This window comes from Hyperolius riggenbachi, chromosome 4, assembly GCF_040937935.1.
Source record: "Hyperolius riggenbachi isolate aHypRig1 chromosome 4, aHypRig1.pri, whole genome shotgun sequence".
NCBI lineage: Eukaryota > Metazoa > Chordata > Amphibia > Anura > Hyperoliidae > Hyperolius > Hyperolius riggenbachi.
The window spans coordinates 5440144-5712643 of NC_090649.1; the positions used below are offsets into that span (position 1 = coordinate 5440144).

Consider the following 272500-nt stretch of genomic DNA (forward strand, 5'->3'; position numbering starts at 1 on the left):
ACTGTATACCTGTTCTGTGAACCCGCCACTGTATACCTGTTCTGTTCAGTGGACCCGCCACTGTATACCTGTTTAGTGAACACGCCACTGCATACCTATTGAGTTTGGTGTGTCAGTGTGAAGCAGTACCTTAATTACACTACCTGATTGATGTATACACATGCAAGATGTTTTAAAGCACTTTAGGCCTGTCATTTAGCATTCAATGTGATTTCTGCCCTTAAAACGCTGCTTTGCGTCAAATCCAGATTTATCCCGGGGACTTTTGGCGTGTATCCCACTCCGCCATGCCCCCCTCCAGGTGTTAGACCCCTTGAAACATCTATTCCATCACTTTTGTGGCCAGCATAATTATTTTTTTTTTTCAAAGTTCGCATCCCCATTGAAGTCTATTGCGGTTCGCGAACTTTAACGCGAACCGAACGTTCCGCGAAAGTTCGCGAACCCGGTTCGCGAACCTAAAATCGGAGGTTCGGTCCAACTCTACTCACAAATATCAACACCAGGAAAGCTGCAGGTCCTGATGGTGTGCAAGGACGTGTGCTCCAGGCCTGTGCTGGTCAACTAGCAAAATCTTTTACACAAATATTGAAACTCTCTCTGTTCTTGGGTGTAGTTCCATCATGCCTTAAAGGGAACCTTAACCGGCGGGGAAAAATAAATTCACTTACCTGGGGGCTTTCCCAAGCCTCCTGCAGCCGTCCGGTGCCCGCGCCGGTCCTTCGGTGCCCTCCGGTCTCCCTCCGCCGCTTAGTTTCGTTTTCGGCCGACCGCCAGTCGTCCTCCGGCAAAGCGTCCTCTTCTTCCGTATTCCTCGTCGTAAAGAGCCGTAAAGCGCGTCCGCATGACGCGTTTGGCGTCATGCGGACACGCTTTACGGCTCTTTACGACAGGGAATGCGGAAGAAGAGGACGCTTTGCCGGAGGACGACTGGCGGTCGGCCGAAAACGAAACTAAGCGGCGGAGGGAGACCGGAGGGCACCGAAGGACCGGCGCGGGCACCGGACGGCTGCAGGAGGCTTGGGAAAGCCCCCAGGTAAGTGAATTTATTTTTCCCCGCCGGTTAAGGTTCCCTTTAAATCCACAACCATTGTGCCAGTTCCAAAAAGTCCTAGGATAACCCGTCTTAATGATTATGGACCAGTTGCTCTAACCCCTGTCATCGCCAAGTGCTATGAATGACTGGTAGCCACACACATCAAGGCCTCCATCCCAGCAAATTTAGATCAACATCAGTTTGCTTACTGAACAAATAGATCGACTGAGTACGCCATCTATGTAGCTCTCCATGCTGCCCTGTCACACCTAGAAAAACCCAACTCCTATGTTAGGATGCTCTTTGTTGACTACAGCTCAGCATTTAACATCATCGTACCTAGCCAGCTGACCAACAAACTCCATGCACTAGGTCTTGCTCCCTCCATATGTACTTGGTTATTGGACTTCCTCACTAATCGCCCTCAAACTGTCAGACTAGGAAATCAGACATCCTCCACCCTTACCCTGAGCATTGGCGTGCCACAGGGCTGTGTATTAAGCCCTCTCCTCTATGCACATTTCACCCATGACTGCCAGCCTATCCATACCTCAAACATAATTGTTAAGTTTGCAGATGATACGACTGTCATTGGGCTTATATCAGACAATGAGGAAGCTGCATTCAGAGAAGACGTTAGGAACCTCACTGCATGGTGCGACATTAACAACCTGTTATTAAATACAAAGAAGACCAAAGAAATTATTCTGGACTTTAGGACCACCAAAAAGACCACTCACCTACCGCTAATGATCAATGCAGAGGCTGTGGAGAGAGTTTCCAGCTTCAACTTTTTGGGAGTCATCATCGCAGAGAACCTGTCCTGGGCTGACAATGCTTTAGCTCTAACTGGCAAAGCACAACAACGTCTCTACTTTCTGAGGAAACTAAGGAGCACTAACCTCCCACAGAAGCTGCTGGTTAATTTCTACAGATGCACTATAGAAAGCGTTCTGACCAATTGCATGACGGCCTGGTACAACAGCTGCACGAAGGCTACTAGAGAAGCCCTGCAGCGAGTTGTTAAAACAGCAGAAGCCATTATTGGCACTGAACTACCATCACTGGAACTCTTGTATAATACTCGCAGCGTGAGAAGGACAAAAAACATTATCAAGGACAACACTCACCCTGGAAATGCCTTGTTTGAGCTCCTTCCATCAGGAAAACGTTTTAGATCAACCCGCACACACACAAACAGACTGAAAAACAGCTTTTTCCCATCCGCCATAAACTTGATGAACTCTGAATCCTGTCTGAAATAATTAACACTGTGTACAAATTGTTAGAATATCTGTAATACCTGGCATACTTGCATAATTTCTTATCTTCCTACCCTTGTTACTATCACTATGTCCCCTATATGCACCGTGGGGTTGTCATGAATAGTAATTTCATTGTTGTAACGATCTGTGTCAGCAAGAGGCAGAGTTCTGATTATTAGGTGATCTGCAGTATCACCTATAATGCAGATATATGCCTGATTATAAGGTGATCTTCAGAATCACTTATAATGCTGGTATATCAAAAGCTGACATGACAACAAATACAGATGGAGTAACAGGTGTAACTACACACAGAAAGATATACAATGTATAGTGTTTGGTGCAACAGTAGTACTTGATAGGTAACTATACCTCACCAGAGGAGCTGGTGGGTACTAGTGTTGGGCGAACATCTAGATGTTCGGGTTCGGGCCGAACAGGCCGAACATGGCCGCGATGTTCGGGTGTTCGACCCGAACTCCGAACATAATGGAAGTCAATGGGGACCCGAACTTTTGTGCTTTGTAAAGCCTCCTTACATGCTACATACCCCAAATTTACAGGGTATGTGCACCTTGGGAGTGGGTACAAGAGGAAAAAAAATTTAGCAAAAAGAGCTTATAGTTTTTGAGAAAATCGATTTTAAAGTTTCAAAGGGAAAACTGTCTTTTAAATACGGGAAATGTCTGTTTTCTTTGCACAGGTAACATGCTTTTTGTCGGCATGCAGTCATAAATGTAATACATATAAGAGGTTCCAGGAAAAGGGACCGGTAACGCTAACCCAGCAGCAGCACACGTGATGGAACAGGAGGAGGGTGACGCAGGAGGAGAAGGCCACGCTTTGAGACACAACAACCCAGGCCTTGCATGAGGACAAGAAGCGTGCGGATAGCAATTTGCATTTTGTCGCCATGCAGTCATAAATGTAATACAGATGAGAGGTTCAATAAACAGGGACCGGAAACGCTAACCCATCACAGATGTTCATTGTTCATGTTACTTGGTTGGGGTCCGGGAGTGTTGCGTAGTCGTTTCCAATCCAGGATTGATTCATTTTAATTTGAGTCAGACGGTCTGCATTTTCTGTGGAGAGGCGGATACGCCGCCGATCTGTGACGATGCCTCCGGCAGCACTGAAACAGCGTTCCGACATAACGCTGGCTGCCGGGCAAGCCAGCACCTCTATTGCGTACATTGCCAGTTTGTGCCAGGTGTCTAGCTTCGATACCCAATAGTTGAAGGGTGCAGATGGATTGTTCAACACAGCTACGCCATCTGACATGTAGTCCTTGACCATCTTCTCCAGGCGATCGGTGTTGGAGGTGGATCTGCACGCTTGCTGTTCTGTGTGCTGCTGCATGGGTGTCAGAAAATGTTCCCACTCCAAGGACACTGCCGATACCATTCCCTTTTGGGCACTAGCTGCGGCTTGTGTTGTTTGCTGCCCTCCTGGTCGTCCTGGGTTTGCGGAAGTCAGTCTGTCGGCGTACAACTGGCTAGAGGAGGGGGAGGATGTCAATCTCCTCTCTAAAGTCTCCACAAGGGCCTGCTGGTATTCTTCCATTTTGACCTGTCTGGCTCTTTCTTCAAGCAGTTTTGGAACATTGTGTTTGTACCGTGGATCCAGAAGGGTATAAACCCAGTAATTGGTGTTGTCCAGAATGCGCACAATGCGTGGGTCGCGTTCAATGCAGTCCTAGGCCGAAGAGGTCATAGCCTAGGGTCACAAAACCTGTTTATTTGGGCAATTTCAATGGTGGCGAGTCTGACGTACATAAATCGCAGCAATGGCCGTTAGCAACGTCTGAATCTCACGAAATGTCTCATGCAGGTAGAAGACATATTGTTAGACTTGGGCTCCAAAGATGGGTTCCCTACATCTCTGCAAACCAGAGTTACAGGGGTCCAAAATTGGTAAAATCCCCCATAGGATTTCATTGCCTCCCTATTTCACTTTCCAAAATCTCACATCTTTTCAAAGGGCAATGGCTCAGCAGTACCAAATTTTCTAGCATTGTAGGGACCCTTAGGGGGAACATGACTGGTGAGTTTCGGGCCCCTAGGCCAAAGAGGTCATAGCCTAGGGTCACAAAAACCTGTTTATTTGGGCTATTTCAATGGTAGTGATGGTGACGTACATAAAATCGCAGCAATGGCCGTTAGCAAAGTCTGAATCTCACGAAATGTCTCATGCAGTTAGAAGACATATTGTTAGACTTGGATTCCAAAGATGGGGTCCCTACATCTCTGCAAACCAGAGTTACAGGGGACCAAAATTGGTAAAATCCCCCATAGGATTTCATTGCCTCCCTATTTCACTTTCCAAAATCTCACATCTTTTCAAAGGGCAATGGCTCAGCAGTACCAAATTTTCTAGCATTGTAGGGACCCTTAGGGGGAACATGACTGGTGAGTTTCTGGCCCCTAGGCCAAAGAGGTCATAGCCTAGGGTCACAAAAACCTGTTTATTTGGGCTATTTTAATGGTAGTGATGGTGGCGTACATAAATAGCAGCAATGGCCGTTAGCAAAGTCTGAATCTCACGAAATGTCTCATGCAGGTAGAATACATATTGTTAGACTTGGATTCCAAAGATGGGGTCCCTACATCTCTGCAAACCAGAGTTACAGGGGACCAAAATTGGTAAAATCCCCCATAGGATTTCATTGCCTCCCTATTTCACTTTCCAAAATCTCACATCTTTTCAAAGGGCAATGGCTCAGCAGTACCAAATTTTCTAACATTGTAGGGACCCTTAGGGGGAACATGACTGGTGAGTTTCGGGCCCCTAGGCCAAAGAGGTCATAGCCTAGGGTCACAAAAACCTGTTTATTTGGGCTATTTCAATGGTAGTGATGGTGGCGTACATAAATCTCAGCCATGGCCGTTAGCAACGTCTGAATCTCACGAAATGTCTCATGCAGGTAGAAGACATATTGTTAGACTTGGATTCCAAAGATGGGGTCCCTACATCTCTGCAAACCAGAGTTACAGGGGTCCAAAATTGGTAAAATCCCCCATAGGCTTTCATTGGGCCTCCTATTTACCGTTCCAAAATCTCACACCATTTCAAAGGGCAATGGCTCAGCAGTGGCAAAACTCACCAGTCATGATCCCCCTAAGGGTCCCTACAATGCTAGAAAATTTGGTACTGCTGAGCCATTGCCCTTTGAAAAGATGTGAGATTTTGGAAAGTGAAATAGGGAGGCAATGAAATCCTATGGGGGATTTTACCAATTTTGGACCCCTGTAACTCTGGTTTGCAGAGATGTAGGGACCCCATCTTTGGAATCCAAGTCTAACAATATGTCTTCTACCTGTATGAGACATTTCGCGAAATTCAGACGTTGCTAACGGCCATGGCTGAGATTTATGTACGTCACCATCACTACCATTGAAATAGCCCAAATAAACAGGTTTTTGTGACCCTAGGCTATGACCTCTTTGGCCTAGGGGCCCGAAACTCACCAGTCATGTTCCCCCTAAGGGTCCCTACAATGCTAGAAAATTTGCTACTGCTGAGTAATTGCCCTTTGAAAAGATGTGAGATTTTGGAACTGTAAATAGGAGGCCCAATGAAAGCCTATAGGGGATTTTACCAAATTTGGAGCCCTGTAACTCTGGTTTGCAGAGATGTAGGGAACCCATCTTTGGAGCCCAAGTCTAACAATATGTCTTCTACCTGCATGAGACATTTCGTGAGATTCAGACGTTGCTAACGGCCATTGCTGCGATTTATGTACGTCAGACTCGCCACCATTGAAATTGCCCAAATAAACAGGTTTTGTGACCCTAGGCTATGACCTCTTCGGCCTAGGGGCCCGAAACTTACCAGTCATGTTCCCCCTAAGGGTCCCTACAATGCTAAAAAATTTGGTACTGCTGAGCCATTGCCCTTTGAAAAGATGTGAGATTTTGGAAAGTGAAATAGGGAGGCAATGAAATCCTATGGGGGATTTTACCAATTTTGGACCCCTGTAACTCTGGTTTGCAGAGATGTAGGGACCCCATCTTTGGAATCCAAGTCTAACAATATGTCTTCTACCTGCATTAGACATTTCGTGAGATTCAGACTTTGCTAACGGCCATTGCTGAGATTTATGTACGTCACCATCACTACCATTGAAATAGCCCAAATAAACAGGTTTTTGTGACCCTAGGCTATGACCTCTTTAGCCTAGGGGCCCGAAACTCACCAGTCATGTTCCCCCTAAGGGTCCCTACAATGCTAGAAAATTTGCCACTGCTGAGTAATTGCCCTTTGAAAAGATGTGAGATTTTGGAACTGTAAATAGGAGGCCCAATGAAAGCCTATGGGGGATTTTACCAAATTTGGAGCCCTGTAACTCTGGTTTGCAGAGATGTAGGGAACCCATCTTTGGAGCCCAAGTCTAACAATATGTCTTCTACCTGCATGAGACATTTCGTGAGATTCAGACGTTGCTAACGGCCATTGCTGCAATTTATGTACGTCAGACTCGCCACCATTGAAATTGCCCAAATAAACAGGTTTTGTGACCCTAGGCTATGACCTCTTCGGCCTAGGACTGCATTGAACGCGACCCACGCATTGTGCGCATTCTGGACAACACCAATTACTGGGTTTATACCCTTCTGGATCCACGGTACAAACACAATGTTCCAAAACTGCTTGAAGAAAGAGCCAGACAGGTCAAAATGGAAGAATACCAGCAGGCCCTTGTGGAGACTTTAGAGAGGAGATTGACATCCTCCCCCTCCTCTAGCCAGTTGTACGCCGACAGACTGACTTCCGCAAACCCAGGACGACCAGGAGGGCAGCAAACAACACAAGCCGCAGCTAGTGCCCAAAAGGGAATGGTATCGGCAGTGTCCTTGGAGTGGGAAAATTTTCTGACACCCATGCAGCAGCACACAGAACAGCAAGCGTGCAGATCCACCTCCAACACCGATCGCCTGGAGAAGATGGTCAAGGACTACATGTCAGATGGCGTAGCTGTGTTGAACAATCCATCTGCACCCTTCAACTATTGGGTATCGAAGCTAGACACCTGGCACAAACTGGCAATGTACGCAATAGAGGTGCTGGCTTGCCCGGCAGCCAGCGTTATGTCGGAACGCTGTTTCAGTGCTGCCGGAGGCATCGTCACAGATCGGCGGCGTATCCGCCTCTCCACAGAAAATGCAGACCGTCTGACTCAAATTAAAATGAATCAATCCTGGATTGGAAACGACTACGCAACACTCCCGGACCCCAACCAAGTAACATGAACAATGAACATCTGTGATGGGTTAGCGTTTCCGGTCCCTGTTTATTGAACCTCTCATCTGTATTACATTTATGACTGCATGGCGACAAAATGCAAATTGCTATCCGCACGCTTCTTGTCCTCATGCAAAGCCTGGGTTGTTGTGTCTCAAAGCGTGGCCTTCTCCTCCTGCGCCACCCTCCTCCTGTTCCATCACGTGTGCTGCTGCTGGGTTAGCGTTACTGGTCCCTTTTCCTGGAACCTCTTATATGTATTACATTTATGACTGCATGCCGACAAAAAGCATGTTACCCGTGCAAAGAAAACAGACATTTCCCGCATTTAAAAGACAGTTTTCCCTTTGAAACTTTAAAATCGATTTTCTCAAAAACTATAAGCTCTTTTTGCTACATTTTTTCCCTCTTGTACCCACTCCCAAGGTGCACATACCCTGTAAATTTGGGGTATGTAGCATATAAGGAGGCTTTACAAAGCACGAAAGTTCGGGTCCCCATTGACTTCCATTATGTTCGGAGTTCGGCCATGTTCGGCCCGAACCCGAACATCTAGATGTTCGCCCAACACTACACGTGACCCGTTCGGCCAATCACAGCGCTAGCCGAACGTTCGGGTAACGTTCGGCCATGCGCTCTTAGTTCGGCCATATGGCCGAACAGTTTGGCCGAACACCATCAGGTGTTCGGCCGAGCCCGAACATCACCCGAACAGGGTGATGTTCTGCAGAACCCGAACAGTGGCGAACACTGTTCGTCCAACACTAGTTGGTACTATCAGTACAGAGGTCCTCACCAGAGGAGCTGGTGGGTACTATCAGTACAGAAGCTTTCACCAGAGGAGCTGGTGGGTACTATCAGTACAGAGGCCCTTACCACAGGAGCTGGTGGGTATATCAGTACAGAAGCCCTCACCAGAGGAGCTGGTGGGAACTATCAGCACAGAGGTCCTCACCAGAGGAGCTGGTGGGTATATAAGTACAGAAGCCCTCACCAGAGGAGATGGTGGGAACTATCAGTACAGAAGTCCTCACCAGAGGAGATGGTGGGAACTATCAGTACAGAAGCCCTCACCAGAGGAGCTGGTGGGTATTTCAGTACAGAAGCCCTCACCAGAGGTCAGGGCTCTTTGGTGGGGAAATGAAGTCAGACAGGCAGGGTTGGCAACAGACAGGTAATCACAGTACAGAATCAGAAAGCAATAGGAAGGTGGTAATACAGGCTGAGTCGGCAACAGGATCAGATTGGCAGAAGTACAGAGACAATAAACGAGAGAGAGGTCAGAATCAAGCCAGAGTCATACACAAATATCAATGAAGAGCAATATAAACAATAGTATTCCTATCTAGTGTGAAATCCCCGGTTTCCTCCCGGATCAAAGCACACCGGATCTATCTATCTGAGCGCTAACACGTAGCATTCGCAACAGCAGACAGTTTGTGAGTGAAGCCGAGAGGCTTAAGAAGCAGAGGAGACCCAATTGGCACGCCCACTCCTCTGAGCCATTGAGGAGCAGCGAACGTCTCCTCTGACGTCATCCGACCATCAGGTCAGCTGACGCGCCTCCTCCCCGCATAAAGGTCCTGTCTGTGCGCGCGCGCACGCGACAATGCAACCCTATGTGCGGCTGACAAACCCGTCCTCAGCGTGCTAGACGCTGGAGGCACGGGTGACATGCTAGGCAGAGGAATGGAGGCAGCTGCGGAGGACGCCAAACTGCCCGCAGCTGCTCCCTCCATGTTTCTTACAGTACCCCCCCCCCCCCTAGAGGCGTGGACTCCAGACATGATTTACATGGCTTTTCTGGATGCAACTCATGGAACCTCCTCCAAAGTTCCTCAGCATGTATACGATAAGCTGGCACCCAAGACCTTTCTTCAGGCCCATACCCCTTCCAATGCACCAGGTACTGTATTGAGTTGCGCACCCACCGAGAATCCAAAATCTGCTCAACCTCATATTCAGGTTCACCATTAATCACCACAGGGGAGGGGGGGGGGGGGGGAGAGGAATCCACATGCATAGCTGGTTTCAACAGAGACACATGGAATGACTTTACACCTCTCATGTTGGAGGGTAATGCAATGACATTATTAATCTTCTTGGACACTGGGTATGGGCCTATAAATCTGGGGCCCAACTTAGCTGAGGGTTGTCTTAAGGTCAAATGCCTGGTAGAGACCCACACCATGTCTCCTGGAGCAAAATCCCACTCTACAGACCATCTCTTATCTGCCTGTTTTTTCTGGGACTGAAAGGCCCTTTCCAGGTTCTCTTTGACCAAGACCCAAATCTCCCTCAAAGCTCCCTGCCAATCTTCCAGGGCAGGAAAGGGAGATGACACCACCGGTAATGGTGAGAATTTGATCTTCCTGTAACCACTTGAAATGGGGAGAAACCTGAAGAGGAACTCTTCAGGTTATTGTGCGCAAATTCTGCAAACGGTAAGAACTTAACCCAATCCAACTTGGTATCTGCCACATAACACCTTAAGAACTGTTCAAGGGATTGGTTAACCCTTTCAGTCTGACCATTGGTCTGTGGATGAAAATGATAGATTCATACCTAGATGATGACAAAAGGCTCTCCAAAACTTGGACACGAACATGACTCCCCTATATGACACTATATTCTCCGGTATCCATGTAAGCGGAAAATATGCTGGATGAAGAGTTCTGCCAGTTCTTGGCTGAGGGGAGTCCGTCTAATGGGATGAAGTGAGCCATTTTGCTGAATCTATCGACTACCACTCAAATGACCGTTTTACCCTCAGATCTAGGCAGTTCACCGACGAAGTCCATGGACAAATGGGTCCATGGTTGTTCAGGTACAGGCAATGACTGAAGCGTACCTACAGGAGCCTGTCTGGACGGCTTATTCCTGGCACAGACTGAACAATCTCTGACAAAGTCCCTACAATCTGAGACTATAGATGGCCACCAGACGCATTTGTCCAACAATTCCTGTGTCCTAGCAACCCCTGGATGCCCTGCATTCTTATGAGCATGAAACACATTAAGAATTTTCAAACGGAATTGCAGTGGTACAAACAGAACCCCTTCTGGTCCCCCTTCGGGAACGTCTTGCTGATAGGGACTCAAAGTGGACGACCAATCCTCCCAAGTTTCTGTAGCTGCGAGAACAACTTTCTCGGGAAGGATGCTCTTAGGGGTTGGTGGCTGTACTGTCTCGGTCTCAAAACATCTAGATAATGCATCTGCCTTGATGTTCTTACTACCAGCTAGGGATGCTCGGAAAATTCCGCGGAATTATAAATTCCGTGATTCCGGCCGGAATTAGGTTAATTCCGATTCCGGTAGTCAAATCGGAATTCCTATAACTCTCAAACGAAATTCTGCAGAAATTTTATAATTCCGACGGAATTTTCCGCAATAGCATAAAAATCTCTCCGGAATTCCGTCGGAAAAATTATTCTCTCTCTCTCTCTCTCTCTCTCTCTCTCTCTCTCTCTCTCTCTCTCTCTCTCTCTCTCTCTCTCTCTCTCTCTCTCTCTCTCTCTCTCTCTCTCTCTCTCTCTCTCTCTCTCTCTCTCTCTCTCTCTCTCTCTCTCTCTCTCTCTCTCTCTCTCTCTCTCTCTCTCTCTCTCTCTCTCTCTCTCTCTCTCTCTCTCTCTCTCTCTCTCTCTCTCTCTCTCTCTCTCTCATGCAGTAGGGAATTGCAGATTTTCAAAACAGCTTATATACCATAGCTGGGATTTGAACCCAGAACCTAGTGTGTAGTAGGCATGTGTCTTACCCTCTAGACCATGACCCACACTGCATGCTAAAGCTGCCGGTAGCATGAACCATACTTCCATTATGATCAATTCGATAGAAAAAGTAGCATACTTCTCCCGGCCCTCAACCCAAAATGTTTGGGGACCCCTGGTCTAGAGGGTAAGACAGATACCTACTACACACTAGGTCCTGGGTTCAAATCCCAGCTATGGTATATAAGCATGCTTTTCAAAAAGTACAAATCCTTATATTATAATTTTTCCGACGGAATTCCGTGTAAATCGGAATTCCGCGGAACTGACCCGGTATACTGTCGGAATGGAACGGTAACGGAATTTCTATATGTCGGAATGCGGAATTGTGCCAGAAACGGAAATCGGCTATTCCGACCATGCCTGCTACCAGCTTTATAGGTAATAATCTCGAGAAAAATAACGACCATCAAGCCTGTCTAGGACTGAGACGTTTGGCCCCCTCAATATACTCTAAAATTCTTGTGGTCAGTATAGACCGTAATAGTATGTTCTGTATAGAATGTTCTGCCCCCTCGAGCCAATGCGAGTTTGATGGCCAGCAATTCTCGATTTCCAATGTCATAATTTCTCTTGGCAGAAGACTTCCAAGAGAAAAATGCACATGGGTGTAATCTGCCCTGTAGACCGGAGTGTTGAGACAGTACAGCCCCAACCCTGATCTCTGATGGATCTACCTCAACAATGAAAGGATAAGAGACATCCACATGACGTAAAATGGGGGCGGACCAAAACAATTGTTTCAGTGAGGAAAAGGCCGAATGAGCTCCGGGTGACCAATTATAGGTATGTTCCCCCTTTTTGGTAAGCTCCGTGAGGGGTGAAACCACAGAAGAAAATCCTTTGATAAACTTTCTGTAATAATTGGCGAAGCCAATAAATCTCTGGAGTGCCTTCAGACCCAAGGGCTGTGGCCACTCCAGAACGGCAGAAACCTTGTTAGGATCCATAGAAAGTCCAGCAGTAGAGATAATGTATCCCAGAAAAGGAACCTCAGACACTTCAAAAAGACACTTTTCTAATTTTGCATATAAAGAATTTCGCCTGAGCTTCTTTAGCACAAATCTCACATGCTTTCTATGTTCAGTCAAGTTGGGGGAAAAAATGAGTATATCATCCAAATACACGAGTACGAATCGCCCCAGGACTTCTCTGAAAACCTCATTGATTAGCTCCTGGAAGACAGCTGGAGCATTACACAACCCGAAGGTCATGACAAGATACTCGTAGTGCCCGTCGCCATCTTCCATTAATCACCCTCCCTTATCCTCACCAGGTTGTGTGCCTGTAACGATTGGTGTCAGCGAGAACAGATTTCTCTGATTATTGGTGATCTGCAGTATCACCAATAATACAGATGCTATACCTGATTATGTGTGATCTGCAGTATCACCAATAATACTGGTATAGCCAGAAACAGGACAACCAATGTAAGGTAGGTGTTTGGTGCAACAGTAGTTTTCCGCCTTCTGAGGACAATTCTGTACCATGTGACCTTTCTCAGCACAGTATAGGCAGTGTAGGCAGAGTCTCTCAGTACGTCTCCTAGTTTTCTCTGCCTCATTCATTTAGATTGTCCGATTTGCATCGGCTCTTCTTGAGGACGAGAAGGAGTAGGAGCATAGAACGTGATGGAATTGGATTTCACTGATGCTCTACCTCTCACTAGTCTTTGATAGCGAACTCGTCGATCACAAGCCAAATTTACAACAGTATCCCTCCACTACCCCCCCCCCCCCCACCTATTAAAACCTCCCAAATAACACACTGGAACAAAAAATATTATTGTGAATTTGACTGATTTTGAATTAAGGGATCAGCACATTTCTGTGCTCAATAAAAGTCTATCTTTCTCACCAGTAATAGGTGGGGATCCCTTTGACACCTACAAGGATTTTCAGTTTTTTCTGAGAAATGTTTTGTTTAAAAAGATGTTTGCCAATAAAGAAAATTTGTCCTCTCGGCCTGAAGAGACCCCAGAATTTGAACCTATGGGTAGATCTATAGAGGAGAGGTCACTCTTAAGGGATCTAGAAGGTTTGATAGATGAAGGGAATCCCCTCACTAATGTGTCGCAGGAAAGTATGGGTAATGGTGTTGTCTATTCAGACCTCAAAAAACGGTCAAGATACATGCCTCCACTCTCCATGGATAAGAACATTAAAGTGTTCTCGGAGTTGGTTAGTAGGGACCTTGAGTCCATTCATTGGGGACCCAGGTTTGATAACTTGTCCCCCTTGGAGAGACAGGCAGTTCTTGAATTAAAAGAGGCAGATGACATCATTATCAGAGGAAGTGATAAGGGGGGTAATATCGTGTTATGGAGTAAGGAGGCATATTTTGAAGAAATGAATAGACAGTTAAATTGCAAGGATACATATATGAAGCTACGTGACAATCCATTCCAGGGGATAGTGAAGAAAAGAGATGAGATTTTGGAACAGGCCTTAGGGGAAGGATCAATATCTGCGGCTGAATATGACTTTATGAAGCTGCAACATTACAAAATCCCGGTACTATACTTAATTCCAAAAGTTCATAAAAACATGGATAATCCCCCGGGGAGGCCCATAGTAGCTGCAATAGATGGACCATTAGAAAAGGTCGGGGTCTTTATAGACGAGAACCTAAAGAACTTAGTGGAAGAATTACTATCCTTCATTAAAGATACCACTGAACTGCTGAATCTGATTAGAGAATTCCAAATTGAAGATGACGATTTGTTAGTTAGTGTAGACATAGAATCCCTATATACTTCAGTCCCCCATGAGGTAGGAATTGAAGCAGTAAGGTACTTTTTAGCACAGTACAGAGGATGGATGTCTAAGAGAAATTGTACAGTAATTGAATTATTGAGGCTGGTTCTGCAGGAAAATTGCTTTATGGCAGATAGGTCTATGTACAGACAGACGAGGGGGACGTCGATGGGGGCGGCGTGTGCGCCAGCATATGCATGTTTGCATTTAGGGGCGTGGGAAAGAGGTGATGTTTACACCCATCCCATGTTTGGCGCACACGCCGCCCTCTGGCTTCGTTACATAGACGACATCTTCCTCGTCTGGAGAGGACCAAGGAAAAACCTGGAGACATTCCTGGAGGATTTAAATGTAAACTCCAGAAACCTAAGAGTAACATACAGTATAGAAAGTGAGAAGTTGTCCTTCTTGGATGTGATGATAAAGAAGAAAGATAGGAGACTACAGACAACCGTATTTAGAAAAGACACTGCAGGAAATACATATCTTCATGCCTCAAGCTTTCACCCAAGTAGTCAAAAGTGGGGTATCCCCTATGGACAGCTTGTAAGGGTACGTCGAAATTGCTCTGAAGAAGAGGAATTTGGACTCGAAGTAAACAAAATGTGTGAACGGTTCAGGAGACGTGGGTATCCTGAGCAAGTTGTAGATAATGCTAGAGAACGGGTCGGTGCAATCGATCGGAATGAGGTTTTGAAAAAGAAACAAAAAAGAAAAAATGATGGGCAAGAAAAAGTGAGATTCATAACCACATATGGGTCTCATTGGCCCCAACTCAGAAGGGTGCTTGAAAAGCACTGGCATGTCCTGAGCTTGGACCCTGACTTATTAAAAATTGTGGGTCCATACCCACTGCTGACTCCAAGAAGGGCCCCAAATCTGAAGGACACTTTGGTGAGGGCTGAGGTCCATTCAAAAAGCATTGATCCAAATTGGGGAAGAGGATTCCTGGGCCCTATCCCAAAAGGGATGTTCCCGTGTGGATCCTGCAGGTATTGCAAATTGGTAGAAAAAACAAATGAATTTGAGAATGCAAAGGGGAACAAAAAGTATGACATCAGAAGTTTTGTGAACTGCAATTCAGAAGGTGTGATCTACATGATCACCTGCCCATGTGGACTGAAGTATATAGGGAAAACAAAAAGGAAGATCAAAGAAAGAATTGGGGAACATGTAGGAAATATTGTCGCCGCAGATGAGAAAAGCCCATTGGGCACACATTTTGCAGTATTCCATGATAGCAATCCAGACTGTCTGAAGTACAAATGTATAATTAAACCGAAAAGGAGCACAAGGGGAGGGGACTTTGAAAAATTTCTATACCAGATAGAGAATAGGTGGATATATACTTTGGGAACGCTGATCCCACGAGGACTGAATTCAGAATTAAATCTGGTTCATTTCTTGAAGAAATATGGGTAGAGGTGCCCCTAAGGTCTGATGAGACCACATACAGTTTAGTCCCCTGTACATATATATAAAAACTGGCAGAGAATAGGTTGATTGACAGATAAAGATGAGTCTGGATTGCAGGGATGCTGGAAAATGTAGACAGGAGTGATGACAAGTTAGGATTGTGAAAAGCATAGAGAACTGCAAATAGGGTTGAGAGGGATGCCTTATTGATTGAATAAGTGCAGCTCCATGTATGTATGGGTAAAAACTGATGTGTGAAAGGGTGATGGCTCTGCTGTATTAATAGAACTATTAAGCATTAGCCACAAACATAACTACATCTTGAATAGTATAAAATCCCATGCACATGTCTGAGGCATACATATGAGGCATTGAACATTTTAAACCTTATGCGGCCGAGCTTGAATAATTATGGATTCCTTCCCCCTTAATCTAAAGTCTGGGAACTGGTCATACAATGATGAAAAACATCTAGAGCGCAGAATCAAAGAAAACCCAAAGAGAGGCGTGGATATAGGACATTCATAGTCTTTTAAAAGGAAGAGGTTGTTCCCATTACCATCCAGCCACAGCGTCATCACACTGACGAAGCTCACGTTGGTGGGCGTAACGCGTATGTGGGCGTGGCTTACACGCTGGACACGAGGAGCAGCTCTGGCGTCCATGCTGAGGGATGCGTGATCTACGGTCAGCCGGCAAACAAACACAAGTACAGGTACCTGTATACTGCGGGACGCCGCAGAATGAAGCCCTAGCCATCAGAATCAGCGGCGAGAAGGTAATACCTTTATGCTGAAAGGGAAGCTGGTTGGAAACCATCTAGCTGCGTAGAAATCAGCAAGTTACATTACGGCATAGTTTTAAGAAGAGGAGCTGTATACAGACATTCACATAAGGAAGTGCTAAAAGGCATAGCTATGCAGGCGCATGTCGCAGTCATTAAAGATTAGGACTCTGGACTGTGTACTTATGCTGCAGGAGTAGTTGTCTATAAGCTATAATCCGGAGTGAATATTAGAGTGGACTTCTCGCAAACAGCAGACCGGGAAACGGCACATTAGCCTCAATTCATCTAGGCCTCGGATTGATCAATCCTTGTTGGATGAATGTGGGTGTATGAGCATGGTTGTGGCCAGGAGCGCTCCTTGTTATTCCAGTGTATTCTTTGGGAGGTTTTAATAGGTGGGGGGGGTATTGGAGGGATACTGTTGTGAATTTGACTTGTGATCAATAAATTAAGCATTGGTAGATGAGTGGTGGTCCTTAAGTCTAAAAGGGCATACTGTCCCCATCTGGCCGACACCACCCACCTTCTAAATTCTGCAGCGTATGTTTCAACAGTATTATGCCCTTGTCTGAGAGTTTTTAACTTCCTCTCTGCGGTCACTGCTAAATCGGGATCGCCATATATAATTGCCATAGTCTTAAAAAATACCTGTACTGAATTTAAAGCCTCATGACCAGTGGGGAGACTGTAGGCCCATGACTGTGAATCTCCAGATAATAACGTCTTGATAAAGGTAACTCTCTGACTCTCTGAACCTGAAGAGGCAGGCCGTAACTCAAAATAGGAAAGGCAACGATTTTTGAAATTTAGGAAATCAGACCTATGCCCTGAAAATCTTTCAGGGGGAGGTATCTGGGGTTCCATAACAAAAGGGGATGACACTAGTGCATTAGGCAGTTGTAAGGTGCGCACCGTCTCTGACAACTGGTCTAACTGAGTCTGTTGGGTGTTTACCGTGGTGGTTAAATTGTTAACGGCCATTGTCAGGAGTTCAACCTGACTGCACAGTGTCTCCATAGACATTTTGGTCTGCTGTTCTGTAATGATTGGTGTCAGCAAGAGGGAGAATTCTGATTATTAGGTGATCTGCAGTATCACCTATAATGCAGATATATACCTGAGTATAAGGTGATCTGCAGAATCACTTATAATGCTGGTATATCAAAAGCTGCCATGACAACAAATACAGATGGAGTAACAGGTGTAACTACACACAGAAAGATATACAATGTATAGTGTTTGGTGCAACAGTAGTACTTGATAGGTAACTATACCTCACCAAAGGAGCTGGTGGGTACTATCAGTACAGAGGTCCTCACCAGTGGAGCTGGTGGGTACTATGAAAGAGCACCTCACCAGTGACAGGGCTCACTGGTGAGTAGTGTTGGGCAAACAGTGTTCGCCACTGTTCGGGTTCTGCAGAACATCACCCTGTTCGGGTGATGTTCGAGTTCGGCCGAACACCTAATGGTGTTCGGCCAAAATGTTCGGCCATATGGCCAAACTAAGAGCGCATGGCCGAACGTTCCCCGAACGTTCGGCTAGCGCTGTGATTGGCCGAACGGGTCACGTGGTTCGGACCCGAACGCGCTCTGATTGGCCGAACGGTCATGTGGTTTGGGTAAATAAATACCCGATCCACGTCATTTCTCCGCCATTTGTCTGTGGGTTTAGCTTTGGGTAGGCAGGCAGGGTAGTTCTCTCTCCAGCCAGGCTAGCCAGGGTCCCCCCAGTTATTGTGTCGCTGCTGGGAACAGTAGAACACCGCTCACCCACACTATATAGCATTGTGTTTACTGCCACTCTGTGTCTCTGCTGGGAACAGTAGTACACCGCTCACCCTGTATAGCATTGTGCTCTGTGTCGCTGCTGGGAATAGTAGTACACCGCTCACCCACCACTGTATAGCATTGTGCTCTGTGTCGCTGCTGGGAACAGTAGTACACCGCTCACCCACCACTGTATAGCATTGTGCTCTGTGTCGCTGCTGGGAACAGTAGTACACCGCTCACCCACCACTGTATAGCATTGTGTTCTGTGTTGCTGCTGGGAACAGTAGTACACCGCTCACCCACCACTGTATAGCATTGTGCTCTGTGTCGCTGCTGGGAATAGTAGTACACCAATCACCCACCACTGTATAGCATTGTGCTCTGTGTCGCTGCTGGGAATAATAGTACACCGCTCACCCGCCACTGTATAGCATTTCTGTACTGCCACTGTACTGCTGCCAGTCAGCGTGTACTTTAAGGATAAGTGAAATGAAGAAGAAATCCTGTGAAAGAGGGAGGGGCAAGGGAAGAGGTGTTTCCCCTGACGGTTCACGTACAGGTCACAGTGGAGTTCTGACACCCATGCAGCAGCCCACAGAACAGCAAGCGTGCAGATCCACCTCCAACACCGATCGCCTGGAGAAGATGGTCAAGGACTACATGTCAGATGGCGTAGCTGTGTTGAACAATCCATCTGCACCCTTCAACTATTGGGTATCGAAGCTGGACACCTGGCACGAACTGGCAATGTACGCAATAGAGGTGCTGGCTTGCCCGGCAGCCAGTGTTATGTCGGAACGCTGTTTCAGTGCTGCCGGAGGCATCGTAACAGATCGGCGTATCCGCCTCTCCACAGAAAATGCAGACCGTCTGACTCAAATTAAAATGAATCAATCCTGGATTGGAAACGACTACGCAACACTCCCGGACCCCAACCAAGTAACATGAACAATGAACATCTGTGATGGGTTAGCGTTACCGGTCCCTTTTCCTGGAACCTCTCATCTGTATTACATTTATGACTGCATGCCGACAAAAAGCAAATTGCTATCCGCACGCTTCTTGTCCGCATGCAAGGCCTGGGTTGTTGTGTCTCAAAGCGTGGCCTTCTCCTCCTGCGCCGCCCTCCTTCTGTTCCATCACGTGTGCTGCTGCTGGGTTAGGCTAGATCCACACTAGACACAGTTGCAGGACGGACACTGCAGTCCGGATCCGGGGAAGATTAGGGGAAGTACCCACCGTACTGCAAACTGATGAAAGTGCATCAGTTTTGCATCAGTTTCCGTTCAGGTTTTTCCCTGACAGAAAACGTCTCTATCATTAGGAACGGGTGGGAGGATTTTTTGGGCCAATCATAAAGCTCAGGCTATCCGTTTTAACATCAGTTTTTTGCCTGTGGAGCTGGAGATGCGTTTTCTCATTGCTTTCACTACCCCTGCGTGTAGCCGTGGTCCTGATCCGTTGCGTGAAAATGCAGCAGATCCGGACCTTCCATTCAGGTTTTGAAAACGGGTCCCCGCAAACGCAGACGGATCCGTTTTTTACTTGGGTGAGGCTGGCTGCTACTTTGAACATTAGTATCCGGGACTCCGTTTTTCATCAGGTTTGAAAAACGCAGCCACGGATACGTTTCCGTACCTAGTGTGGACCAGCTCTTAGCGTTACCGGTCCCTTTTCCTGGAACCTCTCATCTGTATTACATTTATGACTGCATGCCGACAAAAAGCAAATTGCTATCCGCACGCTTCTTGTCCTCATGCAAGGCCTGGGTTGTTGTGTCTCAAAAAGCGTGGCCTTCTCCTCCTGCACCGCCCTCCTCCTGTTCCATCACGTGTGCTGCTGCTGGGTTAGCGTTACCGGTCCCTTTTCCTGGAACCTCTCCTCTGTATTACATTTATGACTGCATGCCGACAAAAAGCAAATTGCTATCCGCACGCTTCTTGTCCGCATGCAAGGCCTGGGTTGTTGTGTCTCAAAGCGTGGCCTTCTCCTCCTGCGCCTCCTCCTGTTCCATCACGTGTGCTGCTGCTGGGTTAGCGTTACCGGTCCCTTTTCCTGGAACCTCTTCTCTGTATTACATTTATGATTGCATGCCGACAAAAAGCATGTTACCTGTGCAAAGAAAACAGACATTTCCCGCATTTAAAAGACAGTTTTCCCTTTGAAACTTTAAAATCGATTTTCTCAAAAACTATAAGCTCTTTTTGCTAAATTTCTTTTCCTCTTGTACCCACTCCCAAGGTGCACATACCCTGTAAATTTGGGGTATGTAGCATGTAAGGAGGCTTTAAAAAACATGAAAGTTCAGGTCCCCATTGACTTCCATTATGTTCGGAGTTCGGCTCGAACACCCGAACATCGCGGCCATGTTCGGCCTGTTCGGCCCGAACCCGAACATCTAGATGTTCGCCCAACACTACTGGTGAGTAGAATGGTCAGACAGGCTAGGATCAGCAACAGGCGGGTAGGTACAGTACAAAATCGACAGGCAAGAGAATAGTGAGATATCAGGCAGAGTTCAGCAACAGAGTCAGATGGGCAGAAGTACAGAATTGATAAGCAAGAGCAGGGTCAGAGGATAGGCAGAGTCATACACAGAATATCAATATACAATAATACAATAATCCTAGTCTTGTGTGAAATCCCTGGTTTCCTCCCAGATCAAAGCACACCGGATACTATCTAACGTCTGAGCGCTAGCACCAAGTGTTTGCAACAGCAGACAGTGAGCTACTGACAGCTCGCTGTCTTTATGCTGGCAGGTGACTCCTAGGCATGCCCCCGCCAGCAAAACCCATCAGGAGCAAGGAGCGCTCCTTGTGACGTCAGCCGACCCGTAGGTCAGCTGATGCATCTCCGAGATGCATACAGGTCTCGGCAGAGCGAGCTGAGCGGCGGGGACGGCAGAGATCGTATCCCCGCCGCTCGTTACAGTACTTCCTTTTAACCATAGCCCAAGTCTCCTTCAAAGCTCCCTGCCAATCCTCCAAAGCCGGAAAAGGAGAAGATACCACTGGGAATGGAGAAAATTTGGGGGATCTCCCCGTTACCACCTGAAAGGGAGAGAAGCCAGAGGAAGCACTTTTCAGGTTGTTATGCGCAAACTCTGCGAATGGCAAAAATGTTGCCCATTCTAGTTGCGCATCAGCCACATAGCATCTGATATACTGCTCTAACAACTGGTTAACCCTTTCAGTTTGTCCATTAGTTTGTGGGTGGTAGCCAGAAGAAAATGACAGGTCCATCTCAAGCCCCGACTGATGCCCGGCACCCCCACCTCCAACTCACCACCACCGCATTGATTTACAGCTGAAAGCACTAATGGTATGTTACCTGCGAATCTGCGATGGCGAATAAACACTGCAATATATTTGAAGACGGAAAGTGCCCGGATGTTATTCTTTCTTCTCTTTGGTCATAACAGTCCATCCCAAGATGATGACAGAAGGCTCTCCAGAATCTGGACATGAACTGAACGCCCCTATCTGACACCACATTCTCCGGAATGCCATGCAACCGGAAAATGTGCTGAATGAAGAGATCTGCTAGTTCTTTGGCAGAGGGGAGTCTGTCCAGAGGAATAAAATGAGCCATTTTACTGAACCTGTGTCGACTACCACCCAAATGACTGTTTTACCCTCGGACCTTGGGAGTTCTCCCACAAAGTCCATGGACAAATGAGTCCATGGTTCCTTAGGTACTGGTAACGATTGCAGCGTACCCCCAGGGGCCTGGCGGGATGGTTTGTTCCTAGAACAAATGGAACAATCCTTCACAAATTCTCAACAATCTAGAGCCAGGAAAGGCCACCAGACACATCTGGAAAGCAGATCCTGTGTTCGAGCAGCCCCAGGGTGTCCTGCATTCTTATGAGCATGGAACGATTGCAAGATCTGCAGGCGAAAATTAAGTGGTACAAATAGAACCCCATCAGGTTTACCTTCGGGAACTAAAGTGATGAACCAATCTTCCCAAGTCTCAGTAGCTGCCAAGACTATTTTTTCTGGAAGAATGCTCTCAGGGGTTGGTGATGGAACTGTCTCAGGCTCAAAGCATCTAGATAGAGCATCTGCTTTGACATTTTTACTACCTGGCTTGTAGGTAATGATGAACCTGAATCTTGTGAAGAATAGGGACCAGCGAGCCTGTCGAGGACTAAGTCTCTTAGCCCCTTCGATGTACTCTAAATTGTTATGGTCCGTATATACCGTGATTACATGTTCTGCCCCCTCGAGCCAATGACGCCACTCCTGAAATGCGAGTTTAATGGCCAGAAGCTCCCTGTTTCCAATATCATAATTTCTTTCCGCGGGAGAGAAATTCTGTGAGAAGAAGGCACAGGGATGTAATTTACCCTCAAAGCCCGAATGCTGAGACAGTAGCGCCCCAACCCCCACCTCCGATGCATCCACCTCTACATTAAAGGGAAACAAGATATCTACATGTCGTAAGATAGGGGCGGAGCAGGACAACTTCTTTAATGATGAAAAGGCAGAATGTGCTTCTGCTGACCAATGATAAGGATCCGCCCCCTTCTTGGTAAGTTCAGTGAGGGGTGAAACCACGGAAGAAAATCCCTTAATGAATTTTCTATAGTAATTGGCGAAACCCAGAAATCTTTGGAGTGCCTTCAACCCCAAGGGTTGTGGCCACTCCAGAACAGAGGAAACTTTCACCGGATCCATGGAAAGCCCAGAGGTGGAAATAACGTAGCCTAAAAATGGAACCTCAGACACCTCAAAGAGACATTTCTCCAGCTTTGCGTACAGGAAGCTCTGCCTAAGTTTTCCCAAAACAAATTTTACGTATTTCCTGTGTTCTGTCAGACTAGGTGAAAATATCAATATATCGTCCAGATAAACCAGAACGAACTTCCCCAGAACTTCTCTAAATATTTCATTGACAAACTCCTGGAAGACGGCAGGAGCGTTACACAACCCGAAGGGCATCACTAGATACTCGTAGTGCCCATCAGGTGTGTTAAACGCCGTCTTCCATTCATCATCTTTCCTAATGCGTATCAGGTTGTATGCTCCTCTTAGATCAAGTTTAGAGAAGATACTCGCATTAGTCACCTGCGAGAACAAATCGTCAATTAAAGGGAGTGGGTAACGATTCTTTACGGTCATTTTGTTTAACCCCCGATAATCAATACAAGGCCGAAGACCACCGTGTTTTTTCTGGACAAAAAAGAAACCTGCTCCGGCCGGAGACTGAGAAGGACGGATAAACCCCTTGGTCAAGTTCTCTTTGATGTAATCTTGCATTGCAAGTTTCTCAGGGCGAGAAATATTATAAAAATGACCTCTAGGGGGCATACAACCTGGTTTTAACTCAATGGGACAATCGAACCTTCGATGCAGGGGAAGTTTGTCCGCAGACTTGGGGCAAAACACATCCGCAAACTCTGCATATTGCTTAGGTACACCCTCCACTTGAACCTTGGTGGCGCAAATAGTAATTCTCTCCAAGCAGTGATGATGACAGTCTGATGACCAGCTTAACAACTGTCCCGACTTCCAGTCAATCTGAGGAGAGTGTTTTTGTAACCACGGCATTCCAAGGATCATAGTGGAGGTTGCCATTTGAAGCACAAAAATATGTAACTTTTCTCTATGCAGTACCCCTATGTGACATAACAATTCGGGAGTCTGACAAAGGGGTCGTTTACATTGCAGAGGGGAGTCATCTACTGCTGTGACAAAAATCTGTCTATCCAAAGGGATTAGAGGAATCCCTAATTTCTTAACAAAATCATAGTCAATAAAATTGGCTGCAGAGCCTGAGTCCACAAAAGCCTGAGTGGACACAACTTGACCCTCCCAGGTAATTGAACAGGGGAGGAGTAAACGATTATCGGTTAGAGGTAACACAGGCTTGCCTAGGGTAGTACCTCTCACTACACCTAGGCGGCAGAGTTTCCCGACTTTTTAGGGCAATTCTGCACAACATGACCCCCTTCTGCACAGTATAAACAAAGTCTTTCTGACCGTCTTCAATTCTTCTCCACCTCTGATATTTTTGAATGTCCGATCTGCATCGGTTCATCCAGAGGAGGAGAAGGTGAAGGAGATGCATTAGCAAAAGATCTCACTGAATATTTCCCCCGAGTCTGTCTTTGATAACAAATGCGGCGGTCAACCTTTACCGCCAACGCAATCGCTTCATCTATTGTTTTAGGTTCTGGATGACCTAGCAGCATATCAGAGACCGGGTCAGATAATCCTGTTAGGAAACAATCTAACAAGGCAAACTGTCCCCATCTAGCCGACACAGCCCACCTTCTAAATTCTGCGGCATAAGTCTCTACTGTGCTGCGTCCCTGCCTGAGGGTCTAAAGCTTTCTCTCAGCAGTACTGGCGATATCCGGATCATCATATATGATAGCCATGGTCTTAAAAACCCCTGAACTGATGATAAAGCCTCATGCCCACTAGGAAGTCTGTATGCCCAAGTCTGTGAATCCCCTGACAATAAGGTTTTGATGAAGGTCACCCTCTGACTCTCTGTCCCTGACGAAATAGGTCTCATTTCAAAATAAGAGAGACAGCTATTTCTGAAATTCTGAAAATTAGATTTGTGCCCAGAAAACTTTTCAGGGAGGGGCATCCTAGGCTCTATAACCGGAGGGGACTGCACTAGAGCGGTTGCAGACTGGAGGGTCCGAACAACCTCAGACAACTGGGTGATTTGTGTCTGTTGGGTATTGACTATTACGGTTAGATTATTAACCGCTGTGATCAAAGCCTCAACCTGGCTATCCATACACATTTTGGTCTGCTGTTCTGTAAGGATTGGTGTAGTAACACAGACGTCTGATTATGTGTGATCTGCAGAATCACCGATAATACAGACGCTATACCTGATTATGTGGTGATCTGCAGAATCACCAATAATGCAAGTATAGCTAGCAAGGTGTATAGTGCTTGGTGCAACAGTAACTGAATAGTTTTGTGAGTCCTCACCAGAAGAGCTGGTGGGCACTATTGGTACACAGTAACTGAATAGTTTTGCTTAACCTCACCAGAGGAGCTGGTGGGTACTATGAAAGAGCACCTCACCAGTGGTGAGTAGAATGGTCAGACAGGCTAGGATCAGCAACAGGCGGGCAGGTACAGTACAAAATCGACAGGCAAGAGAGTAGTGAGATATCAGGCAGAGTTCAGCAACAGAGTCAGATGGGCAGAAGTACAGAATTGATAAGCAAGAGCAGGGTCAGAGGATAGGCAGAGTCATACACAGAATATCAATATACAATAATACAATAATCCTAGTCTTGTGTGAAATCCCTGGTTTCCTCCCAGATCAAAGCACACCGGATACTATCTAACGTCTGAGCGCTAACACCAAGTGTTCGCAACAGCAGACAGTGAGCTACTGATAGCTCGCTGTCTTTATGCTGGCAGGGGACTCCCAGGCACGCCCCCACCAGCAAAACCAATCAGGAGCGAAGAATGCTCCTCGTGACGTCAGCCGACCCGTAGGTCAGCTGATGCGTCTCCGAGACGCGTAAAGGTCTTGCCGCTGGCCGCGTGCGCGCGCATAGCCCTGCCGCTATGCGCCGGCGAGAGGTCAGCACACGGCGGAGCGAGCTGAGTGGCGGGGATGGCAGAGATCGTATCCCCGCCGCTCGTTACACTAGGCAGAGGAATGGAGGCAGCTGCGGAGGACGCCAAACTGCCCGCAGCTGCTCCCTCCATGTTTCTTACAATTGTGTTACACAATGACAATATAGTGCTTGAATTGAATTGAATGGACGTCATCTCCATGGTTACGCTATCCGGATCTGGGTACCCGAACTAGGTATCTGGACTGATTTCCAGATACCTAATATGTATCTAGATTCACTCGGATAGTGCATTCCAGATTATCTAGATATCTGGAATCTGTATCCGAGTTCAGATACCAGAAAAAGGTTTGGATATCTGGATAGTTTGGGTATCTGAAATCTGGATGGGCATGACTGCTGCGCTATACCAGCCCGCATGGTCCATGGTATGGGGGCCTCCGGGTAGAGAGGTGGCTAAGCCTTCCCCTCTCCCCCAAGCCCCTGTCCAATCCATGGGGGTTCCCCACCTCCGGTGCCCAAGGAGGAGGTGGGGCAACGACTCCCTGGGGGGGTTCATGGTGGCATCTGGGAGTCCCCTTTAAGAAGGGACCCCCAGATACCCCCCCCCAGGAGAAATGAGTATAGGGGTACAAAGTACCTCTTAACCATTTCCACAAAGGGTTAAATGAAATAAAAACACAACCACAAAAAAGTATTTTATTATTCTACATTAACCAATTAACTAAGAATTGTCATTTGCTGCATTTAAACGTATACTTTTTTCCTTTGAAATTTTAAAATTGATTTTCTCAAAAACTTTAAGGTCTTTTTGAATTTTTATTTCCTCTTGTTCCCACTGTTCTTCTTAACATATCTGGCAAATTTGGTGTAAGGGGGCTTAGCTATTATATATAAAAACTCAAGGGGAATGAGCTGTACTGGGTGGCCACGCTACTAGAACCTCGGTATAGGCACAAAGTGGCGGAGATGTTTCCAAATCACCATAAGGCAGAAAGGATGCAGCACTTGCAGAACCAGCTGGCAACAAAGACTAAAGTAGGCGGGTTTTGGCGGCTTTTTAATTACAAATACTTTTTTGTTTGAAATTTTTAAATCGATTTTCACAAACACTAAAAGTTCTTTTTGATTTTTTCTTTAAGTTGTAGCCACATCTCACCTTTATAATCCATGCAATTGTGGTGATTGTAGCAGGTATGGGGGCTTTGCTTTTAGCTAAATTGCTATTATGTGATCATGGTCGTGGATTTCTGTGATTGCCTCATTCACGGGAAAAATCCAGGTTGAATTTGTGAGTCCTCTTTCAAATCCAGAAATTAATCACGCCATTTCCCTGAATTTTTTCAACCAGGGCCGAGTAGTCGAATCTGTGCAAGTGCTTGCCATCATAATACAAAATGCAAAAATGACATATTATATCTGTGACAGACGCGCAAAGCCCATAGACCTGTATTGGGCCCCGCGCATCCAAAAAGACACACCCCGCACAAACGCAGCGCGCACAAATGTATGCACGTGCATAAAAACACGCACGTGCTGCGTTTGCGCAGGGTGCGTCCTCTTGGATGCGCGGGGCCCAATACGGGTCTATGGGCTTTGCGCGTCCGAGGCGGCGCATTGCGTCCGTGCGTCCGCGATAGCTCTCGCGGTTGTTTGGAGGAGCAAACAAACAATTAGACATGCAAAGGGGCTTATCGTCCTTTGGTAAATCAGGCCCTTGGTGTTTACACGTCTCCTGTCACAGCAGATCGCCCCTTCTGTGACAGACATAATAGGTAATTTTTGCATTTTGTATTATGATGGCAAGCTCTTAGGGTCGTGTTCTGTTTATTGTATATTGTTTATGGTTTGTATGCTTGATTTTTAGCTTGCACTCCTTGCCTGATGAAGCGGGTTATACCTGCGAAACGCGTTGCGGAGTGCCAAAATAAATTGTTATTTGCGATTTGAACAATCTCGATTGTCCATCATTTCAGGAGGTAAGTCCACCTGTACTCCTCCTTTTTAGTTGTTTTTAGATCATTTTAACCTGCCTGGCGCCTCTGTCCAAATTTGCACAGTATATAGTCCACCTTGGGTGGAGGGGACTGTCCCCTTCTTTCTATCTACAGAGAGCGATTTCTTAAACCTGAGTGGGGTCAGGTTCTAATGCTCCCCACCTGCAGTTCAAGTGGTTGCCTATGTGGTAACCCGTGTTTGTGAGTATATCCACATCTGTTAATTATTTCGCCAACAATTGTTAGACTTACTGCACTATATTGGGCTCTCGGTTTTTCTTTTTGTTTCAAGTGTATGAGAAGTCGAATATGTTTTTGGGGGTATCTGAGCATCCCTGGCAGCAAGGTAATGATCACGAAGGGGGGTGGACACATGTACATGCCTTTTGTTTTGTTGTTGCAGCCGCAGTGCAGCCAGAAAAATTAGGCAGGCATGTACACACACCAGAAAAATTATTATTCTTTTTGGTAGCGGCCAGCCTCAAAAATTCAGGAATCCAAAATTCAGAAGGCAGGGCAAGACAGAAGTTGGCTGGCAAATTGTGACAGCTCTGGCCACAGGTCAAGCCTGCACACCCAGTAGTCCAAGGGTTCATCGCTGCTCACAGTGTCTACATCCAGACTTAAGCCAAGTAGTCGGCTACCTGTCGGTCGAGGTATCGGTGGAGGATGGATCCGGAATGGCTAAGGCGAGGAGTTGGACTAAAGAATGTCCGCATGTCTGACATCACCATGAGATCGCTGGAGCGTCCTGTCCTTGCCTGCGTGGACATGGGAGGAGGATTACTGGCAGTGGCACCTTTATTGCATTGTGCTGTGACATCACCCTTATACGCATTGTAAAGCATAGTTGCCAGCTTGTTCTGCATGTGCTGCATCCTTTCTGCCTTCAGGTGAGTTGGTAACAGGTCCACCACTTTGTGCCTGTACCGAGGGTCTAGTAGTGTTGCCACCCAGTACAGGTCATTCCCCTTGAATTTTTTTATACGGGGGTCCCTCAACAGGCTGGACAGCATGAAAGACGCCATCTGCACAAAGTTGGATGCTGCCGTACTAGCCATTTCCTCTTGCTTTTCCTCAGTGATGTCAGGTAAGTTCTCCTTCTCCCCCCAGTCACGAACAATACCACGGGAAAGGTGAGCAGCACAAGCCCCCTGCAACGCCTGCTGCGATTGTTATTCTGACTTCTCCTCAAAAAAAAACCACCTTCCTCATCTGACTCCTCTTCCCCAGATGACTCCTTCTCCTCCCCCCTCCTCTGTGATGCCGCAGGTGTTGATGATGCCGCAGGTGATATTTCCACAAACTCGTCCTCCTCCTCCTGCTCCTTGTCATGCTCCTCTACAGCTTTATCCACCACTCTACGCACAGCACGCTCCAGAAAGAAAGCATATTGGATCAAGTTGCCAATGGTGCCTTCACTGCGACTCACCAGGTTTGTCACCTCCTCAAGTGGACGCATGAGCCTGCAGGCATTACGCATGAGTGTCCAGTACTTCGGCCATAACATCCCCAGCTCCCCAGAGCATATCCTTTCACTGTAGTTGTACAGATACTGTTTGATGGCTTTCTCCTGTTGTAGCAGGCAGTTAAACATGAGGAGCATTGAATTCCAGCGAGTCGGGCTATCACAAATCAAGCGCCTCACCAGCAAGTTGTTTCTCCGCTGAATATCGGCTAACGGGCTATGGCCATGTAGGACCCAGGGATGGTCGTAGTCAGCAAACTTTGCTACGATGGAACTACGCATAGTTTTACGCAATTACGCTTCGCCAAACTACTTTGCATCTGTATGTATGCATTTCATAGACTACGCGTTAAAATACGTGCTAAAATACGCAATTACGCGTCGTGCAAAGCGTAGTGTATGCGGATGCTTATGCCCGTATGCAGAAAATTTTACGCATTAATTCCTCTTTAAATGCTTATAATGGGAACATTCCCCTTTCCAATGCGTACATTTGTAAGCATACAATCGCACGCGGAAAATTAGACGCGAGTAACGCATTCGTAGTTCACTATGCAATACAGATGTTAACTACGCATAGTGGGTGTAAGCTACCCGTAGTGATACTTCGTGTAAATTCGTTAGCGTAGTTTTGAAACTTCACATACGAACTACGATGCGTAGATGCGAACTACGATGCGTAAATTCGCACCAGTATAGTTTCTGCTCATCCCTGGTAGGACCGCCTGAAATGCCCACACACCTTCTTGGACTGCTTCAGGACCTCCTGTAAGCCTGGGTACTTAGACACAAATCTTTGGATTATAAGATTGGGCACATGTGCCATGCAGGGTACATGTGCCAACGTTCCCAAATTACCGATCTCCAGTTGGTGCGGGGTCAGCCACTGATCCACTGGTACTGCTAGTAGTAGCAGTGGTGGTTGCGAAGGAAGATATGTCACGGTTCCATACAGAAGCTGAGGATTCGGAAGATGAGGTGTTCTGTGTTAAATGTCAAGTACGTTGTGAGAATCTGCTCAGCTGCCTGCGCAGGCAGGCAGCCTTTTGACCATTGTTTAGGTTTGCTTGCTGCAGGACTCTGGAAAGGAGACCTTCTGTCAGTTGTGCAGCTTGTGTTGCTGAGGGATTTGCATATATTAGTCATGCAAATCCGTTACCTGCCTTCTTTTGATGACTGGCACTATAAAAGCATTCTGCTCCCAGAATGCTTTGCTGGACATTTCCCTTCCATGGTCTGTTCCTGATGGACACTGCTGGAGTGTCAGCCATTGCTATCTAGTATAGTTAATTCCTGGGGGTTGCTTTAGGCTAGCGTTAGCGGCTGTGGATCCTTCTGATTGAGTCTGGAGTGTAGGTTGGAACAGCGGTTGTTTCTGCCTACCTCAGCTGTTCTGTCTGCCGTGTGTTTGGATCGCACTCGCCCTAGCGCTAGTGCTGGGGATCCTTCTGTTCTGTCTCCTGGGATCACGCTAGCTACTTTTCGCTAGCGCTGGGGATCCTTCTGTTCTGTCTTCTGGGATCGCACTAGCCACTTTTCGCTAGCGCTGGGGATCCTTCTGTTCTGCTACTCTGTCTCCTGGGATCGCGCTAGCTACTTTTCGCTAGCGCTGGGGATCCTTCTGTTCAGTCTTCTGGGATCGCGCTAGCCACTTTTCGCTAGCGTTGGGGATCCTTCTGTTCTGTCTCCTGGGATCGCGCTAGCTACTTTTCGCTAGCGCTGGGGATCCTTCTGTTCTGTCTTCTGGGATCGCACTAGCCACTTTTAGCTAGCGCTGGGGATCCTTCTGTCGCTTGTCCCTGTTTTCGTGTGTCTGTCTTGTCTGCTGCGCTTGCTGGAGGCTCAGTGAGGTAACCGTTAAGCAAGCGCTCGCATCCTCTGTTTCATGTTTGTCTGTTAATGGTTAGTTAGGCGTGCTTGTCTCTATTGTGCTTATCACGTGGAGACCGCGCATAACCGCGTGCACTGTTGCGAATGAGTGCGGTGTTCGCGTTCAGCTAGCATTTGTTATTTTCCGTATCTCCTTATTGTATGATTTGCTGTGCCTTTGCTACCCTTGTGCTCTGTCCTGCTCAGTCTTGTGTCTCTATTGGCAATCGCCATTCTTGCGATTGCGTTTCCTACTTCGTTTCCGCCGTTGTGTGTTCGCCGTCGCTGGGTGGCGACTAATTTGGTGGGCACACATTGGTTCTGTCCCTTTTCTCTGTTCCCTGTGGGCTATCCAGCCCTGCCTGATTGTACCTTGTCCCGGATCTGTACAATTCCCATTTGGCATCTGTGGCTGTACAGCGGCTGTGTTCGCCTGCACTCCACAGCGCCATCTGCCGGTGGGAATTGCCCTCTGCGGGTGCATAGCACCTAGCCTGGGTGTCCGCAATAATACGCTTGTGGAGGAAATCCGCCGCGTCAGCGCACGTCTGGTGCGCTGACCACGGAGACGATTCCGCAATCGTTACATACGTCCTGCCAATCTTGGGAGTTGATGGCACATGCCTTCTGAACACTGTACTTTGGTCCAGGGCCACACAAAATCACTCCACCTCAACCACAAACAGACCTGCCGGGTGGCCTGCCTCTGGCTCTGCCTCTTGTTTTGTCTATATTGAGGGGGAGGAAGTGAAAGGTATGCTCTGACTTGACTAATACTATGAGCGGTTACACAGGTGCAGTGAAAAGGTGACTGCTGGTACAACAATGTGTGGTTACACAGGTGCAGTGAAAAAGTGACTGCTGGCACAACAATGTGCGGTTACACAGGTGCAGTGAACAATTATGCAGTAACTGGTATATAACACTGCATGCTGTCATGCAGGTGCAGTGAAGAGGTAGGCAGTGACTGGTATCAATACAATGTGCAGCTGTCACACACACAGGTACAGTGAACAGTTATGCAGTAACTGGTATATAACACTGTGTGCTGTCACGCAGGTGCAGTGAACAGGTATGCAGTGATTGGTATCAATAAAATGTGGAGCTGTCACACACACAGGTACAGTGAACAGTTATGCAGTGACTGGTATATAACACTGCGTGCTGTCATGCAGGTGCAGTGAACAGGTATGCAGTGACTGGTATCAATCAGGGCCGTATCTATTAAGAGGGACCCGTGGGCCGGTGCCATGGGCAGGTCAGGACATGATCCTGAACTCTGCATGCCGCCGCCTGGTCTAGTGACGTCACTAGACCAGGCGGCGGCATGCAGAGTTCAGAATCACGTCCTGGCCAACAGCTGCCACTCTGCTGGAGGGCGGGAGCGAGTCGGAAAAAGCCCGGGAGACATATGGAGCCGCTGGTGCTGCGGCCCAGCTACCCAGCCAGGAGCCCGCTCGCCCAGCCAGGTAGGTACCCAGCCAGCCCAATGCCCAGCCAGGTACCCAGCCAGCCCACTGCCCAGCCAGGTACCCAGCCAGCCCGCATGCCCAGCCAGGTACCCAGCCAGCCCGCATGCCCAGCCAGGTACCCAGCCAGCCCGCATGCCCAGCCAGGTACCCAGCCAGCCTGCATGCCCAGCCAGGTACCCAGCCAGCCCGCATGCCCAGCCAGGTACCCAGCCAGCCCGCTGCCCAGCCAGGTACCCAGCCAGACCGCATGCCCAGCCAGGGACCCAGCCAGCCTGCATTCCCAGCCAGGTACCCAGCCAGCCCACATGCCCAGCCAGGTACCCAGCCAGCCCGCTGCCCAGCCAGGTACCCAGCCAGCCCGCATGCCCAGCCAGGTACCCAGCCAGACCGCATGCCCAGCCAGGGACCCAGCCAGCCTGCATGCCCAGCCAGGTACCCAGCCAGACCGCATGCCCAGCCAAGTACCCAGCCAGTCCACATGCCCAGCCAGGTACCCAGCCAGTCCACATGCCCAGCCAGGTACCCAGTAAGCCCGCTGCCCAGCCAGGTACCCAGCCAGCCTGCTGCCCAGCCAGGTACCCAGCCAGCCCACATGCCCAGCCAGGTACCCAGCCAGCCCGCATGCCCAGCCAGGTACCCAGCCAGCCCGCATGCCCAGCCAGGGACCCAGCCAGCCCGCATGCTCAGCCAGGTACCCAGCCAGCCCGCATGCCCAGCCAGGTACCCAGCCAGCCCGCTGCCCAGCCAGGTACCCAGCCAGCCCACTGCCCAGCCAGGTACCCAGCCAGCCCGCATGCCCAGCCAGGTACCCAGCCAGCCCGCTGCCCATCCAGGTACCCAGCCCACTGCCCGCTCGCCCAGCCAGGCAGTGGCTGGATAATGTAATGGTTAAGGGCTCTGCCTCTGACACAGGAGATCTGGGTTCAAATCTCGGCTCTGCCTGTTCAGTAAGCCAGCACCTATTCAGTAAGGAGTTTCTTGGGCAAGTCTACTTAACACTGCTACTGCTTACTGAGTGCACTCTAGTGGCTGCCTCACAAGCGCTTTGAGTCCGACAGGAGAAAGGCGCTATACAAATACTGCAATTAATTACTCAGCCAGCCCACTGCTTGCTCACCCAGCTACCCAGTCAGCCCACTACCCACTCACCCATCCAGGTACTCAGCCAGCCCACTGGTGTTATGCTGCCTGTCAGGAATATACTGGGGTGCTTATGATATAAGAATAACAGGAACATATTCTTTCATTTTTCTGCCTGTGTTCCATGTAGGTCTGCTAGAAGGGAGCTGTTGCCTTTGATTGCTTGGGGCAAGGAAGTGGGTATTGTCTTGACCATATGAAGTACTTTGAGTTTCTGTATGCAGTTCCTCTGAAAGTGGTTCCCTGCTAATGGGATTATCTGCCTGGCTTTTTGAACTCAGGGGACGGCCCATTGTCTCAATACACAAAGCAAGACTAGTCAGGAAGAGTCTAACACACATGTCAACTTTTGGTGAAGAAACACTATTTCATTGTGAGGAAATTAAATTATTGGTGGAGGTGCAAACGATATCCTTATCTTTGATTAGCTAGGAAATACTGTCAACAATGGGGTTGTCACCTGTAACTTGGACTAGGGAAATCTTTTCATGTATGTGGATGTTAGATCTCTGGAAATCCAATTATGACTGAGGATGTAATTAAATCTAGTCCCCCCCCCCCCGTTCACACAGGCTTACAGCCTCGAGGCGAATATTTCATTATAAAAACCAGGGGACAGCTACCTCAAATCAGTCCCCTCCTGACGGTAGCTGCGGCTGGTCTCCTGGCCCAAGCTAGTGGACTCCTGGTCTAACCAGAATTGTGTCCATCCACAAAAGTCCAAGGTTCTTCTATCTGGATTCCTGTATTTTAGTAAGCAAATTGCTTGGTGTGTATCTTTGTAACCTCTTATTTGTGTAACTTTTATCTTGTAACTTTTTTACTTTGTTTTTTGTACATCTTCTGTATATATTATTTTCTGCATTGTTCTATGTTTTTATGGAATATTAAATCGTTATTTAATAAGCTTGACTTCTGTGGTACTAAACTAACACTCATAGCCTAGAGGAGACTGCAGTGTAGCTGTGTATAAGTCCGTGCCTAATTGTATGTTTGAGCAACACTACCATATGAAATTGTAATTGCATTGTGTGTATGGGGCACTTCTGCGCTCGGCAGCCGAGTGGGAAGTCTAACAGTATCGTTCGGAATGACTGTTAGTGGTTTTGCTGCACGACAGTGTAACTTGCATTACAAATCATTGTCTGATTGTGTTACTGTACAACTGTACTGTGTGTGTGCGTGGCGTTCTCGTATTCGGCCTAAGCGCAAAGCTGACCCAAAAACGAAAACGCAGATTGCGTGTTTAACCCTCGACAGCTGAGGGGACGTGTCTAGCAATGCTAGTGGTGGCAGTGGGAAGTGTTTGAGGGGTTCCAGCCTTGTTTGTAGCTTAAATAAGGCTGTTCCCTGCTTAATCTGGTCAAACCCGCAGTCGGGAACCGTATATGCAGGCGTGCCGCGGGCCGGTTCCTGACACTGCCCACTGTGTGATTTACTGCTGAAATGCTGCCCACATTGTGATTATTTTCTGGTGAAATGTTGCACTCATTGCGATTATTCTCTGCTGAAATGTTGCCCACATTGCGATTATTTTCAGGTGAAATGTTGCCCACATTGTGATTATTTTCTAGTGAAATGTTGCACTCATTGCGATTATTCTCTGCTGAAATGCTGCACACATTGCGATTATTTTATGGTGAAACATTGCTGCATTACGATTATTTTATGGGGAAACGATGCCCCATTATGATTATTTGGCACCTATGGGGGGGGGGGGGCATCCAAATTCTCACAAGGGGGCCCAGTGATTTCTAGTTACGCCCCTGACTACTACCTAAACTGGGGATACCTATAGACCTGGATATCTATACTGGGGACACCTATAGTATGTCTGCATTTGGACACCTATAGACCTGGCTACTGTACTTATACTAATTATTTATATAGCACCAACATATTACGCAGCGCTGTACAGAGTTTGTATTGTTTTGTCACATAACTGTCCCACAGAGGAGCTCACAATCTAATCCCTACCATAGTCATGTGTGTATGTAAGTATCGTAGTCTAGGGCCAATTTTTAGGGGAAGCCAATTAACATTATACTTATCCGTATCGTATGGTGTTGGGATGTGGGAGGAAACCAGAGTGTCTGAAGGAAACCCACACAGACACAGGGAGAACATACAAACTCCTTGCAGATGTTGACCTGGCTAGGATTCGAACCAGGAACCCAGTGCTGCAAGGTGAGAGTGCTAACGACTACGCAATCATGGTGCCATACCACTGTACTATATTGTACTTACATCTTCAGCAGTACTTCACGGAGTACGTAGTCATGTCACTGACTATCCTCTGAGGAGCTTACAATCTAATTCTTCCATAGTCTAATGTCCTACCATGTTATTATGTATTTATATAGCACTGACATCTTCTGCAGCACATTACAGAGTACATAGTCATGTCACTGACTGTCCTCAGAGGAGCTCACACTCTAATCCTACCATAGTCATAGTCTAATGTCCTACCATGTTATTATGTATTTATATAGCACTGACATCTCCTGCAGCACATTACAGAGTACATAGTCATGTCACTGACTGTCCTCAGAGGAGCTCACACTCTAATCCTACCATAGTCATAGTCTAATGTCCTACCATATTATTATGTATTTATATAGCACTGACATCTTCTGCAGCACATTACAGAGTACATAGTCATGTCACTGACTGTCCTCAGAGGAGCTCACACTCTAATCCTACCATAGTCATAGTCTAATGTCCTACCATATTATTATTATTATGTATTTATATAGCACTGACATCTTCTGCAGCACATTACAGAGTACATAGTCATGTCACTGACTGTCCTCGGAGGAGCTCACACTCTAATCCTACCATAGTCATAGTCTAATGTCCTACCATATTAATATTATGTATTCATATAGCACTGACATCTTCTGCAGCACTTTACAGAGTACATAGTCATGTCACTGACTATCCTCAGAGGAGCTCACACTCTAATCCTACCATAGTCATAGTCTAATGTCCTACCATATTATTATTATGTATTTATTTAGCACTGACATCTTCTGCAGCACATTACAGAGTACATAGTCATGTCACTGACTGTCCTCAGAGGAGCTCACACTCTAATCCTACTATAGTCCTACTCTAATGTCCTACCATATTATTATTATGTATTTATATAGCACTGACATCTCCTGCAGCACTTTACAGAGTACATAGTCATGTCACTGACTGTCCTCAGAGGAGCTCACACTCTAATCCTACCATAGTCATAGTCTAATGTCCTACCATATTATTATGTATTTATATAGCACTGACATCTTCTGCAGCACTTTGCAGAGAACAGTCATGTTACTGACTTTTCTCAGGGGAGCTTACACTCTAATACCTACCACTATTTTGTGCGAGAGAACACTGGCTAATGTGTGGGTTTTTTTTTTTTGGGGGGGGGGGCATTTCCTACTTGCTTTTTTAGGGTCACTTTACTCATACCTGGGGAGAAACCATGGCCCCACTGACTTTGGGCTGCACTCTTACGAGGAAATTTTAATTGGCCACACCCACTATGTTATGGATACACCCACTGCATTCTGTGGCCACGCCCATTTTTCACCGCGGCATGCTTCGCGCGCTGCCAACGTCCTCCTAGGGGGCGCCGTAGGTTTGGGATGCCTAGGGGAGCCCAAGCCCTAAATACAGCCCTTGTATCAATACAATGAGCAGCTGTCACACACACAGGTGCAGTGAACAGTTATGCAGTGACTGGTATATAACACTGCGTGCTGTCACACAGGTGCAGTGAACAGGTATGCAGTGATTGGTATCAATACAATGTGCAGCTGTCACACACACAGGTACAGTGAACAGTTTTGCACTGACTGGTATATAACATTGCATGCTGTCACGCAGGTGCAGTGAACATGAACAGGTATGCAGTGATTGGTATCAATACAATGTGCAGCTGTCACACACACAGGTACAGTGAACAGTTTTGCACTGACTGGTATATAACATTGCATGCTGTCACGCAGGAGCAGTGAACATGAACAGGTATGCAGTGATTGGTATCAATACAATGTGCAGCTGTCACACACACACAGGTACAGTGAACAGTTATGCACTGACTGGTATATAACATTGCATGCTGTCACGCAGGTGCAGTGAACATGAACAGGTATGCACGGTTGGACTGGTATTACAAATGTGCAGCTGTCACACACACACACAGGTACAGTGAACAGTTATGCACTGACTGGTATATAACACTGCATGCTGTCACGCAGGTGCAGTGAACATGAACAGGTATGCACGGTCGGACTGGTATTACAAATGTGCAGCTGTCACACACACAGGTGCAGTGAAAAGGCAGGCACTGAATGTGCTGGGCCTGGCACAGTATAGCAATTAGCAAGGGCCAGCTGCGACACACAGGGCTGTATAATGAAGTGTCAGTGGCACACACACAAAAAAAAAAAAACACTTCACAAGAACATTAGCTCTGACAAGGGCTCTTATCATCTAGGAGCAAGCTACAAGAGTGTAACTAAGCTTTCCCTATCTCTGCAGCAGGTTCCTCTCCCTTCTCTCATTACTGCAGCAACACCGAGTGACATAATGTCCAATGCAGCTGCCTTATATAGGGGGGCGGGGGGCCTCAAGGAGGGAGTGCAGCCTGAATGGCTGTCATGTGTCTGCTGACTGTGATGTAGAGGGTCAAAGTTTATCCCTATAATGTAGTATAGGGGGCGGGCCGAACTTGCCATAACCACCAATGTTTGCGCTAATGAGTTTGAGGGCTAACAGTTTGGGACAACTCTAAAACAGACATACTGAAAATGTACTATCTTGTATCTAATTTCCTGTACTATTTGTATTTCCTCAGGCCGGTTCCCCTGTATTACAAATATTTGCTGGTCTTTCTCTTTGCTGTTAATGAAATAAATAAGGACCCAGAACTTTTACCGAATGTGACTCTGGGATATCAGCTGTACGATTCCTGCACTGACAATAGGAAGGCTGTGAAAAGTGTTTTACAGATTCTGTCTGGTCCGGGACAGACGGTGCCAAATTACTCCTGCAGGAGACACGGGAAGGTGGCTGGATTTATTGGGGACCACGGTTCTGAGACAACAGTGTCCATAGCACAGCTCCTGGCAATATACCAGCACACTCAGGTATGGAAATTACTCCTGCAGGAGACACAGGAAGGTGGCCGGATTTATTGGGGACCAGGGCTCTGTGACAACAGTGTCCATAGCAGAGCTCCTGGCAATATACCAGCACAATCAGGTATGGAAATTACTCCTGCAGGAGACACAGAAAGGTGGCCGGATTTATTGGGGACCAGGGTTCTGTGGCAACAGTGTCCATAGCACAGCTCCTGGCAATATACCAGCACACTCAGGTATGGAAATTACTCCTGCAGGAGACACAGAAAGGTGGCCGGATTTATTGGGGACCAGGGTTCTGTGGCAACAGTGTCCATAGCACAGCTCCTGGCAATATACCAGCACACTCAGGTATGGAAATTACTCCTGCAGGAGACACAGAAAGGTGGCCGGATTTATTGGGGACCAGGGTTCTGTGGCAACAGTGTCCATAGCACAGCTCCTGGCAATATACCGGTACACTCAGGTATGGAAATTACTCCTGCAGGAGACACAGGAAGGTGGCTGGATTTATTGGGGACCAGGGCTCTATGACAACAGTGTCCATAGCACAGCTCCTGGCAATATACCGGTACACTCAGGTATGGTAATTACTCCTGCAGGAGACACAGGAAGGTGGCTGGATTTATTGGGGACCAAGGTTCTGAGACAACAGTGTCCATAGCACAGCTCCTGGCAATATACGGGCACACTCAGGTATGGAAATTACTCCTGCAGGAGACACAGAAAGGTGGCTGGATTTATTGGGGACCAGGGCTCTATTGCAACAATGTCCATAGCACAGCTCCTGGCAATATACCGGCACACTCAGGTATGGCAATTACTCCTGCAGGAGACACAGGAAGGTGGAAGGATTTATTGGGGACCAGGGCTCTGTGACAACAGTGTACATAGCACAGCTCCTGGCAATATACCGGCACACTCAGGTATGGTAATTACTCCTGCAGGAGACACAGGAAGTTAGCCGGATTTATTGGGGACCAGGGTTCTGTGACAACAGTGTCCATAGCACAGCTCCTGGCAATATACCGGCATACTCAGGTATCAAAATTACTCCAGCAGGAGACACAGGAAGGGGGCTGGATTTATTGGGGACCAGGGTTCTGTGACATCAGTGTCCATAGCACAGCTCCTGGCAATATACCGGTACACTCAGGTATGGAAATTACTCCTGCAGGAGACACAGGAAGGTGGCCGGATTTATTGCGGACCAGGGCTTTGTGACAACAGTGTCCATAGCACAGCTCCTGGCAATATACCGGCATACTCAGGTATGGAAATTACTTCTGCAGGAGACACAGGAAGGTGGCCGGATTTATTGGGGACCAGGGCTCTGTGACAACAGTGTCTATAGCACAGCTCCTGGCAATATACCGGCACACTCAGGTATGGAAATTACTCCTGCAGAAGACACAGGAAGGGGGCCGGATTTATTGGGGACCAGGGCTCTGTGACAACAGTGTCAATAGCACATCTCCTGGCACTACACCGGCACACTCAGGTATGGAAATTACTCCAGCAGGAGACACAGGAAGGTGGCTGGATTTATTGGGGACCAGGGTTCTGTGACTACAGTGTCCATAGCACAGCTCCTGGCAATATACCGGCACACTCAGGTATGGAAATTACTCCTGCAGGAGACACAGGAAGGTGGCAGGATTTATTGGGGACCCGGGTTCTGTGACAACAGTGTCCATAGCACAGCTCCTGGCACTATACTGGTACACTCAGGTATGGAAATTACTACAGCAGGAGACACAGGAAGGTGGCTGGATTTATTGGGGACCAGGGCTCTGTGACAACAGTGTCCATAGCACAGATCCTGGCAATATACCGGCACACTCAGGTATGGAAATTACTCCTGCAGGAGACACAGGTAGGTGGCCGGATTTATTGGGGACCAGGGTTCTGTGACTACAGTGTCCATAGTACAGCTCCTGGCAATATACCGGCACACTCAGGTATGGAAATTACTCCTGCAGGAGATACAGGAAGGTGGTCGGATTTATTGGGGACCAGGGTTATGTGACAACAGTGTCCATAGCACAGCTCCTGGCACTATACCAACACACTCAGGTATGGAAATTACTCCTGCAGGAGACACAGAAAGGTGGCCGGATTAGTTGGGGACCAAGGTTCTGTGACAACAGTGTCCATAGCACAGCTCCTGGCAATATACCGGCACACTCAGGTGTGGAAATTACTCCTGCAGGAGACACAGGAATGTGGCTGGATTTATTGGGGACCAGGGCTCTGTGACAACAGTGTCCATAGCACAGCTCCTGGAACTATACCGGCACACTCAGGTATGGAAATTACTCCTGCAGGAGACACAGGAAGGTGGCTGGATTTATTGGGGACCAGGGCTCTGTGACAACAGTGTCCATAGCACAGCTCCTGGAACTATACCGGCACACTCAGGTATGGAAATTACTCCTGCAGGAGACACAGGAAGGTGGCTGGATTTATTGGGGACCAGGGCTCTGTGACAACAGTGTCCATAGCACAGCTCCTGGCAATATACCGGCACACTCAGGTGTGGAAATTACTCCTGCAGGAGACACAGGAAGGTGGCTGGATTTATTGGGGACCAGGGCTCTGTGACAACAGTGTCCATAGCACAGCTCCTGGCAATATACCGGCACACTCAGGTATGGAAATTACTCCTGCAGGAGACACAGGAAGGTGGTCGGATTTATTGGGGACCAGGGCTCTGTGACAACAGTGTCCATAGCACAGCTCCTGGCACTATACCGGCACACTCAGGTATGGTAATTACTCCTGCAGGAGACACAGAAAGGTGGCCGGATTAGTTGGGGACCAGGGTTCTGTGACAACAGTGTCCATAGCACAGCTCCTGGCAATATTCCGGCACACTCAGATATGGATATTACTCCTGCAGGAGACACGGGAAGGTGGCTGGATTTATTGGGGACCCGGGCTCTGTGACAACAGTGTCCATAGCACAGCTCCTGGAACTATACCGGCACACTCAGGTATGGAAATTACTCCTGCAGGAGACACAGGAAGGTGGCCAGATTTATTGGGGACCAGGGCTCTGTGACAACAGTGTCCATAGCACAGCTCCTGGCAATATACCGGCACACTCAGGTATGGAAATTACTCCTGCAGGAGACACAGGAAGGTGGCCAGATTTATTGCGGACCAGGGTTCTGTGACAACAGTGTCCATAGCACAGCTCCTGGCACTATACCGGCACACTCAAGTATGGTAATTACTCCTGCAGGAGACACAGGAAGGTGGCCGGATTTATTGGCGACCAGGGTTCTGTGACATCAGTGTCCATAGCACAGCTCCTGGCACTATACCGGCACACTCAGGTATGGAAATTACTCCTGCAGGAGACACAGGAAGGTGGCCGGATTTATTGGGGACCGGGGTTCTGTGACAACAGTGTCCATAGCACAGCTCCTGGCAATATACCGGCACACTCAGGTATGGAAATTACTCCTGCAGGAGACACAGGAAGGTGGTCGGATTTATTGGTGACCAGGGCTCTGTAACAACAGTGTCCATAGCACAGCTCCTGGCACTATACAGGCACACTCAGGTATGGAAATTACTCCTGCAGGAGACACAGGAAGGTGGCCGGATTTATTGGGGACCAGGGTTCTGTGACAACAGTGTCCATAGCACAGCTCCTGGCAATATACCGGCACACTCAGGTATGGAAATTACTCCTGCAGGAGACACAGAAAGGTGGCCGGATTTATTGGGGACCAGGGTTCTGTGACATCAGTGTCCATAACACAGGTCCTGGCAATATACCGGCACACTCAGGTATGGAAATTACTCCTGCAGGAGACACAGGAAGGTGGCTGGATTTATCGGGGACCAGGTTTCTGTGACAACAGTGTCCATAGCACAGCTCCTGGCAATATACCGGCACACTCAGGTATGGTAATTACTCCTGCAGGAGACACAGGAAGGTGGCTGGATTTATCGGGGACCAGGTTTCTGTGACAACAGTGTCCATAGCACAGCTCCTGGCAATATACCGGCACACTCAGGTATGGAAATTACTCCTGCAGGAGACACAAGAAGGAGGCCGGATTTATTGGGGACCAGGGTTCTGTGACATCAGTGTAAATAGCACAGCTCCTGGCACTATACTGGCACACTCAGGTATGGTAATTTCTCCTGCAGGAGACACAGGAAGGTGGCCGGATTTATTGGGGACCAGGGCTCTGTGACAACAGTGTCCATAGCACAGCTACTGGCAATATACCGGCACACTCAGGTATGGAAATTACTCCTGCAGGAGACTGGAAGGTGGCTGGATTTATTGCGGACCAGGGTTCTGTGACAACAGTGTCCATAGCACAGCTCCTGGCAATATACCGGCACACTCAGGTATGGAAATTACTCCTGCAGGAGACACAGGAAGGTGGCCGGATTTATTGGGGACCAGGGTTCTGTAACAACAGTGTCCATAGCACAGCTCCTGGCAATATACCAGCATACTCAGGTATGGAAATTACTCCTGCAGGAGACACAGGAAGGTGGCCGGATTTATTGGGGACCTGGGCTCTGTGACAACAGTGTCCATAGCACAGCTCCTGGCACTATACCGGCACACTCAGGTATGGAAATTACTCCTGCAGGAGACACAGGAAGGTGGTTGGATTTATTGGGGACCAGGGTTCTGTGACAACAGTGTCCATAGCACAGCTCCTGGCAATATACCGGCACACTCAGGTATGGAAATTACTCCTGCAGGAGACACAGAAAGGTGGCTGGATTTATTGGGGACCAGGACTCTATTGCAACAGTGTCCATAGCACAGCTCCTGGCAATATACCGGCACACACAGGTGTGGTAATTACTCCTGCAGGAGATACAGGAAGGGGGCCGGATTTATTGGGGACCAGGGCTCTGTGACAACAGTATCCATAGCACAGCTCCTGGCAATATACCGGCACACTCAGGTATGGAAATTACTCCGGCAGGAGACACAGGAAGGTGGCCGGATTTATTGGGGACCAGGGCTCTGTGACAACAGTGTCCATAGCACAGCTCCTGGAACTATACCGGCACAATCAGGTATGGAAATTACTCCTGCAGGAGACACAGGAAGGTGGCTGGATTTATTGCGGACCAGGGTTCTGTGACAACAGTGTCCATAGCACAGCTCCTGGAACTATACCGGCACAATCAGGTATGGAAATTACTCCTGCAGGAGACACAGGAAGTTGGCCGGATTTTTTGCGGACCAGGGTTCTGTGACATCAGTGTCCATAGCACAGCTCCTGGCAATATACCGGCACACTCAGGTATGGAAATTACTCCTGCATGAGACACAGGAAGGTGGCCGGATTTATTGGGGACCAGGGCTCTGTGACAACAGTGTCCATAGCACAGCTCCTGGAACTATACCGGCACAATCAGGTATGGAAATTACTCCTGCAGGAGACACAGGAAGGTGGCTGAATTTATTGTGGACCAGGGTTCTGTGACAACAGTGTCCATAGCACAGCTCCTGGCACTATACTGGCACACTCAGGTATGGAAATTACACCTGCAGGAGACACAGGAAGGTGGCCGGATTTATTGGGGACCAGGGTTCTGTGACATCAGTGTCCATAGCACAGCTCTTGGCAATATACCGGCACACTCAGGTATGGCAATTACTCCTGCAGGAGACACAGGAAGGTGGCTGGATTTATTGGGGACCAGGGCTCTGTGACAACAGTGTCCATAGCACAGCTCCTGGCAATATACCGACACACTCAGGTATGGAAATTACTCCTGCAGGAGACACAGGAAGGTGGCCGGATTTATTGCGGACCAGGGTTCTGTGACAACAGTGTCCATAGCACAGCTCCTGGCACTATACCCGCACACTCAAGTATGGTAATTACTCCTGCAGGAGACACAGGAAGGTGGCCGGATTTATTGGCGACCAGGGTTCTGTGACATCAGTGTCCATAGCACAGCTCCTGGCACTATACCGGCACACTCAGGTATGGAAATGACTCATGCAGGGGACACAGGAAGGTGGCCGGATTTATTGGGGACCTGGGCTCTGTGACAACAGTGTCCATAGCACAGCTCCTGGCACTATACCGGCATACTCAGGTATGGAAATTACTCCTGCAGGAGACACAGGAAGGTGGTCGGATTTATTGGGGACAAGGGCTCTGTGACATCAGTGTCCATAGCACAGCTCCTGGCAATATACGGGCACACTCAGGTATGGAAATTACTCCTGCAGGAGACACAGGAAGGTGGCTGGATTTATTGGGGACCAGGGCTCTGTGACAACAGTGTCCATAGCACAGCTCCTGGCAATATACGGGCACACTCAGGTATGGAAATTACTCCTGCAGGAGACACAGGAAGGTGGCTGGATTTATTGGGGACAAGGGCTCTGTGACATCAGTGTCCATAGCACAGCTCCTGGCAATATACGGGCACACTCAGGTATGGAAATTACTCCTGCAGGAGACACAGGAAGGTGGCTGGATTTATTGGGGACAAGGGCTCTGTGACATCAGTGTCCATAGCACAGCTCCTGGCAATATACGGGCACACTCAGGTATGGAAATTACTCCTGCAGGAGACACAGGAAGGTGGCCGGATTTATTGGGGACCTGGGCTCTGTGACAACAGTGTCCATAGCACAGCTCCTGGCACTATACCGGCATACTCAGGTATGGAAATTACTCCTGCAGGAGACACAGGAAGGTGGTCGGATTTATTGGGGACAAGGGCTCTGTGACATCAGTGTCCATAGCACAGCTCCTGGCAATATACGGGCACACTCAGGTATGGAAATTACTCCTGCAGGAGACTGGAAGGTGGCTGGATTTATTGCGGACCAGGGTTCTGTGACAACAGTGTCCATAGCACAGCTCCTGGCAATATACCGGCACACTCAGGTATGGAAATTACTCCTGCAGGAGACACAGGAAGGTGGCCGGATTTATTGGGGACCAGGGTTCTGTGACAACAGTGTCCATAGCACAGCTCCTGGCAATATACCAGCATACTCAGGTATGGAAATTACTCCTGCAGGAGACACAGGAAGGTGGCCGGATTTATTGGGGACCTGGGCTCTGTGACAACAGTGTCCATAGCACAGGTCCTGGCACTATACCGGCACACTCAGGTATGGAAATTACTCCTGCAGGAGACACAGGAAGGTGGTTGGATTTATTGGGGACCAGGGTTCTGTGACAACAGTGTCCATAGCACAGCTCCTGGCAATATACCGGCACACTCAGGTATGGAAATTACTCCTGCAGGAGACACAGGAAGGTGGCCGGATTTATTGGGGACCAGGGCTCTGTGACATTAATGTCCATAGCACAGCTCCTGGCAATATACCGGCACACTCAGGTATGGAAATTACTCCTGCAGGAGACACAGGAAGGTGGCCGGATTTATTGGGGACCAGGGTTCTGTGACAGCAGTGTCCATAGCACAGCTCCTGGAACTATACCGGCACACTCAGGTATGGAAATTACTCCTGCAGGGGACACAGGAAGGTGGCTGGATTTATTGGGGACCAGGGCTCTGTGACAACAGTGTCTATAGCACAGCTCCTGGCAATATACCGGCACACTCAGGTATGGAAATTACTCCTGCAGGAGACTGGAAGGTGGCTGGATTTATTGCGGACCAGGGTTCTGTGACAACAGTGTCCATAGCACAGCTCCTGGAACTATACCGGCACACTCAGGTATGGACATTACTCCTGCAGGAGACACAGGAAGGTGGCCAGATTTTTTTGGGACCAGGGCTCTGTGACAACAGTGTCCATAGCACAGCTCCTGGCTATATACCGGCACACTCAGGTATGGTAATTACTCCTGCAGGAGACACAGGAAGGTGTCCGGTTTATTGGGGATCAGGGTTCTGTGACAACAGTGTCCATAGCACAGCTCCTGGCACTATACCGACACACACAGGTATGGAAATTACTCCTGCAGGAGACACAGGAAGGTGGCCGGATTTATTGCGGACCAGGGTTCTGTGACAACAGTGTCCATAGCACAGCTCCTGGCACTATACCCGCACACTCAAGTATGGTAATTACTCCTGCAGGAGACACAGGAAGGTGGCTGGATTTATTGGGGACCAGGGTTCTGTGACATCAGTGTCCATAGCACAGCTCCTGGCACTATACCGGCACACTCAGGTATGGTAATTACTCCTGCAGGAGACACAGGAAGGGGGACGGATTTATTGGGGACCAGGGCTCTGTGACAACAGTGTCCATAGCACAGCTCCTGGCACTATACCGGCACACTCAGGTATGGAAATTACTCCTGCAGGAGACACAGGAAGGTGGCTGGATTTATTGGGGACCAGGGCTCTATTGCAACAATGTCCATAGCACAGCTCCTGGCAATATACCGGCACACTCAGGTATGGAAATTACTCCTGCAGGAGACACAGGAAGGTGGCCAGATTTATTGCGGACCAGGGTTCTGTGACAACAGTGTCCATAGCACAGCTCCTGGCACTATACCGGCACACTCAAGTATGGTAATTACTCCTGCAGGAGACACAGGAAGGTGGCCGGATTTATTGGCGACCAGGGTTCTGTGACATCAGTGTCCATAGCACAGCTCCTGGCACTATACCGGCACACTCAGGTATGGAAATTACTCCTGCAGGAGACACAGGAAGGTGGTCGGATTTATTGGGGACAAGGGCTCTGTGACATCAGTGTCCATAGCACAGCTCCTGGCAATATACGGGCACACTCAGGTATGGAAATTACTCCTGCAGGAGACACGGGAAGGTGGCTGGATTTATTGGGGACCAGGGTTCTGTGACAACAGTGTCCATAGCACAGCTCCTGGCAATATACCGGCACACTCAGGTATGGAAATTACTCCTGCAGGAGACACAGAAAGGTGGCCGGATTTATTGGGGACCAGGATTCTGTGACATCAGTGTCCATAACACAGGTCCTGGCAATATACCGGCACACTCAGGTATGGCAATTCTTCCTGCAGGAGACACAGGAAGGTGGCTGGATTTATCGGGGACCAGGTTTCTGTGACAACAGTGTCCAGAGCACAGCTCCTGGCAATATACCGGCACACTCAGGTATGGAAATTACTCCTGCAGGAGACACAGGAAGGAGGCCGGATTTATTGGGGAGCAGGGTTCTGTGACATCAGTGTAAATAGCACAGCTCCTGGCACTATACTGGCACACTCAGGTATGGTAATTTCTCCTGCAGGAGACACAGGAAGGTGGCTGGATTTATTGCGGACCAGGGTTCTGTGACAACAGTGTCCATAGCACAGCTCCTGGCAATATACCGGCACACTCAGGTATGGTAATTTCTCCTGCAGGAGACACAGGAAGGTGGCCGGATTTATTGGGGACCTGGGCTCTGTGACAACAGTGTCCATAGCACAGCTCCTGGCACTATACCGGCATACTCAGGTATGGAAATTACTCCTGCAGGAGACACAGGAAGGTGGTTGGATTTATTGGGGACAAGGGCTCTGTGACATCAGTGTCCATAGCACAGCTCCTGGCATTATACGGGCACACTCAGGTATGGAAATTACTCCTGCAGGAGACACAGAAAGGTGGCTGGATTTATTGGGGACCAGGACTCTATTGCAACAGTGTCCATAGCACAGCTCCTGGCAATATACCGGTACACTCAGGTATGGAAATTACTCCGGCAGGAGACACAGGAAGGTGGCTGGATTTTTTGCGGACCAGGGTTCTGTGACAACAGTGTCCATAGCACAGCTCATGGCAATATACCGGCACACTCAGGTATGGTAATTACTCCTGCAGGAGACACAGGAAGGTGGCCGGATTTATTGGGGACCACGGTTCTGTGCCAACAGTGTCCATAGCACAGCTCCTGGCACTATACCGGCACACTCAGGTATGGAAATTACTCCTGCAGGAGACACGGGAAGGTGGCCGGATTTATTGAGGACCAGGGTTCTGTGACAACAGTGTCCATAGCACAGCTCCTGGCAATATACCGGCACACTCAGGTATGGAAATTACTCCTGCAGGAGACACGGGAAGGTGGCCGGATTTATTGAGGACCAGGGTTCTGTGACAACAGTGTCCATAGCACAGCTCCTGGAACTATACCGGCACAATCAGGTATGGAAATTACTCCTGCAGGAGACACAGGAAGGTGGCTGGATTTATTGGGGACCAGGGCTCTGTGACAACAGTGTCCATAGCACAGCTCATGGCAATATACCGGCACACTCAGGTATGGAAATTACTCCTGCAGGAGACACAGGAAGGTGGCTGGATTTATTGCGGACCAGGGTTCTGTGACAACAGTGTCCATGGCACAGCTCCTGGCACTATACTGGCACACTCAGATATGGAATTTACTCCTGCAGGAGACACAACAAGGTGGCCGGATTTATTGGGGACCAGGGCTCTGTGACAACAGTGTCCATAGCACAGCTCCCGGCAATATACCGGCACACCCAGGTGTGGAAATTACTCCTGCAGGAGACACAGGAAGGTGGCCGGATTTATTGGGGACCAGGGTTCTGTGACAACAGTGTCCATAGCACAGCTCCAGGAACTATACCGGCACAATCAGGTATGGAAATTACTCCTGCAGGAGACACAGGAAGGTGGCTGGATTTATTGGGGACCAGGGCTCTGTGACAACAGTGTCCATAGCACAGCTCCTGGAACTATACCGGCACACTCAGGTATGGACATTACTCCTGCAGGAGACACAGGAAGGTGGCCAGATTTTTTTGGGACCAGGGCTCTGTGACAACAGTGTCCATAGCACAGCTCCTGGCAATATACCGGCACACTCAGGTATGGAAATTACTCCTGCAGGAGACACAGGAAGGGGGCCGGATTTATTGGGGACCAGGGTTCTGAGACAACAGTGTCCATAGCACAGCTCCTGGCAATATACCGGCACACTCAGGTATGGTAATTACTCCTGCAGGAGACACAGGAAGGTGTCCGGTTTATTGGGGATCAGGGTTCTGTGACAACAGTGTCCATAGCACAGCTCCTGGCACTATACTGGCACACTCAGGTATGGTAATTACTCCTGCAGGAGACACAGGAAGGTGGCCGGATTTATTGGCGACCAGGGTTCTGTGACAACAGTGTCCATAGCACAGCTCCTGGCAATATACCGGCACACTCAGGTATGGAAATTACTCCTGCAGGGGACACAGGAAGGTGTCCGGTTTATTGGGGATCAGGGTTCTGTGACAACAGTGTCCATAGCACAGCTCCTGGCAATATACCGGCACACTCAGATATGGAATTTACTCCTGCAGGAGACACAGGAAGGTGGCCGGATTTATTGGGGACCAGGGCTCTGTGACAACAGTGTCCATAGCACAGCTCCTGGCACTATACCCGCACACTCAAGTATGGTAATTACTCCTGCAGGAGACACAGGAAGGTGGCCGGATTTATTGGGGACAAGGGCTCTGTGACATCAGTGTCCATAGCACAACTCCTGGCAATTTACGGGCACATGCAGGTATGGAAATTACTCCTGCAGGAGACACAGGAAGGTGCCCGGATTTATTGGGGACCAGGGTTCTGTGACATCAGTTTCCATAGCACAGCTCCTGGCAATATACCGGCACACTCAGGTATGGAAATTACTCCTGCAGGAGACACAGGAAAGTGGCCGGATTTATTGGGGACCAGGGTTTTGTGACATCAGTGTCCATAACACAGGTCCTGGCAATATACCGGCACACTCAGGAATGGCAATTCTTCCTGCAGGAGACACAGGAAGGTGGCCGGATTTATTGGGGACCAGGGCTCTGTGACAACAGTGTCCATAGCACAGCTCCTGGAAATATACCGGCACACTCAGGTATGGAAATTACTCCTGCAGGATACACAGGAAGGTGGCCGGATTTATTGGGGACCAGGGCTCTGTGACAACAGTGTCCATAGCACAGCTCCTGGCAATATACCGGCACACTCAGATATGGATATTACTCCTGCAGGAGACACAGGAAGGTGGCCGGATTTATTGCGGACCAGGGTTCTGTGACAACAGTGTCCATAGCACAGCTCCTGGCAATATCCCGGCACACTCAGGTATGGAAATTACTCCTGCAGGAGACACAGGAAGGTGGCTGGATTTATTGGGGACCAGGGCTCTGTGACAACAGTGTCCATAGCACAGCTCCTGGCAATATACCGTCACACTCAGATATGGAATTTACTCCTGCAGGAGACACAGGAAGGTGGCTGGATTTATTGGGGACCAGGGTTCTGAGACAACAGTGCCCATAGCACAGCTCCTGGCAATATACCGGCACACTCAGGTATGGAAATTACTCCTGCAGGAGACACAGGAAGGTGGCTGGATTTATTGGGGACCAGGGTTCTGAGACAACAGTGTCCATAGCACAGCTCCTGGCAATATACCGGCACACTCAGGTATGGAAATTACTCCTGCAGGAGACACAGGAAGGTGGCCGGATTTATTGGCGACCAGGGTTCTGTGACATCAGTGTCCATAGCACAGCTCCTGGCACTATACCGGCACACTCAGGTATGGAAATTACTCCTGCAGGAGACACAGGAAGGTGGTCGGATTTATTGGGGACAAGGGCTCTGTGACATCAGTGTCCATAGCACAGCTCCTGGCAATATACGGGCACACTCAGGTATGGAAATTACTCCTGCAGGAGACACGGGAAGGTGGCTGGATTTATTGGGGACCAGGGTTCTGTGACAACAGTGTCCATAGCACAGCTCCTGGCAATATACCGGCACACTCAGGTATGGAAATTACTCCTGCAGGAGACACAGAAAGGTGGCCGGATTTATTGGGGACCAGGGTTCTGTGACATCAGTGTAAATAGCACAGCTCCTGGCACTATACTGGCACACTCAGGTATGGTAATTTCTCCTGCAGGAGACACAGGAAGGTGGCTGGATTTATTGCGGACCAGGGTTCTGTGACAACAGTGTCCATAGCACAGCTCCTGGCAATATACCGGCACACTCAGGTATGGTAATTTCTCCTGCAGGAGACACAGGAAGGAGGCCGGATTTATTGGGGACCTGGGCTCTGTGACAACAGTGTCCATAGCACAGCTCCTGGCACTATACCGGCATACTCAGGTATGGAAATTACTCCTGCAGGAGACACAGGAAGGTGGTTGGATTTATTGGGGACAAGGGCTCTGTGACATCAGTGTCCATAGCACAGCTCCTGGCATTATACGGGCACACTCAGGTATGGAAATTACTCCTGCAGGAGACACAGAAAGGTGGCTGGATTTATTGGGGACCAGGACTCTATTGCAACAGTGTCCATAGCACAGCTCCTGGCAATATACCGGTACACTCAGGTATGGAAATTACTCCGGCAGGAGACACAGGAAGGTGGCTGGATTTTTTGCGGACCAGGGTTCTGTGACAACAGTGTCCATAGCACAGCTCATGGCAATATACCGGCACACTCAGGTATGGTAATTACTCCTGCAGGAGACACAGGAAGGTGGCCGGATTTATTGGGGACCACGGTTCTGTGCCAACAGTGTCCATAGCACAGCTCCTGGCACTATACCGGCACACTCAGGTATGGAAATTACTCCTGCAGGAGACACGGGAAGGTGGCCGGATTTATTGAGGACCAGGGTTCTGTGACAACAGTGTCCATAGCACAGCTCCTGGCAATATACCGGCACACTCAGGTATGGAAATTACTCCTGCAGGAGACACGGGAAGGTGGCCGGATTTATTGAGGACCAGGGTTCTGTGACAACAGTGTCCATAGCACAGCTCCTGGAACTATACCGGCACAATCAGGTATGGAAATTACTCCTGCAGGAGACACAGGAAGGTGGCTGGATTTATTGGGGACCAGGGCTCTGTGACAACAGTGTCCATAGCACAGCTCATGGCAATATACCGGCACACTCAGGTATGGAAATTACTCCTGCAGGAGACACAGGAAGGTGGCTGGATTTATTGCGGACCAGGGTTCTGTGACAACAGTGTCCATAGCACAGCTCCTGGCACTATACTGGCACACTCAGATATGGAATTTACTCCTGCAGGAGACACAACAAGGTGGCCGGATTTATTGGGGACCAGGGCTCTGTGACAACAGTGTCCATAGCACAGCTCCCGGCAATATACCGGCACACCCAGGTGTGGAAATTACTCCTGCAGGAGACACAGGAAGGTGGCCGGATTTATTGGGGACCAGGGTTCTGTGACAACAGTGTCCATAGCACAGCTCCTGGAACTATACCGGCACAATCAGGTATGGAAATTACTCCTGCAGGAGACACAGGAAGGTGGCTGGATTTATTGGGGACCAGGGCTCTGTGACAACAGTGTCCATAGCACAGCTCCTGGAACTATACCGGCAAACTCAGGTATGGACATTACTCCTGCAGGAGACACAGGAAGGTGGCCAGATTTTTTTGGGACCAGGGCTCTGTGACAACAGTGTCCATAGCACAGCTCCTGGCTATATACCGGCACACTCAGGTATGGTAATTACTCCTGCAGGAGACACAGGAAGGTGTCCGGTTTATTGGGGATCAGGGTTCTGTGACAACAGTGTCCATAGCACAGCTCCTGGCAATATACCGGCACACTCAGGTATGGAAATTACTCCTGCAGGAGACACAGGAAGGTGGCCGGATTTATTGGGGACCAGGGTTCTGTGACATCAGTGTCCATAGCACAGCTCCTGGCACTATACTGGCACACTCAGGTATGGTAATTACTCCTGCAGGAGACACAGGAAGGTGGCCGGATTTATTGGCGACCAGGGTTCTGTGACAACAGTGTCCATAGCACAGCTCCTGGCAATATACCGGCACACTCAGGTATGGAAATTACTCCTGCAGGGGACACAGGAAGGTGTCCGGTTTATTGGGGATCAGGGTTCTGTGACAACAGTGTCCATAGCACAGCTCCTGGCAATATACCGGCACACTCAGATATGGAATTTACTCCTGCAGGAGACACAGGAAGGTGGCCGGATTTATTGGGGACCAGGGCTCTGTGACAACAGTGTCCATAGCACAGCTCCTGGCACTATACCCGCACACTCAAGAATGGTAATTACTCCTGCAGGAGACACAGGAAGGTGGCCGGATTTATTGGGGACAAGGGCTCTGTGACATCAGTGTCCATAGCACAACTCCTGGCAATTTACGGGCACATGCAGGTATGGAAATTACTCCTGCAGGAGACACAGGAAGGTGCCCGGATTTATTGGGGACCAGGGTTCTGTGACATCAGTTTCCATAGCACAGCTCCTGGCAATATACCGGCACACTCAGGTATGGAAATTACTCCTGCAGGAGACACAGGAAAGTGGCCGGATTTATTGGGGACCAGGGTTTTGTGACATCAGTGTCCATAACACAGGTCCTGGCAATATACCGGCACACTCAGGAATGGCAATTCTTCCTGCAGGAGACACAGGAAGGTGGCCGGATTTATTGGGGACCAGGGCTCTGTGACAACAGTGTCCATAGCACAGCTCCTGGAAATATACCGGCACACTCAGGTATGGAAATTACTCCTGCAGGATACACAGGAAGGTGGCCGGATTTATTGGGGACCAGGGCTCTGTGACAACAGTGTCCATAGCACAGCTCCTGGCAATATACCGGCACACTCAGATATGGATATTACTCCTGCAGGAGACACAGGAAGGTGGCCGGATTTATTGCGGACCAGGGTTCTGTGACAACAGTGTCCATAGCACAGCTCCTGGCAATATCCCGGCACACTCAGGTATGGAAATTACTCCTGCAGGAGACACAGGAAGGTGGCTGGATTTATTGGGGACCAGGGCTCTGTGACAACAGTGTCCATAGCACAGCTCCTGGCAATATACCGTCACACTCAGATATGGAATTTACTCCTGCAGGAGACACAGGAAGGTGGCTGGATTTATTGGGGACCAGGGTTCTGAGACAACAGTGCCCATAGCACAGCTCCTGGCAATATACCGGCACACTCAGGTATGGAAATTACTCCTGCAGGAGACACAGGAAGGTGGCTGGATTTATTGGGGACCAGGGTTCTGAGACAACAGTGTCCATAGCACAGCTCCTGGCAATATACCGGCACACTCAGGTATGGAAATTACTCCTGCAGGAGACACAGGAAGGTGGCCGGATTTATTGGGGACCAGGGTTCTGAGACAACAGTGCCCATAGCACAGCTCCTGGCACTATTCCGGCACACTCAGGTATGGAAATTACTCCTGCAGGAGACACAGGAAGGTGGCCGGATTTATTGGGGACCAGGGTTCTGTGACATCAGTGTCCATAGCACAGCTCCTGGCACTATACCGGCACACTCAGATATGGAATTTACTCCTGCAGGAGACACAGGAAGGTGGCTGGATTTATTGGGGACCAGGGTTCTGAGACAACAGTGCCCATAGCACAGCTCCTGGCACTATACCGGCACACTCAGGTATGGAAATTACTCCTGCAGGAGACACAGGAAGGTGGCCAGATTTATTGGGGACCAGGGTTCTGTGACGACAGTGTCCATAGCACAGCTCCTGGCAATATACCGGCACACTCAGGTATGGAAATTACTCCTGCTGGAGACACAGGAAGGTGGCCGGATTTATTGGGGACCAGGGTTCTGTGACAACAGTGTCCATAGCACAGCTCCTGGCAATATACCGGCACACTCAGGTATGGAAATTACTCCTGCAGGAGACACAGGAAGGTGGCCGGATTTATTTGGGACCAGGGCTCTGTGACAACAGTGTCCATAGCACAGCTCCTGGCAATATACCGGCACACTCAGGTATGGTAATTTCTCCTGCAGGAGACACAGGAAGGTGGCCAGATTTATTGGGGACCAGGGCTCTGTGACATTAGTGTCCATAGCACAGCTCCTGGCAATATACCGGCACACTCAGGTATGGAAATTACACCTGCAGGAGACACGGGAAGGTGGCCAGATTTATTGCGGACCAGGGTTCTGTGACAACAGTGTCCATAGCACAGCTCCTGGCAATATACCGGCACACTCAGGTATGGAAATTACTCCTGCAGGAGACACAGGAAGGTGGCTGGATTTATTGGGGACCTGGGCTCTGTGACAACAGTGTCCATAGCACAGCTCCTGGCACTATACCGGCATACTCAGGTATGGAAATTACTCCTGCAGGAGACACAGGAAGGTGGTCGGATTTATTGGGGACAAGGGCTCTGTGACATCAGTGTCCATAGCACAGCTCCTGGCAATATACCGGCACACTCAGGTATGGAAATTACTCCTGCAGGAGACACAGAAAGGTGGCTGGATTTATTGGGGACCAGGGTTCTGTGACATCAGTGTCCATAGCACAGCTCCTGGCAATATACCGGTACACTCAGGTATGGAAATTACTCCTGCAGGAGACACAGGAAGGTGGCCGGATTTATTGGGGACCAGGGCTCTGTGACAACAGTGTCCATAGCACAGCTCCTGGCAATATACCGGCACACTCAGGTATGGTAATTACTCCTGCAGGAGACACAGGAAGGTGGCCGGATTTATTGGGGACCAGGGCTCTGTGACAACAGTGTCTATAGCACAGCTCCTGGCAATATACCGGCACACTCAGGTATGGCAATTCTTCCTGCAGGAGACACAGGAAGGTGGCCGGATTTATCGGGGACCAGGTTTCTGTGACAACAGTGTCCATAGCACAGCTCCTGGCAATATACCGGCACACTCAGGTATGGAAATTACTCCTGCAGGAGACACAGGAAGGAGGCCGGATTTATTGGGGATCAGGGTTCTGTGACATCAGTGTCCATAGCACAGCTCCTGGCAATATACTGGCACACTCAGGTATGGCAATTACTCCTGCAGGAGACACAGGAAGGTGGCCGGATTTATTGGGGATCAAGGTTCTGTGACAACAGTGTCCATAGCACAGCTCCTGGCAATATACCGGCATACTCAGGTATCAAAATTACTCCTGCAGGAGACACAGGAGGGGGGCCGGATTTATTGGGGACCAGGGTTCTGTGACATCAGTGTCCATAGCACAACTCCTGGCAATATACCGGTACACTCAGGTATGGAAATTACTCCTGCAGGAGACACAGGAAGGTGGTCGGATTTATTGGGGACCAGGGCTCTGTGACAAGTGTACATAGCACAGCTCCTGGCAATATACCGCCACACTCAGGTATGGAAATTACTCCTGCAGGAGACACAGGAATGTGGCCGGATTTATTGGGGACCAGGGTTCTGTGACAACAGTGTCCATAGCACAGCTCCTGGCACTATACCGGCACACTCAGGTATGGAAATTACTCTTGCAGGAGACACCGGAAGGTGGCTGGATTTATTGGGGACAAGGGCTCTGTGACATCAGTGTCCATAGCACAGCTCCTGGCAATATACCGGTACACTCAGGTATGGAAATTACTCCTGCAGGAGACACAGGAAGGGGGCTGGATTTATTGGGGACCAGGGTTCTGTGACAACAGTGTCCATAGCACAGCTCCTGGCACTATACCGGCACACTCAGGTATGGAAATTACTCCTGCAGGAGACACAGGAAGGTGGCCGGATTTATTGGGAACCAGGGCTCTGTGACAACAGTGTCCATAGCACAGCTCCTGGCAATATACCGGCACACTCAGGTATGGAAATTACTCCTGCATGAGACACAGGAAGATGGCCGGATTTATTGGGGACCAGGGTCTGTGACAACAGTGTCCATAGCACAGCTCCTGGAACTATACCGGCACAATCAGTTATGGAAATTACTCCTGCAGGAGACACAGGAAGGTGGCCGGATTTATTGGGGACCAGGGCTCTGTGACAACAGTGTCCATAGCACAGCTCCTGGCAATATACCGGAACACTCAGGTATGGAAATTACTCCTGCAGGAGACTGGAAGGTGGCTGGATTTATTGCGGACCAGGGTTCTGTGACAACAGTGTCCATAGCACAGCTCCTGGCACTATACTGGCACACTCAGGTATGGAAATTACACCTGCAGGAGACACAGGAAGGTGGCCAGATTTATTGCGGACCAGGGTTCTGTGACAACAGTGTCCATAGCACAGCTCCTGGCACTATACCGGCACACTCAAGTATGGTAATTACTCCTGCAGGAGACACAGGAAGGTGGCTGGATTTATTGGGGACCAGGGCTCTGTGACAACAGTGTCCATAGCACAACTCCTGGCAATATACCGGCACACTCAGGTATGGAAATTACACCTGCAGGAGACACAGGAAGGTGGCCAGATTTATTGCGGACCAGGGTTCTGTGACAACAGTGTCCATAGCACAGCTCCTGGCAATATCCCGGCACACTCAGGTATGGAAATTACTCCTGCAGGAGACACAGGAAGGTGGCCGGATTTATTGGCGACCAGGGTTCTGTGACATCAGTGTCCATAGCACAGCTCCTGGCACTATACCGGCACACTCAGGTATGGTAATTTCTCCTGCAGGAGACACAGGAAGGTGGCCGGATTTATTGGGGACCAGGGCTCTGTGACAACAGTGTCCATAGCACAGCTCCTGGCACTATACCGGCATACTCAGGTATGGAAATTACTCCTGCAGGAGACACAGGAAGGTGGTCGGATTTATTGGGGACAAGGGCTCTGTGACATCAGTGTCCATAGCACAGCTCCTGGCAATATACCGGCACACTCAGGTATGGAAATTACTCCTGCAGGAGACACAGAAAGGTGGCTGGATTTATTGGGGACCAGGGTTCTGTGACATCAGTGTCCATAGCACAGCTCCTGGCAATATACCGGCACACTCAGGTATGGCAATTCTTCCTGCAGGAGACACAGGAAGGTGGCCGGATTTATCGGGGACCAGGTTTCTGTGACAACAGTGTCCATAGCACAGCTCCTGGCAATATACCGGCACACTCAGGTATGGAAATTACTCCTGCAGGAGACACAGGAAGGAGGCCGGATTTATTGGGGACCAGGGCTCTGTGACATTAGTGTCCATAGCACAGCTCCTGGCAATATACCGGCACACTCAGGTATGGCAATTACTCCTGCAGGAGACACAGGAAGGTGGCCGGATTTATTGGGGATCAAGGTTCTGTGACAACAGTGCCCATAGCACAGCTCCTGGCAATATACCGGCATACTCAGGTATAAAAATTACTCCTGCAGGAGACACAGGAGGGGGGCCGGATTTATTGGGGACCAGGGTTCTGTGACATCAGTGTCCATAGCACAACTCCTGGCAATATACCGGCACACTCGGGTATGGAAATTACTCCTGCAGGAGACACAGGAAGATGGCCGGATTTATTGGGGACCAGGGTTCTGTGACAACAGTGTCCATAGCAAAACTCTTGGCACTATACCGGTACACTCAGGTATGGAAATTACTCCTGCAGGAGACACAGGAAGGTGGTCGGATTTATTGGGGACCAGGGTTCTGTGACAACAGTGTCCATAGCACAGCTCCTGGTAATATACCGGCACACTCAGGTATGGTAATTACTCATGCAGGAGACACAGGAAGGTGGCCGGATTTATTGCGGACCAGGGCTCTGTGACAAGTGTACATAGCACAGCTCCTGGCAATATACCGGTACACTCAGGTATGGAAATTACTCCTGCAGGAGACACAGGAATGTGGCCGGATTTATTGGGGAACAGGGTTCTGTGACAACAGTGTCCATAGCACAGCTCCTGGCACTATACCGGCACACTCAGGTATGAAAATTACTCCTGCAGGAGACACAGGAAGGTGGCCGGATTTATTGGGGACCACGGTTCTGAGACAACAGTGTCCATAGCACAGCTCCTGGCAATATACCGGCACACTCAGGTATGGAAATTACTCCTGCATGAGACACAGGAAGATGGCCGGATTTATTGGGGACCAGGGTTCTGTGACAACAGTGTCCATAGCACAGCTCCTGGAACTATACTGGCACAATCAGGTATGGAAATTACTCCTGCAGGAGACACAGGAAGGTGGCTGGATTTATTGCGGACCAGGGTTCTGTGACAACAGTGTCCATAGCACAGCTCCTGGCACTATACCGGCACACTCAAGTATGGTAATTACTCCTGCAGGAGACACAGGAAGGTGGCCGGATTTATTGGGGAGCAGGGTTCTGTGACATCAGTGTCCATAGCACAGCTCCTGGCACTATACCGGCACACTCAGGTATGGTAATTTCTTCTGCAGGAGACACAGGAAGGTGGCCGGATTTATTGGGGACCAGGGCTCTGTGACAACAGTGTCCATAGCACAGCTCCTGGCAATATACCGGCACACTCAGGTATGGAAATTACTCCTGCAGGAGACTGGAAGGTGGCTGGATTTATTGCGGACCAGGGTTCTGTGACAACAGTGTCCATAGCACAGCTCCTGGCAATATACCGGCACACTCAGGTATCAAAATTTCTCCTACAGGAGACACAGGAAGGTGGCCAGATTTATTGGTGACCAGGGCTCTGTGACAACAGTCAAAGCACAGCTCCTGGCAATATACCGTCACACTCAGGTATGGAAATTACTCCTGCAGGAGACACAGGAAGGTGGCTGGAAATATTGGGGACCAGGGTTCTGTGACAACAGTGTCCATTGCACAACTTCTGGCAATATACCGGCACACTCATGACACGTACAAGGGTACGCGTCATCTACATGATGACACGTACCCTCGTACGCGTCATCGCGGTACTCCTGCTGTCTCTTGACGCGACTTACAAAAGTAAACAGGAAGTGCATCGGAAAAAGGGCGGAAGTACCAGATGGTACTAGCGCCTATGCTCTCCGGGCTGCCCGCTTCCTGCCCTCCTCCTGCCAGCCTGCAAGGTACCTTCGGGGGACTTAGATTTAATTTTATAGGGTCCAGCAGAAGGGAGAGCGTAGCGGGGAGGGGCATTTCCGCCCCCCCCCCCCCGCTTGGGGCATGCTCTCCCTTTATGCTGGGACCCTATAGGGGGCTGTGTTCGGCCGAACAAAGAAGGCCTGTTTGAGTTCGGGCAGCGTGCCCGAGCACCCTCCTGAACACCATGAGGTGTTCGGGGGGTGCCGAACCGAACCCGAACAGGCCAAAATCCGGGCGAACCCGAACAGTGGCGAACACTGTTCGCCCATCACTAGTAACTACCTGTGTGTGTGACAGGGAGCTGCACATTGTACTACCCAGTACTGCATATACCCCAGTACCTGTTGTGTTTACTTAACCCACTTCATCACTGCATATACCTACTACCTGTTGTGTTGAGTGAACCCAGCTCACTGCATATACCTACTACCTGTTGTGTTTACTTAACCCACCTCATCACTGCACATAACTACTTGTTGTGTTAAGTGAACCCAGCTCACTGCATATACCTACTACCTGTTGTGTTGAGTGAACCCAGCTCACTGCATATACCTACTACCTGTTGTGTTGAGTGAACCCAGCTCACTGCATATACCTACTACCTGTTGTGTTTACTTAACCCACCTCATCACTGCTAGAGATGTCGCGAACCGGCGATTTTCGGTTCGCGAACCGGGTTCGCGAACTTCCGCGGAAGGTTCGGTTCGCGGAAAAGTTTGCGAACCGCAATAGACTTCAATGGGGAGGCGAACTTTGAGAACTAGAAACATTTCTGCTGGCCAGAAAAGTGATGGAAAAGATGTTTCAAGGTGTCTAACACCTGAGATCTTTCAGTGACTACAAGAGGGGGGAAAAAAAATTCAAAAATACCTTATAGTTTTTGAGAAAATCAATTTTAAAGTAACTCCTTCTGACCGTGGGAAAATTAAGCGCCCGCCGACTTTAGCAGTTAATAGCAAAGCCGCTTTAAAAGCTAGAAACCCTAAACTTGCAGAAAATGTTAAGAAGAACAGTGGGAATAAGAGGAATTTTTTTTTTCAAAAAGACCTTATAGTTTTTGAGAAAATCAATTTTAAAGTTTCAATGTAAATTCTCCTTCTGACCGTGGGAAAATATACCCCCGCCGACTTTAATGGTTAATTGCAAAGCCCCTTTAAAAGCTAGCAACACCAAAATTACTGGGAATGTTAAGAAGAACAGTGGAAACAAGAGGAAATTTTTTTTTTCAAAAAGACGTTATAGTTTTTGAGAAAATCGATTTTAAAGTAAAAAAAAAGAGTCCTGGAGTGACAAAATGGCCAGAGGCGCCCCTGAGAGCAACTCAGGATGTTGTCATGAATCCAACTATGGCTTGTTGCAGCTGAACTGCAGCCAGACAGTGCTGAATTCCCTGCATGCATGTTGCTGCATAATATTGCATGCATTTGTAATGAAAATCCTATCCATCTGTAGCCTGCAGTCTTCAATCAGAGATAGGCCTGGGGCACACCAGAGGAGTTTTTCTGAGCGTTTTGAGTTTTTGAAACCTCCTGCTAATGTTATCCTATTATTATTATTTTTTGTCTTTATTATTTATATAGCGTCAACATCTTCCGTAGCGCTGTACATAGTACAAACAATTAATGGGGAACAAATATACATAAGAAATACAAGACACTGTACAGTCATGACATTGAATAGAATAAATACAGATACATACATAGTTGATGTGTAGTTAGTTGGTACATGTACATATGGTAAAATTACAGCAGTATGAGAAACACTAGGAGGAGGTCCCTGCCCTTGCAAGCTTACAATCTAGAGGGTAGTGGGGAGGAAACACTAGGAGGAGGTCCCTGCCCTTGTGAGCTTACAATCTAGAGGGTAGTGGGGAGGAAACATTAGGAGGAGGTCCCTGCCCTTGCGGGCTTACAATCTAGAGGGTAGTGGGGAGGAAACACTAGGAGGAGGTCCCTGCCCTTGCGGGCTTACAATCTAGAGGGTAGTGGGGAGGAAACACTAGGAGGAGGTCCCTGCCCTTGCGGGCTTACAATCTAGAGGGTAGTGGGGAGGAAACACTAGGAGGAGGTCCCTGCCCTTGCGAGCTTACAATCTAGAGGGTAGTGGGGAGGAAACACTAGGAGGAGGTCCCTGCCCTTGTGAGCTTACAATCTAGAGGGTAGTAGGGAGGAAACACTAGGAGGAGGTCCCTGCCCTTGTGAGCTTACAATCTAGAGGGTAGAGGGGAGGAAACACTAGGAGGAGGTCCCTGCCCTTGTGAGCTTACAATCTAGAGGGTAGTGGGGAGGAAACACTAGGAGGAGGTCCCTGCCCTTGCGAGCTTACAATCTAGAGGGTAGTGGAGAGGAAACACTAGGAGGAGGTCCCTGCCCTTGCGGGCTTACAATCTAGAGGGTAGTGGGGAGGAAACACTAGGAGGAGGTCCCTGCCCTTGTGAGCTTACAATCTAGAGGGTAGTGGAGAGGAAACACTAGGAGGAGGTCCCTGCCCTTGTGAGCTTACAATCTAGAGGGTAGTGGGGAGGAAACACTAGGAGGAGGTCCCTGCCCTTGCGAGCTTACAATCTAGAGGGTAGTGGGGAGAAAACCCTAGGAGGAGGTCCCTGCCCTTGCGAGCTTACAATCTAGAGGGTAGTGGGGAGGAAACACTAGGAGGAGGTCCCTGCCCTTGCGAGCTTACAATCTGGAGGGTAGTGGGGAGGAAACAAAAGGGAAGGAAACACAAGGATTAGTGGGTGTGCCAGTGTGCCTTCAGTGCTGCCTATAGCAAATTATAGGCTTGTCTGAACAGGTGTGTTTTCAGAGTACGTTTTAAGGTTTCCAGACTCGTGGCATGACGAACCGGCTGAGGCAGAGAGTTCCAAAGGAGAGGGACAGCCCGTGAGAAGTCTTGGATGCGAGAGTAAGAGGAGGTGACTAGGCTGGAGGACAAAAGGGTCTCCTGTGAGGAATAAGGGGTCCGGCCGGGGAGGTATCTGGAGATTAAAAGAGGAAATGTATGGAGGTGATAGCTTGTGTAGAGCTTTGTATGCAAGCGTGAGAAGTTTAAACTGGATCCTTTGGGCAACTGGTAACCAATGGAGGGATTGGCAGAGAGGGGCTGCCTCAGAGGATCTAGAAGAGAGGTGGATGAGACGGGCAGAGGAGTTTAGTAGGGATTGGAGAGGTGCCAGTCTGCTTTTTGGTAGACCACAGAGTAGGGTGTTACAGTAGTCAAGACGGGAGGTGATTAGGGCATGCACAAGCATTTTAGTTGCTTCTTGTGAGAGGAAGGGACGGATTCTGGAAATGTTTTTGAGATGGAAGTAGCAGGAGGTAGTTAATATGTGGTTTAAAGGAGAGCTCAGAGTCCAGAGTTACCCCTAGGCAATGAGCTTTGGGGGTTGATGCTATTGTGTCTATGCACACTGGAGCGATGAGGTTTTGTAAAAAAAAAAACATAGCATTACATTGGGAAGAGCTTTTGAAACCTCTAGCATTTGGGGAGCTTTTCTGGTGTGTCTCAGCCCTAACAAGGATTGAGTGATTACCATTCAGCTGTGTTGGAATTTGCATGCCTGCTCTCATTGGATGATGTTCATGTCATCTTGCCCATCATAGCGTTCAGTTGGTCACATGGCGACTAGGATTAATATTCAGAAAGGCGGGTGGAGCCTACAACAGCCAATCAAAAATTCACCTATTGATTTTCAAGGGGAATCTTGAAACTGCTGCCATTGTTACACTGTTAATGGTGGAGGCCTCAAACTGGCTACAGTTAGTCATTGTGTCACTAGGGTTCAAATTCACTAAAGGGGCGGAGCCACAAAGAGCAATCATATTTATTTGCTGTATAAACTGCTTCCATTCACACAATGTTGATGCCAGGAACCCAAAAACTCACAAACTTGGTCATTGAGCGACTGTGTGTCAAGGTTACAAAAAGTGGGTGGAGTAAAAAAAAAATGCTTGGGAAAATGTAAACTGCAGTTATTCTTACACTGTTAATGGCAGGGTTCTCACACTGTGCACAAATGGTTACTGGGTGACTGGGATTAATATTCAGAAAAGTGGGTGGGGCCTAAAAAAGCCAATCAAAATTCACCTGTTGATTTTTAAGGGGAATATTAAAATTGTTGCCATTTTTGCACTGTTAATGGCCCAAGCCTCAAATCTGCTACAGTTAGTCATTACTTCACTAGGGTTCAAATTCAGAAAAGGGGGCAGAGCCACAAACAGCCAATCAGATTTGTTTCATTTCAGGGGAAAATACAAATTATTGATGCCAAGGACCCCAAAGCTTACAGACTTGGTCATTGAGTGTTTGTGTGTAAGACCTGGTTCACATTGGCGTTCGCCGTCAGGATTTTCGGGACCGGATCCGGACCGTATACTGTACAAACGGAACGGACGTTCGGCGATACAATGTAACTCTATGGATCCGTACACACTCGTCCGTTCCTCATTGACCGGATCCTGACTGGATCTGGACTTTGGGCCACGGTCCGGATTTTTCCAACCTGCGCTATTTTTGCCGTACATTTCATCTGGCCGCCGCACCCGGACCGGATCCTGACTACATCATCCGCACAACAGAAACCAATGAGAAACTGAAATGACACAACACACTGGCTATAAAATCCGGCCTATCTACCCCACTTCTGTAGCGTTTTCTATGGTGATAGCGGCCATTTTGGATGGTGACACATGGGCCCAGCATTGGAGGAAGGGGGAGGTGTGTTTAGAGGGGTCTGGGTGTTTTGTGGAGGGTGGGGGTGGTGTGCTTGGCTAGGTATACAGGGGTGAGTGGTGGTGGATACTTGTGTATTTAGGTCTGGATACTGACAGGGGTATGGAAATCCGGGTATAGCTGTAGAACTTCTCTGGGTGTTGTCTTAGGTCCTGGTAGAGGGTCTGGAACTCTCCTTTCCTTTGCCTTCTCATGAGTAGAGGGTGCACCCGCCATCTCCTGCGGGGGAGCACGCTTCCTTCCCACATAGTAGTAGGTAAAAATTAAAAAGGAGACAATTCCCAGGTAAAATGAGTAAAAATACACTGGATCCATGGTCCAAACTGCAGTCTCTCTATCCAAGGATGGTCTCCACACGTCAGGCTGTCTCCAACAATGACTCCAGGGCTTCTGCAGACCTCCCAGACCCCAGTAATTTATATAGTTTTCATCTCTTTAAAAAACTGATCTGGATAGCAACTGGATCCGTAACGGATGAAAACTCGGATGCAAATGGAACGGATCCTGACCAGATCCGGATTGCAACCTGATGCATCCGGACTGGATCCGGACGGAACGGATCGGGACATCTGGTCCATTTTGGTAAAAAACGCAAATGTGAACTGGGCCTCAGGGTTACAAAAAGTGGTCAGCAGCCAAATACATACCTGGGCAACGCTGGGCCATCAGCTAGTACTAATAATAATAAGTAAAAGGACAGTACCCCAAGCACAACTTCATTAACTAGGTTCAAAAAGTAATTTTCTTACACGTAAAAAGCTTTCATTAAACATTGACATTGCTTTAGCCACCCATCACAGTCTCCTATCAGCACAAGACAGCCCTCTATGTAGACTGTCAGGGGCGTAACTAGAAATCACCGGGCCCCTCCCACCCGGGCCTGCTCAGGGCTGTTTCGGGGGACCAAATCCAGGCTCCTCACCTTGAGCTAGGACATTTAAACACTTGTAGATGTAATGGGGAGGTGCTGGAAGGGGTGTGGCCAGCAAAACAGCAAAACATCAAAATGAACTTCGGCACACTCATGCAAATCCTCATGCAAATCCATTCACAAAAATCATGCAGCAATCTATGCTGTCCCTACAGCTAAGTTAAAAGCTGGGATCTTCGATACAAGAATAAAGTCTCTTGTGTAGTCACGTACACCATGCAGAGGTAGCCCAGTGTCGTATGTATCCTAACTCTGGCCCTGTAGCATGCATAGCACAAACATGCACACATTCAGCGCATCAAAACCTATCTAGGGAATAGGAGCACATATCCTTACCGTCCTCCCTGGGACAGATAGTGCATCTAACTAATCCTGCAAGGGAGCTGCTAGTACCTGCATATGTACCATGTGAACACACCAGCAAGCTATGCGCTCAGATCACTAATAGGTGAAGAGGGAGAGCACTAGATAAAATCCTAGCCACAAAGGATCCTATTCCTTATGGTTTTGATGCGCTGAATGTGTGCATGTTTGTGCTATGCATGTTACAGGGCCAGAGTTAGGACACATACGACACTGGGCTACCTCTGCATGGTGTACGTGACTACACAAGAGACTTTATTCTTGTAATGAAGATCCCAGCTTTTAACTTAGCTGTAGGGACAGCATTGATTGCTGCATGATTTTTGTGAATGGATTCGCATGAGGATTTGCATGAGTGTGCGGAATTTCTTTTTGATTTTGCTGTTTTGGGGGACAGGAGGGGTCGCAGCATAAGAAGAAAACAGGGGTCACATCGATAGGGAGGGGGACAGTCCCCCCCTCACCTCGGGCCAGGCACGTTGCTAGTAGAAATGGCATGAACCGGTGAATTTCGGTTTGCGAACTGCAAACATGAACTCGTGATCCGCAAACAAGTTCGTAAACCCGGCGAACATTGAGCACCGCAATAGACTTCAATGGGTAGGTGAACTTGAAAAACTACAAACACTGTTTCTGGCCAGAAAACTGATGGAAAAGATGTTTCAAGGGGTCTAACACCTGGAGGGGGGCATGGCGGAGTGGGATACATGCCCAAAGTCCCGGGGAAAAATCTGGATTTGACGCACAGCAGCGTTATAATCCCTAAAGGCAGAAATCACATTCCATTCCTAAACTGGAGTCCTAAAGTGCTTGAAAATATCTTGCGTATGTATACATCAATCAGGGAGTGTACTTAGAGTACTGCTTCACACTGACAGACTAAAATCACTGTGTAACGCACCGAAAACAGATGGATGTGTTGTACTGGTGCAGGTAATGGCAGCTTTGGTAAGAGTGCAGGTAATGGCACGTTGGTAAGAGTGCAGGTAATGGCAGCTTTCCAGTCCATATGGTCGAGCTGTGGTAGCTTAATGATAGAACAACAGTGACTGTCCAGCTGATCGAATTTGGTCTGTCCACAATGAAGCAACAACCTTATTATCTTGGGTGTGCCTCAGTGGCATAGCTAGTTAGCTACAAACCTCTGGGCCCCGATGCGGAATCTGGATGTGGGCCTACCCCCCCATGGCAACAACAGCCCCCCTCCCCCGGCAACACCCGACGCACACACATATCCGAATCCCTATAGCCAGCTATAGGTCCCCCCAGTATAGGTAGCCAGGCATAGGTAAGCCAGTATAGTTGCCCCCGGTATAGGTTAGCCAGGTAGGTGCCTCCAGCATAGGTAGCCAGTATAGTTGCCCCCAGTATAGGTTAGATAGGCAGGCGCCGCCGGTATAAGTTAGATAGATAGGTGCCCCCAGTACAGGTTAGCTAGGTGGGTGCCTCTAATATAGGTAGCCAGAATAGTTGCCCCCAGCATAGGTTAGATAGGTAGGTGCCCCCAGTATAGGTTAGTTAGGTAGGTGCCTCCAATATAGGTAGCCAGTATAGTTGCCACCTGTATAGGCTAGCTAGGTGCCCCGAATACAGGTTAGACAAGTAAGTGCCCCCAGGTTAGATAGGTAGGTGCCCCCCAGTATAGGTTAGATTAGGTAGCTGCCCCCCAGTATAGGTTAAGTAGCTGCCCCCATGGATAGATTAGGTAGCTTTCCCCCAGGATAGGTTAGATTATGTAGCTGCCCCCAGGATAGGTTAGAGTAGGTAGCTGCCCCCCAGGATAGGTTACAGTAGGTAGCTGCCCCCCAGGATAGATTAGGTAGCTGCCCCCCAGGATAAATTAGGTAGCTGCCCCCCAGGATAAATTAGGTAGCTGCCCCCCAGGATAAATTAGATTGGGTAGCTGCCCCCCAGGATAGGTTAGATTAGGTAGCTGCCCCCCCCCCAGGATAGGTTAGGTAGGTAGCTGCCCCCCCAGGATAGATTAGGTAGGTAGCTGCCCCCTAGGATAGGTTAGGTAGGTAGCTGCCCCCCCCCAGGATAGGTTAGGTAGGTAGCTGCCCCCCCCAGGATAGGTTAGGTAGGTAGCTGCCCCCCCCAGGATAGGTTAGGTAGGTAGCTGCCCCCCCAGGATAGGTTAGGTAGGTAGCTGCCCCCCAGGATAGGTTAGGTAGGTAGCTGCCCCCCAGGATAGGTTAGATTAGGTAGCTGCCCCCCCAGGATAGGTTAGGTAGGTAGCTGCCCCCCCCAGGATAGGTTAGGTAGGTAGCTGCCCCCCCAGGATAGGTTAGGTAGGTAGCTGCCCCCCCAGGATAGGTTAGGTAGGTAGCTGCCCCCCCAGGATAGGTTAGGTAGGTAGCTGCCCCCCCAGGATAGGTTAGGTAGGTAGCTGCCCCCCCCCCCCAGGATAGGTTAGGTAGGTAGCTGCCCCCCAGGATAGGTTAGGTAGGTAGCTGCCCCCCCCCCCCCATGATAGGTTAGGTAGGTAGCTGCCCCCCAGGATAGGTTAGGTAGGTAGCTGCCCCCTTAGGATAGGTTAGGTAGGTAGCTGCCCCCCCAGGATAGGTTAGGTAGGTAGCTGCCCCCCCAGGATAGGTTAGGTAGGTAGCTGCCCCCCCTCAGGATAGGTTAGGTAGCTGCCCCCCCAGGATAGGTTAGGTAGGTAGCTGCCCCCCCAGGATAGGTTAGGTAGCTGCCCCCCAGGATAGGTTAGGTAGGTAGCTGCCCCCCCAGGATAGGTTAGGTAGGTAGCTGCCCCCCAGGATAGGTTAGGTAGGTAGCTGCCCCCCAGGGTAGGTAGGTAGGTAGGTGCCCCATAATGAAGGGGTGAGCCGCAGCTGCGGGGAGGGCAGCCCGACCTGTCCCTCCCGACCTCTCCCCGGGGCCCCCCCTTTCAGATGCAGAGTGCGCGGCGCACGGAAGCGCTGTAGGCAGAACTCACCTCCGTCCCTGCGCCGCTGATCTCCTCCCGCTGTATAGATGTTGTTACACACTGCTTCCTGTTTAGCCGGAAGCAGTGTGTAACAGCATCTATGCAGAGCGGGAGGAGATCAGCGGCGCTTGGAATGCAGGGACGGAGGTGAGTTCTGCCTACAGCGCTTCCGTGCGCCGCGCACTCTGCATCTGAAGGGGGGGCCCGGGGAGAGGAAGGGAGGGAGAGGTCGGGCTGCCCTCCCCGCAGCTGCGGCCCCCCCTGCCCAATAGCACACTACAAAAACACATGGGGCCCCCCGGGCCCCTCCCCCGCCTCTTCAGGAGCCGGGCCCGGTCGCCGTGGCGACCGTTGCGACCACAGGCCCTACGCCCCTGGTGTGCCCCCCAACACACTCATATAGGTTATTGCTTATTGTGATACGCAAGCCCCTTCACCGCGGCAAGGTAATGATCACGAAGGGGAATAGGCACATGTACATGCTTTTTATTTTGTTGCTGCAGCTGCAGTGCAGCCAGAAAAATTAGGCAGGCATGTACACGCACCAGAAAAATCATTTTAGCGGCCGCTGAGCGGCCTTAAAAATTCAGGAATCCACCTGGAGTCCTGGACCCTGTTGGTGGTGGCGGAGAAGGCAATCACACGGCGTGCAGGCAGAGATGCTGTGTGGGGGGACTGACTTAGTCTTGGGGCAGGCAGTAGCCATCTGGGATCCATGCCTCATTCATTTTGATAAAGGTGAGGTACTTAATACTTTTGTGACCTAGGCAACTTCTCTTCTCACTGGCAATGCCTCCAGCTGCGCTGAAGGTCCTTTCCAGTACAGCTCATTCACCTTGAGTTTTTTATACGGGGGTCCCTCAACAGGCTGGACAGCTGGGATGCTCATCCGGATCCTGGATATCCAAACATTTTTTCAGCTATCGGATTCGGATTCGGGGTTTTTTTTAAAAATCTGGATAGCTATCTGCGGATAGTTTCACCCATGATCCGGATATCCGCAGTGCAAAAATGCAATCATGCCTAGCAGGGGATGGTTTAAATCCATCAACCGCAGGGTTATGGGCCCAGCACACTTCCGCTAGGCCACTCTGCAGTCTGCTTACATTTATATACAATCTTCAAGTTTAAGAAGGGTACATTAGTTGAAATAGTTACACTACAATCTATGTTACAGCAAGGCCCTAATGACACTTTCCCTTAAGGGGCTATGGCTGCCGATTGGTCCATGTGGTAAAACAAAGCACACCTAGCAGAGGATGGTTTCAATCCATCAACCTCCGGGTTATGGGCCCAGCACACTTCCGCTGCCACACAGGGATCACAATTAGCATATTCGGCTGTTAACCGAAAGGTTGGTGGTTCAAGCCCACCCAGGGACGGCCTTGCCTTTTGTGTTCAACAGTTGTCCGAAGAGAACCCCAGATAGCCATTTAGCAGGATCTACGTACACACAGTCTCTGTGGCACAATTGGTTAGTGCATTTGACTGCTAACCAAAAGGTTGGTGGTTCAAGCCTGTTATAAACTGTTCTTATCACCTTGCTTCGACACCATCGTCTCACAGACTGTGAGATCACTTGACTCTCCACACAGCAAACAGGAGATAGACTTCCTCAGGCTTCTTCAATGTTTACGTTATTTATTCAGGACTACAGAAATACAGATAGATACATTCATCATATCCTAGCCATGCCAATCTTCATGTTGCGTTACAAGCTCGTGATTAGACTCCCTACTGAAGTCACTCAGGCACTTCTTGCTAACCTACGTTCCACTAAACTACCTATGTACAGCATACATTATATCAGATTACAGAAAGGAAGAACATGCTTAGAAGTCGTCCCAGTCAGCCTTGCTAGCTAGTGCAGAAGGAAGAAGCAGAAGTAGAAGTGAGCTATCATAGCTCCCTCAGCCTTTAATACTGACTAGGAAAGAGTTAAATATGACATCATCTTCGCCACCCCCTAGACCAGATTATTGGTGGACTCACTCGTGGTGTCATCATACACACCTACTTGATTAATAATCAATGAGGCATTTGGCCTATATGCAGGACCGTGGATGTTTAGTAAACATGGCCAATGTTTTCTGTTCCTGTGGTTGAGGTCAGAGTAGTCCGATGGCCTTCTTTTAGGAACATGTTCTCAGTATCTGCGTGTATCCTCTGCTACACGCAGACCCTGAGATGCCTCTGCCTGCATCACAAAACCTCTATTTATTTTAAAGGCATACACTGCGGACAAGCCTTTTACATAAAACTCAGGCCAAGTAACTGAGGCCTACTTAAATTATAACAATCCCCCCTAAAACGGCTTGACCCGCAGATCCCAGCGTCTGAACCTCCCCGTACCTGGTTTCTTTTCTTTTATGTTTCACTTTTCGATGTTCGTGCTCACACAACTTCTCTGCTCTAGGCGATTACCCCTGGAAGAGAGAGAGAGCAAGACCTCTTGGTCTTCCTGTAACCAGGCTCTCTGGGGAGGCCCTACTTCTAAGTCCCTCTATACCACATGCTCAGCATTTGCGTCACTTACGTATCACTCACAAACTTGCATGACCACAGAAAAGTGAAACTCGTTTGGTTGTTACTCAAGGGAGCAGTGCCAGGTGCCTTCTAAAAGAGCGCCTTTATACAATCAGCTCCATCACAGGTACTACTAAACCGATACCCATAACCCTGTATATCCCTTAATTTGAAAATATGGGTTCATGAGATTGTTTATGAGGCACCAATCTCTGGACCAGGTTAATTTGTCTGCGTAATTTTACACACAAACTCACCTGTATAATGATTCCCAAGATTGCCACCCCCATCACTATGACCAGTGGATGTAGGAAGAAATTCTGAATTGCAGAGGCCCAGTCCGAATGTCCCTGGAATATTGCCAGAAACCGTTTCCACCAGGTCAGACTGGAACTCACCTGATTATATTTGTGTTCAACCTCTTTAAGATCGCCTTGATCATGACGAAATATCACCTCTAATTTAGTGTTCTGTTTGTTTAACCGTTGTAACAAAGTGTGATCTTGTGTCAAAACCTGTACCCATTTGTCCCATGGCGTGTTATCCCTCAGGATGGGCACCTCCTGTGGAGCTTTGAACTTTAGAGTTCTCCTCACAATTTGAGGGATCACGTAGTCAAACCTGGATGACTTGATCCGTATGGGATCTCCGCTCACACAATATGTTCCCCTTAAAAGACCAACCCTATCGGAACAATTATAAAAATGTACAATGAATGTGTCATTAGACCTCATGTTTAAAAAACACACTTTTCCTTCAGCCACCGGAAATATTGGTTTGGCATTAGGAGGGATCTTTTGGATGGCAGCTGTGCACTCTGTGTTATTGAGCCAGCAGGCGTCCTCACTAAATCGGACTTGCCCCGGCAAACACAGGTACCTCTCTGAGAATTGCCAGCATGATGACAAATCTACTTGTTTCACCTCCCCGTCTAGCACCAAAAACCGTTGACCTCTCAGGTCATGGTGTAAGACATGTGTTGAGGAAACAGGTGTACCCAGGGATACTACTGGAAAAACTACCTGAGTTTCTCAGCCGGTAGGAACTAAGGAAGTAGCGGTGCATAAAAAATTGTCGCACCCCATCCATTTGTTTATCCACACCTCTTGGTGCCTCCATGCAAAAGATCCTTCCCCCGGAAAATCGACAAATCGCTCCTTGTCAAGTCTCAGCTGTAAAGGAGTTTTAGCTTCTGATAAGGCTTGAGCCATTATCTTAGAATCCGCTGTTAACTCGGTCTGCATTGACAGGCATGCTGTCTCCCATGCAGTACCCCTAGCCTGTGCAATCATCTTCTGAAGAATTATTTGAATGTGCCTTTGAGTGTACCCCTGAACTCTATATGTGTTGTGCGTTAACTGTTCCCAAACCAAGTTCAGATGGTGTTGGGTACCCACATTCTGTTGTCCCAATGTGCCTAATTGTTGAATGACCTCCGTCATCCCTTCTATGTCTACACTGTTTGCTACCCCCATTCCAGCGCCCATGCCTCCCAAGAGTGTATCTGTTAAATCCCAGGACCTTCTTCTGGCTACGCTATTCCCCGTGGAATGTGCCCATGACATAAAGCCTGTACCAGGGTGGCAGTGACAGTGCTGCAGTTAGGGTATATATTAGATATTACCCACTCTTCTAAATTAATCTGCCAAGTGATCAATTGAAGCTGGGCCTCCATGATAACTGGAGTCGCCCTCAGTTGATTTAACTGGAAAGGGCCACTTTTTACAACCTGATGTGTCTCACATGACGGTAGGTGGGGTTCCTGAGTAGTCCCTGACAGGGTGACTACCTGAGCTTTAGGAGTCATGGCAACCCCCACTTTTACTGTCACGGTTCCCCTTCTCATTATGCAAGATCTATTTGGACCCTTAAACTCTAGGGACTGTGGGATGCAAAAACCATATGTCCATGGTCCTTCATCCTCCCGGACTAAGGGCGCTATTTTTAAACTCCCCCTTTTTAGTCCCATCACCCTTCCGTCATAGAGAGTCCCCGGGGTGCTACCTGATGCATCCCAGGATTCTACCTCTCTACTCCAAAAGGTCCCCGGATCCATCCAACTCACGTCCCATGCTAACCCTTGTGGCCCTCCCCAGAAGAATACGGTAGGTACTCTTTCTTCTGGGAAATTGATTAGCATATCAATGACAAACGCTGTTCCCAACTGTCCTGATTGGACCTCTGCCCCCCTTATGTCCTGGGGCAAAATGCGTACCTTAGGTCGGGAAGAATGTACTCTCTGCAATCGTTCGATTAAGAGTACCTCCTCACTTACCCATCTAGCATGAGGATAAGTGCTTGAATATGGACTGTGTGGTATTGTCTCATGTGGTGACCCCTGTAGTGAGGATGTTACCTGTGTTGGCTTTCCCTCCCCCGGGACCGCTCTCCCCACCCTCTTTGTCACCTGGAAATGTGGCTTGATCTCGATTTTTACTTCTTGTTTCGAGAGCCACAAACCCTCGGCTTTCCAGCCTTTACGTGTGTATAGTTGTCTCAGAGACACTCTCTGTTGGTAGCTCCAGAGTGTGATGTGGTCCCCTGCGTCTCTCTGGTAGGAGAATTGACGCCTCCTACTCGTTCCTCTCCAATCTGGAACCATCTCACTCTGCATAACCAAGACAAGGTACCCCTGAATCACACACTCCACCTTTTGCATGTACCCATGGTACTGCAATGTACCTTTTAACAAAACTTTGGATCGGTGCATCGATTCTGGGAGTGTGACATTCAATAGCAGATTTACACTGCCGTTCACGTCACCCTTCCAGCACACCTGACCCTTCAGACCTTTCACCCACATTGTGCCATGAAATTTGTCTGCACCTGGCACTTGTGTTCTCATTAACCCCTTATTATACATGAGAATGTCCTCTCTTCGTTCTCCTAAGACGGAATGGCAACCTAGGATCACCATCAGCATGGTACTCTTCATTATAAAAGCACCACCTTGGGAAGGAAAAACATTAGCACTTTGCATTATGCTTTGCTCAGACAGTTTTGTTAGTCTCTTTCCGATCTCAGGAATCTCGTGTTTTAGTCTCTTTCCGATTTCAGGAATCTTGTGTTCCTCCAAGCTTAGATTGGCATCTGGAACCTTTCGCTTATCCGACTGACATCTCCATCTTTGCTGCCAGCACTGCAGCTGTCTCAATTCCATATTGCCAAACACCTGAGCAGAGGACTTTGTAAGCCTGCGAATTCGACCAGCTTATGGCAACTTTTTCACGACACTGAGTGGATCTCTGGAACTCCTGAGCGTCATCTCTGTGTACCCACACTGGCTCAGCGGATCGATCTCCAGCGGCAGCTGCCAGCCGGCCTCGGAGCGTTCCAGTCACCTGCGATCCGGTTTAGGCTATGACTGATGTGCACTTACAGCCAAAGTTTAACATCCACGAGTGTCGCCGCTGGTTCTCTCGAATTGCAGCCCGTGTGTGCTCGGCTCCCACACACTCACACCAGCTTATCAGTATCAGCTTGATAAGCTTTACAGTCCGTGTCCGTCTATTCCGCTTGTTTTGCTGTGGAATATCTTGAAACCACTTTCTTCGGCCCCGGCCCCGTCTGCCTGTATTGCTAGGCAGGGAAGGATTTCAGCACCACTGTTATAAACTGTTCTTATCACCTTGCTTCGACACCATCGTCTCACAGACTGTGAGATCACATGACTCTCCACACAGCAAACAGTAGATAGACTTTCTCAGGCTTCTTCAATGTTTACGTTATTTATTCAGGACTACAGAAATACAGATAGATACATTCATCATATCCTAGCCATGCCAATCTTCATGTTGCGTTACAAGCTCGTGATTAGACTCCCTACTGAAGTCACTCAGGCACTTCTTGCTAACCTACGTTCCACTAAACTACCTATGTACAGCATACATTATATCAGATTACAGAAAGGAAGAACATGCTTAGAAGTCGTCCCAGTCAGCCTTGCTAGCTAGTGCAGAAGGAAGAAGCAGAAGTAGAAGTGAGCTATCATAGCTCCCTCAGCCTTTAATACTGACTAGGAAAGAGTTAAATATGACATCATCTTCGCCACCCCCTAGACCAGATTATTGGTGGACTCACTCGTGGTGTCATCATACACACCTACTTGATTAATAATCAATGAGGCATTTGGCCTATATGCAGGAACGTGGATGTTTAGTAAACATGGCCAATGTTTTCTGTTCCTGTGGTTGAGGTCAGAGTAGTCCGATGGCCTTCTTTTAGGAACATGTTCTCAGTATCTGCGTGTATCCTCTGCTACACGCAGACCCTGAGATGCCTCTGCCTGCATCACAAAACCTCTATTTATTTTAAAGGCATACACTGCGGACAAGCCTTTTACATAAAACTCAGGCCAAGTAACTGAGGCCTACTTAAATTATAACAAAGCCCACCCAGGGATTGCCTTGCATTTTGTGTTTTGTGAAGGGAACTAATGTACCCTTCTTAAACTTGAAGATTGTATACAAATGCAAGCAGACTGCAGAGTGGCACAGCAGAAGTGTGCTGGGCCCATAACCCAGAGGTTGATGGATTGAAACTATCCTCCGCTAGGCATGAGTTCATTTCTGGACCTTGCTTTATCGCATGGGCAAAACGGTTTCCATAGCCCTGTAAGAGAAAGTGTAATAAGGGCCCTGTCGTAACATAGATATTACGGTAGCTAAGACTACTCCTGGGTCTTTCTTGTAGTTGAAAAGATGAGTGAAATGGCTGGCTTCAGCCTGTAATGTTAGTTGACCTGGGCTTGAGTCCCGGCCAATGGTGGTATAGTGGTGAGCATAGCTGCCTTACAAGCAGTTGAGTTGGGTTTGGTTCCTGGCCAATGTATGTGAGCTTGCTTTTCACAGCCTACAAATCCCTGGAAGAAAAAATCAGAGAGGGAGGAGGTGTTTTTAAAGGTTAAAATTTTGTTAAAGCATTTTAAAAGGCACTTCCGGTTTGTCTAACCGGATATCCGAATAGGTCGGATATCCGCGAATAATGCGTTTGGATATCTGCATTTACGCGGATATCTAAAAGGTAGGTTTTGGATATCCGAACTGGATTCGAATATCTGGATATTCTAAACCGGATCAATTCGGATTTTAAAAAGTACTATCCGAGCATCCCTGCTGGACAGCATGAAAGCCACCATCTGCACAAATTTGGATGAAGACGTACTATCCATCTCCTTTTGCTCTTCCTCAGTGATGTCAGGTACGTTCTCCTCCTCCAAAAACAGGAGAAGAAAAAACTGTGGCGAGAGCACTGATATTTATGTCATAAGCCATACACAGTAGGAGGTGCAACATCCGGTATTAGGGCACAATTCATATAGTAGTAGCAAGAGAGAGAAAGCAATCCCAGGAGCACTCATCCAATAAAAAACAACTTTTAATGATCTTCTTTTAAAAAAAAGAGACAAGGCTTTGTCATGGCATAAAAACGTAGTATAGAAATACACCAAGGTTACTTATCCAGTCACTGCAGCAGCAAGGAGGTGCGGAGGTATAGTCGACGGCCGTTTCGCCCCCAAATAAGGGCTTTCTCGAGACCGAACACCCCATATCGCAACAGGTGGGGCCTTATAGTGTGCATACCACCCATTCACCAATCACCACAGCGGTGTTCCACCCTTTAATTCAAACCAACCTATCACAAGGAGGCTAATAGGAGGCAAGGCAACGCTTACCTATTCAAATGGGAGGGCTTCCAATCACCCACGTAGTCTCACCTGTGCGCAGGCAGTGGGTTGGTCGCGTCACAAATAGCGTCACAGCAGGTCGCTGTAGTGATGACGCATGTATCGCGGCCTCACTGCCGCCCTGCGCCAGCTATCGGGCACTGTCACGTAATATGTGACGTAACCCGGGATTGACGCATCGATCGCGGCCATCTTGCCGCGTCTCACACTGCGTCCCACTCATGAAGCGCAATGCGCTCCATGTGGTGATGTCAGATGCTCAGAGAGATGAGCATGCGCATGTACGTGTGCTGTGGGTGATTGTGAGCACCACCTAGTGGCCGATTGGCGACAAAACTGGGGGGGAGAGTAGAAAAGGAATTTCTGCTGCACACTTAGAAGGCCCACCTGGTTCAAAAAGAGCATACAAACAAACATACAAATTACAAAATACAAGAAAAAAAGAACATATGTTAAAAATAATCAGACAATCAAACCAAGCGAACTGATTATGGAGCAATGCTAATAATATGTTATACATGTATGATATATCATGAATCCCTATATGAGGTGTCTCAAACCAGAGACCCACCCCGGATGCAACTCCAGGGGAATGTCTCCTATATCATAGACTCACCCCCAACATTACAATAGCAATGAACACATATGCATGGGCTAAATGGTACATGAAAGGACTCAATTGTGACCAAGATTCAGGGCCAGGAACTGGACCCCTGCACAGGCCACTATCATTGTCCTACAGACATATAAGCATAGCAATCATATAAGGAGAACAAATCAAACTACCAAGTTATATAGGTTCTCAGGAGCGAGCAAAACCTGATAAACACCCTGGTGGACTCAACAGGGGACCTTCGGTGAGGGAATAATTCCCCACCAAGTACCCAATTTATCATAGTACCACTTCTTATAAAAAGATAGCCATGTCCAGTTTATCATTAAAGCCCATTGGGCCTTCTGTTTGAAGCTTCATAATCCACTTGCTTTCAATCTGTAAAAGTAGACGGTCTTGATCCACCCCGCCCCTGGAATTTGATATTATTTTATCTACTCCAAAAAACCTGAGGCAGTCTGCATTGGCATTATGCTTTTCCCTAACATGGTCAATCAACTTCTTTGCTCCTCTCCCATTTTTAATGGATTTATAGTGTTCTGAAAACCTTTCTTTTATGGCTCTCGTGGTTTTCCCAATATATATCAATTCACACGGGCATGCTATTGCATATACTACCATTTCTGTCTGGCAGTTAAAGAAATGTTTGCTTCCGTACCATTTATTCATATGCATGAAACCTTTGCCATTTTTCACATATCTACAATAAATGCACTTGCCACATGGATACTTGCCCACCACCCTTGACTGATTCAACCACGTTCTTTTTTGAGGGAGCTTGAATTCACTATGCACAAGCTCATCACGTAAGTTCTTACACCTTGTGTACGATATGCAAGGAAATTCCTGGCATTTATCTCTTAATAGAGGATCAGTCTGTAAGAGACTCCAATTTCTTCTTATGGAGTCTGCAATAATGTCTCCTACTGGTGAGTGTGAGAAGTGCATGAAGAAGCCATTTCTTTTCTTTTTTTGACTGGGTTGCAATAGAGTCGACCTTTCAACACTGTGTATACGATTCAAGGCCTTCCTCAATATTTCATCCTCATATCCTCTTCTAGCAAATCTGTCTTTAACTTCTGTTATCTGTTTGATTCCTTCCAATGTGTCTGAGTTGTTTCGTTTCATCCGGACCATTTGGCTGTATGGTAAACTATTTTTTAATTGCTTAGGATGGAAACTTTCTCCATGCAAGACCATGTCTGAGGCAGTACTTTTCCTAAAGGTTGTCGTAGTGATTTGATTATTGACCACTTCAATTTTCAGATCCAAAAATTCAATGCTGTTTCCACCCCAGTTCGAGGTTAAATGGAGGTTCACATCATTCAGGTTTAGAACCGATATCCAGCTATCAAACTCACTCTGTTTACCTGCCCAGATAATGAGAATGTCGTCTATATATCTGACCCAGAGGCGGACCCGAGCGGCAACTCCCCCCCTCCCGGAAAAAATATGTTCAAGTTCCCAGCGCCCCATGAAGAGGTTGGCATAGGTGGGGGCTACTGGAGTCCCCATCGCAGTGCCAACCTCCTGATGGTACCACCGGCCGTCGAAGACGAAGGAGTTACCGGTCAGGACCGCCTCCAGGCCAGACAAGACAAATCTGTTCTCCTCTGGGCTCTCCTGAAGCAGCGGTAAAAAATACCGAACTGCCTCCAGCCCGTCTGCATGGCGTATTCTACTATATAGTGAAGTAACATCAACACTTGCTAATTGAAAATGGTCTTCCCATTCTACTTCCTGAAGTTTGTTAAGCACTTGTGTGGAGTCGAGAATAAAAGAAGGCAGTGCCTCAACCAGTGGCTGTAGTTTGAAATCCAAAAAACGTGACAGATTTTCAAAGACTGATCCAATTACAGAACAGATTGGCCGACCTGGAGGACAAGATGAATTTTTATGAATTTTTGGTATACAGTACCATATAGGCTTACGAGGATTGAGGGGGATCAGCTTGTTGGCGGAAGTCCAGCTCATCACTCCTTCCTCCACAGCATTCCTCAAAATCAATTTTAGCTGACTTAGATATTTCTCAGTTGGATCCCCTCTAAGTTTACTGTAAGTTACACCATCTTCCAGTTGGCTCATACATTCATCAACATACATGGAGGTAGGCCATAGTACAATGTTGCCCCCCTTGTCAGAAGGTTTGATCACCACCTCATTTTGTTTTTTCAGCCACTTCAATGATTTATTTTCCTCTTCAGTGAGGTTCGGTTGTGCTTTGGGATACACTAAAGCTCTTACATCCTCTCTAACTCTGTTGTAAAAGAGTTCCAATGCTGACCCTGGGGTGAGTTGAGGGCTAAACCTAGACTTTGTGCCTATATATGACGGGACCTCCAATCCTTTTTGGGACCACACCTCTTTGTTACCCCCTTCAATTTCACATATATCCCTAATCCAATGCTGTTCCTCAGCCTTGAATTCCTCACTCAAGATAAGTGGAATCGTGATTCTCTCTGGGGGTTTGGGATCTTTATATAAACCTAGCTTTTTTTGTGATTCGAAATGTCTATGACATGCAATTTTGCGTATATTTTTGAACCATTCAATCTCGAACTCCACCTCATCGAACTCCACACTTGGGCAGAAATGTAAGCCCTTCTTAAGGAGTGACACACAAGACTGATTCAATTGTAGTCCAGATAGATTGATAATGTCTAAACTCTGTTGTTGTGTCGTCTCTGTGATCGTCTCAACTCTTTCTGGTCCCATGTAATTTGGCTCTTTTTTAAGATGCCCTTGCCTTTTCCTTTTCCTACTTGATCTCCTACGCCTCCTACTGCACCTTGGGGGTCTTCGTCCCCCAAAGGGGAATCCTCATCAGAACCATTTGATCTATCATCAGGGCTGGTGGTTGGACTACCATACCATGCCGATTGGGGAGAGCTGTCTCCTGATTCAGGATTTGGCTTCCTGGGATGCTTTTGTGGATTTTCTGGATCCTTAGGGTTTTTTGGGTTCCTTGGGTTTTTTGGATTTTTTGGATTTTTAGGGGTGCCCCTAGGAGGGCCTCTGGGTGGATGTTTCGGGGGAATCCTTGGATTGTAAATTGTATAGAGAAAAACTGACTCTTGGGTGCACGCCAGAATATTTAATAGAAAAATTATTTTATACAAAAAAAACACATATAGATATACAAATAGTTAGAACACATACTACATAGACAAATTTAAAAAAGGACACTAAGGCCCTCAAAAGACCAAATCTCCCACAACCACATTGTAATCTTATGGAGGCTGCAGTCCTCCAAAAGGTATGAGCCAGGACACCTCAAGAGCAACTAGGGGATACGGAGCAACACTGGGTGCAAAATATGTGGATCCGTAGATATACAGTCCAATTCCTTATATAGCCATCATGAGGGAGCATCTAGCACAGAAGTGAAATTGATAAATTGATTGGACTCATTCGCAGTCCTAATAGACAAAAAAACCTCTTGGATGATGAAGATGCATTATATGTCAACCTCAAAACGCCTTGGAACATCAATGTATGGATTGGACTCAGTCGCAGTCCTCAGAGTCACATAGACTGTAGTATACTGTAGATCTGCTAGTGACAGGGAAAGGCATAAAGCGCAAACATCCAACAGATCAGCTGTAGCATAGCAAGGAAGGCCAAGCAAGCATGATTGAAATAGCTGTCACAGCTGTCTCCATTGTAGCGGTCTCATAAGTCTTAAGAATTCATATATGCAGAAGCTCATTCCTGCCCAGACAACAGCCACAAGCAATGGATAAATTGAAGCAGACAGCGAAGCTGGTGGTGCAAAGTTCAAAAATGCATAGTTACCACAATGCTGAGTTTGCGAATTAGATGGCAATCGAGAACCAGAATCCAAACTGAAGATAAAACTCCAAGTCCCAAGCTCCGGGTAGTCCTGGTGGATGGTTAAGGGTCGTGGGGATTAGTGTTAGACGCTGGAGCATCTGACATGTTTCGCTGTCCGTCTGACAGCCTCTTCGGAGATTAGCGTCTATAGTTTGTAAGCGCCATGCCACGAGTGTTATAGGCGTCCAGCGAGAAGACGCCCATCTCCCTCCTGACTGCTGTGGCCAATAGAACGCGGCCCAGCAAGAGCGCCGAAACCCCGCCCACCACACGCCATGCAAAGCGGCGGAGGTGTGCGCGTCATGCGCTCCACAGTGGGATGCAAACAGGAAGCGTCCCACTGGCTAGAGGAGAGGGGCGCACTCGTCGGAAGCCCAAAGACCCCGGGAATGACACATATGTTTCAAAATTAGTACACTTACAGAGCATCACTGGGCTTGTGCTCAGATTAAAACTCAAAATCATCTATAATTCTATTGTGCAATATTATGCACCACTCCTATGTATATAGAAAATACACACACATTGTTGCTTAAAGGGTACGTGGATATAGCAGGGCAAGCCTGGCCCACACTATACAGCGGTACATACACACAACACTTAGGAAGATTCTGTATGGAATAGAAAGCCAAAAATAGTTCCTACACAAAATTGAGCACAGGAAGATAGATATAGCACATTCAATAATTTGAATGATGGTACCCTAAAAGGGGATAAAGTAAATGGTTATAAATGATAACCCTAAAGGGAATCAGGTTGGGCCAAAGAAAATGACAGAAAAGAAAGAAAAAAAGAGAAGAAGACAACTAAGAAGAATGGAAGAAAGACGCAGACAAAAATAAAAAAGAAAGAAAAAGAGAGGGGAGGGGAGGGCAGGGAGAGAATGAGAGCGGGTATGAGGGAGGAGGACAGGAGAAGAAAATTGATCTTAAGGTGAGGGAGAATATAAAGTCAGGACCAGAGAAGGCCTATTATACCGGGAGAAAAGCTCCATAGTGAACTGCATCATTGAGACCCCTCCCCCTGGTGGCATCTAGGGTAAAAATCCACCTCAGTTCCATTTGCAAGAGGATCCTGTCTATATTACCCCCTCTTTCATGTGCATGTACTCTATCCAAGCCCACAAAATGGACAGAACTCAAATCCCCTCCATGTGTCAGGTTGACATGTCTCGAAATGGGGGACTTAAAGTTGCACCCCCCAATGTCGCCAACATGTTCCTTGATACGTTCCTTGAACGCCCTGAAAGTTTTCCCAATATAGAAACTTCCACATCTGCATGTCAACAAATAGACAACTCAGGTGGTGTTACAGTTCACAAAATGCCTCAACTTCCAGGTGCGTCCATTGGGGAGTGCAACCTCACCCCCCACCTGTAAATATCTACAATATACACACCCACCACAACTATAAGTCCCCAGGACTGTGCAGTGCTTGAAGGCTGCTCTCGAACGGAAATGGCTAGTAGTCAGAGAATCTCCTAGAGTTTTAGACCGTTTGTAGGTCACTAGGGGTCTAGGCGGTACGAATTCCTGGACCGAAGGATCAGCGCAAAGTATGTGCCAATGGCGGCTAAGAATTTTATAAATTTGATTCTCCTGATCACAGTATCTAGTGATCAGGCGTACTTTCTTATCATCCTCGATTTTTTTCTCGATTTTTTTCTGCTTTCTATCTGATTGACCCAACAGCGTTAGTCTGTCTGTTGATTTGGCACGTTTATATGCCTTCTTTAACCATTTATCCTTATATCCCCTCTCGAGGAAACGCTGATCCTTCGGTCCAGGAATTCGTACCGCCTAGACCCCTAGTGACCTACAAACGGTCTAAAACTCTAGGAGATTCTCTGACTACTAGCCATTTCCGTTCGAGAGCAGCCTTCAAGCACTGCACAGTCCTGGGGACTTATAGTTGTGGTGGGTGTGTATATTGTAGATATTTACAGGTGGGGGGTGAGGTTGCACTCCCCAATGGACGCACCTGGAAGTTGAGGCATTTTGTGAACTGTAACACCACCTGAGTTGTCTATTTGTTGACATGCAGATGTGGAAGTTTCTATATTGGGAAAACTTTCAGGGCGTTCAAGGAACGTATCAAGGAACATGTTGGCGACATTGGGGGGTGCAACTTTAATTCCCCTATTTCGAGACATGTCAACCTGACACATGGAGGGGATTTGAGTTCTGTCCATTTTGTGGGCTTGGATAGAGTACATCCACATTAAAGAGGGGGTAATATAGACAGGATCCTCTTGCAAATGGAACTGAGGTGGATTTTTACCCTAGATGCCACCAGGGGGAGGGGTCTCAATGATGCAGTTCACTATGGAGCTTTTCTCCCGGTATAATAGGCCTTCTCTGGTCCTGACTTTATATTCTCCCTCACCTTAAGATCAATTTTCTTCTCCTGTCCTCCTCCCTCATACCCGCTCTCATTCTCTCCCTGCCCTCCCCTCCCCTCTCTTTTTCTTTCTTTTTTATTTTTGTCTGCGTCTTTCTTCCTTTCTTCTTAGTTGTCTTCTTCTCTTTTTTTTCTTTCTTTTCTGTCATTTTCTTTGGCCCAACCTGATTCCCTTTAGGGTTATCATTTATAACCATTTACTTTATCCCCTTTTAGGGTACCATCATTCAAATTATTGAATGTGCTATATCTATCTTCCTGTGCTCAATTTTGTGTAGGAACTATTTTTGGCTTTCTATTCCATACAGAATCTTCCTAAGTGTTGTGTGTATGTACCGCTGTATAGTGTGGGCCAGGCTTGCCCTGCTATATCCACGTACCCTTTAAGCAACAATGTGTGTGTATTTTCTATATACATAGGAGTGGTGCATAATATTGCACAATAGAATTATAGATGATTTTGAGTTTTAATCTGAGCACAAGCCCAGTGATGCTCTGTAAGTGTACTAATTTTGAAACATATGTGTCATTCCCGGGGTCTTTGGGCTTCCGACGAGTGCGCCCCTCTCCTCTAGCCAGTGGGACGCTTCCTGTTTGCGTCCCACTGTGGAGCGCATGACGCGCACACCTCCGCCGCTTTGCATGGCGTGTGGTGGGCGGGGTTTCGGCGCTCTTGCTGGGCCGCGTTCTATTGGCCACAGCAGTCAGGAGGGAGATGGGCGTCTTCTCGCTGGACGCCTATAACACTCGTGGCATGGCGCTTACAAACTATAGACGCTAATCTCCGAAGAGGCTGTCAGACGGACAGCGAAACATGTCAGATGCTCCAGCGTCTAACACTAATCCCCATGACCCTTAACCATCCACCAGGACTACCCGGAGCTTGGGACTTGGAGTTTTATCTTCAGTTTGGATTCTGGTTCTCGATTGCCATCTAATTCGCAAACTCAGCATTGTGGTAACTATGCATTTTTGAACTTTGCACCACCAGCTTCGCTGTCTGCTTCAATTTATCCATTGCTTGTGGCTGTTGTCTGGGCAGGAATGAGCTTCTGCATATATGAATTCTTAAGACTTATGAGACCGCTACAATGGAGACAGCTGTGACAGCTATTTCAATCATGCTTGCTTGGCCTTCCTTGCTATGCTACAGCTGATCTGTTGGATGTTTGCGCTTTATGCCTTTCCCTGTCACTAGCGGATCTACAGTATACTACAGTCTATGTGACTCTGAGGACTGCGACTGAGTCCAATCCATACATTGATGTTCCAAGGCGTTTTGAGGTTGACATATAATGCATCTTCATCATCCAAGAGGTTTTTTTGTCTATTAGGACTGCGAATGAGTCCAATCAATTTATCAATTTCACTTCTGTGCTAGATGCTCCCTCATGATGGCTATATAAGGAATTGGACTGTATATCTACGGATCCACATATTTTGCACCCAGTGTTGCTCCGTATCCCCTAGTTGCTCTTGAGGTGTCCTGGCTCATACCTTTTGGAGGACTGCAGCCTCCATAAGATTACAATGTGGTTGTGGGAGATTTGGTCTTTTGAGGGCCTTAGTGTCCTTTTTTAAATTTGTCTATGTAGTATGTGTTCTAACTATTTGTATATCTATATGTGTTTTTTTTGTATAAAATAATTTTTCTATTAAATATTCTGGCGTGCACCCAAGAGTCCGTTTTTCTCTATACAATTTGCTATTCAATTTGCTGACAAGGTGCATGCTAGTGAATATATTGAGACCCCCTGAGGATTACTTTTACATATTTTTCTCATTATTTTATACATGATTGGTCTTTTGCCATTGTAGAGTCCTTTTCCAGTTTCTATACAATCCTTGGATTGTACCACTTTCCTCCTCTCGGGCGATAGCCCACATCTTCCCCGCCCCGCCAATCAAACACTCGTTTCAGCTGATAATCCATTTTATCCCTCAGGAACTTGTCGTTTTTTTCTTTTTTTACTTGTTCTTGAACGTTCAGGAGCTGCTGTTCAAACCGTTCTAAACATGCTTCCAAATGTGACACGTCAGACTTAGAGACGATAGCAGCCTTCAGCTTGGCAATTTCCTCTTCAATCTCCTCATAATCAAGCTGGTTCTCCTCCAATACCACATCTTGAAACCTTAGTGTAAACTCCTGCATTAGCTCCTCACACTTCACTCTGGATGATTGTCTGACCCTAGCTTGGGCCAGTTTTTTAATAATACGTATGCCCCTTGGGGCCCTCCGCACCTCTATGTATTGTTTGAGGAAGATAATAGTCCAATACTTTCTTATTTCTTTTTCCAGAGCACGTAACAACTTCCTTTCAAGGACCGGCAGGCTAAATGCCGCCCAAGACACCTCCATCTTTTTCTCAAACAATGGTGCTGTGTCTTTCCTTCCTTCCATTAATGCTGCATGTGCCATTTCCAACCCACTTATAAAAAATTCACAAAAATATTGTATGTGAATACATGCAGTGCCACCTCCAGCCACAATAGAGAAAAAAACAGTCAATTCATTCAAAAACAGGAGAAGAAAAAACTGTGGCGAGAGCACTGATATTTATGTCATAAGCCATACACAGTAGGAGGTGCAACATCCGGTATTAGGGCACAATTCATATAGTAGTAGCAAGAGAGAGAAAGCAATCCCAGGAGCACTCATCCAATAAAAAACAACTTTTAATGATCTTCTTTTAAAAAAAAGAGACAAGGCTTTGTCATGGCATAAAAACGTAGTATAGAAATACACCAAGGTTACTTATCCAGTCACTGCAGCAGCAAGGAGGTGCGGAGGTATAGTCGACGGCCGTTTCGCCCCCAAATAAGGGCTTTCTCGAGACCGAACACCCCATATCGCAACAGGTGGGGCCTTATAGTGTGCATACCACCCATTCACCAATCACCACAGCGGTGTTCCACCCTTTAATTCAAACCAACCTATCACAAGGAGGCTAATAGGAGGCAAGGCAACGCTTACCTATTCAAATGGGAGGGCTTCCAATCACCCACGTAGTCTCACCTGTGCGCAGGCAGTGGGTTGGTCGCGTCACAAATAGCGTCACAGCAGGTCCCTGTAGTGATGACGCATGTATCGCGGCCTCACTGCCGCCCTGCGCCAGCTATCGGGCACTGTCACGTAATATGTGACGTAACCCGGGATTGACGCATCGATCGCGGCCATCTTGCCGCGTCTCACACTGCGTCCCACTCATGAAGCGCAATGCGCTCCATGTGGTGATGTCAGATGCTCAGAGAGATGAGCATGCGCATGTACGTGTGCTGTGGGTGATTGTGAGCACCACCTAGTGGCCGATTGGCGACAAAACTGGGGGGGAGAGTAGAAAAGGAATTTCTGCTGCACACTTAGAAGGCCCACCTGGTTCAAAAAGAGCATACAAACAAACATACAAATTACAAAATACAAGAAAAAAAGCATTTTAAAAGGCACTTCCGGTTTGTCTAACCGGATATCCGAATAGGTCGGATATCCGCGAATAATGCGTTAGGATATCTGCATTTACGCGGATATCTAAAAGGTAGGTTTTGGATATCCGAACTGGATTCGAATATCTGGATATTCTAAACCGGATCAATTCGGATTTTAAAAAGTACTATCCGAGCATCCCTGCTGGACAGCATGAAAGCCACCATCTGCACAAATTTGGATGAAGACGTACTATCCATCTCCTTTTGCTCTTCCTCAGTGATGTCAGTTAAGTTCTCCTCCTCCTCCCAGCCATGAAGAATACCACGGGAAAGTTGAGCAGCACAAGCCCCCTGCAACACCTGCTGCGGTTGGTCTTCTGCCTCCTCCTCCTCAAAAAAAAACCCTTCCTCATCATCTGACTCCTCTTCCCCACATGGCTCTTCCTCCTCCCCCCTCTGTGCTGCCGCAGGTGTTGAGGAAACATCTGGATCTGCTGAGGATTGATCCCACAACTCTTCCTCCTGTTGCTGTAACTGTTCCTGCTCCTCCACAGCTTGATCCACATTCTACACACAGCATACTCCAGGAAGAAAGCATATGGAATCAAGTTGCTGAGGGCGTCTTCACTGCGACTCACCATGTTTGTCACCTCCTCAAACGGCTGCATGAGCCTGCAGGCATTTCGCATGAATGTCCAGTACTTCAGCCAGAACTTCCCCCTCTCCCCAGAGTATGTCCTTTCACTGTAGTTGTAGAGATACTGGTTGATGGCTTTCTCCTGTTGTAGCAGGCGGTTAAACATCAGGAGCATTGAATTCCATCGAGTTGGGCTATCGCAAATCAAGAGCCTCACCGGCAAGACAACCTTCCCAAATTCAAAGCTGAAATGAGATTGCTGCCGTTGTCACACACCACGTTACCAGTTGGTGTGGTGTCACCCACTGATCCACTTGTTTGTTAAGAGCAGCCAGGAGAGATGCTCCAGTGTGACTCTCCGCTCTGAGGCAAGACATGTCTAAGATGGCGTGACACCGTCGTATCTGGCATGCAGCATAGGCCCTGGGGATCTGGGGCTGTGTAGCTGGAGAGGTAATTGCAGCACCAGTAGAGTTGAACTGCCACTCAGCCAAGGTGGAGGAGGAGGACGACAGCGAAGAGGATGTAGCAGGAGGAGTAGGAGGAGAAGGAGAGGGGGGTGGCAGCAGGCCTGCCTGAAAGCCATGGAGGTGTCACAACTAGGTCCGCTGTACAGCCATGTACTCCCTGCTTGCCAGCAGTCACCAGGTTGACTCAATGGGCTGTGTAAGTAATGTACCTGCTCTGACTGTGCTTGGCAGAGCAGGCATCTGTGGTCAGATGGACCCTTGACCCAACGCTGTGTGCCAGAGATGACACCACTTGCCATTCAACTCCATGGTACAGTTTGGGTATCGCCTTTTTTGTGAAATAATTGCGGCCTGGTATCTTCCACTGTGGTCTCCCAATGGCCATAAATTTTCAGAAGGCCTCAGAGTTCACTAGCTGGTATGGTAACAGCTGGTGAGCTAACAGTTCCGCCAAGCCAGCTGTGAGACACTGGGAAAGGGGGTGACTGGCAGACATTGGCTTCTTCTGCTCAAAGATTTCCTTCACGGACACCTGGCTGCTGCTGTGGGCAGAGGAGCAGGAACTGCTCAAGGAGAGAGGTGGAGTGGAGGAGGGTGGCTGTGAATGTGCAAGGGAGAAAGTGGCTGAGGATGATGCACCTGAAGGAGGAGGAAGAGGAGAAGGAGGGTGGCTTTGCTTTTGTGTGCTGCTTTCCCTCAGGAGGTCTTCCCATTTCTGTTTGTGCTTTTTCTCCATGTGCCTTCGTAAGGCAGTTGTCCCTACATGGGTTTTGGCCTTTCCACGGCTCAATTTTTGGTGGCAGAGAGAACAGATGGCATTGCAATCATCTGAGGCAGACACACAAAATAATTTCCACACTGCTGATCCCTGAGGTGATGGCACTCTGATGGCGTCAGCAGCTGACCTAGAAGGGCATGTTGGCTAGCTGTCCATAGGTGGCGATACATGGCAACAGACACTTAGAGATGAGCGTAATGACGTAATTACAATTTCGCGAAATTTCGCGTAATTAGTGTAATTACGATTATGGCCGTAAGTACATAATCGTAATGAAGAAGGATTTCGTGAAATTTCGCGTAAGCGTAATTTTCGCGTAATTTTCGCATTACAGTGGGTATTACGAAATTAATGCGTATGGCCATGCTCCCAAGCGGAAAAGTTGACGCATGGATCAATGTTAGGTAGCCGCCGACTTTAAGGGTTAATAGCAAAGCCCCCTTAAATGCTAAGAGCCTCAAATTTGGAACATATATTAAGGAGATCAGAAGGAATAAGAGGGAATTTTTTTTTTTCAAAAAGACCTTATAGTTTTTCAGAAAATCGATGTTAAAGTTTCAAAGGAAAAATGTATACATTTAAAAACCCGCCGACTTTAACTGTTAATAGCAAATCCTGCTTAAACTTTAGGAACACCAAATTCCCAGGGTATAGTAAGGGGATCAGTGGGAATAAGAGGACAATTTTTTTTTTCAAAAAGACCTTATAGTTTTTGAGAAAATCGATTTTTAAGTTTCAAAAAATGTCTTTCAAATGCGGAAAATGTCAGTTTTTTTTTGCACAGGTACCGTATTTTTCGGACTATAAGACGCACTTTTTCTCCCCCAGAGCGCACAGTGATTGACCCCAATGACGGAGAGGTGGTCTCTTCTATCAAGAGAGGAACCCGGAGCAGTGGGCAGCGTGATTGGCGGTTGGGGCCAGCGCCCCCTGCCTGATTGGTACATCTCTCTGCCAAGTTGAGTGGGACTTCCTGGCGACAGTACCCGGGGACAGCGCGGTGAAAGCGGGGACAGCATGAGGAACGATGTCTATGTCATCGGTAAAGTTATGCGGACGTTCTTACCAGACAGCTGCGGCAGTACGGGGGGGGGGGGGGGGGGTGCAGCGCGGACAATTGTATGTATGTATGTATGTACTCGGGGACAGCGCGGACAATTGTGTGTATTGCAGACGGGGACAGGGCGGACAGATGTGTGTATTGCAGACGGAGACAGGGCGGACAGATGTGTGTATTTACTCTGGGACAGCGCAGACAAATGTGTGTATTGCAGACGGGGACAGGGTGGACAATTGTGTGTATTTATTCTGGGACATACAAATGTATGTATTACAGACAGGGGGACAGTGTGGACAACTGTATGTATTACAGACGGGGACAGCTCGGCGATAAAAGCAGCAGAGGAAAGCTGCAGCTGCACATAGTACACGCAGATACTAGGACAGGCAGGACACAGGGAGACACCAGACACTGGGTCACGGAAGACACAGGGATAGCAGACACTGGGATAATAGAGGAAGGGGGTCAGAAGACACAGAAAGACACCAGAGACACAAAGGGGACAGAGGAAAACACAGGGGACACTAGAGGTACAAGTAAGGCACAAGGAGGACATAATCATTGTGGGGGGAAAGGTCCATAATACGCCCCTGCACCATGGACGCAGCAGGTTTAGCATTTTATTTTTTTCCTTGGATTTTGCCCTCTAAACCTGGGTGCGTCTTATAGTCCGGAGCGTCTTATAGTCCGAAAAATACGGTAACAATAGTGTATTATTTTCATAGATTCCCCCAAGTGGGAAGAGTTTTACTTACTTCGTTCTGAGTGTGGGAAATATAAAAAAAAACGACGTGGGGTCCCCCCTCCCAGACCTCTTTAACCCCTTGTCCCCCATGCAGGCTGGGATAGCCAGAATGCGGAGCACCGGCCGCGTGGGGCTCCGCACCCTGACTATACCAGCCCGCATGGTCCATGGATTGGGGGGTCTCGGAAGGGAAGGGGCAGCCAAGCTTTCCCCTCCCCCTCCGAGCCCTTGTCCAATCCAAGGACAAGGGGCTCTTCTCCACCTCCGATGGGCGGTGGAGGTGGAGGCCGCGATTTCCTGGGGGGGGGGGGTTTCATGGTGGCATCTGGGAGTCCCCTTTAAAAAGGGGTCCCCCAGATGCCCACCCCCCCCCTCCCAGGAGAAATGAGTATACACTATTGTTACCTGTGCAAAAAAAACTGACATTTTCCGCATTTGAAAGACATTTTTCCCCTTGAAACTTAAAAATCGATTTTCTCAAAAACTATAAGGTCTTTTTGAAAAAAAATGTTTTCCTCTTATTCCCACTGATCCCCTTAATATACCCTGGGAATTTGGTGTTCCTAAACTTTAAGCAGACTTTGCTATTAACCGTTAAAGTCGGCGGGTTTTTAAATGTATACATTTTTCCTTTGAAACTTTAACATCGATTTTCTGAAAAACGATAAGGTCTTTTTGAAAAAAAAATGTTTCCTCTTATTCCTTCTGATCTCCCTAATATATGCGCCAAATTTGAGGCTCTTAGCATTTAAGGGGGCTTTGCTATTAACCCTTAAAGTCGGCGGCTTTTTTATATTATACGGGAGCGTTATGGCTTAACGCGAAATTACGGTATGGTTTAATGCGAAATTACGGTATGAACGAAACGCGAAATTACGCGTTAAAAATTACGCTTACGGTATTTTCAATTACGATTTTAATGGCAATTACGCTACCGTAATTTCGCATCGGAATCGCAAATTTCGCATGCGTAATTATAGTAACGCGAAATTACGAAAATTTCAGCTCAACTCTACGGACACTGCCATCAGCTGTTTCTGATGACGAGCTCCCCCTGCTTCTTTCAGCAACTCGTCTCCTCCTACTCCTTTCTGACTCCCCCACTGAACTGTCCCCTTGGTCATCTTGTCTATTAGGATCCCACGTGGAATCCATGGCATCATCATCATCATCATCATCATCCTCCCCAGCTTCGCTTGTATCAGACACCCCCAAAACTGCACCAACAACAGGTACTTCATCCTCCTCCTCACACGCTACGTCCATAGTGTCGTCTAACACAGACATTTGAGGTGGTGTAACATGCTTAGCGCCTTCATCTTGTTGAAACAATAATGGCTGTGAATAAGTAAATTCCCCACCAAATAACTCCTGCAAAGTGTCAAATGTAGCGGATGTGATGCTTGGAGTAGCGCTGGTGGCTGCGGAAGATGAGTGTAACGAAAATTCCACGCCGCCGGACGGATTGCGGAAATATGGTTGCATCCGTTCCGGCAGGTGGATTTTCCCATGCGGAATGCGGAAATTTGTCCGCATCCGCCGCGTAAGATTCTCCAGGCACACCGCGCTGCACATCAGGGTTCTGTCATCTTGCCTCTAGGGGGTGCGCGCGCGCTCCAGGCACGCCTTTATACTTCTAGAAAGCGTGTCAGCCAGGGCCGGATTTACAACTCTGGAGCCTGTAGGCACAGGCGTTCTGGCGCCATTAACTCCACCCTTAAATCAGGCCACACCTCCAAGTAAATTTATTTTGAACTCTAATCACTGCCTCATGTCAGTAACTGTCCTTAGAATCTAACACTCTAATCACTGTCTCATATCATCCTCAGTGACATGGGACTTAAGAGGCACATACCCAAAATAAATATTAATATAAAACTAAACACACCAACTTAGTGGCTAAAAATTGGCCGTAAGGCGTTGTTTATTGCGGTTTTCAAATTAAAGTTGTTCGATACTTTTATTCAATGAAATACTTTAAATATTAATTCAACCTTAACTTTATTAAAACTGTAAAAAACATAAATAATCCAAAGTTAATCATATCCAAACACACATCATAGTCGAACAACTTCTAAAGTACTTAGCCCGCCCACCACCGTGGGCAACTTTTACCGCCAATAAAGGCAATAGCCTACGACAGTCCAGAAAGTCCAAGAAGAGGGAGGGTGGGAGGGGGATCGCAGCTTGTCCTGACAGACACTGAGGAGAGAATGACATCCCACACTGATCTGTGACAGGAGCTCAAAGTTCATTGGCTGCCGATAACCCCACTCCTTCTGACAGCTGCCAATCAGGAATATCTCCAGGTGCTCTTTGCCCAGATACCTGACAGCTTCAGATATCACCAGCCGGCCCCTGAAAGAAAGGAGGGAAAGAGCAGTACCACAGAAAACCAAGTGCATAAGAACCTATGCAATTACACAAGCAATGTCACAACCTGTATTTTGTGTGGCCACAAAGTCCCAAGAGCCCCTTTCTCCATTATGTCGCTCAGGCCTTACATGGGACTTAAGAGGCACATACCCAAAATAAATATTAATATAAAACTAAACACACCAACTTAGTGGATAAAAATTGGCCGTAAGGCGTTGTTTATTGCGGTTTTCAAATTAAAGTTGTTCGATACTTTTATTCAATGAAATACTTTAAATATTAATTCAACCTTAACTTTATTAAAACTGTAAAAAACATAAATAATCCAAAGTTAATCATATCCAAACACACATCATAGTCGAACAACTTCTAAAGTACTTAGCCCGCCCACCACCGTGGGCAACTTTTACCGCCACCCGCCAGGCTATAGCCTGGCACCCCAGCCCACGGCCTTCTCAACCATATTCTGAAGCTCCATATTAAAAATGTCAACACCAATTGGGGACAAGTGGACTAAGTCCATCCTATACAAACCCCGGACCCCCCCCTCCAAGTCAATGTGTCTGTAGGAAAAACCTCCGACCGAAGAGAGAAATTTACACATGGCCCAATTCACCCGCTTCCTAATTTTGTCGAAGAAGCGCTTGTTGGGTGAGACGTACCATAACAAGCGAGGGACAATTTCGGAAAAAACCAAAACCGTGTTCGGAAAAATAGCGCGAATCTGCAGAAAATCCCGACGCATCCTAGCCAGAAGGTTTAAAGTTTTGACTTTTCCCAGGTCGTTTCCCCCTAAATGGATTATTAAGATGTCAGGAACCGGCCATTCATCTACAAGACAAACTAGTTTGGGCAACAGAGCTTCCCACCTCATACCCCTACAACCCTTCCAGTATATCTGGAAAGAGTCACAGTCTAAGTCCAGGTTGTCCGTATAAGGCCTCTCCTTAGCCCTTCGTCTTGCCCAAAAGATAAAAGAGTGGCCGATAATCCACACCACCTGCTTCAGACCTAGGAAAGAAAACAAGTTATTTTATACAACCAAAGAAGGGCGAACATATAACCTATACCTATGGGACTCCCATCTGCCTATCTTTTTAATTGTAGATTCCGACAATCCTAGTCTCGCAGCTTCTGTGGCTGCCCCAATTCGGAATGAGTGGCTTGAGAATTTAAAAGCCTGCAATCCCAGCGTATTCATACATTTGCCTAATATAGCTCGAAACTGAAAAATAGAAAGCGCCGACCCGTCGGCATGGGAAAGAAAAGAAGGAGACGACGAACGGATACTGGAAAACTCGCTGACCAAGCGCACTGGGCACGACGAGGAACCCTCTAATTTAAAAAGTGTAAGCCAAACCCCCCGACCGGCCCTATCCGTTTTAGACTTTTTGATAAAAATTTGAACCGCCGTATTCGATAACGATACATCCTGGGGGCGAAGACCGGAATGCTCAGATTTGGCTTTTGCAACCAATTCTGAGATGCGCAGGGCTCCGAAAAAGGCTAAAGAAAAAGCCGCTCGAAACAGACGGACTTCGTATTCAGAAGAGCAAATTAAAGGAAGAATAAGTAACAAGTCGCCTAAAAGCTCAAAGGAAATCGGACGCCTACCATCCGGCACTGAAAGACCCGAACGGAAGCCCTTCATCATCTGCTTCACTAGACAGTAGTCCGTGCACGGGGGCGAATGATGAAGCTTCCTGAAAAAGGAGATACCACAAAGCTTACGCTGTAACGATGGGATTGAGGCCCCTAAAGACACTTTGGAACAAACATAAGACAAAACCAACTCTACTTCATCAGCGAAAGGCGACTTTCGAAACAGCCCAGCGTAACTGCACCAGTCCTGCCATGCAGCTGAATAATCAGCCCATGTTTTTGCAGACAGTGATTTACGAACAGAAGCTGTTATTAAGTCCCAATCAAGGTCCATAAGTGCGCCGGGCAAGGTATTCCTTCTTCGTCCGCCGACGGCGCCAATGCCCTGAATGTGGAGAGCTGCTGCCGGGATAAAGCATCGGCCATCAGATTTGACTTACCGGGTAAATGTACAGCTTTCAACCACACATTAAAGTTAAGACAGAGCAGGACTAATTGCCTAAGAATATGCAAAACAGGAAGGGATTTAGATGTAAGGCAATTAACTGCATAGACCACTCCCTTATTGTCCGATTGGAGCAGAATCCGCTTGTTTGCGAAAGATCTACCCCAAATCGACAATGCCACCAATACAGGAAAAAGCTCCAAAAGAACGATGTTTTTAACATATCCTTGCTCAATCCATGACACTGGCCACTGCTCAGCACTCCAGTGACCCTTCCAATAAGCACCATACCCGATCGATCCAGCTGCATCGGTAAATAAATCCATCTGATCGTCTTTTATAAACTCCTCCTGCCACATTGACCTTCCGTTATAGTTGATCAGGAAGCTATGCCACACCAGCAGATCTTCCTTCACGTCTCTGGTCAAGCGAACGTGCCAAGAAGGATTTTTTAAACCCGACAGCAATCGCGCCGTGCGCCGCGAGAATACTCTCCCCATGGGCATAATGCGGCTTGCGAAAGCTAGACGGCCAAGGAGTTCTTGCAGCTCCTTGACTGTCGCTTTTGACTTGCCTAAAAGGTAGTTCAGCAACGACTTTAAAACCAAAATTTTTTCAGGGGGTAAACGATATTCCATTAAAACTGTGTCGATTGTAATTCCTAGAAAAATCAATTCCGTGGTCGGTAAAACCGATTTCTCTTCCGCAACCGGAACGCCAAATTTCTCTGCTATGTCGTGAAAAGTTAAAAATAAGTTAAAAGCCTCATCAGAACCGGGGGACCCGACGAATAAAAAATCATCAAGATAGTGTAACGCCGTGCCGGAACGACATACTTGCTGAACTACCCACTCGAGGAACGTTGCAAAAATTTCAAAATAAAAACAGGACAGGGTACAGCCCATGGGGAGGCACATGTCGAAATAAAAAAGGCCATTAAATTGAAAACCGAGGGAATTGAAACCACCCGGCCAAATCGGTAGCAAACGAAACGCCGATTTAATATCTGTTTTGGCTAGTAATGCGCCTTTGCCGAAACCACGGATCACCGATACAGCCTGATCGAAGGATAAATAAGAGACAGATCGTAAATGCGTTTCAATGGAATCGTTTAGAGAGTCACCCTTGGGAAAAGATAAGTGATGGATAAGGCGCCATTCACCTGGGTCTTTCTTCGGCACAATTCCCAAGGGTGACAATCTAAAATCCGTAAACGGTGGCGAGGAAAAAGGACCAGCAACCCTGCCAGCTGCAATCTCCTTATCGATTTTAGATTGGACAATGGCTGACAAATTTTTTACCGATTTAAGATTCTCAACCCAGGAACAACCAGATCCCGTAAATGGAGGAATATAAAACCCGTTCGCAAAGCCATTAAGCAGAAATGTGCTGATCTCCCGGTTTGGGAAGCGATCGAGCCATGGAATTAGCTCGAGGAGCTTCACTGGCGTCCGCGCTCCGCAGAAAGGACTCCTTGGTGGAGCCCTGCACAGTAGCTGCTACTTTCTTATAGCAACGCGCCGCCGGGTGAAGGCCGCCGCAATTGACACACTCGTGCTTGTATCGGCAGTTAGCCGCAAACTTGCACTGTGACTCGTTAAAGGCATGACAGAAGCCTTTCTTAAATGTTACATTGCTAGAATTCTGCGTGTTAGACTTAGGAGATTGCGCACGCTGTGGTAACAGTATGCTGATCCATAGGCTGACATCCTTCGAGCCCCAACGCAGGGAGGGATAGATGGACATCTTCTGACGATAAGCGTCATCATAAGTAAACCACGCCATCCCTCCGTACTGCCGTTGGGCCTCGAAAACAGTATCCATGTGCTGGAATAAACCTGCCGCAAGCTCCGGCTGCTTTTCAACTATAACACTGGCGAGAATTAAGAATGCTTGAAGCCAGTTATTAAATGACCTAGTTACAGGCCTACGCCTGTCCTCCTCCTCCTTTTTATCCTTCTGCAAATAGTCTTTACTAAAAGGAAGTAAAGAAAGCAAATCCACGTGCTCACCCCGCCAGATCTTTTCCTTCACCGCAAGAGGTAAATGATAACCGAGTGGAGAAGAAACACAGGGTAAAGCCTCCTTATACAAAAGCTCTGAAACGCCAGACCTAATAACAGGAGGGGGAGTGTTACCAGTCTCTAGCGATGAAGGAAAATTTAAAGGCAAAGGGGCAGGGTTAACCATTTGATTGCCTGGGGGTACCCAGACAGCAGCAGGTGAAGCAGAACTAGTAGGAACAGTATTAGCAGTGGGCAATCTCTCGATCACCTGTTTTAAACAATCCACTACAACATTCAATCTATCAAACAAACCCTCCATGCGTTCACCCCTGCTCTCACCGTGTCTAGGAAGAGATGTCTCCTCATCGGAGGAACTGGAATCCCTGACGCCAGCGACAGCCTCTCCTGTAGCAGCAGGAAGACGTCCGTCCTGGATCACTGTGCCAGCAGACCTGGCTCCAGATGCTGGGAGAAATCCTTGAACCCGGCTGTATGTGGTGGAGGGGGCCCCTGATTGGCAGGCGGCCCCAAAAGAACTCCCGTTGAGGACTCCAGAAAGGTGCTGCTGTGCAAGCTGGTCCGGAGTTGGCATGTCAGCAGCTGTGATGAGAGGTGGGGAGGTGCTGGAAGAAGTGCTGGGAGCATCCACAGGGAGGGGGAGAGTCGGTGGGGCCCAAGACACAGGAGCCGCTTGGATGCCCGCAGTTGTGCCCGCAGAAGAGAATGCTGGCTGGATTGTGGGAGAGCTGGGCTGCTGTGGGCACTGTGCGGGGGCAGACTGTGAAAAGGAGGCGGCTGGCTGAGAAGAGGGGGCGGAAGAAAGCGCTGGAGCGCAAACAGACCTCAGATCCGCGGCAAGATGGCGCCCGCCGGTCACCTGACCGCGCCCACTTCCGCCCTTACTCTTGCGGCTACTTCCTGTGGGCACGGTGCTCCTGGAATTCGCTCCCCGCACGTCGGGAGAATAGGGCCTCCTTGGCTTCTTAGCCCTCTTCGCCGGCGGCGCCTCCGGGTACCCGGCGCCCGCTCCGGCAGCAGATTGGAGATCCTGGGCGTGACGATCCTTCCTGGAGCGGCCCATAGAAGGCGTAGGCGGCCGCACAACAGCCGGCAAGGCAGGTAACAGGCTGGTCGGGGCAGGAGCAGCAAGAGGCTGCTGGGGAGACATAGTAGAGTCCAAAGGCAGAGGCAGGAGAGCTGGGGTAGATGATTCAGCGGGGGCAATGGCATCCAAAATTCTTTTCAGAAGCTCCTCGCCCCCTTCCGATCTGGCAACAGCAGCCAGCCTAATCAGAGTCTGATCCATGAGTAAAAAGTTATAAGTCCTCAAAAAGATAAATCCAGCAGGTGGGATGGAGGTTAAATATAAAAGAATAAGTAATTTAAAGAAATGAAATAAATGAAGTAAACTAACAAGGCTCAAATAAAGAAATCTGCAGGAGAAAAGACAGCACGTCTGGATCGCAGCTTGTCCTGACAGACACTGAGGAGAGAATGACATCCCACACTGATCTGTGACAGGAGCTCAAAGTTCATTGGCTGCCGATAACCCCACTCCTTCTGACAGCTGCCAATCAGGAATATCTCCAGGTGCTCTTTGCCCAGATACCTGACAGCTTCAGATATCACCAGCCGGCCCCTGAAAGAAAGGAGGGAAAGAGCAGTACCACAGAAAACCAAGTGCATAAGAACCTATGCAATTACACAAGCAATGTCACAACCTGTATTTTGTGTGGCCACAAAGTCCCAAGAGCCCCTTGCTCCATTATGTCGCTCAGGCCTTACATGAGACAATGATTAGGATGTGAGCTCCTGAGGTCAGTGATATGATACAGGAATTAGACAGTAAACTCCTGATGGCATTTACTGGCATTAGGTAGGGACCCCCCACCCACCCCCCCAACATCCCCGTCAGTTTAGTGATCCCCTGGACTTCCCTCCCTTCACCCTCAAAGAGTTGTTTCTCTGTGCTGAGCTACCCTCCCTACATTCCACACTTAAATACACACACACACACAAACACGCACGCAGACACACACACTTGAACACGCAGACATACACACTTGAACACGCACACACACGCCGACATACTTTAACACAAGCACACACTCTTGAACACACACACCCGTAGACATGCACACTTGAACACAGGCACACACACACAAACACATATATAAAAACAGCCACACGCACAAACTTGAACGCAGGCACACATACACCATTGAACACAGGCACACGCAAACACACTTGAACACACACACACAGACACGCACGCACGCGCACACACACACACACACACACACACACACACACACACACACTCCAACAGAGACAGACACAGAAATGCACACTTGCTAAAATAAAATCACACATTTTATATGCACACTCACTGCAGACAGAGGACAGACTTCATATCTAATGCTCTCCCTTTTTAAAGTTATGTCCCTAATGACCACTTTCTACTTCAGGACTTGTTTTGTAAAGGCTGGCCGCTGACTGGGTAAATTCCTCAGATCAATCATCCATGACCTGCAGACCACACAGATAAACCGAAAGCATTCCCACTTTGAATATATCAGCGCACCCAGAATAACGGCACTCACTTCTGCTGCCTCCCCTGAGACTGCACCAGACCTCCTCCTGGACCTGTCAGCCCGTCCAGATGAATTTGGAGCCGCTCTCCTCCTCATTCCTAGGCACTGGCAACATTGCAGCCTGCACTATACAGGAAGACCCGGCGCCACTGTAGACCCTGGCTTCCGGCTTCCTGTTGCCTAGCAGCAGCACAGCCACACACTTCTGCCGGTAGGTTAGATTGTTGGAGCACCGGCACTTGTCATATATCTGACAGCGCCTGACACTCATACCAGGAGCGCAGGCTGGGAGAGAAGGCAGATGGGGCGGCCAGCAGCTCTGCATGTAGTGAAGAGGAATGCGCCCTCACATCGCTACATGCGGCCCTAAATGTAGGCATCTGATCGTAGCGGGGGTAATGTAGCTGCTGTTCCCTGGGGGACAGGACCCGCCTCTCACACATAGCTCCGCCTGTAGGCACGTGCCTACAGTGCCTTATGGGAAATCCGGCCCTGGTGTCAGCTGACCTGGAGGTCAGCTGACGTTTTTAGCCTGCCCTGATTGGTTGCTGCTTGGGGTGGAGTTTTCTCTTCCAGGCAGTATATTAGGAAGTGCTTTTCAGTCACACTTTGTCTGTGTTTGCGATACCCATCTAAGGAGCCTATGCAGCTAGGCCACAGGCGCCTCACAGAGGCCGAAAGGTCAAGAAGATGCAGAGAGGGTCTCTGCATGTACTGCGGAGAAAGGGGTCACATTGCACAAAACTGGGGTAGGAAGTCGGGAAACTCTCTAGCTTAGGTGTGGTTGGGGGTACCACCCTAAGCGATCTAGTTTCACCTCCAATACAAGAAAAGATTTTATTGCCCTTCTCTATAAATTGGGAAGGGCGAAACTTTCCTACCACAGCATTTGTGGACTCTGGGTCGAGTGCCAACTTTTTAGATTTGAGTTTTGCTTTAAGTTTAAATATTTCTGTACTTCCTGTAGAAAAACATTTTTACGTTACAGCAATTGATGAGTCTCCTTTGCAAGGAAAGTCCCCACTGTGCCAGACATCTTCTCTCTCACTTCAAGTAGGAGCACTGCACAAGGAAATCATACAGTTCTTTGTTTTAAAAATGTCTACCTCTACGGTGATATTAGGTTTACCCTGGTTACGGTTACATTCTTCTCAGTTTGATTGGAGGGATGGGCAGTTGACTACTTGGTCTCCTTATTATTCCCAGCACTGTCTACAGAGTATAACATTGTGTTCTACTAAGGTTCATGTGGAAGGAGTACCTCCACAATATCAAGAATATGCTGATGTTTTTTGTCCTCAGGTAGCAGATCAATTACCCCCTCATAGACCTTTTGACTGCCCAATAGATTTGAAACCAGGAACCATGCCTCCTAGGGGCCACCTAGGGGCGGAACTAGGGGTGGGTGGGGTAGGACATGTGCCCCCGGGCGCTGGGTCCCTAAGGGCGCCCTGCTGTGCGTCTTTTTTTTTTTTTTTGTCATTTCTCTAAGTACTTTGCTAGGCTTGCTCGCTGGCTGGCAGGGGCGGAGCTAGGGGTGGGCGGGGTAGGACATGTGCCCCCGGGCGCTGGGTCCCTAAGGGCGCCCTGCTGTGCGTCTTTTTTTTTTGTCATTTCTCTAAGTACTTTGCTAGGCTTGCTCGCTGGCCGGGGTCATCCTATGAGCTCACTGACGTCAGTCCCCAGTGGAACGCTGCGCAGAACCAGCCCCATGATTCACTGCGGGGTGTGAGGAGGAGGAGCCGAGCTGATGAGGCAGGAAGGCAGAGACACTGGTTCGTCTGTGAAGCGGGAGTTCAGAGTGAGCTGAGCCAACGAACCAGCAGCAGCCAAATCCAACTTGTCTCTGCTACAAATGCAGAGACAAGAAGAAATTAACCAGTTAAAGCTCCTCTGAGTCTGCCCGGCACCCCCAGGTAAAGAATGATGTTCCGGAGCAGTCTTAAGGGCGGGCAGCAGTGTCTGCTCATCGTCAGCTCTCATGATCTGTTTAGTGTCTCTGCGATTATCAGCCTGTACTCCGGCCAGCACAGGTCTGTGGTTATTGCTGGTCAACGATCGCCCCCTTCTCCCCCACTAGCAGAGGGACATAGACATTTTTTTAACTATGTGGGTCAGATCTCTGCACATGTAACTCCTTTCACTCTCCCCCCCCCCCCCCCTCCTCCATATCAGCTGTGCTTCTTCTTGTGTGTCATCTAACTCTCCCTCCCCCATTGATTTTTATCTTTCCTCTCCTTTTTCATTGTGTTTCAAATTCTCTCTTTCTGTCTCTTTCTCTCCCTCCTTTGTCTCTTCACCTTCACAGCTTTGTCCATCTCTTTCCCACATTCCTGCCACCTCCCATCTATCTCATGGAGCAGGTTGTTATTTGCTGGATAAAGCACAGTACTTTCAGTGCACATATCTTTTGGCAACAACATGTGGCCAAAATTATTGCTGATAATCTTGGCATCAATATATGTACACTTATTGCTTGAAGGTGGCATGTTGTCAGTGTGCCTAAACAGTTAGAAAAGGGTGCACAGCATGCCTTATCATTTGGGTGCTGCACTAGTTCATGACATACTGTAGAATGACTATGGTAATGCTGACAAGGTAATTTGAGCACTGAAATCCATCTAGCAGTGGTTGGGTGCTGGAGTTAGCAGCGGCTATGCGGTCTCCAGTTCCAGTTAGCAGTGGCCATTTTGCGACGTTGAATCCAAGCATAGAGTTAGCAGACGGTAAGGTCGGCTGAACTACTACAATGTTAGGTGGGATGATACTATGAGCTTCCTCCGGAGCCCAAGTGCCACCATGTGTACCTGTACCCTTGCAAAGTTGCAGTCCCTGGCTTGAATCTCAGGCTGCATGCAATATCTATTTATCTGTGTGGGTTTCCTCAAGGCAATCTGGTTTATTCACACATTCAAAAAAATATTCTGATCCCACCAAAATAAATATATAGAAATGGCATAGACTATGGTAGGAAATTAGAATAGGATTATGGTAGGGATTAGATTGTGAGCTCCTCTGAGATCAGTCATTGACATGACTATGTACTCTGTAATGTGCTGCAGAAGATGTCAGTGCTATATAAATACATAATAATAATATGGTGGGACATTACACTATGACTATGGTAGGATTAGATTGTGAGCTCCTCTGAGGACAGTCAGTGACATGACTATGTACTCTGTAATGTGCTGCAGGAGATGTCAGTGCTATATAAATACATGACAATAATATGGTAGGACATTAGACTATGACTATGGTAGGATTAGAGTGTGAGCTCCTCTGAGGACAGTCAGTGACATGACTATGTACTCTGTAATGTGCTGCAAAAGATGTCAGTGCTATATAAATACATGACAATAATATGGTAGGACATTAGACTATGACTATGGTAGGATTAGAGTGTGAGCTCCTCTGAGGACAGTCAGTGACATGACTATGTACTCTGTAATGTGCTGCAGAAGATGTCAGTGCTATATAAATACATAATAATAATATGGTAGGACATTACACTATGACTATGGTAGGATTAGATTGTGAGCTCCTCTGAGATCAGTCATTGACATGACTATGTACTCTGTAATGTGCTGCAGAAGATGTCAGTGCTATATAAATACATAATAATAATATGGTGGGACATTACACTATGACTATGGTAGGATTAGATTGTGAGCTCCTCTGAGATCAGTCATTGACATGACTATGTACTCTGTAATGTGCTGCAGAAGATGTCAGTGCTATATAAATACATAATAATAATATGGTGGGACATTACACTATGACTATGGTAGGATTAGAGTGTGAGCTCCTCTGAGGACAGTCAGTGACATGACTATGTACTCTGTAATGTGCTGCAGGAGATGTCAGTGCTATATAAATACATAATAATAATATGGTAGGACATTAGACTATGACTATGGTAGGATTAGAGTGTGAGCTCCTCTGAGGACAGTCAGTGACATGACTATGTACTCTGTAATGTGCTGCAGAAGATGTCAGTGCTATATAAATACATAATAATAATATGGTAGGACATTAGACTATGACTATGGTAGGATTAGATTGTGAGCTCCTCTGAGATCAGTCATTGACATGACTATGTACTCTGTAATGTGCTGCAGAAGATGTCAGTGCTATAGAAATACATAATAATAATATGGTGGGACATTACACTATGACTATGGTAGGATTAGAGTGTGAGCTCCTCTGAGGACAGTCAGTGACATGACTATGTACTCTGTAATGTGCTGCAGGAGATGTTAGTGCTATATAAATACATAATAATAATATGGTAGGACATTAGACTATGACTATGGTAGGATTAGAGTGTGAGCTCCTCTGAGGACAGTCAGTGACATTACTATGTACTCTGTAATGTGCTGCAGAAGATGTCAGTGCTATATAAATACATAATAATAATATGGTAGGACATTACACTATGACTATGGTAGGATTAGATTGTGAGCTCCTCTGAGGACAGTCCGTGACATGACTATGTACTCTGTAATGTGCTGCAGAAGATGTCAGTGCTATATAAATACATAATAATAATATGGTAGGACATTACACTATGACTATGGTAGGATTAGAGTGTGATCTCCTCTGAGGACAGTCAGTGACATGACTATGTACTCTGTAAAGTGCTGCAGGAGATGTCAGTGCTATATAAATACATAATAATAATATGGTAGGACATTAGACTATGACTATGGTAGGATTAGAGTGTGAGCTCCTCTGAGGACAGTCAGTGACATGACTATGTACTCTGTAATGTGCTGCAGAAGATGTCAGTGCTATATAAATACATAATAATAATATGGTAGGACATTAGACTATGACTATGGTAGGATTAGATTGTGAGCTCCTCTGAGATCAGTCATTGACATGACTATGTACTCTGTAATGTGCTGCAGAAGATGTCAGTGCTATAGAAATACATAATAAAAATATGGTGGGACATTACACTATGACTATGGTAGGATTAGAGTGTGAGCTCCTCTGAGGACAGTCAGTGACATGACTATGTACTCTGTAATGTGCTGCAGGAGATGTTAGTGCTATATAAATACATAATAATAATATGGTAGGACATTAGACTATGACTATGGTAGGATTAGAGTGTGAGCTCCTCTGAGGACAGTCAGTGACATTACTATGTACTCTGTAATGTGCTGCAGAAGATGTCAGTGCTATATAAATACATAATAATAATATGGTAGGACATTACACTATGACTATGGTAGGATTAGATTGTGAGCTCCTCTGAGGACAGTCCGTGACATGACTATGTACTCTGTAATGTGCTGCAGAAGATGTCAGTGCTATATAAATACATAATAATAATATGGTAGGACATTACACTATGACTATGGTAGGATTAGAGTGTGATCTCCTCTGAGGACAGTCAGTGACATGACTATGTACTCTGTAAAGTGCTGCAGGAGATGTCAGTGCTATATAAATACATAATAATAATATGGTAGGACATTAGACTATGACTATGGTAGGATTAGATTGTGAGCTCCTCTGAGGACAGTCAGTGACATGACTATGTACTCTGTAATGTGCTGCAGAAGATGTCGGTGCTGTATAAATACATAATAATAATATGGTAGGACATTACACTATGACTATGGTAGGATTAGAGTGTGAGCTCCTCTGAGGACAGTCAGTGACATGACTATGTACTCTGTAATGTGCTGCAGGAGATGTCAGTGCTATATAAATACATAATAATAATATGGTAGGACATTAGACTATGACTATGGTAGGATTAGAGTGTGAGCTCCTCTGGGGACAGTAAGTGACATGACTATGTACTCTGTAACGTGCTGCAGAAGATGTCAGTGCTATATAAATACATAATAATAATATGGTAGGACATTAGACTATGACTATGGTAGGATTAGATTGTGAGCTCCTCTGAGGACAGTCAGTGACATTACTATGTACTCTGTAATGTGCTGCAGAAGATGTCAGTGCTATATAAATACATAATAATAATATGGTAGGACATTACACTATGACTATGGTAGGATTAGATTGTGAGCTCCTCTGAGGACAGTCCGTGACATGACTATGTACTCTGTAATGTGCTGCAGAAGATGTCAGTGCTATATAAATACATAATAATAATATGGTAGGACATTACACTATGACTATGGTAGGATTAGAGTGTGATCTCCTCTGAGGACAGTCAGTGACATGACTATGTACTCTGTAAAGTGCTGCAGGAGATGTCAGTGCTATATAAATACATAATAATAATATGGTAGGACATTAGACTATGACTATGGTAGGATTAGATTGTGAGCTCCTCTGAGGACAGTCAGTGACATGACTATGTACTCTGTAATGTGCTGCAGAAGATGTCGGTGCTGTATAAATACATAATAATAATTTGGTAGGACATTACACTATGACTATGGTAGGATTAGAGTGTGAGCTCCTCTGAGGACAGTCAGTGACATGACTATGTACTCTGTAATGTGCTGCAGGAGATGTCAGTGCTATATAAATACATAATAATAATATGGTAGGACATTAGACTATGACTATGGTAGGATTAGAGTGTGAGCTCCTCTGGGGACAGTAAGTGACATGACTTTGTACTCTGTAACGTGCTGCAGAAGATGTCAGTGCTATATAAATACATAATAATAATATGGTAGGACATTAGACTATGACTATGGTAGGATTAGATTGTGAGCTCCTCTGAGGACAGTCAGTGACATGACTATGTACTATGTAATGTGCTGCAGAAGATGTCAGTGCTATATAAATACATAATAATAATATGGTAGGACATTACACTATGACTATGGTAGGATTAGAGTGTGAGCTCCTCTGAGGACAGTCAGTGACATGACTATGTACTCTGTAATGTGCTGCAGGAGATGTCAGTGCTATATAAATACATAATAATAATATGGTAGGACATTACACTATGATTATGGTAGGATTAGATTGTGAGCTCCTCTGGGAACAGTCAGTGACATTACTATGTACTCTGTAATGTGCTGCAGAAGATGTCAGTGCTATATAAATACATAATAATAATATGGTGGGGCATTAGACTATGACTATGGTAGGATTAGATTGTGAGCTCCTCTGAGGACAGTCAGTGACATGACTATGTACTCTGTAATGTGCTGCAGAAGATGTCAGTGCTATATAAATACATAATAATAATATGGTGGGGCATTAGACTATGACTATGGTAGGATTAGAGTGTGAGCTCCTCTGAGGACAGTCAGTGACATGACTATGTACTCTGTAAAGTGCTGCAAAAGATGTCAGTGCTATATAAATACATGACAATAATATGGTAGGACATTAGACTATGTCTATGGTAGGATTAGATTGTGAGCTCCTCTGAGATCAGTCATTGACATCACTATGTACTCTGTAAAGTGCGGCAGAAGATGTCAGTGCTATATAAATACATGACAATAATATGGTAGGACTTTAGACTATGACTATTGTAGGATTAGATTGTGAGCTCCTCTGAGGACAGTCAGTGACATATCTATGTACTCTGTAGAGTGCTGCAGAAGATGCCAGTGCTATACAGGGCTGTGGAGTCGGAGTCGGGGCAATTTTGGGTGCCTGAAGCCGGAGTCGGGGGAAAATGCAAACTCCGACTCCTAATGAATTTAAACTGTAATTAAAATAGAAAATATGATAAAATGTTCTATTTCTCAGATAATAGTCATCATAAATAATTTATACATACAGTAATAGTTGTGCTTAGTGCACAAAAATGAAATAAACCAATCAAAATTAGTTACTTGTGCTGCTTCAATAAAGCAGTCCCCGTATGATTGTGACTGTATATATGATGTGTACACAGGAATCTCTTATATATACTAAATAACATCTATGCTGTAAGTATAAAGCCTGATGTGTAGCTGTGTCACTAATAGAGATGGTCAATGAGATGGAAATAATTCTGCGTTGATTCTGATTTATGCAAATGTACGCACTCTCTTTGCTCATGAAATCAAATAATTTGATATGTTGTTTACATTTGGTTTGGTGACTACGAATTAAATGGTACCTGAGAAGGATGAAAATAAAAGTTTTATACATAAATGGGGCTTCTTCCAGCCCCCTTCAGGCTAATCAGTCCCTCGCTGTCCACCTCCACCACCTGGATCTTCTGCTATGAGTCCTGGTAATTCAGCCAGTCAGCACAGTCCAGCCGCATGCCGCTTCCACAGCCAGGAGCGTTCTGCACCTGCGCAACAGTGCTGCGCAGGTGTAGTACGCTCCCGGCGGCGGAGTGTGTGCATGCGCACTACGCCAGACTGGCTCAAGTACCTGGACTCATAGCAGAAGATCCGGGTGGCGGAGGAGGACAGCGAGGGACTGATTAGCCTGAAGGGGGCTGGAGGAAGCCCCAGGTATGTATAAAACTTTAATTTCATCTGTCTCAGGTTTACTTTGTTACACAGTAGTACTATACTCTACATATGCACTCTCCACAGAGCTGCAGGGAATCCACTGAGAATGCTGTGCACATTGAACACAGAGGTGTTGTCTATCACCCATAAACCTTGTTCAGATTGTGCATGAAGAATGTGTAATAGAGGAAGAACCTCCTCATTCCCCTGCAGAGTACCTGCACCTCATTCTTACATGTACCCACAGTTACATTGCCTAGGGCCTGATCCATGTTCAGATTGTTCATGAAGAATGTGTAATAGAGGAAGAATCTCCTCATTCCCCTGCAGAGTACCTGCACATCACTCTTACTTGTACCCACAGTTACATTGCCTAGGGCCTGATCCATGTTCAGATTGTTCATGAAGAATGTGTAATAGAGGAAGAATCTCCTCATTCCCCTGCAGAGTACCTGCACATCACTCTTACTTGTACCCACACTTACATTGCCTAGGGCCTGATCCATGTTCAGATTGTTCATGAAGAATGTGTAATAGAGGAAGAATCTCCTCATTCCCCTGCAGAGTACCTGCACATCATTCTTACATGTACCCACACTTACATTGCCTAGGGCCTGATAGATGTTCTTTGTTCCGGTCTGTACCTTCTACAAGTACTCTTACTAAGGACTAGTTTTAGTCTATGACTAAAGGGAATAAATATGGCATATGTATGTCTACATATCCTTCTCACTTCAGTTATCTTTTAAAATTCCTAAGCGTTGGCAGTTAAGAGACGAATTACATGTTTCATACTTTCATTCAACAAGATTGTAATCTGCAAATTAGAGGAGTCGGAGTTGGTTGAATCCTAAACTGAGGAGTCGGAGTCGGTGGATTTTTGTACCGACTCCACAGCCCTGGTGCTATATAAATGCATAATAATAATATGGTAGGACATTAGACTAGGACTATGGTAGAATTAGATTGTGAGCTCCTCTGAGGACAATCAGTGACATGACTATGTACTCTGTAAAGTGCTGCAGAAGATGTCAGTGCTATATAAATAGATAATAGTAATATAGTAGGAGGTTAGACTATGACTATGGTAGGATTAGATTGTGAGCTCCTCTGAGGACAGTCAGTGACATGACTATGTACTCTGTAATGTGCTGCAGAAGATGTCAGTGCTATATAAATACATAATAATAATATGGTAGGACATTAGACTATGACTATTGTAGTATTACAGTGTGAGCTCCTCTGAGGACAGTCAGTGACATGACTATGTGTTCTGTATTGTGCTGCAGAAGATGTCAGTGCTATATAAATACATAATAATAATATGGTAGGACATTAGACTATGACTATGGTAGGGTTAGAGTGTGAACTCCTCTGGGGACAGTAAGTGACATGACTTTGTACTCTGTAACGTGCTGCAGAAGATGTCAGTGCTATATAAATACATAATAATAATATGGTAGGACATTAGACTATGACTATGGTAGGATTAGATTGTGAGCTCCTCTGAGGACAGTCAGTGACATGACTATGTACTCTGCAATGTGCTGCAAAAGATGTCAGTGCTATATAAATACATGACAATAATATGGTAGGACATTAGACTATGACTATGGTAGGATTAGAGTGTGAGCTCCTCTGAGGACAGTCAGTGACATGACTATGTACTCTGTAATGTGCTGCAGAAGATGTCAGTGCTATATAAATACATAATAATAATATGGTAGGACATTACACTATGACTATGGTAGGATTAGATTGTGAGCTCCTCTGAGATCAGTCATTGACATGACTATGTACTCTGTAATGTGCTGCAGAAGATGTCAGTGCTATATAAATACATAATAATAATATGGTGGGACATTACACTATGACTATGGTAGGATTAGAGTGTGAGCTCCTCTGAGGACAGTCAGTGACATGACTATGTACTCTGTAAAGTGCTGCAGAAGATGTCAGTGCTATATAAATAGATAATAGTAATATAGTAGGAGGTTAGACTATGACTATGGTAGGATTAGATTGTGAGCACAGTTCAATGTTATGACCTCATAGTTCAGCAACATTTGTTTGCATTTCAGAATCTTCCTCTCTGCTGCATTGCAACTTCATGTACATTTGGCTCTATTGCGCGTCATAAGAGTCTATTGGGGGCGCAAAAACTTTCTTTGTCCAAGGGGGCTTCAGTACCTAGCTACGCCTCGCCACCTATATAATCTCTCTCCCCCGGAAAAATTGGCCATGGATAAATACATTCAGGAAAATTTACAGAAGGGTTTCATCCGCCCTTCGAGATCTCCTGCGGGGGCGGGATTCTTTTTTGTTCAGAAAAAAGACTGAGGTTTGCGCCCCTGTATTGACTACAGGGGTCTAAATAAGATCACGATTAAGAATCGTTATCCACTGCCGTTGATCGATGGTCTGTTCACACAAGTTTCCGAGGCTTCTGTATTCACTAAGTTAGATCTGAGGGGGGCCTACAATCTAATCCGTATTAGATAAGAAGACGTGTGGAAGACGGCGTTCAACACTCCCAAGGGGCATTACGAGTACTTGGTGATGCCTTTTGGGTTGTGTAACGCTCCTGCAGTCTTTCAGGAGTTCGCTAACGAGATTTTCAGGGAGGTACTGGGTCACTTCGTAATCGTATATTTAGATGACATCTTGATATTTTCTAAAAATATCACTGAACATTGTCAACATGTTAAGTATGTGCTACAAAAACTCAGGGAGAATCGGTTATTTGCAAAGTTAGAAAAATATGTTTTCGGAGTAAAGGAGATTGCCTTTCTTGGATACATTATCTCCACAACAGGGTTGTCCATGGATCCCAAGAAGGTCTCTGCTGTAAGGGATTGGCCACAACCATCTGGGCTTAAAGCACTGCAGAGATTCTTGGGATTCGCAAACTATTATAGGAGATTTATCAAGGGGTTCTCTTCTGTGGTGACTCTGCTTACTAATTTTACTAAAAAAGGGGCTGATGCCTCTCATTGGTAAGAAGAAGCATGTGCAGCTTTTTCCTCTCTGAAAGAGGCATTCTGTTCTGCTCCTATATTACATCATGTAGATGTTGCTTATCCATTCATAGTGGAGGTGGATGCCTCGGAGGTTGGAGTGGGAGCAGTATTGTCTCAGCATTCAGGACTTCAAAACAAGCTTCATCCCTGTGCTTTTTCTTCTAAAAAATTATCTCCTGCCCAGAAAAATTATGATGTTGGAAACAGCGAATTGTTGGCCATCAAGCTCGCTTTTGAGGAGTGGCGCCACTGGTTGGAGGGGGCTGAGCATGTACTAACTGTGTACACGGATCATACAAATTTACAGTATATTGAAAAAAGCTAAAAGACTCACCCCTAGACAGGCTAGATGGGCTCTCTTTTTCTCCCGTTTTAATTTTATAACATTTACACCAGGGAGTAAGAACACTAAAGCAGACGCCTTTTCCTGTTATTTTGAGCCAGAAACATCTCCGTCTCCAGAGAGTATTCTGTCAAAAGAGATCATCCTGGCAGCCACTGAAATAGTAGAAGATCTTGCTAGCCTTCTAAGTCCTTTTCAATTTGAAGTCCCAGAAGGGAAACCAGAAGGGGTTCTGTATGTTCCCTGTCAATTGCGTCACAAAGTTCTGCAATTGTTTCATGGACATAAGAATGCCGGACATCCTGGCATTACCAGAACCCAGGAGTTGTTGTGTAGATCTGTCTGGTGGCCATCATTACAACCCGATTGCAGGGAATTTGTTAAAGCTTGTGCCGTCTGTGCTAGGAGCAAACCCTCCCGACTAGCCCCAGTCGGAACTTTACAGTCTCTGCCCTCCCCTCAGGAGCCATGGATGCACATTCCCATGGACTTTGTGGGAGAACTTCCGGTTTCCAATGGAAAGACTGTCATATGGGTAGTCACAGACAGATTCAGTAAGATGACCCATTTTGTGTCTTTGAGTGGTTTCCCTACTGCTCAAAAATTCGCAGATCTTTTTGTTTAAAACATCTTTAAATTGCACGGCATTCCAGAAAATGTCGTCTCGGACAGAGGGGTCCAATTTGTCTCGAGATTCTGGCGGGCCTTCTGTAAAGGGTTGTAGTTAGAAGAAGGAACAGCGCTGGGCACTCAAGTTGATGCTTAAGGTTTATTTACCACAGGTACAAACAGACATTGCAGGCAGAGGGAGAAAAAAGAGGTCTAACAGCCGTTTCACGAGGTCTCTGAGGAAGCGAGCTATAGGCTCGTGAAACGGCTGTTAGACCTCTTTTTTCTCCCTCTGCCTGCAATGTCTGTTTGTACCTGTGGTAAATAAACCTTAAAGGGAAGGTTCAGGGTGGCTCTTAAAAAAATAAAAATGCCCATCCACTTACCTGGGGCTTCCTCCAGCCGTGGGCAGCCAGGACGTGCCCTCGGCGCCGCTCCGCAGGCTCCCGGTCCCCTCCGGTGTCCGACCCGACCTGGCCAGGCCGGCTGCCAGGTCATTTCAAAATGCGCCTCACGGGGGCGCGCTGACGTCATCGGACGTCCTCCGGGCTGTACTGCGCAGGCTCAGTAGTTCTGCGCCTGCGCAGTACAGCCCGGAGGACGTCCGATGACGTCAGCGCGCCCCCGTGAGGCGCATTTTGAAACGCAGAAGAGCCCGACCTGGCAGCCGGCCTGGCCAGGTCGGGTCGGCAACCGGAGGGGACCGGGAGCCTGCGGAGCGGCGCCGAGGGTACATCCTGGCTGCCCACGGCTGGAGGAAGCCCCAGGTAAGTGGATGGGCATTTTTATTTTTTTAAGAGCCACCCTGAACCTTCCCTTTAAGCATCAACTTGAGTGCCCAGCGCTGTTCCTTCTTCTAACTACTAGTATTGATGTCTATGCTGTGAGCACCAAGTCCAGCTTTGGAATCCAGGTACTGTGCAGCAGCCTGTTGGGTGCCGGCGATTTCTGGAACACTCTCCTTCCTTGTAATTGTACCTTCTGTAAAGGGATGGGTATGTCATTGTCTTTTTCATCAGGCTACCAACGGTCAGACGGAAAGGACCAATCAGTCCTTGGAGCAGTTCCTGAGATGTTATGTGGCGGACGCCCAACACCAGTGGGCGGAGTTTCTACCATTCGCAGAGTTCGCACATAACAATCTAAGGAATGAGTCCTCTGGATATGCGCCTTTTCAAATAGTCAATGGGAAGTCTCCCAAATGTTCTCCCTTACCGGTGAGAACCTCTCCGTTCCCTGTTCTGGAGGAGTGGCAGGGATCTTTTAAAAGGATTTGGGCTAATGTCAGAGAAAATTCAAAAAAGACTTTTTGCATACAGAAGAGGCAGGCAGATAAGAGACGATCTGCGGAGTGGGAGTTTAAACCAGGAGACTAAGTTTGGGTATCAACTCGTCATATAGCTCTGAGAGAGCCATCCGTGAAACTGGGGCCCAGGTATATTGGACCATATCCAATTTCCGAAAGGGTTAATCGTGTTACTTACAGAGTCAGGTTACCGCATTCTCTAAAGGTGGGGAGAACCTTTCATGTGTCGCTCTTGATAGTGTTGGGCGAACACCTAGATGTTCGGGTTCGCGAACGTTCGCCGAACATCGCCGCGATATTCGGGTGTTCGCGCCGAACTCCGAACATAATGGAAGTCAATGGGGACCCGAACTTTCGTGCTTTGTAAAGCTTCCTTACATGCTACATACCCCAAATTTACAGGGTATGTGCACCTTGGGAGTGGGTACAAGATGAAAAAAAATATTTGAAAAAGAGCTTACAGTTTTTGAGAAAATTGATTGTAAAGTTTCAAAGGAAAAACTGTCTTTTAAATGTGGAAAATGTCATGTTTCTTTGCACAGGTAACATGCTTTTTGTCGCCATGCAGTCATACATGTAATACAGAGAAGAGGTTCCAGGAAAAGGGACCGGTAACACTAACCCAGCAGCAGCAGCACACGTGATGGAACAGGAGCAGGCGCAGGAGGAGAAGACACAACAACTCAGGCCTTGCATGAGGACAAGAAGCGTGCGGATAGCATGCTTTGTACCGCCATGCAGTCATAAATGTAATAAAGATAGGTGGTTCAATAAACAGGGACCACGCGGCAACGCTAACCCAGCAGCAGCAGACGCGATGGAACAGGAGGAGGCGCAGGAGGAGAAGGCCACGCTTTGTGAGACACAACAACCCAGGCCTTGCATGAGGACAAGAAGCGTGCGGATATAGCAATGCTTTTTGCCGCCATGCAGTCATAAATGTAATAAAGATGAGAGGTTCAATAAACAGGGACCGGCAACGCTAACCCAGCAGCAGCAGCAGCAGCACACGTGATGGAACAGGAGGAGGCGCAGGAGGAGAAGGCCACGCTTTTTGAGACGCAACCCAGGCCTTGCATGAGGACAAAAAGCGTGCGGATATAGCAATGCTTTTTGCCGCCATGCAGTCATAAATGTAATACAGATGAGAGGTTCAATAAACAGGGACCGGAAACGCTAACCCAGGCCAGCAGCAGCAGCAGCACACGTGATGGAACAGGAGGAGGGGCAGGAGGAGAAGGCCACGCTTTTTGAGACATAACATCCCAGGCCTTGCATGAGGACAAGAAGCGTGCGGATATAGCAATGCTTTTTGCCGCCATGCAGTCATAAATGTAATAAAGATAAGAGGTTCCATAAACATGGACCGGAAACGCTAACCCAGCAGCAGCACACGTGATGGAACAGGAGGAGGCGCAGGAGGAGAAGGCCACGCTTTCAGACACAGCAACCCAGGCCTTGCATGAGGACAAGAAGCGTGCGGATAGAATGCTTTTTGCCGCCATGCAGTCATAAATGTAATAAAGATAAGAGGTTCCATAAACAGGGACCGGAAACGCTAACCCAGCAGCAGCACACGTGATGGAACAGGAGGAGGGCGGCGCAGGAGGAGAAGGCCACGCTTTCAGACACAACAACCCAGGCCTTGCATGAGGACAAGAAGCGTGCGGATAGCATGCATTTTGCCGCCATGCAGTCATAAATGTAATAAAGATAAGAGGTTCCATAAACAGGGACCGGAAACGCTAACCCAGCAGCAGCACATGTGATGGAACAGGAGGAGGCGCAGGAGGAGAAGGCCACGCTTTCAGACACAACAACCCAGGCCTTGCATGAGGACAAGAAGCGTGCAGATAGCATGCTTTTTGCCGCCATGCAGTCATAAATGTAATAAAGATAAGAGGTTAAATAAACAGGAACCGGCAACGCTAACCCATCACAGATGGTCATTGTTCATGTTACTTGGTTGGGGTCCAGGAGTGTTGCATAGTCGTTTCCAATCCAGGATTGATTCATTTTAATTTGAGTCAGACGGTCTGCATTTTCTGTGGAGAGGCGGATACGCCGATCTGTGACGATGCCTCCGGCAGCACTGAAACAGCTTTCCGACATAACGCTGGCTGCCGGGCAAGCCAGCACCTCTATTGCGTACATTGCCAGTTCGTGCCAGGTGTCTAGCTTCGATACCCAATAGTTGAAGGGTGCAGATGGATTGTTCAACATAGCTACACCATCTGACATGTAGTCCTTGACCATCTTCTCCAGGCGATCGGTGTTGGAGGTGGATCTGCACGCTTGCTGTTCTGTGGGCTGCTGCATGGGTGTCAGAAAATTTTCCCACTCCAAGGACACTGCCGATACCATTCCCTTTTGGGCACTAGCTACGGCTTGTGTTGTTTGCTGCCCTCCTGGTCGTCCTGGGTTTGCGGAAGTCAGTCTGTCGGCGTACAACTGGCTAGAGGAGGGGGAGGATGTCAATCTCCTCTCTAAAGTCTCCACAAGGGCATGCTGGTATTCTTCCATTTTGACCCGTCTGACTCTTTCTTTAAGCAGTTTTGGAACATTGTGTTTGTACCGTGGATCCAGAAGGGTATAAACCCAGTAATTGGTGTTGTCCAGAATGCGCACAATGCGTGGGTCGCGTTCAATGCAGTCTAGCATGAATTGAGCCATGTGTGCCAGAGTCCTGCCCGAATCCTCATCATCCTCTTGTGAGCGTTGTGATAGTTGTTGTGATGCATCATAGTCGTCACCTTCTTCCTGGTCTGCTTCTGCTGACCATTTGCGCTGAATTGTGGAAGTCCAACGTGCACCGCTCTGGCCCTCGTCAGTAGTGGCATGAAATTCCTGCTCCAACTCCAGCTGTTCCTCCTCCTCTTCTTCGTCATAGCTGCTGGGGCCAGCGTTTCCTGATGCGGATGGCCTGATGTTGGTACCATCACGCTGATCGTTTTCTCCTTCAGATTCCCCCAGTTGCATCATAACAGCTGTTTCCTTGATTTTCAACATTGACCTCTTCAGTAAACACAGCAGTGGTATGGTAATGCTGACTGAAGAGTTGTCACTGCTCACAAGCAACGTAGATTGCTCAAAATTTTGGAGGACTTGGCAGAGGTCCAACATGTTGGCCCAATCGGATCCACAGAAGCTTGGCAGCTGTCCGGATGCACCTCGGTACTGCGCCGTCATGTACTTGACCACTGCACTCTTCTGCTCGCAAAAGCGGGCTAGCATGTGCAGCGTAGAATTCCAGCACGTAGGGACATCACACAGCAAGCGATGGTGGGGGAGATTGAAGTGCTCCTGCATCTTGGCGAGTGCCCCCGAAGCAGTACTGGAATTACTACAATGTTTGGCCACTCATCGCACCTTCAACAGAAGATAGGCCATGCCTGGGTATGTCCTCAGGAACCGCTGAACTACTAGGTTCATCACGTGCGCCTGGCAAGGGATGTGTGTTAGCTTAGCCAACCTTAAAGCGCGAATGAGATTACTCCCATTATCACACACAACCATGCCCGGTTTCAGGTCCAGCGGTGCCAGCCACAAATCCGTCTGTTCCTTTATTCCCCTTCAAATTTCCTCCCCTGTGTGCTGCTTATCCCCAAGGCAGATCAGCTTCAGCAACGCTTGCTGACGCATGCCAACAGCTGTGCTGCACTGCTTCCATGATCCTACTGCTGCTGGGTTAGCGTTTCCGGATGAGGTACAGCTTTGAGATGAGTTGGAGGAGAAGGAGTCAGAGAGGTAGGTGCTGCTGTTGTTATCCAGTGGGAGGGACGGCGGTGCAGCTGTTTGCGGCGTGGGCAACACCCGCGCCGTAGCAGGTGAGGAATCGCTGCCAGGCTCCACAAGGTTCACCCAGTGCGCGGTAAGGGAGATGTATCGACCCTAGCCGAACGCACTCGTCCAGGTGTCAGTGGTGAGGTGAACCTTGCAGGCAACGGCATTCTTCAAGCTTCGGGTTATTTTGCTGACCACGTGCTCATGCAACTCAGGCACTGCAGAGCACGCAAAGTGGTAGCGGCTGGGAACCACGTAACGTGGGATGGCCACTGACATCATGCCCTTGAAGCTGTTTGTCTCCACCACTTGATATGGCAGCATTTCGCAGGCCAGAAGCTTGGCTATGCTGGCTGTTACTGCCACGGCCCGGGGGTCATTTGCTGGCAATTTCCTCTTGCGCTCAAACATCTCCGAGACAGACAACTGAACCGTAGGGCTGCACATTGAAGGGCTGTTGGTTGTTGTGTTTGATGAACACTGGGAGACCTCAAGAGCACTACTCCGGAAAGTGACAGTGTCAGCGTCGTCTGATGTTTGTGAATGTTGTTGTGAACCATGCAATGGCTGGGCTACTGCTGCTGCTGAGGCGGGTCTGGTGGTGAGTCTGGTGAACCCAAGGGAGGCAGTGTTGCTGGTACCCTGTCCTGCCGCGTTTGCCCACAGAGTGGGAGGTTTGGATAGCATGTGGCGGCTCATGCTGGTGGTGGAGAGGTTGTTAATACTTTTCCCCCTGCTCAGGCGGGTCTTGCACACCTTGCAAACCGCCATAGTACCATCCTCAGTGCAGTCTTCAAAGAAAGCCCAGACTTTGGAGCACCTGCCTTGCTGGCGATTTCTGTTTGCGCCTCTTTTGCCTCTCACTTGAACTTCCACGCTTGTGGTGCCTGAAATTGCGCGCCGCCTACCTTGTGGCACAAGGCAAACTCGTGCAGCAGTGGGTTCTTCAACAGACTCATCTGTGCTGCTGCTACGACGGCGATGTTTTCGTTCACAAACAAAATCTGGGTCTATGTCCACATTGTCCATACCCTCCTCTTCCATCTCCTGAAACTCGTCATATGTCATTGTGGGGGGCCGCCGCCGTGGAGTAGAGCTCCCCAGAACAACCTCTGCGCAGCTCACTCCAACGTCGTCTTCCAGATCTTGTCAGCCGACCTCCTGCAATTGCAACCCCTCCTGCCCAACTTGCTCTGGGATTTGGGTTTCCGAGTCCTCCTCGGACTCGCCTTGTATTTTAGTGCGCGGTGCATTTCCCACAGTTAATGGTTGTGAATCCGGGCACAACATTTCTGGCTGTTCCTCCATTGACCTTTCAAAGGTGGAAGTTTGTTGGGCTGGGAATAGCTCCTGCGAATACCCCATTGTGTCCTGAGGTAAATCATCGCACTGGTTATCTGGCAGTTGTGTGCGTGGTGCCGCTGCCGGTTGTGTCAGCTTTGTGCCCACTGGCTCCTTGTAACTGGCTGAGGACTCGGACCTCGTGCGTGATGTGCTGGTGCTGCTTAACCCACTGCTGGACGCTTGAGAGGTCATCCAAGTAATTATCTGGTCCTGTTCTTTTGGATTTGTGAGGGTTGTTGTCCTGGACAACATGGACGGTATTGAGTGGGTTTTCTTGGGTGCTCCCCTGTGGCCTGTACGTGAACCGTCAGGGGAAACACCTCTTCCCTTGCCCCTCCCTCTTTCACCGGATTTCTTCCTCATTTCACTTATCCTTAAAGAGAATCTGTATTGTTAAAATCGCACAAAAGTAAACATACCAGTGCGTTAGGGGACATCTCCTATTCCCCTCTGTCACAATTTCGCCGCTCCCCGCCACATTAAAAGTGGTTAAAAACAGTTTTTAAAAGTTTGTTTATAAACAAACAAAATGGCCACCAAAACAGGAAGTAGGTTGATGTACAGTATGTCCACACATAGAAAATACATCCATACACAAGCAGGCTGTATACAGCATTCCTTTTGAATCTCAAGAGATCATTTGTGTGTTTCTTTCCCCCCTGAGGGGGGAGTGCATAGCAGAACCACAACACTGAAGAACTTGGCAGCCTTCCAGACACAGGCCGACAAGTCTGACAGGGGAAAGATACATTGATTTATTACAGAGACTGTGATAGTACAAAGTCCTGCAGTATGCCAGAACACATTAGAATAGCTTTTGGAACTTGTAGGATGATAAAAAACAGGAAGCAATTTTTGTTACGGAGTCTCTTTAAAGTACACGCTGACTGGCAGCAGTACAGTGGCAGTACAGAAATGCTATACAGTGGTGGGTGAGCGGTGTACCACTATTCCCAGCAGCGACACAGAGCACAATGCTATACAGTGGGGGGTGAGCGGTGTACCACTATTCCCAGCAGCGACACAGAGCACAATGCTATACAGTGGCGGGTGAGCGGTGTACTACTGTTCCCAGCAGACACAGAGTGGCAGTAAACACAATAATGCTATATAGTGCTGGGTGAGCGGTGTACACAGAGTGTCAGTAAACACAATGCTATATAGTGTGGCTGAGCGAGCGGTGTACTACTGTTCCCAGCAGACACAGAGTGGCAGTAAACACGATGCTATATAGTGTGGCTGAGCGAGGTACACAGAGTGGCAGTAAACACAATGCTATATAGTGTGGCTGAGCGAGCAGTGTACTACTGTTCCCAGCAGACACAGAGTGGCAGTAAACACAATAATGCTATATAGTGCTGGGTGAGCGAGGTACACAGAGTGGCAGTAAACAGAATGCTATATAGTGTGGCTGAGCGAGTGGTGTACTACTGTTCCCAGCAGACACAGAGTGGCAGTAAATACAATGCTATATAGTGTGGCTGAGCGGTGTACACAGAGTGGCAGTAAACACAATGCTATATAGTGTGGCTGAGCGAGCGGTGTACTACTGTTCCCAGCAGACACAGAGTGGCAGTAAATACAATGCTATATAGTGTGGCTGAGCGGTGTACACAGAGTGGCAGTAAACACAATGCTATATAGTGTGGCTGAGCGAGCGGTGTACTACTGTTCCCAGCAGACACAGAGTGGCAGTAAACACAATGTTATATAGTGTGGCTGAGCGAGGTACACAGAGTGGCAGTAAACACAATGCTATATAGTATGGCTGAGCGAGCAGTGTACTACTGTTCCCAGCAGACACAGAGTGGCAGTAAACACAATGCTATATAGTGTGGATGGGCGAGGTACACAGAGTGGCAGTAAACACAATGCTATATAGTGTGGCTGAGCGAGCGGTGTACTACTGTTCCCAGCAGTGACACACAATGACTGGGGGGACCCTGGCTAGCGTGGCTGGAGCGCGAACTACCCTGCCTGCCTACCCAAAGCTAACCCCACAGACAAATGGCGGAGATATGACGTGGTTCGGGTATTTATTTACCCGAACCACGTGACAGTTCGGCCAATTTAGAGCGCATTCGGGTCCGAACCACGTGACCCGTTCAGCCAATCACAGCGCTAGCCGAACGTTCGGGGAACGTTCGGCCATGCGCTCTTAGTTCGGCCATGTGGCCGAACGGTTTGGCCGAACACCATCAGGTGTTCGGCCGAACTCGAACATCACCCGAACAGGGTGATGTTCTGCAGAACCCGAACAGTGGCGAACACTGTTCGCCCAACACTAGCTCTTGAAGCCGGCTGTTCAGATGGATTCCCTCCCGCCTCACCCTGTCATGGTTGATGGTGAGCCTGAGTGGGAGGTTGAGGAGATTTTGGACGCCAGACGAGTTTGTGGTTCACTGCAGTATTTGGTGCATTGGAAAGGATACCGTCTTGCGGAAAGATCCTGGGTCGTAGCAGGTGATTTACATGCAGATAGTCTTAGGAGACGGTTCCATGAGCTTCATACTGACAGGCCAGGTGGGACGTGTCCGGAGTCCACGTATAAAGGGAGGGGTACTGTAACAAAATTCCACGACGCCGGACGGATTGCGGAAATATGGTCGCATCCGTTCCGGCAGGTGGATTTTCCCATGCGGAATGCGGAAATTTGTCCGCATCCGCCGCGCAAGATTCTCCAGGCGCACCGCGCCAAACTCACCAGCGTGCTGCACATCAGGGCTTTGCCATCTTGCCTCTAGGGGTGCGCACGCGCGCCAGGCACGCCTTTATACCTCTAGAAAGTGTGTCAGCTGACCTGGAGGTCAGCTGACATTTTTAGCCTGCCCTGATTGGTTGCTGCTTGGGGTGGAGTTTTATCTTCCAGGCAGTATATAAGGAAGTGTTTTTCAGTCACACTTCGTCTGTGTTTGCGATACCCTGTGTCAGCACTCAGACCTAGTCAGCCTTGTCTCTGATATTGTGTTATATATTGGTTTATCGCCAATATATACACATATTATACTGTTTGATTTATCGTGTATGATTCTGTGCCTGTCTTGACCATCCTTCTGTTTTATGATTCTGTACTTTGCCAGCCCGTACCGTTATCGACTATTGGCTTGGTTTCTGACTATTCTCTCGTCTCACGTTTCTGTACTGTTGCCGCCTGATCTGTTGCCGAACCTCTGTTTGTCTGACCTTTCTCCCTTCAGTGGAACGTCTCCCACTGTAGGGTTACTACCTGAGGCTTGCCCCTCTGAGACGCCCGCCCTAGCAGACCGTTACTGCCAGAGGCCAAGACTCCTCCACTGCTTCCCTTGGAGGATCTCACACACTGGGTTCCCATTCAGAGGTAACCACACCTCTGAGGAATTACCGTGTGGTGGACATTTCCACAGACTCATGAATTTATTCTGCATTGTATTTTGTTGCCTCTGTTCGTGTGTCTACTACCTTTTTGATCAGCCCTCATTATTAGCAATTCCGCAGATTGCTATATAATCGGGTCAATCCTTGTATTATTGGTGATTCTGTGGATCACCAATAATCAAGGCTCTGGGTGTGACACTGATCTTTACAGATCGTTACAATGAGGTGTTCTGTGTTAAATAGTCAACCACGTTCTGACAATCTTGGGAGTTGATGGGACGTGCCTTCTTCTGAGCACTGTACTTTGGTCCAGGGCCACACAAAATCATTTCAGCACAACCTCGAACAGACCTGCCGGGTGGCCTGCCTCTGGCTCTGCCTCTGCCTGTTGTTTTGTCCATATCGGGAGAATGATGTGAAAGGTATGCACTGACTTGACTAATACAATGTGCAGTCACAAAGGTGCAGTGAAAGGTATGCAGTGACTGGTACTACAATAAAATGTGCAGCTGTCAAACAGGTGCAGTTAACAGGTATGCACAGACTGGTATATAAAGCAGCATGAGGTCACACAGGTGCAGTGAAAAGGTATGCACGGACTGGTATTACAAATGTGCAGCTTTCACACACACAGGTACCATGAACAAGTATGCAGTGACTGGTATATCATTTAACACTGCGGTCGCGTAGGTGCACTGAACAATTATGCAGTGGCTGGTATCAATACAATATGCAGCTGTCACACACACAGGTACCGTGGAGAGTTATGCAGTGACTAGAGATGGCCCGAACCTCCGATTTTCAATTTGCGAACCGGGTTTGCGAACTTCCGCAAAAAAATTGGTTTGCGCGAACATCCGCGAACCGCAATAGACTTCAATAGGGAGGAAAACTAGAAAAAATTATGCTGGCCACAAAAGTGATGGAAAATATGTTTCAAGGGGTCTAACATCTGAGTTTTTGCATGGATGAGTGGGATAGACACCAAAAGTCCCGGGGAAAAATCTGGATTTGATGTAAAGCAGCGTTTTAAGGGCAGAAATCACATTGCATGCTAAATTGCAGGCCTACAGTGCTTTAAAACATCTTGCATGTGTATACATCAATCCGGGAGTGTAATTAGAGTACTGCTTCACACTGACACACCAAACTCACTGTGTAACGCACCGCAAGTTACCAGCTGTTTGTGTTGTGACGGCGGTGCTGGACTGGTGCGCACCATGGCGAGAATGCAGGCGATAGCGGTTTTCAAGCCCATATGGTCACTAGGCTGAGGTGATTGTGCAGCTGATCGAATTTGGTCTGTCCACAATGAAGTAACAACCTTATTATCTTGGGTGTGCCCCCCCCTGAGACACTCATATAGCCGGCGGTCATTGCTTCATTGTGATACGCATGCCCCTTCACCGCGGCAAGGTAATGATCATGAAAGGGAATGAGCACATGTACATGCCTTTTGTTTTATTGTTGCAGCCACAGTGCAGCCAGAAAAATTAGGCAGGCATGTACACGCACCAGAAAAAATTACTACTAGCAGCGGCCTTAAAAATTCAGAAATCCGCCTGGAGTCCTGGACCCTGTTGGTGGTGGCGGAGAATGCAGTCAAGCGGCCTGCAGGCAGAGATGCTGTGTGGGGAGCAACTTAGTCTTGGGGCAGGCAGTCACACGGCGTGCAGGCAGAGATGCTGTGTGTGGGGACTGACTTAGTCTTCGCTTCGGGCAGGCCTGACCGTGCTTTGCAGACCATGTGGTCAGATGGTCCCTTGACCCCACGCTGTGTGCCAGAGATGACACCACTTGCCTTTCAACATCATGGTACAGTTTGGGTATTGCCTTTTTTGAGAAATATTTGCATATCTTCCACTGCGGTGTGTGGATTTGCTTTTGTGTGCTGTTTTCCCTCAGGTGGTCATCCTATTGCAGTTTGTGCTTTGTAATCATGTGCCTTTGTAAGGTAGTTGTCCCTACGTGAGTCTTGGTCTTTCCACGGCTCAATTTTTGGTGACAGAGAGTACAGATGGCATTGCTCTCATCTGAGGCAGATACACACAAAAATCTCCACACCGCTGAGCCCAGGGGTGATGGCACTTTGGTGGTGGCGGCCGACTGAGGGTTAAGTGGGGTGCCAGAATCAGAGCAGCAGGAGGAAGATATGTTACGCTTGCATGCGGAAACTGAGAAAGATGAGGTGTTCTGTGTTAAATAGTCAACTACGTCCTGACAATATTGCTTTTAATTTGCTAAAACACAGATTTGGTGTTGTTTAAATAAGATTTATTGTCATTGTCTAAAACTCTAAATTTGTTATTGTTGGCGAAGTATATCAAGCTTGAGTACACCCTGGAACCAATAGAAGTACCCCCGGGGTACGCGTACCACACGTTGAGAACCTAGGATGTAGAGGGTCAAATTTGACCCTAATGGTGCACTATGGGGGCGAAATGAACTTCCGGAAAAGTTCCCGGCTCGCCGCGATCGCAAACCATTGATGTTTGCCGGTAACCATTCGAGCCATCTCTAGCAGTGACTGGTATATAATATAACACTGCGTGCGGTCACGTAGGTGCACTGAACAGGTATGCAGTGACCGGTATCAATACAATGTGCAGTTGTCACACACACACACAGGTACCGTGAACAGGTATGCAGTGACTGGTATATAATATAACACTGCGTGCGGTCACGTAGGTGCACTGAACAGGTATGCAGTGACTGGTGTCAATACAATGTGCAGCTGTCACACACACAGGTACCGTGAACAGGTATGCAGTGACTGGTATATAATATAATACTGCGTGCGGTCACATAGGTGCACTGAACAGGTATGCAGTGACTGGTGTCAATACAATGTGCAGTTGTCACACACACAGGTACCGTGAACAGGTGCAGTGACTGGTATATAACACTGCGTGCTTCTGTCACGCAGGTGCAGTAAACATGAACAGGTATGCAGGGATTGGTATTACAAATGTGCAGCTGTCACACACGTGCAGTGAACAGGTATGCAGTGACTGGTATTTTAAATGTGCAGCTGTCACACACACAGGTACTGTGAACAGGTGCAGTGACTGGTATATAACACTGCGTGCTTCTGTCACGCAGCTGCAGTAAACATGAACAGGTATGCAGTGATTGGTATTACAAATGTGCAGCTGCCTGTCACACACATGCAGTGAAAAGGTAGGCACTTATTGTGCTGGGTAGGAATAAGCAAGGGGCCAAAGGCCAGCTGCAACTGACTGACAGGGCTGTATATGCAAATGTCAGTGGGACACACACCCAAAAAAAAAAAATAGATCACAAGAACAAAATTAGCTCTTAAAAGAGCTGTTTTGGGGTGCTTTTTAGCAATAAGTATCAGCAAGGAGCAAGCTAACAAGCCTAACAAGAGCCTAACAGCTTTCCCTATGTCTACAGCAGGTTCCTCTCCCTTCTCTAATTACTGCAGCCACACGAGTGAGGGAAATGGCCAATGCTGCCTGCCCTATATAAGGCAGAAGGGGGAGGGGGGGGGCTCCAGAAGGGAGTGTAGCCTGATTGGCTACCATGTGTCTGCTGACTGTGATGTAGAGGGTCAAAGTTGAGCCTAATGATGTAGTACAGGGGCGGGTCAAACTCGCATATAGTTTGCTGTTCACCGCAATTGTGAACCACTGAAGGTTGCGCGAATCGGTTCGCCGGTGAACCGTTCGGGCCATCTCTAGTGATGATAGAATAGCCCTAATATATATATATGTAACGATCGGTGTCAGCAACACAGATTTTCTGATTATTTGTGATCTGCAGAATCACCAATAATGCAGATGCTATACCTGATTATGTGGTGATCTGCAGAATCACCGATAATGCAGATGCTATACCTGATTATGTGGTGATCTGCAGAATCAATCTGCAGAATCACCAATAATACACGTATAGCTAGACACGGGACAACCAATGTGGTATAGTGTTTGGTGCAACAGTAATTGGAGAAGTTATCTCCCGAAGAACGGGAGATACAGACACTAGTGCAGCCAGGGATTCCCTGAGAAGCAGGAAATCAGACTGTACTGCAGCCAGAGGGCCCCTGAGGGGCAGGGACCACTGATTGGAGTTATGTGGTGAAGATTGGTCTGCAGCTAGGGATTCCCGGATGAGTAAGGAATCAGACTATACTGCAGCCAAGGATTCCCTGAAGATTGGGAATCCAACTGTACAGCAGCCAGTGGACCTGTAGAGGTAGAGATCCACTGGCTATGCTGCCTGATGGCCTCCAGAGGAGCTGGTGACCAGTACTGTTGGGCGAACACCTGGATGTTCGGGTTCGGGTCCGTTCGCCGAACATGGGCCAGATGTTCGGCATGTTCGGGCCGAACCCCGAACTCCCCCGAACATGCCGCTTTTGGGGGCCCTATGGGGTCGCAGGCATAAGGGGGGAGCATGCCCCGATCACGGGGGGGGTCGGAAATTCCCCCCACCCCCTCCGCTAGTGCTCCCTCCTCTGCCCGCTTCCCCATAAAAAAGTTTGCGTAAAGTTAAATAGTACCGGTGGTGGCTGCTGCAGTGGCTGGCTGGCAGTGGTGTGAGTGAGGAGGAGGAGTCTGAGTAGGACGCATTGAGGCCGGGCAGCGGGCGGTTCAGCGGTAGTACCCTTGTGGTACTTCCGCCCTTTCTCTGACCTCACGTCCTCTACGTGATGACGCATACGAGGGTACGCGTGACGCGTACCCTCATATGCAGAGGACGTGAGGTCAGAGAAAGGGCGGAAGTACCACAAGGGTACTACCGCTGAACCGCCCGCTGCCCGGCCTCAACGCGTCCTACTCGGACTCCTCCTCCTCACTCACACCACTGCCAGCCAGCCACTGCAGCAGCCACCACCGGTACTATTTAACTTTACGCAAACTTTTTTATGGGGAAGCGGGCAATGGGGGGAGCGCTAGCGGAGGGGTTGGGGGGAATTTCCGACCCCCCCGCGATCGGGGCATGCTCCCCCCTTATGCCTGCGACCCCATAGGGGGGCCGTATTCGGCCGAACAGGGGCCCTGTTCGGCCGGGCATTGAGCAGTTCGGGCGAACCCGAACTAAAAGGCCAAACACCATCAGGTGTTCGGCCGAACTCGAACATCACCCGAACAGGGTGATGTTCTGCAGAACCCGAACAGTGGCGAACACTGTTCGCCCAACACTAGTGACCATAGGATAGTAATAGCAGCAAGTAACCACCTGAAGACCAGGTGTCACAGAGGTACAGTAAAGCTGTTCACCCAAGAGCTAGGTGACAGCCAGAAAGGTCAGACAAGCCTAGTCGGCAACACACGGACAGAGAAGGTACAAGAGCGGAAGACTGATTCGGTATCCAGTTTCAGGCAGGGATTGGCAACAGATAATCAGATAGGCAGAAGTACCGAATCAGAGTTCAGGGGAGTAGTCAGGAAAGCCAAAGGTCATAACAGGTAACAAAGATATATCACTGTCCTAGACTAAGGTGTGAGGTCCTTGGTCTCAACACCCCGGAACTAGTCTAGCGGATAGGCAGTGACAATATAGATCTCTCCTAGTCTTGGGTGTGAGGTCCTTGGTCTCAACACCCCGGAACTAGTCTAACACATAAACAGTAGCAAGCAATAGTACTTTAAACTATCAAAAGAATCTGACTCAGTGTGAATTCCCAGCTCCGGCTGGTTCTAACACACTGTGGGATCTGACTCAGGTCTGAGCGGTCACACGTAGATGTTCGCAACAGCAGACAACTTGCAACTGACTGGCAAGTCCTATATATACTAAAAGCGCTCCACGGCGCCGCCCCAGCCACTCAGCCAATCCAGAGCATAGCTGGAGTCAGCTGATCGGCATGATCAGCTGACTCCTCTTCTAGCAGTATAAAGGTCCTGTCGCTTGGCTCACGTGCGCATAGCTCTCCATCTGTGTGCACTAGAAGGACCAGGCAAAGCAACACCATGCTGCTGCGTGGCAGAAGCCACTGGCTGAGACGCAGAGATAGCCGCCATGCCGCTCGCCCATGCGGCGGTATCTCCGCTATCCATTACAATATATATGATTAAAAGTTAAGTTTTAGGTAATTAAGGATGGTCGGAAATGTCGATTTCCAATTCTGCAGAAATTACGATTTTTGCCAATGCCGATTACCGATTTCACAGATTTCCGATCGGTTCCCGATTTCCAAGTTCGGATTTCCGATTTCCGAGTAGTGGGTCTTTGGTCATTTTTTGCATTCTCTGATTGGTCCAATGCCTCCAAGTTCTGTGATTGGCCTAAAATTACCGAGTTGTGGTAATGCAGTATTTCTACAGAAATCTGATTTCCGTGTTCCGTTTTCCGATTGGAAATTCAGAAATTTAAATTCCGCAAAATCCGAATGAGCCACTCTAATTACCGTCTCTTTACGGGATAATAGGGCCATTTGGGGATGGTACAGTCCCAATGTTTGTATGTTTATTACCCTATCTTGTCTTATTTCTTGGTGTTTGATAGAAACAGACTTGGTTGGCTCTTATCACACAGATACAAATTGACAAACCTCATGTAATGTACGCAAATACATAGGAGAATATTGTCATTATCCAGACAAAACTATTTTTCTGTTTTTAGGTCAGTTATGGGGCGACCAGTCATGTCCTCACTGACAGAAGTATCTACCCAACGTTCTTCCGGACAGTACGTGGAGACCAGGCTATTTATACCACAATATCCAGCCTAGTTCACTTCTTTGGCTGGACCTGGGTTGGAGTTATATCTTCAGATGATGATAGCGGTAATGAAGAAACTCAACTTCTGACCAAACATCTGACAGCGAAGGGCATTTGTGTGGCCTACATGATAAAGTTAAAATATAATAAAAAGAATGTTACAGACTTCAATGAAATAGGAATCTCTGAGATTATTCAAAAGTCATCTGCCCAGGTTATCATACTTTGTGGGACTTATGCTTCATTTTTTGTTGATCTTTTACCTAGAATAATGCCTGTGCTCCGAGATAAGACTCTTATCTTTGGTCCTACATTTGCCTCAAACTCGTTTCTTATAGAGACGTATACAGAAGCCTTCAATTGTTGTTTGGTTGTACAACCTCCTAAAACACCTATTCCTGATATGAATAGTTTCTTTGAAAGTTTTATTTTTATAAATCACCCAAAAGACATGTTACTGAGACACATATGGCGGGAGTATATGTACTGGTCCCAAAGTGACATCTCCAGGGACAGATTTTCTGATCAGTCATTAAACATCACTCCTCAGAATTTCTCAGGTGCAGAAAAAATAACGGACTTTTCTTATTTTCATTACCCTGGACTGTCAGATCGGGTGTACAATGCTGTCTATTCATTGGCTTATGCCATACATGAAATGATCATGTTTCCAGGTGGGATTAAAAATGTTTCTAGATTCCATCACCATCATAACCAAGTAAGTAATGATTTCTTTTATGAGAACTTTTTGTTTTGAGGGGTTTTCTTTGGAAAGGCAGCAAAAACTGACCAACCAAAGTTGAAGAGAACCCGAGGTGGGTTTGAAGAATATTATCTGCATACAGAGGCTGGATCTGCCTATACAGCCCAGCCTCTGTTGCTATCCCAAACCCCCCTAAGGTCCCCCTGCACTCTGCAATCCCTCATAAATCACAGCCACGCTGCTGACAAACAGCTTGTCAGAGCTGGCTGTGTTTATCTCTATAGTGTCAGTCTGATGCTCTCCCCGCCTCCTGCAGAACTCCAGTCCCCGCCTGCATCCCTTCCCTCCCTGCTGATTGGAGGTAAGGTACAGGGGCAGGGACCGGAGCTATGCAGGAGGCGGGGGAGCAGCTGAGACTGACACTACAGATGTAAACACAGCCTCACAGCACGGCTGTGATTTATGAGGGATTGCAGAGTGCAGGGGGACCTTAGTGGGGTTTGGGATCAGGGTTGCTCAGCAGGACTCCGAATGCGAAGTTTCCCCGAAAAATACGGGTGTTTTTTGGGTTTGCCGCATGCGAACCCGAACCCGAATGCTGCAATCCGAGCCGAACCTGAATACGAAGCCTGCCGAATGTGCGCACTCGAATTTGGCCGGATGGAGCTGTGGGTTTGGTTTCGGCTTCGGGATTCGGGGATGACGTGATTGGGCCAATCAGAAGTCCTCCTGCCGAGGACCTGGCAACCCTAGCAACCAATCAGAGGAGGGGAGCCTGGCCCTCCCCTCCTCTATATAAGGCGGTGGCCATGTTGCGGAGCCACGCACTTGTGTGACTGCTGCTGGTACTGAGAGATTCTCCAGTGCTGTGCTGTGTCTGAGCAAGTGCTTTTCACTGCTAAACCTAGCGTTTTGCTTCCTAAACACCTCCTAAACACATTTATTGTTGTCTTATATAGTTAGCTAGTATTTTGATTGCTTTTAGTCAGCTAGTGTATAGTGTATACTGTGCTAGGCTAGTGTTAGTCTATGTGCAGGCTAGGCCTGCTAGCCTAGGTAGCCTTAGCCTACTACTAGCTTAGGTAGGTTAGGGATTCTAGTTAGGTGTGTGTGAGGAAACGCGGAAAAGCCGCCGCTGGTACTCAGAGTAAGGCGGCTGATTCCGCGTTCAACAGGGCAGCTGGCGCGCAGTCGGAGCGCGGAAAAACCGCCGCATGCCCAGACAACAGGGCGGCGGATTCCGTGTCCAACGTAGTAGGTTACACGCATAGGCCCACTCCTATCAGTAATGCTGAATGCGGAGAAAACGCTGCACGCACAGACGGTGGTGCGGCGGATTCCGCATCCCATACAGCAGAAACATTACAACACATGTCTGGTGTGGCTGGGACTGATAGTCCACACTGGTTCAGGAGGACGCGCGCGCGCGCAGAGAGGCAGGGACTTTATGACAGTCAGAAGGAGGTCAGCTGACCAAGCAGGTCAGCTGACAATTTCAGCAGCTTTCATTGGTCCAGCACTTAGGGGAGGCGCTGGAGAGCGCTGGTGTATATATACTGGGTGCTGGTCATTTCTCTGGTGTCTGGCTTTGCGATCACTACGTGGTAGCACTCAGACCCTGTCAGTATCTGTGTTTATTAGACCAGTTTCTTAGGTGTTGATGATCATGGAGCTCACACCATAGTCTAGGAAATCTGTGATTATCTGTGTTATTATCTAGATCAGTTTCCAAGGTGTTGATGACCAAGGAACTCACACCTTAGTCTAGGATTTCTGTACCATCTGTATTATTATCATTATCTAGTCTAGTTCCAGGAGTGTTGAGGATCTAGGAGCTCACACTCAAGCCTAGGCATTGTTGATTATCTGTCATGACCTTCTGCTTTCCTGACCATTCTTCTGATCTCTGATTCTGTACCTTTGTCATTCTGATACTCTGTTGTCAAACTCTGCTGGTCTTAGGATTTTGCATCTGTCTTCTGTCTCTGTACTTTGTCTGTCCGTGTGTTAACGACCTGGCCTGTCCGACCTCGAGGACTCTCTCTGCTGTTAAGAGATAGTTCACAGATCTGTCAGTGACACTTCCACATTGATGTCACTCACGTTCTGTCCTTCCCACTCTCTGCCTGGCTCCACCCCTTGGGGAGCCTCAGGCCATTGGAAGGAATCTGTTATCTGGGAAGTACTTCCTACTGCCTTGCACCCGCTGTACGGGTGCTCTCTTCAAAGTATTACTGTTGCACCAAACACTCATATATTACTCAGGTGTTCAGAGGTTAGTAATATATCTGATTATCGGTGATACTGCAGATCATCTATAATCGGGTATGTATCTGTATTCTCGGTGATACTGCAGATCGCCGATAATCAGATCCTCTCTGTTCCACCGATCGCTACAGTGTGTACTTAGTAGTACTAGTTTAGTTAATTATTACTGCTGTAGTCTGTTACTTTATTAGTTTCAGTACTGTGTTAGTTAGTTACTGACTGTGACAGGTCACCACCAGCATCCGTTGTGAGTGACCTGACCTGTGACTGTCTGTCGCCTGCGCGAGCCTATTGATTGATTGCGTCTGACCATGTGTGACCGATTGTTGTAATTATCACCGACTGTCTGCCGCATGACTTACTTGAAGCATAGTACGCTAGGTGTTTCTTAGTTACCTGCGTGCGTGCTACTACTAGTGTCTACTACTATACTACTAGTCTACTAGTACCCGTTCACTTATTTTTTTTCACCTTTACTGTGTGATTTTATTATCATCCGTAGTGTGTGTAATAAATAAGAGTTACAACACATACAGGCCACCACCAGCATCCGTAGTGAGTGACCTCCTGTGTCTGTCTGTCGCCTGCCCGAGCGTATTGATTGATTGCGTCTGACCGTGTGTGACCGTTTGTAATTGTCACCGACTGTCTGCCGCACCACTTACTTGTAGCATAGTACGCTAGGTGTTTCTTAGTTACCTGCGTGCGTGCTACTACTAGTGTCTACTACTATATTACTAGTCTACTAGTACCCGTTCACTTATTTTTTTTCACTTTTACTGTGTGATTTTATTATCATCCGTAGTGTGTGTAATAAATAAGAGTTACAACACATACAGGCCACCACCAGCATCCGTTGTTGTGAGTGACCTGTGACTGTCTGTCGCCTGCCCGAGCCTATTGATTGATTGCGTCTGACCGTGTGTGACCGTTTGTAATTGTCACCGACTGTCTGCCGCACGACTTACTTGTAGCGTAGTACGCTAGGTGTTTCTTAGCTACCTGCGTGCATACTACTACTGCCTACTACTACTACTAGTCACCACCAAGTCACCACCAACACAGACTTTATTAAAGTTTACACCCTTTCCCGCCCTCTTCTACTTATTTTTTTTTTACTGTATTTGTATAGTGCACAATGACTGGCAGAGGTAGAGGTAGAGGGCGAGGCACCACCAGGAGAGGAAGCGCCATTGCAGGAGCCACTGCCAGCAGCAGCAGGTCTGGGACTGGTCCGCCGCCAGCCACTGACCACAGGGAGGAGGGAGCAGAGGCGCAACAGCAGCGTGTTGCGCCCATCTTTGAGACGGGGTTGGGGAGAGTCAGGTGCAGGCTGTGGTGGAAATGATGGCGGGGCAGGAAGCCACCTTTTCCAGCCAGGTCTCCAGCACCAGCAAGACTAGTGCCACCAGCACCAGCACTGTCCGCAGCAGGCCTCCACCAGCGCTTGAGGCCATGGTCACGGTGACCCCATCGACCAGCCTGTCCTCAAAGAGCACGCTCTTCTCCCCTGAGACTGTGACCATGTACAGGGATGTTTTTGAGAAGTATAAGTTGGAGATGATGGGGCCATCCAAGGAGGAGGAGGAGGAGTTTGAGGAGGAGTTTGAGGTGCAGAAGTTTGTTGTTGGCGCTGAGGAGGAGGGGCGTGATGCAGGGGATGTTGGGGTAGAGGAGTTGGTTGAGTCGGGCTCACAGGATTTGTTTGGGGTTGATGATGATGACTTGATAGATCCTTCCTATGTGCCACCAGTACCACCAGCACAGTTGGTTGAAGGCAGCTCGTCATCGGAGGAGGAGGCGTCTCTGGCACAGAGGCGCGGCAGCAGCAAGGCGGCCAGCACAGGGCGTGGAAGGCAGGAGCCACAGCCTACTGCTTCAGTCGCTACCACCACCTGCAGCAAACCTCTAACTAGAACCAAAAAGGCACAATCCTCCAAGGGCACCCAAAAACCCCAGCCCTCAAGCTCAAAGAGCAGGTTGAAGTCCCCAGTCTGGCGGTACTTCACCAAGTGCCAAGTGGACTAGACCCGTGCAATTTGCAACAGATGCAATCTCAGTCTCAGCAGAGGTCGCAATATCCACAAATTATGTACCTCCTGCCTGCAGACTAGTGTTGGGCGAACACCTGGATGTTCGGGTTCGCGAACGTTTGCCGAACATGGCCGCGATGTTCGGGTGTTCGTGCCGAACTCCGAACATAATGGAAGTCAATGGGGACCCGAACTTTAGTGCTTTGTAAAGCTTCCTTACATGCTACATACCACAAATTTGCAGGGTATGTGCACCTTGGGAGTGGGTACAAGAGAAAAAAAATATTTGAAAAAGAGCTTATAGTTTTTGAGAAAATTGATTGTAAAGTTTCAAAGGAAAAAAATGTCTTTTAAATGCGGAAAATGTCATTTTTCTTTGCACAGGTAACATGCTTTTTGTCGCCATGCAGTCATAAATGTAATACAGATAAGAGGTTCCAGGAAAAGGGACCGGTAACGCTAACCCAGCAGCAGCACAAGTGATGGAACAGGAGGAGGGCAGCGCAGGAGGAGAAGGCCACGCTTTGAGACACAACAACCCAGGCATTGCATGAGGACAAGAAGCGTGCGGATAGCAATGCATTTTGTCACCATGCAGTCATAAATGTAATACAGATAAGAGGTTCCGTAAAAAGGGACCGGCAACGCTAACCCAGCAGCAGCACACGTGATGGAACAGGAGGAGGCACAGGAGGAGAAGGCCACGCTTTCAGGCGCAACCCAGGCCTTGCATGAGGACAAGAAGCGTGCGGATAGAAATGCATTTTGTCGCCATGCAGTCATAAATGTAATACAGATGAGAGGTTCAATAAACAGGGACTGGAAACGCTAACCCATCATAGATGTTCATTGTTCATGTTACTTGGTTGGGGTCCGGGAGTGTTGCATAGTCGTTTCCAATCCAGGATTGATTCATTTTAATTTGAGTCAGACGGTCTGCATTTTCTGTGGAGAGGTGGATACGCCGATCTGTGACGATGCCTCCGGCAGCACTGAAACAGCGTTCCAACATAACGCTGGATGCCGGGCAAGCCAGCACCTCTATTGCGTACATTGCCAGTTCGTGCCAGGTGTCTAGCTTCGATACCCAATAGTTGAAGGGTGCAGATGGATTGTTCAACACAGCTACGCCATCTGACGTGTAGTCCTTGACCATCTTCTCCAGGCGATCGGTGTTGGAGGTGGACCTGCATGCTTGCTGTTCTGTGGGCTGCTGCATGGGTGTCAGAAAATTTTCCCACTCCAAGGACACTGCCGATACCATTCCCTTTTGGGCACTAGCTGCGGCTTGTGTTGTTTGCTGCCCTCCTGGTCGTCCTGGGTTTGTGGAAGTCAGTCTGTCGGCGTACAACTGGCTAGAGGAGGGGGAGGATGTCAATCTCCTCTCTAAAGTCTCCACAAGGGCCTGCTGGTATTCTTCCATTTTGACCTGTCTGACTCTTTCTTCAAGCAGTTTTGGAACATTGTGTTTGTACCGTGTATCCAGAAGGGTATAAACCCAGTAATTGGTGTTGTCCAGAATGCGCACAATGCGTGGGTCGCGTTCAATGCAGTCTAGCATGAATTGAGCCATGTGTGCCAGAGTCCTGCCAGAATCCTCATCATCCTCTTGTGAGCGTTGTGATAGTTGTGATGCATCATAGTCGTCACCTTCTTCCTGGTCTGCTTCTGCTGACCATTCGCGCTGAATTGTGGAAGTCCAACGTGTACCGCTCTGGCCCTCGTCAGTGGTGGCATGAAATTCCTGCTCCAACTCCAGCTGTTCCTGCTCCTCTTCTTCGTCATAGCTGCTGGGGCCAGCGTTTCCTGAGGCAGATGGCCTGATGTTGGTATCATCACGCTGATCGTTTTCTCCTTCAGATTCCCCCAGTTGCATCATGACAGCTGTTTCCTTGATTTTCAACATTGACTTCTTCAGTAAACACAGCAGTGGTATGGTAATGCTGACTGAAGAGTTGTCACTGCTCACAAGCAACGTGGATTGCTCAAAATTTTGGAGGACTTGGCAGAGGTCCAACATGTTGGCCCAATCGGATCCACAGAAGCTTGGCAGCTGTCCGGATGCGCCTCGGTACTGCGCCGTCATGTACTGGACCACTGCACTCTTCTGCTCGCAAAAGCGGGCTAGCATGTGCAGCGTAGAATTCCAGCGCGTAGGGACATCACACAGCAAGCGATGGTGGGGGAGATTGAAGCGCTCCTGCATCTTGGCGAGTGCCCCCGAAGCAGTACTGGAATTTCTACAATGTTTGGCCACTCGTCGCACCTTCAACAGAAGATCGGCCATGCTTGGGTATGTCCTCAGGAACCGCTGAACTACTAGGTTCATCACGTGCGCCAGGCAAGGGATGTGTGTCAGCTTAGCCAACCTTAAAGCATGAATGAGATTACTCCCATTATCATACACAACCATGCCCGGTTTCAGGTCCAGCGGTGCCAGCCACAAATCCGTCTGTTCCTTTATTCCCCTCCAAATTTCCTCCCCTGTGTGCTGCTGATCCTACTGCTGCTGGGTTAGCGTTTCCGGATGAGGTACAGCTTTGAGATGCGTTGGAGGAGAAGGAGTCAGAGAGGTAGGTGCTGCTGTTGTTGTTATCCAGTGGGAGGGACGGCGGTGCAGCTGTTTGCGGCGTGGGCAACACCCGCGCCGTAGCAGGTTAGGAATCGCTGCCAGGCTCCACAAGGTTCACCCAGTGCGCGGTAAGGGAGATGTATCGACCCTGGCCGAACGCACTCGTCCAGGTGTCAGTGGTGAGGTGAACCTTGCAGGCAACGGCATTCTTCAAGCTTCGGGTTATTTTGCTGACCACGTGCTCATGCAACTCAGGCACTGCAGAGCGCGCAAAGTGGTAGCGGCTGGGAACCACGTAACGTGGGATGGCCACTGACATTATGCCCTTGAAGCTGTTTGTCTCCACCACTTGATATGGCAGCATTTCGCAGGCCAGAAGCTTGGCTATGCTGGCTGTTAGTGCCACGGCCCGGGGGTCATTTGCTGGCAATTTCCTCTTGCGCTCAAACATCTCCGAGACAGACAACTGAACCGTAGGGCTGCACACTGAAGGGCTGTTGGTTGTTGTGTTTGATGAAGACTGGGAGACCTCAAGAGCACTATTCCGGAAAGTGACAGTGTCAGCGTCGTCTGATGTTTGTGAATGTTGTTGTGAACCACGCAATGGCTGGGCTACTGCTGCTGCTGAGGAGGGTCTGGTGGTGAGTCTGGTGACCCCAAGGGAGGCAGTGTTTCTGGTACCCTGTCCTGCCGCGTTTGCCCACAGAGTGGGATGATTGGATACCATGTGGCGGGTCATGCTGGTGGTGGAGAGGTTGTTAATATTTTTTCCCCCTGCTCAGGCGGGTCTTGCACACCTTGCAAATCACCATGGTACCATCCTCACTGCAGTCTTCAAAGAAAGGCCAGACTTTGGAGCACCTGCCTTGCTGGCGATTTCTGTTTGCGCCTCTTTTGCGTCTCACTTGAACTTTCACGCTTGTGGTGCCTGAAATTGTGCGCCGCCTACCTTGTGGCACAAGGCGAACTCGTGCAGCAGTGGGTTCTTCAACAGACTCATCTGTGCTGCTACGACGGCGATGTTCTCCTTCACATACAAAATCTGGGTCTGTGTCCACATTGTCCAAACCCTCCTCTTCCATCTCCTCAAACTCATCATATGTGATTGTGGGCCGCCGCCGTGGAGTAGAGCACCCCAGAACAACCTCTGCGCAGCTCACTCCAACGTCGTCTTCCAGATCTTCTCGGCCGACCTCCTGCAATTGAAACCCCTCCTGCCCAACTTGCTCTGGGATTTGGGTTTCAAAGTCCTCAGACTCGCCTTGCATTTCAGTGCGCGGTGCATTTCCCACAGTAAATGGTTGTAAATCCGGGCACAACATTTCTGGCTGTTCCATTGACCTTTGAAAGGTGGAAGTTTGTTGGGCTGGGAATAGCTCCTGCGAATACCCCATTGTGTCCTGAGGTAATTCTTCGGACTGGTTATTTGGCAGTTGTGTGCGTGGTGTCGCTGCCAGTTGTGTCAGCTTTGTGCCCTCTGGCTCCTTGTAACTGGCTGAGGACTCGGACCTCATGCGTGATGTGCTGGTGCTGCTTAACCCACTGCTGGACGCTTGAGAGGTCATACAATTAATTATCTGGTCCTGTTCTTTTGTATTTGTGAGGGTTGATTTCCTGGACAACATGGGTGGAGTTGAGTGGGTTTTCTTCGGTGCTCCACTGTGGCCTGTACGTGAACCGTCAGGGGAAACACCTCTTCCCTTGCCCCTCCCTCTTTCACAGGATTTCTTCTTCATTTCACTTATCCTTAAAGTACACGTTGACTGGCAGCAGTACAGTGGCAGTACAGAAATGCTATATAGTGGTGGGTGAGCGGTGTACTACTATTCCCAGCAGCGACAGAGAGTACAATGCTTTACAGTGGTGGGTGAGCGGTGTACTACTGTTCCCAGCAGCGACACAGAGCACAATGCTATACAGTGGTGGGTGAGCGGTGTACTACTATTCCCAGCAGCGACACAGCACAATGCTATACAGTGGAGGGTGAGCGGTGTACTACTATTCCAAGCAGCGACACAGAGCACAATGCTATACAGTGGTGGGTGAGCGGTGTACTACTATTCCCAGCAGCGACATAGAGCACAATGCTATACAGTGGTGGGTGAGCGGTGTACTACTGTTCCCAGCAGCGACACAGAGCACAATGCTATACAGTGGTGGGTGAGCGGTGTACTACTGTTCCCAGCAGCGACACAGAGCACAATGCTATACAGTGGTGGGTGAGCGGTGTACTACTGTTCCCAGCAGCGACACAGAGCACAATGCTATACAGTGGTGGGTGAGCGGTGTACTACTGTTCCCAGCAGAGACACAGAGCACAATGCTATACAGTGGTGGGTGAGCGGTGTACTACTGTTCCCAGCAGCGACACAGAGCACAATGCTATACAGTGGTGGGTGAGCGGTGTACTACTGTTCCCAGCAGCGACACAGAGCACAATGCTATACAGTGGTGGGTGAGCGGTGTACTACTGTTCCCAGCAGCGACACAGAGCACAATGCTATACAGTGGTGGGTGAGCGGTGTACTACTGTTCCCAGCAGCGACACAGAGCACAATGCTATACAGTGGTAGGTGAGCGGTGTACTACTATTCCCAGCAGAGACACAGAGCACAATGCTATACAGTGGTGGGTGAGCGGTGTACTACTATTCCCAGCAGCGACACAGAGCACAATGCTATACAGTGGTGGGTGAGCGGTGTACTACTGTTCCCAGCAGCGACACAGAGCACAATGCTATACAGTGGTGGGTGAGCGGTGTACTACTGTTCCCAGCAGCGACACAGAGCACAATGCTATACAGTGGTAGGTGAGCGGTGTACTACTATTCCCAGCAGAGACACAGAGCACAATGCTATACAGTGGTGGGTGAGCGGTGTACTACTGTTCCCAGCAGCGACACAGAGCACAATGCTATACAGTGGTGGGTGAGCGGTGTACTACTGTTCCCAGCAGCGACACAGAGCACAATGCTATACAGTGGTGGGTGAGCGGTGTACTACTGTTCCCAGCAGAGACACAGAGCACAATGCTATACAGTGGTGGGTGAGCGGTGTACTACTATTCCCAGCAGCGACACAGAGCACAATGCTATACAGTGGTGGGTGAGCGGTGTACTACTATTCCCAGCAGAGACACAGAGCACAATGCTATACAGTGGTGGGTGAGCGGTGTACTACTGTTCCCAGCAGCGACACAGAGCACAATGCTATACAGTGGCGGGTGAGCGGTGTACTACTATTCCCAGCAGCGACACAGAGCACAATGCTATACAGTGGTGGGTGAGCGGTTTACTACTGTTCCCAGCAGCGACACAGAGCACAATGCTATACAGTGGCGAGTGAGCGGTGTACTACTATTCCCAGCAGCGACACAGAGCACAATGCTATACAGTGGTGGGTGAGCGGTGTACTACTATTCCCAGCAGCGACACAGAGCACAATGCTATGCAGTGGCGGGTGAGCGGTGTACTACTGTTCCCAGCAGAGACACAGAGTGGCAGTAAACACAATGCTATACAGAGGTGGGTGAGCGGTGTACACAGAGTGGCAGTAAACACAATGCTATATAGTGTGGGTGAGCGGTGTTCTACTGTTCCCAGCAGCGACACAATGACTGGGGGGACCCTGGCTAGCCTGGCTGGAGAGAGAACTACCCTGCCTGCCTACCCAAAGCTAAACCCACAGACAAATGGCGGAGAAATGACGTGGACCACATGACCCGTTCGGCCAATCACAGCGCTAGCCGAACGTTCGGGGAACGTTCGGCCATGCGCTCTTAGTTCGGCCATATGGCCGAACGGTTTGGCCGAACACCATCAGGTGTTCGGTCGAACTCGAACATAACCCGAACAGGGTGATGTTCTGCAGAACCTGAACAGTGGCGAACACTGTTCGCCCAACACTACGTAGGGGGACTAACAGGGGGGAGGGGGCACAATTTTGGTGTTTGCCATAGGCGCCATGTTACCCAGATACGCCTCTGCCTGGCTACCCCACATTCTGTCATCAGACCTCCCTACAATCATCCTCGGGGACTTTAATATTCCTATTGATCTGCCCAACACACCTGCCACCATTCAGCTACTTTCCCTTGCCAACTCCCTTGGCCTCTCCCAGCACGTAAACTCCCCCACCCACTCTGCTGGTCATATCCTCGACCTCATCTTCTCCAAATCCACCTTCCTCACCGACCTGGACATTGCACCATTCCCTCTCTCTGACCATCACCTCCTCACCTTCACCATCTCCCAATCCTCCTCCTCTGCCCCCCCCCCCCCTACCATGTCTGGTCGATGGCAAAGGGATCTGCCCAATCTGAATCCAACCATCCTAGCTGACCCCCTCCTCCTAGCTGACCCCCCTCCTCTCCCTCTCCTCCACCCTCCCCACCCTGTCATGCCCCAATCAAGCAGCAGTACTATATAACAAGGCCCTCTCATCAGCCTTAGATGAAGCTGTACCCCTAACCTTCCGCCCCAACAACCCCCCCAATCCCCAACCCTGGCACACCACCCACACACGCAACCTCAAGAAAGGGACACAAGCCGCTGAGCGTAAATGGAGAAAATCGCTTCTCAATACCGATTTCCTGGATTATAAAGCTAAGCTGCTACTTTTCCACACTGCACTATCAGAAGCTAAACAAAAGTATTTTGCTGCCCTGATAGGAACTCATGCCTCCAACTAGAGATGGGCCGAACGTGTTCGCCGGCGAACGGTTCCAGGCGAACCCAGGGTGTTTCGCCTTTGCTGGCGAAAGCGAACTTACACGGAAGTTCAATTCGCCCCATAATGCTCTATGAGGGTCAACTTTGACCCTCTGCATCACAGTCAGCAGGTGCATTGTAGCCAATCCGGCTATACTAAGCCTTGGACCCCCCCTTATATAAGGCAGGCTCCGGCGGCCATTAGCCTCGCTCGTGTGCCTGCTAGAGACAGACTAGGGACAGCTGCTGCAGACTTGTTCTCCTAGGGACAGATTAGTCAGGCTCTTGCCTTCTTAGCTTGCTCCTAGCTGAATCTTATTGCTATAATAGCGCCCTAGAAAAGCTCTTTTCAGAGCTCATCCTGCTCGTGTGATCAATTTTTTTTCCTGTGTTTGAAGCTGACACTTGTGTTTAGGCAGCATTGCTAATTCATACTGTGTGTCCCACTGCCAGCAGCAGTAGCATATTCAGTGACTACTACCTGTGTGTGTGATACACTTGTGTTGTTTAGACAGCATTGCTAATTCATAATGTGTGTGTCCCACTGCCAGCAGCCCACCAGCATTCAGCAGCACATTTAGGGACTACTACCTGTGTGTGTGACAGGGAGCTGCACATTGTACTACCTACCCAGTACTGCATTTACCTACTACTAGTACCTGTTGTGTTTAGTTAACCCACCTCATCACTGCATACACCTACGTTTGTGTTGAGTGAACCCACCTCGCTGCACATAACTACCTTTTGTGTTGAGTGAACTCACCTCACTGCATATCAGACCTCAACACCTTTGTGTTGAGTGAACTCAGCTGACTGCATCTTACTACCTGTTGTGTTCAGTGAACTCACCTCACTGCATATAACCACCTTTTTTGTGTTGAGTGAGCTCACCTTACTGCACATAGCTACCTTTTGTGTTCAGTGAACTCACCTCTCTGCATATATAACTAACTTTGGGTTGAGTGAACTCACCTCACTGCATATAGCTCCTAAGTCCGCCTCCTGTATTGTTATTTTTGGTCACTACCTCGGGGCGGGCGTGCATGCCTGCCCGCTGCCCTCCTTGGATGTGTAGTGGTAGCCGTTGCTCAAGCTCCACACCGGATTCCATCCCTCATTCCCTGGCCATGACCTAGCAGCGTTCATACTGCTCCCACTCACACTACACTCATACCACCCTCCCCTAACACCATACAAACCACCCCCACCCCAGATAACAGTGACCGATACTCCCCCTTAAAATCTTACATTCCAAGATACACTTACTTATCTACACCGACGACCTGACACCATCTTGGAATGATACACTTTATTAAGTATCGGCCACATACAAAGTGACAATGCAAAATAACATCTTCATAATACAATAACACTCCATAATCAAAACAACCATATGAACATACAACTTTAACAATGAAAAAATACATTAACATATGTGTAAACATGAACATCCCATCTTCGTCCCTTTTTTGCTAGGAAAACCATAAAGAGGAGGGGCAACCACCAGGCATGAAAACCAACAACTCCTAGCCGCAGCCTGAGGCTCAGGAGTCCCTTGGGCTTACACGCCAACACATTGTCCAAAACCTTCTTGCCAAACTCTCGGCACCGATGGCTTCCCCGCGCAAGCCACCCCAACCAACCATGTGTTGCCCCTCCCACCAGCCAAGTCCACTCCCTCTAGCAAAGGGACCTCCGCCACATCCCCTTATTTGGGATAACGAAACGCATGTACCACCATACTCACCAGGACGCCATGGCTTGCGGCAACTATGCAACCTAATTAGACCCCCAACTCCCCCCTCTAACACTCCTAAGTAGGGTGGGTGGGTGGGACGTTTGCTCTCGCTGCTCCAACTAAGGTGACTGACGTCACCTCCTATCTCCCCGCCTAACTAGCTCCGCCCCCCCACGCTTAAACTACCCAATCCCAACAGCCCTACACTGCGTGCCCCTCTCTAACTCTTCCCCCCCTGCAACTCTCCCCTTACAGCTAGTTCCAGCAGGGAACTAACTAGGTCATGGAGCGCTGCGACGAGCCGCAGCGCTCCTCTTGACCTAGCAGCGTTCATACTGCTCCCACTCACACTACACTCATACCACCCTCCCCTAACACCATACAAACCACCCCCACCCCAGATAACAGTGACCGATACTCCCCCTTAAAATCTTACATTCCAAGATACACTTACTTATCTACACCGACGACCTGACACCATCTTGGAATGATACACTTTATTAAGTATCGGCCACATACAAAGTGACAATGCAAAATAACATCTTCATAATACAATAACACTCCATAATCAAAACAACCATATGAACATACAACTTTAACAATGAAAAAATACATTAACATATGTGTAAACATGAACATCCCATCTTCGTCCCTTTTTTGCTAGGAAAACCATAAAGAGGAGGGGCAACCACCAGGCATGAAAACCAACAACTCCTAGCCGCAGCCTGAGGCTCAGGAGTCCCTTGGGCTTACACGCCAACACATTGTCCAAAACCTTCTTGCCAAACTCTCGGCACCGATGGCTTCCCCGCGCAAGCCACCCCAACCAACCATGTGTTGCCCCTCCCACCAGCCAAGTCCACTCCCTCTAGCAAAGGGACCTCCGCCACATCCCCTTATTTGGGATAACGAAACGCATGTACCACCATACTCACCAGGACGCCATGGCTTGCGGCAACTATGCAACCTAATTAGACCCCCAACTCCCCCCTCTAACACTCCTAAGTAGGGTGGGTGGGTGGGACGTTTGCTCTCGCTGCTCCAACTAAGGTGACTGACGTCACCTCCTATCTCCCCGCCTAACTAGCTCCGCCCCCCCACGCTTAAACTACCCAATCCCAACAGCCCTACACTGCGTGCCCCTCTCTAACTCTTCCCCCCCTGCAACTCTCCCCTTACAGCTAGTTCCAGCAGGGAACTAACTAGGTCATGGAGCGCTGCGACGAGCCGCAGCGCTCCTCTTGACCTAGCAGCGTTCATACTGCTCCCACTCACACTACACTCATACCACCCTCCCCTAACACCATACAAACCACCCCCACCCCAGATAACAGTGACCGATACTCCCCCTTAAAATCTTACATTCCAAGATACACTTACTTATCTACACCGACGACCTGACACCATCTTGGAATGATACACTTTATTAAGTATCGGCCACATACAAAGTGACAATGCAAAATAACATCTTCATAATACAATAACACTCCATAATCAAAACAACCATATGAACATACAACTTTAAAAATGAAAAAATACATTAACATATGTGTAAACATGAACATCCCATCTTCGTCCCTTTTTTGCTAGGAAAACCATAAAGAGGAGGGGCAACCACCAGGCATGAAAACCAACAACTCCTAGCCGCAGCCTGAGGCTCAGGAGTCCCTTGGGCTTACACGCCAACACATTGTCCAAAACCTTCTTGCCAAACTCTCGGCACCGATGGCTTCCCCGCGCAAGCCACCCCAACCAACCATGTGTTGCCCCTCCCACCAGCCAAGTCCACTCCCTCTAGCAAAGGGACCTCCGCCAAGAGCAAGGCAAACGTGACTCCTTACGTTTGCCTTGCCCTCCACAGAGCCACCGCAAATTCAATCTTCTCCTGCAAGAGAAGATTGAACATGTCAGACCCCACGTCGGTAAAGTGCACGCCATCCCTCCGAAATAGCTCCCGATGCCGTTCCATCAATACATGCCGAGCTACCAATCCTCCCTGACTGCGAACGAACTTCGCCACCGCTCTATTGATTTTGATGCGAACCCTCTCAATGGCTCTGTAATCCCGCGCATACCGCCAACGGAATCTCGGGATAATTTCCGACCATATCACTACCACCCCCGGAACGGTCTCAATTATGACCGAGAGTGCTGATATGATGGCCTTCATCAAGGCCCTCATGGGAGTCAAGCCCAGGTCATTCCCGCCTGCGTGCACCAACACCACATGCGGTGAACCCTCACGTTGCAGCATCCGGTAAAACACCCCTAACAACCCGTCCCATTGTAACCCCCTGACGCCATTCCAGTGCAATACTGCTTCCCGAGCCGAGATTCCCAGCTGCCTTCCGTCCATTCGAAGACCGGCCCTCTGCTCAGCCCAATAAATGTAAGAGTGACCCAATAGCCACACCTTACAGACCGGAACATCTAAGAAGTAAAAACAGAACATTAGCACTAAACACAAATTAGTCACCAAAAAAACCCCCCCCCCCTTTTTTTTTTTTTTTTTTTTTTTTATATATATATATATAACACCCCTATTGCCCTGCCAGCTTACCCACCGCCCCCCTCCCTCCTCCCCCCCCCAACCAACTACCATCCATACATCTTACCCCGCAACCCTTAAGACAAGGCCTGGACCCTGTGAGGTCGGACATATAATAAAAACCGGTTGGATTGCCACCTCCCGATCTTTTTGACCATCTCTGAAGACAGACCCAACCTTGAGGCCTCTGTAGCGGCCCCGATCCGAAAGGAGTGTGATCCGTACTCCCTTTCTGGAAGCCCTAAACCTTTTAAACAGCGACGCAGGACCGCCGAAAACTGAAACCTGGATAAGGATGACCTGTCCTCATGAACCAGTAGTGACCCCCCACCCCTTGGCCTGATTAACATATATTCCGACCACGCCTGCAACGGGCAGGTGGTGCACCCTTCTAGTGGGAAAATCTGAACCACCGCCCCCCTTCCCTCCTGATCCATCTTTGACCTGCGAAACCTAACTATCAACGCCTCCCCCTGCCTCCATACGTCGTCCACCGAAAGCCCCCCCTGCACTTTACAATTACCACTCACCAATTCCCCAATTCTCATGGCCCCATAAAAAGCCAGAGAGAAGGCTAGTTTAAACAACTTAGCTTCGAAAACTGACACGCAAACGTGATCCAATTGTTTAAACAATGCCCCTAAAATTTCCCAAGAAACTGGTCGCCTATGATCTCCCTTGTCCGAACCTTTTTTTAACCCCTTAAGTGCCTGCCGAATTGCAAACCCTTTTGTGAAATCCCCCCACTCCATGAGTTTTGCTAAAAAGGAGAGAGCCGCCAACCTCTTAGCGATACTCGCATGCGATGCCCCCTCCTCCAGCCACGTACCCATGAGCCAGAGCATCAGATCCTTCCGACCGTCCTCCGAGTCCGAAAAGGAAAAGACTCCCTTCCAATGAAACCATAAACTCCATACCTTTTTGTACGCTTCCCAAGTTGTTACTGATACCGACCGTCTAATATACTGCCATAAACCATCTAAATTAACCCCCACAGGTAATCCGGACATTTCTCTCCCACCTCCTGAGCCTCTGGTGCCAGCTCCCGGAAGCGGACCCACTGTGAACGAGAAAGTGAATCCGCTATACCGTTATCCACACCAGGAATATGCACCGCCGAGACATGTAAATTGAACCGCAAACATAACAAAACGAAATGGCGTAACAGCTTTATCACTGGCAGCGACGAAGCCGACAATGAATTTATTGCCGATACTACCGCCGTATTGTCCGAACGCAGTCGAATTGCCCTGTTTTGCAAGCTCGGGCCCCATAACGCCACTGCCACCAAAACCGGAAACAATTCCAAGAAGGCCAGGTTCTTGACCAAGTCAGTTCCTCGCCAAGCCTCCGGCCATGTTGACGCACACCACCTGCCCCGAAAATAGGACCCGAAACCCCCCGAACCGGACGCGTCGGTGAACAATTCCAACTGGTCGTTGCTCACCATCGGGGCTAGCCAATAGGCCAAACCGTTGTAATGGGACAAAAATTCCGCCCACACAACCAAATCGTCCCGCAAGACTCGAGTGACCCGGATAAAATGATGAGGTTCCCTCACCCCGCTAGTAGCCAGAGCCAAACGCCTGCAGAAAATTCTACCCATCGGCATAACCCGACAAGCAAAATTCAACTTTCCCAGGAGCGATTGTAACTGCTGCAGCGTTACTTTGTTTGCCCCTTTGATCGCCAATACCATTTGGACCAAATCTTGTAATTTGTCCGCAGGCAGCCGACATAAACGTTGATCCGTGTCAATCTCGATGCCAAGGAACCTCATAACCGATCCGGGCCCCTCAGTCTTATCAGCCGCCAACGGTACCCCGAATTCGCCAAAAGTGCTCTGGATCTCACGTAGAACCAGCGTGCACAATTGCGACTGTGCCGGCGCCACCCAGAAAAAGTCATCCAGGTAATGCGTAATCGAGGAGAAACCACTCTTCTCCCTAATTACCCATTCCAGAAACGTACTAAAAGTTTCGAACAGAGAACATGAAATGGAGCATCCCATGGGCAAACAGCGGTCCACATAGAATGCCCCATCAAAATAACAACCTAACAATCTCATGCTCTCCGGGTGTACCGGAAGCAGCCGAAAGGCGGATTCAATATCCGTCTTTGCCATAAGAGCCCCCTGACCCGCCTCCCTTACCATAGCTAGTGCCACGTCAAAAGAAGCATAAGACACTGAAGACAATCCCTTGTCAATCCCATCATTCACCGACTCCCCTTTGGGGAACGATAAATGATGTATTAACCTGAATTTGCCTTTTTCCTTTTTGGGCACTACCCCGAGAGGCGAGATCAGTAAGTCCTCAACAGGAGGATCCGTAAAAGGACCTGCCATCCTGCCCAGCAAAACTTCCTTGCCCAATTTTTCCTTAACCACCCCCGGGTGCATTCTAGCGGATTGTAAATTCCTTTTTTTAACCACCCGGTACTGAACCTCAGATGGAATCCTGAAACCACTCGTAAAACCTTCCCTCAGCAACTTTGCGGCCTTCCGATCCCCGTACCTATCTAACCAGGGATCCATCGCCTCTACCCTCACCGGGGTCATCCCTCTTACCAGGACGGTCGATCGTTCTGTGCATACCTGTAGCCCCTCTCCCCTTCTTGAAACATTTTGCGACCGGGTGCAATCCCCCACAGAATGAGCACTCATGCTTGAAACGGCAATTGCTCCCCCATTTGCAGGTGCCATCATTAAAGGACCAACACAGGCCCTTCTTTCCTGCTGACCCGGCCCCTGACCCTGCAGAGGCACCGCTAGTTGGAAAAGGGGGACCCCCCGGTGATGTGACTAATGAACCCCCCTTACCACTCATCACTCTAAGCCAAATACCAATGTCCTTGTGGTGCCAATCCAGATCTGGTTGCACCGACATTCTTTGACGAAACTGTTCGTCGTATCTTAACCAGGCTAGCCCCCCATAAACCCTGTGAGCCTCCCAGATGGCATCTAAATAACAAAAAAGGGGGGTACACTTTTCCGGGAACTTCTCCCCCAGCACACTGCCCAAGATAGCGAAGGCCTGTAGCCAGTTACCAAAGGTCCGAGGTATGAGCCTGAACCTCCTCCTATCCTCATCCTCCTCCTTCCTGTGCTCCTTCCCCTTGACCCATCTATCTATGGGGAATCTTTCCAACGGTAACAGGGTAAAAATATCGATGTACTCCCTGCGCCATATCTTTTCCTTTACCTCAGATTTTAAATGCGCACCCAAGGGGCCCTCGAAGCAAATGTAAGAGTGCCCCTTTGCCGAATCAGATATGGGGACCCGTTTTTCCGCAGGTTTTTCACTGGAGGCCCCAGCCTGGGCTAACTCCGTACCCGCTACAGCCTGAGCCTCCCCCGACACCTCAACCACATCTCCCCTTGCAACCGCAATATCCGGGGCCCACACCCCCACCGGGCCCGTCTCCGCAGTCCTAGCCCCCACCCCCCTTGGAACCGTATCCTGGAATTTGTTTAACAGGGTGCGAACTCCCCCAATAAACCCCTGCCAAGCACTTTGATCCCCAAATCCCATAACCTGCCCGTCAGAAAACAAATTTTGTGGCAACGACTCACCCAATGGATGCGCAGGGGCATCAGGCCTGCCATCCGGAGCAGCTCCTGCTGCTGACGCCATCGGGGCAGACGATACCGACGGTCCAGCTTGATCAGGCTGCGCCATAGTTGCCGAAGAGGAATGGCCTCTCTCGGGACCTGCACCAGCCGGGCGGCCCTGTGGAAAGAAATTATTGCCAGCATTACCTAATCCAGGGCCGTACTGCCACCCTGGACCCGCATAAGGCGGCACCCACCCCATCCCACCCGCCATACCTTGAAATGGCATGGGGCCGAATGGGCCCCAAGAAGGTGGTTGCCCCCACGGGCCCGGGAAGAAACTTCCCCAAGCTTGTTGTGGGGGTCCACCCCCGACAGAGTCACCTTGACCCCCACCCGCCCTTCCATCTCCGCCCTGTCCCCCCAGCTGCATACCTGGTGCTATCATTGGCCCCCATAAAGGAACACCCGCTGGAACCGTGTCCCCCCGTTGTGGCCCGGAATCCTGCCTAGAGGTTCCGGCCGTAACATCAACCCCAGGCTGTGGATGTACTGCAGCCTGGGTGGAGGGGCCCTGCCCTTGGGATCTGTCTGCTGCCTGGGAGCCCCCACCCCGCCCCCGACGCTGTTTTCCCCCTCTCCCCTTCTTCTTGTTCTGCCTCCCCCCAGCCTGCCCCGCACTGACCGAAGAGGCCGGCGGTGCACCACTGCTGCTGCTTGCTCCCCCATCCCCCGATACACTGACCTGTATGGGCCCACTTGTGCCAGCGGAAGGAGCATCCGGGTTGTCGTCCGCCTCAGCCGCTGCACGCCTGGCCCTGGTTGCTGGTGGGGATGGGGAGAGCCTGTCCACCGTCCTCCTGTTGCGCTGCGGCCTGCCCGCCGCCGGGGCTGCGTCCTGCGGCCCGCCTGCGGCGGCGGTCTGCTGTGCGGAAGAGGCCTCCAAGGCCCCCCTCCAATCTAGCCCCCTCCTGTCCGCCTCCTCCCTGAGCTGACTCAGGACCCCCGCTATGTCCCAGTCCGACATCGCCGCTACCCTGGCTTTCCCCTGGGGCCTACTTATGCAGAGCAAACGAGAACACGTTTGCTCTCGCTGCTCCAACTAAGGTGACTGACGTCACCTCCTATCTCCCCGCCTAACTAGCTCCGCCCCCCCACGCTTAAACTACCCAATCCCAACAGCCCTACACTGCGTGCCCCTCTCTAACTCTTCCCCCCCTGCAACTCTCCCCTTACAGCTAGTTCCAGCAGGGAACTAACTAGGTCATGGAGCGCTGCGACGAGCCGCAGCGCTCCTCTTTACCCGGGGTCACAATGCCAGACTTGCCCGCCTCCATAGGATTCTCATTTGAGCGGTACTGAACAAGTACACAGCAAGTAGAAAATGTAAATAAAAAACAAAACGTAAGCTTTTTCACAATGCCATGGAAAGTTGAGAAGGAAGTCACACATTACCTGACCTCACTGAGTGAGGAAGAGCAATCTCGCCATGTTGCGCAGTAGTCCAGCACGGCCGTCACTACCCAAACAGCTGTTTGCGGTGCGTTACACAGTGAGTTTGGTGTGTCAGTGTGAAGCAGAACTCTAATTACACTCCCTGATTGATGCATACACATGCAAGATGTTTTAAAGCATGTTAGGCCTGCAATTTAGCATTCAATGTGATTTTTGCCCTTAAAACGCTGTTTTGCGTTCAATCCAGATTTCCCCCGGGGACTTTGGGCATGTATCCCACTCCGCCATGCCCCCTCCAGGTGTTAGACCCCTTGAAACATCTTTTCCATCACTTTTGTGGCCAGCATAATTTTTTCTATTTTTCAAAGTTCGCCTCCCCATTGAAGTCTATTGCGGTTCGCAAACTTTTTTGCGAACCAAACCTTCGCGAACCCAGTTCACGAACCTAAAATTGGAGGTTCGGCCCATCACTACCTCCAACCCACGACGACTCTTTGCCACCTTTAACTTCCTACTAGTGTTGGGCGAACAGTGTTCACCACTGTTCGGGTTCTGCAGAACATCACCCTGTTCGGGTGATGTTCGAGTTCGGCCGAACACCTGATGGTGTTCGGCCAAACCGTTCGGCCACAAGGCCGAACTAAGAGCGCATGGCCGAACGTTCCCCGAACGTTCGGCTAGCGCTGTGATTGGCCGAATGGGTCACGTGGTTCGGACCCGAACGCGCTCTGATTGGCCGAACTGTCACGTGGTTCGGGTAAATAAATACCTGAACCACGTCATATCTCCGCCATTTCTCTGTGGGTTTAGCTTTGGGTAGGCAGGCAGGGTAGTTCGCGCTCCAGCCACGCTAGCCAGGGTCTCCCCAGTCATTGTGTGTCACTGCTGGGAACAGTAGTACACCGCTCGCTCAGCCACACTATATAGCATTGTGTTTACTGCCACTCTGTGTACCTCGCTCAGCCACACTATATAGCATTGTGTTTACTGCCACTCTGTGTCTGCTGGGAACAGTAGTACACTGCTCGCTCAGCCACACTATATAGCATTGTGTTTACTGCCACTCTGTGTACCTCGCTCAGCCACACTATATAGCATTGTGTTTACTGCCACTCTGTGTCTGCTGGGAACAGTAGTACACTGCTCGCTCAGCCACACTATATAGCATTGTGTTTACTGCCACTCTGTGTACCTCGCTCAGCCACACTATATAGCATTGTGTTTACTGCCACTCTGTGTCTGCTGGGAACAGTAGTACACTGCTCGCTCAGCCACACTATATAGCATTGTGTTTACTGCCACTCTGTGTACCTCGCTCAGCCACACTATAGAGCATTGTGTTTACTGCCACTCTGTGTCTGCTGGGAACAGTAGTACACAGCTCGCTCAGCCACACTATATAGCATTGTGTTTACTGCCACTCTGTGTACCTCGCTCAGCCACACTCTATAGCATTGTGTTTACTGCCACTCTGTGTCTGCTTGGAACAGTAGTACACTGCTCGCTCAGCCACACTATATAGCATTGTGTTTACTGCCACTCTGTGTACCTCGCTCAGCCACACTCTATAGCATTGTGTTTACTGCCACTCTGTGTCTGCTTGGAACAGTAGTACACTGCTCGCTCAGCCACACTATATAGCATTGTGTTTACTGCCACTCTGTGTCTGCTGGGAACAGTAATACACTGCTCGCTCAGCCACACTATATAGCATTGTGTTTACTGCCACTCTGTGTACCTCGCTCAGCCACACTATATAACATTGTGTTTACTGCCACTCTGTGTCTGCTGGGAATAGTAGTACACTGCTCGCTCAGCCACACTATATAGCATTGTGTTTACTGCCACTCTGTGTACCTCGCTCAGCCACACTATATAGCATTGTGTTTACTGCCACTCTGTGTCTGCTGGGAACAGTAGTACACTGCTCGCTCAGCCACACTATATAGCATTGTGTTTACTGCCACTCTGTGTACCTCGCTCAGCCACACTATATAGCATTGTGTTTACTGCCACTCTGTGTCTGCTGGGAACAGTAGTACACCGCTCGCTCAGCCACACTATATAGCATTGTGTTTACTGCCACTCTGTGTACCTCGCTCAGCCACACTATATAGCATTGTGTTTACTGCCACTCTGTGTCTGCTGGGAACAGTAGTACACTGCTCGCTCAGCCACACTATATAGCATTATGTTTACTGCCACTCTGTGTACCTCGCTCAGCCACACTATATAGCATTGTGTTTACTGCCACTTTGTGTCTGCTGGGAACAGTAGTACACCGCTCGCTCAGCCACACTATATAGCATTGTGTTTACTGCCACTCTGTGTCTGCTGGGAACAGTAGTACACCGCTCGCTCAGCCACACTATATAGCATTGTGTTTACTGCCACTCTGTGTACCTCGCTCAGCCACACTATATAACATTGTGTTTACTGCCACTCTGTGTCTGCTGGGAACAGTAGTACACCGCTCGCTCAGCCACACTATATAGCATTGTGTTTACTGCCACTCTGTGTACCTCGCTCAGCCACACTATATAGCATTGTGTTTACTGCCACTCTGTCTCTGCTGGGAACAGTAGTACACCGCTCGCTCAGCCACACTATATAGCATTGTGTTTACTGCCACTCTGTGTACCTCGCTCAGCCACACTATATAGCATTGTGTTTACTGCCACTCTGTGTCTGCTGGGAACAGTAGTACACAGCTCGCTCAGCCACACTATATAGCATTGTGTTTACTGCCACTCTGTGTACACCGCTCACCCAGCACTATATAGCATTATTGTGTTTACTGCCACTCTGTGTCTGCTGGGAACAGTAGTACACCGCTCACCCGCCACTGTATAGCATTGTGCTCTGTGTCGCTGCTGGGAATAGTGGTACACCGCTCACCCATCACTGTATAGCATTGTGCTCAGTGTCGCTGCTGGGAATAGTGGTACACCGCTCACCCACCACTGTATAGCATTTCTGTACTGCCACTGTACTGCTGCCAGTCAGCGTGTACTTTAAGGATAAGTGAAATGAGGAAGAAATCCGGTGAAAGAGGGAGGGGCAAGGGAAGAGGTGTTTCCCCTGACGGTTCACGTACAGGCCACAGGGGAGCACCCAAGAAAACCCACTCAATACCGCCCATGTTGTCCAGGACAACAACCCTCACAAATCCAAAAGAACAGGACCAGATAATTACTTGGATGACCTCTCAAGCGTCCAGCAGTGGGTTAAGCAGCACCAGCACACAGTGGCGTAGCTAAGGAGCTGTGGGCCCCGATGCAAGTTTTACAATGGGGCCCCCCAAGCACTCTATACATAACAATTGATACGACGCACCAAAATCTGCCAATGCCAACTACAGTGTCAGAGGTGCAAGAAGGGGGTGGGGAGCAGTTTGTTAATGATTATCACTATTCAAAGTATCTATAGAAGTGATTATTATGAGCACAGGACCAATAGAGAGCTAATACTGTAGTTGAGGAAGGACCCTTCGGGGCCCCTCTGGCCCAAGGGCCCCGATGCGGTCGCTACCTCTGCACCCCCTATTGCTACACCCCTGCCAGCACATCACGCACGAGGTCCGAGTCCTCAGCCAGTTACAAGGAGCCAGTGGGCACAAAGCTGACACAACCGGCAGCGACACCACGCACACAACTGCCAGATAACCAGTCCGATGAATTACCTCAGGACACAATGGGGTATTCGCAGGAGCTATTCCCAGCCCAACAAACTTCCACCTTTGAAAGGTCAATGGAGGAACAGCCAGAAATGTTGTGCCCGGATTCACAACCATTAACTGTGGGAAATGCACCGCGCACTGAAATACAAGGCGAGTCCGAGGACTTTGAAACCCAAATCCCAGAGCAAGTTGGGCAGGAGTAGTTGCAATTGCAGGAGGTCTGCCGACAAGATCTGGAAGACGACCTTGGAGTGAACTGCGCAGAGGTTGTTCTGGGGAGCTCTACTCCACGGCGGCGGCCCCCCACAATGACATATGACGAGTTTCAGGAGATGGAAGAGGAGGGTATGGACAATGTGGACATAGACCCAGATTTTGTTTGTGAACGAGAACATCGCCGTCGTAGCAGCAGCACAGATGAGTCTGTGGAAGAACCCACTGCTGCACGAGTTCACCTTGTGCCACAAGGTAGGCGGCGCACAATTTCAGGCACCACAAGCGTGGAAGTTCAAGTGAGTGGCAAAAGAGGCGCAAACAGAAATCGCCAGCAAGGCAGGTGCTCCAAAGTCTGGGCTTTCTTTGAAGACTGCACTGAGGATGGTACTATGGCGATTTGCAAGGTGTGCAAGACCCGCCTGAGCAGGGGGAAAAGTATTAACAACCTCTCCACCACCAGCATGAGCCGCCACATGCTATCCAAACATCCCACTCTGTGGGCAAACGCAGCAGGACAGGGTACCAGCAACACTGCCTCCCTTGGGGTCACTAGACTCACCACCAGACCCGCCTCAGCAGCAGCAGTAGCCCAGCCATTGCGTGGTTCACAACATTCACAAACATCAGACGACGCTGACACTGTCACTTTCCGGAGTAGTGCTCTTGAGGTCTCCCAGTGTTCATCAAACACAACAACCAAAAGCCCTTCAGTGTGCAGCCCTACGGTTCAGTTGTCTGTCTCGGAGATGTTTGAGCGCAAGAGGATATTGCCAGCAAATGACCCCCGGGCCGTGGCAGTAACAGCCAGCATAGCCAAGATTCTGGCCTGCGAAATGCTGCCATATCGAGTGGTGGAGACAAACAGCTTCAAGGGCATGATATCAGTGGCCATCCCACGTTACGTGGTTCCCAGCCGCTACCACTTTGCGCGCTCTGCAGTGCCTGAGTTGCATGAGCACGTGGTCAGCAAAATAACCCGAAGCTTGAAGAATGCCGTTGCCTGCAAGGTTCACCTCATCACTGACACCTGGACGAGTGCGTTCGGCCAGGGTCGATACATCTCCCTTACCGCGCACTGGGTGAACCTTGTGGAGCCTGGCAGCGATTCCTCACCTGCTACGGCGCGGGTGTTGCCCACGCCGCAAACAGCTGCACCGCCGTCCCTCCCACTGGATAACAACAGCAGCACCTACCTCTCTGACTCCTTCTCCTCCAACGCATCTCAAAGCTGTACCTCATCCGGAAATGCTAACCCAGCAGCAGTAGGATAGTGGAAGCAGTGCAGCACAGCTGTTGGCATGCGTCAGCAAGCGTTGCTGAAGCTGATCTGCCTTGGGGATAAGCAGCACACAGGGGAGGAAATTTGGAGGGGAATAAAGGAACAGACGGATTTGTGGCTGGCAATGCTGGACCTGAAACCGGGCATGGTTGTGTGTGATAATGGGAGTAATCTCATTCGCGCTTTAAGGTTGGCTAAGCTAACACACATCCCTTGCCTGGCGCACGTGATGAACCTAGTAGTTCAGCGGTTCCTGAGGACATACCCAGGCGTGGCCGATCTTCTGTTGAAGGTGCGACGAGTGGCCAAGCATTGTAGAAATTCCAGTACTGCTTCGGGGGCACTCGCCAAGATGCAGGAGCGCTTCAATCTCCCCCACCATCGCTTGCTGTGTAGCAGTAGGAGAACAGAGGCGCCAGCAGGATAAAAGTGGATAAAAACTTTAAAATTTGCTGGGAGGAAGTGGTGGACTTACCTCCATAAAGCAGACACGAAAGACTGTCTGAATAGTAGTCACATTTATTAATTAGTACCCCAAAACAGTGCAACGCGTTTCGCAGGCCCAGCCCGCTTCATCAGGCAATAAAAATGGGGACAAGACAGAATTTCAGCAATAGCAGGTGTAGCGCCTCAGCTTGCTGTGTGATGTCCCTACGCGCTGGAATTCTACGCTGCACATGCTAGCCCGCTTTTGCGAGCAGAAGAGTGCAGTGGTCCAGTACATGACGGCGCAGTACCGAGGCGCATCCGGCCAGCTGCCAAGCTTCTGTGGATCCAATTGGGCCAACATGTTGGACCTCTGCCAAGTCCTCCAAAATTTTGAGCAATCCACGTTGCTTGTGAGCAGTGACAACTCTTCAGTCAGCATTACCATACCACTGCTGTGTTTACTGAAGAGGTCAATGTTGAAAATCAAGGAAACAGCTGTCATGATGCAACTGGGGGAATCTGAAGGAGAAAACGGTCAGCGTGATGGTACCAACATCAGGCCATCCGCCTCAGGAAACGCTGGCCCCAGCAGCTATGACGAAGAAGAGGAGGAGGAACAGCTGGAGTTGGAGCAGGAATTTCCTGCCACCACTGACGAGGGCCAGAGCGGTGCACATTGGACTTCCACAATTCAGCACGAATGGTCAGCAGAAGCAGACCAGGAAGAAGGTGACGACTATGATGCATCACAACAACTATCACAACGCTCACAAGAGGATTATGAGGATTCTGGCAGGACTCTGGCACACATGGCTCAATTCATGCTAGACTGCATTGAACGCGACCCACGCATTGTGCGCATTCTGGACAACACCAATTACTGGGTTTATACCCTTCTGGATCCACGGTACAAACACAATGTTCCAAAACTGCTTGAATAAAGAGTCAGACAGGTCAAAATGGAAGAATACCAGCAGGCCCTTGCGGAGACTTTAGAGAGGAGATTGACATCCTCCCCCTCCTCTAGCCAGTTGTACGCCGACAGACTGACTTCCGCAAACCCAGGACAACCAGGAGGGCAGCAAACAACACAAGCCGCAGCTAGTGCCCAAAAGGGAATGGTATCGGCAGTGTCCTTGGAGTGGGAAAATTTTCTGACACCCATGCAACAGCAGCCCACAGAACAGCAAGCGTGCAGATCCACCTCCAACACCGATCGCCTGGAGAAGATGGTCAAGGACTACATGTCAGATGGCGTAGCTATGTTGAACAATCCATCTGCACCCTTCAACTATTGGGTATCGAAGCTAGACACCTGGCACGAACTGGCAATGTACGCAATAGAGGTGCTGGCTTGCCCGGCAGCCAGCGTTATGTCGGAACGCTGTTTCAGTGCTGCCGGAGGCATCGTCACAGATCGGCGTATCCGCCTCTCCACAGAAAATGCAGACCGTCTGACTCAAATTAAAATGAATCAATCCTGGATTGGAAACGACAATGCAACACTCCTGGACCCCAACCAAGTAACATAAACAATGACCATCTGTGATGCGTTAGCGTTGCCGGTCCCTGTTTATGGAACCTCTTATCTTTATTACATTTATGACTGCATGGCGGCAAAAAGCATGCTCTCCGCACGCTTCTTGTCCTCATGCAAGGCCTGGGTTGTTGTGTCTGAAAGCGTGGCCTTCTCCTCCTGCGCCTCCTCCTGTTCCATCACGTGTGCTGCTGCTGGGTTAGCGTTTCCGGTCCCTGTTTATGGAACCTTTTATCTTTATTACATTTATGACTGCATGGCGGCAAAATGCATGCTATCCGCAGGTTTCTTGTCCTCATGCAAGGCCTGGGTTGTTGTGTCTGAAAGCGTGGCCTTCTCCTCCTGCACCTCCTCCTGTTCCATCATGTGTGCTGCTGCTGGGTTAGCGTTACCGGTCCCTGTTTATGGAACCTCTTATCTTTATTACATTTATGACTGCATGGCGGCAAAAAGCATGCTATCCGCACGCTTCTTGTCCTCATGCAAGGCCTGGGTTGTTGTGTCTGAAAGCGTGGCCTTCTCCTCCTGCGCCTCCTCCTGTTCCATCACGTGTGCTGCTGCTGGGTTAACTTTTCCGGTCCCTGTTTATGGAACCTCTTATCTTTATTACATTTATGACTGCATGGCGGCAAAAAGCATTGCTATATCCGCACGCTATTTGTCCTCATGCAAGGCCTGGGATGTTGTGTCTCAAAAAGCGTGGCCTTCTCCTCCTGCGCCTCCTTCTGTTCCATCACGTGTGCTGCTGCTGCTGCTGGCCTGGGTTAGCGTTTCCGGTCCCTGTGTATGGAACCTCTTATCTTTATTACATTTATGACTGCATGGCGGCAAAAAGCATTGCTATATCCGCACGCTATTTGTCCTCATGCAAGGCCTGGGATGTTGTGTCTCAAAAAGCGTGGCCTTCTCCTCCTGCGCCTCCTCCTGTTCCATCACGTGTGCTGCTGCTCCCTCTGGCCTGGGTTAGCGTTTCCGGTCCCTGTTTATTGAGCCTCTCATCTGTATTACATTTATGACTGCATGGCGGCAAAAAGCATTGCTATATCCGCACGCTTTTTGTCCTCATGCAAGGCCTGGGTTGCATCTCAAAAAGCGTGGCCTTCTCCTCCTGCGCCTCCTCCTGTTCCATCACGTGTGCTGCTGCTGCTGCTGCTGCTGCTGGGTTAGCGTTGCCGGTCCCTGTTTATTGAACCTCTCATCTTTATTACATTTATGACTGCATGGCGGCAAAAATCATTGCTATATCCGCACGCTATTTGTCCTCATGCAAGGCCTGGGATGTTGTGTCTCAAAAAGCATGGCCTTCTCCTCCTGCGCCTCCTCCTGTTCCATCACGTGTTCTGCTGCTTGTGCTGGGTTAGCGTTACCAGTCCCTTTTCCTGGAACCTCTTCTCTGTATTACATTTATGACTGCATGGCGACAAAAAGCATGTTACCTGTGCAAAGAAACATGACATTTTCCACATTTAAAAGACAGTTTTTCCTTTGAAACTTTACAATCAATTTTCTCAAAAACTATAAGCTCTTTTTCAAATATTTTTTTTCCTCTTGTACCCACTCCCAAGGTGCACATACCCTGCAAATTTGGGGTATGTAGCATGTAAGGAAGCTTTACAAAGCACGAAAGTTCGGATCCCCATTGACTACCATTATGTTCGGAGTTCGGCGCGAACACCCGAACATCGCGGCGATGTTCGGCGAACGTTCGCGAACCCGAACATCTAGGTGTTCGCCCAACACTACTCCCTACTTAACTCCACTCCCCCCCCCCCTTGCGCCACCATCTCAGCCAATGAATTTGCCACTCACTTCACCAGTAAAATCTCAGCTATCCGAAATGAAATCTCCCTCCTACATTCTTCAATTCCCTCCAACTCCCCCCAGGCCACTGCCATGCATCACCTTCCAGGCCTCTCCCATGCCCCACCCCCCCTCACCTCCTCCATCCAGACTGTTCCAATGCACCCACCCTCCCTAACCTCCTTCACTTCCTTCACTCCTGCTACCAAGAGGTGAATTTATTGCTTGCCACTTCCCCTGCCACCTCCTCCCCCCTCGACTCTTTCCCCTCTGACACCCTTCGCCCCCACTTCTCTTACCTGGCCCGTGTCCTCACATCCTTGTTTAACCTTTCCCTCTCCACCGGCACCTTCCCCTCCGCTTTTAAAGAGGCCACTGTACTCCCCCTGCTGAAAAAAACCCTCCCTACCCTCCAACTACTGCCCAATCTCTCCCCTCCCTTTTGCCTCAAAGCTCCTTGAATGCCTGGTCCACAGACACATCACGCACTACCTCAGCACCAACTCCCTACTCAACCCCCTACAATCTGGTTTCCGTCCTGCCCACTCAACAGAAACTGCTCTCGTCAAGGTAGTTAATGACCTTACCCTTGCCAAAGCTGAAGGAAACTACTCCATCCTGCTACTGCTTGACCTTTCCTCGGTATTTGATACAGTTGACCATCCCCTCCACCTTCAATCTGTAACGATTGGTGTCAGCACACAGAGAGAATCTGATTATTGGTGATCTGCAGTATCACCAACAATACAGATGTATACCTGATTATGGATGATCTGCAGAATCACCAATAATACAAGTATGACTAACCTCTGGACACCTAAAAAAGTGTGTTTTGGTGCAACAGTAAAAGGCTATCTCCCGTGGGGTGGGAGATACAGACACTACTGCAGCCAGTGGACACCTGAGGAGCAGGTGGCCTCCTGGCTGTGCAGAGACTATCTCTTTAAGAGGAGGAGATGGAGATAGTGAAGCAGCCAGGGATTCCCTGATAGTATAGGAATCAGACTGTACTGCAGCCAAGGATTCCCTGATGGTTGAGGAATCAGACTGTAGCCAAAGACTCCCTGATGGTATAGGAGTCAGACTGCACTGCAAGGGGGACTCTCTGGGGAACAGGATGTCCTTGCAGCTAACAGACACTTAGTGGAATAGTGTCAAAGATAATACAGATAGGCTGATCACTCGAGGAATGAGTGACAGCCAGAAGGGTCAGACAGGCCAGGTTGGCAACACACGAGCATATGAGGTACAAAGACAGAAGACTGATTCGGTAACCGGGTACAGGCAAGGTTTGGCAACTGGTAGACAGATAGGCAGAGGTACCGAATCAGAAAGCAAGAGAGAGGTCAGGAAGGCCAGAAGTCATAACAGATATAGACAAATACAATCCTAGTCTGAGGTGTGAGTTCCTTGGTCTCAACACCCAGGAACTAGTCTGATAAATAACACAGTTTCCTAAGCTAGGGTGTGAGGTCCTTGGTCTCAACAACCGGGAACTGGTCTAAAATATAACACAGCAATGACACTGCAATCCTGATCTTGGGTGTGAGGTCCTTGGTCTCAACACCCTGGAACTGGTCTAAGATATAACACAGTAATGACACAGTAATCCTAATCTTGGATGCGAGGTCCTTGGTCTCAACACCCTGGAACTGATCTAAGATATAACACAGTAATGACACAGTAATCCTAATCTTGGGTGTGAGGTCCTTGGTCTCAACACCATGGAACTGATCTAAAGTATAACAGAGAATAACACACAAAGTAATCTGGCTAAGTGTGAATTCCCAGCTCCTGCTGGTTCTAACACACTGTAAGATCTGACTGGTCTGAGTGCTAACACGTAAGTATTCGCAAGACAACCACCAATTGAAAGGCAACATCTATATATATACCACAGCGCTCCTCAGCACCTCCTCCAGCCACTCATCCAATCAGGAGTTCCGCTGGAATCAGCTGATCGTCCAGATCAGCTGATACCTTTCCTACTGGCATAAAGGTCCTGCCCTCTGCGTAGCTCTCCATCTGTGTGCACTAGAAGGCCAAGGCAAATCAGACACATGTCGCTGTGCGGAAACCGCCGGTCTGAACGCGGAGACAGCCGTCAGACTGTGCGGTGGCATCTCCGCCATTCATTACACAATCCCTACAGTCCTTAGGGATTTGTGACACCACCCTTGCCTGGAACTCCTCAAACCTCTCTAATCACCACTTCACCACCTCTTTTAATGGTTCCTCCTCAACTCCCACACCCCTCTCAGTTGGAGTCCCCCAGGGCTCTGTTTTGGGAACCGTACTGTTCTCAATTTATATCTCCTCTATTGGCAAAGTCATCTCCTCCCTGGGCTTCAAATACCACCTAGATGCCGAGGATACCAAAATCTATCTCCACACCCCCGATCTCTCCCCCTCCACTATGGACAAGGTCTCCTCCTGCCTATAAACCATCTCCTCCTGGATGTCAGCTAGGTTCCTGAAGCTTAACTTGGATAAAACTGAACTCATAATTTTCCTGCCCCGCTCTGCACCACCCCTCCCAGATATTCACATCACTATCAACAGCACTACCATCCGCCCTACCACCCAGGCAGTGTTGCTCATCCGGATTCCAGATATCCGGGTAACCCGGATATCCAAACTGTTTTCAGCTATCCACCTGGATTCGGATTCCTGGGCCCAAATCCAGATAGCTATCAGCGGATTTCTGGTCACATACCCGGATATCCACAGTTATCCGGGTACTTGTTACCATGGAGATGACGAGCCAATCAGAAGGCTCTCAGCCTAAGCCCAAGCAACCAATCACAGAGGGGAACCTTGGCCAGTCCATCTTGTATATAAGAAGGGGGGCCATGATGAGAATCTAGTAGTGTTGGGCGAACACCTGGATGTTTGAGGCGTGACGCGTACCCTCGTATGCGTCATCACGTAGAGGACATGAGGTCAGAGAAAGGGCGGAAGTACCACAAGGGTACTACCGCTGAACCGCCCGCTGCCCGGCCTCAATGCGTCCTACTCGGACTCCTCCTCCTCACTCACACCACTGCCAGCCACAGCCAACCACCACTGCAGAAGCCACCACCAGGTACTATTTAACTTTACGCAAACATTTTTATGGGGAAGCGGGCAGAGGGGGGAGCGCTAGCGGAGGGGGTGGGGGGAATTTCCGCCCCCCCTCCCCCCCCCCCCCCCCCCGCGATCGGGGCATGCTCCCCCCTTATGCCTGCGACCCCATAGGGGGGCCGTATTCGGCCGAACAGGGGCCCTGTTCGGCCGGGCATTTAGCAGTTCGGGCGAACCCGAACAGTTTGGCCGAACACCATCAGGTGTTTGGCCGAACTCGAACATCACCCGAACAGGGTGATGTTCTGCAGAATCCGAACAGTGGCGAACACTGTTCGCCCAACACTAGAATCTAGTCCTTGCTTGACTGCACTTTGAGAGACATTCTCCAGTGTGTTTGGCTGAAGCAAGTGCATTATCTGAGTGATAAACCCAGCATTTTTACACACAAACACCTGTACTATAATACTGTTGTATTGCTGTTTAGCTAGTAGTGTTTTGTATTGTGATTGTAGTTAGTGTGTGTCAGTCTCTGTTGTCTGTGAGCTGTGACAGTCTCTGCTGCAGCCTGCAGCAGCTCTGCTAGTTAGGTGTCTGTGTCTGTGTGTGCTGTTTGTGCACATAGGCCAGGCCTGTGCTATTGCCTTAGCTACACAGTATAGTTTCCGACCTTCCAACCCAACGCACCTCTCGGACCTCCCACCCAAACATTCCTCCAGAACCCTCCACCCCAACATGCCCACACCCATCCTAGATCTCCCACCACAATGACAATACAAAACTCAGGGAGCCCCCACAGTATAGGTAGCCACTAGCCAGATATAGGTGCTTCCACAGTATAGGTAACCAGGTATAGGTAGTCAGGTGTAGGTGCCCCCAGAGTATAGAAAGCCAAGTATAGATCCCCCCGCTTCTTTTTACCTCTTTGATGGGGTGCAACCTCTGCTGCTGCTCCCAGTTGTCCTTCCGTGATGGGAAGACAGTCCATAGGCTGTTCCTGGTTACGGGAAGGTCACTCAACACTGCGTGGGCGCTGCCCAGCTACACGCATTCTTTGATGACATGTCCATGGCCGGGAGCACTCTGTACAAGTGCGGAGCTCTCCTGGCCGGCGGCATGTCATCATGTCATCAAAGCTATCATTACACCACTAATCAAAAAACCCTCTCTTGATCTAACTTCTCTATCCAATTACCATCCTGTCTCGCTCCTCCCCTTTGCTTCTAAACTGCTGGAACGTCACATCCATTCAGAATTGTCTGCCTTTCTCTCTAACAACTCCTTACATGACCCCTTTCAATCTGGATTCCGCACACACCATTTCACCGAAACTGTCCTCACGAAAGTTGCTAATGACCTACTGGTAGCTAAATCCAGAGGCCAGTTCTCCATTCTAATACTCCTTGACCTTTCCTCTGCCTTTGACACGGTTGATCATGCTCTGCTTCTGCAGACACTGTCATCTTTAGGAATCAAGGGACAAGCACATTCCTGGATCTCCTCTTATCTCTCTGGATGCTCTTACACTGTCTCCTTCTCTAACACCAATTTCTCCCCACGCCCACTGTCTGTTGGTGTTCCTCAAGGCTCTGTTCTTGGGTCACTTCTTTTCTCAGTCTACACCCGTGGCCTGGGACAACTAAATTACTCTTTTGGCTTCCAGTATCACCTCTATGCGGATGACACCCAAATCTATCTCTCAGCTCCTAACTCACTACTATCCAGAGTCTCCGACTGTCTACGTGCCATTTCTGCATTTATGTCCTCCCGCTTCCTCAAACTCAACATGACTAAAACGGAAATTGTGATTTTTCCACCATCGCTATCTACATCCCCACCAATTGCAACCATAACTGTAGACAACACCCCAATAACCTCAACCACTAAGGCCCGCTGCGTGGGGGTTATACTTGACTCAGAGCTCTCCTTTAAACCTCACATTGCCTCATTAACCACCACCTGCTATTTCCAGCTCAAAAACATATTCCGTATCTGTCCCTTAGAGATGGGCCGAACCTCCGATTTTAGGTTCGCGAACCGGGTTCGCGAACTTCCGCGGAAGGTTCGGTTCGCGTTAAAGTTCGCGAACCGCAATAGACTTCAATGGGGATGCGAACTTTGAAAAAAAATATAATTATGCTGGCCACAAAAGTGATGGAAAAGATGTTTCAAGGGGTCTAACACCTGGAGGGGGGCATGGCGGAGTGGGATACACGCCAAAAGTCCCCAGGAAAAATCTGGATTTGACGCAAAGCAGGGTTTTAAAGGCAGAAATCATATTGAATGCTAAATGACAGGCCTAAAGTGCTTTAAAACATCTTGCATGTGTATACATCAAACAGGTAGTGTAATTAAGGTACTGCTTCACACTGACACACCAAACTGTTCACTGAACAGAACAGGTATGCAGTGGCGGGTTCACTGAACAGAACAGGTATACAGTGGCGGGTTCACTGAACAGAACAGGTATGCAGTGGTGGGTTCACAGAACAGGTATGCAGTGGTGGGTTCACAGAACAGGTATGCAGTGGCAGGATCACTGAACAGGTATGCAGTGGTGGGTGGGTTCACAGAACAGGTATGCAGTGGTGGGTGGGTTCACAGAACAGGTATGCAGTGGCAGGATCACTGAACAGGTATGCAGTGGTGGGTGGGTTCACAGAACAGGTATGCAGTGGCAGGATCACTGAACAGGTATGCAGTGGTGGGTGGGTTCACAGAACAGGTATGCAGTGGCAGGATCACTGAACAGGTATGCAGTGGTGGGTGGGTTCACAGAACAGGTATGCAGTGGCAGGATCACTGAACAGGTATGCAGCCAGGAAAAGCTAAGCCTAACTAATCTTTCCCTATGAGAGACAGACAGCAGCTCGACCCTACTCTCTCTAATGCAGGCACACGAGTGGCCGTAATGGCCGCCGCTGCCTGCCTTATATAAGGGGGGTGGGGATCCAGGGGCTAGTGTAGCCTAATTGGCTACACTGGGCCTGCTGACTGTGATGTAGAGGGTCAAAGTTGACTCTCATAGTGCATTGTGGGGCGAACCGAACTTCCGGAAACATTCGCCTGCGGGAGGCGAACGCGAACCACCGAAGTTCGCCGGGAACCGTTCGCCGGCGAACCGTTCGGCCCATCTCTACTGTCCCTTCCTCACACAAGAGGCCACCAAAATGCTTGTACACGCCTTAATCATCTCCCGCCTAGACTACTGCAACACCCTGCTCTGTGGCCTACCAAAAAACAGGCTAGCACCTCTCCAATCCCTTCTACATTCAGCGGCCCGCCTCATTCAGCTCTCCACACGCTCTTCCGATGCAGCCCCACTGTGCCGTTCTCTCCACTGGTTACCCATTACCCAGAGGATCCAGTTCAAACTCCTGACTCTAACGTACAAAGCCCTCCACGAGTCATCTCCTCCATACATCTCCTCACTAATCTCAAGGTATTGTCCCTCCCGCAACCTTCGCTCCTCCCAAGAAATTCTCCTGGCCTCTAAGCTGATCACCTCCTCTCATGCTCGCATCCAGGACTTTACACGAGCATCATCCCTTATCTGGAACTCTCTTCCACAGCCTGTACGTCATGCTCCAAACCTGGACAGCTTCAAATGCACTCTTAAAACACACCTTTTCAGACAAGCTTATAACATTCTATAGCCCTTATTTACTTATTTGACACAATGTATTCAGAGGCAAAGGGTCCCTGCCTCATCCATCCTCCACCCCCTTACCTAGTGTGTCCCCCACAACCCATTAGATTGCAAGCTCGCAAGGGCAGGGTCATCCTCCTAATGTTTACTGTTCTTGTAACAATGTTTGTGCTGCTTGGAACTCTGCTGTACATTTGTTAGTTGTATCTATGTTCCCCTTGTCATCTTATTGTGCTTTGTAAAGCGCTGCGGAATATGTTGGCGCTGTATAAATAAATAATAATAATAAATATAAAGGATGCACATCCCCAAGCAGCGACTGTGCAGTGTTGGGCAACTCTCCAACAACCAGGAATGGCTTGGTGGACTGCTTGCTTGTGTCAGAAGGAATGGAGGACAGCGGGGGAGCAATGGTAGACATCGTACCTCATGAATGAGCTAAAAAACTGTTTTCTTAACATTCTGCATGGTGTAATTACCATGTAGCCAAAAAACATGGTATACCGCGGCAACCACTGGCGTACCAATAGAGGATGCGACCCCTGCCGTCGCGGGGGGGGGGGGGGGGGGCGGGCCCCCCTAGGGCCCGCTCAGGGACTTTTGGGGACAGGAGGGGTCGCAGCATAAGAGAAGAGTGTGGCAGATCGGTGGGGAGGGGGGAAATTCCCCCCCACCCCTCCCTCACCTCGGGCTCTCCTCTCAGCGCTCCCCTCCTGAAATCATTGGTAGCAGCGGTGGCGGCAGGATGATACATTACCTCCTTCTCGCTGGAGGACTTCCTGTTTACACAGGAAGTTGCAAGAAGCTCTTAGAACGGAAGTCCTCCAGCGAGGTAATGTATCATTCTGCCGCCACCGCTGCTGCTGCTGCCTGCCCGCTGCCACCAATGATTTCAGGAGGGGGAGCGCTGAGAGGAGAGCCCGAGGTGAGGGAGGGGGGGGGGAATTTCCCCCCTCCCCACCGATCTGCCACACTCTCCTCTTATGCTGCAACCCCTCCTGCTTCCAAAAGTCCCTGAGCGGGCCCTAGGGGGGGGGGGGGGGGGGGCTGATTTTTTGCAGGGGCCCGGGGATTTCTAGGTACGCCCCTGGCGGCAACCCTAGGTGTGAGCTTACCTGTGGTTTGGCTGGCAGTGGGTGGGGTGGATGATGACGCTGTCGTCTCCTCTAGCTCACAGGCAACAGGTGAGGCTGGCAGCGACACTGTGTTGGGTGGGTGATGGCACAGTGTTGCTGTCCCCTCTGGATATGTCTCTCCACCACAGTCCGGACAACAAAAAATAATTGTTATGTGGGGACTGGAGAGCATTCACCAGAAAATAATCGCTAGGTGGGGAGCATTCACCAGAAAATAATCGCTATGTGCGCAGCATTCACCAGAAAATAATCGTTATGTGGGGAGCATTCACCGGGAAATAATCGCTAGGTGGGGAGCAGTCACCAGAAAATAATCGCTATGTGCGCAGCATTCACCGGAAAATATTCACTATGTGGAGAGCATTCACCAGAAAATAATCGCTATGTGGGGAGCATACACTAGGAAATAATCGCTATGTGGGGAGCATTCACCAGAAAATAATCGCTATGTGGGGAGCCTTCACCAGAAAATAATCATTATGTGGGGAGCATTCACCGGGAAATAATCGCTATGTGGGGAGCATTCACCAGAAAAAAATAGTTATGTGGGGAGCATTCACCAGAAAATAATCGCTATGCGTGTAGCATTCACCATAAAATAATCGTTATGTGGGGAGCATTCACCAGGAAATAATCGCTATGTGGGGAGCATTCACCAGAAAATAATCGCTATGTGCGCAGCATTCACCAGAAAATAATCGCTAGGTGGGGAGCATTCACCAGAAAATAATTGCTATGTGGGGAGCATTCACCAGAAAATAATCGTTACCGTATGTGGGGAGCATTCACCAGGAAATAATCGCTATGTGGAGAGCATTCACCAGAAAATAATCGCTATGTGGAGAGCATTCACCAGACAATTATCGCTAGGTGGGGAGCATTCACCAGAAAATAATCGTTATTTGGGGAGCATTCACAAGAAAATAATTGCTAGGTGGGGAGCATTCACCAGAAAATAATCGTTATGTTGGGAGCAATCACCAGAAAATAATCGCTATGTGCGCAGCATTCACCAGAAAATAATCGTTATGTGGGGAGCATTCACCAGGAAATAATCGCTATATGGGGAGCATTCACCAGAAAATAATCGTTATGTGGGGAGCATTCACCGGGAAATAATCGCTATGTGGGGAGCATTCACCAGAAAATAATCGCTATGTGCGCAGCATTCACCAGAAAATAATCGTACGGTGGGGAGCATTAACCAGGAAATAATCGCTATGTGGGGAGCATTCACCAGAAAATAATCGCTATGTGCGCAGCATTCACCAGAAAATAATCGTTATGTGGGGAGCATTCACCAGGAAATAATCGCTATGTGGGGAGCATTCACCAGGAAATAATCGCTAGGTGGAGAGCATTCACCAGAAAATAATCGCTAGGTGGGGAGCATTCACCAGAAAATAATCGCTATGTGCGCAGCATTCACCAGAAAATAATCGTTATGTGGGGAGCATTCACCAGGAAATAATCGCTATGTGCGCAGCATTCACCAGAAAATAATTGTTATGTGGGGAGCATTCACCAGAAAATAATCGCTAGGTGGGGAGCATTCACCAGAAAATAATCGTTATTTGGGGAGCATTCACCAGAAAAGAATTGCTAGGTGGGGAGCAGTCACCAGAAAATAATCGCTAGGTGGGGAGCATTCACCAGAAAATAATCGCTATGTGCGCAGCATTCACCAGAAAATAATCGCTAGGTGGGGAGCATTCACCAGAAAATAATCATTATTTGGGGAGCATTCACCAGAAAATAATCGCTATGTGTAGAAGAGCATTCACCAGAAAATAATCGCTATGTGGGGAGCATTCACCAGAAAATAATCGCTATGTGGGGAGCATTCACCAGAAAATAATCGCTATGTGCGCAGCATTCACCAGAAAATAATCGCTATGTGCGCAGCATTCACCAGAAAATAATCGCTAGGTGGAGAGCATTCACCAGAAAATAATCGCTAGGTGGGGAGCATTCACCAGAAAATAATCGCTATGTGGAGAGCATTCACCGGAAAATAATCGCTATGTGGGGAGCATTCACCAGAAAATAATCGCTATGTGGGGAGCGTCCTCCAGAAAATAATCGCTATGTGCACAGCATTCACCAGAAAATAATCGCTAGGTGGAGAGCATTCACCAGAAAATAATCGCTAGGTGGGGAGCATTCACCAGAAAATAATCGCTATGTGGAGAGCATTCACCGGAAAATAATCGCTATGTGGGGAGCATTCACCAGAAAATAATCGCTATGTGGGGAGCGTCCTCCAGAAAATAATCGCTGTGCGCGCAGCAGTCACCAGAGAATAAACCTGTAAAAAATAAAAAATTCACTCACCTGGCCGGCCTCCGATGCGCAGCTCCCCGACGATCCTCCAGCGACGATCCTCCAACGTTGACAGGCTCCCCCCCCCCTACACACACACAGCAGCCAGCACCAGGCATATATAGCTATGAACATATATCCAAGAGCACTCAAATAAAGCTCAAAGTTCTTTGAAAGGTGTGTGCCAGGATCCTCACCCTTGTACCAGAGGGTCAAACGTAATATTCCAGAAAAGGATCGGCACCAAACTCCATATGTATTAATCAGCTCTTAAACTTATATTGCATGATACATTTTGACAGGCAGCGACAGCCCGCTGTTTCGGCCTGTACGGCCTTCTCAAGTTGCCAGAAGTGTCAAATACATTTGTGGTGCCGATCCTTTTCTGGAATATCAGGCATATGTAGCATCATGGCACTGCACTGTCTGCAGCCGCTCCCTCCCTCGCACGCACGCACGTCACTCCTCCCTGGCTGGCCGGGCCTGGAAGCCAGGACTATAGAGTAACTGTCGGGCCTGGCCGCCAGGAGTATCAATGCGCCGCCAAGTAGTCCCCCTCCTCACCAGCCAGTAGCCACCTTATCAGAGGAGGGAGGCCCACAGTTCTGAAATTATCCCGGGAAGGCCCAGACCGGGGAGGGGGCAGGAGAAGACCCGGACCAGACAACCAGCATAAAAAAGAAAAAAAAAGAAAAGTCGTTCTGATGTACTGTGGCATAGGGGCCCCATAGCAATGCTATGGTTGTTATACTTATTGCTACGCCACTGTTGTGTAGTTATTCAGTACTGCAGTGCTAGTTAGAGTAGTACTGTCTGTGTGACTACTGCATTTCTGCTGAGCTGCTCACTCTGAGTGTCAGAGTGACAGACCCTCCGTTAAGCCTCATACACACGAGGCACAAAAGGAGACAAGCAACACAAAAAAAAAGCAGCGACAGATCGTCGCCAGGTCCCTCTGTGCTGCAGCCGTACACACGACGCACAGAAGGACAGAGATGCGGTGGAAGCTGCCACCGAAGGTCCCTCCCCCCCGCCGGAAGCTCCGCTTACTGTGTGTGGGTTGCTGTCGCTAGTCCGTATACACACAGCGGACTAGCGACAGTTGAGGGGAAGTTGCGGCGACAGCTGTTGCAGGCGATTGGCCATGTCAATCGCCTGGCGACAGCTCTGACGGGTGACGGTTCGGGGCGCGCGCGTCATACACACCAGCGACCTGTCGCTGCAACACGCGCGTGCCACGTGGTTGCAGCGACAGCCATAGCCCATGTGTATGAGCCATTAGTGTGCACACTGTGATCGACTGTGCTCTGTGTCACTCCCTTCTGATTAATTCAAGTCAATTCCAACACCAATTACCCCGATTTGAATAAAGTGCAAGTACCCCACATCCATCTGGTGACATCATCAAAACTTGCACGATGTCTGCTGGCACTGGCAGCCGGGGGAAGGCCATCAAGGGCAAGAAGAGAGGGAACATTGCTGGCACCGTCACCGCCAGCAGTTCTGCCATACTGCCCATTCACGTGGTAGCCACTGGCCGTGGATGCACTGGGCGCCCAGCTGATAGGGGGAGTCACGCTGCAGAGGCGCAGCAGCGTGTAGCGGCCATTTTTCAGCAGGGTCGGCGCCACAAATTAGAGGAGAAACGCGGCGAGCCTGTGATGCAGCTGATGGTGGATGAGCACGCCACCTCCACCACCAGCTCTGCAAGAGAGAGCTCCACCCCCTTGGAGAAGGACATTCTGGGTGCACCGGGGTTTCCGGAGGAGTCAAAGATGATGACGGTGATAGTTGGTGGGGATTCCTTGCCTGAGGTGTCAGCAGAAGAAGAGTGTGGGGGGTCATCACCATCCCAGCCATTGTTTGATGATGATGATGATGATAATAATGCTGACCGTGACTACCAACCACAAGAGGGGGATTTTGGCTCTGAGTCTGAGGGGGAAGATGCATCCGTGGGTCTGTCACAGAGGATTAGCATCGCTGACATTGGCAGGAGCAGCAGTGGGCATGGAATGTGGGACCCACAGCCTGCTGCTTCATCTTCTCCTGCCGCAACCACCAGTCAACCCCAGGCCCCAACCCCAGGCCCCAACCCCAGGCCCCAACCACCGCAGGGAGAAAAGAAGCAGCAGCAGTAGCCCATTCAGGGAGTAGGGGCAGATTTCTATCCCCAATCTGGCAGTTTTTTTACTGAGCCGTGGTACCACCAAGTGCCACGGTGAACTATGTGAACTATCTAAACACAATTGCTGTGTCATTTATTTGGAAGTGTCTGTGCTGTCCTAGTTGTGGGGACTAGGACCCAACTGCGGCAGTACGACTGCTTCCTGGAACCTCTCCTAATGTTTTTACTGAGCCGTGGTACCACCAAGTGCCACGTTGAACTATCGAAACACAATTGCTGTGCAATTTTTTTGGATGCGTATGTGCTGTCACAGTTGTGGCAGTACGACCGCTTCCTGGTCCTAGGACCTAGTCCTCCTGATCTTAATTGACACTTTGACAGCCAATTTTTTTGGGGGGGGGATTTTTAAGTCCCCACATAATCAATTAGTATTCCCCTTTAAAAAATAATGATGCTACATGCCTCATACACCCTAAAAAACGTTTTGGAAGCAATTAAGGCCACTTCCGGTTTTCTATGCGGATATCCGAATAGGTTGGATATCCACGGATAATGCATTCGGATATCCGCATTAATCTGGATACCACAAAGTTCTAATTCGGATATCCGATCCAGATCCGGATATCTGGGTATCCGGATCCGGATCAATTTGGATTTTGAAAAGGGGTATCCGAGCAACCCTGCTCCCAGGCCCGCTGCCTGGGCGTCACCCTAGACTCTGCCCTCTCCTTCAGCCAACACAATGTTACCAGAACCTGAAACTTCCACCTTCGAAACATCTTCAAAATCCGCCCCTTTCTGACCCCAGACACTACCAAGCTTTACATCCACGCCCTCATCATCTCCCACCTTGACTACTGCAATGCTGCACTATCTGGCCTCCCCTTAAAACGCATTGAACCCCTTCAATCAGTCATGAATGCAGCAGCTAGACTCACTCATCTAGACTCACTCATCTTTCCCACCACTCTGCCTTCACTTCTCTCCTCTGCAAAGCCCTACACTGGCTTCCTATCAGCTTCAGGATCAATTTTAAGGTTTTGTGCCTTACCTACAAATCTATGCACAAGACCTGCCAAACCTACATTTCTGAGCTCGTGAACAGATATATACCTGCCCGTCCCCTCCAGTCCTCCAATGATCTCCGCCTACAAATCTGTGCACAAGACCTGCCCAACCTACATTTCTGAGCTCGTCCACAGATATATACCTGCCCGTTCCCTCCGGTCCTCTAATGATCTCCGCCTACAAATCTGTGCACAAGACCTGCCCAACCTACATTTCTGAGCTTGTCAACAGATATATACCTGCCCGTCCCTTCCGGTCCTCTAATGATCTCCACCTACAAATCTGTGCACAAGACCTGCCAAACCTACATTTCTGAGCTCGTCAACAGATATATACCTGCCCGTCCCCTCCGGTCCTCCAATGATCGCATTTCTCATTCCCATGCACGCTTACAAGACTACTCAAGAGCTGCCCCCACCCTATGAACTCCCTTCCACTCCCCCTCAGACTCTCTCCTTCCTTCAACACCCTCTAGAAAGCCCTCAAAACACATTTCTTTAAAATAGCCTACCCCATATCTACCACACTCTAACTCTCTGTCAATCACCCTTTCCACAGTCCTACCTTATGTGTCCCCCCCACCCTTTAATTTGTAAGCCTTGACAGGGCATCCCCCCTCCTTTAGTGTGTCCTTCTTAATTTTACTAGTGTTGCTCGGATACCTCATTATCCTATTCGAGTTTGGTTCCGAATTCACTCGAAGTTCAATATCCAATTTAATAGAATATCCGATTTGACCTCGGATATCCGACATCACTATCCGAGTCTGTATTCGAGTAAAATATTCGAGCTGGCCTTAAATAGCTTGTAAAACTTGTATTGGAGGTCAATGATGCATGAAACCACCTTTTTTATGAAGAAAAACATCAAGTGATTATGTGGTGATGTAGTAGTTATAAAAAAAGGTATCAAAATAGTAAATTAACTTCATGAAAAGTGTTTGCATGAGAAGGTGTGTCCAAAATGGTTGTAAGTTGGAAGTCTTCATTTACGTCTCTTCATCTTCTTCTTCTATATCTTCTTCTTTTTCTTCTTCTATATCTTATTCTTCTTTTATATCTTCTTCTTCTTCTTTTTCATCTTCTTCTTCTTTTATATCTTCTTCTTCTTCTTCTTCTTCTTCTTCTTCTTCTTCTTCTTCTTCTTCTTCTTCTTCTTCTTCTTCTTCTTCTTCTTCTTCTTCTTCTTCTTCTTCTTCTTCTTCTTCTTCTTCTTCTTCTTCCTCTTCTTCTTCTTCTTCCTCTTCTTCTCTATCATTATATTATGTGTCTTGGTTTTCCTTTCTTTTGTAATATATTTTTTTACTTCATTTGTGGAAATATTTTATTTTAATAACACCATAGTTATATTTGTGTTGATGGCATAATAGGTAGGTAGTGGCACATTGCAAGCCACAGCGCCTTTTTCTGTGTACCCTGGCGGTGGTAAAACACAGACATCAGCAGGAGGAGGAAGTAGTTGCAGGCTTGCAGCTATTTGTAGTGTGTGGTAATAGTCGGTCGGTACTCGGTAGGAGAGTGGGTGGGCAGGTGGCAGTAGAAAATAGTTCTTCTTCTGTTCTCCCTGGCAGTGGTAGCAGCACACAGACAGCAGAAGCTCAATGCAGCTACAGGAGGAGGAGTAGTGTGTGTAAGGCAGTGAGATGTGACTGAGATAATAGGCCCTGGTTCCTAGCGGTGGTACCAGGGCTGTAAATACACAGCATGAGGTTCCGGACAGCGGTCGTGAAGCCCACATTATGTCCAATACACAATTGGGACAGCACAGTTTTCAACCCGGACACCTCTAAATTAATTATAATTTTTTTTTTCAAATGGATGCAGCTATTTTTGAGCGTAATAGCTGGTGGCGCATGGGCAGCAGCACCTTGTGATGTGTTCCCTGGCAGTGGAAACACACAGACTGCAGGAGGCAATACAGCAGCAGGCGGTGTGAGGAGGATGAGTGTGTGTGGCAGACTGGCATTTGGCAGCAGGCAGGAGGGCAGGCAGTGAGACATAGTAGGCCCTGGTTCCTAGAGGTGGTTCCAGGGCCGTAAATACACAGCATGAGGTTCCAGACAGCGGTCGTGAAGCCCACATTGTGTCCAATACACAATTGGGACAGCATAGTTTTCAACCCGGACACCTCTAAAATAATTACAATTTTTTTTTTCAAATTAATGCAGCTATTGTTGAGCATAATAGCTGGTGGCGCATGGGCAGCAGCGCCTTGTAATGTGTTCCCTGGCAGTGGAAACACACAGACAGCAGGAGGAAATATAACAGCAGGCAGCGTGAGGAGGATAAGTGTGTGGCAGACTGGCAGCAGGCAGGAGGGCAGGCAGCAATACATAGTAGGCCCTGGTTCCTAGCGGTGGTTCCAGGGCCGTAAATACACAGCATGAGGTTCCAGACAGCGATCGTGAAGCCCACATTGTGTCCAATACACAATTGGGACAGCACAGTTTTCAACCCGGACACCTCTAAAATAATTACAATTTTTTTTTTCTAATTAATGCAGTTATTGTTGAGCGTAATAGCTGGTGGCGCATGGGCAGCAGCACCTTGTAATGTGTTCCCTGGCAGTGGAGACACACAGACAGCAGGAAGAAATACAGCAGCAGCAGCAGCAAGTGTAATGTGTGTGTGCACCACTTCATGTCCCCCTCTCGCCGACAACAGGGGCCAGGAATTCGCCTTCCACCCAAGCCTGGTTCATTTTGAGAAACGTCAGTCTGTCCACAGACTTGTGAGACAGACGAGATCGCTTCTTAGTGACGACTCCACCGGCTGCACTGAAGCAACGCTCTGACAGTACGCTGGAAGGGGGGCAGGAGAGCACTTCCAGGGCGTACTGCGCAAGCTCGCTCCAGATCGGCAGGTGCATGACCCAATACTCCATGGGATCAACAGGGGCAACGCTGTCAAACCCGCTGAAGGACCCCATGTAGTCAGCCACCATGCGGGTCAAGCGCTGCCTGTTACAGGAGAAGGATGCTGCTGCAGGCACCTCCTCTCTAGTCCTTGACAGCTCTACACTCATGTAGAGCTCTTGGGTCAGAGACAGCAGGTCTGTGGTGCGCGTGCGCTTGCTGCTGGTGGATGCAGGCACCTGCTGCTGCCTCTGTGCTGTCTGGACAGTGGGGGTGGATGTCTGAGGGAAGGCTTCCTCCAAGCGCTCAACAAGGGACAGCTGCAAATCCCTCATTTGTTGCGCACGGTCTCCTCCTGCAGGCAGGAACTGGCTGAGCTTCCCCTTCAGACGTGGGTCCAGCATCATGCAGATCCAGATGTCCTCCCTCTGCTTCATCTGGATCACCCTTGGGTCCTTGCGCAGGCACCTCAGCATGTGCGCTGCCATTGGGAATAGTCTGGCCACGTCTGTTGGCACATCATCGGCAGCCCCAGACCCGACATTGCTGTCCTCCTCTGCCTCCTCCACCTCATCCTCTCTCCATCCCCGCACCACTCCAGCTGTGCTCTGCTGCTCCCCCTCATCAGCAGCAAGGTCAGGGACCTCCACCAACTCCAAGCCCTCCTCCTCCTCAGAAGTGGCCTGTGAAGTTGCCTGCAGCTCCTGCTGGTGCAAGGCTGCCGCTCCCTCTTCCACCAGTGCATACAGGGCCCTGTCCAGCACACACACCAAGGGGACCAACTCGCACACCATTGCATGGTCCCTGCTGACCATGTTGGTGGCCTGCAGGAAGGGTGCCAGGACTGAGCACACCTGCTGCATGTGCCCCCAGTCCTCCGTGGAGATGATGGACGGGAGGTTGGTGGTGGCACTCCCAGTTGCAGTGATGGAGGCAACTGTTGCACGTGCAAGGTACTGGCTGACAGCCTGCCTCTGTTCAACCAGATGCTCCAACATCGCCAGGGTGGAGTTCCAGCGAGTTGGAACATCGATCATGAGCCGGTGCTGTGGAAGGTGCAGCTCCTTCTGCACCTCTTCCAGGCTCTCTACGGCTGCAGGCGAGAGCCGGAAATGACACATGACCTTCCTTGCTGCCTCAAGGAGTCGGTCCATCCCCTGGTAGGTCCGCAGGAACTTTTGGACTACCAGGTTCAGGACGTGCACCAGGCAGGGGATGTGGGTCAGGTCTCCCCTGCTGATGGCAGCAACCAGGTTTGCCCCATTGTTGGACACCACCTCTCCGACTCTGAGGCCTCTGGGGGTCAGCCAATTCCTCTCCTGCTCTCGGAGTTTGGCCAGGACGTGGTTCGCCGTCAGTTTGGTCTTCCCCAGGCTGACCAATTCCAGCAGGGCTTAGCAGTGGCGGGGCTTCATGCTGCTGCTGAGGCGGGGGGTTTGGGCTGGTGTGCCGGAGGATGCAAGCGGATCAGAGGAACCTGCTGCTGTTCCACTGACCCTGCATGGCGGCACCACCCACTGTGTTGTTGCTGCTGCTGCTGCTCTGACAGTGCCCGATGCTGCTCCCCCCTCCTCACCCCCTTCCACCAAGCTGACCCAATGCGTGGTGCAGGACAGATAGCGGCCAGTCCCAAACTGGCTTCTTCACGAGTCCATGGTGATGTGGACCCGTTGACCCACCGCATGCTCCAGCCCTCTCCCGACATTGGCCATCACAGAGCGGTGAAGTGCAGGTATGGCCGTGTGTGCAAAAAAATGTCGGCTGGGGATTGGCCAATCGGGGGCTGCACACATAAGGAGTGCACGCATGTCGCTCCCCTCCTGCACAAGGGAATAAGGCAGGAGTTGGGAGCACATGGCCCGTGCCAGCAAGCCGTTCAGCTGACGCACGCGACGGCTGCTGGGAGGCAGAACCCTGACCCCCCCCTGGAAGGTGTCGCTGAGCAGGGTCTGGCGAGGCCTTTTGCTGGCACGGGAAGCAGTGGAGGGAGCAGAGGAGGCCACTGAGGACTGGCTGCCAGAACAGGCCTCAGTGTCGGCAGCAGGAGTTGCAGAGGGAGGAGGAGCAGTGCGTTGCTGACGCACTCCTGCTGGTGCTGCTGGAGGAGGTGGAGGAGGGCGGGTGGCTGCTGCCGATGGCTTCGCAGTGGTGGCGGGTCTGCCACTGCCAGCTTCTTTCAACTTCACAAACTCCTCATGCTCGTGAAAGTGTTTCCCTGCAAGATGGTTGACCAGAGAGGTGGTGCCAAACGCAGAGGGCTCCTTCCCTCTGCTGAGCTGCTTGCGGCACTGGTTGCAGGTGGCATACTTGCACTCTAAATATGGAAGGGTGAAAAAATTCCATATTGGGGAGGTGAAGTTGCCCCTTCGGCTGGAAGGTGCTGCTGGTCTCCCTGTGGTGGTTGGGGGGGGGGGGGGGTTCTTGGTGCGGCTGGTGGTGGCACTGGCAGAACTCGTCTCCTGATCAGCACGCTGTGTGGCCTGCATGCCATGCCCACTTCTGATCCTGCCCATGCCTGCGATGCTGATCCTTCTAGCAAGGCCCGCAGACGCATCCTCCTCCTCCTCCTCAGAGCTGATGACATCCCCACTCCCAGGACCTGGCACCCAGTCTTTGTCCTTCACCCTGTCATCATCATCCTCCCCCTCCGCAAACATGTCCTGCTGGGATCCCCCAAACTCTCCTTCTGCATGCATGGGCGGATGGACAGTCACCACTGTCTGACTGTCCAAAGCATCATCCCCCAAAGTGCCCATGAGCATTCCTTCCTCCGCCAATTCTTCCGCAACAGCATTCCATAACCCCACTGCGCTTGGGGATAACAAGGTGCTGAGTGACAGGGTGCTGATGTCGCCCGCTGGGGCTGGAGAACTGCACTCCTCCTCCTCCTCCTGCTCCCCAGGCAGTGCTGGTCGGCTGCTGCTGCTCTTGTGGTGGCGGGGGTGGAGTACTCGGTTCCAGAGATAAAGGTGGCCTGCTCATCCACCATCAGTTCCACCACAGCGTCTGTGTCCTTCTCCTCAATAGGACGGCTACGACCTGGCGGTGGGAGGAACATCTGGGCCACACGCTGCTGCTGCTGTGTCTCTGCAGCATGACTCCCAGCTGTTGGGCGGCCAAGGCGTCCACGGCCAGTGGCTAATGGCGGAATAGCCACTGGTGCAGATGCAAAACTGCGCATGGTGGTGGTGGCGCGGCTGCCACACCCACGACCTCCTCTCTTGGCGATGCCCTTGAAGCCCTTGCTGCACCTGCCCAAACCGCGGCTGCCAGTGCCAGACATTGTATGTTTTTAATATTATACAAATGAAAAAAAAACGTATGTATGTAAAGGCGGGTGGGACAAGTGGGGTACTTTAATGGGGTGGGACTGGTGGTGGTGGGTGTGTGAGGTGACGGACAGGTGTACTCTACAGCAGAGATCGGTGTAGCGCTAACGAGAGAGTGCGCACTGTGCACACAAAAACCCTAGCTGACGCTGACTGACGGTGTCCCTATACACAGACTACAGTACAAGTCAGCAAATACACAATAGAAGTAATAGAAAGAAATAGGACGGGTGTAGCACTAACGAGAGGGTGCGGACAGCGCAGACGTGCACTGCGTACACAAAGACCCTAGCTGACGCTGACTGACGGTGTCCCTATACACAGACTACAGTACAAGTCAGCGAATACACAATAGAAGTAATATATAAACAATAGGACCGGTGTAGCACTAACAAGAGGGTGCGGACAGCGCAGACGTGCACTGCGCACACAAAGATCCTAGGTAACGCGGTGACGGACGGTACCTATACACAGACTAGAGTACAGTACACTACAGTACTACTAACTAAACAATAGAAGAATCTAGCTAAATAATAGAACAGGTGTGACTAGAATACAGAGAGCAGATACAGCAGGACAGGTATAGCAGTAAAGCTGGGCCTTGCTAACTACAAAATAGTACAAATCTATCTAACACAGAAGTACTAGTAGTACAGGAGTAGAGTAGGACAGGTGATAGCACAGGTAAGGTAACTAGAGACTAGAGCACAGAGCAGGGCAGGCTGCCTTGCCTAGGCACAGGGCCTAGCTGCTGGCTGCAGGCCTGCAGCAGCACCAGTGACAGTCTCTCTCCCTCCCTAGTCCCCCTAGTAATCACCCAAACTAAACTGCCTAAAATGCAATCTATCTACAATAAAAAGCAATGCAGTTGAAGATCAAGTGTTGGAGTGTAAAAATGCTAGGTTTAGAACAATAGCAATGCACTTGCACACAGACAAAAAGCACTGGAGCAGTTCTCTCAGTACTATCAGTCAGTAAGTCGCAAGCAGGACGAGTGAGGCAACATGGCGCCCGCTATTTATAGAGGGGGGCTTGGCCAGGCTCCCCCTCTGTGATTGGCTGCAGTCAGAGGGCTTGGAGCCCTCTGATTCGCTTGTGAGGACTCGAGGTGACGTCTGGCATGACGCTATCCGAGCTCGTGACGCTATCCGAGCTCGGATAGCTAGGATATCTCCGGATATCTGATTGCTATCCGACTGCGCTCGGATAGCACAGCCCGGATAGCTAATACTATTCGAGCTCGGTATTCGAGCTCGAATAGTGAAAAAAGAGCTAGGATATCCGAGTAACTCGGATATCCTAGCTCAGATGAGCAGTAGTGTTGGGCGAACAGTGTTCGCCACTGTTCGGGTTCTGCAGAACATCACCCTGTTCGGGTGATGTTCGAGTTCGGCCGAACACCTGACGGTGCTCGGCCAAACCGTTCGGCCATATGGCCGAACTAAGAGCGCATGGCCGAACGTTCCCCGAACGTTCGGCTAGCGCTGTGATTGGCCGAACGGGTCACGTGGTTCGGACCCGAACGCGCTCTGATTGGCCAAACTGTCACGTGGTTCGGGTAAATAAATACCCGAACCACGTCATATCTCCGCCATTTGTCTGTGGGTTTAGCTTTGGGTAGGCAGGCAGGGTAGTTCGCGCTCCAGCCACGCTAGCCAGGGTCCCCCCCAGTCATTGTGTGTCACTGCTGGGAACAGTAGTACACCGCTCGTTCAGCCACACTATATAGCATTCTGTGTACTGTTCTGTGTCTGCTGGGAACAGTGGTACACCGCTCGTTCAGCCACACTATATGGCATTCTGTGTACTGTTCTGTGTCTGCTGGGAACAGTAGTACACCGCTCGTTCAGCCACACTATATAGCATTCTGTGTACTGTTCTGTGTCTGCTGGGAACAGTAGTACACCGCTCGTTCAGCCACACTATATAGCATTCTGTGTACTGTTCTGTGTCTGCTGGGAACAGTAGTACACCGCTCGTTCAGCCACACTATATAGCATTCTGTGTACTGTTCTGTGTCTGCTGGGAACAGTGGTACACCGCTCGTTCAGCCACACTATATAGCATTCTGTGTACTGTTCTGTGTCTGCTGGGAACAGTAGTACACCGCTCGTTCAGCCACACTATATAGCATTCTGTGTACTGTTCTGTGTCTGCTGGGAACAGTAGTACACCGCTCGTTCAGCCACACTATATAGCATTCTGTGTACTGTTCTGTGTCTGCTGGGAACAGTAGTACACCGCTCGTTCAGCCACACTATATAGCATTCTGTGTACTGTTCTGTGTCTGCTGGGAACAGTGGTACACCGCTCGTTCAGCCACACTATATAGCATTCTGTGTACTGTTCTGTGTCTGCTGGGAACAGTAGTACACCGCTCGTTCAGCCACACTATATAGCATTCTGTGTACTGTTCTGTGTCTGCTGGGAACAGTAGTACACCGCTCGTTCAGCCACACTATATAGCATTGTTTACTGACACTATATAGCAGACTATATAGCATTGTGTGTACACCGCTCAGCCAGACTATATACCATTGTTTACTGACACTCTGTGTACACCGCTCAGCCAGACTATATACCATTGTTTACTGCCACTCTGATTCTGCTGGGAACAGTAGTACACCGCTCGCTCAGCCAGACTATATACCATTGTTTACTGACACTCTGTGTACACCGCTCAGCCAGACTATATACCATTGTTTACTGCCACTCTGATTCTGCTGGGAACAGTAGTACACCGCTCGCTCAGCCAGACTATATACCATTGTTTACTGACACTCTGTGTACACCGCTCAGCCAGACTATATACCATTGTTTACTGCCACTCTGATTCTGCTGGGAACAGTAGTACACCGCTCGCTCAGCCAGACTATATACCATTGTTTACTGACACTATATAGCAGACTATATAGCATTGTGTGTACACCGCTCAGCCAGACTATATACCATTGTTTACTGACACTCTGTGTACACCGCTCAGCCAGACTATATACCATTGTTTACTGCCACTCTGATTCTGCTGGGAACAGTAGTACACCGCTCGCTCAGCCAGACTATATACCATTGTTTACTGACACTCTGTGTACACCGCTCAGCCAGACTATATACCATTGTTTACTGCCACTCTGATTCTGCTGGGAACAGTAGTACACCGCTCGCTCAGCCAGACTATATACCATTGTTTACTGACACTATATAGCAGACTATATAGCATTGTGTGTACACCGCTCAGCCAGACTATATACCATTGTTTACTGACACTCTGTGTACACCGCTCAGCCAGACTATATACCATTGTTTACTGCCACTCTGATTCTGCTGGGAACAGTAGTACACCGCTCGCTCAGCCAGACTATATACCATTGTTTACTGACACTCTGTGTACACCGCTCAGCCAGACTATATACCATTGTTTACTGCCACTCTGATTCTGCTGGGAACAGTAGTACACCGCTCGCTCAGCCAGACTATATACCATTGTTTACTGACACTATATAGCAGACTATATAGCATTGTGTGTACACCGCTCAGCCAGACTATATACCATTGTTTACTGACACTCTGTGTACACCGCTCAGCCAGACTATATACCATTGTTTACTGCCACTCTGATTCTGCTGGGAACAGTAGTACACCGCTCGCTCAGCCAGACTATATACCATTGTTTACTGACACTCTGTGTACACCGCTCAGCCAGACTATATACCATTGTTTACTGCCACTCTGATTCTGCTGGGAACAGTAGTACACCGCTCGCTCAGCCAGACTATATAGCATTGTGTTTACTGCCACTCTGTGTACACCGCTCAGCCACACTATATAGCATTGCGTACTCTGCCAGTCAGTGTGTATATTGCTGGGATCAGTAATACTCCACTCACCGTCAACCACTATATGAGCTCAACATGAGTTCCCCAGAGACCTCCGCTGTGAGCAGCACTCCCAACAACAGCAACAGCCAACGCCCCACGCAAGCTATAACATCCACCCCAGCAGCCAGTGGTCAGCAGCAGCCCTCCCCGGAGGAGAACGTTGTGTCCATCAGTCCGTCGCCAGAGCGATTAATGAGGGCTGCCATTGAGGAGATGATGGGGCCTGATGTGGAGGAGGAGGTCTGGCTCAGGCCAGCATCCCAAGTTAATGTTGAGGACGATGAGGGGTCTGTGTCTGGGGATGTTGGGGTGGCAGAGGTGGTGGGTGGGTCAGACTCAGGAGAAGAGTTGTATGATGAGGATGATGATCGGGACCATCTGTATGTGCCTCAGAGTCCGACCCCGGAAAACATGTTGTATCGTGTGTTTAGGTACTAAAATCTGCGTTCCCTCCCAGTAGTGTTGGGCGAACAGTGTTTGCCACTGTTCGGGTTCTGCAGAACATCACCCTGTTCGGGGTGACTATATAGCAGACTATATAGCATTGTGTTTAATGCCACTCTGTGTACACGGCTCAGCCACACTATATAGCATTGTGTTTACTTCCACTCTGTGTCTGCTGGGAACAGTAGTACACCGCTCACCCGCCACTGTATAGCATTGTGCTCTGTGTCACTGCTGACAATAGTGGTACACCGCTCACCCACCACTGTATAGCATTTCTGTACTGCCACTGTACTGCTGCCAGTCAGCGTGTACTTTAAGGATAAGTGAAATGAGGAAGAAATCCGGTGAAAGAGGGAGGGGCAAGGGAAGAGGTGTTTCCCCTGACGGTTCACGTACAGGCCACAGGGGAGCACCCAAGAAAACCCACTCAATACTGCCCATGTTGTCCAGGACAACAACCCTCACAGATCCAAAAGAACAGGATCAGATAATTACTTGGATGACCTCTCAAGCGTCCAGCAGTGGGTTAAGCAGCACCAGCACATCACGCACGAGGTCCGAGTCCTCAGCCAGTTAAAGTCTGGGCTTTCTTTGAAGACTGCACTGAGGATGTAACCATGGCGATTTGCAAGGTGTGCAAGACCCGCCTGAGCAGGGGGAAAAGTATTAACAACCTCTCCACCACCAGCATGAGCCGCCACATTCTATCCAAACATCCCACTCTGTGGGCAAACGCGGCAGGACAGGGTACCACCAGCAACACTGCCTCCCTTGGGTTCACCAGACTCACCACCAGACCCGCCTCAGCAGCAGCAGTAGCCCAGCCATTGCGTGGTTCACAACATTCACAAACATCAGACGATGCTGACACTGTCACTTTCCGGACTAGTGCTCTTGAGGTCTCCCAGTGTTCATCAAACACAACAACCAACAGCCCTTCGGTGTGCAGCGCTACGGTTGAGTTGTCTGTCTCTGAGATGTTTGAGCACAAGAGGAAATTGCCAGCAAATGACCCCCGGGCCGTGGCAGTAACAGCCAGCCAGCATAGCCAAGCTTCTGGCCTGCGAAATGCTGCCATATCGAGTGGTGGAGACAAACAGCTTCAAGGGCATGATGTCAGTGGCCATCCCACGTTACGTGGTTCCCAGCCGCTACCACTTTGCGCGCTCTGCAGTGCCTGAGTTGCATGAGCACGTGGTCAGCTAAATAACCCGAAGCTTGAAGAATGCCGTTGCCTGCAAGGTTCACCTCACCACTGACACCTGGACGAGTGCGTTCGGCCAGGGTCGATACATCTCCCTTACCGCGCACTGGGTGAACCTTGTGGAGCCTGGCAGCGATTCCTCACCTGCTACGGCGCGGGTGTTGCCCACGCCGCAAACAGCTGGATAACAACAGCAGCACCTACCTCTCTGACTCCTTCTCCTCCAACGCATCTCAAAGCTGTACCTCATCCGGAAATGCTAACCCAGCACCAGCAGCAGTAGGATCGTGGAAGCAGTGCAGCACAGCTGTTGGCATGCGTCAGCAAGCGTTGCTGAAGCTGATCTGCCTTGGGGATAAGCAGCACACAGGGGAGGAAATTTGGAGGGGAATAAAGGAACAGACGGATTTGTGGCTGGCACCGCTGGACCTGAAACCGGGCATGAAGCTAGACACCTGGCACGAACTGGCAATGTACGCAATAGAGGTGCTGGCTTGCCCGGCAGCCAGCGTTATGTCGGAACGCTGTTTCAGTGCTGCCGGAGGCATCATCACAGATCGGCGTATCCGCCTCTCCACAGAAAATGCAGACCGTCTGACTCAAATTAAAATGAATCAATCCTGGATTGGAAACGACTACGCAACACTCCTGGACCCCAACCAAGTAACATGACCGATGAACATCTGGGATGGTTTAGCGTTTCCGGTCCCTGTTTATTGAACCTCTCATCTGTATTACATTTATGACTGCATGGCGGCAAAAAGCATTGCTGCTATATCCGCACGCTTTTTGTCCTCATGCAAGGCCTGGGTTGTTGTGTCTCACAAAGCGTGGCCTTCTCCTCCTGCGCCTCCTCCTGTTCCATCACGTGTGCTGCTGCTGCTGCTGCTGGGTTACCGTTGCCGGTCCCTGTTTATGGAACCTCTTATCTTTATTACATTTATGACTACATGGCGGTACAAAGCATGCTATCCGCACGCTTTTTGTCCTCATGCAAGGCCTGGGTTGTTGTGTCTCACAAAGCGTGGCCTTCTCCTCCTGCGCCTCCTCCTGTTCCATCACGTGTGCTGCTGCTGCTGCTGCTGCTGCTGGGTTACCGTTGCCGGTCCCTGTTTATGGAACCTCTTATCTTTATTACATTTATGACTACATGGCGGTACAAAGCATGCTATCCGCACGCTTTTTGTCCTCATGCAAGGCCTGGGTTGTTGTGTCTCACAAAGCGTGGCCTTCTCCTCCTGCGCCTCCTCCTGTTCCATCACGTGTGCTGCTGCTGCTGCTGCTGCTGGGTTAGCGTTGCCGCGTGGTCCCTGTTTATTGAACCTCTTATCTTTATTACATTTATGACTACATGGCGGTACAAAGCATGCTATCCGCACGCTTTTTGTCCTCATGCAAGGCCTGGGTTGTTGTGTCTCACAAAGCGTGGCCTTCTCCTCCTGCGCCTCCTCCTGTTCCATCACGTGTGCTGCTGCTGGGTTAGCGTTGCCGCGTGGTCCCTGTTTATTGAACCACTTATCTTTATTACATTTATGACTGCATGGTGGTACAAAGCATGCTATCCGCACGCTTCTTGTCCTCATGCAAGGCCTGGGTTGTTGTGTCTCAAAGCGTGGCCTTCTCCTCCTGCGCCACCCTCCTCCTGTTCCATCACGTGTGCTGCTGCTGGGTTAGCATTACCGGTCCCTTTTCCTGGAACCTCTTATATGTATTACATTTATGACTGCATGCCGACAAAAAGCATGTTACCTGTGCAAAGAAAACAGACATTTCCCGCATTTAAAAGACAGTTTTCCCTTTGAAACTTTAAAATCGATTTTCTCAAAAACTATAAGCTCTTTTTGCTAAATTTTTTTTCCCTCTTGTACCCACTCCCAAGGTGCACATACCCTGTAAATTTGGGGTATGTAGCATGTAAGGAGGCTTTACAAACCACAAAAGTTCGGGTCCCCATTGACTTCCATTATGTTCGGAGTTCGGGTCGAACACCCGAACATCGCGGCCATGTTCGGCCTGTTCGGCCCGAACCCGAACATCTAGATGTTCGCCCAACACTAATGAGCAGCACTGAATTTTACCACCCCAGCAATGACACCCTTCTCATGGACTAACTCGTACTTGTTTTGCCGGGTCTCTGTAAACCGCATTTTATACCTTGATTGTATGTATAACCTTGTGCTGTGTTGTATAAACATTTGCTCCCGCTCTGTCTGTCACCCATTGTTACAATGTATGTATCCCTATTTATTCTCCAGCGCTGCGTAATATGTTGGCGCTTTATAAATACAATAAATAATAATAATAAATAATAATTATGGTTTTGCCGTAATTATGGGCCAATTTCTGCAATTGCAACCTTGAAATCATCATTCATGATCTGCCGCGATTACGGATGGTGATCTTGAATACATCCATAATTGCATCCATGTTTGGCCCGTAATTCCAGGTTATGAACCATAATGGTGAGCTGTAATCGTAACGGCATTTCGTAAGGAAATGCCATTTTGTGTAATATTTTTGTTTTTTTTTATGTTCAGAGTGTGAAAACTATAAAAAAAATGACATGGGTCCCCCTCCCAAGCCTCTGTAACTCCTTGTCCCCCATGCAGGCTGGGATAGCCAGAATGCGGAGTCCCGGCCACCTGGGGCTTTGCACCCTGAGCTATACCAGCCCGCATGATCCATGGTATGGGGGGTATCTGGGGGAGAAGGGCAGCCAAGCCTCTCCCTATCCCTAGAGCCATGGACAAGGGGCTCTTCCCCATCTCTGGTACCCCAGGAAGTGGTGGGGGTGATGATGCCCTGGGGTGGTCATGGTGGCATCTGGTAAGAAGGGGACCCCCAGATGTCAGCTCCCCTCCCAGGAGAAATTAGTATAGGGTACATAGAATCCCTTGTGGAAATGGGTAAGGGGTATTATGTACCCCTAAACTCATTTCACCTGGGGAGGGGGCTGATATCTGGGGGACACCTTCTTAAAAGGGACTCTCATGCCACCATGAACCCCCCCCCCCAGGGATTCGTCACACCCACCTCCTCCTGGGTAGAGATGAGCGTAATGACTTAATTACGATTTCGTGAAATTTCGCATAATTAGTGTAATTACGATTATGGCCATAAGTACATAATCGTAATGAAGAAGGATTTCTGCGTAAGCGTAATTTTCACGTAATTTTTGCATTACAGTGGGTATCGCAAAATTACGTTTGCCTTGCATGCAACCGTTTATAAGCGTATTTACATAACGTAATTTCTCGATAGTTCATATTACTGTAAGCATTAATTTTCGCGTCGTTTTCGCATTACGCATATAAAATTCGCCATGTAGTGATATTTCGCATCAAAATTCACCATGCAGACGAAAACGCGAAAAAAAATATGCCAAATTTCGTGAAAATTAAGCGAACCCGAAATTAGAAATTACGTTATGAACGAAACGTGAAATTACGCGTTGAAAATTACGCTTACGGTATTTTCAATTACAATTTTAATGGCAATTCCGCTGCCATAATTTCGCATCGTAATAGCAAATTTCGCATGCGTAATTATAGTAATGAGAAATTTCGGCTCAACGGTGGGGGAGAGCCCCTTGTACATGGATTAAACAAGGACTCCGGGGGGGAGGCTTGGCCGCCCCTCTCCTCCAGAGCCACCCCATACCATGGACCATGCGGGCTGGTATAGCTCAGGGTGCGAAGCCCCAGTTGGCCGGGGCTCTGCATTCTGGCTATCCCAGCCTGCCTGGGGGACAAGGGGTTACAGAGGCTCGGGAGGAGGGACCCCACGTCATTTTTTATTAATTTCCCACACTCTGAAAATAAAAAAGAAAAAAAACAGATACATTTGGTTGAGGTGTGCTTATTTTCACACTATATTGTATGTCGGAACAGTAACTATATTCATAATGTTTACCTAATTAACAGCTTCATTACTGGATGAAAGCCCAAAGACAAGCGACTGGAAATCTGGTTTTTGATAAAAATGGAGAACTAGTATCCCCATTCTACATTGGGAATTGGAGAATATATAATAACGGCATAAAGCATAATTACCTTATTGGTCAGACAGAGGAAGGGTTGTCTCATCGGAAATTACACCTCAATCCAACATTCATTCTGTGGAAGAATGCCGCTAATAAGGTTATAGCCACTTTTTACATTTTTTTTTTTGCATTTAAAATGTTGGTTAATGGGGATTGGGGAAGTGAAAATTGCATAGTAGATATGATAGTGGGATGGAGGTGTGAGGAAGATGTGGTCCTGCTCACATAGGAGATATGATGGTGGGATGGAGGTGTGAGGAAGATGTGGTCCTGCTCACATATGAGATATGATGGTGGGATGGAGGTGTGGGGAAGATGTAGTCCTGCTCACATAGGAGATATGATGGTGGGATGGAGGTGTGGGGAAGATGTGGTCCTGCAAACATATAAGATATGATGGTGGGATGGAGGTGTGAGGAAGATGTGGTCCTGCTCACATAGGAGATATGATGGTGGGATGGAGGTGTGGGGAAGATGTGGTCCTGCTCACATAGGAGATATGATGGTGGGATGGAGGTGTGAGGAAGATGTGGTCCTGCTCACAGAGGAGATATGATGGTGGGATGGAGGTGTGAGGAAGATGTGGTCCTGCTCACATAGGAGATATAATGGTGGGATGGAGGTGTGAGGAAGATGTGGTCCTGCTCACATAGGAGATATGATGGTGGTGAGATGTAGGTGTGAGGAAGATGTGGTCCTGCTCACATAGGAGATATGATGGTGGGATGGAGGTGTGGGGAAGATGTGGTCCTGATCACATAGTAGATATGATAGTGGGATGGAGGTGTGAGGAAGATGTGGTCCTGCTCACATAGGAGATATGATGGTGGGATGGAGGTGTGAGGAAGATGTGGTCCTGCTCACATATGAGATATGATGGTGGGATGGAGGTGTGGGGAAGATGTAGTCCTGCTCACATAGGAGATATGATGGTGGGATGGAGGTGTGGGGAAGATGTGGTCCTGCAAACATATAAGATATGATGGTGGGATGGAGGTGTGAGGAAGATGTGGTCCTGCTCACATAGGAGATATGATGGTGGGATGGAGGTGTGGGGAAGATGTGGTCCTGCTCACATAGGAGATATGATGGTGGGATGGAGGTGTGAGGAAGATGTGGTCCTGCTCACAGAGGAGATATGATGGTGGGATGGAGGTGTGAGGAAGATGTGGTCCTGCTCACATAGGAGATATAATGGTGGGATGGAGGTGTGAGGAAGATGTGGTCCTGCTCACATAGGAGATATGATGGTGGTGAGATGTAGGTGTGAGGAAGATGTGGTCCTGCTCACATAGGAGATATGATGGTGGGATGGAGGTGTGGGGAAGATGTGGTCCTGCTCACATAGGAGATCAGTGGTGCTCAGCAGAGCTCGAATATTCGAGTAGCTCGAATATTCGAGCTCTTTTTCAGCTATTCGAGCTCGGTATTCGAGCTCCGAATAGCTGGAGCTATTCGAATGGGCTATCCGAGTACACTCGAATAGCCCATTCACTATTCGAGCTATTCGAGCAACTCGGCGCTATTCGAGCTCGGTACCGAGCTCGAATAGCGTCATAGCCCAGATTGATGTCCTTAGAGCCAATCAGAGGGCTCCCAGGCCCTCTGACGGCAGCCAATCACAGAGGGGGACCCTGGCCAGCCCCTACCCTATAAATAGCGGCCGCCATGTTCCGTTTCTCCATGCTTGCCTGAGACTTGTACAGAGAGAGAGTTGCTCCTTTGTGCTTTGGCTTAGCAAGTGCTCTATTGTGATCATTTACCTAGCGTTTTTGCTCACCTACACCTGCCATATACACCTATATTGTTGTTAGTTAGATAGACATTGTATTTTAGTTAGTAGCTTGTGTGTTACATTAGAGACAGGCAGCTGCTGCAAGCTTACAGGTTTAGGCCTCAGGGGGGCCTTGCCTCTGTGGGCAGCTGTCCTCTGTTTATTTCTCTCATCTATGCCAGTATTTCTGCTGTCCTTTACTAATAGTATTGTAGTTATACTGTACCAGGAGTAGGACACTCACTGACTGTCACTGTTTATAGGCTACTAGCTAGCTCCTGCGTGTGTGCACTCACTCACTGTCTGTGTGTACACACACTCTATTTCCTTCTGATTACTGATAGATTATTGTTAGTTAGTTGTACTTACTTACTACTTACTCTTACTGTACCCGTAGGGACACTCACTGTCACTGTTCATATAGGCTACTAGCTCCTGCGTGTGCGCACTGCACTCACTGTCTGAGTGTACACACACAACACACACTCTATTTCCTTCTGATCGCTGATTGATTATCGTAATTAGTTAGTTCTACTTACTGTTACTACTTACTCTTACTGTACTAGGAGTCTAGGACACTCAGTCACTGTCCATAGGCTACTAGCTCCTGCGTGCGTGCACTCACTGTCTGAGTGTACACACACCCACACTCCATTTCCTTCTGATCGCTGATTGATTATTGTAATTAGTTAGTTCTACTTACTGTTACTACTTACTCTTACTGTACTAGGAGTCTAGGACACTCAGTCACTGTCCATAGGCTACTAGCTCCTGCGTGCGTGCACTCACTGTCTGAGTGTACACACACCCACACTCCATTTCCTTCTGATCGCTGATTGATTATCGTAATTAGTTAGTTGTACTTACTGTTACTACTTACTCTTACTGTACTAGGAGTCTAGGACACTCAGTCACTGTGTTCATAGGCTACTAGCTCCTGCGTGCGTGCACTCACTGTCTGAGTGTACACACACCCACACTCCATTTCCTTCTGATCGCTGATTGATTATTGTAATTAGTTAGTTCTACTTACTGTTACTACTTACTCTTACTGTACTAGGAGTCTAGGACACTCAGTCACTGTGTTCATAGGCTACTAGCTCCTGCGTGCGTGCACTCACTGTCTGAGTGTACACACACCACCCACACTCCATTTCCTTCTGATCGCTGATTGATTATTGTAATTAGTTAGTTCTACTTACTGTTACTACTTACTCTTACTGTACTAGGAGTCTAGGACACTCAGTCACTGTGTTCATAGGCTACTAGCTCCTGCGTGCGTGCACTCACTGTCTGAGTGTACACACACTAAATTTACTTGTGATTACTACTGATTATTGTAACTGCTAGTTGTACTTCCTGACTGTTACTACTTACTTACTGTACTAGGGGACACTCACTCAGTCACCTCACCAACCAACCCACTCCATTAAAGTACCCCACTTTTCACCCGCCCTTTTACAAAACTTTTGTCTATACGCCCAAAACATTTAAGATGTCTGGAAGTGGCAGCCAGCGCGGTTTGGGCAAGGGGAAGGGCAGCAAGGGAATCAGGAGGAGAGGGAGCAGCATTGTGGCAAGCCGCGGCCGCGGGCGCGCCACCATGCACAGTTCCGCAGCAGCAGCAGCAGCGTCAGTGGCTAACATTCCTCCCATAGCCACTGGCCGTGGACGCCTTGGGCGCCGCCCAGCAGGAGCATCTGCAACTCACGCTGCAGAGACACAGCAGCAGCAGCGTGTAGCACCTGCTCCCATTTTCCTCCAGCCGGGTCGGAAACGTCCCATTGAGGAAAAGGATGCAGACACTGTGGTGCAACTCATGACGGAGGATGAGCAGCCCGCCATCAGCTCTGCATCCGAGGCCTCCACCCTCACCACCACCACCACCCCTGTTCGCAGCAGCCGCCCAGCAGGGTCTGGGGAGGAGGCCAGTTCACCGTCACTCGCCGACCTGTCATTCAGCAGTCTTTTGACCCCAGGCATCATGAGTAAATTGTCTGCTGTTGTTGGCGATCTTGAGGAGGAGATGCTGATGGGCACTTTGGGGGATGAGGGATTGGACAGCAAGACTGTGGCGACAGTCAAGCAGCCCATCCATGCATCAGGAGAGGAGTTTGGGGGGTCCTCATCCCAGCAGGACATGTTTCAGGAGGGGGAGGATGATGATGACCCGGTGACAGACAGAGACTGGGTGCCACCACCTCCAGGGGATGTCGTCCTCAGCAGCTCTGAGGAGGAGGAGGAGGATGCGCTTGTGGGCCTTGCAAGGAGGCGCATCATTGCAAGCATTGGCAGCGTCCCACAGCCTGCTGGTGTCTCAGGCTCAGCAGCAGCAGCAGCAGCATCAGCCAGTACCACCCCCAGCCGCACCCAAGCCCCCCCCCCCAACCACCACAGGGAGACAGGCAGCAGCGCTTCCATGCCGTAGGGGGAAGTTTCTGTCACCAATCTGGCGGTTTTTCACCATGCCCACTGTGTACAGCAAGTACGCCACTTGCAACCACTGTCAGCGGAAGTTGAGCAGAGGTGCAGACCCCTTAAAGTTCAGCACCAGCTCGCTCATCAACCACCTTGCGGCTAAACATTTCCACCAGCATGAGGAGTTCCAGAGGCTGAAGGCATCTGCTGCTGGCAGTGGCACCACACCCATCACTGCACAGCCTTCAGCAGCAGCAACAGCAGCCACCCGCCCTCCTGCTCCTCCAGCAGCACCAGCAGGAGTGCGGAAATGCACTGCTCCTCCCCCCTCTGCAACTCCTGCCGCCGACACTGAGGCCTGTTCTGGCAGCCAGTCCTCAGTGGCCTCCTCTGCTGTATCTGCTGATTCCCGTGTCAGCAAAAGGCCACGCCAGAGCCTTTTGAGCGAGTCCTTCCAGGGGGTGGTTAGGGCTCTGCCTCCCAGCAGCCGTCGCGTGCGGCAGCTGAACGGCTTGCTGGCACGGGCCATGTGCTCCCAACTCCTGCCGTACACGCTCGTGCAGGAGGGGAGCGACATTCGTGCGCTGCTTGCTTGCGCAGCCCCAGACTGGCAGCTCCCCAGCAGACACTTCTTTGCCCGCAAGGCCATTCCTGCACTGCACCGCTTTGTGATGGCCAATGTGGAGCGAGGGCTGGAGCACGCGGTTGGTGAAAGGGTCCACGTCACCATGGACTCCTGGAGCAGCCGCTTCGGGACAGGCCGCTACCTGTCCTTCACTGTCCACTGGGTCAGCTTGGTGGAAGGGGGTGAGGATGGGAGAGCAGCAGCGGGCACAGCAGCAGCAGCAACACAGTGGGTGGTGCCACCCCGCAGGCTCAGGGGAACTGCAGCAGGTTCCTCCGATCCTCTGCCATCCTCCGGCACACCTGGCCAAACCCCCCGCCTCAGCAGCAGCGTGAAGGCCCGCCACTGCCAAGCGCTGCTGCACTTGGTCAGCCTTGGGAAGACCAAGCTGACGGCAACCCATGTGTTGGCCAAACTCCAGGAGCAGGAGAGGATTTGGCTGACCCCCAGAGGCCTCAGAGTCGGAGAGGTGGTGGCCGACAATGGGGCCAATCTGGTTGCCGCAATAGACAGGGGAAACCTGACCCACATCCCCTGTCTTGCCCACGTGCTGAACCTGGTGGTGCAGAAGTTCCTGCGCACCTACCAGGGGATGGGCGAACTGCTGGAAACGGCAAGGAATGTTGTGCGTCACTTCCGGCGCTCGGCTGCAGCCTGTGCGAGCCTGGAAGACGTGCAAAAGGAGCTGGATCTGCCACGCCATCGGCTGATCCTTGACGTTCCGACTCGCTGGAACTCCACCCTGGCGATGTTGGAGCGTCTGGTTGAACAGAGGCGCGCTGTCAAACAGTACCTTGCCCTGGCCACTGTTTCCGCAGCTCAGAGAAGGGACAAGACCAGCAACTTCCCGTCCATCGTCCCCGATGATGACTGGAGGCACATGCAGCAGGTGTGCTTAGTGCTGGCTCCCTTCCTGCAGGCCACAAACATGGTGAGCAGGGACCATGCTATGGTCTGCGAGTGGGTGCCCCTGGTTTCTCTGCTGAACAGGGCCCTCGATGCTTTGCTGGAACAGGGAGCGGCAGCCTTGGACCAGCAGGAGCGGCAACCAGCTGCGCAGTCCACCTCTGAGGGGGAGGAGGAGGAGGACTTGGTGGAGGTCCCTGACCTGGCTGCTGATGAGGGGGATCAGCACAGCGCAGCTGAGTTGGTGCGGGGGTGGAGAGAGGATGAGGCGGCAGAGGAGGAGGATGAGGACAGCACTGACGTCGATGTGCCAGCAGACGTGGCCCGCCTCTTCCCAATGGCAGCGCACATGCTGACGTGCCTGCGCAGGGACCCCAGGGTGATCCAGATGAAGCAGAGGGAGGACATCTGGATCAGCATGATGTTGGACCCACGCCTCAAGGGGAAGTTGAGCCAGTTCCTGCCGCCTGCAGGAGGAGACCCAGCGCAACAAATAAGGAGCTTGCAGCAGGCCCTTGTTGAGCGCTTGGAGGAAGCCTTCCCCCAGCCTTCCACCCCCACTGTCCAGCAGCCAGCACAGAGGCAGCAGCAGGTGCCTGCATCCAGCAGCAGCAAGCGCCCCACAGACCTGCTGTCTCTCAGCCACGAGCTCTACAGGACTGTAGAGGCTCCGGCAGCAGTGACTAGAGAGGAGATGCATGCAGCAGCATCCTCCTCCGGTCACAGCCAGCGCCTGACCTGCATGGTGGCTGACTACATGGGGTCGTACAGCGGGCTTGACAGCGATGCCCCTGTTGATCCCATGGAGTATTGGGTCAAGCGCATGGAGATCTGGAGCGAGCTGGCGCAGTACGCCCTGGAAGTGCTGTCCTGCCCCCCTTCCAGCGTGCTGTCCGAGCGCTGCTTCAGTGCAGCTGGTGGCGTGGTCACCGAGAAACGCTCACGTCTGTCTCACAAGTCTGTGGACAGACTGACGTTTCTCAAGATGAACCAGGCGTGGGTGGAAGGCGAGTTCCTGGCCCCTGTTGTCGGCGAGAGGGGGACATGAACTGGCTGCCGGAACCATCGTTAATGTGCCTTACCACCCTTTACCACCTCCTGGCTCCTGCTCACTAAGCCAGCCTGGTTCACTTTGACTATTACGTCGCCTGCAGCCACACATTTTACACCTACAGTGGGCTGCTGTGTACTGCCCTTCTGCTGTCTGTCTGTGTTTCCCACTGCCAGGGTACACAGAATTACCTTCTTCTGCTGCCACTCTGCCACCAGCTATTACGTCAAACAATAGCTATATTGGTTGCAAAACCAAAAACCAAAAAACCATAAAAAAAAAAAAAAAGGTTTAATTTTTCTGAGGTGCCCGGGTTGAAAACTGTGTTGTCCCAGTTGTGTATTGGACACAATGTGGGCTGCACGACCGCTGTCTGGGACCTCCTGTTGTGTTTATTTACAGCCCTGGTATCACCGCTAGGTACCAGGGCTATTATGTCACGCTGCCTACCTGCTGCCACACTCACACTGCTCCTCCATACCTCCTCCTGCTGCTGCTGCTGCTGTCTGTCTGTGTTTCCCACTGCCAGGGTACACAGATGATTTACCTTCTGCTGCCACTCTGCCACCAGCTATTACGTCAAACAATAGCTGCTCGCCTACTCCTCCATTCCTCCTCCTGCTGCTGCTGTCTGTCTGTGTTTCCCACTGCCAGGGTACACAGATGATTTACCTTCTGCTGCCACCAGCTATTACGTCAAACAATAGCTATATTGGTTGCAAAACCAAAAACCAAAAAACCATAAAAAAAAAAAAAAAGGTTTAATTTTTCTGAGGTGCCCGGGTTGAAAACTGTGTTGTCCCAGTTGTGTATTGGACACAATGTGGGCTGCACGACCGCTGTCTGGGACCTCCTGTTGTGTTTATTTACAGCCCTGGTATCACCGCTAGGTACCAGGGCTATTATGTCACGCTGCCTACCTGCTGCCACACTCACACTGCTCCTCCATACCTCCTCCTGCTGCTGCTGCTGCTGTCTGTCTGTGTTTCCCACTGCCAGGGTACACAGATGATTTACCTTCTGCTGCCACTCTGCCACCAGCTATTACGTCAAACAATAGCTGCTCGCCTACTCCTCCATTCCTCCTCCTGCTGCTGCTGTCTGTCTGTGTTTCCCACTGCCAGGGTACACAGATGATTTACCTTCTGCTGCCACTCTGCCACCAGCTATTACGTCAAACAATAGCTGCTCGCCTACTCCTCCATTCCTCCTCCTGCTGCTGCTGTCTGTCTGTGTTTCCCACTGCCAGGGTACACAGAATTACCTTCTGCTGCCACTCTGCCACCAGCTATTACGTCAAACAATAGCTATATTGGTTGCAAAACCAAAACCAAACAAACCATTAAAAAAAAAAAAAAAGGTTTAATTTTTCTGAGGTGCCCGGGTTGAAAACTGTGTTGTCCCAGTTGTGTATTGGACACAATGTGGGCTGCACGACCGCTGTCTGGGACCTCCTGTTGTGTTTATTTACAGCCCTGGTATCACCGCTAGGTACCAGGGCTATTATGTCACGGCGAGCTGCCTGCCTCATTGACTGCCTGCTGCCACACACTCATCCTCCTCCTCCTGCTGCTGAATTTACCTCCTGCTGTCTTTGTGTTTCCACTGCCAGGGAGCACATACAATGGCGCTTCCAACATGCGTGCGCCCACCAGCTATTTGTTACGCTCAAAAATAGCTGCATTTCTTTAAAAAAAAAATTGAAAAGAGAAATACGTGAAGAAGAAGAAGACGATATTGAAAAGGAAGGAGAAGATGAAGATGAAGAAGAAGATGAAGAAGAAGAAGAAGATGAAGAAGAAGATGAAGAAGATGATGAAGAAGAAGATGAAGAAGAAGATGAAGAAGATGAAGAAGAAGATGAAGAAGAAGAAGAAGAAGAAGAAGAAGAAGAAGAAGAAGAAGAAGAAGAAGAAGAAGAAGAAGAAGAAGAAGAAGAAGAAGAAGAAGAAGAAGAAGAAGAAGAAGAAGAAGAAGAAGAAGAAGAAGAAGATATAGAAGAAGAAGAAGAAGATATAGAAGAAGAAGAAGAAGAAGAAGATATAGAAGAAGAAGAAGAAGATATAGAAGAAGAAGAAGAAGAAGATATAGAAGAAGAAGAAGAAGAAGAAGATATAGAAGAAGAAGAAGAAGATATAGAAGAAGAAGAAGAAGAAGAAGATATAGAAGAAGAAGAAGAAGATATAGAAGAAGAAGAAGAAGAAGAAGAAGATATAGAAGAAGAAGAAGAAGAAGAAGATATAGAAGAAGAAGAAGAAGATATAGAAGAAGAAGAAGAAGAAGAAGATATAGAAGAAGAAGAAGAAGAAGAAGAAGATATAGAAGAAGAAGAAGAAGAAGAAGATATAGAAGAAGAAGAAGAAGATATAGAAGAAGAAGAAGAAGAAGAAGAAGAAGATATAGAAGAAGAAGAAGAAGAAGAAGAAGATATAGAAGAAGAAGAAGAAGAAGAAGAAGATATAGAAGAAGAAGAAGAAGAAGAAGAAGATATAGAAGAAGAAGAAGAAGAAGATATAGAAGAAGAAGAAGAAGAAGAAGATATAGAAGAAGAAGAAGAAGAAGAAGAAGAAGATATAGAAGAAGAAGAAGAAGAAGAAGAAGATATAGAAGAAGAAGAAGAAGAAGATATAGAAGAAGAAGAAGAAGAAGAAGATATAGAAGAAGAAGAAGAAGATATAGAAGAAGAAGAAGAAGATATAGAAGAAGAAGAAGAAGAAGAAGATATAGAAGAAGAAGAAGAAGATATAGAAGAAGAAGAAGAAGAAGAAGATATAGAAGAAGAAGAAGAAGATATAGAAGAAGAAGAAGAAGAAGAAGATATAGAAGAAGAAGAAGAAGAAGAAGATATAGAAGAAGAAGAAGAAGATATAGAAGAAGAAGAAGAAGAAGAAGATATAGAAGAAGAAGAAGAAGAAGAAGATATAGAAGAAGAAGAAGAAGATATAGAAGAAGAAGAAGAAGAAGAAGAAGATATAGAAGAAGAAGAAGAAGAAGAAGAAGATATAGAAGAAGAAGAAGAAGAAGAAGAAGAAGAAGAAGATATAGAAGAAGAAGAAGAAGAAGAAGAAGAAGATATAGAAGAAGAAGAAGAAGAAGATATAGAAGAAGAAGAAGAAGAAGAAGAAGAAGAAGAAGAAGAAGAAGATATAGAAGAAGAAGAAGAAGAAGAAGATATAGAAGAAGAAGAAGAAGAAGAAGATATAGAAGAAGAAGAAGAAGATATAGAAGAAGAAGAAGAAGAAGAAGAAGAAGAAGATATAGAAGAAGAAGAAGAAGAAGAAGAAGATATAGAAGAAGAAGAAGAAGAAGAAGAAGATATAGAAGAAGAAGAAGAAGAAGAAGAAGATATAGAAGAAGAAGAAGAAGAAGATATAGAAGAAGAAGAAGAAGAAGAAGATATAGAAGAAGAAGAAGAAGAAGAAGAAGAAGAAGAAGAAGAAGATATAGAAGAAGAAGAAGAAGAAGAAGAAGAAGATGAAGATGAAGAAGAAGAAGAAGAAGAAGATATAAAAGAAGAAGAAGAAGAAGAAGATATAAAAGAAGAAGAAGAAGAAGAAGATATAGAAGAAGAAGAAGAAGAAGAAGAAGAAGAAGAAGAAGAAGAAGAAGAAGAAGAAGAAGAAGAAGAAGAAGAAGAAGAAGAAGAAGAAGAAGAAGAAGAAGAAGAAGATGAAGATGAAGATATAAAAGAAGAAGAAGAAGATATAGAAGAAGAAGAAGAAGAAGATATAGAAGAAGAAGAAGAAGAAGAAGAAGAAGAAGAAGAAGAAGAAGAAGAAGAAGAAGAAGAAGAAGAAGAAGAAGAAGAAGAAGAAGAAGATATAGAAGAAGAAGAAGAAGAAGAAGATATAGAAGAAGAAGAAGAAGAAGAAGATATAGAAGAAGAAGAAGAAGATATAGAAGAAGAAGAAGAAGAAGAAGAAATAGAAGAAGAAGAAGAAGAAGAAGATATAGAAGAAGAAGAAGAAGAAGAAGAAGAAGAATAAGAAGAAGAAGAAGAAGAAGAAGAAGAAGAAGAAGAAGAAGATGAAGATGAAGAAGAAGAAGAAGAAGAAGAAGATATAAAAGAAGAAGAAGAAGAAGAAGATATAAAAGAAGAAGAAGAAGAAGAAGATATAGAAGAAGAAGAAGAAGAAGAAGAAGAAGAAGAAGAAGAAGAAGAAGAAGAAGAAGAAGAAGAAGAAGAAGAAGAAGAAGAAGAAGAAGAAGAAGAAGAAGATATAAAAGAAGAAGAAGAAGAAGAAGAAGAAGAAGAAGAAGAAGAAGATATAAAAGAAGAAGAAGAAGAAGAAGAAGAAGAAGAAGAAGATATAAAAGAAGAAGAAGAAGAAGAAGAAGATATAAAAGAAGAAGAAGAAGAAGATATAAAAGAAGAAGAAGAAGAAGATATAAAAGAAGAAGAAGAAGAAGAGGAAGAAGATATAAAAGAAGAAGAAGAAGAAGAGGAAGAAGATATAAAAGAAGAAGAAGAAGAAGAGGAAGAAGATATAAAAGAAGAAGAAGAAGAAGAGGAAGAAGATATAAAAGAAGAAGAAGAAGAAGAGGAAGAAGATATAAAAGAAGAAGAAGAAGAAGAGGAAGAAGATATAAAAGAAGAAGAAGAAGATATAAAAGAAGAAGAAGAAGAAGATATAGAAGAAGAAGATATAGAAGAAGAAGATATAGAAGAAGAAGATATAGAAGAAGAAGAAGAAGAAGAAGAAGAAGAAGAAGAAGAAGAAGAAGAAGAAGAAGAAGAAGAAGAAGAAGAAGAAGATATAGAAGAAGAAGAAGAAGAAGAAGATATAGAAGAAGAAGAAGAAGAAGAACAAGTATATACAGTAACACTACTGAACAAAATTAAGGACACAACTTCTCTTTCCACATTTTTTTTTTAAGGAACATCCCCACATAATCACTTGCTGTTGTTACTTGGAAAAAAAGAGGTTTCTTGCATCATTCACCCTCAAAACAAGTGTTGGAAGCTATTTAAGGCCAATTCGAATAGTCAGCTCGAATAGTTAGCTCGAATACCGACTCGAATAGTGAGCTCGAAGTCCGAGGTCGAATCGAATAGTAAAAATTATTAGACTCGAATATTCGACTGACCTCGAATAATTTACTATTCGAATTCGACCAAACTCGAATTTTAAAAAGGGGTATTTGAGCATCACTATAGGAGATATGATGGTGGGATGGAGGTGTGGGGAAGATGTGGTCCTGCACACATAGGAGATATGATAGTGGGATGGAGGTGTGAGGAAAATGTAGTCCTGCTCACATAGGAGATATGATGGTGGGATGGAGGTGTGGGGAAGATGTGGTCCTGCACACATAGGAGATATGATGATGGGATGGAGGTGTGAGGAAGATGTGGTCCTGCTCACATAGGAGATATGATGGTGGGATAGAGGTGTGAGGAAGATGTGGTCCTGCTCACATAGGAGATATGATGGTGTGATAGAGGTGTGAGGAAGATGTGGTCCTGCTCACATAGGAGATATGATGGTGGGATGGAGGTGTGAGGAAGACGTGGTCCTGCTCACATAGGAGATATGATGGTGGGATGGAGGTGTGAGGAAGATGTGGTCCTGCTCACATAGGAGATATGATGGTGGGATGGTGGTGTGAGGAAGATGTGGTCCTGTTTAACACATTCAGTTGTCAGTGATATTTAGTGTTGGGCGAACAGTGTTCGCCACTGTTCGGGTTCTGCAGAACATCACCCTGTTCGGGTGATGTTCGAGTTCGGCCGAACACCTGATGGTGCTCGGCCAAACCGTTCGGCCACATGGCCGAACTAAGAGCGCATGGCCGAACGTTCCCCGAACGTTCGGCTAGCGCTGTAATTGGCCGAACAGGTCACGTGGTTCGGACCCGAACGCGCTCTGATTGGCCGAACGGTCACGTGGTTCGGGTAAATAAATACCCGAACCACGTCATATCTCCGCCATTTGTCTGTGGGTTTAGCTTTGGGTAGGCAGGCAGGGTAGTTCGCGCTCCAGCCACGCTAGCCAGGGTCCCCCCCAGTCATTGTGTGTCGCTGCTGGGAACAGTAGTACACCGCTCGCTCAGCCAGACTATATATAGCATTGTTTACTGCCACTGTGTAGTGTGTACCTCGCTCAGCCACGCTATATATAGCATTGTGTTTTCTGACACTCTGTGTACACGGCTCAGCCTGACTATATAGCATTGTGTGTACTGCCACTGTGCACCTCGCTCAGCCACGCTATATATAGCATTGTGTTTACTGACACTCTGTGTACACCGCTCAGCCAGACTATATATCATTGTTTACTGACACTCTGTGTACACCGCTCAGCCTGACTATATAGCATTGTGTGTACTGCCACTGTGCACCTCGCTCAGCCACGCTATATATAGCATTGTGTTTACTGACACTCTGTGTACACCGCTCAGCCAGACTATATATCATTGTTTACTGACACTCTGTGTACACCGCTCAGCCTGACTATATAGCATTGTGTGTACTGCCACTGTGCACCTCGCTCAGCCACGCTATATATAGCATTGTGTTTACTGACACTCTGTGTACACCGCTCAGCCAGACTATATATCATTGTTTACTGACACTCTGTGTACACCGCTCAGCCTGACTATATAGCATTGTGTGTACTGCCACTGTGCACCTCGCTCAGCCACGCTATATATAGCATTGTGTTTACTGACACTCTGTGTACACCGCTCAGCCAGACTATATATCATTGTTTACTGACACTCTGTGTACACCGCTCAGCCAGACTATATACCATTGTTTACTGACACTCTGTGTACACGGCTCAGCCAGACTATATAGCATTGTTTACTGACACTCTGTGTACACGGCTCAGCCAGACTATATAGCATTGTGTACTTCCACTCTGTGTACACCGCTCAGCCAGACTATATAGCATTGTGTGTACTTCCACTCTGTGTACACCGCTCAGCCAGACTATATAGCATTGTGTGTACTTCCACTCTGTGTACACCGCTCAGCCAGACTATATAGCATTGTGTGTACTTCCACTCTGTGTACACCGCTCAGCCAGACTATATAGCATTGTGTGTACTGCCACTCTGTGTACACCGCTCAGCCAGACTATATAGCATTGTGTGTACTGCCACTCTGTGTCCCTGTTTATTGAACCTCTCATCTTTATTACATTTATGACTGCATGGCGGCAAAAAGCATTGCTGCTATATCCGCACACTTTTTGTCCTCATGCAAGGCCGGTGTTGTTGTGTCTCAAAAAGCATGGCCTTCTCCTCCTGCGCCTGCTCCTGTTCCATCACGTGTGCTGCTGCTGCTGGGTTAGCGTTGCCGCCCGGTCCCTGTTTATTGAACCTCTTATCTTTTATTACATTTATGACTGCATGCATGGCGGTAAAAAGCATGCTATCCGCACGCTTTTTGTCCTCATGCAAGGCCTGGGTTGTTGTGTCTCACAAAGCGTGGCCTTCTCCTCCTGCGCCTCCTCCTGTTCCATCACGTCTGCTGCTGCTGGGTTAGCGTTGCCGGTCCCTGTTTATGGAACCTCTTATCTTTATTACATTTATGACTGCATGGCGGTACAAAGCATGCTATCCGCACGCTTCTTGTCCTCATGCAAGGCCTGGGTTGTTGTGTCACAAAGCGTGGCCTTCTCCTCCTGCGTCTCCTCCTGTTCCATCACGTGTGCTGCTGCTGGTGCTGGGTTAGCGTTACCGATCCCTTTTCCTGGAACCTCTTCTCTGTATTACACTTATGACTGCATGGCGGCAAAAAGCATGTTACCTGTGCAAAGAAACATGACATTTTCCACATTTAAAAGACAGTTTTTCCTTTGAAACTTTACAATCAATTTTCTCAAAAACTATAAGCTCTTTTTCAAATATTTTTTTTCCTCTTGTACCCACTCCCAAGGTGCACATACCCTGCTAATTTGGGGTATGTAGCATGTAAGGAAGCTTTACAAAGCACGAAAGTTTGGGTCCCCATTGACTTCCATTATGTTCGGAGTTCGGCGCGAACACCCGAACATCGCGGCCATGTTCGGCGAACGTTCGCGAACCCAAACATCTAGGTGTTCGCCCAACACTAGTGATATTGATGCTTATGGAGAATTGTCAGTCTCTTAGCTTGTCTCCAAACTGCCTTGGGAAAATAATATGTGTTGCATATATGATTCTCTCATGAACTGCACCAATTTTGGGAATCCAATGTGTCTATTTCTGTCTTTGAAAGAAACTAGATCTTCTTAACCAATTAACGGTAAGCTGGTGCATGAAAACTTCCTGTTGGAGCCTGTAAACGTCTCCAGGATGTTTCGATGCAACACTCGCTCAGGCCGCCGATGTGCATGTGTGCGCACCGCCCCCACTGCCGTTACCCTTCAGGACATTGCAATCTGTGTAAAACAAGAGAGTGCTTGCAGCACCATCTAGTGGCCAAAAAAGTAAAATTACACCTACAGGACATACATACACATACAATTATAATTAAATATTAACCTCCTTAGCGTTATGCCCGACACTGTGAGAGCATACCGCTCTCTGTCCTCAGGAGTGCCCCAGGATTAATTCATTTTCTGAAAGGGCTGAAAAACCTTTAGCTAGCACTCGGCTAGCTGGTACAAGTGCCCCGATCTTCTGTGATCCCCCCCCCCGATCCCTCCATTTATACATTACCCAGCCTGGATCCAGCGATCGGCGCATCCTCCCCGCACAGCTCCAGTCTCTCCATGGGGAGGATTGGGTCTCCGCATGACGTCATGTGCGATCCTCCCCATAGAGAAGGCTGGAGCTGTGTGGGGAGGATGCGCCGATCGCTGGAGCCAGACTGGGTAATGTATAAACTGGCTGGATCGGGGGATTGGGGGGTGCCAGACATCTGTACCAGCTAGCCTAGTGCTAGCTAAAGGTTTTGCTGCCATTACAGCAAATTAATTCATCCCGGGGCACAAAGTAACAAGACCTCCTGAGCGGCGTCATGTTCAGGAGATTAATGCATTTAATGCCTTTCTCTTCCAAAGCCCCCCCCCCCCCCCCAAAAAAAAAACCACACTTTTTTAATGAAAAAAAAACACATAAGTGGATTTCTTAGTGACTTGGCTTTTTAATCTATACTAGCCAACCCGCGGCGTAGCATACGCCACATAAGGGGGTAGAGGACAGGAAGGGGGTATTGGGCACAGCGGCGGGGAGGGGGGGTTGGACCCCCCCTCAACTGGGTCCCACATGTGTGCTCTACCACCAGCTTAAGCTCAGCAGAAACCCCCCCCCTCACGTGGGTCCCCCGTGTGCACTCCCCCTCCAGCCTAAGCTCAGCAGGAACCCCCCCTCACCTGGGTCCCCCATGTGCGCTCCCCCTCCTGCTTATGCACAGTAGCAGCTGCCACTATTAGTAAGAGGCAGCGGGCGGGGGGATGACTCACCTCTTCCGTGTTCCATTGTGCGTTCCACTGTCGTCACTTCCTGCAATGCCGCACACTGTATTGGTGTAATTTGCCTTTTTAAAACAGAAGGAAATCTGCAATAATTCAGCTATAAGTGAACATGTGTGGTTACCCACAATGCACTGCTACTAAATATGCAAATTACCCCTTTTCCTCCTTGGTAAGCCAAACAAGCATCCAGAGCTGCTGGTGTATAGCAAGCATATAGCTTTAAATTTTACACAGTCATATCAAACCCACATGTGACAGCCTGTTTCAGACTTTTGGTCCTCATCAGTACATAGCAGGAATTGATATGGCTGTATGAGATAGGGCTTGGACCAGTACAACAGAGTAACCAAGCAGCTCAGGGTGACCCAAACCACTCGGAATGTATATAGGGGGATAAAAGGGACCAAAAAGACCTCCTACTAAAAAAAAGCAAAGCTTGGTGTAATTTGCCTTCTTAAAACAGAATGAAATCTGCAATAATTCAGCTATAAGTGAACATTTGTGGTTATCCACAATGCACTGCTACTAAATATGCAAATTATTCCTTTTCACCCTTAGGGCCCTTTCACTCCAGAGGACTTTTTCAGCGTTTTAACGCCACAGCCGAAGTTGGCGTTTTCCAAGGTAAAATGAAAGTCCATAGACTTTCATTTTACCTTTCACATCTAACTCGGCGTTTTGGAGTGTTGCGTTTCAACGCTCCCAGGAGCTTTTTCAGGGCTGTTTACAGCCGAAGTTGGCTGTTGGCGTTTCAATGATAGTCAATGGAAAACGCCAACTTCAGCGTTATCAAAGCCTTTTACAGCTGACGTGTTCACTTATTTTTATTAAAAAAAAAAGAACGTTTTCATATGAGCTGTAGAACGCTTTGAAAACGCTATGTATTGGCGTTAAGCAAAAGGCTGAGTTTCAGTCTTTTCTACCGCAGCCTCTAGTGCAAAGGAGCTCTTAATAAGCCAAGCAAGCATCCAGAGCTGCTGGTATATAGCAAGCATATAGCTTTAAATTTTACACAGTCATATCAAACCCACATGTGACAGCCATGTTTCAGACGCTTGGTCCTCATCAGTACATAGCAGGGATTGATAAGGTTGTATGAGATAGGGCTTGGACCAGTACAACAGAGTAACCAAGCAGCTCAGGGTGACCCAAACCACTCAGAATGTATAGGAGAATAAAAGAGACCAAAAAGCCCTCCTACTAAAAAAAGCAAAGCTTGGTGTAATTTTCCTTCTTAAAACAGAAGCAAATCTGCAATAATTCAGCTATAAGTGAACATTTGTGGTTACCCACAATGCACTGCTACTGAATATGCAAATTATCCCTCTTTGCCCTTGGTTTGATATGACACTACTTCTTCTTCTTGCTTGGACCAGCCCCTTCTTCTTGCTTGGACCGGCCCCTTCTTCTTGCTTGGACCGGCCCTGGGGGCAGGGCGCTACTTCTTCTTCTTGTTTGAAGGTTGAGGCAGTTACTCTATTATATATATAGATTTTATGAGGGTATATTACTATTACTTTACTAAGTAGGGGGCAGAAAAAAATTACACCTATATTTTACAATAATATATTGTCACCATACATTGTGATAGAGACATTATTTAACCACTTAATAACAAGCAGGCATATTACAACGTCCTGCTAGAGCCTCTTAACGGCTCCAGGACATGTTTATAAGTTAAACAGTGCAGCTGCCACTGTGCACGAGCGCGCATGCACGCTCCCGCACGCCTGTGCACGCTCCTGCGCGTGCACATTCATGCGCGTATGCACATGAGATCAGTGAAAAAAAAACACCATAGAAAAAATACACCATTATTTCCAAGTAATATATTGTCACCAGTGGTGCTCATCCAGATTCCGGATTTTGAACTACCCAGATAATCTAAACTTTTTCCACTATTCGAACTTTGAATAGCAATTCAGATATCTTTTTAAAATCCAAATAGACTATCCGAGCAAACTTGGATTTCCCATCTGAAATCCACAGAGAGAGAGAGAGAGAGAGAGAGAGAGAGAGAGAGAGAGAGAGAGAGAGAGAGATCCAAATCCGACAGTATACTGGGGTCAGATATCCGATTCGGATCCGTATTGGAAAATTTTAAACTCGGATTTCCGACCCGGATCAGATAACTGGGTATCCGGATCCGAATTAGATCCAGATAATGAAAAGTGGTATCCGAACAGAATTGATTGAGAGAGAGAGAGAGAGAGAGAGAGAGAGAGAGAGAGAGAGAGAGAGAGAGAGATATCCAAATCCGACAGTATACTGGGGTCAGATATCCGATTCGGATCCGTATTGGAAAATTTTAAACTCGGATTTCCGACCCGGATCAGATAACTGGGTATCCGAATCCGAATTAGATCCAGATAATGAAAAGTGGTATCCGAACAGAACTGATTGTCACCATACTTTGTACTAGGGACAACATTAAAATCTTGTGATAACCAGGACAAAAAAGCAGATAAAATGTGTGGGTTTTATGTACAGTAGCAGTGTTTATATTAAAACTATATTAATAATAGGGTAAAAACCGCTATGGGGTGAAGTGGTTAAAATGTCTGGGACAGTTCTTCAGGATTTCTAGAAACCTCCTTAGATGTTTCTCTCAGACACTACAGGTCCTTCTCAAAAAATTAGCATATTGTGATCAAGTTCATTATTTTCTGTAATATACTGATAAACATTAGACTTTCATATATTTTAGATTCATTACACACAACTGAAGTAGTTCAAGCCTTTTATTGTTTTAATATTGATGATTTTGGCATACAGCTCATGAATATTCCTATCTCAAAAAATTAGCATATGTCATCCGACCAATACAAGAAAAGTGTTTTTAAAACAAAAAAGTCAACCTTCAAATAATTATGTTCAGTTATGCACTCAATACTTGGTCGGGAATCCTTTTGCAGAAATGACTGCTTCAATGCGGCGTGGCATGGAGGCAATCAGCCTGTGGCCCTGCTCAGGTGTTATGGAGGCCCAGGATGCTTCGATAGCGGCCTTAAGCTCATCCAGAGTGTTGGGTCTTGCGTCTCTCAACTTTCTCTTCACAATATCCCACAGATTCTCTATGGGGTTTAGGTCAGGAGAGTTGGCAGGCCAATTGAGCACAGTAATACCATGGTCAGTAAACCATTTACCAGTGGTTTTGGCACTGTGAGCAGGTGCCAGGTCATGCTGAAAAATTAAATCTTCATCTCCATAAATCTTTTCAGCGGATGGAAGCATGAAGTGCTCCAAAATCTCCTGATAGCTAGCTGCATTGACCCTGCCCTTGATAAAACACAGAGGACCAACACCAGCAGCTGACATGGCACCTCAGACCATCACTGACTGTGGGTACTTGACACTGGACTTCAGGCATTTTGGCATTTCCCTCTCCCCAGTCTTCCTCCAGACTCTGGCACCTTGATTTCCGAATGACATGTAAAAGTTGCTTTCACCCGAAAAAAGTACTTTGGACCACTGAGCAACAGTCCAGTGCTGCTTCTCTGTAGCCCAGGTCAGGCGCTTATGCCGCTGTTTCTGGTTCAAAATTGGCTTGACCTGGGGAATGTGGCACCTGTAACCCATTTCCTGCACACACCTGTACACGGTGGTTCTGGATGTTTATATTCCATACTCAGTATACTGCTTCTGCAGGTCCCCCAAGGTCTGGAATCGGTCCTTCTCCACAATCTTCCTCAGGGTCCGGTCACCTCTTCTCGTTGTGCAGCGTTTTCTGCCACACTTTTTCCTTCCCACAGACTTCACACTGAGGTGCCTTGATACAGCACTCTGGGAACAGCCTATCCGTTCAGAAATTTCTTTCTGTGTCTTACCCTCTTGCTTGAGGGTGTCAATGATGGCCTTCTGGACAGCAGTCAGGTCGGCAGTCTTACCCATGATCGCGGTTTTGAGTAATGAACAAGGCTGGGAGTTTTTAAAAGCCTTAGGAATCTTTTGCAGGTGTTTAGAGTTAATTAGTTGATTCAGATGATTAGGTTAAAGTGGTCTAACACCCAGCATTTCAACTTTGCTTTAAAAGATTGCTTACAGCTTATAAACTATTATGCCAGATTTTTTTTTAAGCAGAAATTCACTGAATGGATTAAACATGACATTTTAGTGCTGCATTTAGCTAGAAATGCTCCCCGTGCTTGCTTGTTTAGTTACAAATGTATCTATCTACAATGCAACAAACAAACACTGCTCTGAGAGAACAAAGAGGGCTTCCCTGGCAGGCTTTTCAAAGGTCTATTTGTATTCCAAATAAAGATACATTTGTAACTAAAAGATAAGAACGGATGCGGATTCCTAGTTAAATCCAACACTAAAATGTCATGTTTAACTCATTCAGTGAATTTCTGCTTTAAAAAAAATCTGGCATAATAGTTTGTAAGCTGTAAGCAATCTTTTAAAGCAAAGTTGTAATGCTGGGTGTTAAACCGCTTTAATAGCTCGTTTAGAGAACCTTTTCCTGATATGCTAATTTTTTGAGATAGGAATTTTGGGTTTTCATGAGCTGTATGCCAAAATCCTCAATATTAAAACAATAAAAGGCTTGAACTACTTAAGTTGTGTGTAATGAATCTAAAATATATGAAAGTCTAATGTTTATCAGTACATTACAGAAAATAATGAACTTTATCACATTATGCTACTTTTTTTGAGAAGGACCTGTGTTGATAAATCTTACCCACAACATCAGGGGGACAGCCAGGCAACTTGCATTGTTTAAAAAGATATATGGCAGTATCCACATAACTCTCACCTTGGATTCCCTTTAAGGAAAGCTTCTGTTTATTTTCTTTTTAGACACATTGGGCCCATACGAAATTATTTTTTTCTCACCTGTTTTCTCCTTGGAGACAATTTTTAATGTTTTATTCAAAAAGCTTTCCAGCACATTTCAAATGAAAAAGTACCAAAAAGTAAGGGACAAAGTACTATCAACATTATTTTCTTGCTTTCTGGTGGCCTAAAAGGAAATTTATTTAAAATGAAATTTAAAAAAAAAAAAAAAGTCACCTAGTAGAAGAAAACACAGGAGAAATGGTAATCGCGTATGGGCCGAGACCCTTGCCCAAGTTTTCCCCTGGGTGGTATATTTATACATTATCAGTAAAATGACTTTTAAGCCACCAACAAGCAAGAAAAATACTCTGAATAATTCTGACAGTAACTTTTCACCCACACTGGCCTCAATTCACTAACAGCTGCTCGGGAAATCAAAACTCTTTGGTAAAATACCTCATGCTTTTTATTTCTGATCTTCTTTTTAAATTCACTAAATATTTTCCAAATACGGGTGACAGTCAATAAAATAGGTCTAAAACCAGTCGGTAAGGTAGTCTAAACTATTCGGTAAAACAGATTCATGCGGACCTAGACAGATTTTTATTTATTTATGCATTTATTTATGCATTTATTTATGTATTTATTCATTTTTATTTATTTTTTTTGGGGGGGAGGGGGGTAAATGATTTATACATAGCAAGGAAATGAGCAGCGCTACTTAAAAACAGACTAGTGCCTACCTGCAAAAGAGTGCAAGCCCCACTTGTGGGGTCGAATACACACCGAGCATACACATGACCTGTCTACCACTAGAGGAGGATGTTGGTTTCCATTAAAAGCTTGCATGCAACCTATTAAGTACTCGCCCCTCCCACTGCGGAGAAGTCAATCCTCCATGGGAGGGGCCTAACACTAACTAAATCCTAACCTATGTATATGCATAGCCTGGGTGCGGCTAATCAAATAAAATCGAAAATTGAACATTGCGCAAAAGGTGGATCAGCGCAACACCAGGCCGCCTCCGAATGGCCTCCATCAGAGATGCGCTGAGCCCCCCCAGGAACTACAAACGCACCTTGAACCCAAACAGAAGCTCTGCATATACACCAAAAGCATGGCTGTTAAGTGGGAGCAGCTGACCAAAAATGAATTACATTAATACATAGCAAGGAAATGAGCAGCAATGATTTATAGCTTCCCCTGGAGTCCTTTGGCTGTTTAACCCCTTAGGTTCCAGTTTGAAGATGCAAAGGAGCTAGTGGGGAAATCACCTGAGTGTGGCATGTGTAATGTCTCCTGGAAAGAGCTGTGAGGACCTTTTAACCTCCCTAGCATTCTGGATGAGCTGAGCTCAGGCCCTGGTGGGCCAATTTTGATATTTTTTTCCCCAACACGCAGCTAGCACTTTGCTAGCTGCGTGTTTGCTCCGATCGCCACCGCACATCGCCGATCCGCTGCTACTCGACGCAAAAGAGGCCCCCCCGCAGACCCCATGCGCGGCCTCGCCAATCACCACCAGGCTGCGCTTTGGGGTGGATCGGGAGTCCATGTGACGTCACAACGTCGATGACGTCACTCCGTTCGTCGCCATGGCGACGGGGGAAGCTCTAAAGGAAATCCCGTTCAGAGCAGGATTTCCTTATGAGCGTGATTGCCGGCGGCGATCGGAAGGGTGGGAGGGAGGGAGCAGGAAGGGGAGAATCATGTAGCTAGCGCTAGGCTAGCTACATGATAAAAAAAAAAAAAATTGGGCGAAAAAATACAGAACGCCCAGCAGGTTAAGCTGTGGCAATTAAATAAAATAGACTAATAGACAGATTCAGAGCGGGCAGAGGCTATATAACAAAACATGTACATCTAAAGGGATGTCGGGATGCCTCTTACTATTGTAACGCCCTCACTGCATGGAACAGCATCTAACAACACAGACAGCTCCACACTCTTCTGCTGTTACCGAACAGGTTTTTGTCAATGGGCTTCAGTAAATTACCAAACTTTTACTGCACCTGTGAAATGTTTTACGAATTAGCACACATATGTGAATTCCTTGTTGATGCTACTGAATGCAGGTTTATACCAAACCATCAGTAGACTAGTCTAAACTGCATAGTGAATTGGGGCCATTTTGGTACCCGCAGACAGTGTGCTGAAAAGTTATTGTAAACAAAATATGAAAAATGACCGCCTGAGGGAAAATTGAGGAGTAAAAGTGAATTGAACCAGTGATAACGTTTTATCTTACCTAATCAGTGACTTTTTAGCATTTAGCAGATGAAAACATAATAAAAGGAAGGTAAACAATGTATTATCAAATGTACTTTGAGTCATTCCTTGTTTGGTGGGAGCTTTAGGAGTATTTTATTGGAAAGGTTTAACAATATGTCCTTGGTGACAACTCAGTAGAAAAGTCTATTGCACAAGGGCCGGTGTACCCTCTAAATATTTCTCAGCAGAATCTTTCTCTTTTATTTAACCCATTCAGGTTCCGTGGTTTTCACGTGAGAAATGTTCACCTCCCATTCATTAGCCTATAACTTTATCACTACTTATTACAATGAACTGATCTATATCTTGTTTTTTCCACCACCAATTAGGCTTTCTTTGGGGGGTACATTTTGCTAAGAGCCACTTTACTGTAAACGCATTTTAACAGGAAGAATAAGAAAAAAATGGAAAAATTCATTATTTCTCAGTTTTCAGCCATTATAGTGTAAAATAATACATGCCTCCATAATTAAAACTCACGTATTGTATTTGCCCATATGTCCCGGTTATTACACCGTTAAAATTATGTCCCTATCACAATGTATGGCGACAATATTTTATTTGGAAATAAAGGTGCATTTTTTTCCATTTTGCATCTATCACTATTTAGGCCCGGTTCACATTAGCGGTTTTGTAAAAACCGCACCGGATGTCCGGACCGCACCGTATCCGGACCGGACCTGATCCGTACGGTTCCTATCCGGATCCGGTCCGGATCCGGTCCGGTTGCATCCGGTTTCCGTGCGGTGTGAACACGGTTGCGGTCCGGATCCGGTTTCTTAAGGGGATAACAACCTGTAAATACCTGGGGTCTGGGAGGTCAGCAGAAGGGTCTGGGGTCATTGTTGGAGACAGGTGGACGTCTGGAGACCATCCGTGGATACAGAGACTGCAGTTGGGACCATGGATCCAGGCATTTTTTACTCGTAAACCTGGGAATTCTCTCTGTTGTTCGCCTCCTTCAGACATATCAGACATGTTGCTGGCAAAAAGAGCTCCAGCATGAAATCGCTGCTGCCCCACTCTTCGCTGGGCCCATGTGGTCCCCATCCAAAATGCATAGGAAGTGGGGTAGAACGTCCGGTTTTTGTAGCCAGTGTGTTGTGCGCTCTCCGGCTCTCATTGCTTTGTATTGGCCGGATGGTGCAGTCCGGCTCCGCTCCGGATACGGCTGCCGGAGGAGCCGGACCAAAAAATAGCGCATGTTGGAACGGACGCCGGAGTCCGGATCCGGCCCGGATCCGGTCCGGCTCCGGTCCGGCAGAACGGACGCATGTGAACGGACGCATAGGCTTTCATTGCCATGCCGTGCGTCCGTTCCGTCCGTTCTGAAAGCGGTCCGGCTCCGGCACGGCGATTCCGGATGGCCACCGCTAATGTGAACCGGGCCTAACAAGTTTAAAATAAAAAAAAATATAGAAATATTTCATCTTTACATTGATATTTAAAAAGTTTAGACCCTTAGGTAAATATTTACATGTTTTTTTTTAATTGTAATGTTTTTTGTTTTTTTTTACAGTAAACATTTTATTTGGGTAGTTTTGGGAGGGTGGGGGGTAAACAATAGATTTATAATGTAAATGTGTGTTCATTTTAATTTATTTTTATTTTCAGTTGTGTGGCCACAAGATGAGTTTGTTTACATGACGTCACTCTAAGCATAACACACGCTTAGAGTGACGCATCGGGGAGGGAACGGCCAGAAAAGGCGCAGCGTCCGAGAGAAGCTGTCGCTTTTTCAGCGGGGGAGAGGAATCAGTGATCGGGCACCATAGCCCGATACATTGATTCCCTGGCTACCGAATCAGCGGCCGGGAGTGCGCGTGCACGCGCGCGATCGGCCGCGGGAGCGTGCGGTAGCGCGCATGGTTCCTGGACGTAGTTTTTACATCCAGGAACCAAAATAGGTTAAGCATCTGTTATAGCTTTTTTTCTAGCTCTATGAAAATATCTCATCTACTGAAAGATTCATACTATATATTTATTAGGTTTCCCAAAAGTACAGTACACTTACAAATATAACAACAACAACAAAATCTTACATGAAAACAATCCCTTTAATGCCAGTCCATGTAACGAAATACCTAGAATTACTACTTATCTGTTGTTGTTGTTTTTTTCCCTCTGAGAAATAGTGTACAATGGTTTGCCTGTGTGGACATTCTTCTTACTTTATATAGAAACAAAGTCCAATCCTAAGTAACGGCCACAACCACACAATGTATGGTGAAACAAGTATGCATGGCCATACTCCAAAAAGTGGATACAATTTATTACATTAATTAACTGTATCCCCTTTTTGGAATAAGTATTTATACTTATGTACTATGCTGGTCCCTCACAACACACTAGAGGTTGATTTTTTTTCCATTCTATAAGTTGAGACATTGTCCTCCTCCTCAGGTCCCGAGGTCTCAGTGCTCAGAGACGTGTTTGCCGGGAAGCAGGAAAGTGCCGAGATCCGGGATCCACTCCTGCTGCTACGACTGTGTGGACTGCTCAGCCGGGGAGATCTCCAATGTCACCGGTATAGTACTGCTATAAAACAAAACATTTTCCTCCACTCATCAAAATGTTCTGATATCAACCCCTTTCCCCTTCCTAGAAAAAGTCTTACACCTTCTTTTTCACACACACACATCCTCCCTTTTACAATGTGTCCAATCAGAGCAGCTGTAAAAATAGAGTAAAGACAATTGAGAGCCCCCAATAGTGTATTACTGGTAAACAATTAGCATTGGTCGTAGATAAATGGGTTATACTCACAAATCTGGGTTGCCAGGCAACCACTCTCATTGCCTATGGGGAAATTAGACCTGTCCCCACTCAGGTTAAAAAGTGTCTCTCTGTAGAAAAGAAGGGTGTCCACACCCATCCACCAGGATGTACAGAAAAAACAGAGGTGCCAGTAGAATAGAGAATGGTATAAATTTTAAAACCAAATAAAATGTGGGTGGCAAGGGTGGACTCACCTACCCAACAATCAACACAACCACTGCCGGCAGAGGCGCTATACCAGTATGCATAACCTCGTGATTACACCTATCTGTGATTTTTGCCTAAGGAAGTCGGCTTGGGACCCGTGAAATGCATTGCATACTGTTTTTGGAGTACTAATTAAATTTAATTTATACCATATAAAGTGGTTGTGTTGATTGTTGGGTAGGTGAGTCCACCACCCTTGCCACCCACATTTTATTTGGTTTTAAAACGGATACCATTTTTTATTCTACTGGCACCTCTGTTTTTTCCATAATCAGAGCAGCTGTATGCCACATGGGGGCTCTGGGGCAAAGCCCCCCCCCCCCAGAAAAGTCAGCCCCCAGAGCTCCTAAGCTTGTTACCTCCCCCCACCCATCTCCCTCTAACTGCCCTCAGGGGCCACTGTGCATTTTGTATGCAATGTGGTATTACACCTGTGTAGCTATGATACAAGGGCATTAATGTTGGTTTAGTGAAGGCTGCTACTGCCATCTAGGTGCAGGAGGTTTGTGTTTTTTTTTTTTCCACAGTGGAAATCGCATATTCTTTATCAGCTTCTCTTGACAATTTCTCAAAAGTTCCCATAAATCTTATGCACTTGTAGGTTGCTTTTCTTTCACTCTTCTGTCCAGTTCCTCCCAAATCAGCTCATTGGGCTTTAGGTCTGGAGATTGTAGAAGCTACTTCATATTTTTACAAGCTTACCATGGTGTTCTTTTTTCCAAAGGTAGTTTTGGCATCGTTTTGACTTGGGGGGGGGGGGGGGTTATCTGCTGTAGGGTCAACCCTGACTAACTAGGAGCATACCAGAGATTACTGCATCCCTCAACCTACCCCCTACCACACAGTAACTCTCTACTGATTACTTATTGTACAAACCTACCTAGTGTGTCTGCCTCCTCTCCCTTTAGATTGTAAGCCTTTGGCAGGATCCTTCCATCCCAGGTGTATTCTACATGATTGTGTGCTCCTTTCCTATGACAGCCTTGTACTTGTATTACTGGGCCTACCTAACCAGCCGAAATCACATGATCATGTATCTTGTACCCTCTCCCTTCCCTAGTGTATTCTACATGATCCTGTGCTCCTTTCCTATGACAGGCTCGTACTTGTATTACTGGACCTACCTAACCAGCCCAAATCACATGATCATGTATCTTGTACCCTCTCCCTTCCCTAGTGTATTCTACATGATCCTGTGCTCCTTTCCTATGACCACCTCTTACTTGTATTACTGGACCTACCTAACCAGCACAAGTCACATGATCATGTATCTTGTACCCTCTCCCTTACCTAGTGTACTCTAGATGATAGTGTGCTCCTTTCCTATGACAGGCTCGTACTGGTGATACTAGCCTACCTAACCAGCCCAAATCACATGATCATGTATCTTGTACCCTCTCCTTTCCCTAGTGTATTCTACATGATTGTGTGCTCCTTTTCTATGACAGGCTCGTACTTGTATTACTGGGCCTACCTAACCAGCCCAAATCACATGATCATGTATCTTGTACCCTCTCCCTTCCCTAGTGTATTCTACATGATCGTGTGCTCCTTTCCTATGACTACCTCTACTTGTATTACTGGACCTACCTTTCCAGCCCAAATCACATGATCATGTATCTTGTACCCTCTCCCTTCCCTTGTGTCTTCTACATGATTGTGTGCTCCTGTCCTATGACAGCCTCGTACTTGTATTACTGGGCCTACCTAACCAGCCCAAATCACATGATCATGTATTTTGTACCCTCTCCCTTCCCTAGTGTATTCTACATGATCGTGTGTTCCTTTCCTATGACAGCCTGTACTTGTATTACTGGGCCTACCTAACCAGCCCAAATCACATGATCACGTATCTTGTACCCTCTCCCTTCCCTAGTGTAGTCTACATGATAGTGTGCTCCTTTCCTATGACAGCTTGTACTTGTATTACTGGGCCTACCTAACCAGTCCAAATCACATGATCATGTACCCTTCCCTAGTGTACTCTACATGATTGTGTGCTCCTTTCCTATGACAGGCTCGTACTGGTATTACTGGGCCTACCTAACCAGCCCAAATCACATAATCACGTATCTTGTACCCTCTCCCTTCCCTAGTGTATTCTACATGATCGTGTGTTCCTTTCCTATGACAGCCTGTACTTGTATTACTGGGCCTACCTAACCAGCCCAAATCACATGATCATGTATCTTGTACCCTCTCCCTTCCCTAGTGTAGTCTACATGATCGTGTGCTCCTTTCCTATGACGGGCTCGTACTGGTATTACTAGCCTACCTAACCAGCCCAAATCACATGATCACGTATCTTGTACCCTCTCCCTTCCCTAGTGTATTCTACATGATTGTGTGCTCCTTTCCTATGACAGCCTGTACTTGTATTACTGGGCCTACCTAACCAGCCCAAATCACATGATCATGTATCTTGTACCCTCTCCCTTCCCTAGTGTATTCTACATGATCGTGTGCTCCTTTCCTATGACAGGCTCGTACTTGTATTACTGGACCTGCCTAACCAGCCCAAATCACATGATCATGTATCTTGTACCCTCTCCCTTCCCTAGTGTATTCTACATGATTGTGTGCTCCTTTCCTATGACAGGCTCGTACTGGTATTACTAGCCTACCTAACCAGCCCAAATCACATGATCGTGTATCTTGTACCCTCTCCCTTCCCTAGTGTATTCTACATGATCGTGTGCTCCTTTCCTATGACAGCCTCATACTTGTCTTACCGGACCTACCTTACCAGCCCCAAATCACATGATCATGTATCTTGTACCCTCTCCCTTCCCTATGTATTCTACATGATCGTGTGCTCCTTTCCTCTGACAGGCTCGTACTTGTATTACTGGACCTGCCTAACCAGCCCAAATCACATGATCATGTATCTTGTACCCTCTCCCTTCCCTAGTGTATTCTACATGATTGTGTGCTCCTTTCCTATGACAGGCTCGTACTGGTATTACTAGCCTACCTAACCAGCCCAAATCACATGATCATGTATCTTGTACCCTCTCCCTTCCCTTGTGTATTCTGCATGATCGTGTGCTCCTTTCCTATGACAGCCTGTACTTGTATTACTGGACCTACCTAACCAGCCCAAATCACATGATCATGTATCTTGTACCCTCTCCCTTCCCTAGTATATTCTACATGATCGTGTGCTCCTTTCCTATGACAGCTAGAGTTGAGCCGAAATTTTCGTAATTTCGCATTACTATAATTACGCATGCGAAATTTGCGATTACGATGCGAAATTAGCGTAGCGAAATTGCCATTAAAATCGTAATTGAAAATACCGTAAGCGTAATTTTCAACGCGAAATTTCGCGTTTCGTTCATGCCGTAATTTCGCATTAAACGCTACCGTAATTTCGCGTTAAACCGTAACGCTCCGTATAATATAAAAAAGCCGCCGACTTTAAGGGTTAATAGCAAAGCCCCCTTAAATGCTAAGAGCCTCAAATTTGGAGAATATATTAAGGAGATCAGGAGGAATAAGAGGAAAAATTTTTTTTTCAAAAAGACCTTATAGTTTTTGAGAAAATCGATGTTAAAGTTTCAAAGGAAAAATGTAAACATTTAAAAACCCGCCGACTTTAACGGTTAATAGCAAAGCCTGCTTAAAGTTTAGGAACACCAAATTCCCAGGGTATATTAAGGGGATCAGTGGGAATAAGAGGAAAAATTTTTTTTTCAAAAAGACCTTATAGTTTTTGAGAAAATCGATTTTTAAGTTTCAAGGGCGAAAATGTCTTTTAAATGCGGAAAATGTCAGTTTTTTTTGCACAGGTAACAATAGTGTATTATTTTCATAGATTCCCCCAAGTGGGAAGAGTTTTACTTACTTCGTTCTGAGTGTGGGAAATATAAAAAAAAAACGACGTGGGGTCCCCCCTCCCAGACCTCTTTAACCCCTTGTCCCCCATGCAGGCTGGGATAGCCAGAATGCGGAGCACCGGCCGCGTGGGGCTCCGCACCCTGACTATACCAGCCCGCATGGTCCATGGATTGGGGGGTCTCGGAAGGGGAGGGGCAGCCAAGCTTTCCCCTCCCCCTCCGAGCCCTTGTCCAATCCAAGGACAAGGGGCTCTTCTCCACCTCCGATGGGCGGTGGAGGTGGAGGCCGCGATTTCCTGGGTGGGGGGTTCATGGTGGAATCTGGGAGTCCCCTTTAAAAAGGGGTCCCCCAGATGCCCACCCCCCTCCCAGGAGAAATGAGTATAGAGGTACTTGTAGTACCCCTTACCCATTTCCTTTAAGAGTTAAAAGTAAATAAACACACAAACACATAGAAAAAGTATTTTAATTGAACAAAAAACATAACCACGAAAAAAGTCCTTTAATATTCTTAATTAACCATTAATACTTACCTGTCCCTTTAAATAAATGATCCCACGCAATATCCTCGGAAATGTTCTATCAGTTACAATGTAACAAAGTTATTACAATATAACAACTTTGTTACATTGTAACTACGCCGCACCCGACGTCACTCACCGCCGCCGCCGCCACCGCGTCTGCGCTGCAGGACCCGAGCTCTGAGCTATATAGCTCAGAGCTCTCAAAAGCATCTTTGTATTTGGGCTCCAAGGAGCCCCATTGGTCCTTAGCAGACCAATGGGGTTCCTTCTGATTTGAAGGAACCCCATTGGTCTGCTAAGGACCAATGGGGCTCCTTGGAGCCCAAATACAAAGATGCTTTAGAGAGCTCTGAGCTATATAGCTCAGAGCTCTGTCGGGTCCGTGCAGGACGCTAAGTCCCCGCCGGCTCCGCTGCCCTCCCCGCCTCTCCCACATGTCACCCACATGTCACCCACATGTGGGTGACATGTGGGTGACAGATGTGGGCGGGGTGGACAGCGGGAGCTGCGGGGACTTAGCGTCCTGCACGGACGCGTATGCGGCGGCTGAGCGGCGAGTGGCGTCGGGTGCGGCGTAGTTACAATGTAACAAAGTTGTTACATAATAACTTTGTTACATTGTAACTGATAGAACATTTCCGAGGATATTGCGTGGGATCATTTATTTAAAGGGACAGGTAAGTATTAATGGTTAATTAAGAATATTAAAGGACTTTTTTCGTGGTTATGTTTTTTGTTCAATTAAAATACTTTTTCTATGTGTTTGTGTGTTTATTTACTTTTAACTCTTAAAGGAAATGGGTAAGGGGTACTACAAGTACCTCTATACTCATTTCTCCTGGGAGGGGGGTGGGCATCTGGGGGACCCCTTTTTAAAGGGGACTCCCAGATTCCACCATGAACCCCCCACCCAGGAAATCGCGGCCTCCACCTCCACCGCCCATCGGAGGTGGAGAAGAGCCCCTTGTCCTTGGATTGGACAAGGGCTCGGAGGGGGAGGGGAAAGCTTGGCTGCCCCTCCCCTTCCGAGACCCCCCAATCCATGGACCATGCGGGCTGGTATAGTCAGGGTGCGGAGCCCCACGCGGCCGGTGCTCCGCATTCTGGCTATCCCAGCCTGCATGGGGGACAAGGGGTTAAAGAGGTCTGGGAGGGGGGACCCCACGTCGTTTTTTTTTTATATTTCCCACACTCAGAACGAAGTAAGTAAAACTCTTCCCACTTGGGGGAATCTATGAAAATAATACACTATTGTTACCTGTGCAAAAAAAACTGACATTTTCCGCATTTAAAAGACATTTTCGCCCTTGAAACTTAAAAATCGATTTTCTCAAAAACTATAAGGTCTTTTTGAAAAAAAAATTTTTCCTCTTATTCCCACTGATCCCCTTAATATACCCTGGGAATTTGGTGTTCCTAAACTTTAAGCAGGCTTTGCTATTAACCGTTAAAGTCGGCGGGTTTTTAAATGTTTACATTTTTCCTTTGAAACTTTAACATCGATTTTCTCAAAAACTATAAGGTCTTTTTGAAAAAAAAATTTTTCCTCTTATTCCTCCTGATCTCCTTAATATATTCTCCAAATTTGAGGCTCTTAGCATTTAAGGGGGCTTTGCTATTAACCCTTAAAGTCGGCGGCTTTTTTATATTATACGGAGCGTTACGGTTTAACGCGAAATTACGGTAGCGTTTAATGCGAAATTACGGCATGATACGACTGTAATGCGAAAATTACGCGAAAATTACGCTTACGCGAAATTTCGCGAAATCCTTCTTCATTACGATTATGTACTTACGGCCATAATCGTAATTACACTAATTACGCGAAATTTCGCAAAATCGTAATTAGGTCATTACGCTCATCTCTAATGACAGCCTGTACTTGTATTACTGGGCCTACCTAACCAGCCCAAATCACATGATCATGTATCTTGTACCCTCTCCCTTCCCTAGTGTATTCTACATGATTGTGTGCTCCTTTCCCATGACAGCCTGTACTTGTATTACTGGGCCTACCTAACCAGCCCAAATCACATGATCATGTATCTTGTACCCTCTCCCTTCCCTAGTGTATTCTACATGATCGTGTGCTCCTTTCCTATGACAGGCTCGTACTTGTATTACTGGACCTGCCTAACCAGCCAAAATCACATGATCATGTATCTTGTACCCTCTCCCTTCCCTAGTGTATTCTACATGATTGTGTGCTCCTTTCCTATGACAGGCTCGTACTGGTATTACTAGCCTACCTAACCAGCTCAAATCACATGATCGTGTATCTTGTACCCTCTCCCTTCCCTAGTGTATTCTACATGATCGTGTGCTCCTTTCCTATGACAGCCTCATACTTGTCTTACCGGACCTACCTTACCAGCCCCAAATCACATGATCATGTATCTTGTACCCTCTCCCTTCCCTATGTATTCTACATGATCGTGTGCTCCTTTCCTCTGACAGGCTCGTACTTGTATTACTGGACCTGCCTAACCAGCCCAAATCACATGATCATGTATCTTGTACCCTCTCCCTTCCCTAGTGTATTCTACATGATTGTGTGCTCTTTTCCTATGACAGGCTCGTACTGGTATTACTAGCCTACCTAACCAGCCCAAATCACATGATCATGTATCTTGTACCCTCTCCCTTCCCTTGTGTATTCTGCATGATCGTGTGCTCCTTTCCTATGACAGCCTGTACTTGTATTACTGGACCTACCTAACCAGCCCAAATCACATGATCATGTATCTTGTACCCTCTCCCTTCCCTAGTATATTCTACAGGATCGTGTGCTCCTTTCCTATGGCAGCCTGTACTTGTATTACTGGACCTACCTAACCAGCCCAAATCACATGATCATGTATGTTGTACCATCTCCCTTTCCTAGTGTATTCTACATGATCGTGTGCTCCTTTCCTATGACTGCCTCGTACTTGTATTACTGGGCCTATCTAACCAGCCCAAATCACATGATCATGTATCTGTACCCTCTCCCTTCCCTAGTGTATTCTACATGATCATGTGCTCCTTTCCTATGACTGCCTCATACTTGTATTACTGGACCTACCTAACCAGCCCAAATCACATGATCTTGTATCTTGTACCCTCTCCCTTCCCTAGTGTATTCTACATGATCATGTGCTCCTTTCCTATGACTGCCTCATACTTGTATTACTGGACCTACCTAACCAGCCCAAATCACATGATCATGTATCTTGTACCCTCTCCCTTCCCTAGTGTATTCTGCATGATCGTGTGCTCCTTTCCTATGACAGCCTCGTACTTGTATTACTGGGCCTACCTAACCAGCCCAAATCACATGATCATGTATCTTGTACCCTCTCCCTTCCCTAGTGTATTCTACATGATCGTGTGCTCCTTTCCTATGACTGCCTCGTACTTGTATTACTGGACCTACCTAACCAGCCCAAATCACATGATCATGTACCCTCTCCCTTCCCTAGTGTATTCTACATGATCGTGTGCTCCTTTCCTATGCCAGCCTCGTACTTGTATTACTGGGCCTACCTAACCAGCCCAAATCACATGATCATGTATCTTGTACCCTCTCCCTTCCCTAGTGTATTCTACATGATATTGTGCTCCTTGCTTATGACTGCCTCATATTACATTGCTGCAGTGGGGCACCTAGTTTTGGCACTTGGTGCTGAGCCCCAAAACAACCTTGCAGGAAGGGAAAGGGAGACTGCTACACTCTCATGTGGTACACAGATGGAGCAGGGAGATCAATGCCAAAAGTCCATAGGTAACCAAGGAAGCCCCGCTGCACCAAATGGTCGGGTGAAGCCAATACGCGTGAGCTTTTAGTTGTAACACTGATGATGGATTAAAGAATAAAGATTCTCTACGTCACCCTACCATTTGGTGCAGTCCCGTCCTTGGTTACCCAAAACAACCTTCTTCACTGTGTACTCCCCAGAATCTGCCTCTTGGGTTTTCATTCTGTATCTATCTACTGGTATGTGAGATTTGATTATTTGAATTAGAGTTGGTGGAAATTGCCAAATGTTGCTTGCCATGCCGAACAAATGCAGTATTTTATGGATTCCAAGTTAGCAAAGTGAAAACCAGGGGTGTTGCTAGGGTCCTAGAAGATCTGGGGCACCCATGAGCAGCAGGTGGAGACAACCGACAAAAAAATAGGCGTGGTCATGTAGGGAGTGGGCGTGGCCATGAAAAAATGTAGATGAATTTAGCGATGTATAGGTAGCCAAGCATAAGTTCTGCCAGTATAGCCAGGCATGTGTCCACAGTATAGCTAGCCAAGCATAGGTGCTGCCAGTATAGCCATAGGTTTCCCCAGTATATGTGTAGCCAGGCATGTCCCCAGTATAGATAGCCAAACATAGGTGTTGCCAGTAAAGCAAGGCATGTGTCCCCAGTAAAGGTAGCCAAGCATAGGTGCTGCTGCCAGTATACCCAAGCATGTGTCCCCAGCATAAGTAGCAAGCTGCCTGTCTGTCCCTCTCCCGCAGCCCCCTCACCTTCTTTGATCTTGCCACGGAGTCCGGATCCCCGCTCTGTCAGGAGACATTCCTTCTGTGTGCAGACGAGTGGTGACCCCCCGCACTTCAGGAGAGCTGTGTCCCTTCCTGCTAACACATGTATACAGGAACTGTATACACGTGCTAGCAGGCAGGGACACAGCTCTCCTGCAGTGCGGGGGGTCACTGCTCGTCTGCACACTGAAGTACTGCTGCCTGACAGAGCAGTGATCCGGTCTCCGTGGACAGCCTCCTGGTGGAGGAACGGAGCAGACGAGATGCTGCTTGCCGGTGCTTCTGTCTGGGCACCATGTGCTCTAAGGTTCGGGGCACCGTGGGCAGGGATCCGGGTCACGTGACACGGATCTTAAGCCCTAGCGACGCCGCTGGTGAAAACTCTAAATTGTAATTGTAATATATTGTAATTGTAATTGATTTCACATATATTTGATATTTTCACAGCAAACATAAGGTGAAATAAGATTCAGGTAAACTTGCACAAACATGATTCCATTTTTGGCTTAGGATTTTTGCAATTTCGCATTTATATCCCAGGTGCAAGCTCAGTAGACATTTTTTACTATTTATCCAAAAATGAAAGCAGAAAATGTCTACTGAGAACGCTCAAGTGAGGTGAATGCAAAATTTCCAAGCAAAATTCTGAATTGTGAAATTCTCATTCAAAAGGTAGCAAAATCCATGCTTACATCCCTAGTTATTATTCAGTGCTCCTTTTGTTGGAAAGATTCTGGCAACTCTCTAAGATGTCTATTTCTGTCCAGTGGGTTGGAGAATATTCGGTGGTATCTCTCTAAGACATTCACAGACTGCATGGAGGGGTGGAATGTGGTAAATATTTTGTTTCCTGCTCAGGTAATAAAAATCGTATCAATGTAATTTGGTAAAGAAGCTTTTGATGTTGGGAAATCAGTCATCAGTAAGGTTTGCACACTGCGGTGTTGTCTGGCAACTGATAGTCCTGCTACTTGTGGTCATTTTAGGATCTATTACAAAGCCACCCCCGTGACATAGACAATGCAATATAGCATAGAATGCTGGTGGGCTCCATGTTTGCTAGACTGTAACATGTAACTTTAGCCCGAGTCATTTGCCTTCAGTGGGAGTGATGTCATATCTTCCAGAACAGAAACAATGATTCTTTCTTGGTTATACCATAATGACTCCCTGATGATGGTACTCCAGCATATGGTAATGGTTAGCACACCTGAAGTATTCAAATGATGTGCCTGGAGGGAGGACTCAGCAATACTCCGGGCCCAATATCAAGCAGAAGATATTTGTTGTGTGTTACTTACTAGCTTATGCCTCGCTTTACCAAATGATGTCATGTTTGTGAATTGACATTTACTAAGATATTTACCACAGAAGTTAGGAATTTACCTCACTAGTTGTTGTTATTTTTTGTGAATTAACATTTGACAAGATCAGCAGTTTATCTGTTGAATAACAATTGGCTGCTATTATGTGTTCGGGCTTAGGCCCGGTTCACACTTGCGTTATTTTGCGGACGGCAGCCGGACCGCAAAGTCCGCAAATGGAACGGACGATTAAGGGTCCATTGTTAATCAATGGACCGGTGCGCTCTCGGCCGTTCCTCCGGATCTGGATCCAGATGCGGTCTGCGGTCCGGTCTGCGGTCCGGATGAAAACTGAACGTGACCTGAACGGATCCTGATGGCCTCCTGATGGCGAACGGAAGTTCTCAGAACGGACCGGACCGGAACGGACCCGTGCCACCGGTAAGTATTTCATCAAAACGCAAGTGTGAACCGGGCCTTACTTCTCTCAGTAGTGTTGTATTACATCACAGTCATCACTTCTGTTTATATATTAGTGGTGAAATATAGTTATCACATTAACATTTCGTTTTTTGTTTTTGTTTTGTTTTTTAATAAGTAAGTTGTGAGCAACCTTTTTGGTAATAAAAATAATATCAAAATATTTTGTCTGGATGAAACAACACCACACCATCTACAGAAAGAGTGCATTGAAGAAAAGCTTTTGGAAACCAATGCGCATCACAATAAAATCTACTTTTTATTAGACTGTTTAGACATGGTATTGCGGCAGAACTATTTCAAATTTAAAGATAACTTTTACGTGCAGACACAGGGCACGAGTATGGGGTCGCCTGTAGCTCCCTCATTCGCAAATTTATTTCTGACAAATTTGGAAAATGCAATGTTTTTGCAGAATCCTAAGTATAAACAGCAGCTTCACGGTTACTTCAGATTTGTGGACGACATACTCATTTTGTGGAGAGGTTCAGAGACCTCTTTCCACGAAATGGTAGATGAGGCGAATGCTATGCATTCTACCATCAAATTCACGGCGGAATGCTCAGCGGTGAGCATAAATTTTCTAGACGTGACTGACTATCAGTAAAGAAGATGGTAGGTTTCGGACGAAACTGTTCCGGAAGCCTACTGAAAGAAACAATTTATTGCGTATGGACAGTTTCCATGATGAAAAACTTAAAAGAAGTATACCAAAGGGACAATTTTTACGTGCTCGGAGAATTTCGTCCACTGATACTGAGTACCGTGAGGCTGCCACTAGACTTGTAGACAATTTTGTGGAAAAAGGGTTTGACAAAGTGAGGTTGTTGCAAGTCAGTGATGAAGTAGGTACCTTAAGCAGAGAGTCATTGCTGGGATCAGGAAGGAGCGAGATGAAAAAGTCAGACAGAATTCCGTTTGTTTTACATTATGGTCACTTGTCTAGGAAAATAAGAGGGATAGTGTGCAAGTTTTGGCCCATCCTACAGAAAGATCCAGAGGTTGGATCTCTTTTCAAGGAACTTCCCTTGTTTGCTTACAGGAGAGGCAGAACGGTTGCCAATTTTGTGTGCAAGAGGGATCCGAAACAAAGACAAATGATTGGTCGCAGAGGCACGCATCCTTGTTGCTCCTGCAATTGCTGCTCTGCGGTGATTAAGGGAGATTGTGTCTCCCACCCCCACACTGGTCAAAAGATCAGGGTGGGTGGGAGTTACAATTGCAATACAGAGTATGCTGTGTATGCCTTAAAATGCCCTTGCGGGCTGGTATATGTAGGAGAGACCACACGAAATGTCAAAGTCCGTATCCAGGAGCACAAAAGGAGCATTGCAGATTTCTATAAGAATCCTGAGAAACAGAATGTCCCTGTGGCTAGACACTTTTATCAGGCTGGACATTCAGCATCTCAGCTGAAATGGATGGTAGTGGATTCTATTCCCCCTCTTAGACGAGGAGGTGATAGAGAAAAGGTATTACTCCGTAGAGAGGTTGAATGGATTAGGAAATTAGATTGCGTGAACCCTAGAGGACTAAATGAAAATGTGAGCTACAAATGTTTCCTTTAATCCTTACAAAATTGTTTCCTTTAATTCTTTTCAGGAAAGAATTCTAATGTGGGCCTCTATAAATTGCGGGATATGAATGACCACTCATCTTGTTTGTGCAGGGTAGACGGTATAGTAGTTCCCTGTATGAGGATTTGGATATGTACATATTTGTTTCTTTTATGTCACTTGCAATTTATTATATAGAACTTCCTGTGGAGAAATGCTGGACTTTCAGGGGGGTTGTACTTCCTGTGGGTGGTCCTATATAAAGGGTGGTGTGGTGGTGGGTGGTTACACCTGATGAAGGGTCAGAGTACCCGTAACATGTAGTGTGTGCAGTTGCTCAAATAAAGAAGTCAAACGCAAGTTTGGAGCCTGTGGAGTGCCTTCTTCTACTTATTGAATACATCTACAGAAAGAGTCTGAATATGACAGGTGAGGCTGCAAGCTTGAATTGCCTAATGCTCAGCAGCAGATTGTGATTCCTTCCAGTCCAGGTTTGGAGAATCACTTGAGACATCCCCAGTGGAGATGATTGGAGATGTCTTAGAATATCAGGGCCCAGGTGTTCAACTAAAGTAGCTGTGTGTATTTCCCCTGCCATTATTAATGTCTACAACAGTTCCAGCTGCAGATCATTATAGAGCTTCAATTATATGTCTTTTCTCCTTTTCCAGACAGTGAAAATTGCCAGACATGCCAGTATGATGAATGGCCCAATGAGAAGAAGGATCGGTGTGTCCCCAAAGTGCTGGATTTCCTGTCGTACACTGGTGACATTATAGCTGTGTTCTGTTCTGTGTCCTCGGGTGGTTTTTCTCTTATAACTATGCTGATATTAGGCATTTTTATCTCACATCGAGACACGGCCATTGTGAAAGCCAACAACAGGAACCTGAGCTTCATTCTTCTGCTCTCCATCATGCTGAGCTTCCTCTGTGTTTTCTTGTTCCTCGGACATCCTGTTGATGTGTCCTGCTTGCTACGCCAAATCTGCTTTGGAATCCTCTTTACTGTTGCAGTGTCCTGCATCCTGGGCAAAACCATCATGGTCTACATAGCATTTAAGGCCACCAAGCCTGGCAGCTTATGGCAGCGATGGATTGGAGCCAATATTGCCAACTATGTGGTCCTCTTTTGTTCATTCATTCAGGTCATAATCTGTGTCATCTGGTTGTCAATCTCTCCTCCCTTCCTAGAGATGGACTTCTACTCTTCTCAGGGAAAGATCACTATTCAGTGCAATGAAGGGTCTCTTCTGGGATTTTATTCTGTCCTTGGCTACATGGGCCTTCTGGCAGCTGTGAGTTTTCTTCTGGCCTTCATGGTGAAAACATTACCAGACATCTTTAATGAGGCCAAGTACATAACATTCAGCATGCTAGTGTTCTGCAGTGTCTGGATTGCCATGATCCCAGCTTATCTGAGCACCAGAGGAAAGTACATGGTGGCTGTGGAGATATTTGCCATACTGGCCTCTAGTGGTGGGCTGTTAGGCTGCATATTTCTGCCCAAATGTTTCATTATTTACTGGAGGCCAGAGCTGAACTCTAAAGCATGTTTATTGAAGAAGACATACAATAAATAGAATAATTACTGATTACCAACATACAGTGTTGCCCATAATTATTCATACCCCTGGCAAATTTTGACTTAAAGTTACTTTTATTCAACCAGAAAGTATTTTTTTGATGGGAAATGGCATAAGTGTCTCCGAAAAGATAATAAGACGATGATAAGAGGCATTATTGTGGGAAAAAAATCTCAGCTTTTAATTACATTTGAGCAAAAAGTGTCCTGTCCAAAATTATTCATACCCTTCTCAATAATCAATAGAAAAGCCTTTATTGGCTATTACAGCAATCAAATGCTTCCTATAATTGCAGACCAGCTTTTTGCATGTCTCCACGGTTATTTCTGCCCATTCATCTTTAGCAATGAGGTCCAAATCTTTCAGGTTGGAGGGTCTTCTTGCCATCACCCTGATCTTTAGCTCCCTCCACAGATTCTCAATTGAATTCAAGTCAGGACTCTGGCTGGGCCACTCCAAAACATTATTGTTGTTGTCTGCTAACCATTTCTTCATCTTCACTATTTTTGCTTGTTTTGGTTCGCGTGTTTTGGGTCATTTTCATGCTGAAGTGTCCACTGGTGGCCAAGGCCAAGTTTCTCTGCAGACTGCCTGTTGTTGTCATTGAGAATCCTCATGTATTGCATATTTTTTCATGGTGCCGTTTACTGTGATTAGGTTCCCTGGTCCATTGGCTGAACCTCCCCCCCCCCTAAAGCTTTAGGTTCCCACCACCATGTTTCACAGTGGGGATGGTTTTCTTTAGGTTGAAGGCTTCTCCTTTTTCACACCAAATAATTTCCTTTAGATGAACAAAAAAATTGAATTTTTGGTCACAATGATGTTTCCTCATCATTGTGACCAAAAATGCAATTTTTTTTGTTCATCTGACCATAACACAGAAGACCAGAAGTCTTTTTGTCTGTCCAGATCAGCATTTGCAAAGGCCAAGAGAGCTTTTGTGTGCCATATCTGGAGAAGTGGTGTCCTCCTTGGTCTGCATTAGAGTTGGGCCGAACCTCCGTTTTTAGGTTCGCGAACCCTGTTCGCGAACTTCCGCGAAAGGTTCGGTTCGTGAAAAAGTTTGCGAACCGCAATAGACTTCAATGGGGAGGCGAACTTTGAAAGTTTTAAAAAATTCTATCAGCTGGAAAAATGATAGAAAACATGTTTCAAAAGCTCTAATACCTGGAGCCACACCTAATTGAGTGAAATACACATCACTGCTGGAGGACCCGCCCACGCTCCCTCCTCCAAGCAAGGTCCTTTATACCATTTGACTCAGTTGTCTGCCTACACTAATTAGTTATGGGACAGTTGCTACACACTCTGCTAGGAAGATTTTAATAGGAGGGTCTCTTCTGCCAGGGAATTATACTATTTTAAAAACCAGTATACATCATACCATAGCTGAGAATCGAACCCAGATCTCACTGTGTGGTGGGCACGTCACCCTAAGCACTGTACCACTACAGTAGTAAGTGAAGCTAGCCTAAAATGTACCATTTATGCTCAATGCAATAGAACCATTAGGTTACTTAAAGGAGAACTGTAGTGAGAGGTATATGGAGGCTGCCATATTGATTTCCTTTTAAGCTATAACAGTTGCCTGGCAGCCCTGCTGATCTATTTGGCTGCAGTAGTGTGAATCACACCAGAAACAAGCATGCAGCTAATCTTGTCAGATCTTACAAAAATGTCAAACACCAGATCTGCTGCATGCTTGTTCAGGGTCTAGGGCTAAAAGTATTGGAGGCAGAGGATCTGCAGGATAGCCAGGTAACTGGTATTGCTTAAAAGGAAATCAATATTGTAGCCTCCATATACCTTTCACTACAGTTCTCCTTTAAAGGGAACCTTAAGGGCCCATTCACACTTGAGCGGGAATCGCATGATTCCCGCTCACGGCAAACCGCTAGCGGTTCTGCAAGAACCGCTACACAATGTAGCGAATGGCAGTGTTCTCACTGCCGCGGTTGCGGTTAGCGATAACCGCAACCGCGCTGCATGCAGCGGTTTGCTGGCGACGAGCGTTCCGCGATTTGTGATCGGGATTAGCGTGCAAAGCACGCTAATCGCGATCGCTCCAAAACCGCTGCAGTGTCCAGTGATTTTTCCGCAATAATCGCAGGAAAATCACTCCCGCAAAACGCCAGCGGTAATCGCCGGCGTTCTGCGGTTCTAAGTGTGAATGGGCCCTAACTGAGAGTGATATGGCTGTTTCCTGTAAACAATACCAGTTGCCTGGCAGTCCAGCTGATCTTTGTGACTGCAATAGTGGCTGAATCACACCCTGAAACAAGCATGCAGCTAATCCAGTCTGACTTCAGTCAGAGCACCTGATCTGCATGCTTGTTCAGGGGCTGTGGCTAAAAGTATTAGAGACACAGGATCAGCAGGCGATTCAGGCAACTGGTATTATTTTAACCACCCTGGCGTTCTGATTAAATCGCCAGGGTGGCTGCGGGAGGGTTTTTTTTAAATAAAAAAAAAACTATTTCATGCAGAGCGGCAGCGATCAGGCAGCACACGCGGCTGGCAAAGTGCCGGCTGCGTGTGCTGCTTTTTATTTCGTTAAAATCGGCCCAGCAGGGCCTGAGCGGCAGCCGCTGGCGGTGTTGGACGAGCTGAGCTCGTCCAGACCGCTCAGCTGGTTAAAAGGGAAAAATCCATATCCTTCTCCGTTTAGGTTCCCTTTAAGGATTTGTAGTATAAAAGCCAACTCACATGGGCTGGGATTTGAACCTGGGTCTCACTGTATGGTGGGCAAGCACACTAACCACTATACCAACTGAAGCTGGCCTAAAATTTACTATTTATGCTAAATACAAGAGAAAAAGTAGACAAGACAAATAACATTTATACCACACTTTTCTCCTGGTGGACTCAAAGGACCAGAGCTGCAGCCACTAGGGCATGCTCTATAGGCAGTAGCAGTGTTAGGAAAAGAGAGAGATATGAATCTACCTGGCTATCTGGGGTTCTCTTTGGACAACTGTTGAACACAAAAGAGAAGGCCATGTCTGCCTAATATCTGTAAGCAGTGGCTGCATGGTGTAATGGACAAGGGCGCTGCCTCTGACAAAGGAGACCAGAGTTCAAATCTCTGCTCTGTCTGTTCAGTAAGCCAGCACCTATTCAGTAGGAGACCTTAGGCAAGTCTTCCTAACACTGCTATCTTGTCTAATTTTTCTGTTGAACACAAAAGAGAAGGCCATGTCTGGCTAAATATCTGTAAGCAGTGGCTGCATGGTGTAATGGATAAGGGTGCTGCTTCTGACAAAGGAGACCAGAGTTCAAATCTCAGCTCTGTCTGTTCAGTAAGCCAGCACCTATTCAGTAGGAGACCTTAGGCAAGTCTTCCTAACGCTGCTACTGCCTATAGAGCATGCCCTAGTGGCTGCAGCTCTGGTGCTTTGAGTCCGCCAGGAGAAAAGTGTGATATAAATGTTATTTGTCTTGTCTACTTTTTCTCTTGTATTGAGCATAAATGGTAAATTTTAGGCCAGCTTCATATGGTACAGTGGTTAGTGTGCTTGTCCACCACACAGTGAGACCCAGGTTCAAATCCCAGCCAATGTGAGTTGGCTTTTATGCTACAAATCCTTAAAGGGAACCTAAACAGAGAAGGATATGGATTTTTCCTTTTAAAATAATACCAGTTGCCTGAATCGCCTGCTGATCCTGTGTCTCTAATACTTTTAGCCACAGCCCCTGAACAAGCATGCAAATCAGGTGCTCTCACTGAAGTCAGACTGGATTAGCTGCATGCTTGTTTCAGGGTGTGATTCAGCCACTATTGCAGTCACAAAGATCAGCTGGACTGCCAGGCAACTGGTATTGTTTACAGGAAACATCCATATCACTCTCAGTTAAGGTTCCCTTTAAAGGAGAACTGTAGTGAAAGGTATATGGAGGCTACCATATTGATTTCCTTTTAAGCAATACCAGTTACCTGGCTATCCTGCAGATCCTCTGCCTCCAATACTTTTAGCCCTAGACCCTGAACAAGCATGCAGCAGATCTGGTGTTTGACATTTTTGTAAGATCTGACAAGATTAGCTGCATGCTTGTTTCTGGTGTGATTCACACTACTGCAGCCAAATAGATCAGCAGGGCTGCCAGGCAACTGTTATAGCTTAAAAGGAAATCAATATGGCAGCCTCCATATACCTCTCACTACAGTTATCCTTTAAGCAACCTAATGGTTCTATTGCATTGAGCATAAATGGTACATTTTAGGCTAGCTTCACTTACTACTGTAGTGGTACAGTGCTTAGGGTGACGTGCCCACCACACAGTGAGATCTGGGTTCGATTCCCAGCTATGGTATGATGTATACTGGTTTTTAAAATAGTATAATTCCCTGGCAGAAGAGACCCTCCTCCCTCTGGTAGGAGGTAGAAGGGTAGAAGGGTCGAAGGGGAGGTGGGAGGCCAATTAAAATCTCCCTAGCAGAGTGTGTAGCAGCTGTCCCATAACTAATTAGTGTAGGCAGACAACTGAGTCAAATGGTATAAAGGACCTAGCTTGAAGGGAGGATGGGTGGGTTCTCTAGCACTGAGAGCAGTGTGTTTGACAAAAACATGTCTGCTGACAGTGATATGGAGGGTCAAAATTTTGCTCAATAGAGCATTATGGGGCGAATCGAACTTCCGCAAAAGTTCGTCTGGTGCAGGCGAACGCGAACCCCCAAAGTTCGCCTGGAACCGTTCGCAGGTGAACCGTTCGGCCCAACTCTAGCTTTGAGGTTGTATTACCTTGTTACATGCCGACCCTTATATGTGTATGAGGTCTTGGTCTTTTTTATATAAAAAATATAACTTTTATCTTTGGATATTGACAAATAAAAGTAATTTTATATTTTTCTAGATATAATTTCTCTTCCCCTTATTAAGGTTTAGATTTAAACAATGATGCTGGCCAGCTTCCCTGCTCGCTACACAGTTTTTTGGAAGTTGGGCAGAGCAACTGCCATTCACTAAGTGCTTTTGAAAATAAATATATCCCTGAGAATCCTCCATAAAGAGGTGGACTAGTCCAAAACATGTCGCTTCTGTCAGATTTCTACTGTCTACTGTAAGTGACAGCAACATGGGAGAAAAGTAATTTATGGCTCATTTCACTCTGGAAAAATGTAATTCTTCTTTGTATATGTTTGCACATATTTTAAATTTTATATTTTTTCTCCATTGTGCCCCTTTAAGAGAAAAGCAAATTCCTTACAAATGGGGATTCCATACAAAAGTCCCACTGAGTAATGCAGGGAAAACAGTTGCTATATCCACTTTGGAAAAAGGTCTACAGGCACTACGCTCATGGAGCATCCATACCTCCCCCCTCCCCCCAGCGGTGATCCAACGAGAGACAGATAACATCCACATCTCCAAAATACCACCAGCCTGGCAAAACGCCACCCAGGGGAGCTTATGGCTTCACTTGCTCATAGTTCTCTTTTTTACCATGTTGACTAGATTCAAGTCTCATAGATTCAAGTCTCATCCTGGCTACGGTCAGTACCTATTCAGTAAGGAGTTCAAGGCAAGACTCCCTAACACTGCAGGGTGGCCTCCTGAGTGTGTCCCAGTGGCTGCAGCTCTTGAGTGCTTTGAGTCCAACAGGAGAAAAGCGCTATATAAATGTTTGGATTATTATTATGGATTATATAGTAGAGTCCCACGGCTTAAGTCGGAGTCACCTGAGTTACTTTCTGGAATGATCGCTTTTGAACCAACACTTACTACACATTATATAGAGTTTGTCTCTCTTCCCTCCACCTTCCTCAACCTGAGACTCTTCTGGGGATTATACATCACCTTCCCATCGATCTTATAGACAGTAAGCAAATCCACCTCAACGGCTCATAAATCATTTTCCTAAAACTCCTATCAATGCTAGGGAACTGAACTTACCCATGAAATGGAAACGCTTATGGCAAGAGGCAATCCGACAAAAGGAAGACATTATACTTGCACAGGAGACCCACTTTATGACAGGAAAAGCTCCTTTATGCACTCACTCACCCAGGATATACAAATGTATCTTCCAGCAACTTTACAAAAAAGAAACGCAGAGTTCTTATTGCCTTTAAGGACTCACTACCTATCATCAGGGATGCCCGAAGGCAAAGGCAGTCCAAACCTTTGCCTAGAGCGCCGTTCACTGTCAGGGCGCAGTGGCCGCAGGATCTTGTAGTGCTGGAGTGGGCTGTCAGCGCCTGTCCTCCCCCCCCCCCCTGGAGTGCTGTGTGTGAGCCAGTCCTGAGCTCCAAAGCTCGGTGCGACCCGTGCTTCATTCCTTTCCTTTTCAAATGTGTTGCACCCAAGCTATGCTCAGCAGCAGAACGCAGTGGACGTTAAGGCAAGTGCCTGTTTTTAATTATTGGGAGGTGGGTGCGGCCGGCTCTCCCGGCGCTGGCCACGCTTGGGGGGTCACCTGCGCCACCCAGCCTCCCCCTCCGGGATGCCGCTGTGGTTCCCAGGCAGTGAGAGAGCCTAGGACCCCACGGTCCCCCCGGTTGTATGGGGGCATTGGGAAGCCTCCTCGTGGCGCTCCTGGGTAGTGCTATTGTAGCATGAACTAATTCCCGCAGGGCGACCACTTTGCGGCATTGGTTTTTGACCCTGCATAAGTTGGCATGCGAAAGCGAATGCATATTTGCATGAGCATTGCCTCATGAATAGCCAATTAGGCCAAATTGCTTAGCCAGTTATGTCAGGTGTTCACTTGGTGTTTAATGCACACATTCAATTCTTTGTGTAGTGGATCTTGTAGTGCACCTGACACGCACTCACTGATAGTATGCTGGCATCTATTAGTTTTAAAACTCCGTCATAGTGGAGCCCCCCCCCCCCTCCCCAATAGATACAGAGCAAATTTGCTCTGCCCCTCCTACCCCTTCCCTCTGGGCCAATAGATAACCATGCAATGTTGCTCCGCCCCCACCATACAGAAGTTCGGGATAGCAGGTGCTGAGCAAGGCTGAGCGCTCATAGACCTTGAAAAGTGCTGCCTGAAGGAGGTTACAAACAGATCAGCTGTCCAGCCTGCCCTGGAGAGGAGGAATCAGGTGCAGGATCTGGTAAGGTACAGGCTGCAGGATAGGCAATGTGGAGACAGAAGCAGCAGCTGTATATAGCATAGGACACAGGTACACTACAGTGCTCATGCTGTTCCCAGCTCCAGTCTGAGTCTCCTCTCACCTCTGATCTCCCTCCCTTGTCACCACCTACACCTTCCAGCTCTTCCTCTGACAGACAGCAGCACATACACTAAGTGCTGGCTCTGCTGATGACCCGGCTCTGCCTCCTATCTCCCTAACTATCCAGCCTGCAGGCATGTTTGGGCACCTTAGTATGTGTGCATACCTCCCAACTTTTTGAGATGAGTAAAAGGGACACTTAAGCCATGCCGCTGCCACACCCCTGATCACGCCCCCACCACACTCCTAGTCACGCATACCATAAAGATTTCATAAGAAAAATATGTTGTTTTATAATTCAAACCACATTGGTCCTTTCTATCCTGGTTAATTTTCCTTCATAGTAACATTTTAAAATTAGTAATATATCAATTTAAAGGATGGAAATAAAGTTTAGAGTCAATTAAACACATTTTTAGTATATTAATATACATATTTATATAGAAAGAGAGACAAAGTCCTGAAAGAGGGACAAATGAGGGTGAAAAAGGGACAGAGGGACAGGGCTCCCAAAAAGGGACTGTCCCTCCGAAAAAGGGACAGTTGGGAGCTATGGGTGTGTCACTATGCACCCTGCTGTACAGTTGCTGCTACTGAGGTATTGGGGATTATTGGGCAGAGCATGCAAAGCTATGGCTTTTTATATGTATTATATTTATGTTAATGGGAATTGTTAACTGGTGGGGCTAAACCATAATTCCCTCTGCCCCCGTCCCCCAGCAGTGGTTGTCATGTTGCCACAGTTTACCCCTCCCTCCATGATCCACAAGTTAAAATATTGAAGTACCACTGAGACACCTGAACAATGAAGCCCAGGGTTGGCTAGATAACTGCCTCCTGAGTGTGCTGGTACTGCTTGTGGTTGTTGGGGTACCCTGTCCCTCCCCAGTGTCACTGCATGACACACCTGTGCAGGTGCAGTTATGCACTGTGCGAACACAGCGAAAGCAAGCGCTTGTTCATGGGTGCTTTCTGCACAGATGCTGTTTGAAACTCATGCCTGCGCAGTTCATAATCGCTGTGTGCCGCTCTGAGGAACCTCCCGGCTATCTGTCCCTGTTCATGGCTCTGACTGAAAACGATTGAATGGAAACTGAGTGTGGCATGTCCCATCCACTCCACGCTCCCTGAGAGTCAGCACTCCAGCATGGCTGTATACTGCAACTGGGAGCCTTCTGGCAATGCATCCTTCAAAAGCATCACTGAATGCTTCCGGCGGGTGGGAGAGCTCACATACAGGGAGAGTGGAGTGGACAGAGCATTTTACACTCACTCAACTCCAGTCAGAGCCATGAATGGGAGAAGGGGGGGGGGGGGGGGGAGTAAAACAGTGCCAGGGACGTGAGCCCTTCCAAACAGAGGGACCTTTTAGTATTTGCACTCCAGGACACACATTGGCAAAGAAGGGGGTACTGAGCACTTTGGTAAAGTTCAAGTGGTGTCCTTAACCCAGTTCTTGCTTTTTATACTGTCAGTTATCATGATGTGCATGACATCCTCTTTTGATCTGTGGGGGGCAAGTTGTCTGCATATTATCTATGGGGCGGAGCATAATATATGCATTTGATCTGTGCGGGGGCCGTCTGCAACTAGTACAGAATGCTGCTACCAGATTACTAACAAACCAGCCTCGCCACTGTCATATTACACTGTTTCATTACTCACTGCACTGGCTACCTGTAGAATGGAGAATGCTCCATTTAAACATTTAAATCCCTACACAATTTGGACCCTGGATACATGAAGGACTTGCTGAAACTGCTTCGCACCTTTCCTCAGATGAGCAGCATACATAAACTTGGTCATTCCCAGAGTGCACCTCCAGAACCTTTGGCGCAAGAGCTTTCGGTCATGCTGCCCCTACTCTTTGGAACTCCCTACCACACGAAGTAAAGACAGCACCATCCCTGGAGCTATTCACATCCAGACGGAAAAGCCACTTGTTTATCCTGACAATTACAAACTTATAGAATTCTTCATCAATACAACAATTTACCAATCTTCCAATTACTGGTCTGAGCCTTGCTTATGCGCTTTGAGCCCTACGGGTGAAAGACGCTTTACAAATGCTATTTGTTGTTGTTGTAGTTATCTGCATTTGATCTGTGAGTGACATGTTGGGCTTGATTCACAAAGCGGTGCTAACCTACTTAGCACGCCTAAAGACTTTTGGGCGTGATAACCATTGTACTACGTAGATTAGCACCGTTTTGAGCAATAAACTCGCGTGCAAAGTTTTGAGTGCAAAGTTTTGTGCGCGCAAAGTCTGGTGAGCACGGAAAGTCAGTAATAAATGATTGAACTTGACTCCTTGGGACTCAATCCCTGCAGGAGAGTCGGTGCCGGTGCAACTCCTCCAAGCAGGTACACCACCCCTGCTCCACACCGTGATACAGATTCTAGTAGAAGGAGGCACTCCACAGGCAGGAACTTGCGTTCAGCTTTATTGCATGTCAATACACACTACATGTTACGGGCTCCGCCCTTCATCAGGTGTAACCTCCCCCCACCTCCATATTCAATTTATACTCCTGACCACACCCTCTCAGGGCAGGTCAGTCACCACGTGAATGTGCTAATATTCTATATAACACTTCAAATCCTTCTAGACTTCTATTATATCTCCATAATCTAACAGCTATCCCTTACATCTGTTACTTCACAGGTGATGCATAGCTGTCATCAACATCAGGTGAGAGAAGTTCAAGAATATACAATGATCAATCAACATAACATAAAATTAAAATTGAAATTAAAAGAACAGTCTCTAAACCAGGGCACTACCAAAGGTCTACCCTGGACAAACAGATAAAGAGCTCCGCTCGCGGCATAACAGTTCCATTGTTCCAATTAATGTAATAAATGTTACATACAATTGCTTGTCAATTTCGTGCAGTGCGGCAACACAGTTCATCTCCTGTAAAGGAAAAAATCACAAAAAGCATCTTAAGTTCACCTGCTCATTCAGGCCTCTAGGGGCTACAGAGTCTAGTCTCTTAATCCATCTTATTTCCTTCTGGAGCAACAACCGCTCTTTATCCCCTCCTCTCGGTAAAGGACCCACTTGATCAAGTACTAACCATCTCAACTGTATGGAATTATGACCACATTCTACAAAATGTCTGGATACAGCTGTCTCGTGTCGTGTTTCACCTCTGGCATATCCCTTTATATTATTCTTATGTTCTTGTATTCGTGTTTTAACCCCCCTGGTGGTCTTTCCCACGTAATACAATCCACAGGGGCATTTAATGGCGTACACTACGTCCTCACTCTCACACGTATAGTATCCAGTACAGTTAACCCTTTCACCTGTCCGGGGGTGTGGGAACCAGTCTCCTTTGAGTACAGCGTTGCAACAATTGCCTGAAAGACAAGGGAAAGTCCCCTTTCTTATTGTTCCCTGAAACCTAGGTTTCTTTTTTGTAGCTAGATCTTTATTGCTCACGAATTCACCAATAGTTCTGCCTCGCTTATATGCAAATACTGGGTAATCTTTGAAGAGGTGCCCGTGGTCCTTGTCGCACGGAGCACGGAAAGTCGCATAGCGTTTAATGGGCGCAGCGTGTACAGCGCAACGTGCGCTGTGCGATTGCACACGGGACTTTGCACGCAAGTTTTTTTTATCATGCCTAAACTGAGTTTAGGAGTGATAATGGGCTTTTCACCAGCGTGCTAACTGTTAGCACACTTTAGTGAATCAAGCCCGTTATCTGCATTTCATGTGTGTGTGAGCATGAATGTGTGTGTGTGTGTGGGGGGGGGGGCACCATAGATTGTCACCCAGTGGGCAGGCGGGGGAGGGGGGGGGCACCACAGGTTTTCTCACTTGGAGTGACTAAAAGGCTAGAAGCGCCCCTGACTATCACCATACTAGAAACAATAAAAGATGACCAGGGTTGCTTTATAATTATATCCTGCAAGATTCATGAGTTCAAATTAAGGTTGGTTAACATTTACTCACAGAGTACAGATCAAGGCAGATTTCTGCGTAGAGTAATTAGAAAAGCAAAGGCTTTCTCCCCGGCAGGGATGCTCGGATGTGCCTCATCCACGAATTCGGCAATCCGCGTGGTTGCAAAAAAAAAATCCGCATTCGGCCCGCCGCATGTGGATTTTCGTCCGCGTCCACGCAACCACGCGGATTTTCTGCCGCGAATGGCGTAATCACGCGTGGATTCCCGCCCGGAGGCGGATTTTCTTTTAACGTTAATAACAAAGCCCCCATACATGCTACAATCCCCCAAATTGCATGGATTATCGAGGTGATAAGGGGAAACATAACTTCAACATATTTTTTTTTTTTTTAATGGCTTTTAAAGACAAATCACCACTGTAAATGGGGCTATTAATTGGTAATACGTGGTTTTAAAAAGGGATATACGCGTTAAGCAATCAAAGAGGTGAAGGCGAGTTCCAATGGCACTTGGCGGCGAAGGTACCGCTGGAGGAGGATGAGTGGCTGACGCCAAAAAGGCCCCAGAGAGGTTTTTGTAATTTGTTTTTTTTTTTATTTTTATTTTGCAGCAATTAGCAATGACATCGCAGCAGAGTTGTCAGTGGACACGGGCAGTGTGAACGCAGAGTGCAGTGGTGGTAGCGACTGAGTCAGGAGAAGGACAATGCGGGCGGTCAGTTCAGCAGCACAGAAGGACCACGGCAACATACTGGTAGTACTAGTAGCAGCACAGCGTCATAGTGCTGGCCAAAAAATTAAATGCACCCGGTGGCAGTGTGAACGCAGACAGAGTACATTGGTGGAAGCGAGTGAGTAAGGAGGACGAGGACAATGCGGGCGGTCAATTCAGCAGCACAGAAGGACGATGGCAACATACTGGTGGTAGTAGTAGCAGCACAGCGTCATAGTGCTGGCCAAAAAATTAAATGCACCCGGTGACCCGGGCAGTGTGAACGCAGACAGAGTACATTGGTGGAAGCGATTGAGTCAGGAGGAGGAGGACAATGCGGGCGGTCAGTTCAGCAGCACAGAACAGAAGGACCATGGCAACATACTGGTGGTAGTAGTAGTAGCACAGTGTCATAGTGCTGGCCAAAAAATTAAATGCACCCGGTGACCCGGGCAGTGATATAACGCAGACAGAGTACATTGGTGGAAGCGACTGAGTCAGGAGGAGGAGGACAATGCGGGCGGTCAGTTCAGCAGCAGCAGCACAGAAGGACCATGTCAACATACTGGTGGTAGTAGTAGCAGCAGCACAGCGTCATAGTGCTGGTCAAAAAATTAAATGCACCCGGTGACCCGGGCAGTGATATAACGCAGACAGAGTACATTGGTGGAAGCGACTGAGTCAGGAGGAGGAGGACAATGCGGGCGGTCAGTTCAGCAGAGGCAGCACAGAAGGACCATGGCAACATACTGGTGGTAGTAGTAGTAGCACAGCGTCATAGTGCTGGCCAAAAAATTAAATGCACCCGGTGACCCGGGCAGTGTGAATGCAGTGTGTAGTAGCGACTGAGTCAGGAGGACAAAGCGGGCGGTCAGTTCAGCAGCTCAGAAGGAGGACCATGGCAACTTACTGGTAGTAGTACCATAACACCAAAAAATTAACCAAGGTAGGCACTAGGCAGGTAGTAACTGTCTTTATAAAGGCAGGCATAGTTAACAACAGCACATGCAGCAGCCACTTCATGTCCCCTGTGTCCGACAATAGGGGCCAGGAACTCACCTTCCACCCAAGCCTGGTTGATTTTCAGGAAGGTGAGTTTGTCCACAGAGGCATGGGAGAGCCGAGAGCGCTTCTCTGTGACCACGCCACCGGCCGCACTAAAGCATCTCTCTGAGAGGACACTGGAAGGAGGGCAGGATAGGAGTTCCAGGGCGTACTGGGAAAGCTCGCTCCAGATGTCCAGTCTCTTGACCCAGTACTCCAAGGGGTCCACGGGGCGCGTACGTTAAAAAGGGGCGCTGGGAAAAAAGGGCGCCGGGTTTTAAACGATAAACATGGATAACGTTTAAAAATATAATGTACTATATTTCGTTTAAAAATAATGTTTTATAAAGTTATAAATCATTAAATAATGTGCATGAAATTGGCAATTGTGAAAACGTTAATCTTCCGTTTAAAAAGTGAAACGTATAATAACGTTTAAAAAAAAATAGTAAGTAACCCTCCCTGTACCTACCCCTAACCCCTAGACCCCCGTGTTGGTGCCTAAACCTAAGACCCCCCTGGTGGTGCCTAAACCTAAGACTCCCCTGATGGTGCCTAAACCTAAGACTCCCCTGGTGGTGCCTAAACCTAAGACTCCCCTGGTGGTGCCTAAACCTAAGACTCCCCTGGTGGTGCCTAAACCTAAGACCCCCCTGTTGATGCCTAAACCTAAGACCCCCCTGGTGGTGCCTAAACCTAAGACCCCCCTGTGATAAGCATTAATAACGTGTGAAAAAAATATTGTGCTGTTTTTCGTTTAAAAATAATGTTTTAAAAAAGATTGTACTGTTTTTCGTTTAAAAATAATGTTTAAAAAATTATAAATCATAAAATAATGTGTAATCATGAGAAGCAGTTATAAAACAGTAAAAGTCTCCGGGCGCCGCTTATAAAACGTTATTTTTCTCCGGCGCCCTTTTTTCCTGTCGGGCGCCCATTAAACGATATTTATTATGGGAGTGAATGGCGGCGCCCGATTTGTCCACTTGCCTCAGGCGCCCGAATTTACTGTTCCCCCACGGGGCTGTCGGTGTCATTGAGCCCGCTGGATGACCCCATATAGTCAGACACCATGGTGGTCAGTCGTTGCTTGTGCTGGTTGGTGGTGGATGCTGTGGAGGGCACCTCTGTTCTGGGCTGCTGCACTGCATACAGGCTCTTGCTTAGGCTCTTCAGGTCTCCGGGGCGCCAGTTGCTGCTGCTGCTGCTGGTGCTGGTGGTTGTTGTTGTGCTGCTAGTGGCCATGGCAGGCACCTTTGCTGGCTTGGCAGAGCAGTTACAGTGGGGGTGGAAGGCTGGGGGAATGCTTCCAGTAGTCTGCGCACAAGGGCCTCCTTCAACTCCCTTGTGCGTTGCTCGGTGGTGGATGGCGTCATTAAGTCTCCCAGCTTCCCCTTCAGACGGGGATCAAGCATCAAGGTAATCCAGATGTCCTCCCTTGAATGCATCTGGATCACCCGGGGGTCCCTGCGAAGGCAGCGCAACATGTGCACAGCCATGGGAAACAAGTGGGCCCTGCCAGCAAGATCTTCCTCGTCCTCGCCATTGTCCCATAACGCATGCCTGTCCTCTTCCTGTGCCATGTCGTTGTCCTCCTCAAACCACCATCCACGTACAACGCCTGCTGCACTCTGCTCCTCCTCCTCATTCAGGTTAGGGACCTCCAACTCTTCCACTACCTGCTGTGAGCCCTCCTCTGAGCTGGACTGTGCTGCCATCTGCTCCTGTTCTTCCAACTGCCTCAGGGCTTCATCCCCACGCTCAATTAAATTGTCCATTGCCTGCTCCAGTAGACAAACCAAGGGCACCCACTGGCACACAGAGGCCCGCTCCTCACTGACCATCTTGGTTGCCCCCAGGAAGGGACTCAGCACCAGGCATACTTGCTGCATCAGTGTCCACTGAGTGGCAGTAATCATGGGGACTTGCTGGTTGCTGGGGACACTTGGGTCTAGCATGTAGGCCCTAAGAGCCAGCCTGTGCTGACACAGCCGCTCCAACATGGCCAGAGTCGAATTCCAGCGAACTGGCATGTCGATGATCAGCCGGTGTTGTGGCCTTCCATACTGCTGCTGTAAGGTGGACAAGAGTGCAGAGGCAGTGGCTGACAGGCGGTAAAAGCGTACCACCGCCCGGGCATCCTGCAGCAGCTCGCTCATCCCCTGGTAGGTGCGCAAGAAGCACTGCACCACAAGATTGAGCACGTGGGCCAAGCAGGGGATGTGCTGGAGGTTTCCCTGCTGCACTGCTGCCACCAGGTTGGCCCCGTTATTGGCTGCCACATACCCCACTTCCAGGCCTCTGGGGGTCAGCCACCTCCGCTCCTGCTTCCTGAGGGCGGCCAGGACGTTGGTGGCTGTAAGCCTCTCCTTCCCCAGGGTCACCAATTTTAAAAGGGCTTGGCAGTGCCGAGGCTTGGCGCTGCTGCTGCCGAGGCGGGCTTGCTTTCCGGGTGCAGAGGGAGTTTCGTGACAGGACCCTTCTGCATCCCCCCTGATCCCACGTGGTGGCACCACTAGCTGGGCTGATGCGCTCTTGTCCTCCCTCCCTTCCATCAGTGTCACCCAGTGGGCCGTAAAGGACAGGTAGTGACCTGTCCCAAATCTGCTACTCCACGAGTCCGTGGTCACGTGGACCCGCTTGCCCACAGAGTAGTCCAGGGAACGGGCCACGTTTTCCACCGCAAACTTGTGGAGTGCTGGGATCGCGCTCCTGCTGAAATAGTGGCGACTGGGGACTTGCCACTCGGGGATGCCAAATTGGAGCAGCGTCCGCATGGCGCTCCCCTCCTGCACCAGGGAGTAGGGAAGCAGCTGTGATGCCATGGCCCGGGCCAGCAAGCCATTTAGTTTGCGGATCCCTCTGTGGCTTGGAGGCAGAGGCTTGGTCAGACCCTGAAAGGTGTCGCTCAGCAGGGTCTGACGATGCTGGGATGCAGGGGAGACAGAGGAGAGAGACGAACACTGGCTGCCAGCCTCAATCTCTGTGTCCTGAGTAGCCGAGGTAGAAGAGCGCTTGCGTGCTACTACTGCTGCTGCTGTGGGGGATTCACGACCCTGAGGGAGGGAGGATGCTGCTGCGCTGGTGGGCCTTCTGCTCTCAGGAACCCCTGCCAGCAGTGCCTGCTTCCTCTTAAACTCTGCATACTCGCGGCAGTGGCGGCTTCTCAGGTGGCCCTGGAGGGATGAGGTACCCATCTTGCTCAGACTTTTCCCACAGCTCAATCTTTTGCTGCATAACTTGCACACCGCATACCTTTTGTCATCAGTACATTCCTCAAAGCAATCCCACAGTGGTGACTTTAATTTACTGCGGCCCCCACTAGCAGAGGCTGCAGTGGAACAATGTGTGGTAGTAGTTGCCGGGGTTGCATGGTGGTGGTGCCGGCTGAAGCAGTGTCCTGTCTACTTCCTCCCGCTTGCCCACAGAGTAGTCAAGGGAACGGGCCACATTTTCCACCGCAAACTTGTGGAGTGCTGGGATCGCGCTCCTGCTGAAATAGTGGCGACTGGGGACTTGCCACTCGGGGATGCCAAATTGGAGCAGCGTCCGCATGGCGCTCCCCTCCTGCACCAGGGAGTAGGGAAGCAGCTGTGATGCCATGGCCCGGGCCAGCAAGCCATTTAGTTTGCGGATCCCCCTGTGGCTTGGAGGCAGAGGCTTGGTCAGACCCTGAAAGGTGTCGCTCAGCAGGGTCTGACGATGCTGGGATGCAGGGGAGACAGAGGAGAGAGACGAACACTGGCTGCCAGCCTCAATCTCTGTGTCCTGAGTAGCCGAGGTAGAAGAGCGCTTGCGTGCTACTACTGCTGCTGCTGTGGGGGATTCACGACCCTGAGGGAGGGATGATGGTGCTGCGCTGGTGGGCCTTTTGCTCTCAGGAACCCCTGCCAGCAGTGCCTGCTTCCTCTTAAACTCCGCATACTCGCGGCAGTGGCGGCTTCTCAGGTGGCCCTGGAGGGATGAGGTACCCATCTTGCTCAGACTTTTCCCACTGCTCAATCTTTTGCTGCATAACCTGCACACCGCATACCTTTTGTCATCAGTACATTCCTCAAAGCAATCCCACAGTGGTGACTTTAATTTACTGCGGCCCCCACTAGCAGAGGCTACAGTGGAACAATGTGTGGTAGTAGTTGCCGGGGGTTGCATGGTGGTGGTGCCGGCTGAAGCAGTGTCCTGTCTACTTCCTCCACGCCCACTGCTGCCGATGCCCCTGCCTGACATATGGCGATATCCTTGCCTAGGCCGAGGTGACTCGTCATCCTGCTCTGACCATTCTTCCACGGACTCAGCAGGTTGCACATAGTTAGGGTCCACAACGTCGTCATCATCAGCAGCATCATCATAATCCAGCTCTTCCTCTGACTCCCCCGCCTCCTCTTCTGTCCCTACATCCCCAGACACAGACCCCTCTTCTTCATCACCAGAACTCAACAACGCTTGTGATTGTGGCCCGATCTCAATCTCTGCCACATCAGTCCCCAGTAAGTCTTGAGCTTCTTGCATCATCAGGTTCCCAGATGCCGGACTGAGGGACAAAACGCTGTCATCCTGGGAGGGCTGCTGACCAGTGGGTGCTGGGGTGGATGTCACAACAAGCGTGGGACGTTGGCTGCTGCTGCTTGGAGTGGTGCTCACAGTAGAGGTCTGGGAGGAAGTCATGATGTCCATGAGTACGTCAGGTTCCATTTGCTCAACCACCACATGGGGACCAGAAACTTTAAAATATTTGGACAATGGCGTCCGCTGACTCGGCCCAGGCTTTGCTGCCCCCCTTTCTGCTGCATCACGACCACGTACAGCTGGGCGTCCTCTCCATGGACGTGGAGCAGTCCCAGAAGTGGCTGAGGCAATTGAACTCCCTTTCCTCTCACCCCGCGAAACCCTGCCAGACATGTTGCTAGTAATGAATCACTGGATGCAGTGGGCACAGTACAAGGTCACTGAAGGATGCAGTGGGCACAGCAGTGGGCACTGGATATACAACTAGGTCACTGAAGGATGCAGTGGGCACAGTACAAGGTCACTGAAGGATGCAGTGGGCACTGGATATACAACTAGGTCACTGAAGGATGCAGTGGGCACAGTACAAGGTCACTGAAGGATGCAGTGGGCACAACAGTGGGCACTGGATATACAACTAGGTCACTGAAGGATGCAGTGGGCACAGTACAAGGTCACTGAAGGATGCAGTGGGCACAGCAGTGGGCACTGGATATACAACTAGGTCACTGAAGGATGCAGTGGGCACAGTACAAGGTCACTGAAGGATGCAGTGGGCACTGGATATACAACTAGGTCACTGAAGGATGCAGTGGGCACAGTACAAGGTCACTGAAGGATGCAGTGGGCACAGCAGTGGGCACTGGATATACAACTAGGTCACTGAAGGATGCAGTGGGCACAGTACAAGGTCACTGAAGGATGCAGTGGGCACTGGATATACAACTAGGTCACTGAAGGATGCAGTGGGCACAGTACAAGGTCACTGAAGGATGCAGTGGGCACAGCAGTGAGCACTGGATATACACTGGATATACAACTAGGTCACTGAAGGATGCAGTGGGCACAGTACAAGGTCACTGAAGGATGCAGTGGGCACAGCAGTGGGCACTGGATATACAACTAGGTCACTGAAGGATGCAGTGGGCACAGTACAAGGTCACTGAAGGATGCAGTGGGCACAGCAGTGGGCACTGGATATACAACTAGGTCACTGAAGGATGCAGTGGGCACAGTACAAGGTCACTGAAGGATGCAGTGGGCACAGCAGTGGGCACTGGATATACAACTAGGTCACTGAAGGATGCAGTGGGCACACAAGGATGTCACACTGTGTAATGAGATGCTTATATGCCAGCGAGCGAGCAGTGGGCACTGGGCACGGCACAAGGTCACTGACAGAATGAATGAACAGCGCTGGCAGAGAGTGGCGGTGCCGGCGGTGTGACTGGCTGCCTGCAAATAGTACAAGTGTATAACTGTCACTGGAATATGCAAGTGAACACTGCAGCTGCACTAACCTGCCTGCCTGCACTACACACAGATAATCCCCACTCCCACTACACTGACTACACTGCAGCACTGAACCTGCCTGCACTACACACAGTTAAATAATCACTAGACTCCCACACTCCCACTACACTACACTGACTACAACTAACTACAGCAATCACTCACTGACTAGCTAACTGTGTACAGTATAAGAGCAGTGTTAGCAAAAAAAACGCTTTGTTTTTAACACAATAAATGCACTTGCTCAAACAACAATGGCCTGGAGATAATCCTCTCAGCACCACAGTCTAGCAAGGACAGAGCTTTTCCATCATGGCCGCCGCTTTATATTCAGGAGGGGAGGGCATAGCTCCCCTCCTGTGATTGGTTGCTAGGGCCTGGCTGGGGCCCTCTGATTGGCCTGCAATGTGTCACTTCCGCATAGTTTGACGCATTTCCGCTAACCACGACTTCAGTGCCGGGTTTCACGAGCGTGAATGCGGATTTCTGTCCGCATTCACGCGAAGCCGAAGCAGATTTTCGTGGTTGAAAATCTATTCACGGCTTAGCGTGTCCGAGGCGGAATGCGTCAAAATGGTCGTGAATCCACGCGTAAGCGTGATCACGACCTGGCGGTGAGCACCACTGCTCCCCGGCCCGACTTATTGTTGGAGGTGATGGGAATTGTTGCCCTCATTGGACTCCTCCAATAGAGATGCTAGATCATCTTCCCCAATGCAGTCTTTACTTCATCAAGAAGACATATTTGATATCTGGAGAGCCTTGTATGGCCCGTAACAGGAGTATACATGCTACTCTTCCATCCATGGAACTTACTCAAAGATTGACCTCTTTCTCTCAGATCGATAAACCCTACAACTGGCCAAGAGTGCTACAACTGACTCTATCACTTGGTCAGATCATTCACCAATCACATAATCACTAGTCTGGCCTATGTTCTCCAGACCACCCCAAAACTGGAGATTAAACAATTCACTACAAACATAAGCAGAAAATAAAGGAAATATTATAGAATACTTTAACCTGAGTGATTGCGGGTCAGTTGGTGGTGCATCAGTGTGGTTAGTTCACAAGGCCTTTATCAGAGGCATCGTAAGGCAGATTGGCTCCAAAGAAAAAAAAAATCAGCAGAATGGATGCGATCTTACAAAAAATTAAATTAACAGAAGTAGCACATAAATCCAACCCCACCCCTGACCTAACAAAAGGTTTATTCTATTTGAGGCAAGAACTCCGCTTGTTCTTAATCTCGGAACACGAGCTTCAATTATCCAAACTTAGATGCTGTGTCCGTTGGAACGAAAGTGTGTAGCAACTGGGAGCTCAGATGTGGTATCATACAACAAAACGGAACATCACCCTGCCGACAAAGAAAGGTGTGGGACCTGCAGACACATTTACTCCACTGACAGGGTAACGATACCAGGTTCACAACAGGAGTACAGAGTACAAGGCACATTTTCCTGTGGTTCCACCAATCTGGTATATCTGATCATGTGTGCTAAATGCCCCAATGTTATGTATAGGGATGGGACCTCGAATCTGGCGAATCCACGAATCCCTCGAATCTTAAGAAAGATTCGAGATTCGTGGATTCAAATCCCCATACCATTTGCGCGCATTCGAATCCGACGAATCCGCGTGACCCGCCGCAACATTTCGCCGTACGCATCGCTTTGTTTGTATCCGCATGACCCGCCGCAACATTTCGCCGTACACATCGCTTTTTGTATACATTACCTGCGCCGCTTGTGACGTCATCGCGACCACCTCCGACCTCGCGTTCCATCCGCGCGTCACTCCTGCTCGCCGCGTGAAGACGTAGACGCTGCCCCGCCCAACTTCAGTCAAGACGTCACTCTCACGGAGAAGACCTGGCGTGGACGTCGCTGGAGCTGAAGGCGTGGGCGGAGGGATGGGACGGACGGACGAACGAACAAACAACAGACAGGTACAGTATGTCTAGGGGCTACCTATGCTGGCCGGGGGGTCACTGGACTATCTTTGCAGGCGGGTGAATGGGTCGTGGGTTCTGGCCTACATGCAGTTCGGGTGGGCGGTCATGCGGGCGGCCTACCTACCTACCTACCTACCTATGCTCGGGGGCACTAAGACTACCTGGGGGGGCACTGAACTACCTATGCCGGTGGGGAGGGGCAATAAGACTACCTATACTGGGAGGGGGGCACTAAGACTACCTACCTACCTATGCTTGGGGGCACTAATACTAGTACCTACCTATGTTGGGGGGGCCCTAAGACTACCTACCTACCTACCCATCTACCTACCTACAGGCCCCTATACCTACCTACCGAAAGGCCCCTATACCTACCTACCTGCAGGCCCCTATACCTACCTACCTACCTAAAGGCCGCTATACCAACCTACCTACAGGCCCCTATACCTACCTAAAGGCCCCCTATACCTACCTACCTACCTACAGGCCACTATACCTACCCACAGGCCTCAATACCTACCTACCCACCCACCCACCTACAGGCCCCCTATACGTACCTACCTACCTAAAGGCACCTCTACCTACCTACCTACCGAACACTATACCTACCTACCTACAGGCCGCTATACCTACCTACCTACAGGCTGCTATAACCACCTACCTACAGGCCCCTATACCTACCTAAAGGCCCCCTATACCTACCTACCTACCTACCTAAAGGCACCTATACCTGCCTACCTACATACCTACCTATACTTAAGGCCCTATACCCTGCTACCTATACTGAAGGTCCCTTTACCTACCTACCTAAAGGCCCCTATACCTACCTACATACCTACCTATAATTAAGTCCCTATACCCTGCTACCTATACTGAAGGTCCCTTTACCTACCTACCTACCTAAAGGCCCCTATACCTACCACCTACCTATACTTAAGGCCCTATACTCTGCTACCTATACTGAAGGTCCCTTTACCTACCTACCTATACTGAAGGCACATGTACCTTACTACCTATACTGAAGGCCCCTATACCTAGCTACCTACCTATACTAAAGGCACATATACCCTGCTACCTATACTGAAGGCACATATACCCTGCTACCTATACTGAAGGCCCCTATACCTAGTTACCTACCAATACTGAAAGCACATGTACTGTGCTACCTATACTGAAGGCCACTATACCTTGCTACTGATACTGAAGGCACATGTACCTTGCTACCGATACTGAAGGCCTCTATACCTTGCTACCTACCTATACTGAAGGCCCATATACCCTGCTACCTACCTATACTGAAGGCCCATATACCCTGCTACCTATACTGAAGGCCCATATACCCTGCTACCTATACTGAAGGCCCATATACCCTGCTACCTATACTGAAGGCCCCTATACCTTGCTACCTATACTGAAGGCCCGTATACCCTGCTACCTATACTGAAAGCCCATATACCCTGCTACCTATACTGAAGGCCCATATACCCTGCTACCTATACTGAAGGCCCATATACCCTGCTACCTATACTGAAGGCCCATATACCCTGCTACCTATACTGAAGGCCCATATACCCTGCTACCTATACTGAAGGCCCATAAACCCTGCTACCTATACTGAAGGCCCATATACCCTGCTACCTATACTGAAGGCCCATATACCCTGCTACCTATACTGAAGGCCCATATACCCTGCTACCTATACTGAAGGCCCCTATACCTTGCTACCGATACTGAAGGCCTCTATACCTTGCTACCTACCTATACTGAAGGCCCATATACCCTGCTACCTACCTATACTGAAGGCCCATATACCCTGCTACCTATACTGAAGGCCCATATACCCTGCTACCTATACTGAAGGCCCATATACCCTGCTACCTATACTGAAGGCCCCTATACCTTGCTACCTATACTGAAGGCCCGTATACCCTGCTACCTATACTGAAAGCCCATATACCCTGCTACCTATACTGAAGGCCCATATACCCTGCTACCTATACTGAAGGCCCATATACCCTGCTACCTATACTGAAGGCCCATATACCCTGCTACCTATACTGAAGGCCCATATACCCTGCTACCTATACTGAAGGCCCATAAACCCTGCTACCTATACTGAAGGCCCATATACCCTGCTACCTATACTGAAGGCCCATATACCCTGCTACCTATACTGAAGGCCCATATACCCTGCTACCTATACTGAAGGCCCCTATACCCTGCTACCTATACTGAAGGCCCATATACCCTGCTACCTATACTGAAGGCCCATATACCCTGCTACCTATACTGAAAGCCCATATACCCTGCTACCTATACTGAAGGCCCATATACCCTGCTACCTATACTGAAGGCCCATATACCCTGCTACCTATACTGAAGGCCCATAAACCGTGCTACCTATACTGAAGGCCCCTATACCCTGCTACCTATACTGAAGGCCCATATACCCTGCTACCTATACTGAAGGCCCCTATACCCTGCTACCTATACTGAAGGCCCATATACCCTGCTACCTATACTGAAGGCCCATATACCCTGCTACCTATACTGAAGGCCCCTATACCCTGCTACCTATACTGAAGGCCCCTATACCTTGCTACCTATACTGAAGGCCCATATACCCTGCTACCTATACTGAAGGCCCATATACCCTGCTACCTATACTGAAGGCCCATATACCCTGCTACCTATACTGAAGGCCCATAAACCGTGCTACCTATACTGAAGGCCCCTATACCCTGCTACCTATACTGAAGGCCCATATACCCTGCTACCTATACTGAAGGCCCATATACCCTGCTACCTATACTGAAGGCCCATATACCCTGCTACCTATACTGAAGGCCCCTATACCCTGCTACCTATACTGAAGGCCCATATACCCTGCTACCTATACTGAAGGCCCATATACCCTGCTACCTATACTGAAAGCCCATATACCCTGCTACCTATACTGAAGGCCCATATACCCTGCTACCTATACTGAAGGCCCATATACCCTGCTACCTATACTGAAGGCCCATAAACCGTGCTACCTATACTGAAGGCCCCTATACCCTGCTACCTATACTGAAGGCCCATATACCCTGCTACCTATACTGAAGGCCCCTATACCCTGCTACCTATACTGAAGGCCCATATACCCTGCTACCTATACTGAAGGCCCATATACCCTGCTACCTATACTGAAGGCCCCTATACCCTGCTACCTATACTGAAGGCCCCTATACCTTGCTACCTATACTGAAGGCCCATATACCCTGCTACCTATACTGAAGGCCCATATACCCTGCTACCTATACTGAAGGCCCATATACCCTGCTACCTATACTGAAGGCCCATAAACCGTGCTACCTATACTGAAGGCCCCTATACCCTGCTACCTATACTGAAGGCCCATATACCCTGCTACCTATACTGAAGGCCCATATACCCTGCTACCTATACTGAAGGCCCATATACCCTGCTACCTATACTGAAGGCCCCTATACCCTGCTACCTATACTGAAGGCCCATATACCCTGCTACCTATACTGAAGGCCCATATACCCTGCTACCTATACTGAAAGCCCATATACCCTGCTACCTATACTGAAGGCCCATATACCCTGCTACCTATACTGAAGGCCCATATACCCTGCTACCTATACTGAAGGCCCATAAACCGTGCTACCTATACTGAAGGCCCATATACCCTGCTACCTATACTGAAGGCCCATATACCCTGCTACCTATACTGAAGGCCCATATACCCTGCTACCTATACTGAAGGCCCATAAACCGTGCTACCTATACTGAAGGCCCCTATACCCTGCTACCTATACTGAAGGCCCATATACCCTGCTACCTATACTGAAGGCCCATATACCCTGCTACCTATACTGAAGGCCCATATACCCTGCTACCTATACTGAAGGCCCCTATACCCTGCTACCTATACTGAAGGCCCATATACCCTGCTACCTATACTGAAGGCCCATATACCCTGCTACCTATACTGAAAGCCCATATACCCTGCTACCTATACTGAATGCCCATATACCCTGCTACCTATACTGAAGGCCCATATACCCTGCTACCTATACTGAAGGCCCATAAACCGTGCTACCTATACTGAAGGCCCCTATACCCTGCTACCTATACTGAAGGCCCATATACCCTGCTACCTATACTGAAGGCCCCTATACCCTGCTACCTATACTGAAGGCCCATATACCCTGCTACCTATACTGAAGGCCCATATACCCTGCTACCTATACTGAAGGCCCCTATACCCTGCTACCTATACTGAAGGCCCCTATACCTTGCTACCTATACTGAAGGCCCATATACCCTGCTACCTATACTGAAGGCCCATATACCCTGCTACCTATACTGAAGGCCCATATACCCTGCTACCTATACTGAAGGCCCATAAACCGTGCTACCTATACTGAAGGCCCCTATACCCTGCTACCTATACTGAAGGCCCATATACCCTGCTACCTATACTGAAGGCCCATATACCCTGCTACCTATACTGAAGGCCCATATACCCTGCTACCTATACTGAAGGCCCCTATACCTTGCTACCTATACTGAAGGCCCCTATACCCTGCTACCTATACTGAAGGCCCCTATACCTTGCTACCTATACTGAAGGCCCCTATACCTTGCTACCTATACTGAAGGCCCCTATACCTTGCTACCTATACTGAAGGCCCCTATACCTTGCTACCTATACTGAAGGCCCCTATACCTTGCTACCTATACTGAAGGCCCCTATACCCTGCTACCTATACTGAAGGCCCCTATACCTTGCTACCTATACTGAAGGCCCCTATACCTTGCTACCTATACTGAAGGCCCATATACCCTGCTACCTATACTGAAGGCCCCTATACCTTGCTACCTATACTGAAGGCCCATATACCCTGCTACCTATACTGAAGGCCCATATACCCTGCTACCTATACTGAAGGCCCATATACCCTGCTACCTATACTGAAGGCCCATATACCCTGCTACCTATACTGAAGGCCCATATACCCTGCTACCTATACTGAAGGCCCATATACCCTGCTACCTATACTGAAGGCCCATATACCCTGCTACCTATACTGAAGGCCCATATACCCTGCTACCTATACTGAAGGCCCATATACCCTGCTACCTATACTGAAGGCCCCTATACCCTGCTACCTATACTGAAGGCCTATATACCCTGCTACCTATACTGAAGGCCCATATACTCTGCTACCTATACTGAAGGCCCCTATACCCTGCTACCTATACTGAAGGCCTATATACCCTGCTACCTATACTGAAGGCCCATATACCCTGCTACCTATACTGAAGGCCCCTATACCCTGCTACCTATACTGAAGGCCCATATACCCTGCTACCTATACTGAAGGCCCCTATACCCTGCTACCTATACTGAAGGCCTATATACCCTGCTACCTATACTGAAGGCCCATATACCCTGCTACCTATACTGAAGGCCCCTATACCCTGCTACCTATACTGAAGGCCTATATACCCTGCTACCTATACTGAAGGCCCATATACCCTGCTACCTATACTGAAGGCCCCTATACCCTGCTACCTATACTGAAGGCCCCTATACCCTGCTACCTATACTGAAGGCCCATATACCCTGCTACCTATACTGAAGGCCCATATACCCTGCTACCTATACTGAAAGCCCATATACCCTGCTACCTATACTGAAGGCCCATATACCCTGCTACCTATACTGAAGGCCCCTATACCCTGCTACCTATACTGAAGGCCCATATACCCTGCTACCTATACTGAAGGCCCATATACCCTGCTACCTATACTGAAGGCCCCTATACCCTGCTACCTATACTGAAAGCCCATATACCCTGCTACCTATACTGAAGGCCCCTATACCCTGCTACCTATACTGAAGGCCCCTATACCCTGCTACCTATACTGAAGGCCCATATACCCTGCTACCTATACTGAAGGCCCATATACCCTGCTACCTATACTGAAGGCCCATATACCCTGCTACCTATACTGAAGGCCCATATACCCTGCTACCTATACTGAAGGCCCCTATACCCTGCTACCTATACTGAAGGCCCATATACCCTGCTACCTATACTGAAGGCCCATAAACCGTGCTACCTATACTGAAGGCCCATATACCCTGCTACCTATACTGAAGGCCCCTATACCCTGCTACCTATACTGAAGGCCCATATACCCTGCTACCTATACTGAAGGCCCATATACCCTGCTACCTATACTGAAGGCCCCTATACCCTGCTACCTATACTGAAGGCCCATAAACCGTGCTACCTATACTGAAGGCCCCTATACCCTGCTACCTATACTGAAGGCCCATATACCCTGCTACCTATACTGAAGGCCCATATACCCTGCTACCTATACTGAAGGCCCATAAACCCTGCTACCTATACTGAAGGCCCATATACCCTGCTACCTATACTGAAGGCCCCTATACCCTGCTACCTATACTGAAGGCCTATATACCCTGCTACCTATACTGAAGGCCCATATACCCTGCTACCTATACTGAAGGCCCCTATACCTTGCTACCTATACTGAAGGCCCCTATACCCTGCTACCTATACTGAAAGCTACCCATATTGAAGGCAACCATACCTAGCTAGCTATACTGAAGGCACCTTTACCTCGCTACCTATACTGCGGGCAACTATACCACGGATCGCACAATTCTTATGTGCAGGATTCGTTAGATTCGGGATTCGAAAGGTTCGATATATTCGAGAACCTTTTCAGATTCGGATTCGGATTCGAAAAAATTGTGGATTCGTCCCATCCCTAGTTATGTACGTGGGAGAAACTGGACAAACTCTGCGCAAACGAATGAATGGACACAGGCACACTATTAACGATACCCAGGAACAGAGCCCCAGAAGTGTATCCAACAATTGGAGGAACTGTATCTAGCGGCTCCGCCACATAGCTAAACTACACATACTGTTTGCACTGGGGCCACCAGCCTGGAGGTTCAAGGCCACACTGTACAAACATCTCATGACAGGACCATTACCTATTCCCTGGGCACACTGTATGCATTCTCCTGCTTAGATCCATTTATCCTCTCATATAAATCTCTGGTTCTTTTGCACATATTTATTATTATTTTGCACTGTATGACTCCTCCAATAGAGATGCTAGATCATCTTCCCGATGCAGTCTTTACTTCATTACTTCATCAAGAAGACATATTTGATATCTGGAGAGCCTTGTATGCGTACGTTAAAAAGGGGCGCTGGGAAAAAAGGGCGCAGGGTTTTAAACGATAAGCATGGATAACGTTTAAAAATGTATTGTACTGTATTTCGTTTAAAATTAATGTTTTATAAAGTTATAAATCATTAAATAATGTACATTAAATCGGCAATTGTAAAAACGTTAATCTTCCGTTTAAACATTGAAACATATAATAACGTTTAAAAAAAAATTACTAAGTAACCCTCCCTGTACCTACCCCTAACCCCTAGACCCCCCTGTTGGTGCCTAAACCTAAGAAACCCCTGTTGGTGCCTAAACCTAAGACCCCCCTGTTGGTGCCTAAACCTAAGACCCCCCTGTTGGTGCCTAAACCTAAGACCTCCCTGTTGGTGCCTAAACCTAAGACCCCCCTGTTGGTGCCTAAGTAACCCTCCCTGTACCTACCCCTAACCCCTAGACCCCCCTGTTGGTGCCTAAACCTAAGACCCCCCTATTGGTGCCTAAACCTAAGACCCGCCTGGTGGTGCCTAAACCTAAGACCCCCCTGTTGGTACCTAAACCTAAGACCCCCCTGATGGTCCCTAAACCTAAGACCCTCCTTAGTGATCACTGCATTGTGTGTAGAATAATGTTTTAAAAACAGTAAGGGATAAAATATATTACAATTTACATTACGTACTGATCGCTTTGTTTCGTGAATAATAATGTTTTACAAACAGTAAGGGATAACATTTAAAATAATGTTTTATTGAAATAAGAAACGTAAATCATCACAAGCAGTTATAAAACATGAAAAATCTTCGGGCGCCGTTGGAAAACGTTATTCTCGGGCGCCCTTTTTTCCTGTTCGGCGCCCAGTAAACGATAATTATTATAGGAGTGAATGGCGGCGCCCGATTTGTCCACTAGCCTCCTGCGCCCTTTTTTACTGTTACCGCCTTGTGTGGCCTGTAAAAGGAGTATACTTGCTATGATGATCTAGCATCTCTATTGGAGGAGTCATACAGTGCAAAATGTCATACAGTATAGTAGTCATAATAATATATACGTGCAAAAGAGCCAGAGATTTATGTGAGAGGACATGTAACCAGCTTTTCTTTTCTCTTTATGCTGCTGTGTACTGTATTGTCTTTGTTTTTGTTTGGCTAAACTGTGCTGTATAAATCGTAGCTTAGCATTGTACCTATATACTACTGTGTACTACTGTATCTATGCAATCCAGCCCCTCTACCCCCAGGCTGCAGCTTTATATCTCCTATTTTGGACTTACCGTCGCAAAGGGCACAGTAATCTGACACAAACTGCTCAAGACATTACACTCAGTTATTTTCACCTTTAATCCTTATTATTTTTGCTATATCAATTTGTTTCGACTTCTATATTTAGTTTATGCATTTTTTTTTCTTTTAATAAAGAATTAAAAATCATAAGGTACCGTCTTGCTAAAGAAGTCCACAATCATCTCAATCCCAAAAAAACAAGAAGCCACCGACCTCAACAATTACAGACCAATTGAAATTGTTTCTGTCCCACCTGAAACACACCACCATAGGCTTGAATGACCAACACTAGTTCGCCTACAGAGCAAACAAGTTTGTTGAGGATGCCATCAATATTAGCCTGGAGTACATTCTGAGTCACCTAGATAGGCCAAACACCTATACAAGGATTCTCCTCCTGGATTTTAGCTCTGCCTTTAACATCATCAGCCTCAACATCATCTTTGAGAGGCTAGTACATCTCAATGTGCACCCCAGCCTCTGCGATTGGCTAAAAGACTCCCTAACAAACAGAACTCGGTCAAGCTGGACACCGTCTCCTTGCAGATCAGAGTCACAAACACAGGTTCCCCTCAGGGTTGTGTCCTGTCCCCAATCCTTTTCTTGATGTACACAAATGGCTGCACCTCAATGAATAACTCTGTCAAGGTCATCAAGTTGGCGGACGATACCACCATCCTAGGCCTCATAGACAAGAGTGATGAACAAGCCTATCGTCAGGAGTGTGAGAAGGTTATTTGTGACTCGTGTAAAGTAAACAAGCTCATCCTCAACACAGCAAAAACTGCAGAGCTGATCATTGACTTCAGGAATAGTCCTACTGAACTCCCCTCGGTCATCTTCAATGGCACAGAGGTTGCCACAGTCGCAAACACCTGCTTCCTGGGCACCGCCATCTCCAGCAACCTAAGGTGAGAAGTAAATATCACCAGAACCCAAAAGAAAGCCAAACAGCTGTTCTTCCTGTGCCAACTGAAGAAATTTGGCATGTCACAGGACCTTCTGTCCTGCTTCTATTCAGCTACCATCGAGTCAGTGCTTCTATATCAATGTATGATACACAGGGGCCTCAGTGACTGACTGACTGACAGGTACAAATTACAAAGGATCATCATGACCCCCCTCCGACCACTAGAATGTCCTCCACTCCTTCAGGCTACGATCCAGGGCTGTCAGGATAGCAAGAGACCCCTCACACCTTGGAAACCGCTATCTAAACCTTCTACCATTGGGTCATCATTACAGGTCCATAGACCACCAGACACAGGAACTCGTTCTTCCCCCGAGTCATCCAGCTCCTCAACCTAGCCCCCCCACAACCCCCGCCCAGGCCCCCAAAACCCACCCCTTGAACTAGTGTCACCACCTACATATGTGACTGTCCACGGCACTCCTTCTCCTACCATTGCAAACTTTGTTATTATTATTCCTTTTTTGTGCCAAAAATAATTCCATGTACAGACCCTCTGCACTTGGTGAATAAACCTGATTCTGATTCTGAAAAAGGGACAGCCAGGCAATGTGTATTGTTTAAAAGTAAAGCAATGTGTCAGCCGCCATATCCCGCTCACTTAAAGAGACACTGAAGCGAAAAAAAAAATGATGATATTATGATTTGTATGTGTAGTACAGCTAAGAAATAAAACATTAAGATCAGATACATCAGTGTAATTGTTTCCAGTACAGGAAGAGTTGAGAAACTCCAGTTGTTATCTCTATGCAAACAAGCCATTAAGCTCTCCGACTAAGTTAGGCATGGAGAGGGCTGTTATCTGACTTTTATTATCTCAACTGTTCCTGGACTATTTACTTTTCCTCTGCCAGAGGAGAGGTCATTACTTCACAGACTGCTCTGAAAGAATCATTTTGAATGCTGAGTGTTGCGTAATCTGCACATATTATAGAATGATGCAATGTTAGAAAAAACACTATATACCTGAAAATAAAAGTATGAGAATATTTTCTTTGCTGCTAATCTTCTAGTAATTATTCATAGTACACAACAAATTCACTATATCATTTTTTTTTTCGCTTCAGTGTCTCTTTAAGTTGTGCATTACAACAATTCATATTGTATTATTTCTTATGATTTGTCCTCATGTCATGCATTCCCTACTATATTGCTATTAGACATGTATGGCAGCTGTGCTGATGTTCAGGTGGCAGGCGGTGTCCTGGTGGAGGTATCACAGCAGTCACATGTCACTAGTGCAGCTGACATGATCCTCTATAATCAGGCTCTGTATTTATGGAACCTTCTGGGTTTCTGTGACCCGAGTTCTGGTGTCCCAGGTGACTGCTATTGTCATCGCTTTATGTACACAGCATCACTTTCACTGCTTCCAAACAATGGAGGCAGCCGTGTATCTAAAAGGGTGCAGGCATGGCACGTGCCCCAGGCGACTTCTCTCTTCAAACATCAGGGGGGGGGGGGGGGGGCGCAGTGCTGCTGACAGCATTCCTGAGTCTAAGGGAGTAACAATCATCCAGCAACCTGTCCGTCTCAGTCTTTGTCATATATCTACATTAGACGCTATTGAGAGGTGAGCTTCAAACTTTTCCCACTCTCCCTAGCTGTGATAGATAATGTCTTGCTGTGTATTCTGCAGAGGTTAGTGAAGTAGTTTATGGTATAATATCACACGAGGGCCTCACACAGCTACCATCTCTATTCACTCTATCCAGCATCGCTGGACTCTACTGTCCTGGCCAAAAGTTTTAAGACTGTCAAAAATATTAGTTTTCACAAAGTTTTCTGCTAAACTGCTTTTAGATCTTTGTTTCATGTGTTTGTGTGATGTACTGAAATATGTACTGTACTGATTATGAAAGAATGAGTTGCTATCAGTCAGGATTTGGCCCAGAAGTTGACTGAGAGCATGCCCAGTGGAATTGCAGAGGTCCTGAAACAGAAGGGCCAACACTGCAAATACTGACTCTTTGCATAAATCTCATGTAATTGTCAGTAAAAGCCTTTGAACCGTATAAAGTGCTTATAATGATATTTCCGTACATCACATAAACAACTGTAACAAAGATCTAAAAGCAGTTTAACAGCAAACTTTGTGAAAACGAATATTTTTGACAGTCTCAAAACTTTTGGCCAGGACTGTACTGAACACACAACAGAACAGAACAGACTGAAAGCCATATATACATTTCTATGCAAACGTCCAACCAAGCCAGTCCATGTTTGATGGATTCTGTATATTCTCCAGTGTTCTTACTACTCTCCGACCTCCATAACTCAAGCACAATATCCTGCTAAGAAACTGTGTAAATAATACAAGGTCAGATTGACTCGTGTGATCCACAAGCCTATTGTGCAGAGGTGATGTATAGCTCTGATGCCTCGTGATCCTCAGAGTGATAATGGGAGGAACCATCTGGTACCAACCCCACTTCCTGCCCACCAACTTCTGATATAATACGTGGCTGAGCCGGACCCAGAAGTTCACTCCACCCGCCAGACACCATGAGAGCTGCTATAGCTTCATATCTCACCCTCCTGCTGGGAATAGTCCTGCTCCAGGCAGTCACTGCAGGTAAGTGGCCTTGTGAAAGTTATTACCAAGAGTGTGCCAATGTGAGATCAATGAGGATGGCAAAAGTCATTGAAAGGGTGAGTTGAACTTGTTTACCAGTGAGGAGAAAGACTAGCTACCACAGAGACAGGAAATAGACCGTAAAGATGGTAAGCGTGTTATTACTCAGGGTAGTATTTCTGAAAACGTCACAAAGGTGCCTAAAGGCTCAACATAACTCTTTTAAATGCACAATTATCAAACAACTTTTGTTGTTGAAACAAGTTAAAACAACCAAAAAAAAAGTTGTTTGCTGTTGTTCAAACAACTGATAAGACGCAGATCAAGTCAATCCAAAAGTTGTTTGATAATTGTGCATTTAAAAGACTTTTGTTGAGCGTGTGTGGTTTAAAACAGTGGCTGAACATTGAAAAGAGCCTCTCAGCCTATGGATGAGGAAGCTACAAGGAGGGGTGCAACAATGCAACAAACTAAAGGGGAAACTACCACTCAAGCAAGCGGTACATGAAAGAGAGCCTGCCACACATGCAAAAGGGGGCTGCACGTAGAATAGGAAGGGGGCTGCTACAGACACAAGGGATGGATGCTATAGGCTTGTTAGGGGGTTGCGTATATCGGGGAAAGGCACAAGAAAGTTGTCCTAGGGAAGGGAAATATATAAATCTCTGTTAGTCCTTCAAAGTCAGGAGAAATGCTAGTTGGACCTGATCTATCTGGCATCATGCGAGGAGAAGGCAGCTGAGTGAAATACGGACTACTGACGCGCCCACTTTTCTTCCCAGAATGCCAAACCGTGAATAAGGCATCCGGGGGGAGGGGGGGGGGTATCTCATTAATGTTAAATCACCCAGTTTAGCTAAATTCTAACTTCAGACACCTAGCCATCAGAAATCACAGACAGCTTCTTGGCTACTGATGTTTTAGTAAGTGTTCTTGTATATTTATGAAAATCCACTGTTAATGCATATTATTCACTCCAGCGCTCATCTAAGTAACCCCCGGCAGCAAGAACATAGCAATGTCAGCCTTCCCTGAATAATGAATTCCCTGTTATCACTGGCCGCGGCCTCGGACTGTACTAAGAATGCACTCAAAATAGTGGTATCCCCCCGGCTATAATGTGAGTCCTATTCATGCCACTCACATTTATGCCCAATACCGTTACCTCTTACTATTTACTATAACTGGACTGGGTGCTGCTGCTGGTTGACTTAGCAACCTGGTGGGATGGAGGTGAGAGCAGAAACACCCCCATCATCTGCTCCATATACACTCCAGTTACAACACTGAGCTCTGACTCATATGGCCCAACTAACGTTTTCCCCTGAGTTTTCTCCTAAGAGATCATTTTTGATTTTCTCTTTTTAAGTGACACTGAAGCGTAAAAAACAAAAACAAACAAACAAAAAACATGAAATAATGAATTGGTTGTGTAGTATGAATAATTAATAGAACGTTAGTAGCAAAGAAAAAAGTTTCATAGTTGGCACTTTTGCAGAGCTTTGCTGATTGCCGGCAAATATTTCCCTATGGATTCACACTGCGGCGTTTGTGATCAATCGCAGCGCTTAGGGGAACGGGAATCACAAGCGCAAAATGTGGTAAATCGTGAGAATTTGCCTATTGAATCGCGATCACGGTTCAGCCGCCAGTGTGAACTAGCCCTCAGCATTTTAAATGATGAAACAGAGCAGAGCTAATGACCCTTTGAGCTTTCCTCTGCAGTAAAACCACACACACAAGAAACAGTGAGACACAGCTGAGAGAAGTGCTTCAGAAGACAGAGCTCAGAGAAGCTCTTTGCATAGATAACAGCTGGAGGTTCTTAACTCTTCCTGTACTGGAAACAATAGGAGACTCATATCTATGCTAATCCTATTTTACGTCTTCGCAGTACTACACATACAAATCATTGTAACATAAGTTTATTTTCATAATATATCATACGTTTATTTTTTTTTTAGATTCCTTTAAAGGGAACCAGAGAGGAAGCACCCTTGTGTAATTTACCATGTATATCAGTAAGAACATTAGAGAAAACACTTACCATGCTCTCTGTTTCATCCTCACTGCTAAAAGTGTCTGTTATCAGCTGTGATAAGAATCCCAGACTGAGCATTCAGTCTGGCTTTGCAGGGAATAATTATAGCAGAGTCATTATAGCAGAGCCACAAGGGGGCAGGCTTGGGCTTGAAAAGACACCAGAGAAGACAGACTCGGCTATAATCTTTCCGTAGCAAAGCTAGACTGAGTGCTCAGTCGGGGATTCTTATCAGAGGTGATAACAGTCAGATTAAACAGAGAACAATGAAACAAAGAGCAGATTAGGTGTTTACTGTCATGTTCCCACTGATTTATAAGGTAAAATACAAGAGGGTGCTTCATCTCTGGTTCTCTTTAAGGAGCTTTTTAGCACTTATCAATGAAAAAAGTAGCAAAAATTAGGTGAAAAGGTGCCATGGAAATTGTTGGTATTTTGTGCTCGCAGGGCGCTCACAGGGCTTTTTATTGATAAGTTGTGAAAATACCGTTTCGGAGAAAACTAAGGAGAAAAAGTGAATTGCATCTGGGCCTCAGCTCGGTCTCTAGAAGGTGGAATCTCAGGAGTAGTGCTATTGCAGCCTCCTATGATTCTGGATAATCCTCCGGAGTATTTTCTATTAGTCGTTTTTAGTTCTGTTTAATGGTTTTAAATTATTTCAAGATATCTTTCTACAGTACTGCCCATAACTATTCATACCCCTGGCAAATTTTGAAATAAAGGGAGGGTTCACAGTAGTACAAAAATACTAATCCCCTTACCTGGGGGATGAGGCATGTAGCATCATGTTTTTTTAAAAGGGAAACACTAATTGATTATGTGGGGACTTAATCCCCCCCCCCCAAATGACTGTAAATTAACATCAGGACTAGGTTCCAGACAGTGGTCGTGCAGCCCACATTGTGTCCAAAGTCCAACCGCACAGCTAGGACAGCACAGTTATCAGTCCAGACACCTCCAAAAAATCACACAGCAATTGTGTTTAGACAATCACCATGGCACCTAGTGTTGGTACCACGGCTGTAAAAAAAAAAAATTAAGCCAGGCTTATTACTCAAGACAGAGCCAGGATGTTGTGGTGGTGGTAAAGGGTGGTAAGGCAGGCATAGTGATTCCCACTCAGCCACTTCATTTCCCCCTCTTGCCAACAACAGGGGCCAGGAACTCACCACCGCCCAAGCCTGGTTCATTTTCAGAAACATCAGTCTGTCCACAGACTGGCTGGACAGACAAGAGCGCTTCTGGGTGACCACACTGTGTCACCTATACCTGTATCTAGCTTACCTATACTGTGGCACCTATACCTTTATCTAGCTTGCCTATACTGTGGCACCTATACCTGTATCTACCCTACCTATACTGTGGCTGCTATACCTTTATATGGCTTACCTATACTGGTGCACCTATACCTGTATCTAGCTTACCTATACTGTGGCTGCTATACCCTTATCTGGCTTACCTATACTGGTGCACCTATACCTGTATCTAGCTTACCAATACTGTGGCTGCTATACCTGTATCTAGCTTACCTATACTGGTGCACCTATACCTGTATCTGGCTTATCTATACTGTGGCACCTATACCTGTATCTAGCTTACCTATACTGTGGCTGCTATACCTTTATCTGGCTTACCTATACTGGCGCACCTATACCTGTATCTGGCTTACCTATACTGTGGCTGGTATACCTGCATCTAGCTTACCTATACTGTGGCACCTATAACTGTATCTAGCTTACCTATACTGTGGCACCTATACCTGTATCTGGCTTACCTATACTGTGGCACCTATACCTGTATCTAGCTTACCTATACTGTGGCACCTATACCTGTATCTAGCTTACCTATACTGTGGCAGCTATACCTGTATCTGGCTTACCTATATTGTGGCTGCTATACCTGCATCTAGCTTACCTATACTGTGGCACCTATACCTGTATCTGGCTTACCTATACTGTGGCACCTATACCTGTATCTAGCTTACCTATACTGTGGCAGCTATACCTGTATCTGGCTTAACTATACTGTGGCTGCTATACCTGCATCTAGCTTACCTATACTGTGGCACCTATACCTGTATCTAGCTTACCTATACTGTGGCACCTATACCTGTATCTGGCTTACCTATACTGTGGCTGCTATACCTTTATCTGGCTTACCTATACTGTGGCCCCTATACCTGTATCTGGCTTACCTATACTGTGGCAGCTATACCTGTATCTAGCTTACCTATACTGTGGCTGTTATACCTTCATCTGGCTTACCTATACTGTGGCACCTATACCTGTATCTAGCTTACCTATACTGTAGCACCTATTCCTGTATCTGGCTTACCTATACTGTGGCACCTATACCTGTATCTGGCTTACCTATACTGTGGCACCTATACCTGTATCTAGCTTACCTATACTGTGGCACCTATACCTGTATCTGGCTTACCTATACTGTGGCACTTATACCTGTTTCTGGCTTACCTATACTGTGGCACCTATACCTGTATCTAGCTTACCTATACTGTGGCACCTATACCTGTATCTAGCTTACCTATACTGTGGCACCTATTCCTGTATCTGGCTTACCTATATTGTGGCACCTATACCTGTATCTGGCTTACCTATACTGTGGCACCTATACCTGTATCTAGCTTACCTATACTGTGGCACCTATACCTGTATCTGGCTTACCTATACTGTGGCACCTATACCTGTTTCTGGCTTACCTATACTGTGGCTGCTATACCTGTATCTAGCTTACCTATACTGTGGCACATATACCTGTATCTAGCTTACCTATACTGTGGCACCTATACCTGTATCTGGCTTACCTATACTGTGGTACCTATACCTGTATCTAGCTTACCTATACTGTGGCACCTATACCTGTATCTGGCTTACCTATACTGTGGCAGCTATACATGTATCTGGCTTACCTATACTGTGGCACCTATACCTGTATCTAGCTTACCTATACTGTGGCACCTATACCTGTATGTGGCTTACCTATACTGTGGCAGCTATACATGTATCTAGCTTACCTATACTGTGGCACCTATACCTGTATCTGGCTTACCTATACTGTGGCACCTATACCTGTATCAAGCTTACCTGTACTTTGGCACCTATAGCTGGATTACCTATACTGTGGCACCTATAGCTGGATTACCTATACTGTGGCACCTATACCTGTATCTAGCTTACCTATACTGTGGCACCTATAGCTGGATTACCTATACTGTGGCACCTATGCCTGACTTACCTATTCTGTAGTACCTATACCTGACTTACCTATACTGGGGAACCTATAGCTGGTTAACCTATACTGTGGCTTATACTCACCCTTGCCGTGTACCTCCAATAGCTTCCCCAGTGTCTTCTTCCATGTCCCTCAGTGGATTTGCTTCTCTTCTCCCTCGTCAGTGAGATGTTCCCAGACGATATGTGTTGATTGCAGCGTCATCAACATCTGGGGGCAATCTTTCACAGAAATCCTAGGGAAATTAAATGCCAGGGAGGTTAAAAGGAAATAAATATGGCAGCTTCCATATAATGCTCACCTCGGGTTCACTTTAACCACTTCAACCCCAAGGGGATCACCAATAACTTATTACTACTTATCACAAAAAGATCTATACCTTGTTTTTTTTCACCACCAATAAGGCTTTCTTTGGGTAGTACATAAATAGTACATATAGGAATAATACGAAAACAATACAAAACAAAAACATTATTTCTCAGTTTTCAACCATTCAAGTTTTAAAATAATATATGCTACCATAATTAAAACCCACATATTTTATTTGCACATTTGTCCCGGTCATTACACCCTTTAAATGATTTCCCTATCACAATGTATGGTGACAATATTTTATTTGGATTTTTGTGTGTGTGTTCGTTCCATAATCACAAGCCCTTAGATAGTAAAATTACAGAAATATATTCTCATTAGTAGACCTAAGCCTATTTAAAAATGGGCTCTAGGTCAGTCATCGCCGCCGCCGCCGCACGCGCACACCTGCCATACACATGCGTGCGAACCCACCGTACACGCGCACGTGCACCCGCTCAATGCGCAGCCGCCCGCACATCCGCCCACCCGGCTGGCCCCCAGGATTGTCCTGCTCCCTGTCCCAGGCTGTCCCTGCGGCACATGCGCAGTAGTGCAAATGCAGGGACACACACAGGGACACAGGGGGATTATTATATAGGATGACATACATATGAAAAAAAGTGTCCCTAAAGCAACTATATTCCATCCACAAGTGAGACCAGCACCACTCAGAATAGATAGTATTCTGTGTGTTAAGCAACTATATTACCCCTATACTCATTTCTCCTGGGAGGGGGGGTGGGCATCTGGGGGACCCCTTTTTAAAGGGGACTCCCAGATGCCACCATGACCCCCCCCCCCCCCCAGGAAATCGCGGCCTCCACCTCCACCGCCCATCGGAGGTGGAGAAGAGCCCCTTGTCCTTGGATTGGACAAGGGCTCGGAGGGGGAGGGGAAAGCTTGGCTGCCCCTCCCCTTCCGAGACCCCCCAATCCATGGACCATGCGGGCTGGTATAGTCAGGGTGCGGAGCCCCACGCGGCCGGTGCTCCGCATTCTGGCTATCCCAGCCTGCATGGGGGACAAGGGGTTAAAGAGGTCTGGGAGGGGGGACCCCACGTCGTTTTTTTTTTATATTTCCCACACTCAGAACGAAGTAAGTAAAACTCTTCCCACTTGGGGGAATCTATGAAAATAATACACTATTGTTACCTGTGCAAAAAAACCGGACATTTTCCGCATTTAAAAGACATTTTTGCCCTTGAAACTTAAAAATCGATTTTCTCAAAAACTATAAGGTCTTTTTGAATTTTTTTTCCTCTTATTCCCACTGATCCCCTTAATATACCCTGGGAATTTGGTGTTCCTAAATTTTAAGCAGGCTTTGCTATTAACCTAGAGATGAGCCGAAATTTTCGAAATTTCGAACTGCTTTTATTACGAATGCGAAATTTAACATTACGACCCAAATTCGTAATTTCGTAATTAATTTTCAAATCGTAATTTACAATTTCGTAATCGAAATTTCACTCCCGTAATGACGAATTTCGTGTCTCCAACCGAAATTTTACTTTTTCAGGTTTGTAAGGGTTTCTATCCCTCTAGATGCCTAAAATGAATAGCACAGCCAGCTCCTCCTCCTCCTCCTCCTCCTCCTCCTCCTCCTCCTCCTCCTCCTCCTCCTCCTCCTCCTCCTCCTCCTCCTCCTCCTCCTCTCTCTCTCTCTCTCTCTCTCTCTCTCTCTCTCTCTCTCTCTCTCTCTCTCTCTCTCTCTCTCTCTCCAGAGATCTGTAGTATTTCAAAACCATACTCACATTCATGACATGTCCAGGGATCAAACCCAGGCCAACCACATGGAAGACAGCTATGCTCACCACCATACCACCAAACACACACTAAATAGACTGCTAACCTAAATCTTACTTGTAGACAGTCATATGAGACACATGCTGGGTGCAGGGCTTTGTGATTGGACCATGGACCATGCGATAGAGTGAGGTGCAAAAATGAAATCATGCCTAGCAGAGGATGGTTTCACAATGCTAAATGCTAGGCTGGCTGTGGTGCAATTGGTTAGTGCGTCTGGCTGGTAACAGCAAGGTTACAGGTTCGATTCCATCCAGGCATGTCTTTTCCTTTTGCGTTCAACAGTTGTCCAAACAGAGCCAACAGAGCCCCAGATAGCCATGTAGAGTTAGGTCACAGCTAGCCTGGCTGTGGTGCAATCGGTTAGTGTGTCTGGCTGGTAACAGCAAGGTTACAGGTTCGATTCCATCCAGGCATGTCTTTTCCTTTTGAGTTCAACAGTTGTCCAAACACCGAGCACAAAGTTTTGCATGCGTAAAGTTTTACGCACGCAAAATACCCCATGGGGTTCAATGGCGCAGCGCGCGCACGCAAAAGGAAAAGACATGCCTGGATGGAATCAAACCTGTAACCTTGCTGTTACCAGCCAGACACACTAACCAATTGCACCACAGCCAGGCTAGCTGTGACCTAACTCTACATGGCTATCTGGGGCTCTGTTGGCTCTGTTTGGACAACTGTTGAACGCAAAAGGAAAAGACATGCCTGGATGGAATTGAACCTGTAACCTTGCTGTTACCAGCCAGACACACTAACCAATTGCACCACAGCCAGCCTAGCATTTAGCACTGTGAAACCATCCTCTGCTAGGCATGATTTCATTTTTGCACCTCACTCTATCGCATGGTCCAATCACAAAGCCCTGCACCCAGCATGTGTCTCATATGACTGTCTACAAGTAAGATTTAGGTTAGCAGTCTATTTAGTGTGTGTTTGGTGGTATGGTGGTGAGCATAGCTGTCTTCCATGTGGTTGGCCTGGGTTTGATCCCTGGACATGTCATGAATGTGAGTATGGTTTTGAAATACTACAGATCTCTGGAGAGAGAGAGAGGGAGGGAGAGAGAGAGGGAGGAGGAGGTTGGTTGGTTATTCATTTTAGGCATCTAGAGGGATAGAAACCTTTGCAAACTTTAAAATACTAAATTTCGTAATCGTAATTACGAAAATTTGCGTAATTTGCAAAAATTACGAAATTTCAATTACTGCTAAAATCGTAATTGTAGTAATTTCGCGAAATTTCGGAAATTCGTAATTAGGTCATTACGCTCATCCCTATAATTAAAGTCGGCGGGTTTTTAAATGTATATATTTTTCCTTTGAAACTTTAACATCGATTTTCTCCAAAACTATAAGGTCTTTTTGAAAAAAAAAAAAATTCCTCTTAGGGCTCGTTTCCACTAGGGCGAATCCGCATGCGGGCACTGCATGCGGATTCGCATAGCTAATGTTAGTGGATGGGGCTGTTTCCACCTGTGCGGCGTGCGGGAGTGATTTGGCAGCGGGCCAAATCTGCACGGCGGGACCCACAGTTTTCGCCTGCGTCGGGAATCCGTGCGAATCGCCGCTAATGTATTTAATAGTAAAAACGCATGCGTTTGGTACATGCGTTTTTACCCGCGATTTCGCGTGCGATTTCGCACCCTTCCCAATGTTATTTTGTCCTGGCAGTGTCATGGTTAATTTCGCATGGCACCCTGCCATGCGAAATCGCACGCGAAATCGCGGGTAAAACGCATGCGGAAACGCACCCGCATGCGTTTTTACAAGCGTCGGAATGCCGGCGAAATCGCGTCACACTAGTGGAAACGGGCCCTTCTGATCTCCTTAATTTATTCTCCAAATTTGAGGCTCTAAGCAATTAAGGGGGCTTTGCTATTAACCCTTAAAGTCGGCGGCTACCTAACATTGATCCATGCGTCAACTTTTCCGCTTGGCAGCATGACCTTACGCATTAATTGCTAGTAGGAAATTACGCGTAAGGCAATAACGTAACAACTTGCATTACGGTATTCTTACGCGTAATTGTGTAAGGGCTATGCGTAATTACAGACATGTGCCGTAAATGAATGTCTACGCCGTAAGTGTAATTCCGTAATGCGAAATAGCGTAAAATTACGCGTAATGATCCGTAAGCGTAGTTTTTTCCATTACGCCCAGCACTGCACTAACCTCAGATAAAGCACACTAACTCAGATAAGGCGCGCTAACCTCAGATAAGGCACAATAACCTCAGATAAGGCACACTAACCTCAGACAAGGCTAACTAACCTCAGATAAGGCACACTAACTCAGATAAGGCACACTAACCTCAGATAAGGCACACTAACCTCAGATAAGGCACACTAACCTCAGATAAGGCACACTAACCTCAGTTAAGGCACACTAACTCAGATAAGGCACACTAACCTCAGATAAGGCACACTAACCTCAGATAAGGCACACTAACTCAGATAAGGCACACTAACCTCAGATAAGGCACACTAACCTCAGATAAGGCACACTAACCTCAGATAAGGCGCACTAACCTCAGATAAGGCACACTAACTCAGATAAGGCACACTAACCTCAGATAAGGCACACTAACTCAGATAAGGCACACTAACCTCAGATAAGGCACACTAACCTCAGATAAGTCACACTAACCTCAGATAAGGCACACTAACTCAGATAAGGCGCACTAACCTCAGATAAGGCACACTAACCTCAGATAAGGCACACTAACCTCAGATAGGGCACACTAACCTCAGATAAGGCACACTAACCTCAGATAAGGCACACTAACCTCAGATAAGTCACACTAACCTCAGATAAGGCACACTAACTCAGATAAGGCGCACTAACCTCAGATAAGGCACAATAACCTCAGATAAGGCACACTAACCTCACATAAGGCACACTAACCTCAGATAAAGCACACTAACTCAGATAAGGCATACTAACTTCAGATAAGGCACACTAACTCAGATAAGGCACACTAACCTCAGAT

The 272500-nt window shown here is 47.9% G+C and overlaps 2 protein-coding genes and 1 long non-coding RNA gene across 3 annotated transcripts in view; 2 read left to right on the forward strand and 1 right to left on the reverse strand.

Moving 5' to 3' along the window:
* The first annotated feature begins 35618 nt into the window (after nucleotides 1–35618).
* Nucleotides 35619–229166, forward strand: LOC137571083 (vomeronasal type-2 receptor 26-like). Its single transcript, XM_068279765.1, has 8 exons — nucleotides 35619–35827; nucleotides 38411–38702; nucleotides 129416–130231; nucleotides 133811–134103; nucleotides 171574–172156; nucleotides 189030–189245; nucleotides 214783–214906; nucleotides 228256–229166. The coding sequence occupies exons 1-8, from the start codon at nucleotides 35619–35621 to the stop codon at nucleotides 229164–229166; spliced, it is 3444 nt and encodes a 1147-aa protein (XP_068135866.1).
* On the reverse strand, nucleotides 93623–98623 carry LOC137571117 (uncharacterized). Its single transcript, XR_011031295.1, has 2 exons — nucleotides 98409–98623; nucleotides 93623–95027 (listed from the first exon to the last, which is right to left on the reverse strand). It is a non-coding gene; the product is annotated as an uncharacterized lncRNA (long non-coding RNA).
* Nucleotides 229167–260979: 31813 nt separating the features above from the next.
* The window catches only part of LOC137571084 (WAP four-disulfide core domain protein 5-like), a 69070-nt gene continuing 57549 nt past the window's right edge, over nucleotides 260980–272500 (forward strand). Inside the window, exon 1 of the mRNA XM_068279766.1 lies at nucleotides 260980–261058. The gene's annotated coding sequence lies outside the window, so the exon portion shown is untranslated. The remainder of the gene's footprint in view (nucleotides 261059–272500) is intronic.

Bases quoted from the DNA above. Each gene is read 5' to 3' on its own strand.
- LOC137571083 (XM_068279765.1), top strand. From the start codon at position 35,619: ATGGTGTTGGGATGTGGGAGGAAACCAGAGTGTCTGAAGGAAACCCAC. The intron at 130,232-133,810 runs GTAAGTAATGAT...GGGGAGAGTCAG, and splicing joins TCCATCACCATCATAACCAA to GTGCAGGCTGTGGTGGAAAT. The intron at 134,104-171,573 runs GTTTGTTGTTGG...ATTTGAATAAAG, and splicing joins GAGGAGTTTGAGGTGCAGAA to TGCAAGTACCCCACATCCAT.